This window comes from Schistocerca americana, chromosome 8 (assembly GCF_021461395.2).
Source record: "Schistocerca americana isolate TAMUIC-IGC-003095 chromosome 8, iqSchAmer2.1, whole genome shotgun sequence".
Taxonomy (NCBI): Eukaryota; Metazoa; Arthropoda; class Insecta; order Orthoptera; family Acrididae; genus Schistocerca; species Schistocerca americana.
Window position 1 is genome coordinate 471,636,280 of NC_060126.1, and position 288,358 is coordinate 471,924,637.

Here is a 288,358-nt window from a genome sequence, read left to right on the forward strand (position 1 = left end):
GTACAAGTCCATTTTTGTTCATTCTGACATACAGAGTCCTAAAGTTAAATGAGTGCTGAAAAATCTACAGTTGAGATACCAGAAATATTAAAGTATATATACTTGAATATTTCTGGTATCTCAACTGCAGATTTTTAAGCACTGAAAAAGTTAAATGAGCGTTTCAATTAAAATAACCTTAGAAGAATATAAAGATTGTTCAGCAATAGAGAACAGTACAGAACATTTAATATGATTCAAAGTGAAAAACATGAAATCTACATAACTGAGGTAAACAAGAAAGCATGGAGTCCTTATGATGATGAATGATGTATTTTGGAAAATAAAACAGATACATTAATATATGGATATTACACATCATTGTGACATTTTTCATACACAATATTTAAAATCCTAATAAAATTTTTCTATATAAATGGAAGCTCTACTGAAGGAGCTCAACAATGTTAGCAATACTCACTTATTTATAAAGATTACAAGTAAATGCTTTATATAGTATTAGTGATTGTGTACATTTACATACCAGATATGAAGAAAAACTGTGTTTGGAGGTCAATAGTGAATTTAAAGTTATTTCAATATTTAAAATTAATTAGTAATTGGGATCTTCAACTTTTTGAAGAACAGAATAGTAAATTGAAATATAAAGGAAATAAGAAACTTTAAAATAATGATAATTAATTTCATGATGTGGAATTTACTCTGTCACTTCCTTGAGTAATTCATATGAAATATGATCTAGAGTTCACTCTGTGATTTTTTAAATTTTTTTCCTATTAAAATGGAGAGTAGCCTTCAGCTAAAGGAATGCCATTAGTGTATGGATAAAAAAGATATTGATGAATACCATAGAGATAAGTATCGAAATATTTGTAAAGAATGTGTGTCTCATTACCAGAAAATTAAGATTTCATGTGAATGTGGTAGAAGTGTAAGCATACATTCATTCAAACAAACTCAGAAAGCATCAATTCATAAAAGTCTCATGAACACTAAGGAAGAAACAATTAGGAAAGTTTTGGATAAATAAGATTTGTATATAATAAATGGTTCATTTCCCTTATTTTCTTAAATTCGGGTTTTTTCCTTGAATTCACCTCTTCAGAAAAAAATCAAGTTTTTTTATTAGAAAACAGTGAGCCATAACTGAAAAAATGGATAAACTAGAGAATAAACGTAGGTACTGTGTAAGTTTTCTGATGAAAAAGTGAGTCAGAACCTACACTTACTGTCTGCTACAGATCAATAGCACAAGTGGTTCCTGAGATACCAGGCATCAGACCAAGCTGAAATACCCATATTATTATAGCGTGTAGCCTCCACAGGCAGTAATGCAGGTACTGACTCTGACATCCAGTCGATCGTACAGATGTCAATTAGAGATATGTTATTCCACACCTGCTAGACCTCTTCACGTATTCCCGTAAGAGTTGTTGGCAGACAAGTCGCCTGAGTCACTTCTCACCCCATCATCTGCCACATGTGGTCGTTTGAAGACACATCTGGAGACACCGCTGGCCAGAGATGTTGCTGTACATCTTGCAGAGCACGTTGAGTTTCACAAGCAGTGGGTGGGCGGTGTTATCCTCTCAGAACGACACATCACCTTCCTGTTGCAAGAATGGCATAAGAACAGGCCTAACAACATACTAGTACCGAGCACTGGTTAGCGACCCCTTGGAAACACCAAAGATGAAAGAGAATTCTAGCTTATCACACTCCAGACCATAAGCCAGGGATGGAGCCAGTGTGTCCTGGACAGATGCATTCTATGAGACAGCACTCACCAAGTCCACACCGTTTGTGCAGACGACCATCACTTGCATGCGGGCAGAATCTGTTTTCGTCACTGAAGACCATGACAAGCCATCCCATCTTTTAAGTAATCCTCTGACGGCAGCAGTCGAGCCATGCTCATCGATGCAGTGGCATGTGTATAAGATGGGGTAGAGGTGTATGTCCCCATATACGCTGCTAATAAGTGGTTCACAATATTACGGCGTCTGTGCTGTGTAGACGTCCAGAACCTCGTCTATGGGTGTGATAAGGCTCACGTGACGACTGTCACCAGCATCACTGTACAACTGACGCAACATGTCCAACTTAGGTGGCAATTCCCCGAAAGGACCAATGCCGCCTCTCAGAAGGCCACAATCTGACAGCTTTCAAACTCGCTCACTTGGCTGTAGTGACCACGAGTGCATGTTCGTGGCATGGTTGCCTGCTTCCTCTACGCGTTTGCACCACAGTAAGCCTTCTGGCTGCGAGCATTCCCTATTAAAGGTTAGACACAGACGGCGCACTGTAGCTATGCCACTACGCTACCTGTCTGTTTGCAAATATCACTGAAACCTTTATCACTACACCTACTATCCCCCATGTGACATATTCCTCTCATCGGGTCAAAATCGACATCATCTTGTATGATGGTCTATTTGCGTTATTCCTAAGCAACACACTGCATCTTATGTTTCGCTGTTTGGCTTAATCTTTTCACAGAGTGTAAAAAATGAAACAATTCCACAATGGAAAACTATGTAAGTCAGCAATCAAACTGTGGTGATGTTTACTTACAATAGACGTCTGGCACTGCAATTACCCACTGTGTCAAATGATCTTCAGAAGACATACACATTGTTACAACAAAAAAAGGATGTTTTAAGGATTACACAGTTTCTAAGAAGAAAAACGTTTGGTGATATTGCTCATGCAAATGTAAATAAAAGTAACAACAGATAGACGATCACATCTAAAAATAAAATAATAAAGAAACGATAAGAAGGAGACACTGGGAATGAGAATAAATTCTGGAAAAGGGACGTGTTCAACACACTAAAACAACATCCTTAACGTGACTATCAGCATAAACATAAACTCATTTTCTTCACGAAAAATAGCCTTCCATTCATGTAGGCCTTCCTACAACCATTGTACAGTGAGTAAGGTTATATTTCACGTCTCGTGGAACCACGTGACACAACTTATGGCTCCCATGATACAAATTAAAAATCATTATTTACAGCTTTAAACACAATATGAGGACCGAATTTTGCTATTTTTCCATATTAGCAAGAAGTTCTGAAGTCGCTGAAGGTAATAAGCCCCTTCGGAGCCGCACGCCATTAGCAGTTTCTGTACTTGTCAAAGCAAGAGATTACGTGTAATTAAGAAAAAGAAAATCAATAGAGATAGGTCTCAATGCTGTTGTAATCTGGCAACGATTGCAGCTTGTCTACAAAACGCGGATATTTTTTTATGGAAAGGTAACGTTCCCTTCTAGAGATTAGTTCTGTTAAACCATGCAGTAGTTAAAGGAATAGGAGAGGTGTCCCTGCCAATCCAGAGATCCTGTTGTTGGAAAGCGAAGTAGCAACGTCGTCTGTCAGGAACCTACTGCCAAATGGGACGTTACACTCTCTTATAATGAAAAAAAAAAAAAAAACGGAAGCCTCAGTGTTATAAGATTTTTATATGTCCATGGTTCGATACATCTTCAGGCACGCCAACAGCCGTCGTCAAAGCCGAAGAGCTCATAAAAACTACCTAACGGTTTACGCTCCTATTGTGTGTTTGGCGCTGTATTGTTCGCGTATAGATACCTGATTTACGGTCTAACACTGCCCGCTGCGTTATTGTCGCATTAAAGTTTCACCTCTGCAGCACATCGAGATACAAAGTCATTTACTACCAGGCGAAACTGTTTTTAAGAGTAAGCACCTAACTGGTGGTTCCATCACCACGCAAGACGATGAGTGCCTTGGTTATTCTGCACAGATTTGGCACCATCTGAAGTCAGAGCCTTTAAGTAGGGAATTCAATGAAGTTTAACGGCTAAACTTGTAAAAAAAAATCAATATGTTCGCAATTCAAAACAGATAACAACTTCTTGGAAACAAATTGAAGAACGATACCCCGATATTGCGACAATGTCTCTAAAAGTTGATGCAATTTCAACTAAATACAGGATGCGGCGCGAGAACGTTCTTACTTTTAAAAAAGTTTTAACCATAACCTGTGACAGATATCTATTTAATTCTCTACTCTTTACGTGGAGGTACATTTAAAGTTTTATTTCATTAGGCTTCGAAAATGATGTCTTGATGGGGGCCCGCGTTAGGCTCAGTGCATTTGGAGAGTCTAAATCGAAGGTTTCAGTCCACTTTCTCCAGCATGTATCTGTCTGTGTTGGTGACAGCAGCACGAATATTGTTCGGCAGCTCACACATGGCCTATGGACAATTGGCATACACTGAGAATTTAAGATAGCCCGATAATAGAAGGTCACAGGGGGCTAAATCTGGCGATTGTTCTGGCCACTGAAGATGAGACAGTTTGGTAAGTGTTCACGCTAGAGAATCACAGACATTTGTGCCGTGTCAGCCGGGGCGCCGTCTTGTTAGCATCAGGAATCCCCCACATCCATTTCGTCAAGTTCGAAAAGAAAAATTCCTGTTATCGGGAAATAACTCTCAGAAGTGACAGTAAATGCCCTATCGTTCTCTTCGAAAACCATGGGCCAGTAAAGTCAATTTTAAATAACGGCCACCAGTCACACGTTCTGTATGCAAGAGCTGCTCGCAAATCCTTGTGCGTCCCATCTTAGAGTATTGTTCCAATGGGACCCACAGCAGATAACACTAACGGGGAATACTGAACGTGCTCAAACAAGGACAGCACGAATGGTCATGGTTTCTTTCGATTCATGGGAGAGCGCATGCAAATGCGAAAAAACTTAATGGCAGCTTCTTCAAAATAGATACTAATTATCCAGCGTAAGCCTAGTTACAAAGATTGGAGAACCAGTACTCTGGAAAGAAATTACATTTTCGTGCGATTCCAATATCACATGGTTTGTTTATTCACGCTTGCAGATAAATGAAAATGTGCCTCGTCACTGAAGAACACAAGGCCAGCATGAGGCACGTTTTCAATCAAGGCTTCACATGCATTTTTTCGTGAAACAAAATCGTGTGCATTACGTGTGTGCACCATTGCCACTTTGTGTGGATGAAATTTCATGTTTTCATTAAGAATTCATCTCACTGTTAAAATGACACCCTTAAATGTGAGACAAATGAAGCATTTTAATTACCATTGACACTGAGTGAGAAAAAATATACAGCTTCTCTAGTTCTGACTGTAGTTGGACAGTGGTAATAATGAATTCTCAGTCATTACATTGGAGCAACTTAATAGTTTGGGCCTTTACCATTCACAAGTACGAAGACGAGTGAAACTAGAAAATTTCATTCACAGGCTGATTATCAAGTACGTAGGTGGAATATACATTGGTCGTCTGATAGTCTCCGAAAGACAATAATGCAGACTAATTTCGTGGATTACGCACCACTTCCTTTTTATCAACATTGTGCCACATATTGCCCAACATGTTCTGATACTCAATTTGTAAAAATTTACTTAATACCATATACAATTTCAACGAATTTACAGTACAACAATTTAAATTACATTTTAGTCAATATTATTAACAGTACAGAAGAGTAATCCCAACTAATTGGAACCAGACTCTTTTCAGGTTACCGATTAGTTCGGATTAGATGGAATTACGGTGACGAGTTTCTAGAACTGAAGTATACCAAGCAGATAAGTAGATACACCATGATAACAAATGGGAGCAAGTGTGGGAATAATGGCTCACTCTTACTCTCTACCCTTGCAGTTGTGCATTGTTGAGACCTTTGTAGTGTCAGTGCACTGCCAGTTGACTCGCAAAACGCAATGTTAGTTATCGATCGCTGGCCCGCGTAACAGTTGTATTGTATTCGTTCAGGTGTATTGGTGTACGTATTTTCGTCATGAGTAAACGGAAACGACAACGTTAACTCTCAAAGAAAACTGAATGCTTCGAAGGGGATAGACAATGGTAAGAATGTATGTAAACTTGCAACAGAACTGGGTGTTGGTAAAGCAACCATTTATGATTCGAAGAACCGAGTGAAGCTTGAACAGTCCTGTGCAACGTCATCTGGAGAAACACTCGCAATTCGGTAGACTTCGAAACAGTCCCAGTGCGATAAAATGGATGAACCTCTTTTCTTTTGGATGACGCACGAAAGAGAAAGTGGTACTCCTTTGAGTGGAGCACTGGTTCGGGTGAAGGCTGTTTACCTGAACAAGTTAATGAATGGTGATGAGTCTTTTAGTGCGAGTACGGGTTGGTTCGACAGATTCAAAAAACGTCATGGAATCCGTCAGCTAACAATTACTGGAGAGAAGCTTTATTCCGACCGTGACGCAGCGAAGGAATTCTTGGGTGAGTTTGAAAAAATGGTAAGATGGGGAAAATATTCTCCCCAACAAATTTATAACGCTGACTAGACTGGCCCATTGCCAACAAAAAGCATGGCATCAAAAGCAGAAGACCATGCTCCTGGTTTTAAAATGTGCAAAGATCGTGTGACTTTATTATCGTGCACCAACGCAGCTGGTAATCACAAGCTACCTTTAATATTGATTAGCAAATCTGCTCGGTCCAGAGCTTCTAAAAATTGCAACATGAAGTCCCTGCCCGTATATTATCGCAACCAGAAAAAAGGATGTATGGATGGTAAGCTGTTCAAAGAATGGTTTCACGATCAGTTTGTTCCCTCTGTTCGACAGTTCTCTAAGGAAAAACATTTGACTCCCCGTGCAATCCTTTTGCCTGATAACGCGCTATCTCATCCCAGTACTGAGGAATTACGTGATGGAGAAATTTTGGCGAGGTTTTTGCAGCCGAATGTTACACCACTTCTACATTCAATGGATCAGGGCGTACTGCAAAGATTAAAACTGACTTACAGAAAACAATTTTTAAGAATGCTGATCCATGATGAAAGCATTCCTTTAGTGGACAAAATGAAAAAATGTAAAGGATGTTGTTCATTGGGCCTCTGAGGCATGGCAGAATATTTCAGATAATACTCTGAGAAAATCGTGGTGAAAACTGTGGACATCTCTTGAATTTCAGGACAACCTAGTTGTGAATGAAGAGGAAAATCTACTATAAATGATACAGACAATCCCTGGATGTGAAGAAGCTAGTGAAGGAGACGTAGATGAGTGGATGGCAGTGGATGGGGCATCTGTGGAGAACCTTACTGACGCTGATTTAGTTGCTGCTGTGTCTCAAGACCAGGAAGAAGTGGACTGCTAGTGACAATGAGCCTGAAAGAAGGATCCTTTATTGTATGAAGGATCCTTTATTGTATGATTATATGATAGCGGAACAAACACTGGTAGCAGTTACTTCTGTAAAATATCTGGGAGTATGCGTGCGGAACGATTTGAAGTGGAATGATCATATAAAATTAATTGTTGGTAAGGCGGGTACCAGGTTGAGATTCATTGGGAGAGTGCTTAGAAAATGTAGTCCATCAACAAAGGAGGTGGCTTACAAAACACTCGTTCGACCTATACTTGAGTATTGCTCATCAGTGTGGGATCCGTACCAGATCGGTCTGACGGAGGAGATAGAGAAGATCCAAAGAAGAGCGGCGCGTTTCGTCACAGGGTTATTTGGTAACCGTGATAGCGTTCCGGAGATGTTTAATAAACTCAAGTGGCAGACTCTGCAAGAGAGGCGCTCTGCATCGCGATGTAGCTTGCTCGCCAGGTTTCGAGAGGGTGCGTTTCTGGATGAGGTATCGAATATATTGCTTCCCCCTACTTATACCTCCCGAGGAGATCACGAATGTAAAATTAGAGAGATTAGAGCGCGCACGGAGGCTTTCAGACAGTCGTTCTTCCCGCGAACCATACGCGACTGGAACAGGAAAGGGAGGTAATGACAGTGGCACGTAAAGTGCCCTCCGCCACACACCGTTGGGTGGCTTGCGGAGTATCAATGTAGATGTAGATGTAGATGAAAGCGACAAAGGAGAGCTGGAGCCCCACTGTGACGCAGCAGAAGCCCTTGACCTCGCGCTACGTTATTTGGAGCAACAGACCACTGCTACACCTGCTGATTTGGTGTTTATGAGACGATGGCGCAACTGTGGGTCATATAATAGACTGTCTTCACTGTTTAAAAAGTAGGGATAAAATGTCCGCTGTATTTTAGTAAGTTTGACAGCTTTTCTTTCATTGTTCTGCATTGTTTAAACCTAATATTTTCTTGCCAGTTTTTCTAATACATATTTACTGTACTGTGTAAATTAAAATAGTGTGTATGTACAGCAGGTTACCGCACAGTTTTCCATACTTAGACTAACATTTTTCATATTCGGATTAACTGTACGTTCGGATTACCTGCTGTTTTCCGGTTTCCTCTCAAGTAGAGCTATCATTTTAAATCATCATCATGAATAAATATCGTAGCTTTTCAGAAATAGGGGAGAGGTAAGTTTTCAAGAATATGTGGTGCAACATGACTGCACAGTCCATGTCACGAAATTTCAAAGGTTAATTATTAAGAAACTGCTTATTCACCTTAGTTGCTGATATAAATCGGGTATTATGTTAATGCGAAATTTAATCTGAGATAATAAACTCAATTGTACTAATTTTTTAAAGGTCAGTTTACTACTGAAACTGGGTATAGACACAACAGTATAAAGTCCAGAAAGGTAAAAATTCAATCTAAAATGACTTCTTCAGTGAATGTTGACATGAGGAAGGAATTTCAGATAGGGGTGGGAAGGTAGTCCCATTTCGTCGTGCGATCAGAAATTGCAGGAGCACCTGCATGTTTCCATGCAGATTGCCTGGGAGAATTCAAAATCGACAGCCTTAACATTCTCGACGTTTTCTAGTGAACTGGAAGGTCGTGGTTTCTTTCCTTTTATCTGCAGACGTGTCCACGCACACAACAACCGATTTTCGATCAGGAACACGACCTGCAGGTTCGATATTAAACTGTTCCCTCAATGCTTGCTGGGTTGCGATGACCGAACAGCCATTGGAAAAGTCACAACTGCGCACGAGTGCCACTGTCTCGTCCACCACAGGATCGCTACTAACCTTTTTTTTTTTTTAAAAAAAAAAAAAAAAAACTGGTAGCGTCCGCGCGTTTCGAACGAGGAAGTTCCTGTGCTGCACCATGTACTATCGTCAAGGCAGGTGACAAGACTCACGTTCATTGGTTGGATACAATGGAGACTGTTCACAAATCCCTTTGTGTCCCATCTCAAAGTATTGTTCCAATGGAGCCCACATCAAAGACCACTAATAACGAATACTGAACATACTCAAACAAGGACAGCACGAATGGTCAAGGTTTCTATTGACTCCTTGGAGAGCGCATGCAAATGCGAAAAACCTTAATGGCAGCTTCTTCGAGACTGACCCAAATTATCCTGCCTAAGATTTGTTACAAAGATTGGAGAACCAGTACTCTTGGAAGAATCTATATTTTTCAACCGACTGTGTAGCGTTCCCAAAGAGATCGCGAAGACAACGTTAGATTAATTACAGCTTGCACAGGGCATTTAAGTAGTCGATGTTCCACCGCTCTACATACGACTGGAACTGGAAGAAATTCTAAAATGTAGTACAGTACTAAGTACTCTCTGCCATGCATTTGACAGTAGTTTTCAGAGTATATTTGTAGACGTAGCAGTCATTGTGATGAAAGCGTAAAAATGAAAAAGAAGTTCTTACCGAAATTGTCAGCAATTTTGTGTTTATAAGTATTCCAGAGTTCTAATCAAGAACTGCTAACATGAGTAACTTAGAAGTAGATATCCTCGGTGTATCGAAGCGGCTTAAAACACTTAATAATGGCAAGAACTCAAGTCCAGATTGTGCATCACTCACGTTCTTTTCAGAGTATGCTAATATAACAGCTCCGTACTTAGTAGTCATATACAACCACTCGCTCGTAGAAAGATACGTACTCAAGGAGTGGAGGAAATCACACCAATACCCAAGAAAGGAAATAGGAGTAATCCGATCAGTTATAGATCCAAATCACTAACGTCAAATTTTAGTAGGATTTTGGAACATACACTGTGCTCGAACACTATGAATTACCTCGGAGAAAATTTGTTGATAAGTAGCTACATGGTTTCAGAGAATATCGTTCTTATTAAATACAACTAGCTCCTTATTCTCACGACGTTATGAGCGCTGTCGACTGGGGACATCAAATTGATTCCATATCTTTAGATTTCCAGAAAACGAATTGCAAAATGCTTTAGACAAGATATCTTGTGGCAATTGACTCTACATAACGAAAACTGTCAAGTCATCCAAATCAGAACTAAAAGGAATCCGGTAAATTACGATTACACGATCAAACACAAAAACCTAACGGCTGTAAACTTCACTAAATACTTACGGATTACAAATACGAATGAATTAAATTGGAACCATCGCGTAGATAACGTTGTGGGGAAATCAAGATACAATTTGTTGGCTGCACACTTAGAAAATGCAACAGGTCTACTAAAGAGACTTCTGCACGGTGTGGGATCCACATAAAGGGCTGACGGAGGACATCGAAAAAGTTGAAAGAATGGCTGCTCGCTTTGTGTTATGAAATAGGGAATCGAGTGCCAAGGATACGATACGATTGGGATGGCAGTCATTAAAACACTGGCGCTTTTCGCTGCGGCAGGACCTTCTCATGAAATTTCAATCATGAGCTTTCTCCTCAGAGTGTGAAAATATTTTGTTGACGCCCTCCTGCATAGGGAGAAATGATCACCATAATAACATCAGAGAAATGTTCGTTTTCTCCACGCGCTGTTCGACGGTGGAACGACTCAGAAATAAAAATCTGCCAGGTAGTTTCATATCAGTGCACACTCCACTGCAGGGTGAAACTTCATTCTGATAGAGAAGTAGCTTTAAGGTGGTTCAATGAACCCCTACACCATGCACTTAAAAGTGAATCGCAGAGAAGTCATGCGGATGTAGGTTTAGATGTAGATTGGTTGACTGAAGCGGGCGGATACAGTTACCGGACAGTAAAGGCATGGTACATTCTAATTTTTCTCTCCAGTAACTATAAAAGAAAGTTCCGTGGAACTTACAGTGCAAAAATATATGCGTTTTTGCAACGGGAAAGACTCACACTCGGATGAAAAACTGTTTGCAAGTGTCTTAACTAACAATTCAAATTTAACCTTGCAACAATATTGATTTTCTTTATCAGTTTTATAAGACAACAAGTAATAAATATTTTGCATTTATTTTCTTTGGGTTTTGTAGCTATAATACATAAGTAGACATTCATTAGAATTAACAAGTCACTGCACTGGAAACAATTTCATAATAAATTGGGTTCCTTAACCACTCTTTGTATCATACCTACATTCCTTAAAAATTCATAGCTTAAAAAGTTTTCAGTCTTCAGCAGAAATTCTAGGGTATGTTATAAAACATCATAAGTAGGGTACCCACATAGACATCAAAATTGGCTACCCCGATACCTGCATTTCAGTTCGTAGTAAGATATATAAGCGTTAGTAATATGATTGCTGATGGGTTGACTCTCTGAGCACTATGGGACTTAACATCTGTGGTCATCAGTCCCCTAGAACTTAGAACTACTTAAGCCTAAGGACATCACACACATCCATGCCCGAGGCAGGATTCGAACCTGCGACCGTAGCGGTCACAGGGTTCCCGACTGTAGCGCCTAGAACCGCACGGGCACACTGGCCGGCACTGATGGCTTGAGTACATCTACACCTACAGGGATACGCTGCAAGTCCCACTTAAAGTGCCTTGCAGAAGGTTTATCGAACCACCCTCTCAATAATTCCCTATTATTCCAATGTCGAACAGCTCGCGGAGAAAACGAACACCTATACTTTTCCGTGCGAGCTCTGATTTCCCTTATTTTATTGTGATGACCGCTTCTCCATATGCAGGAAGCGTTAACATAATATTTTCGCATTCGGAGGAGAAGTTGGTGACTGTAAGTTCATGAGACGATGCCGCCGCAAGGAAAAATGCTTTTGTTTTAATGATTTCCGTCCCAAATCCTGTATCATGCCTGTGACCCTCTCTCCTCTATTTCTCTATAGTATAAAACGGTTTCTCTCCTTTGAACTTTTTTATGTAATCTGTTATCCTTTCTGGGTAGCATCCCACACCACGCTGCACTACTCCAAAAGATGTAGTAGTAGATCTGTTACATTTTCTAAGTGTTCTGCCAACAAAATGCAGTTTTGGTTCGCCTTCTCCAAAATATTTTCTATATGTTTTTTTCCAATTCAGGTTGTTTGCGATTGCAATTCCTAGGTATGTAGTTGAATTTACGGCCTTCAAATTTGACTGATTTAACGTGTGACCGAAGTTAGATTCCTTTTAGCACTCATATGGATGACCTCACACTTTTCATTATTGAGGGTCAATTGCCATACACCATACAGGTATCTTTTCTAAATTGTTTTGCAATTTTTTTAATCTTTCGATGAGTTTATTAGACGATAAACGACAATATCTTCTGCAAACAACCTAAGATAGCTGCTCAGATTGTCTCCTAAATCATTTATATAGATAAGGAACAGCAGAGGGCCTATAACACTACCTTGGAGAATGCCATAAATCACTTCTGTTTCTCCTCTTTTACTTGATTACTTTCCGTCAACTACTACGAACAGCGACCTCTCTGAGAGGAAATCACGAATCCAGTCACATAACAGATGAAATTCCATAAGCAAGCAATTTCACTACAATCCGCTTGTGTGGTACAGTGTCAAAAGCCTTCTGGAAATCTAGATATACGGAATCAATTTGACGGCGCTTGTCAACAGCAATGAACACTTCGTGTGAGTAAAGCGCTAGTTGTGTTTCACAAGATCGATGTTTTATAAATCTGTGTTGACTGTGCGTTAATGGACCGCTCTCTTGAAAGTAATTCATATTGTTCGAAGACAATATATGTTCCAGAACCCTGCTGCATGTCGACGTTAATGATATGGGCCTGTAATTTAGTTGGTTACTTCTGCTACCTTCCTTGAATATTGGTATGCCCTGTGAAACTTTCCAGTCTTTGGGTATCGATCTTTCGTCGAACGAGCGGTTATTTATGATTGTTTGTGTGTGAAAGTTACTGTACGCAAATAAAATATTAAGGTACTGAGATACTGTATAAGTTTTGATTAATCAGCGCCTGAGCTCCAATTGAGCTGATTTCACAATAGGAATAAATTATAAAAACAGTCTCTCTGGCATTAGGTGCCCCCTCTCAGTCGGATGTAGTCTTTTGCAGTACTCCACAATTTTTTCTCATTCATCGATTCCGTTAAATTCAGTGCCCGATTTTAGACTTTACGCTCACTCAACATAGCTCTCGATGTTACGAGCTGTGATGTCGTTCATGCATGACAGCAAGCTCAGTGCTGCCAACACTGCTGCGATGCCTTGACACCTTGTCAGCCACACCAATCTCTGCCCGAGATACAAACGCAATCCGTGAGTTACGCGATCCTCTGATCCAAACACGACCCCATAGGTCACGCTGTGGAAACTCACCCTCGGCAGTCAAAACTCACATAACACAATACACATAAAGACAGAGACAAACGTATGTGAAGCCGCGGTGCTGAGAACATGACACGTGATTGCAGTTTTATAACTCTAATGCTGCGATCAGCGTCTTCGTCCAGAAAGAGCACCGACCACAAACTGCACACGTCAGGGAACGAAATCCCACTTCCATGTGAGTTCTCCAGTGTAAATAAATAGTCAAACAAACAAATTTACACATCAACTATCTCCATACAAAAATAAACATGACAACAGAAACCACTCAAATTACAACTTAAACTAACATAATATAATGAATCCATAAAATCAGTGTTACTTCTGTGCTCCATTGATCAATTCACAGGATTAATTACAATAAAATTACTCATACAATAAATAGATATACAATATTAACCCCCCCCCAAAAAAAAACGCAGCTTTCAGGAGTAAGTGGGGTAAAACCAGGTAAACTGGGTGTCTCTATTTATGCCTGTGGTGGAGGGATACAGAATTACTCTCCACTGATCAAGAAGAATGCGTGACCTTAATTGGTGTGTTAATGTTATCGTGTTTGCAGGGTCTGTGATGGTAAGTTTGTCCCACGGTGTTAACTGAATATTGTTCTTTTGTTTTTAAACTACGATGACTTTATATCCATTACAGTTACAAAAAAATTCTATTTTTTAGGAATATTAGATGATTAGTATGCGTTTATACACTATCAAACAACAGGGAATGGTGTCAACAACAGAGTGCATTTGTTTCATGTTTTTTAACCTCTGCCCATGGGGTACGATCGGATACATTGAGTGGGAGCAAGAGCAGGAATGTCAATTAAAAGAAAAGAAACAAATATATGAGAAAATGGTAACTAGGAAGAGACAGTTGTTTCCTGGTCACTCAAAAAAGCAGAAAAAGACATATCGAAGCAAATCAATGAAAAAGAGATGCGTGTGATGAACCTACATAAAAAAGGTGTGTCTTCAAAAAATTCTCAGCCCTCCAACAATTATTATATGGATAAAGACGATAAAAACAAATCAGACATCAGTTGCTGATATTGTGAGGACGTATTTTCACACTCGGAAGGAGAAGGTTGGATTCAATATGGAAAATGTCTTTTCTGGGGCCACGAAAGCTTCAGCAGAGCAGACGATGATTGTTACTTTACATGTGAATTTTGTGAATAATCTGGTGTTTCAATAAACATTTCTGCTGATTTTCAACTGAAAATCATTTTTTATATAATCGCCCTCTTATCCCACTAGTGGAGTAAGACTGGATGATTTGATTTTTTCTATAAAAGAACCTCTCATTAAAAATATTCTGAAACTATGACTTTTCAGGAATAATATATTGTACCAAATTAAACAGTGATTAATTTTACTAAATCTGACAATCTCTAGGTTAAGTATTTCAGTTCCTACGGGCATTGGAGGTTAACTACCTGATATAGCCCCATTTTCCCCTGCCTACATATAAACTGGCTACCAACTTTTCACCTGCAAGTGAACATTGAAACAAATGCACTTCTGATTTACACCAGCGTTCAAATCAGTGAAAATTTCGAAAATATCATCACCAGATTCTGAAAAGAGATTTTTTCAAACCCAATTACAAGTTTTGAACACATTGTACACATGTGACGTAGCCAGATATTACATAAACCCATTAAGAGACAGACACCATACACTGTATTCAGTCAACTCAAGTGTGCTATATTGAATAGGAACTGAACATTCGTGACTGGAGCGGCATACAAGAAAACCAAAATGTCTGCAAGGTGGCAGCATATCACATACAAGGAGTGGCAACGAATACCAAAACGCACAAATACAAAGGCAGTAATAATAAGAATAACGGTAAAAAAGTCATGTACGTGTAGCTGTATATCTTGTAGTAAAACTTGCTGTTAACGTAATAAAATGTCATAAAGCGCCTTGGTAGGGGTAGGGCCAATTAGAAACGTATATTTAGGATCATGGACTAGGTCATGGGAAGGCTACCATGGGTCTGGTTGTCTAGAAAACAAAATCCCTGAACCAAGCCAAAAACTGGAACATAAACGAGAGGCTAAAAGTACATATGATGTAAACAACAGCTCTCATTGTCTTCACTTCGTTGCTACACCCTCAAGTGCTCTTCAAAATTAAAACAAATAAATAAATTTGGCTCACATGCAACTAATCACCAAGAGAAATGGATACTATTTGTATCCAAGTGCTAATTTCGTCAAGCAATGAACCGTAACACAATGTGTTTAGAATAGAGCTGGACTACCCTTCTCATTTCAACTGTAAGCTGTATGTAATATGACGTGGAACCTTTTAAAAAATCCTGTCAATGTGATACAATTATGGTTTCGTGAATACATTACAGTATATAAAACGTCGAAATTCCTTTACATGGACAAAGTATTAAACAAACGTCCGAAGAAGGCAGAAACCACAATATATACAAATGGTGGGGCTATTCCACCCAGTCAAGAAGCTATTCTGCCCAGGGTATTTCAGAGTCAAAAACATAAGCATTTACTACAAGTAAACCTTTTACGTCCTTTTGCACCCCCACACGCTTCATGAAATCATGTAGCACATTGCTGGCACTTTATCAAAAGGAGCTGTCTGTAACACTTTTTAACAGTTATTTCATATCTTCCTCGAACCACAGAGCACATGGATTTTGACTTTTGTATGTATGGACCACCTGAAAAGAAACCAATAAAACGCGTTCTCTAGAATTTCGTAGTAAAACAGCAACTAAACTAATAATCTGAGTGGGCAGAAATAGCTCCAAGTGTATGGGGCGAAACAGCCCCATGTGCCAACATTTCGAAAAACGTGGCAAATCGGATCTTTGTGGAAAGAGGCAGCAATATTTCTTGATACACTCAAAGAAAATGGCTCTGAGCACTATGGGACTTAACATCTGAGGTCATCAGTCCCCTAGAACTTAGAACTACTTAAACCTAACTAACACAAGGACATCACACACATCCATGCCCGAGGCAGGATTCGAACCTGCGACCGAAGAGGTCGCGCGGTTCCGGACTGAAGCGCCTAGAACCGCTCGGCCACTCCGGCCTGCTGATACACTCACTGCATAACCTGTGTTCGTAAATAAGTAACAATAAGAGTTTAAAATTTCAGTCATTGTGCATGATACACACAACCGCACGCAGCGTCACAGAGATACTAGCGCACACTGAAAGCAAAACAACCTTGAGTCTTTGAGGAACTGGAGCACTGTTGCAACATTTCTTGCTTCAGGCGAGTTAGCCCCATGAGTAGATTAGCCCCAGTTGCTCCTGTTGTCTGCAATATATTAACATTGATCAAGAACTGGTGAAAACAATTTTTCTTTTAGGTGGTTAGAAAGTGACTTGAGCCCACAATATAGCGGTTAGTGAACTCGCTATATCAAATTAAATAAATCAAACAGCTGCAAAACACAGGCTATGCTCGCAGCCAAGCGTGTAATGAAGATAAATCGCTACCAACAGACACCTAACCAGAGAACAACCAACATATGAAGATATAACCTAAGAGTCGATTAGAAAGTCTCTCACAGGCAGACTGAGTCTAAGTCCAACCTTATTAGCGCCAAATTACTTTAATTCCACTTGCCTCAACCAGACTGTTCTGAACACTGCTCCCAATCAAAATGGCCACCACTTTTGCATAATCTCGGTTAATCCCTTCACGAAAATTCAACACCTACTGTGGAGTCCACAATTAAAGCAACCAACTGCTATTTCCCCATCCTATGTCTAACTCACGATATAATAAAACAAACTGTCAACAGAAGCATGGAAGGTGGCATTTCAATCAAGCGACTACCACGCCAGCAATAATGTCAGGACATCTAACAAGTGGGGTAGTGTTTGCAGGGTAGTCCCACATCCATAATCGCTGTGTACACACTCACAGACGGTGTTGTATGGCGCAGAGAAGACGACTACAGACTCTGTGCTGTGGAGGGTCATAGGCAGAATGGAAGCAGGAGAATCACAGACTGATGTGGCCCAATTGCTTAATGTGAATCGTCCTGTTGTTTCTCAGATGAAGTGACAGTTTGTAGAGACCGACACTGTATGCTGGCTGGAGACGTGAACATGGTCGACCACGTGTCACATCAGGAAAGGTGGGCTGTTATTTGGCTGTAAGGGAATGACACTAGCGCCTTAGTATCGCACTGAAGTATTGGGGCAAGGCGGTTTCTACCCCCCTTAGCATTGTTGCCAGATGTATCCAAGATAGCGGCGATGACATCATCCAAGATGGCGGTGTGTAGACAAGGCAACAGCACATGATGTCATCCAAATATGGCGGCAATGACATCATCCTAGATGGCGAATTTTGCCGGGAAGATAAGTCAGTTGGGCTACCTCCACTAACTTAAGCCCCCCCCCTCCCCACCCCCAGAAAAATAGTGAGAAGTTCAAATTCCAACAGGATAATGCATCACACCATGGTTATCTCTTCAAACCTAAGAAATGGCGAGATAGATAGGTCACTTGGGCTACCCACACTAACCTAAGTCAACCGACTGTCACATCCTCCTAGGTACTGGCGCCAAGTTTGAAATTTGGTGGTAAAGAAAGATCCCTTGGGCTATCTCTACTAACCTATGAAAATGGCGGGAAACAGAGGTCACCTCCACTGTCCTAAGTCACCCGACCCCCACCACCTATGGATTGGCGGGCAAAGAATTCAACCTGTGCTGCACATAAGTATTTATTACTTTGCATACACTATTTTATTTAAGCAATTAGAGGCACTACCACCATCCAGTAAGGTCGCCAAAGGGTGCAGACTCCAACTGACCTAGTACACAGTACCACCACCAGAAGGTACTGTTATCCCTCCTGTGGCATAATCCAAGATGGTGGGGGGAAATGGCAGGAAACAGTGTGGTCACAACAGGGTCCAGACTGGAACTGATCAAGTACACAGCACCACTGCCAGAGGGCGCACTCATCCATGACGTAATCCAAGATGGCTGCCATGATGACACAAGTACTGTTATCCAAGATGGTGACAAACAGTGAGTTCACCACCACAGAATGCTGTCATCAGTTCAGTGAAATAATCCGAGATGGAGGTCTGGGGTGGGGGAAAATGATGGGAAAAGGCCTCTGCCTGTGCTGATGTAAGTCTTTATTTTGCAGGCAGTGTCTCCACCATGTGATCTAGAGTCCAACGGACCTAGTACACAGTACTGCCACCAGAGTGTGCTGCCACACAACAAACATGCAGAAGCACCGTCCATCACCCCCTGTCCAGTAGACTGTACAGGAGGCTACCTGCAGCCCAAAGAAGTGACGCAACCGTCAGCTGTCAAACCACGCACAGGTGCCCATTTGGGTCCCGCAAGCATAAGGCGGCGACATCCCTTTCATACTTGGCACCTGAGAAATTCCTCTCAAAATACTTGTTTACTTAGGCACTGTTGCTGACGTGACCTGTCAGGACCGAAGATGTATTTGCAGAGTGCGCTGACACAGCTGTGAGCCACCGCTGGATGCAAGCCAGTGCGATTCATCCCTCTCACACTGCTGCTGCCTACAGTGACTGGGTGAAAGTTACTTATATTTTCGAGTATACAGTTAGAGTTATACTGACGTCACAGAACTCCAACACATGCTCTTGCCGGTCCCACATACGAGATACCTCCAGGTATCACACGTGTTTTACCATTGTTGATGTGATACCTGGGGATACTGACATCACCAAATCGCACAGGGTGCAACAAGAGAGTCGTGTCGAACAGTGCTTAGCGGCCTAGCATGATTGACGCAATGCCATGAAGTCCACGCACATAGCTACAAACGATCACAAGCGCATCTAACAAGGTTCACAATCGTATACTGATATCACATGACTATGGAAAAAATAAGAACCGAGTCGACCTCTCTGAAAATGTATAGTGTCCCAGAAATAGTTAACGCTTCCTTTCTTGATGTCTCAGCTTGTATGACCTTGTGGATGACATCGGAAGTTCACTGAGGCTTTTTGCAGATGATGCTGTGGTATATCGAGAGGTTGTAACAATGGAAAATTCTACTGAAATGCAGGAGGATCTGCAGCGAATTGACACATGGCGCAGGGAATGGCAATTGAATTTCAATGTAGACAAGTGTAATGTGCTGCAAATACATAGAAAGAAAAATCCCTTATCATTTAGCTACATATTGCAGGTCAGCAACTGGAAGCAGTTAATTCCATAAATTATCTGGGAGTACGCATTAGAAGTGATTTAAAATGGAATGATCATATAAAGTTGATCGTCGGTAAAGCAGATGCCAGACTGAGATTCATTGGAAGAATCCTAAGGAAATGCAATCCGAAAACAAAGGAAGTAGGTTATAGTACGCTTGTTCACCCACTGCTCGAATACTGCTCAGCAGTGTGGGATCCATACCAGATAGGGTTGATAGAAGATATAGAGAAGATCCAATGGAGAGCAGCATGCTTCGATACAGGATCATTTAGTAATAGCGAAAGCGTTATGGAAATGATAGATAAACTCCAGTGGAAGATTCTGCAGGAGAGACGCTCAGTAGCTCGGTATGGGCGTTTGTTGAAGTTTTGAGAACATACCTTCACCGAGGAGTCAAGCAGTATGTTGCTCCCTCCTACGTATATCTTACGAAGAAACCATGATAATAAAATCAGAGAGATTTGAGCCCACACAGAGGCATACCGACAATCCTTCTTTCCACGAACAATACGAGACTGGAATAGAAGGGAAAATTGATAGAGGTGCTCAAGGTACCCTCCGCCACACACCGTCAGGTGGCTTGCGGAGTTTGGATGTAGATGTAGATGTAGATATGCACGGAAATTCTTGCCCTAACAGAACCTGTTTACGAAAATAGTGCAAAATAACGTCGAGTGCAGTCTTCCTCGCGAGCCTAACGTAGCACCCCATCCATCACATCTTACCCTTCCCGCTTTCAACACACACAAACGTTCTCACCGCTATGTAGAGACTCCTATATCCCAGCACAAAGGATGTCAATGAATCGAGCATTATGATTGGCTCTAATCGAATTTACCCTCTGAATTACTGATGCTGTAGGTGTGGAAGCACCATCCACCGTTTTTTTTTTCTTTCTGCACACGAGACATTCAGGGGTTATTTTACACAGATAGGCATATTGCATCGACGCTTAAACCCTGCAAAGTGCCGCTACATATCATCAAACAGGGAAAGACTCTTACTCAATTACACTGCTCTCCCACTGAGGACAGGAGCTTGAATATTAGAGCTTGAAACCGAACTCCAACCCAGCAATATATCACTGCATAATGTGTCGATGTAGTAAACGTACAAAATCCCCCCCCCCCCCCTTACATCATTCATACAGATACCACGAAGACAGACAGCACCGTATATTCTCCTCTCAGCGCTAGATATCCCCCTGTGATGTCAGCGGTCATCCACCCCTGCCGGATGACCAGAGCACCCTCTGTCGATCGAAGTCACTCTCAGAACTGTTCTATAAATTCTGACTCATTCCCCTCAACACAAACGTGCTACTGTTTCCGGTCCAGACCTGCTTGCTTTTTTCTACACACATCTCCAGACTCTGGGATTACAAGAACACATGTATTATCACATGGTCTGCACACAGCAGTAGCCTACCGATCGCTTACGCAACATAATTCCGAGGATATAGACTGTAAATTATTTCTCTACAAACCTGAAACTTTAGCACTTACCCCGTCTGCAAAGACCTGTATGTGAGACTCGAAACAAATAGAGGAAAACGATATTTCCACAAGTGAATACCGATGTCGGTGATGTAACAGATTTCAAACCATCCCTATAATTTACAAAGTCAACTAAGGTGTTTCTCATGTCTAGAGAACAAGCAGACGTCTCTTTCACCTGCTAGATGCACACACCACAATCGATGTTCCCTTAACTAAATAAAGTCGCGAAATGTGCAGAAGCAGTTAACCGAACAATTTACATGGAAGGGAATAATGGTCTAGCACAAACATACCTCCATATTCAATCTTCTCAAATTTCCACGCGATCACGAAACCTGCCCAACACATACTAAGTATTAGTTTACTGTTCTGCCCTCTAGAGAACGGCAAAGTTAACTCAGATACATCCCCGCATTCCAACAGGCATTTGCATTCGAACGGCTGCTGCTGTTAATGGGAAACGTGAATCACTCCTGCACAGGTCACCGGCGCTGCAGGCCAAGCATGCATAGAGAGAATGATCCTATGAAATCGTTCACTTATATATTTTATCCCTGTAGTTACAGCTACATGTTACCTTTGTGGTCTCAGTTGAACGACACTCGTCAGTGAGCGAAGTATCGGAAATACACCCTGCTGATGGCTGTGGCTCTGGAAATAGAAATATCAGTCCCCATTCTTATTATTTGACACACTTATCCCATGCTATCACAGTACTCCGCGTCAATTCCATACCCTGCTTACAACTGGACATAGTCATTTCCTTTGATCATGTCGGAACACAAACACATACTTTATAAGCCTCATGCTCAAATGTGAACATATCACACACACCCTACTCTAAGTATAATACTTCCTCAATAACTGATCGCTGTTGATATGGAATAATACTGAGAGAAAGTCAACCATGGATGGACGTGTCTTATAAGTTTTTCTTGCAGGTGCTACCACCATGTCCTAGAAAGAGAGGTTTAACTGCCAGATGTTAAAAAAACCTGACCCCAACAGCTACTGTACGTTACTGTCACAACTGGTCTTGGTTCTGCAGGTGCATACAAGTATCAATGTTAAAGGCTGTACCCACTGTACAAATCGAGGTACGACATTACCTCTGAATGAGGTGGTTTTTTTTTGCCCAGACAAATAGCGTGACGGCGATCGCAGAAGTATGTAATATCAGACCAACAGCGCGCTTACACGTCGCTGACGGAGCAACCTCGTAATAAAATTACCCAATTTAGAAAGTTTTTCGGCTAAGGAACGTGGTATGAAACCGGTATCTGAAAATTCCTCACGCCACCGCAGCTACATATTTCTACAGTATTTGTAGCACAGTCTGTCTCGATCACATGTCAGAGGTTCGGTGATATATCCACTGAGCTATAGGCGATCGTTGATTGAGAAGGATCACAAACAGTAGTAGATGGTGTGCTGATTGAGGTTGTAATAAAATGTGCACTAGCTTTTCAGATCTCTGATATTATGCTATCTACTAGAAATGATGTCTATGATTTGGAATAGGTCTTTCCATTCAAGCACATAGCTGTATTGGATCCTATTGACAATTCCTTTAATGATTAAAACCACTACTCAATCATATTTCTAGCACTCCTATATCTCGAAACGAGCCACATTTCTCGAACCTCTCTGCTATAGTAAAATTCCAACTTGGTTTTAGTCAGTCCCTACACATCTTGCAACTGCTCCCATTTCTACAGGTTTGCGCATGTGATCATTCCAGTTTAAGTCAGAACTGAGCAGAAGTCGGAGAAAAACACCTCCACCACCTTCTGCAACCCACGTAGAAACAGAACGACCTGAGTTAGTGGAACAGGACCGTGTTTTGACCATTCGGTGGAGATGCGCGCAATGTGGTACATCTCCAAATTAGATACAGATACTACAGTCTGAAGCAGATACGCGTCCATTCACATCTGTCAGTCAACATTCTATCATCGTTATTCTGTACCACACAACAGAGAAAAATTACGAACTATAAAAGCTCCACTAACTTCATCCAATATAGAACTCAACTAGGCGCCGTTGCAGGCGCGATGACGCATAGCTCCGATGTTGATCCGGCGCAGAGAGAGAATTGTTGCGATGCTCCCCAGAATAGCATTCCTAATGGGACACCCCATCCATCATCGAATTTACCTGCCAAACTGCAGCTGCTGCCTATGCGTGATGATCCTATTAAACATACAGGTTTTGATCCATTGCAGAGGGCAGTTTAAGGTTTCATCAACCGTACTGTAGGATGATGACCGTATCCCACAGACTGTACTGTAAGTTGCAAGAGACGATCTCTGTGACCCTATGTCGTTGTTTGAAACATTGTTTTCAAACACGCCTTGTACACTGCCATACATTTTTGCTCTGGCACGACTTCGAGGTCTGCAGTAGGTCCTGAACTGACATTTAGACTCTCTGATCCACAGCCCCTCACACAAAACTAGACATCGCACGGTGTAAATAATTTTGTTACTGCAGCTACCATAACATGCAACACACGGTGAATTATTTTAAATAAAAGACAGTTACAATATAAGGAAACTAGAAGAGTTTGGCTGTGTTGTGGAGAGTTTCCAAACTGATGTCCGAAAGTGATTCACGACCCCTACATTTAAACTCATCTGTCACAGTGACGGAATAGATGATGGCTCTGCGTTCCCTTTCAACTGATTCCTCATGTTACACTCATGTACGAGATCACTGCTTTGGTGCTAGCAACCTCCAGAAGGTGTCACCCGTCCACAAAACTCATTCCCCAACGCACACAAGCGCTGTCAGTCAATCATTATGTGGTAGCCAGCAGCACACCAATGACGGATGGGATGGAAAAAACACCGCTGATGTACTGTAATAATAATCACAACAGTTGATAGTGCGAACAATTTTAGTAATTTTACAGTAATTTCAACATTGGCCAACGATGCGACATCATGTTTCCACAATTTCATTACCATAGCTAAGCCGCCCCTTCTCTACTTTGCGAGTTTCATTACGAATGTAGATAGATGACTGCACAGTACGTGCATTCAATGTTAATTCTTGAACACATAAATCATCAAAGTATACCAGACAGCACACTACATATTTCCAACACCTCGAGCACAGTGCTAAATTTACGATCTATCCCTCTGTGTATGAGAGTCACAGAGCATTCTCGCTGTCTTAGGATAAAATTAGAGAGTGAAAGACTGTCATCACACTGTCATTAACCAACCCACCCTGCAGCACCGTTACCGAATTAATCTGCAACCGATCAGAAGTAAATCACTACACTCCACATCTTGTGAATGAATGGAGCTTTCCGAGTCCTCACCCCTCCAAGTGCACAAGATTTGTCGAGATGCACCCATGTCGAAGATCTTAGCACTCCTTATCGATGTATAGTAACAGATTGCAAAGTGTCATGATGTAACAGCAGACAGTTAAGAAGAACAAGAAACGAATGATTTTTATGTGTGATGGTGCTCCAGACAGATGGAGTTTAACGCATTTCAACCAAGCTATCAGCTCTAAAGTATTGATCTAGAGGATCGGTACCTGGAAGGTATTGATAAGAGAGAACATGAACACACACACTCCTAAGGCTACAACTTCCGCACTTAAAACGGGCTATAATGCTAGATCGCTTGCGTTTCCAACCTATCAGTCGTATGGAATGTAGCACTGTTATCATTCCAATGTAGCAAATATAGTCCGCAGCTCGTGGTCGTGCGGTAGCGTTCTCGCTTCCCGCGCCCGGGTTCCCTGGTTCGATTCCCGGCGGGGTCAGGGATTTTCTCTGCCTCGTGATGACTGGGTGTTGTGTGCTGTCCTTAGGTTAGTTAGGTTTAAGTAGTTCTAAGCTCTAGCGGACTGGTGACCATAGATGTTAAGTCCCGTAGTGCTCAGAGCCATTTTGTAAGAAATATATTTCAAGTGGATGACATACATCCTTCTTCCAGGTTTCTCTATGATAAACTATGTTACCAAATCGTAAAACGAAAAAACTACTTCCCTAAAACATTGAGTGATACGAGTACAAAGAGCTTTCTGGAGGTGTATAGCGCCCACTGTTCACATCCGATCACGACTCGGAAATTATACTATGCCTGCATCAGCCCTATATAAAATGATCGTTAGTAATGGCGAATACCTCTTAGAAGGAAACAGATAAAGGCATAACAGCAGCGACCGACATGTGAAACTATGTTATCAAACCGTAAAACTAAAAAACCACTTCCTTAAAACATTGACTCTGAGTGATACAAGTACAATATAGCTTTCCGGAGTCTGGCCTGCAGAAAGAAAAGAAAAAGGAGGATGGTGTTTCCACGCCTGCAGCATCAGTAATTCTGCGGGTAAATTCGATAAGAGCCAGTCATCATTCGTGCTGGGATTTAGGAGCCTCTATACAGCGGTGAGAACGTTTGTGTGTGTTGAAAGCAGGAAGGGTAAGACGTGATGGACAGGGTGCAACGTAAGGTCCACGAGGAAGACTGCATTCGAAAGTTATTTTGCGCTATTTTGGTAAACAGGTTCTGTCAGGGCAAGAATTTCCGTGTATACAAGCTGAGACATCAAGAAAGTAAGAGTTAACTATTTCTGGCACACTATATAATTTCCGAGAGGTCGACTCGGTTCTTATTTTTTCCATAGTCATGTGACATCAGTATGAGATTGAGAACCTTGCTAGATGCGCGTGGCGTTGCGTCAGTCATGCTGGGCCGTTAAGCATGGTTAGACGTGTCTCTTATGTCACACTAGGAACAATGCTCCCTGTCCTTTTCGGTGACGTCAGTATCCCCAGGTATCACATCAGAATTGGTGAAACACACGTGCTACCCAGAGGTGTCTCGCATATGGGACCAGCATGGGCATGTGTTGGAGTTCTGTGACTTCAGTATAACTCTAACTGTATACTCGAAAATATAAACAACTTTCACCCAGTCACTGTAGGCAGCAGCAGTGTGAGAGCAATGCGTCGCTTGTGTCCGGCAGTGGCTCACAGCTGTGTTGGCACGCTTTGCAAATACATCTTCGCTCCTGACCGGTCACGTCAGCTACGGTGCCTAGGTGAACAAGTATTTCGAGAGGAATTTCTCAGGTACCAAGTATGTAAAGGATGTCGCCACCTTATGCTTGCAGGCCCCAAATGGGCACCTGTGCCTGGTTTGACAGATGACAGCTGTGTCACTTAATGGGGCTGCAGGTAGCCTCCTGTGCGGTCTACTGGACAGGAGGTGAGAGATGGTGCTTCTGCATGTTTGTTGCGTGTCTGTTGCATTATTTTGCAAGCAGGTCTGTAGGCTGTGCTATGAGCTATTCAGACAGTTTATGAGTTGATTTCGTGTCTGCACATCTGTGTACTGCATTATTTAAGAGGAGATTGCATGTCTGTACTGAAATTATTTTGGTAATTTAGGAGTTGTTTGCCTTTCTGCAGAGTGTTATTTGGGAGTAGTTTACAGGTCTGTGGGCTGTGTGGGGTGAAGCCAAGCACATCAGAGCATGTGTTCTGCATCAGTGTGATAAATATACTCCATTCCTAAATAGTTCCAAAATAAATAGAGTACACTCCTTTCTTACAGGCTGAGTCTTTTTCGCACCATTTTACCCCTCCAGACCACCATCTTGGATTATGTCACAGGTTGGATGACAGTCCACTCTGATGGCAGTACTGTGTACTAAGTCTGTTGGAATCTAGGTCTCGTGGTGGAGACACAGCCTGTAAAATGAAGACTTACATCCAGCACAGGCAGAGACCTTTTCCCACCATTTTCCCCCACCCCAGACCGCCATCTTGGATTACTTAATGGAACTGATGACAGCATTCTGTGGTGGTGAACACACTGTTTCCCGCCATCTTGGATAACAGTACTCACGTCATCAGCTGACATCATGGCAGTCATCTTGGATTACATCACAGATGAGAGCGTCCTCTGGCAGTGGTACTGTTTACTAGGTCAGTTGGAATCCACACCCCTTGGCGACTACACTGGATGGTGACAGTGCCTCTAATTGTTTAAATAAAATAGAGCATGAAAAATAATTAAGACTTAAGTCCAGCACAGGTTGAGTCCTATGCCCACCAGTCCATTGTAGGAGTCGGCAGTCGGGTGGCTTAGGTTAGTGGAGGTGACCTTTCTTTCCCACCATTTTCTTAAGTTAATAGTGGTAGCCCAAGTGACCTTTCTTTACTTCCAACATTCAAACTTGGTGGCAGTTCCTTTGAGGATGTGGCAGTCAAGTGACTTAAATTAATGGTGGTAGCCCAAGTGACCTACTTTCCCCCCATTTTCTTAGGTTAGTAGAGATAACCGTAGTGTGATGCATTATGCTGTTGGAATTTGAACTTTCCGCCATTTTTCTGGGGGAGGGGAGGGGAGTGGGGGTTAGGTTAGTGGACGTAGCCCGGTTGACCAACCTTCCTGACAAAATCCGCCATCTTCGATGATGTCATCGCCGCCATCTTGGATGACATCATTCACTGTTGCCACATCTACACGCCGCCATCTTGGTTGACGTCATCGCCGCCATCTTGGATATATCTGGCAACACTGGAAAGTGGGGTAGAAACCACCTTGCCCCAATACTCAGTGCAACTGGCATCTGACCTAGCAGCATCCCTTTGTCGAGTTGTGTTGAGGCAAACAGTGTACAGCAGGATTCACCAGAGTGGCCTTTATTGTTGGAGAACTGCTGTCTGCATTCCTCTAAGGTGTCTTTACTGAAGGGAACGTCTAGAGTGGAGCTGTGAACATGCCACCTGGTCAGTCGAACGGTGGACTTATGTTCTTTTCGCAGATGGGTCCTTATTTGGTCTGGAGAGTGATTCTCGATGGATTGTCATCTGGAGGGCACATCGAACACGTATTTGGGCCCCAAAGATTCTAGAAAGAGACCCGTATTGAGGAGGTGAAAGCCTGCGACAGTGAAAACAATGAGTTCGTTACAGATAAATTTTCTTCTACCAGTCAATTTTTTTCCATTCATTTTCCGCAAGACGTGTTTCGCAAAATGATTCCCATTGTCAAGTGAATTGTCCCTGTGTACTATGCCATTATTATGTTTTGATGTGTGAGGTTCTGTTCCGTTTTGTCGACTTGACTGCAATATATAAAAATCGTTCATTATTTGGTTCATTATCGATTTTTATATGCAGTTAGTGGCGAAATTTGGAAGAACTTGTATTTATCAGTTTTCTTATGACCCATTTGTGCAGAGTCTCACGAATGTTAAACTTCACACACAATTTTCTTTGCGTAGTATACCTCTAAAATAACTTACATAAACAAACGTTTTTAGGTATAGTCGACGGAGATAATGTTACAGGTCTGCCACAGGGTATGATGTGCTTTTGTACACAGAGTACTTATCTTAACAATCTGGGTCATTATTTGCCTATATATATTTTATAATAGTGCTTATTTCTATGTGTTACTATTTTTATTTGAGTTTATTGTCAAAGCATCAAATGAAATTCAGTGATTCACTTTCAAGTTTTTTGTTGATCATTTTATCTTTACATTTCCTGTAATGTGAATGGCATTTTTTTAGTTCCTGAATTTTCCGTCAGAATGCGAAGCACAGTTGTTTTAGGAATACCAGTGAGCTCCTTAATTAACATGGTAGATGCACAACCATCGCTTCCAAGAATGTCAGCCACATCTGAACAGTTTCTTTGACTCGATCTGTCGATGATGCTTCTGAACGTGGATCATCTTCAATGCTCTCTCTACCATCACTGTACCTTGCATGCCACTTAAAAACGAATTTACGATCTTCACCCAATTTCAAATAAAACTTAATGTTCGCACGTCGCGCCTGTGAAAACAGCTCCAAGCTCAAAACATTACTGTTAAGGTTTCTGTTATTATGAGCAATCTGCGATCCCAGTGCTGTTAAATTCACAACAGAAAGCTAGTCGAAATACCGCGCTTTAATCCGCTATTAGCTGAGGGACACTAAGAGACACTATTTGTGACGTCACGAGATTCCAGCTAACTGCGCCGCTAGCAGCCAGAGGATCTGGTGCATCTTCATCTACATCTACATCGATACAGTGAAAACCACTGCTAAGCGCATGGCAGAGGGTAGGTACCATTGTACCAGCTATTAGAGTTTCTTCCCATTCCATTCACATACGGAGCGTGGGAAGAATAATTGTTTGAATTCCTCTGTGCCTATTGTAATTATTCTAATCTTGTTCTCACGATCCCTATGTGAGCGATACATAGGGGGTTGTCGTATTTTTCTAGTGTCATCATTTAAAGCCAGTTCTTGAAACTTCATTAGTAGACTTCCTTGGAATACTTTGCTTCTACCTTCAAGAGTCTGCCAGTTCACTCTCTTCAGCATCACTGTAACTAACTTCCATCGGTCAAAAAACTTGTAACCATCTGTGCTGCCCTTTTCTGTATACCTGGTTAGCCACAACTGAGCCTACGTGATAATTCCATTCTGTATCCATACAAAGTACTACAGCCAGGTATGTATATGCATTGGCCAATATCACCTGTGACTTATTTCTATTACACCCATAAATTCACTAAGATGTGAAATAGCGTATTTCACATATTTGAACATTTAAAGCAAGTTGCTAATCTTTGCACCACTTCGAAATCTGATCAAGGCCGGACTTAATATTAATGCAGCTTCTTTCATTCTATTACATATTATAGATAAATGCATCATCTGTAAAAAGTCCGAATTTACTTTTAATACTGTCTGTAAGCTCATTATTATACGACATGAACAGAAAGGGTCCCAACATACTTTCCAGGGGCACACCCAAAGTTACTTCTACTTCTGATGATAACAAAAAGTCCTCAGTCCAGTCTCATGTTTCTCTTGATACCACATATTATCGAACTTTTAACAATAAATGTAGGTGTGATACTTAATCAAATGTTTTTCTGAAACAAAAAATACTCCATCTCTCTGACTACCTTGATCCAAAGCTTTCAGTAATTCATGTTAGAAAAGTGCAAGTTGGGTTTCTTGTGATACACTCATGCTCATAACTTAAGGATAATGTTGATACATGGTGAAACAACGCTCTGGTGGGCGGTTTGTGGGTTTAAATCACCTCGGGGTATGGCCATTCGGTGCATTTGACTTGCAGTCGTTGCACGGTGGAGCTGGCAGCAGTCCACATATGCAGAGGTGCGTTAGTGCATGTCAGAGTACGGTGCAGCGAGAAAGTGTGCAGATGTTTTCAGACATGGTAGTGGTGACTGTGTGTTGAAAATGGCTCAAAGACCACATATTGATGACGTTATGAGGGATAGAATACTAGGTCGACTAGAGGCTGGTCAACACAGCAGGTCGTAGCACAGGCCCTCCGTGTGCCACGGAGTGTGATTATGGCAACGATTCCATCAGACAGTAAACGTCTACAGGCGCAACAGTACAGCGTACAACACCACAAGAAGAACGATCTCTCACCATCAGTGCCCACAGACGGCCATGGAGTACTGCAGGTAGCCTTGCTTGGGACCCTACCATAGCCACTGGAACAGTTGTCTCCAGACACACAGTCTACAGACGACTGAACAGACATGGTTTATTCCCCTGGAGACCTGCAAGGTGCATTCCAGTGACGGTGGTCACGGGAGAGCCTGTAAAGCCTGGTGTCAAGAACACAGTACATTGCCACTGGAACAGTGGTCCCAGGTTATGTTCATAGACGAGTCCATTTATAGTCTGAACAGTGATTCTCGCCGGGTTTTCATCTGCCATGAACCAGGAACCAGATACCAACCACTTAATGTCCTTGAAAGGGACCTGTATGGAGGTTGTGGTTTGATGGTGTGGGGCGGGATTATGACTGGTGCACATACACCCCTGCATGTCTTTGAGAAAGGAACTGTAACAGGTCAGGTGCATTGGGAAGTCATTTTGCACCAGTATGTCCACCTTTTCAGGGATGTAGTGGGTCCCACCTTTCTCCTGATGGATGATAACGCACAGCTCCACCGAGCTACCATTCTGGATGAGTACCTTGAAACAGAAGATATCAGGCCTGCCTGTTCTCCAGACCTAAATCCCATTGAGCACGTCTGGGATGCTCGCGGTCAACGTATCACGGCGTGTCTTCAAACCCGTAGGACATTTCATAAGCTCTGACAGTCACTGGTGCAAGAATGAGAGGCTATACCCCAGCAGACGCTCGACCACCTGATCCAGAGTATGCCAACCCATTGTGCGGCCTGTGTACATGTGCATGGTGATCATACACCATATTGATGTCAAGATACATGCACAGGAAACAGTGGCTTTTGTAGCACATGTGCTTTGGGACGGTTCTCTCAACTTATCACCAATACCGTGGACTTACATATCTGTGTCGTGTGTGTTCCCTATGTGCCTATGCTATTAGCGCCAGAACTTGGCACCATATTCTGCAATTATCCTTAATTTATAAGCATGAGTGTAGATGTCTTCAGAATTCATGTTGATTGGCATGAAGGAGCTCATTCAGTTCAAGATACCTAATTATGTTTGAGTTCAAACCATGTTATGTGATTCTATAATAACAAATCAATGTCAAATACATTAGACACTAGTTTTGTGAATCACTTCTATAATCCCTCTTGTAGATTGGTGTTACTCGTACTTCTGTCCAACTACTGGGCATGGTTTTTTATTCGAGGGACCTATGATATATTATAGTTAGGAGAGAGACTGACTCAGTGCAGATTCAATATGAGTAGTAAATGGGTGTGTTCAGCACACTAAGGAATAATTTAATGATCAAACCCACCCACTAGGAAAAATAAAATATAAAAAATTAAATCAATAAAAACTTACTTAATGAATTCCAGATTGTGAAATTAGGTATCATTATTTTTAGTTTTCTTCATTCCTTTATATATTAGCTTAATAATAACATGGCCAAAATACTGAAAGTCCAAGGCAGTTATTATTTTATTAAATCTGTCTAGAAAAATTATTTACATTTATTATCAAGATCCATACAAATTTTCTCCTCATACCAGCTTTTAAATATTCACAGCCTGTAATGTAACACAAATCATTTACTTCTAGCTCACAAATCTTTTTAACAAATTAGTACTGCTTATATTATTAAGCTTCATCATTAGAGTATCCATTCACATAGAATAAAAAATAATAATATTAAAAATTTTCACTCAAAATTCTATGCTGAGAATCATATTTAAATCTTTCTTCCCATACATGACTATGTAGGCAATTGTATCATTCAGATATTTATCAATAAAAGTTGAAATTAATTTCATTGTTGATTTCTGTGAGGCCAACACATTCTTTTTCTTACACATATTTATGACACAGATAGGATAATTTTCAATAAAACTGAAGGAATTTACAATGACAGCATCGTTCAGCTGAGTAGCTCTTAAAATCTAGGAGAGCATCATGTGCTTTTAGTTAATTATTTGGTGGATCTAGCTTCCACAATTCTTGAGAAAAACTTCATTTCATCCATTCTTCATATTGATATTCTGTAATTTAACTTAATCGAATAAAGAAGAATCGATTAACTGATTATTTTTACAATTAGTCTGAAACACAACAAAAAATAAATTAATGTATATCAAATTCTGAAGAATTATAATAAGTACTGTTATCTAGTTCATAATACATTTTTCCTTTTAATCCAGCTACTTCAATTGAATGGAATCAGAATTTTTGGATTTTTTAGTCTTTCTTCTTTTAGGTCTAGCGAATATTCTGGTTCGTATTTTACAACTGCAAGAAGAATTTCCATAGGTTCTACTACAATTTTCCCTTCTTTTGGAAGTGTATCCTTTATTTCAATTTCAGCATCGTTTTTATAACCCAATCTAAGAATAGTGTCTCCAGCACTTGAACTTCAAGTAAAAATTACTGTTGAGTCTCCTACCCACATCACTTCTTTATAATATCTGAAAAATCCACCAAACAATCTAGTGGAAAAAGTACTTCATTTTTCTTAATTTTATCTAACCATTTTAAAGATATGACCTTATACATTAGCAGTAACTCATAGAGAAGAATTATCTGGAAATAAAAATTATCACAATGAAAAAGTGGGAGTAATACAAATGTTAAGAAATAAATTTAGTCATTTCATAGTCAACAATCCCAAAGGGATCCCATATTTAATCATAATGTTGAATAATCTTCGCCACACATTTTGAAGGAGTGAAAAACATGGTAAAGGTTTTGTCAATTAGGTTTTAAATACTTCTCCAATGCTAAAGATGCATCTTCTGGAATATGGGCGTCTTACTAAACTAGAATAAAGATTAGCACATGGTGTCCCACAAATAAATAAGTCAGATGAAGAATGTAAAAACGCAATATTGCTTAAAGAGATAATAAAGATTTAGAAAAAATACATGAAGCAGATAAAGAACTTTAATTGCTGCAAAAGGAAGAAATCATGCAAATGATGCTTCATTAGGAGAAAAATCAGCAGCAACTGCTGTTAGAGAAGTAATATATGGAAACAGAAAATTAGGTATGGGATTAGGCATTGTTGACAATGGGTGGGGAGTGTAAAAAGTATTAATCCTTATAAATTTTTGATCTGTATAAATGAATAACTTTACAATAGATTATAGTTTGCTACCAAGTGGCTAAACTAAACCGAAACTTTACAATTGCTTATAGTTTGTTACCAAGTGGCTAAACTGAACCGAAATCAATTAAGATTAAACTGAACAATGAACAAGTACATTGTATTAAATCATTGTTTACAGATGTACAAAAAAGAGAGATAAGAAAACTGTTGGAAATTTACTTCTTACATTAGGTGCTCCAGTTGTGAAAAATATTATGGAATATCTAACAAAAAAGAAACATGAAGGCAGATTTCTTCTCTTATTATTAGCTGCATTACCATGTCTAGCAATCCTGGTTCACTTGCTGGTGGATCTGCAGCAATTGCAAATGCAATTATAAACAAGAAAAACGCTGATAAAGAATTAGAAGAATAACAAAGACATAATCTAGCAATGGAAAAGAATGGCGCTGGCTCCACAAAAAAAATTTCAAAAAAAATAATCGATTTCTCTCTTAAGGCATTAAGTAATTTCGATACAGAAAAATTAGTAAAAGAAGTAAAAATTAACAGTTTTGTGCCGTTTTACGATTGACAAATTACCAAGTCATCCTAGAGAACACAAATTTGGAATAGTTAATTTCGATACATTAGATGATGTTGGTACTCATTGGATTTGTTATTTTAAAAATAATGATACAAAATTTGATTTTGATTAATTTGGTGGTGATATACCAATTCAACTAGTTAACTGTTTGGGAAAAACTGAACTATACTACAATACCGAGGGAATACAAAATTTTGATGAATCAGTTTGTGGCCATTTACACCTATTTGCTTTAAGGTTGTTAACAGACAGTTACAATGTTTAATGATATTTGGTCTTCAATAAATGAAGATTTTGGAAATAAGCTCAATAACGATTTAGAAAAAGTAAAAGATTTTCAATCATTAGGACAAAAACTAATAATGAATTAATTTCAAAAATGTTCAATCATTCGTAGACCCAAAAATAATTAATGTTTTCACCAATTTCAGAAAGAATTTAATGCCATTTTTAAGTGACTATAGGTTATATTAGTTTTAAGGGTAGAAGAATTGCAGATATAAGTGATCCAATAGATTTGAAAATGTAGTGAACAAAGAATATTTACAGAATGAGTTATCAAATCTTGACAAAACGCAAATAGCCAAGTGTTCTAACAGTACTCAATAATCATATAAATAAGGAAGTATAGAAAAATTTTGTTACAAAATCTGAATACAAGAATAGTGTCTCAGATTTAAAGCAAGGAAATGGTATTTATAAAGGTATTATCAAACATCATAATAAAGAAATAAATAACATGAAAACAAGTTTTCATCATGCATTAGATAAAATAGATTTACTATAAAGTTAATATAAGTTATTAGGTTTGAAAACTGGTATAGATCTAGAAGTACTGAAGTGTTTAGAATAAAATTAAAACTGTAATAAATTCTTATTGTATATAAATGGATAATTATAATCACATCTATTGTTAGCAGTGTAAAAAATTTACTGAAACACACAATCCTCAAAGAGTCACCACTAAAAATGGAAGACAGAGCGTTGAAGACCTTTGTTCGGTATGTTAATGAAAAAAAGAGGAAATTATTAAAAAATTTGTAGGCGATGTCATAAGTATTTATGAACAAATTACTAATGAATTACACAAAACTGATGAAAAAAAATTTAAAAGAAGAAATTTTGTTCCCCTCAGTACAGACTTTTGGCAAGTCAAAATGGATTCTGTAATATCAAAGGGAATTTCAAAAATGAAGTTGCACAGTTACTAGCACACTGGACTGACATTCCAGAGGATGACGGTTCAATTCCACATCTGGCCATCCTGATTTAAGTTTTCCATGATTCCCTAAATTGCTCCAGGCAAATGCCACAATTGTTCCTTGAAAAGGCATGGCTGACTTCCTTCCTTGTCCTTCCCTAATCCAATGAGACTGATGAGCTCACTGCCTCGTCTTCCCCCTAAACAACACAAATCAAAAATAAATAAAGGAAATAAATATTTATTAACTATTATAGATGTTTTTTCCAAAATTTGCTTTGGCTACTCCAGTTAAAGATAAAACAGGTAAAAATAAACTTGATTCTTTCGAAGAAATATTTAAAAATAAATCCCCAAAAATTTTACAAATAGATATTTGTGAAGAATTTTATGATAAATATTTTCAAGAACTGATGAAAAAATATAGTGTTAACCATTATTCAACTTACAGAATTAATAGCATCTACTATTGCAAAATCTAATGGAACATTGAAGGAAAAGATGGGGAGGAGATTAAGTCTTCAAGGAAATTATAAATGAATTGAACTATTTCCGAAATAAGAACTATAAAAATGAAACCAACAGAAGTTAATGAAAACAATTATAAACTCTCTACTATTGTGTCTAATGAAAAAGCGAAATTTAAAAAAGAAGATAAAGCTAGAATCAGTAAACTTAAACGACTTTTTGAAAAGGGTTATACTGCTATCTGGTCAACAGAAATTTTCGAAACTGAAGATGTTATTCATTCTAATCTATTCACATACAAGTTGGAAGATACTGAAGGACATTTTCATGAACAAGAATTACAGAAAACAAAACATCCAGAATTGTATCTTGTTGAAAAAGTTTCCAGAATGTAAAGACAAAAAGGTTTATGTTAAATGGTTGGGCTTCGATAATTCACATAGTAGTTGGGTAGATAAAAGTAATGGAATTTTTAAAATATTAATAAAAAAATTTCTATATAAGTAGCTACACTAAGAATGACAAAAATTGCACTTTCATTTTTTATAGCCTTATGTTATCCAAATGAAGAAGACAGTCTCTAAATTTGTAAACCAATTAACTGACGAAAATGTGAATTCTTTAAACACTGCAAATGGAGAAGGTGTTTGTATTCGTTATGAATACTTTAGAAAACAGATTATTAATACTTAAATTTAGTGGCCGATTTTTTCGACTGCTGACTTCCTTTATAATTACAAAAGTTGAATTCTTGTGAGACAGATCAATAGCTGAGTTTAAGACTGATGGAGAAGATTCATTATACCACTAACCTATTCTTCTTGTGAATAATTATCCAAAGTACTAAAATAATTTCCATGAAAAGTAGTTCTTAAAGTTTCATTCTTTCAGTAATATAAATATACTGAAGGTGGTAAATAATTATTTCTTAAAAATTCTTTATAATTTACATGCATATTACTGATAATATCTATTTGCATTCATGTATTTTTAAATTATGTTTGAACAACAATATATTCATAATTAATATTATATAAACTAAAGATAAAATTTGGTCTTAAATTTTTATCACTTAGTTGAGGAACAACATTAGGTAACAGTGCATTTATTTCACTGTTACATCTAAAGCCATGTTAGCTGCTTCTTCCAAGTTTTGTATTCATTTCTCAACCAGATTACTTATTTCTCGTAAATAATATATTTGATTTTATAGAAATCTACTATTTCTTTCCTAATCTTATATTCACCATGTTCCCAGATTGCTGGTAAAAATTCTTCAGCTGCACAAACTTGAAAGTTTTCTGCTATTTTGTATCGTAATTAAAGAATATAATCCAGGTTCATTCAAAAAAAATTCCGGATACAAGAGGTATGAATTGATCTCCTTTAAATTTTTATATGTAATATGAAGCTTTTCTCTAACATGATTGCTTCTCTTTTGTCTGTAAATTCTAAATATCTTTTCCTTTAAACCATGGATTATTATTTTCATCTGTAATTACGTACATTTGCTTTCCATTGTATGCAAGCTTGTTACTAACAAGATCTATGATTGACTTCATTTACACAGAATTAAAATATATTAGATAAATTAAAATTCCATAGAAGGCATAATCAAAATTTCCCATTATTATTTTTTCTCTTCTCACTTACTTCATCAACAATATCATTGGACTGGCTGGAGAATTTCTCAGCCAAATAAGATAAACTGTTGAAGTGAATATTGTACATTTCTTTACTTTTATCTACTCTGTGTAGACCAAAATAAATATTAAATATATGTTCTACTAATTTATAATCTGTTCATTTATATTTTCTGACATAAAATATTTTATCTTGTTTAGGTCTTGCACAATTATAACTGGATAATCTTCCTGAATGATGATTTTTGGACAATACACCACCAACTTTAAAATAATTTTTCATAGATTATTGTTTAGATGAGGCAATGTAAATAATTTGTTCTTTCTTCATCTCTGCTACATCAGAAACTATATTTCTTAGTTGCAGAAATTCCTAGCCTTTTGCTTGTATTTCTACCACATGTTGTTCAATAATTTTTTGATATTTATCATTTTCAACAATTTCCATATACTTTGGATAATCGAACAATATTTTTTCTAACTTCATGTTATATTTTCTCAATTCTTTAAATTGTTTTGTATTGAATGTCATTACGATTTGTTTTAAATGTTTCAGCAGTTAGTAAAATCCATTTCTTTTGAACAACAATATCAGGTATCAAGGTTTATATTTAATTTTGAATATATTCAAATTCTAGCAGTAGTGGATCATCATGTTATATTTCTCGAAATCAAATTTCGTTGTCTTTCAGAAACTGAACATAATTTTTCTTATTTTGTTTCATATTTATCCAGGGTAAATTTTTACCCTCAGGAATCTCAAACGGAAAATATAAAATATCATTAGTACTTAACACTTTTTCTCTTCAAATAAAGGAACTACCTTTTAAACATGCATCTAAATTATACTAAGAATTATTCTTCTGAATAAATTCAGATATATTCGTCATATGTATTTCTGAACTGGTGACTCCTTTATTAGATGTAGTTGAGACTGTTTCAACTGTCACTGGAGTTGACTCTACATGTACAGAATAATAATATATTAGATAAAAATATCTAGCCAGATTTCAGCAATTTCCTTAAGTGTGTGAAATTGTACATCACCGTTTCTTTTTTGTGAAATTTGTACTGTATTGCTAACTCATAAATGAAATAAAAAATACCCAGTATAAATACTAGTGACAGTATTAAGATTATATATATTTTATCTGTACAGCTATCTAGGCCACAGTTCATTTATTAATATAAATTTTGTATAGAAACGACCTCAATTGGTTGTCCATAAAAATTAAATCGTTTTTCTAAATCTTCTAATTTTTCTTGCATGATAAGCATTTTTTATCCTGTTAGAAAACAACCTGCAAATCATAAGTAGTTTCAAGACAACAAAGATAATCATCCTGTTCTTTTTCCCAATATTCAGTATGTTCTTTATATCACTTAATGTTATCTTCATATTTAATTAATATATACTCATCTTCAATTTTTCTGGATTTTCCCCAATGTTCTCTAATATTTTTTTCTTCAGTAATGTAGTGATGATTTTTTAATTTACATCTTCTTGGATTTTTTGTTACCAAATGTAACAACTTTGGAGTTTCCTATGAAGTTATTAAATAATAGTTTTAATTAAACTAATGCAAATTTGTCTCAGTAAATGGAGGTGTTCAAGAATGGTAAAATTTGTGAAGTGGAGAAATCAATTCATAACTTTCACTCACACAAATATACAAAGGTTAAACATTCACATATGTGTAAAGAATGTATTAGAAACCATTAAAAAAGTGTGATAATAAACAAGTTCTACGTGTATGTAGAAAATATATTTCATCAGACTGTTACAAGAGACATTTAAAAAGTATTTCCAAAGATGAACATTCTAAGCTGTTGTTATCTATGAAAAGTGATAAGTGATAATTCAAACAAAAAATATAAATACTGTCAAGAATTTAAAAATTTTGATTGTTTTTTCTCAAGTCCTAGGCTGAAAGCAAACTATATAGTAAGTGTAAGACTTGTATTTGGGATTACTCTAAACAAAAAATAAAATTAATAGCATTTCAAGTGATGATGATGAACAGCAAACAGACTGTAAAAAAGGTATAGGCTGTAAATAAATTAAAGATTTTAGTTATTGTTCAACTAGGTACCCACTCCAAGCAAATGTAAGGTTCGTCAACTAGAAGATAAGCTAAAAAGATAAATGGTGTTTAAATGTGGAAAAGAAATAATTACAAGTGATCTCAAAACATATAAAGTCAGCCAAACATATAAAAATAATTGAAGGAGAAATTTAATTATTTAAGGATTCACATTTTTTCGCTTCTCATGTTCTGCAAACCTAACTTTTTTATCTTTGTTAAATAAGGACTAAAAAATGAAGCTTTGCTAAGAAAATTTAGTCACTCAACGTAGTGATCATTGCAGAAGGAATAATTTAAAACTATAAACATCCAGTCACTCTTGTTCCTTGACAATGTTTAAAAAACTCTGTATTGCTGCTGGATTAACTTTCTTACATAGTTTGTAATTATATGTGACATTTGTTTGAGTACAAAAGTCTTTTAGTGTTAAAATTTGTGCATCAGGGTCTGAAAGGCCATCTGCTCTTTTACCAATAGAATGCCCATCTAGTAATGAAGAATAAAAATATTGTCTATGTCTGTGCTACTGTTCCCCTGCACCCTAGTTGGAAAAAATAAAGTCTGCCTCAAATCATATGAATTTAGGAGACCTACCAACATTTTTTCCTTGCTCCATCATACACAAAATTTATATTGAAGTCACCACATATAACTAATTTTTGGTACTTCCTACAAAGTGAATCAAGAACCCTCTCTAGCTTAAGCAGAAATCCTTTCAAGCCAGAGATAGGAGACCTATAAACAACAACAATCAGAAGTTTAGTTTCACCAAATTTGAACTGCCCCTCCACAAGATTCAAATATGTCACTACAGATTTCCGAATTTAGGTTATGACATGTTCGATAGACCTACTATGATTGGCGATGATGTGGCGCAGTCAAAGAGTGAAATTCTTTATGACCCACTGAAGTGTCGTAACGTCGATGCTGTCGATGACCTCATGAATGGCGGTTTTCAGCTCAGCCATGGTTTTGGGGCTATTGATGTATGCCTTATCTTTAATATAGCCCTGCAAAAAGGAGTCGCATGTGTTCAGATCCAGAGAATATGGCAACCAACTGAGACCAATACCAGAGGCCTCTGGGTACCCCAGAGCCAAAATGCAGTCCCCAAAGTTATCCTCCAGGACATCATTCTTCTGCTTCGATGAGGTTGAGCTCCATCTTGCATAAACCGTATCTTGTCGTTATCAGAGTCACCTTGGATAATGGGGATGAAACCACCTTCCCAAACCCTTCACATACCATTCGGTAGTCACTGTGCCATCAAGGAATATTGCACCGATTATTCCACAACTGGATATTGCAAACCACACAGTCACCTGTTGAGGGCGAAGAGACTTCTCGATAGCCAAATGCTGATTCTCAGTCCCCCAAATGCGCCAAGTTTGCTTATTGACGAACCCATCCAAATGAAAGTGGGCTTAGTCACTAAACCAGACCATGTCCACATCAAAGTCCGGTTCTTCAGTTCTGTGGACAATAGTGTTGGTGAAACACAGTCGCTGTTCCATGACCATGTGGCTTGATGGGGATTTGAATTTTGTATAGGAAGAGATGCAGGTCTTCAACAGCAATTTGTCGCAATGTATCCCGGTTGACGCCCACCCATTGTGCAGCTCGTTTGATCGATTTCCTGGGGCTGGTTTGAAACACAGCGCGTGTCTTCCCGATGTTTCGAGGCGATTTCATCCTCTGTGGACGACTGACGCTGACAGCAGTGCCATCACGAGCACCACCCGTTCTCTCAAACTTGCTTCTCGATTGTTAACACACTTGGACCGGTTGTCTTCAGGTTGAACTCGGTCGCAGACTTCCTTTGATCCGCAGTTTGGCTGTTATTGCTCGCATAACAGGCCTTCCAAAGCTGCATACGCTCGGGCACGCTGTACCGTGACATTTTCCCGTACAAATTGCTGATAACAAGGCGCACTTGCGCGCGCACACTGATTCCAATCTTGCCCCAAGGCCAACCGTTCAGTTTGGACGTCCTAACGCAAACCGTTCAGAAGTTATTTCGATCTTATTTCGTATAGTTCAGTAATTGTCACTCTATATATCATAGTGTAATGACTCATAATAGTCTCAGCTGGAAATAAAGCGTCATTTACACTACTGGCCATTAAAATTGCTACAGCACGCTGATGACGTGCTACAGACACGAAATTTAACCAACAGGAAGAAGATGCTGTGATATGCAAATGATTAGCTTTTCAGAGCATTCACACAAGGTTGGCGCCGGTGGCGACACCTACAACGTGCTGACATGAGGAAAGTTTCCAACCGATTTCTCATACACAAACAGCAGTTGACCGGGGTTGCCTAATGAACCGTTGTTGCGATGTCTCGTGCAAGGAGGAGAAATGCATACCATTACGTTTCCGACTTTGATAAAGGTCGCATTGTAGCCTATCGCGATTCCGGTTTACCGTATCGTGACATTGCTGCTCGCCTTGGTCGAGATCCAATGACTGTTAGCAGAATACAGAATCGGAGGGTTCAGAAGGGTAATACGGAACGCCGTGCTTGATCCCAACGGCCTCGTATCACTAGCAGTCGAGATGACAGGCATCTTATCCGTGTAGCTGTAACGGATCGTGCAGCCACGTCTCGATCCCTGCGTCAACAGATGGGGACGTTTGCAAGACAACAACCATCTGCACGAACAGTTCGACGACGTTTGCAGCAGCATGGACTATCAGCTCGGAGACCATGGCTGCGGTTATCCTCGACGCTGCATCACAGACCGGAGCGCCTGCGATGGTGTACTCAAAAACGAACCTGGGTGCACGAATGGTAAAACGTCATTTTTTTCGGATGAATCCAGGTTCTGTTTACAGCATCATGATGGTCACATCCGTGTCTGGCGACATCGCGGTGAACGCACATTGAAAGCGTGTATTCGTCATCGCCATACTCGCGTATCACCCGGCGTGATGGTATGGGGTGCCATTGGTTACACGTCTCGATCACCTCTTGTTCGCATTGACGGCACTTTGAACAGTGGACGTTACATTTCAGGTGTGTTACGACCCGTGGCTCTACCCTTCATCCGATCCCTGCGAAACCCTACATTTCAGCAGGATAATGCACGACCGCATGTTGCAGGTCCTGTACGGGACTTTCTGGATACAGAAAATATTTGACTGCTGCCCTGGCCAGCACATTCTCCTGATCTCTCACCAATTGAAAACGTCTGGTCAATGGTGGCCGAGTAACTGGCTCATCACAATACGCCAGTCACTACTCTTGATGAACTGTGGTATTGTATTGAAGCTGCATGTGCAGCTGTACCTGTAGACGCCATCCAAACTCTGTTTGACTCAATGCCCAGGGGTATCAAGGCCATTATTACGGCCAGAGGTGGTTGTTCTGGGTACTAATTTCTGAGGATCTATGCATCCAAATTGCGTGAAAATGTAATCACATGTCAGTTCTAGTAAAATATATTTGTCCAATGAATATCCGTTTATCATCTGCATTTCTTCTTGGTGTAGCAATTTTAATGGCCGGTTGTGTATTTCCACATAAAGTTGTCAAAATAAGTCTGCAATAGTTCTTTTGTTATTCATTTCAAGAAAGTAAAGTTGTCAACATGGTAAATGTATTTTCATACTAAAATTCTGCGAAAAACTTCGGTAACAATAGCTTGCTTGCAAGGCTGTGGTGTCAAAGCCTTATAGACTAATGGTGATGGTTCATGGGTCACATGGTGTCCACTGTCTTGAGTAACTGGGCTGGTATGAGTGAAGGGTCTGAAAACGTACGTAATGTAATCGGTTATCACTGTGTATACTGCTAACAATTACTGGTTTCGCTGTTGAAGTTAAGATGCCTCAGTTCGCTGTTGATTGTGTTTAGTTTATATTTCTAGCCCTCCAGTTAGTGTGCAACGGTTTGAAATATTTAAACGTGGAAAAGAATGTATCCAGAACTCGGAAGGAAGTAAAGAACACTCAAAACCACAAACGTGGATAGGAAATCGAAGCAAAATTTAAGTGTTGGCTACAACGTAGAAAAAAGGCCGATAATTTTCGATCCATTGTTCGTGAAAATATATCCGAATTTAGTGCGAGTTTTGTATATGTGTACTACATTTATTAACGTATAATAGTGGAGTATTAGCACGGGAAAGAGGCTGTCTAGTATAAGACAAAAACAAAAATTGTCAAAACAGACAACTGAACCCAAAGGCACATTCCAAAAATAACAAAAAACACAGATATCTACCAAGAAGCAGGAATATACCAACTACAGTGAAACACATGTGATGGAAGGTATATAGGACAAACCAGCAGAAGATTTGACACATGGTACAAAGAACATATCAGAGCATGGAAATATGGAACAAGCCACTCAACTTTTGCAGAACATTTGAAAGAAAATAACCACAAACCTACTACAAGAGAAAATGATATGAAAATAATTACAATAAATAATGAAAGACATCTCCTAACATTACAGGAAAATTATCATATATACAAAACAATGGCTGAAAAGAAACAACTGCTAAATGACCAAGTAAATATGACTAATAACTCACTGTTTACACTGATTGGTCATATAATAGACAGAAATCCCAACAAGAGATTACACATCTGATTCCTCTCATAAGTATATACAGAAAAATATAATAATTATTATTATTATTGTGATTATTGTTATTATTTTTAAGAATAAATAATGAACAAAAAATAGTAATAAAAATAAAATAAATAATTTTTATTTTATTAAACAATAAAGTAAAAAATTAAAAAAATAAGAAATCTGTCTCCCTCTCTAATACACACATACACATACACACACACACACACACACACACACACACACACACACACACACACACATTCACAAAACAGTTGAATGGAGAAAACTGAGAATCTTGGTAACACTTAAAAAAACAAATGAAACTCTGTATTAGAAAGATGGCAGTTACAGTGATGTGTAACGTAAACAGTGAACTGAAAGTGAACTGTAAGATGTCAAGCGGGCTGCCAGATGAGAAAAAGCAGTTTGCTTAGATGCAATGAATTAGAAGTTACCTGTAAGTACCTTTCCATTTCATAAAAAAACGTTAAGGAACTGTTTTTACATCTATAACCTCGATGTGAAACCATAACCTATGTATAAAAATGAACAAATCATGTAATATTTCAGGACACCCACTGAAGATGTCTTGTAGAAAAGGCAAAACGCGTCTGGGTGCATAAATAAAAATAAGAATTTCGATGTGCAGCATGCAAAAGAGGCTTTGTCTTTGAAACAACTGTAATTTACCTAGTATCTACTGGTATCTCCTGCTTTTTATAGCTTCTGTCTCCTGATTTAGAGACTGTTGCACCTGGGAACATTGGCCTTTCCCACGGGACAGACTGTGTAGGTTATGACATGAGAGATTAGTGCACTTATGAAGGCATAACAGATTGTCATTTTACCGTGCTCAATAGGTTAACGCAGGGGTCTCCAAACTTTTTAGCCTGCGAGCCACATTGACTCCTCTACGATGTCATAAGGGCCAAGATCTACCTAGTGGGATTAAAGCACCCTACTACTCTACGATCACCATAATGCAAGGCTAAAGGAAAGATGAAATCGCAAAAAATCTAAGGTTGTGGGAATAGCTAGCACTGAAACGAACAACGATTTTTATTTAATTACATAATTTTGATTAGTGGACGTACCTGACCGAAATTCTGGCGTGTTTTATTCTGGCGAATTTCACCGACAAAAAAGTATGTCACTGCACATTCTTCACGAAAGCGTCCTGCAAAGTTAACGAAATCTCATTGTTAGCAACACTATTACTGCAAGACGTAATACAGGTAGAGTATGTCAACGCATTGTTATCTCAAGCGGCGCAACAATAAGTTTAGTTATGTAGTCTTGTAGGGAGTAGCAGAGCCAATGTCGCGGTGTATTGGTCGCGATAGGCCTCGAAACTCAATTGTTGGCAGTATAGGCACCACCTCAAATATTTGGCGAGCCGGATACCGGGGGTGTCTGGCCAGCTAACGCGCCCTAGTTTGCCGGCTCTGGCGGGCCGGTTTCGGCCCGCGGGCCGTAGTTTGGAGACCCCTGGGTTAAGGGACTACAACTTGTGAATAATACTGGTGCGAAGTACTCCGTGCATTGGGGAGTTATACGTACAGACGTACTTGTAGAAAGAAGTGACTGTTGACTGCCAGCAAGAGGTTGTAGTGCTTTGATAATGTCACATAGGCTGCCTTATTGGCACGTGGAAGTTGATGGGCCTCTTACAATTAACGGCTCTTTTATCTCGCGCACCGACTGCGCCGCCACCATTAAAAGGGCGCCGGCCGTTCCCCGCGGGCGCACATCAACAAGAGAGGATCCGGCACGGCGATGGCGGCGTCGATGGCGACCCCAGGTTTCTTTCTTGTGGCGCTGCTGGTGCTGCCTGCCGTCCTCGTGGGCGCAGATGAGTCCGTCGTCGTTAAGGATGAGAGTAAAGTGGAAGTGGACATCGGCAAAGGCAAGGAAGGTCAGTGACTTCTACAGATTATTTTATTCGCTTATCTGAATCTACAGCTGTGTCTACACTCCGCGGGTCACCTGACGGTGTCTGGAGAAGAGTACTTCTGGTTCTACTCTCAGCTCCCACATTCCCTCTTCCAGTGGCGAAAGGTGCTTGGGAAGAAACGGTCGTCGATAACCCTCCGAATTGGCTCTAATTTCTCGTTTTGTTCTTTCGTGAAACGTTCTTGGGAGGAACTAACTTCTTGTCCGACTCTTCCCCGAACGCACTCTCTCAGAATTTCAACAGTAAACCTCTGAATGACTCTCAACGCCTGTCTTATAGCGTCTGTAATTGGAGTTTATTTAGCGGCTTTGTAATCCTCCCAAGCCATTTAGACGATCCTGTGAGAAAGGGCTCTCCGTTGGATCTTGTCTATCTCTTCTATTAGTCCAACCTGGTAAAGGTTGACAAACAGTACTCGAGACTTGCTCCAACCAGTGATTTGTAAGTCATTTCCTTCGAGGACGAATTACATTTCCTTAAGATTCTACCTCTCAATGTCAGTCTGGCATCTGCTTCTCCTACTATTTGTTTTATGTGCTCATTACAATATTAAGCTCGTTCCGCATGGTTACTTTCAGATATTTTACGGCAGTGATTGTTTACAGCAATCTGTCGCCAATAGCGCAGTTTTATGGTAATGGATTTCTTCTCTTATGTGTGCGCTAAGTGGGTCCAAGGCTTCCATTCAGTCTCTTATTGCACAGTCTGGTGTGCCAGCTGAACATAGAATGAGGTTTTCACTCAGCAGCGGAGTGTGCGCTAATGTGAAACTTCCTGGCAGATTAAAACAGTGTGCCGGGCCGAGACTCGAAATCGGGACCTTTGCCTTTCGCGGGCAAGTGCTCTACCAACTGAGCTACCCAAGCACGACTCACGCCCCGTCCTTACAGCTTTACTTCCGCCAGTATCTCATCTCCTACCTTCCAAACTTTACAGAAGCTCTCCTGCGAACCATGCAGGACTAGCACTCCTGAAAGAAAGGATATTGCGGAGACATGGCTTAGCCACAGCCTGGGGGATGTTTCCAGAATGACATTTTCACTCTGCAGCGGAGTGTGCGCTGATATGAAACTTCCTAGCAGATTAAAACTGTGTTTCATATCAGCGTACACTCCGCTGCAGAGTGAAAATCTCATTCTGGAAACGTCCCCCAGGCTGTCGCTAAGCCATGTCTCCGCAATATCCTTTCTTTCAGGGTGCTAGTCCAGCATGGTTCACAGGAGAGCTTCTGTAAAGTTTGGAAGGTAGGAGACGAGATACTGGCGGAAGTAAAGCTGTGAGGACGGGGCGTGAGTCGTGCTTGGGTAGCTCAGTTGGTAGAGCCCGCGGAAGGCAAAGGTCCCGATTTCGAGTCTCGGTCCGGCACACAGTTTTAATCTGCCAGGAAGTTTCAGCTGAACATGGCTAAATGAAAGCCGAAGTTTTAAATTTCATTTTCAAGAAATCGTTCACACGGGTGAATCGTGCAAACATACCGTTGTTTGACCCTCGATCAGACTCCCGCATGGACGACATAGTAATAATCATCACTGACGTAAAGAAAGAACTGAATGATTTGAAAGCGAATAAATCACCAGGTACAGATGGAATCCCAATCCGATTTTACAAAGAGCACTCTACTTCATTGGCTCCATACCTAGCCTGCATTTATCGTGAATCTCTTGCCCAGTACAGAGTTCCAAGTGACTAGAAAAAAGGCACAAGTGTGTCCGTTATATAAGAAGCGTAAAATAACGGACCCACAAAATTACAAACCAATATCCCTAACTTCGTTTTGCTACAGAATTCTTGAACATATTCTCAGTTCGAGTACATTAAACTTTCTAGAGACTGAGAAGCTTATGTCCATGAATCATATTGGTTTTATGAAGCATTGCTCGTGTGAAACTCAGCTTGTTCTTTTCTCGCATGATATACTGCTAACTGTGGATGAACGACAACAGTCAGAGTCGATATTTTTAGATCTCCGGAGAGCATTCGAGATGGTGTCCCACTGCAGGCTGTTAACGAAGGAACAAGCATATGAAACAAGTTCACAGATATATGAGTGGCTCGAAGACTTCTTAGATAATAGAACCCAGTATGTTGTTCTCGATGGCTAGTGTTCATCAGAGACTAGGTTATCGTCAGGAGTACTCCAGGGAAGTGTGATAGGACCGCAGTTGCTCTCTATATACATAAATGATTTGGCGGACAGGGTGGGCAGCAGTCTGCAGTTGTTCGCTGGTGATGCTGTGCTGTACGGTAAGGTGTCGAAGTTGAGGGACCGTAGGAGATACAAGGTGACTTAGAGAAAATTTCCAGTTGGTGTGATGAATGGCAGCTAGCTCTAAATATCGACAAATGTAGGTGAATGAGGATGAGTGGGAAGAAAAAAAACCTGTAATGTTCTTATACAGTAGTATTAGTGTCCTGCTTGACACATTAAATATCTGACGTAACGTTGCAAAGCGATGTGAAATGAAACGAGCATGTGGGAATTGTAGTAGGGAAGGTAAATGGTCGGCTTCGGTTTATTGAGAGAATTTTGGGAAAGAGTTGTTCACCTGTAAGGCTAAGGACAAACTGAGACGCGTATAGCACGTGTGACATGACATGACACACGTGTGACGCGCCGCGTTGCTCCTGCGTTTATTGGGATGCGTACACATTCTTTGCACGCGCCGGTTGGCGACGTTAGGTGCTGACACAATCGAAGCGCGCCCACCATATAATGTTTCTTAAACGATTTTACAGAAACTATTCGGTAAAAATACTTGATTTTTGTGTTACTTGTAGCGTTAGATGTCAACTTCGTGGTGAAGTGACCGTCATGTCACAAATGGTCATATTTATTGTGATACACCAAATTAAGTAAGACACTGTGCAAAATTGGAAAAGAGTGCAATGAACAATAGTACTCGCTATGATTTTATGTTTGATGCTTGTTACATCATATGTTGCTGCGTACGAAATTTAGGTAATACAGGGAGATTCAAAAAGAATACCACAACTTTAGGAATTTAAAACTCTGCAACGACAAAAGGCAGAGCTAAGCACTATCTGTCGGCGAATTAATGGAGCTATAAAGTTTCATTTAGTTGTACATTTGTTCGCTTGAGGCGCTGCTGACTAGGCGTCAGCGTCAGTTGATGCTAAGATGGCGACCGCTCAACAGAAAGCTTTTTGTGTTATTGAGTACGGCAGAAGTGAATCGACGACAGTTGTTCAGCGTGCATTTCGAACGAAGTATGGTGTTAAACCTCCTGATACGTGGTGTATTAAACGTTGGTATAAACAGTTTACAGAGAATGGGTGTTTGTGCAAAGGGAAAAGTTCTGGACGGCCGAGAACGAGTGATGAAAATGTAGCACGCATCCAGCAAGCATTTGTTCGCAGCCCAGGAAAATCGACTCGCAGAGCTAGCAGAGAGCTGCAAATTCCACAATCAACTGTACGGAGAGTCCTACGAAAAAGGTTAGTTATGAAACCTTATCGTCTGAAATTGGTTCAAGCGCTGTCTGCAGCTGATAAGATTAAAAGAATCGATTTCTGTGATTTAATCCTTGCTCAAATGGAAACAGATGAATCTTTCGTTTCAAAGATCGTGTTTAGTGATGAAGCAACTTTCCACACTAACAGGAAAGTCAAGCGTCACAATGTCTGTATATGGGGCACTGAGAATCCGCGGGAAACAACTCAGTATGAACGTGACTCGCCTAAGGTGAACGTTTTCTGTGCCATTTCAGCCAATAAAGTTTTTGGTCCCTTTTTCTTCGAAGGTGCTACTGTAACTGGACTACAGTATCTGGAGATGTTAGAGAATTGGCTGTTCCCTCAGCTCGAACAAGAAGCACAACAATTCATATTTCAGCAGGATGGAGCACCACCACATTGGCACTTATCTGTCCGTAACTACCTGAACGTCAACTACCCGAGGCGATGGATCGGCCGCCAGGCAGCCCGTGACAGAGCACTTCATCACTGGCCTCCAAGAAGCCCTGATCTTACCCCCTGCGATCTTTTCTTATGGGGGTATGTTAAGGATATGGTGTTCCAGCCACCTCTCCCAGCCACCATTGATGATTTGAAACGAGAAATAACAGCAGCTATCCAAACTGTTACGCCTGATATGCTACAGAGAGTGTGGAACGAGTTGGAGTATCGGGTTGATATTGCTCGAGTGTCTGGAGGGGGCCATATTGAACATCTCTGAACTTGTTTTTGAGTGAAAAAAAACCTTTTTAAATACTCTTTGTAATGATGTATAACAGAAGGTTATATTATGTTTCTTTCATTAAATACACATTTTTAAAGTTGTGGTATTCTTTTTGAATCACCCTGTATATTGAATTTTCTTCAGGCTTGGGAGGAGGTCTCTATCTACATCTACATCTAGGATACTCGGCAAATCACATTTAAGTGCCCGGCAGAAGGTTCATCGAACCACCTTCACAATTCTATTATTCCAATCTCGATAGCGCGCGGAAAGAATGAACACCTACATCTTCCCGTAGGAGCTCTGATTTCCCTTATTTTATCGTGGAGATCGTTCCTCCCTATATACGTCGGTGCAAACAAAATATTTTCGCATTCGGAGGAGAAAGTTGGCGATTGGAATTTTCTGAGAAGATTCCGCTCCAACGAAACACGCCTCTGCTTTAATGACATCCATTCCAAATCCTGTATCATTTCAGTGACACACGGTCCCCTGTTTCGCGATAATACAAAACGTGCTGCCTTTCTTTGAACTTTTTCGATGTACTCCGTCAGTCCTATCTGGTAAGGATCCCACACCGCGCAGCAGTATTCTAAAAGCGGACGGACAAACGTAGTGTAGGCAGACGTCTTAGTAGGTCTGTTACATTTTCTAAGTGTCCTACCAATAAAACGCAGCCTTTGGTTAGCCTTCCCCCATAACATTTTCTATGTGTTCCTTTCAATTTAAGTTGTTCGTAATGGTAATACCTAGGTATTTAGTTGAATTTACAGTTTTTAGATTAGACTGATTTATCGTGTAACCGAAGTTTAACTAGTTCCTTTTAGTATCATGTGGATGACCTCACACTTTTCGCTATTTAGGGTCAACTGCCACTTTTCACACCATTCAGATATCTTTCCTAGATCGTTTTGCAGTTTGTTTTGATCTTCTGATGACTTTATTAGTCGATAAATGACAGCGTCATCTGCAAACAACCGAAGACGCCTGCACAGATTGTCACCCAAATCGTTTCTGTAGATAAGGAACAGCAAAAGGCCTATAACACTAACTTGGGGAACGCCAGAAATCACTTCTGTTTTACTCGATGACTTTCCGTCAGTTACTACGAAACGTGACCTCTCTGACAGGAAATCACAAATCCAGTCACATAACTGTGACGATATTGCAAAAGCATGCAATTTCACTACCAGCCGATTGTGTGGTACAGTGTCAAAGTCCTTCCGGAAATCCAGAAATACGGAATCGATCTGAAATCCCTTGTCAATAGCACTCAACACTTCATGTGAATAAAGAGCTAGTTGTGTTTCACAGGAACGATGTTTTCTAAATCCATCTTGACTGTGTGTCAATAGACCGTTTTCTTCGAGGTAATTCATAATTTGGCATGGACGAATTTGCTTCGGATGGCCATATGGTGTATTATTCTGGGCACGATAACAACAGAAGTAATGGAGTAGCCTTCATAGTTAGTGATAAAGTGAGAAAAGCTGTAATGGGATGCAAATATAAAAATGATAGAATGATGTCCATCAGACTTCAAGGTCAGCTCCTCAACATCACAGTAATTCAAGTTTATGCACCAACAACCGATGCTGAAAAGGAAATTATTGACCAGTTCTATGGAGATTTACAAGGATTACTACTGTCAACACCAAAAAAAGATATCGTCTTCATAGTTGGAGATTGGAATGCAAAAGTGGGAAATGAAGCTGTAGTCAGCTACAACAAGACCTGGGGCTGACTGCGGATCAGATCATGAGCTCCTGATTGCAAAATTTCGGCTGAAACTTCAGAATGTAGCAAAAAGTATCCCAACTTGCAGATACGACCTTAACTCCATACCCTCCGACTATGCTGTAGAGGTACAAAACAGATTTAATGTATTACAGCTGGAGGACAAAAGCTCGCAAGAGATGTGGACAGAAGTAGCTAATACTGTCAAGGAGGCCGCAGAGAAACACATTCCCAAGAAAAGGAACAGTAAGAAGGCTAGATGGCTATCAGTTGAGGCACTACAAGTTGCAGAAGAACGAAGGAAAGCAAAACTCAAGGGAGATAGATCAGCTATGTTTGAATTAAATAAAGATTTTCAGAAATTAGCTAGAAGAGATAAAAATATATTCTTTAATGAACAGTGCAAAGAAGTTGAAGATAGTAACGGAATGGGGAAGACAAGAGATCTTTATAAGAAAATTAGAGAAATTAAAGGAAAATTCCAGGCAAAAATTGGAATGATAAAAGATAGAAACGGGAAAGATCTGAGTGAAGCAGAGGATGTTAAGGAAAGATGGGCAGAATATGTAGAAGACCTATACAAGAAAGAACTGCATCATGACAGGACTCCTACTGCTGGTGTTAATGTTAATTTAGAACTAGAGTCAGATATTTTTGAGAGGGAAATCCAGTGGGCCCTTGAAAATATGGCTGATAACAAAACTGGTGGACATGGTGAAATACCAGCAGAATTGTTTAAAGTCACTGGAAAGGATGCAGTGAAAGTGCTGCACTCAATATGTCAAAAAATATGGATCACGCAGCTGTGGCCAGAAGACTGGAAAAGATCAGTATTCATCCCCATTTCAAAGAATAAAAGTTCTAAAGATGCTCATATTACCGAACAATCGCACTTATTTCACATGCTAGCAAAGTTATGTTGAAAATCTTACAAAATAGTCTTCGCCAATATCTAGATCGAGAGCTGCCAGAAGAACAAGCTGGATTTAGGAAAGTATGAGGAACTAGAGATCAAATTGCTAACATTCGGTGGATTATGGAAAAAGCGAGAGAATTCCAGAAAGATGTGTACCTCTGCTTTATTGACTACGCCAAAGCCTTTGACTGCGTCGATCACTACATATTATGGAACGTACTGAAAAACATGGGTGCACCAGATCACCTCATTCATCTGATACGGAGTTTATACCTTGACCAAGAAGCCACGGTGAGAACTATGTATGGAACAACGAAATGGATAAAGATTCAAGGCTGCATACTGTCACCGTACTTATTCAGTCTGTATGCAGAACATGTTATGAGGAATGCGAGGCTAGATGAAGGAGAAACAGGAATTAAAATAGCTGGAACAAATGTAAACAACCTCAGGTACGCGGATGATACGATCCTGTTGGCAGAAAGTGAAGAAGAATTGAGAACACTCTTACTGAAGGTGAAAGACGAAAGTGAAAAGGCCGGTCTTATGCTGAATGTGAAGAAAACGAAAATTATGGCAACTACACCTACCAATTCGTGGGATATAGCAGGAGAAACCATGGAGGTAGTGACCACATTCAGTTATCTCGGTTCCCAGATCTCTGCTGACGGCGACTGCAGCCATGAAATCCGGAGACGCCTGTTGCTCGGTAGACAGGCGATGTCAAACCTTGACAAGGTTATAAGGTCCAGAGATATAACGCTAGCAACAAAGATCAGTATTGTGAGGGCTGTGGTCTTTCCAGTTGTGATGTATGGATGCGAGTCCTGGACCATTAGAAAGGCTGAACGGCGAAGAATTGACTCCTTCGATTTGTGGTGTTGGAGGAAACTTCTTAGAGTTCCATGGACTGCAAAGAGAACCAACAGATCAATATTGGAGCAAATTAAACCAGATTTCTCCCTGGAAGGTCTAATGTTAAAACAAAAGCTGACCTACTTTGGACACACAATGCGAAGGCATGCCTCGCTGGAAAAAACATTAATGCTGGGGAAGATTGAAGGAACTAGAAGAAGAGGACGTCAGAGGATGAGATGGATCGATGGCATCACAGAAGCAATGTGTTCCAACCCGGAAGGTCTACGGGAGAAAGTGCAAGACAGGAAAAAGTGGCGTGATTTGGTTCATGGGGTCACGAAGAGTCGGAACCGACTAAACGAATAGAGAGAGAATTCATAATGGTCGAACACAATATATGTTCCAAAATCCTGCTGCAAATCGACGTTACCTACATGGGCCTGTAATTTAGTGGCTTACTCCTACTACATTTCTTGAATATTGGTGTGACCCGTGCAACTTTCCAGTCTTTAGGTACGGATCTTTCGTCAAGCGAATGGGATTATATGGCTGTTAAGTACGGAGCTAAAGCATCAGCATACTCCGGAAGGAACCTAATTGGTATGCAGTCTGGACCAGAAGAGTTACTTTTATTAAGTGATTTAAATTGCTTAACTACACCGGTCCGGGAGGCCGAGCGGTTCTAGGCGCTACAGTCTGGAACCGCACGACCGCTACGGTAGCGGGTTCGTTTATTAAAAAACTAGAAACCCGCCTAGATTGCGAAAAAAGCACCTAGTGTTAACCTAGGTTTCGGCGTAGATAACTACACCTTCTTCAGAACAATAAAACCCACAAGTGCCTAAGAAGACCTTTGTCAATGATTAAAAGAACACCATATCTATACATTTATAAACGAAAAAAAGGAAAACACAAACAGTACATATGTACAAAGTCTAAACCGTTACTTAACTTAATGGTGTAACCTCCACCTCACACCGGCCTGTTTGCTGACGTGATGCGATGTTGAAGGTTCTTAAAGTAGCGGGTTCGAATCCTAAGTCGGGCATGGATGTGTGTGATGTCCTTAGTTAGGTTTAAGTAGTTCTAAGTTCTAGGGGACTGATGACCTCAGAAGTTAAGTCCCATAGTGCTCAGAGCCATTTGAACCCTTTTTTTGCTTCACTACTCCGAGGTTATTTACTTCTACGTTGCTCATGTTGGCAGCTGTTCTCGCTTCGAATTCTGTAATATTTACTTCGTCTTCTTTTGTGAAGGCATTTCGAAAGACTGTGTTTAGTAACTCTGCTTTGGCAACACTGTCTTCGATAGTATCTCCATTGCTATCGCGCAGAGAAGGCATTGATTGTTTCTTGCCGCTAACATACTTCACATACGACCAGAATCTCTTTGCATTTTCTGTCAAGTTTCGAGACAAAGTTTCGTTGTGGAAACTGTTATAAGCATCTCGCATTGATGTCTGCGCTAAATTTCGTGCTTCTGTAAAAGAACGCCAGTCTTGGGGATTTTGCGTCTGTTTGAATTTGGCATGCTTGTTTCGCTGTTTCTGCAACAGTGTTCTGACCCGTTTTGTGTACCAAGGAGGATCAGCTCCGTCGTTTGTTAATTTATTTGGTATAAATCTCTTTATCGCTGCCGACACTATGTCTTTGAATTTAAGCCACATCTGGTCTACGCTTATGTTATTAATTTGGAATGAGTGGAGATTGTCTCGCAGGATGGCGTCGAGTGAATTTTTATCTGCTTTTTTTGAATAGGTATATTTTTTGCTTATTTTTCGAGGATTACAATATTCAATCTCGTTACGACAACCTTGTGTTCACTAATACCTGAATCGGTTTTGATGCTCGTTATTAACTCAGGACTATTTGTTGCTAAGAGGTCAAGTGTGTTTTCACAACCGTTTACTATTCGCGTGGGCTCATGAACTAACTGCTCTGATCTTTAAAAAAGAATCGTACGTAGCGCGTACGCTCCAGATAGCACGTCCGCGAGTATGAAATATTCATAAGACTTCTCATACACCCTAAAACTCTCGAGACATCAAAACGAGCTTTTGGCGAGTGATAGCACCCAAGGAGGAGAGCATTTTGAGAAATTGTTAACATCTGTGGCGATATATCAGGAACTACAGCTTTTATTTCTTTTCACCCCGATGACCGTAACTTTTTAAGAGTCGTCGATAGCTAATGAAACGAAACTCCCTAGTATGAAAATACACATGAAATTTCTTCTCTTATGTTACTACAAACCGACTCATTGAGGTCTTCTGTAAGGTATTGATCTCTCTGGTCGCCATGTGCTCGTTTAATGAATGAGACACTCTGTTTCAGAATTGTGTCGCAATAGCTGCTGCACGGTGAGCTTGTGCAAATTACACTGTGTTGTGGCAAAAGAAGCACAATTGAACCCGTCAACAAGAGAAATGTGGCCGTTAGTCGTAAATGAGAAAAGATTAACAATTAACACAAAAATAAATCGCCAATTCTGTTGCAGTTTTGGTTGAATCCCTGTAATCCATCGTATTTTTAACACTGAACGACTGGAATGGAAACTTATCAAAGGGTTTTATTTCTGTTCTTCATCTGAGCAAGATCAAAACAATGATGAGTGTACCCTCCAGGCGGAGTGAGGCGCACATGCTACATGCTGGTTAATCACCTATGTCCTGCCAAACTGATAATGTGTGGTTCGCGAATAGAATAACAGTTGTTGAGAAAAGTAAACAACTGATGTATCGCACAGCACGATGGTCGGCGTACTGGCAGCAGCTGAGAATGATGCGCGCGACAGGAATACGGAAGTTACCCCAGGTCTGCCTTTTATGGCGAAGAGTTCAAATCGTTCGAAGAAAACATTGTCATGAATACGGCCTGCCTCGTCAGCAACACATTTCAGTGAATTAAATATATCACACCACCGGACTATTCTAGGACACTCATACTTTCGGATAATACCGAGTGCATTGTTCATATGTGTAGCCTTTTGTGTACTTAGTTTATCGATGGTGACACCGTGCATGCAACCACTGAAATGCTGTTTCTCCACACTATGCGCCAATTAAAACATTGTCATTCAGGGGAGTTTCTCGACTGTTTCTAGTTTACAGTGAAAGTGTGGTGTCTGCTTGCATGTAGTATAAAGTCTCTTATTACATTCATATCCAATTAATCACAATGAACTTCGTCTACTTCAGATCTTGGACGCTTTTTAACAGGAGCACAAACGGGACATATCCACGGAAATTTTCACTTTTCGAAGTTTTGTAACGGGTTATACAGAAATGTCATTAATGTCAGTACAGGTAGCATGCAGACATGCTTGTTTCACTATACAGGGTGATTCAAAAAGAATACCACAACTTTAAAAATGTGTATTTAATGAACGAAACATAATATAACCTGTTATACATCATTACAAAGAGTATTTAAAGAGGTTTTTTTCACTCAAAAACAAGTTCAGAGATGTTCAATATGGCCCCCTCCAGACACTCGAGCAATATCAACCTGATACTCCAACTCGTTCCACACTCTCTGTAGCATATCAGGCGTAACAGTTTGGATAGCTGCTGTTATTTCTCGTTTCAAATCATCAATAGTGGCTGGCAGAGGTGGCTGAAACACCATATCCTTAACATACCCCCCTAAGAAAAAATCGCAGGGGGTAAGATCAGGGCTTCTTGGAGGCCAGTGATGAAGTGCTCTGTCACGGGCTGCCTGGCGGCCGATCCATCGCCTCGGGTAGTTGACGTTCAGGCTTCATAACTAACCTTTTTCGTAGGACTCTCCATACAGTTGATTGTGGAATTTGCAGCTCTCTGCTAGCTCTGCGAGTCGATTTTCCTGGACTGCGAACAAATGCTTGCTGGATGCGTGCTACATTTTCATCACTCGTTCTCGGCCGTCCAGAACTTTTCCCTTTGCACAAACACCCATTCTCTGTAAACTGTTTATACCAACGTTTAATACACCACCTATCAGGAGGTTTAACACCATACTTCGTTCGAAATTCACGCTGAACAGCTGTCGTCGATTCACTTCTGCCGTACTCAATAACACAAAAAGCTTTCTGTTGAGCGGTCGCCATCTTAGCATCAACTGACGCTGACGCCTAGGCAACAGTGCCTCAAGCGAACAAATGTACAACTAAATGAAACTTTATAGCTCCCTTAATTCGCCGACAGATAGTGCTTAGCTCTGCCTTTTGTCGTTGCAGAGTTTTAAATTCCTAAAGTTGTGGTATTCTTTTTGAATCACCCTGTATAATACTTAAAATTTCCGGCCTTGCTTCTTGACCACATAATTTTATAATATTACTTCCTATTTCCCTACCCTTTGCGATGAATTGTCTATGCCTTCTTGCAATTTGAAGGCATTGTGGAAGCAGAAGGTATAATCCCAGTCGCTAATGGCTAAACATTCACTGAATTGTGCATTTTTCTTGCAAAAGAAAAACAATAACGAAATAAAACATCGACACTTTAGAGATATAAATAACTGAAAAATATAATCAACTTGCGAAAAAGGATCGAGAGTTTAAATGGCGGAAAACGAAACACTACTCAAAGACAGTAGAGTTCGCCGGCCGCTGTGGCCGAGCGGTTGTAGGCGCTTCAGTCCAGAGCCGTGCGACTGTTACGGTCGCAGGTTCGAATCCTGCCTCGGGCATGGATGTGTGTGGTGTCCTTAGGTTAGTTAGGTTTAAGTAGTTCTAAGTTATAGCGGACTGATGACCTCAGATGTTAAGTCCCATAGTGCTCAGAACAATTTGAACCATTTAGTAAAGTTCAGCAATAAGGCAATATTGTTCGGACGGCCGACACTACCACCGACCATACGCGGGATGGCTGAGGAAGCATACGGCCGGATCGCTTTCCCGCTCCCCGCCTCATCCCTCCCGTAGTGCTCACGAGGCGCGCGGCGCAAGAAACTGTGCCGCGACAACGCCGCACGACCCGGCGTAGGCGCGTGTCGCGTCACCATCGGATCGCTTCCCAATTGAAGCTCTTGAGTTACAAAAATGCGCACTGCGATGCGCCACACGCGCTATAAGCGTCTCTATTTGCACTTAGGGTAAAGGAGACTGCGTATAGGACCTATTGCTGAGTACTGCTCAGGTGTTTGGGATCCGTACCAGGTCGTACCAGGTCGGACTGAAGAAAGACACCGAAGCAGTTCAGAGTCAGGCTACTAGATTTGCTCCGGCAGGCGTGAACAACACGTCAGTGTTACGGAGATGCTTCGAGAACTCAAAGGGGAACCCTAGGGGCAAGGCGACGTTCTTTTCGAGTAACACTGTTTAGAAAATTTAGAGAACCGGCATTTGAAGCTGACGGCCCAACGGTTCCACAGCCGGCAGCATCCATTGTGCGTAAAGACCTCGAAGGTAACAGACAAGAAATCAGGGCTGATACGGAGGCATATAGACACTCTCATGCAGGCACTCTTTTCCTCGCTCTATTTGCGGGTGGAAAAGGGAAGGGAATGGCTAGTAGTGGTACAGGGTACACTCCGCCACGCAACATACGGTGGGTTGCATAGTATCTATGTACGCTACTGGCCATTAAAATTGCTACACCAAGAAGAAATGCAGATGATAAACGGCTATTCATTGGACAAATATATTACACTAGAACTGGCATGTGATTACATTTTCACGCAATTTTGGTGGATAGATCCTGAGAAGTTAGTACCCAGAACAACCACCCCTGGCCCTAATAACGGCGTCGATACGCCTGGGCGTTGAGTCAAACAGAGCTCGGATGGCGTGTACAGGTACAGCTGTGCATGCAGCTTCAACACGATATCACAATTCATCAAGAGTAGTGACTGGCGTATTGTGACGAGCCACTTGCTCGGCCACCATTGACCAGACGTTTTCAGTTGGTGAGAGCTCTGGAGACGTGCTGGCCAGGGCAGCAGTCGACCATTTTCTGTAACCAGAAAGGCCCGTACAGGACCTGCAACATGCGGTCGTGCATTATCCTGCTGAAATGTAGGGTTTCGCAGGGATCGAATGAAGGGTAGAGCCACGGACCGTAACACATCTGAAATGTAACATCCACTGTTGAAAGTACTGTCAATGCGAACAAGAGGTGACCGAGACGTGTAACCAATGGCACCCCATACCATCACGCCGGGTGATACACCAGTATGGCGATGACGAATAGACGCTTCCAATGTGCGTTCACCGCGATATCGCCAAACACGGATGCGACCATCATGATGCTGTAAACAGAACCTGGATTCATCCGAAAAAATGACGTTTTGCCATTCGTGCACCCAGGTTCGTCGTTGAGTACACCATCGCAGGCGCTCCTGTCTGTGATACAGCGTCAAGGGTAACCGCAGCCACGGTCTCCGAGCTGATAGTCCGTGCTGCTGCAAACGTCGTCGAACTGTTCGTGCAGATGGTTGTTGTCTTGAAAACGTCCCCATCTGTTCACTCAGGGATCGAGACGTGGATGCACGATCCGTTACAGCCATGCGGATAAGATGCCTGTCATCTCGACTGCTAGTGATACGAGGCCGTTGGGATCCAGCACGGCGTTCCATATCACCCTCCTGGACCCACCGCTTGCATCTTCTGTTAACAGTCATTGGATCTCGACCAACGTGAGTAGCAATGTTGCGATACAATAAACCGCAATCGCGGTAGGCTACCATCCGACCTTTATCGAAGTCGGAAACGTGATGGTACGCATTTCTCCTCCTTACATGAGGCATCACAACAATGTTTCACCAGGCAACGCCCGTCAACTGCTGTTTGTGTATGAGAAATCGGTTGGAAACTTTCCTAATGTGAGCACGTTGTAGGAGTCGCCACCGGCGCCAACCTTGTGTGAATACTCTGAAAAGCTGATCATTTGCATATATAGCAACCTCTTCCTGTTGGTTAAATTTCGCGTCTGTGGCACGTCATCTTCGTGATGTAGCAATTTTAATGTCCAGTAGTGTAGCTGTGGATGTAGATGTAGATATTTTACGTTTATTTACTCCAGGGTTCACTGCCAGCCCCTGCATGATTTAGCAATCCCCAGCAGTTCGGTACAGTGCTCTGGCAGTGCTACCTCCTTATTCACGACCGCAGTATCTGCAAACAGTCTAATGAAGATCCCACCGCTTTCCACTAGTTCTTTTACACTGAGATGTCAAAACTCATGGGGTACCTCTTAATATCGTGTCGGACCTCCTTTTGCCCGGCGTAGTTCAGCAACTCAACGTGGCATGGACTCGACAAGTCGTCCGAAGTTCCCTGCAGAAATATTAAGCCATACTGCCTCTGTAGCAGTCCATAATTGCGAAAATGTTGCCGGTTCAGGATTTGTTCACGAACTGACGTCTCGATTACGTTCCATATATCCAGAATGAGATTTTCATTCTACAGCGGAGTGTGCGCTGATATGAAACTTCCTGGCAGATTAAAACTGTGTGCCCGACCGAGACTCGAACTCGGGACCTTTGCCTTCTGCGGGCAAGTGCTCTACCAACTAAGCTACCGAAGCACGACTCACGCCCCGTCCTCACAGCTTTACTTTCGCCAGTATCTCGTCTCCTACCTTCCAAACTTTACAGAAGCTCTCCTGCGAACCTAGCAGAACTAGCACTCCTGAAAGAAAGCATATTGCGGAGACATGGCTTAGCCACAGCCTGGGGGATGTTTCCAGAATGACATTTTCACTCTGCAGCGGAGTGTGCGCTGATATGAAACTTCCTGGCAGATTAAAACTGTGTGCCGGACCGAGACTCGAAATCGTGATCTTTGCCTTCCGAGGGCAAGTGCTCTACCAACTGAGCTACCCAAGCACGACTCACGCCCCGTCCTCACAGCTTTACATCCGCCAGTATCTCGTCTGCTACCTTCCAAACTTTACAGAAGCTCTCCTGTGAACCATGCAGGACTAGCACCCCTGAAAGAAAGGATATTGCGGAGACAGGACTTAGCGACAGCCTGGGGGACGTTTCCAGAATGAGATTTTCACTCTGCAGCGGAGTGTACGCTGATATGAAACACAGTTTTAATCTGCTAGGAAGTTTCGTATCAGCGCACACTCCGCTGCAAGGGTGAAACTCTCATTCTGGAAACATCCCCCAGGCTGTGGCTAAGCCATGTCTCCGCAATATCCCTTCTTTCAGGAGTGCTAGTTCTGCTAGGTTCGCAGGAGAGCTTCTGTAAAGTTTGGAAGGTAGGAGACGAGATACTGGCAGAAGTAAAGCTGTGAGTACCGGGCGTGAGTCGTGCTTCGGTAGCTCGGTTAGAGCACTTGCCCGCGAAAGGCAAAGGTCCCGAGTTCGAGTCTCGGTCGGGCATACAGTTTTAATTTGCCAGGAAGTTTCACGTTCCATATATGTTCGATGGTATTCATGTCAGACGATCTGGGTGGCCAAATTATTGGCTCGAACTGACAAGAATGTTCTTGAAACCAATCGCAAACAATTATGTTCCGGCGACAGGAGGCATTGTCATCCACAAAAGTTCCATCATTGATTGGTAACATGAAATCCATGAATGGCTGAATATCGTCTCAGAGTAGCCGAACATAACGATCTGCCGGCAGTGGTCGGTTCAGTTGGACTAGAGGTCCCAGTTCATTCCATGTAAACACAGCCGACACCATTACGGAGCCACCAACAGCTTGCACAATCCCGTGTTGACAACTTGGATCCATGGCTTAGTGGGTGTCTGTGGCACACTCGAACCCTACCATCAGCTCTTATCGAATGACTCATCTGACCAGGCCACCATTTTCCAGTCGTCTAGGGTCCAACCGATACGGTCACGAGCCCAGGAGAGGCGCTGCGAGAACTCGCCGTACTGTCGTAATGGATATGTTCGTCGTACGTCTCACATTGATTTATGAGGTTATTTCAAACAGTGCTGCTTGTCTGTTACCACTGACAACTCTGTGCAAACGCCGCTGCTCGCGATTGTTAGGTAAAGCCGTCGGCACACGGACCGTGCTGTCGAAAGTCAACGTTGAGCGTGCTAAGTTCAACCTGCTGCTGAACGTTCAGAAACGATGCGACTTCTGCGTACGGTACGGGGGCTCCGACGTGGTACACGCGATCGCAACGCACTCCAGCGGCAGTTGCGGGAAGTTTCTAGTTCGTAAATCACACTGTTTACTAAGCGGGCGCGCGTAAAATTCCCATGTTAGCTCTGTTAAAACGCACATTTCCTCCATTGTCCAATCAATAAGGACACAGGGTCATAAAAGTTCCATTACAAACAGTGCGGTACAAATTTGGAATATTTCTCCGCATAAGATAAACATTATTTCATCACTCCCACATTTTAGTAAAACTTCAAGGTCAGTCTTACTTGATCGCTGTTCCTGCCCAGTTGCAGAATCTTTGCAACATATGAATTACGAAGGATAAAAGAAAAAGGAGCAAAATATCTTTGTACAAATAGCGCAAGCTATCCTATAGATTAAGCCAATCGAACAAAGTCACCCCTCAATAAGAGCTGAACTTATATTTACATAACATCAAATTTTATAGTATATACTTATATTAAAACAATAATAAAGTATCAGAACCTAATAAAAACGCCAATGTTAGGAAAAAAATTGACAGTGTCAAAATGCGAACCACCGCCGAAACTGATATTTAATAAACAAACAGTGACGCTGCTCACTACACTAAACCAACATCAGACCACTTTCGACAACTGATATTATATTACCCTTGTTAGAAACCTTAATCGTAGATATGTTACGAATTCAAATTTAATTATAACAAATTGCACCAAGAACAATGCGTTTTGGGTGGATCTTCAGTCTGTGGCTACCTTCAAATAGCCCACTCTGATAATACACAAGTTACAATAACTCTTTTGCCACGAATATGAAGTTTCTCATTATTTTATTGGAACGAATCATACAGTTAACAACGGGTTTTCCAGTGATTCTCAATTTGCTGGTGCTCAGAAACGGCATATATACGCGTAGGCTTGAAATTAATGCCAATATGGCGCCTCACGACTTTGTGCTGAAGGGGGGGTGGCGTGTTTGTGACGCGTGTGGCGTTGTGCCATCTCATTGGTCAACGCTCAGAAAATCTGACATGCCAGATATTGCTCTGCACGTTCGGAAAGACTCCGGAACGTGCTATTCCACGCTATGACGTCAGAAACTCGGCACGCTCAACGGCTTAAGGGCCGTCAGCCACTGGGTTATCCGTGGAGAGAGGTGATGCCTGAAATTTGGTATTCTTGGCACACTCTTGACACTGTGGATATCGGAATACCGAATTTCGTAACGATTTTCGAAATGGAACGTCCCATCCTCCTAGTTCCAACTACCAAACCGCATTCAAAATGTGTTAATTCTCGTTGTGCGGCCATAATATTGTCAGACACCTTTTCACATGAATCACCTCAGTACAAATGACAGCTCTGCCGATCCACTGCCGTTTCATACCTTGTGTACGCGATACTACAGCCATCTGTATTTGTGCATATCACTCTTTCGATACTGTTGTCAACAGTAACAGTCCTATCACTCTTCCCTAACCCACTCCTGAAATTACCTTTACATCTGTCGAATGTGTCCCGGTAAGAGCGACGTGCTGCTTTCTACCTTCAACGAAGTCTTGAATTCAGTCACAAATATAGTCTAATACTCGGTAATCTCGGTTTTTCTTTTGTGCGGGCTTACCAAATGGCGTCCTGAAGTCAAGGAACACGGCATCAAGTTGAGCGGCAATGCCTAGAGCGGTGTGGATCTCATGGACGAGCAAAATGAGGACTCTGCTTTCAGAAGCGATGTTGATTTTTAGTGAGGAAATTGTCGTTCATCAAAAATGTCGTAATACATAAGCATAAACATGCTCCATAATTCTACAACAGACTGACGTCAACGATATACCTTTATAGTTATGTTGATCTGTCCTACGACCCTCTCTCTAAATGAGAATGAATTGCGCTTTTTTTTTTTTTTTTTTTGCAGTTCATAGGTATCCTTCGGTGCTCCAGGTAACTACGAAAAACTGCTGCTAAAATAGGGGCAAGTTCTTTCGCATAATTTATGTAGAATCTTACAGGAATCTCATCTGTTCCAGGCGCCTTTCCATTACTAAGAAACTGTAGTTGTTTTTCTATTCCATCGTCACTTACTGCATACCTGTCATTAAGACGTTCGTGCGATAAATTAAAGGATGCTCTGTACTGTGATTTTTCGCACTAAAACAATTTCGGAGAACCGAATTCAGTATTGCAACCTTGTCTCTGTAATTTTCTGTTCTGTGTCAATATGGTCACTGAGTCACTGAATACCAAATTTCGGTCCACTCGCTGGTTTTACGTAAGTCGAAAATTTCTTACGACTATTATCAGTCCAGTTAGCAAAATTTATTTTCTAAGTTATTGAGAATGTCTCTCATTCTTCTCCTTGTGCTCATTTTCCTATCCTTCAGCTTTTGTTCGGCAGCTATATTCTGACTGTCCTTCAATCGGCGATGAAGCTCTCTTTGTTCAGGTAGCAAGTTTCTAATACTGCCGTTAACCCACGATGGGTCTTCGCTACCCCTTAAAACCCACGCAGAACATAACTCGTCTAAAGCGTATTGAATGATGCTTTTGAATTTTATCCATTTGTGCACCACATCTTCTTCAGTACTGAATGTTTGATGTTGACTGCTCAGATACTCTGCAATTTGTATCTTGTCACAGTCCCTAAGCAAGAACATTTTCCTGTATTTATTAACCGCTGCCGGCCGTTGTGGCCGAGCGGTTCTAGGTGCTTCAGTCCGGATCCGCGCGACTGCTACGGTCGCAGGTTCGAATCCAGCCTCGGGCATGGATGCGTGTGATGTCCTTAGGTTAGTTAGGTTTAAGTAGTTCTACGTTCTAGGGTACTGATGACCTCAGATGTTGAGTCCCATAGTGCTCAGAGCCATTTGAACCATCTTAACCGCTCTTATAGAACATTTTAGTCATTGGTGCTGTCACAGCCTTATGATCATCGATGCCCTCATCTAAGTTAACTGATTCGAAAAGTACAGTCTTATGTTGCGAAAAGTGTGAGGTCATCCACATGAGTGCTAAAAGGAATCCGTTAAACTTCGGTTGCCGCACGGGATTAGCCGACCGGTCTGAGGCGCTGCGGTCATGGACTGTGCGGCTGGTAGCGGCGGAGGTTCGAGTCCTTCCCTCGGGTATGGGTGCGTGTGTTTGTCCTTATGATAATTTAAGCTAAGTAGTGTGTAAGCTTAGGGACTGATGACCTTATCAGTTAAGTCCTATAAGATTTCACACACATTTGAAAATTTTTTTGTAAACTTCGGTTATGTGATATATCAGTCAAAGCTTAAGTCCGTAAATCCAACTAAATACCTAGGCATTACAGTTATGAACAACTTAAATTGTAACGACCACATAGAAAATGTTGTGGGGAAGGCTAACCAAAGGCTGCGTTTTATTTGCAGCACACTTAGGAAATGTAACAGATCTACTAAGAAGACTGCCTACACTACGCTTGTCCGTCCTCTTTTAGAATGCAGCTGCGCTGCATGGGATCCTTACCAGACAGGACTGACGGAGTACGTCGAAGAAATTCACGAAGGGCAGCATGCTTTATATTATCCCGAAGTAGGGGGTAGAGTGTCAGTGAAATGATATAAGATTTGGGATGGTTGTCATTAAAGCAAAGGGGTGTTTCGTTGCGGCGGAATCTTCTCAGGAAATTACAATCGCCAACTTTCTCCTCCGAATGCGAAAATATTTTGTTAACGCCGACCTACATAGGGAGAAACGATCACCACGATAAAATAAGGGAAATCAGAGCTCGTACCGAAAGATATATGTGATAGTTCTTTCCGCGCGCTATACGAGATTGGAACAATAGAGAATTGTGAAGGTGGTTCGATAAACCCTCTGCCAGACACTTAAATGTGATTTGCAGAGTATCCATGTAGATGCAGGTTCTAGGAAGTGTAAGACGTTGCCCTCATGAGTTGGTTCTATATCTGCTCGAAGTAGTAAAAATGTAGCACGAACTTATGTCTCTGGCACCAGTTTCATCGTATAGCTCTCCCATTCTGCCCTAACACAGTTACCTCATTAAAATGCTGTGCAGCTGCAATGGTGAGAGAGCTCTGGAACTGTGGTTTATTAAGTTTCTTAAGCAAGGAACTGAGGAGAAGTAAGATCAAAAGCTTATGAAAAAGAATATGCTCGGTACAGAAATAAACGTTTAATGTCTTCACTTATGCTGTTCCAAAACCCACAGAATTTCTCGCTACACCTGCTACCGATGACCATTAAAAATTACGTTCCTTCATCGAAAAAGTCTATAATTAGTGGAAAAACACGGTAGATAATAGAAGTTTTACGTAATATCCATGGCATAAAATACTCTCCTCTTTGTGTGCTGCCTTTTGCCAAAATCTCATTTCGATACCTCAAACGGTTTATGAAACATGTGGAACGTTGTGAATATTTCATTCTGGCTTTATCGAGGGTGCATGCGATCGCAAATGAGTGTGCAACGACAGATCGATCTTCTTGAGACTTGTTACAGACAGTGACCTCCACCTAATGAAAAATTCAATAACCTAGCTAAATTTCATACGCAGCAATGTATGTAATATGCGTCATACGCAAAATCATAACGATCCCTATTTTCCATTGCAAACTTTTTCGAATTTTGCGGTGTCTTACTTAAATGGAAATATCATACTATGACCATAATGAAATAATGCACACATCATCATGAAGCTGATATATAAACCTGTAAGTAATACAAAAATAATTACTGCCAAGCCATTTGAGAAAGATTGAGGGCGTGCGCTTCGATTCTGTCATTGTAGTGTCACCGACCGACTGAAAGTGGGCAAACAATGTCGGCCTCCCCTTCTGAACAAATAAATGAACTCGCCCAGCGCTTTGGACGAAAATTGGTCACTGCGCATCGACCACAGCAGCCTGTGTGGACTCTATGTAGGAACGAATGTTGTTTCCGGGACGGTGTTCCCGTCTCGTGACCGATCACAAAATCACATGAATTAACACGCACTAGAGACCATAAGCTGTTTCCGCCATTTTATATTGTTTCTGTTGCGAGACACGAGCTCGTGTTTTGTACAGCAGTTGCAAATGTTACGAGATCTACATATTTAAGTGCTGTATAAAATATTAAAGCTATTTGTAAGTTATTGATAATTCTTCAGTTACAGAGTTTTATGGTGAGTAAAATTCTGTATGTTTTTAAAACTGCTTACACAACCTGTGAACAGTTAAAGCAATAGCTCATCAGTCGTGCACCATATTGTACATAGAAAAGAAAGGCCTTCTAGCAGTGAACACATGATATTTGAAGTGAACTGAGTTTCTTTAATGTCTTAACCATTTTTCCTGTCTTGAAATTGGAAAATTGTGTTAATTATCGACAACACTTGTAACTGGTTTTTGAAAATGTTTCTTCTTAATTTTACTGATTACAAACGCCTACAAATTTATACTTTGCAATTTCTTATATCATTTTAGGTGATCCTAAAGTTTTTTATATGCTAAGTTCAGAAACGCCAAGGCTTTCTCTCTACCATGTCAGATCATTTCATAAAGCAATGATGAATACTCAGAAACTCCATGCTAATCAGATATATTGAAAAAAATGTTATTAGAAAAAAATGTTAAGATAAGGCACTCCTGATACTGAAATGACATTGTGTTCTCTAGAACGAATACGAAGGCATAAATCTTAATGTCTCTTCTTTTCCCCCCTCAGAAGTCCGTTTCGAAGTTTTTCTTTCGTACACTGCCTAGGGGACACCTGTCCAGCATCCAGTAATAGTCAGCAATCAGCAATAGTCAGCTATCATCCTTACTTCCTATCGGACCTGATACTCTCTTTCAATCTCTTTAATCTTTTGATGGAATCTTTATCGCTGCTTCATGTTCACATTACTGACATTTTCTGGGGAATAGCTGACATACGAGTCCAGAAAGTTCACCTTCAAGCTCCTTGGGTTATACGGCATGTTTCTTGCTATGTTCTCGTATGGGAGTCATTGTAGTTGCCAAGAAACTTGTTCATAACTTCTTTAAAGGATACCCAAGCTGATTTTTCAACTTCTTTAATTTTATCATCAAATGTTTCGTCTTTCATTAGTTTCCGAACGTCAGGGCGGACGAAAACTCCTTCTACCAGGTTGACCTCTTAGGCTCTTATAGGCTCGGAAACCTATTCGTCACATTGTTGATAGTGTCACCATCTTTTGGTAGCGATTTAACAAATTGTTTCATGAAGACAAGTGTCATACTGTTCAATACAGTACGTTTTTCCCTCGAACTTTATGCTTATGACTTTTATGGGTCCAATTCTCATCCTTTGCATGCAGGGATGGAGGTTTCTTAGAATCTACGAAATAAAACAATTTTTTGTAACAGGTAATACTACAAAACTTCACAAAAGAATACTTGCGTTAGTACGATGATTACACAGCTCAATTTTTGTACTCACAGAAATTCTCAATTTATGTCAAAACTTCATGTAATTGAACAATTTTAGCGTTTCACCTGATACCAGCACCCACAATCACACCAGAAAAACCTGTTAATTTTAAGGAAGAAGTTCATTATTAATCAGTATTATCGGTGTGTAGTAGGGCACGCAGTTACGTAACATAGAGACACTATTAAATACATTGTAGACAGGATTTTCTCGAGTGCAGAACTTATAAATTTGAAAAGAATATTTGTTCCTAGGTACACGACCATGTTGTGCTTTGGATCAGTTCTTCATATTTGGAAAAAGCCTTGCTTGTCTGAAGTGGTTTCGTAATTTCAGAAAGAGACTTCAGGATACTTGCAGATTTGATTTTTGATTTATTGATCCATTTTCATCTACAGCTGCACAATGTGCAAGAGATATTTGGATTTTTATGTTAATATTAACAATTTACATATAATATACCTTTATACGTAATAACACACATTAATGTATCAATTAATGATGAATACTTCAATAAATATTGTTACGCTATGTACAGAGAGATAATATACAAACGTTCTTCTGTAGAGGGTTATTACAAATGATTGAAGCGATTTCACAGCTCTACAATAACTTTATTATTTGAGATATTTTCACAATGCTTTGCACACACATACAAAAACTCAAAAAGTTTTTTTAGGCATTCACAAATGTTCGATATGTGCCCCTTTAGTGACGCGGCAGACATCAAGCCGATAATCAAGTTCCTCCCACACTCGGCGCAGCATTTCCCCATCAATGAGTTCGAAAGCATCGTTGATGCGAGCTCGCAGTTCTGGCACGTTTGTTGGTAGAGCAGGTTTAAACACTGAATCTTTCACATAACCCCACAGAAAGAAATCGCATGGGGTTAAGTCAGGAGAGCGTGGAGGCCATGACATGAATTGCTGATCATGATCTCCACCACGACCGATCCATCAGTTTTCCAATCTCCTGTTTAAGAAACGCCGAGCATCATGCTGGAAGTGCGGTGGAGCACCATCCTATTGAAAGATGAAGTCGGCGCTGTCTGTCTCCAGTTGTGGCATGAGCCAATTTTCCAGCATGTCCAGATACACGTGTCCTGTAACGTTTTTTTCGCAGAAGAAAAAGGGGCCGTAAGCTTTAAACCGTGAAATTGCACAAAACACGTTAACTTTTGGTGAATTGCGAATTTGCTGCACGAATGCGTGAGGATTCTCTACCGCCCAGCTTCGCACATTGTGTCTGTTCACTTCACCATTAAGAAAAAATGATGCTTCGTCACTGAAAACAATTTTCGCACTGAACGCATCCTCTTCCATGAGCTGTTGCAACCACACCAAAAATTCAAAGCGTTTGACTTTGTCATCGGGTGTCAGGGCTTGTAGCAATTGTAAACGGTAAGGTTCCTGCTTTAGCCTTTTCCGTAAGATTTTCCAAACCGTCGACTGTAGTACGTTTAGCTCCCTGCTTGCTTTATTCGTAGACTTCCGCGGGCTACGCGTGAAACTTGCCCACACGCGTTCAACCGTTTCTTCACTCACTGCAGGCCGACCCGTTGATTTCCCCTTACAGAGGCATCCAGAAGCTTTAAACTGCGCATACCATCGCCGAATGGAGTTAGCAGTTGGTGGATCTTTGTTGAACTTCATCCTGAAGTGTCATTGCACTGTTATGACTGGCTGATGTGAGTGGATTTCAAGCACGACATACGCTTTCTCGGCTCCTGTCGCCATTTTATCTCACTGCGCTCTCGAGCGCTCTGGCGGCAGAAACCTGAAGTGTGGCTTCAGCCGAACATAAATTCATGAGTTTTTCTACGTATCTGTAGCGTGTCTTGACCATACGTCAATGAATGGAGCTACAGTGAATTTATGAAATCGCTTCAATCATTTGTAATAGCCCTGTATAAGACTACATTGAGTTAACACAGAAAAATTTATTTTTGTAGGTATTCATAAAACCAGTGATCAACCAAGAATGACTCAATTTAGATTTCAAGTGACAAATGTTTTGTATGTGTTTAATGGTATCTGGTAAGACATTGTGTAGTTTGATACTAGGATGGATAAGACTGTGTTGAAGTAACTTTTGTGTTGGCACTTGGGACATGTGCATCCAATTTTTGTCTTGTATCATAGCTGTGTATTGTGTGATTTTGAGTGATGAGTGGCCTTTTTGTGTGTAAGTTTTGCTTTAAATACATTATATTTTCAAGTGTATATATATATATTCATGTGGTCTTGTAGATGAAGTCCAAGAAATTTGGTACAGGCTGTTTTGGTAATTATCTGTCCCTACAGCTCAAGATTGGGTGATATCAGATTTTTCGTTTGTGCTGTGTGTATATCTTTAGCTACAGTTTTTTCAGTGTTAATTGGTAAGTCATTGTTATCAGAGTAACATGTTAGCCTGTCAGTGGCTTCTCTTATGGTTTTAACAAGATTTTTTTCTGAGATTCTTGTAATTAGAACGCTCATATCATCAGCAAATTGAAATATTTTACTGCTGTTATTGCTTATGTTTAAGTCAAAAAATGGTTCAAATGGCACTGAGCACTATGGGACTTAACATCTATGGTCATCAGTCCCCTAGAACTTAGAACTACTTAAACGTAACTAACCTAAGGACATCACACAACACCCAGTCTTCACGAGGCAGAGAAAATCCCTGACCCCGCCGAGAATTGAACCCGGGAATCGAACCCGGGAACCCGTGCGTGGGAAGCGAGAACGCTACTGCATGACCACGAGCTGCGAACAACAGTCAGTAGCTTGGAATTATATGCTCTAATGACATTATCCCTTTCCTGATCTATTTCCACATATTGGTCCCTGTTCTTAAGATAAGAGCTGAGGCAGTTGTTAGCTGTTCACCTAATGCCAAAATGTTCTAGCTTGTGTAGAAATTTGTCATGATTTATGGTGTCAAATGCCTTTTGCAAACCTAAAAAGATGCCCGTGGTTAGTTTTTTGTTGTCTAATGCTATCAGCACCTCTAACAGAAAGGAGTGAACTGCTGATCAGTTGAACAGTTTGCTTGAAATCCAACTTGAGATTCTGATAAAATACCATTATCCTCTAAGAAGTCTGTTAGTCTCTTATTAAAGAGCCTTTCTAATATTTTTGAGAAAACAGACAGAAGTGCTGATGGTGTGTAGTTGGAAATATCATCTTTGTTTCCTTTTCTTGTATGAAGGCCTACTTTTGCTATTTTCAAACATGATGGAAAAGTTCCTGTAGCAAGAGATAGGTTATATAGGTGAGTTGAGGGCTCAGTAATCCAATTCCCACATTTCTTTATAATGAAATCGGGTATATCATCTATGCCTGCAGAGTGTTTCATTTTGAGACTTTGTATTGTAACCTGTACTTCTACATTTGCTGAGTACAGAAGCATTGTTTTGCTTGAGACTTTTCCCCCTGTGTCTGTATGCTGTTTTCTATTGGAGGTCTGTTGTAGTAATTTCTCTGTTACATTTATAAAATAGTTATTAAACATATTAGCAACTTCCTCTGGGTTATTAATGTTTTCCAAATCAGTCTTCAATACAATATTATTAACTCTGTTTTTGTCAGATTGGGTCTCTTTCTTTACAACTTGCCACATTGCTTTGGTTTTTCTTTAAGCGTTTTCTATGTTTTTATCACTGTCTCATTTCTTTGCCTCCTTTATTATTTTATTTAAGATAGATTTATATTTTTTGAAGTAACTATCAAACTCTCAAGTTGTGTTGTAACTTCTTGCAATATTATGTAAGTACCATTTTCCAGCACAAGATTTCCTTATACCACTAGTAATTTAGTTGTTTGGGTTGTTTTGGCTTTCATTGGAAAAGCAAGATCAAAATAATATTTAAAAATATTCATGAATGTATGAAACTTACCAGAAATATTTTGTGTACAATACACTAGCTCCCATGATTCTTGTTGTCAGAGATAATTCTGGAATCTTTATATTGCAGCATTACTGAAAGTTCTGCCCATGTGTGTAGTCTTCCTCATATAATTATAGGACGAATTATTGTTTACACGAAAGCTTATAGCTTGTGCGATATTGTCTGCCAGTCCAACTTCAATTACAACTGATGTATATTTTGTTTTGAAGCTAATTATTACTTGGTCTATAATAGTACTAGAACAATTCGTTTCACATTTAGAGGAGTGGATTGTAGTCTCCAAATTACTGGCTGTTAATATGTTCATCAACTCAGATTTTGAATTCCTTCACTTATTAAAGTCTACATTTAGGTCTCCACATATAAGAACTGTTTTTCGATTTGTTGCTACTTTATTTAGTTAAGTATCAAGCTGAGTGTTGAATTTTTTAAGTGGCTATCTGGAGATCTATATAAACATATTACAATTAACTTGAATGCTGGAATTTCTATACTTGATATTTCAAAATCTTTCTCAGTGTTTAAGGATTCAACATTGTCTAAGTTATTGAATTTGACATCTTTCTTTATGTATATGCAGTTTCCTCCATGTGTAAAGTGATTTCTACAAGTTTGTGCTGCTAACACATAATCCGTTATTTTCACTGTCTTTAACTCATTGCTGAATTTCCTCCTGTTTCTGGGGTGGTAGTAGTTGATTGTTGGTGTTCACTGATACATGTAAAATTAGATGTCCGTGGAGATACTTTTGAGACTGTATCTGCTGTTGTCCTTAGTGGGTCTCCTGTAGGTACTGCTTCTGGTTTCCAGTGCCCAGTTCTTCTTGTTGTATCTTGAATATCTTTGGATGTGGAACTTGGTTGATTTGCTATTTTTTGGTTAAATGCTTTTGCTGATATCACAGTCTGGTTTAGTCTATGGTAGTTTTGTTTTGCTGTGTCTCCTTTGAGTGATGAAAGTGTAGTACAGTTCTTTCTTGCGGCTCCTCATTTATCTTGCCTCACTATGGAGCTGGATATGTCTTGCTGTTAATTTTAATGTGTTTTCACTATCATATTTGCTGAAATGTCTTCACATTGTATGTATGTTAGAGTTGGTATTTGCAGATTGCCTTCAATTCGCAAATGAAGTCCATGCTGTGTATAATCACTTCTACTGAGTAATGTATTGACATCCATTACCATTACATGCTCATAATTTTTTGCAGCGCTCATTGAGAATTCGTTTGCAGCATAGATTCTGTTGTTCAGTTTTGGTACAGTGCATCTGTACAGAATTGTGCACAAGATTACTTTTGTTATAGTGAATGTTATCATTTGAAAATGGAGTAAGAAGTTATATTAAGTTTTTACTACAGGCAGAATTCTGAAAAGTGTTTCTAGGTAAAACACTCGCCCCTACTTGGCTGAGCAACCCATTCTTGTTCACTTCTTTTTCTCCTTTGGGGATGATCACCTCCAAAACAGTTGAAGGGAACCGGGGGCAAACCATCACCCTGTCTGGCACCTGCTATAATAGGGGAGAGCTGTACAATATTGACCGACACAAATTTTTTGCTTCACTGTGTAACTGTGGTGGTTGATTTTAATGCTAATACACTATTCTCTTATCTCAAGATATGTTCTATGGATAGCACAGTGTAATGATTTTTTATTTTTTAGTTATAGTACTTAATTATATCAAAAGTAAAGAAACTACAGTTACAAGGCTTGTAGAAAGTGTTTTGCAGTATCACTCATTGTCTTTTCTGTGATGATATCAGCCGTTAATGATATACTGCACTGATAATTATTGAATAACAACAGAACACATTCGCATGAGAACTTATTGTTACTATTTGAGCACATTTAAAGAATGTTTAGCTCATTTTTTACAGAGTTCACAAATAAAATACCAAATATAGTCCTGAACCACATACACAAGATATTCCCAGCCTCTACACTTGTTCCACAGCACTCAGTCTTCTTCAAATGACTCCAGACACATAATACACTTCTTAGACTCTTCTGTTGGCCCACTATTTCTAGTAAATTCGAGTTTTCTTTGCCACTTTGTAATAGGCTTTCGATGATCACCATTTGAGTGTTTATTTTATTTGGGAAACCAACTTAATTCAGCTTTCTTTAATTTATTTTGAGACTACATTTTTGCTACTTTTAATCTCTTCTCTTCAGTGATGATGTCTTTCTTTTACAACTGTTTAAAACACTTCAGTAGCATCTGTTGTGGTCATTTTGTTTGACACAGCATTACTCACAGCCATTTTCATGCACCCTTCATTCCACATTCCTCTTACTTTCCTTTCATTCTCTGCCACTGAAATCTCAAAAAAGTAGGAATAATGAAAAATAATTTACAATTGGAAATTACTTCTAGCCGAATCTGAGAGACAGTTGGGTGGCTGGTACTGCACAACAAACATGCAGTTGGATCTAGTCAAAATGTACATTCTTTTATCAATGAAACTTCCTTGTGCTAAGAGCTACAGCAATACCATCATGCACTAAGAGCAGACAAAGCACTGAAGAGAGGAAGAAGATATCCAACTCCAGTGCACATGGATACAGTAGGTTGCTTCTGCTTACTGTGTTCTTCTGCCATTTGGAGGCGGAAAGGGAAATCACAGTAGCGGCTGGTACTGTAAGCCCAGCCAATACTAAATGCCTCTCCCCTATAAAACTCCTTGGAGAGACACCCTGAAAATTTTACTTTCTAACGAGTCCCTGTTAACGCCTGCTTGATAATTTCCGTTGTTTTGGTGTTCACTCTGAAATATATTTATCGAATAGCAATTTCTTACAGCTTGACTGGTATGCTTTTTTAAATGTACCAGGTGGTTGTAACTAAAGTACAGCTACTCATGGAGTTCCAGCATGGGCTGTAATTATCGTATGGCAGCTAAACTTGCTACATATTCTGATGTGTTAATGCAGAACCGATTTACGTTGGAAGTAAGTAGTTCGAATTTTGGCTGTCAGGTGCAAATCCGGTGTTGTGAATGCAAGAAAGACATCTAGAAATGTTTTGATATGTAATAGATAAGTAAAAGGATGTGGGCAGAAAAAGTCCAACAAAGTGAGAAAGGCACAATGTTGATTGCATTATTAAATCCCACCTTCATAATTCATTATATATTAGCACTTGAGATGTTGACAAGATGCTGTAAAGCGCCAGATTTACACCTGGAGGCCAAAATTGGAACTAATTTATTTCCAGCATAAGTTTTTTCCACATTAAAGCATTAGCATATCAAACAAGTTTCACTGCCATATGATATTTACACCCCACACTCGACCTCCTTGACTAACTGAAGTTTATTTATAACCACTTGGAACAAAAACTATGACTAAATCTTTGCAGAGGTAGTTTTCTGGCGCTCTTCTCAGATTACAAATCTGCTCCACGCATGATATTATTTTCTTTTCTGAAGACTGATTAATATTCCTCAAGCTGAAAATCCAATTACTTCACCAGCATCATCTAAAGTGCTTTGGATAGTTGTGTGTCTATGTTGACAGTCAAGATGCCACAATAATTATTTAAATCTGTTCTAGCACTTTTCTCATCTAAATGATTAATCTGAGCAGTTTTACAATCATCAGGGATTACTCTGGATTTCAAGATCGTTTCCATTTCCTATTTTAAAGCTTCTTAACCATCATATCTATTGTGAACAAGTCTTCCCTTGCAGCTTTGTTATTTTTCAGTTCTGCAACCATTTTGCGTAGTTATTTTCTATATATTGGGACAATCAATGGTCCTTTCTTCTGGAATTTTTCTTAACCATTTCCCTTCAGGTTTTTCATAATTAACAAATTCTTGAAGTATCTGTCGATGATCACACATTTATCATCCTTATGTGCTGCCAGTTTCCCACTACCCTCAAATAGTTCGTACCCATTTAAGTAGTGCTTGGGAAACCTGTACAAGGTTCAACTATTCTTAAATTCTGTGTCAATGCTTAAAATTTGTATGTTGCCATTTTGTCTTCCATTTCGTCTACATACCTTTTCTCATAGGCTTCTGCTCTCTTGTCAACTTCTTCATCACAGGCTTTAGTCCAACTCCAGTGCCTACATGCTCACTGTAATGATGGATTTTGTTTGTTATAGTTACCAGATTTTTAGTGGTTATCCTCTCACGTTTACATTTTCCTTTCTCGTACAAGTCTTTGAAACTCTTTCTGTTCTCATGTGTGTTTTCATGATTTACCTTTAGTACGCTATTTGGGATCAGTGTATTCTTCTTTACCGTAATATGCCTGGTTTTAAGCTTGTCAAGGTGGGATGTGAGTGCACAAAAAGATCAGCTTGAGTGCAAAATTCTTTAGCATTTCTTGCTCAGATGACAAGCTGGTACTGCTAATATCATCTAGACACTCTCCAAGTTTCCTTATTTCTGGGAAGGCTCTTGAAGTAAGATGACATGATGTTAATATGAAAGATTCCGCTCACTTCAGTTTCTCCTGTTATGAGCTGCTTAGCAGCCACCTTTTTCCTGAAATTGTCATTGTCTTCCATCTTGCACATACCTGACAGTGTATAGAATTTCTGCATACTGTGGAGAAAATGGTTCATGGAGATTTACTATGACCATGAAAGGGAAACTGCATGAAGAAAATTAATATTGTGCATGAAGAAAATTAATATTGTGTAAACCCCAATAATCCGTTTCACTTCTGGAAACTTCAAAAGCACACCTCTATATGAGAAGTTTCTGAATCCTGTTAAAATCTAGGCAATGAAATCCTTTGATAGTGCAAAACAGTAAAACAATCTGAAGCTAATTTGATAAATAATGACACAGTGTACTGTAATTTGCTTTACCAGTAACAGTTAAACCCAGATAAATTTGCATCTAAACATGAATGAATGGGAATATGACATTAAGTGGCATGTAAACAAAGATCACATACTTTGACAACTGACAGATTCAAAGTATCCTCGAATACACTAACATGAACCAATGGCAAATAAGCTACTTCTTTATAATTGGTCGGTGTAAACAATGTCAATGGCAGATGCCTCAACTTACACGTTTTTCCACATTTCATAGTGCAACACATTAATTCTCCTGTCTAAATTTCTGTATACATACATCAAAGCACACCCTTCCAAAAGACACGTACCACACATGCAATGACTAGTACATGCATTGAGAAGCAAAATCAAATATGTGATGGCAATAACTACTGTTAGGGCTGGGGTCAACAATCGCTGAAGGTGAACAGTCTTTACAATACACTGCTTTTGTTTACAGAGAGAAACATTAATAGATAGTCTATTAGAAGGCATAAATCAATTAAATTGGTTACAATTGTGTTTCTCAAAGAGAGGAATGTTATTGATTCTTAAAGGTAAACCTATCTTTCTAGCATTTGTAGACTTGGAGAAAGCTTTTGACAATGATGACTGCAATACTCTCTTTCAAATTCTGAAAGTGGCAGGGGTAAAATACAGGAAGCGAAAGGCTATTTACAATTTGTACAGAAACCAGATGGCAGTTGTAAGAAGCGAGGGACATGAAAGTGAAGCAGTGGTTGGGAAGGGAGTGACACAGGGTTGTAGCCTCTCCCCGATGTTATTCAATCTGGATATTGAGCAAGCAATTAAGGAAACAAAAGAAAAATTCGGAGTAGGTATTAAAATCCATGGAAAAGAAAAAAAGATTTTAAGGTTCGCCGATGACATTGTAATTCTGTCAGAGACAGCAAAGGACTTCAAAGACCAGTTGAAAGGAATGGACAGTGTCTTGAAAGAAGGATATAAGATGAACATCAACAAAAGCAAAACGAAGATAATGGAATGTAGTCGAGTTAACTCGGGTGATGCTGAGGGAATTAGATTAGGGAATGAGACACTTAAAGTAGTAAAGGAGTTTTGCTATTTGGGGAGCAAAATAACTGATGATGGACGAAGTAGAGAGGATATAAAATGTAAACTGGCAATGGCAAGGAAAGCGTTTCTGAAGACGAGAAATTTGTTAACATCAAGCATAGATTTAAGTGTCAGGAAGTCATTTCTGAAATTATTTGTATGGAGTGTAGTCATGTATGGAAGTGAAACATGGACGATAAATAGTTTGGATAAGAAGAGAATAGAAGCTTTCGAAATGTGGTGCTACAGAAGAATGCTGAAGATTAGATGGGTAGACCACATAACTAATCCGGAGGTATTGCACAGAATTGGGGAGAAGAGGAGTTTGTGGCACAACTTGACCAAAAGAAGGGACCAGTTGGTAGGACATGTTCTGAGGCATCAAGGGATCACCAAATTGGTATTGGAGGGCAGTGTGGAGGGTAAAAATCATAGAGGGAGACCAAGAGATGAATACACTAAGCAGATTCAGAAGGATGTAGGCTTCAGTTAGTACAGGGAGATGAAGCAGCTTGCACACGATAGAGTAGCATGTAAAGCTGCATCATACCAGTCTCAGGACTGAAGACCACAACAACAACAACATCTGTTCTGGGTCGGCATGATATGGCGACGGTGGTAGAAGCAGTTTGAAGTTGCTGATATGAATACTATATGTTCATCCAGTCATGTCATTGTCATTAAAAGATCCTATTTCCTTACATCCTGTTTCGGCTGGCGGTCGTATTAAGTGGTGTAGCATCCATTAGTCATAGTCTGGAACAAAGTAACTGCTTATGCAGCACGTGAAGGTCATATTAGTTCAACTGCAACTTTCACTCATGATAGTCTATCACATTCTACATGACATGTTTAAATTAATACTCCATTTGCTATAACTTGCCAATTCTGAAATAATAGAGTTAATATTCATGCTGCATAATAACAGTGTTCCTGTGAAAACAGTCACTTACGTAGCAACACGATTCACAGTTTCCACAATTTCAGTTAGTGTTTAGCACATGTCATATATCATAGTCAAGACAGGGAGCAATATTAGGTCCACAGTTTATGTAATGCATCTCTATTCTAAACTGATGACAATACTGTCTGTTCACGAGTGCATTGTCACTGCCACAAGTATCATTCTGCCAAAACCAACAGTGTTTGCATAATACAACGTCTGTTTGGAATATCCATCTTAAAGTCAAATTTCATGCTGGTCTAACACAATAAAGTCTCATATTAATATCATGTTAAACGCTTACCATTACCACACACACTACTTGCTTCTGCACTAGCAAGCGTACAAGCCATCTGTCACTGACTGCCTCACTGTTCGACCTGACAACTATCGATACATCTCTCACTCCAGAGTCCTTATAAAACTTCTGCCTACTACATTCCATTTCACACAATATATTTAATAAAACTATTTGAAGAATTGCCAGAAACAAAATCCAAGTCTTCACATAAGGAACTCGTACAGAAAATAGCACAGTAAACATAGTCATACACACTTCATGCTCTACACTATATAACCAACTGAATAATATTCTACAACATCAGAAATATATCTATGGAGTACAAGGCAGTAAAAGAAAGGAGAAAAAATTATGTCTCATTATGAGCCATGTCATCACATGTGCCCCCCATTTTATCATGAGATTTTGGCAAGAACTTCTCAAGATAAAATGTCCTTGACACATGTGAGCCCCATCTGCCTAAAATTAGTTATGGTCTTTGATTAAGTCAGTTTAAATTTTAAAATTGTATTTCACATCATTTAGCCTCAATAGTAAATTATATCACAAAAAAGTATGGAATTTATCCAATAATAATGAAACTGTATATTACAAACTTCTTACCGAAGAATATCAAAAGTTCCAGAATTAAACACGTCATTGGGTTTATGATCCTAAAAAGAGTAACAAAAATTGTATGCATTGATACAAATAGTCAAGCAAAAGAATTAATTACCATAAATTTTCATTCTAAAACTGAAAATGTAACCAATTAGTTCTTTACCTGCAATACATATTGCCCAACTTGTTTCATCACAACTTTTAGTGTCTTTACTACAGCTTCACTCTAATGGCTCTGTATCAGCGAGTTGCATTTATAGCCTTTTTTGTACTTGAATTCTCAGACATTATATTCCTTTACAAATATTCATTGCACATGTTTATCTTATAATGTATCATATATCTTGGAAGTTATTGCTTCTCATCATATTCTGTAGCAACTCAAACTCAATTATCAGATTACTAATTTAAATACATTGTCATATTTCCAAAGTTCTCACCCCATCTTTCAGCTTACTTCTTCATTATTCCAAATCGCAATACTACAAAATCCTACACCACTGGCCATTAAACTTTCTACACCACGAAGATGACTTTCTACAGACACGAAATTTAACCAGCAGGAAGAAGATGCTGTGATATATAAATGATTAGCTTTTCAGAGCATTCACACAAAGTTGGCACCAGTGGCAACACCTACAATGTGCTGACATGAGGAAAGTTTTCAACTGATTTCTCATACACAAACAGCAGTTGACGGGTGTTCCCTGGTGAAACTTTGTTGTGATGCCTCATGTAAGGAGGAGAAATGTGTACCATCACATTTCCGACTTTGATAAAGGTTGGATTGTAGCCTATCGCGATTGCAGTTTATCGTATCGTGACATTGCTGCTCGCGTTGGTCGAGATCCTATGACTGTTGGCAGAATATGGAATCGGTGCTTTCAGGAGGGTTATACAGAACGCCATGCTGGTTCCCAACAGCTTTGTATCACTAGCAGTACAGATGACAGGTATCTTATCTGCATGTCAGTAATGGATCGTGCAGCCACGTCTTGATCCCAGAGTCAGCAAATGGGACGTTTGCAAGACAACAACCATCTGCACGAACAGTTCGATGATGTTTGCTGCAGCATGGACTATCAGCTTGGAGACCATCACTGTGATTACCCTTGATGCTGCATCACAGACAGGAACGCATGCGATGGTGTACTCAATGACGAACCTGGGTGCATGAATGGCAAAACGTTATTTTTTCGGATGAATCCAGGTTCTGTTTACAGCATCATAATGGTCACATCCATGTTGGCGACATCACGGTGAACGCACATTGGAAGCATGTATTCGTCATCGCCATACTGGCGGATCACCCGGTGTGATGGTATGGGGTGCCATTGGTTACACGTCTCGGTCACCTCTTGTTCGCATTGACAGTACTTTCAACAGTGGATGTTACATTTCAGATGTGTTATGACCCATGGCTCTACCCTTCATTTGATCCCTGCAAAACCCTACATTTCAGCAGGATAATGCACGACCACATGTTACAGATCCTGTACTGGCCTTTCTGGATACAGAAAATGTTCGACTGCTGCCCTTGCCAGCACATTCTCCAGATCTCTCACCAGTTGAAAACGTCCTGTCAGTGGTGGCCGAGCAACTGGCTCGACACAATACACCTGCACTACTGTTGATGAACTGTGGTATCGTGGTGAAGCTGCATGGGCAGCTGTACTTGTACACACCATCCAAGCTGTGTTTGACTCAATGCCTAGGCTATCAAGGCCGTTGTTATGGCCAGAGGTAGTTGTTCTAGGTACTGATTTCTCAGGATGTATGCACCCACATTGCATGAAAATGCAATCACATGTCAGTTCTAGTATAATATATTTGTCCAATGAATAGCCGTTTATCATCTGCATTTCTTCTTGGTGTAGCAATTTTAATGGCCAGTAGTGTTCATACAAGAACTCCTCTTTAACCATTTCTTTTGATTAAGACATCAGTTGTCATATGAGGTTATCTTTATTCATTCCTAAACCTGGGTAGATTGGCAGTTGGAAAGTTGTTTTGATAGATATACAGAATAGTAAAAGAGCAGGCATTAGTGCAGAAAACTAAAAAAGAAATAGCACTCCTACAGCTTGGGGCCCTGTGCATGCTATGTACATATTCAATGAAGTGTAGTGAATCCCATGATGTCATGAACTACAAAAAATATGTTGTACTAATCTTATGCCCCCAATTTCAAATTCTAAAATGATCTGCCACTTGACAGCTTTTCTCAATTTTCCCGTAGCACCCATTATTTTAAACCCCAACACTTGTATGTCCATTACCTCATTACCTCCCTTTATATAATTGTAGAATTCCTCAGCTACAACACTTATTTCACTCCCTGCATCCAATAGAGCATTTTGCTCCCTACCATAGGCTCTTATTTTCGCAAAAGGTTGTCCTGGTTTAATATCCCCCATATCTTCATCCTCACGTAACAAATCTCTTTCAATATTGTCATATTCTCACTTTCTATAACCTATCACTGAGCTGTCTTCTTCTTTTGACTCCATTCTGATTACACACAAACTCTCTTCCTCCTTGCCACAAGTTGTCACGCCCTTACCCTTACCAGTAATGAACACATTAACTTTCTCCTCCTCATTAGTATCTATACCATAATTCAAGGAATTGGTAGAAGTCTCTCCCTAAGTAATCTCAGAAACTGGCCCTTTCTCTCCCTCATGACTCTTATGCAAATTACCTTGCAGAAGAAATGTATCCTCCTGTACATCATTTTCTCCCTCCTCACTATCACTGCTCTCACTGCTTGTTTTTCCTCCCCACTTCCACTACTTTCCAATTGTATCACTTTATTCTCCTTCTCCTTGTCTACCTGCTCTCTTTCATATTCTTTAACACTATCAAACTTATGGGAAAACACCTCCGTACATAAACTCCCTGATTCTACATTATTCCCACACTTACCTTCAGGCCCTAACTCTTCACTCACCAAGCTCTGACTTCCACAACCCCTATCACCACGATTAGCATTACTATTGCTGCTCATTACAAAATATCTAGTGTCATTGTGGCAACTGGTAATCTAAATTCTCACCTTTCAACATTGGTAGGCCCGGACACTTGACCCGCCTCAGCATGGGCCTTCACTGTTGCAAGGTGCCATTTTTTTTTAAAGCTTCCTCTCCTATCATAACATCTATTATTACCCTTAAAATTTCCTCTACCTCTTTCTCCTCTACCTCTCACATTTACTTGATTCACTCTGTTGGTCTGGTCCCTGTTTGCTTGGTACCTCCAAGAATCTCTATTTTCATTACATCTATCTATCTGCCATCTATCTAAATCTCTCACTCTATTCAGAAAAAAACTTTCAGATTATTATTATGCCCTAGTAATCCACATCTCTTATTAGGAGGTAACTCCCCATCAATAAATCTATTGTATCGTGATCACTCCAAGTGCTATACAAATGTTTCAGCCTATTGATCCATCCCTCATACTCTCCATATTTTGGTTATCATACGGTGCTTTCTTAAAAGCCTCTATGACATCACCCTGTTTCTCCTCAGACCAGTACTCCTCTAGGAAAGCTAACACAAAATTCTCAAAAGTTTCATATTTTTCTGGCACATCTGACCCCCCAATCTAAACTCTCACCTTTCAAACAAGCACTGGCCCTCCTTAATTTATCTTTCTCAATCCACTCTATGGTAAACTGACTTCTTAAACTATTCACAAAAGCCACTGGATGGACATTGTCTTTATGATCAAACACTATATTATTAAAATTACTACTATCTCTCATATGTACTACCACAGATGGAGCTGTGCAATTCCTGTCTTCTATCTTTCTTTCCAAAGTCCCTACTCTCTTTTCAATCACTGAGGTGGATCCTGTGATTTCTTCCACTTCTGCTTGAGATTTCTTGCTGTGTTCCTGCAACATTCTATCAAAATACTCCTTCACATCTGTCTTACTCTTATCACACACTTTAGCTTGTGCTACTATATTTTCATCCAAGCATTCCACCTTTCCATTTACCTCCTCCCCAAATCTCTCTTGCTTTTCCACTAACTCGAATTCTGTCTCTTTAAATGTCTCTTGAACATCATCTTTAAATTTGTCAAAATCTTTGCCTACATTTGACTTTATCTCAGAAATCTTCTTTTCTATCCCATCATCTAGCTCAATTTTAAAACCCTTAAACCTTTATTCAAATTTCGTATATAAATTCCTCCTTTCTTCTCCCATATCCTTTTGAGATTTATTAACTGCTTCTGCCTCCTTACTAACAGCTCCCGTCTTTCTCCTCAATCCTTCTTTTACATCCTTCATTACTGCTAACAGTGCAGCACACATACTTTCTCTTTGAACTTTCTCCCCCACTTTTCTCTCAACACCTGGTTCTGTCTTAATTACTATATCTTTTTCCACCTTTTCCATAGCAGGTTCTTCCTCTTTATTTTCCCCTTGCTCATCACCCCACACCTTGAAACTGGCCACCCATTCGTCATCTTTGATAGTCATCTATTATTTGATTCAAACACAAACAAACCACTCCCACTAATTTTGAAACTCCGATCCAAAGACAGTAAATTCTGTAAGACAGCATCAAACTACCCTGTCCTGTCATTCCACTGTTGACGTATGTGAAGAAAACGGTTCCTGGTGATTTACTATGTCCGTGAATTTGTAATCAGAAAATGTTTACAGAAAAACTGCATGAAGAAAATTAATATTGTGTAAACCCCAACAATCCATTTCAGTTCTGGAAACTTCAAAAGCACACCTCTATATGAGAAGTTTCCAAATCCTGTTAAAATCTTAGTAATGAAATCCTTTGATAGTGGAAAACAGTAAAACAATCTGAAGCTAATTTGATAAATAATGACACAGTGAACTGTGATTTTGCTTACCAGTAACAGTTAAACCCAGATAAATTTGCATCTAAACATGAATGAATGGGAATATGTCATTGAGAGGCATGTAAACAAAGATCACGTACTTTGACAACTGTCAGATTCAAAGTTTCCTCCAATACGCTAACATGAACCAATGGCAAATAAGCTACTCCTTTGTAATTGGTTGGTGTAAACAATGTCAATGGCAGATGCCTCAACTTACATGTTAAGCCACATTTCATAGTGCAACATATTAATTCTCCTGTCTAAATTTCTGTATATACACATCAAAGCACACCCGTCCAAAAGACACATACCATGCATGCAATGACTAATACAAATACACTGACAATCAAAAACAAATATATGATGGCAATAACTACTGTTAGGAGTGGGGTCAACAATCACTGAAGGTGAACAGTCTTTACAATACACTGCTTTTATTTACAGAGAGAAACATTAAGAGGCTATTACAAGGCATAAAGAAATTACATTGGTTACAATTGTGTTTCACGAAGAGAGAAACAATTTTGATTCTTATCTGTTCTGGGTCTGGGTGATGTGGTGACAGTGGTAGAAGCAGTTGGAAGTTGCTGATATGAATACTATAAGTTCATCCAGTTGTGTCATTGGCATTAAAATATCATATTTTCTTAAACCTGTTTCGGCTGGCAGTGGTAATAAGTGGTGTAGCATCCATTTGTTGTAGGCTGGAACAAAGTAACTGCTTATGCGGCACCTGAAGGTCATATTAGTTCAACTGCAACTTTCACACATGATAGTTTGGCACAGTCCTCATGTCGAGTTAAAATTAAGACTCCATTTGCTATAATTGCCAATTGCAGAGTTAGACAGTCCATCTACTGTTAATGTTCATGGTGCATAGTAATGCTGTTCCCACTAAAACAGTCACTTACGTAGCAACACGGTTCACAGTTTCCACATTGGCAGTCAGTGTTTTAGCACATGTCATGAGCAATACTAAATTCACAGTTTGTGTAATGCAGTTCAGTTCTAATCTGATGACAATACTCTCTGTTTACAAGTGCATTGCCACTGCCACATGCATCATTCCGCAAAAACCAACAGTGTTTGCATTATTCAACGTCTGTTTAGAGTATCCATCTTAAAGTCAAATTTCAAACTGGTCTAACACAAAAAAGTCTGGTATTAATATTGCTTTAAACGCATACCATTACTACACTCAGTACTTCCTCCTGTACCACCATGTGTATGTGCCATCTGCTACTGACTGCCTCACTGTTCGACCTGACAGCTATTGATATCTCCCTCAATCCACAGTTCTTACAAAACTTTTGCCTACTGCATTCCGTTTCACACAATACATTTAATAAAACTATTTGAAAGATCACAAGAAACAAAATCTAAGTCTTTACATAAGGAACTCATATAGAAAATAGCGCAGTAAACATAGTCATACACACTTCATGTTCTATACTATATAACCAAAAGAAGAATATTCTACATCATCAGAAATGTATCTATGGAGAACAAGGCAGTAAAACAAAGGAGAAAAAATTATAGCTCATTATTAGCCATGGCATCACAACATATCAAGAAAAGTTTTGCTTCACTGTTGTATGCCGTGCAGGTTTGTTACTATTGTGATTTGTCCTGTACCAATAGGGAGGTCACCCGTTATGTTATTTGTAAACTTGGTTACAGTTGACAGGAGCAATACTTATAAGTAGAACACCACACTCAAATGGATTTCTGCATTTTAGGTCAAAGTAAAGCACTACTGGGTATCCATTAGAGATGTCTGTGAAACAATAGAGTTAACATCCATCATGCCATCAAGAACAGTTGCGATTTAAGACTGTGTCCGCATCATCACATCAACCAGGGAAGTTGTTTGACATGTGCATCTGAATCGTAGTGGTGTGGTAAATACATGGAATCAATGCCGTTGACGGCTAGTGTTGAGTACTTGCACTGCACAGGCTATCCACGTTCGACAGATGCACAGGTGATCTATATCTATGGCTTTTGCATCAAAGGAAGAATGAGATGAGTGCTCCAGAACTAAATTTGGTGTTCAAAGAGGCTAAAGGACATCATCATAAGATCAGACTCTCAGCAAATAGCTGCAAGATTCGAATCTCCACTCCCAACAATCACGGCAAGCACCACATCATACACAACTCCATAGACTTTATTACAGATGGGCAAGAAATCATACAGAATGGACAGCCCAGGATTGCCATTGGGTATTGTTTAGGGACAAAACTCAGATTTGTTTGTATGCTGATAATTGTGAAGAATGTGTTTGGAAACATCCCAGTAATATCGAATGCTTCCAACACTGTGTCCAAAATGTGCAACAAGATGGTGGGGGAGTGATGTTCATGAGTGGAATTACATGGCACCATTGTACTACTCTTGTGATCGTTCATGGTAATTCCACTGCTCTACTGTACAGGGACGATATAGTGCAACCATTAGAAGGGCCATATGGCTAACATTTTGGTGATGATTTCATCCCAATGCATGATAATTTGTGGGCTCTCATCATGCTATTCTTGTGTACACATTCTTCTGGCATGCTAGGATCACCAAATGATGTAGCCTGCCTGTTCCCTGGCATGAGCCAAATTGAACGTGAGTGTGATCAGATGAAACAAGCTTTTTTTTTGGACGTCGACAACCACCAAGTATTCTGTGTGACTTGTGCTGAATCCCCATTAAATGATGGGACAGTTTGGACCTGGGCTGGCTTGATGATGCCTTTGGTGGTACGCTATGATGGATTCAAGCCTTCACTGGAGCAAGGAGCAAGGAGACGTTCCACCATGTATTGACGATGCTAAGGAGTCCTGTGAAAAACCCCTCATTGGAACTAAACAATGCTGTTGTTACACAAATGTTTGTTTTTATGGTTGGGGATCTGAACACACAGGAAATGAATACGTATGCATGCCTCAGAGCCGATATTTGTTTCCTGTGCCATGAATTTCAAAATAAAGGAGTTACGTGTGTACATTTTTGTTTGGAGTTCTCTATAGATTGTTCTCTAATCTCAGAATGCTTTCACCTTCTCAAGATTTCTTCAGTTCTTTATGAGCATGCACACTGAATAATATATATCTCTTGTTTGCCTATTTCAGTGTTGTAGTGGAGAACTTTTCAGAGGTAGTCCCTTACATATTTATTAGCTTATTTGCGCAAAATGTTGTGCTAAGCTGCTAAAAATCTCTTGCAATCTTTAGTTCGGATTCTCCTTAGAAGATTCTGTATTTCTATGAATCGAAGGTACTCATGTCCATAAAACCATATGGTTGCACTATCGGTCGGAGGATGACATTCACATGTCATACAGCCGTTACGGTGCCTTCCATGACCACCAGTCGCGTACGTCGGCCCCACATAATGCCACCCCAAAACATCAGGGAACCTCCACCTTGCTGCACTCGCTGGACAATGTGTCTAAGGCATTCAGCCTGACTGGGTTGCCTCCAAACACATCTCCGATGATTGTCTGGTTGAAGGTATATGCGACATTCATCGGTGAAGATAACATGATGAAAATCCTGAGTAGTCCATTTGGCATGTAGTTGGGCCCATCTGTACTGCGCTGTATGGTGTTGTGGTTGCAAAGATGAGACTCACCATGGACGTCAGGAGTTAAGTTGTGCATCACGCAGCCCATTGTGCACAGTTTGAGTCATAACATGACATCCTGTGGCTGCACAAAAAGCATTATTCAACACACTGGCGTTGCTGTCAGGGTTCCTCCAAGACATAATCCATAGGTAGTGGTCAGCCACTTCACTAGTAGCCCTTGTGCAGCATGAGCAAGGCATGTCATCAACAGTTCCTGTCTCTCTGTATCTCGTCCATGTCCGAACAACACCTCTTTGGTTCACTCCGAGATGAATGGACCCTTCCCTTGTTGAGAGCCCTTCCTGGTACAAAGTAACAATGTGGACATGATCGAACTGTGGTATTGACCATCTAGGCGTGGTTGAACTACAGACAACACAAGCCGTGTACCTCCTTCCTGGTGGAATGACTGGAACTGATCGGCTGTCAGACCCCCTCCATCTAATAGGTGCTGCTCATCTTTGGGTAGGTTTAGTGACATCTCTGAACAGGGACTGTGTCTGTGACACAATATCCACAGTCAACATCTATCTTCAGGAGTTCTGGGAAGTGGGGTGATGCATTTTTTTTTTTTTTTTAATATTATCCATTCAATCACTCATTCCTCCTACTGATGGTTCCTTTGATTTACTCACTCACTCTGTATATTAATAATTAATCATAAAACACATCAATTCTTAGCTAATACAATCTCTGTTCACAAAATAGTATTTTCATACTCAGTTTAGACTAAATGTACTCATTCCTTCCTAGCAAAAAACATGACTACAATTTTATTTTAGTAATACTATAGTGAGAAGTGCACAGATATCAACACATATTTAACAAATATAATTAATATCAAAAAGAACTAACATGGCTGTCAATATATGCTAATGTTACTCATGTACATTACTTGACATGCATTCTCACGCCACAAGACTGACAATATATTCAGCAACACAAACTATCAGAAATGCTTACCCATAACAATGCACAAAAAAGTAAGTTTACACATAATTTATATCATGATCGTTGATTGTAAATGTACATAGACACAGCTCACACAGCATTGTACAACACAAAAAAATGGTTCAAATGGCTCTGAGCACTATGGGACTCAACATCTCAGGTCATAAGTCCCCTAGAACTTAGAACTACTTAAACCTAACTAACCTAAGGACATCACACACACCCATGCCCGAGGCAGGATTCGAACCTGCGACCGTAGCAGTCCCGGGGTTCCCGGACTGCAGCGCCAGAACCGCACGGCCACCGCGGCCGGCTGTACAACACAATCCAAGTGTGTTTAATACAAAAGCTTTAATAGAAAATATATACAGAAAAATTTCAATATAAATGTTCAGTTTCATGCTCAATAGATCCTTCAAGGACATATCCTCTGAAAAGAAACAAAAAAACAAAACACATTACACAATGTCACCATTTTCTTCATTTTTACCTAGTCTTGCACAACCTAATCTCAACAACAAACAATCGTGTCTTGTTTAAGTTCAGCACTCGAGAAATGAACACTGCTGTCCAGATGAGGAACTAGGATTACATTGATCTGGGAGGGAGGGAGGTAGGTGTAGGAGGGGTATGCGGAGGTTTTATCTGTCATCATCGACAGCTGGTAGTTGTGTGCATAACAGCATGTGATGTCCAGCAGTAGGTCCATTTGTTAAGCAGGCCTCCTACTCCCAAAAGAACTGGCTGTCAAGACAAGCTCGGCACTACATCTGTGTGATAAGGAGTATTGAAAAGTATCAACAAGGAGACAGAAAATGAGCCTCTGCTATCAGTGTCATATGGTAAAAGAGGAAAACACTTGTAAATCTTTAATGAAATTACTAATTAAAGAAAAAAATAAATTAATCATCATAATCATAATCAACAGTTACCTTTTCTTTAAATATTTGTTTTTTAGTTAATTTACCTTGCTTTCCTTCTGTACGTACGAACTTTGTTGTAGGACCTCTTATTTACGTGTGGTAATAAAAATTTATTTACACAGAATTAAGTACATTTGAAATTACGTGAATTCATAATAACTGATTAAGAATATTTAGTTGAGAATTAAATCCTTTATATATTTCTGCCTTGGCACACATTTTCTAAATGCAGTGGTCTTTTTTTAAATATTTACTGAATTCTTTCCCGGCATTAGCTATGGAACACAAGACTGTCTCTATTAGCAGAAAATGGTTAAATATTGCCAAGCCAACGTTTAATTATCACTGATAAAACACACTTCACTATACATTTAAGTTATTTGAAAGAACCAAAATTGTTAAATTCCAACGTTAACTATCCGCCTATGAATGCACAAATGTGAAACTAGTAATAAATTCCGTCAGTCTCTGGATCGCTGTAAAAGAAAAACATTTTCTTAATTCACTGCTAATTTTTATCTGCTCCCGATTTACGGGTTTGGTTAATTTTTCTTAGCGGAACAATTTTTTAAATGTGCCGCCGCTGCAAATCGTTCGGTCGCGGCACAGCCCAGCAACACCGCTAAAAATGCTGAAAATTCTTTAAAGAAATATTATAGATGACATGGGCAAGCTAATTTACATTAAAAATACACACTTTTGATAAATTATAATGTATTTAGACCACAACAATAATTCAACTTACATTAGTTTGTAATTTCTCCTCTAATGGCGGCTAAATCTAGATACAGACAAAAGAAGTCTACCCATTCATAAAATGCTACGTCACAGGTTCCTCTCTCGTTCAGCTCTACAGGGAAACGACAAAGAATACACACTACGTGGTGGTTTTTATACTACTGCTGACCATTAACATCTCTTTGTAATCTTACAACATTATTTTCCTCTGTGGCTGAATTTTACATTTTTGTTATCGCAGATATTGACTCATTTCGCAATTACATTATGAGTATAGAAATATTACCATTCTAAATACATCGAGAATATTACTACAGAAAGTATTACAATAATAACGAATGTCCTTTACACAAAATTAAATAATAATTTTTTGCTAAATAATTTCAGTATATACAAATAGCTTCATAGCGGCGTATATGGTACAATTAAATTTTAGTTTATCAATAGTGCGAGTTTGCCAGGGAACGTTACAAGTCCCAGAATTTGGACTTGAGATTACTTAGAGTCTCAAGTAATGACAACAATAAAATATTGTGACCATCACACTTGACATGTGAAGGCACTTGCTCCACTATTGAATCATTCTTTGCCCAAGTATCAACAGGGCCAGTAGACACCAAATCACTCAGATCAAGTACAACAATGGCAGTAGATTCTTCCACTGTTCATCTCATTATGAGTATAGAAATATTACCATTCTAAATACATCGAGAATATTACCACAGAAAATATTACAATAATAACGAATGTCCTTTACACAAAATTAAATAATAATTTTTTCCTAAATAATTACCGTATATACAAATTGCTTCATAGCGGCGTATATGGTACAATTAAATTTTAGTTTATCAATAGTGCGAGTTTGCCAGGGAACGGTACATTCCCCCTGGCAGCATTTGGCAGAGAGTTTCTATACTTTGACACAATGGTGCCAGTAACGTTCTTTACAATTCTGTATTTTTTTATGGAATGGCTCTTTTAATTAGTCCCAGGGTTATATATGTTCATGGCTCCCCCATTTGGGCAAAGGCAGACAGGAAACCTGGGCAAAACTGTGCCGGAGCCCAGCCATCCCAGTTGGTTCATGATTAATCTTGTCTCTTTAACAGTCATTCTTTTGAATTGATTTAGCAGTTTGTCATCAACGGTTACATAATATATGTTCAATGTTTATCAAAATGGAGTTCATTGACATGTTATGCAGTTTGTGTAAATATTTTGGAATATGTCAATAATGCTGTAGTTGGTGAGCGGTGCGGAGTGATTGTTGAGCGGCGCTCGGCGCAGCGCGTCGGCTCCGTGTAGGTCACCGCCCCCGGTGTTGACAGCTACGGCGCGGAGAGGCGTGTGGCTGTCAGGTCTGCTACGGGCTGCTGTGGCCGCTGCATGGCTGAAGTAGCCGGATGCGCGTTGTATATCAGCTCGCCCGTGTGACATCTTCTTGCAGTGCTCCAGCAAACATGCAACAAGTTCACAAACAGTGTACTATCCTTATGGGCATTTTTCCTGCTGTGGGAAAGAACGCACACAGTTATTGGCAGTTATTATTCAGTAGGCCTTCACTAGTCTGGTTTGCACAATGTTTTGTTGTCACAGTAACACATTTTATGGGCACACAATATTTTTTCACCATGTCATGACTTGTCATTAGTCACACGCAAGTTTTCACCTTAGGAAAAAATGTATCTCTATAGTCAATGCGCTTTCCTAGCGTCCCTTGACACACAAAGAGTTATAGTTTGACACTAACTAGGTCCACTGTCTGTTATCGGCTCACTGTTCGTGTCGTGCTAGTTCCTTGTCCACTTGCACACACGACGATGATACAGTTTCTTATTGCTTGTTCAAAACAACCTCGTGACGTATTGCTGCAGGTTTAACAGTCACTGTCTGTCTCTGCCACACAATACTGCACTTTTGTTTAAGTTTTTTCATTTACAATGTCCGTTGTGCAATTTTTGTAACAGCACATTCGTAACTTCTTTGTTCGCTCTTTACCAAGGTGTGTGATATTTGCGTACATGGTAACAAATATTAAAATTTCGTATTAGTTTGCCCAAAAATCATCTATATTTATGTTTGCGTAGATTTTATTTGTGCATTCCAGCCGGATTCAGGCATATTGTTCAATAACTCCTTTGAAATTATGTCTCACTTTACTTGCAAGGTCCTACGTAACTGCAGTGTAGTCTCTGTAGGCTAAAATTGACATTGACTGTATCAGGCTAGCTATTTTTTACTGATTGGATCTGCACATGCTTCAATTGAAGCTCCTTTGTGCGTAACCTTGTGCTACTTAAATTTGCAATAAGTTTGCCTCCCATGGTGCCCTCGGGTCACTACTGGGTGTATTATTCTCTTTGATAACACTGGTTTGAAAATAAAGTTCTCAGGGTCTCATATTATCGATATTATTCTGGGTTAGAATCTGTCAATCTGACCGCTACACATATATACATATATATCTATAATAGAAAAGATTGTACCAAGAAATATTTCAAGTTTGACACACATATAGAATATTATGCAGTACACAAACTAATCACTACTAAAATGTTCCTCCTGACTGAACTCTGCACAATTTAACACTATAAATAATTGCACTAATCAGGTTATCTGTGCAGACATTTAGAGCATGTTTAAGCTAACACTAATTAAAAAAAGACATAACACAAATATTCATAAACAAAAGAGAAAGTCAATCATATTCTTATAACTAAATACTTCTACACTAGTACATTATCTCTACAGATCACACATCATTAATGTTCATTCATTTTCAAAAAAATGGTGTCCCTTTTTTTACACATAACACGTAGGACTATTAGTCATTTACTGTAGGACTATTTTCACATCCTTACACGGATACAGTCCCCGTACTCTCCCTGAATGGGGATCTGCTAAGAGATAGCTACACTCATGTGGCACACTTACTATTAAAGGTCCATTGTACACCAATTGCCACTTGCTATTCTGTTTCAAGGATGCCGAGGACTTAGGATGATTGCGTAAGAGCACCAAGTCCCCAACATTAAGTTTTTGATTATTCGTCACATGTCGATTATATTTTTCTTTCCTTTTCTGAGCGCACCTGGTAAGGTTGCACCATGCTTTCCTTATCTTCTCTTCCTTAGGCTCAGGAATGACTGGGACCTTAGGCAAAGGTGCCAGCCACTCATTCAGAACTCTATTATTATTCATTATAATCTCGTTTGGTGGATACCCCGTAGAAGCATGCGGGGTTGCGTTGTGAATTTCCAAAAACTTAGGTATCAGATCTGGCCATCTTGTGTGCTTACATGCAATGTATAACCTGAAAAATTTATTTAACTCTCCAAATGTTCTCTCTACTAAACTTGCTTGTGGTTGAAAACGGGATATTAGTATGTGCTTTATATCTTGTTCATGTAAATAGTTCTTCCAGGTATGACCTGTAAAATAGGAAGCATTATCCGATATTATCGCTTCATGCTTACCCACCTGTGTAAAATATTCTTTCCCTAACCATTTAACTATTCCACGAGCGGTGGCTGATTTAAGGCAGTATATTTTTAAATATTTAAAGAAAAGGTCATATACCGCTAAAATGTACTTTAATCCACCCCTGGCTCAAGGGTAGGGTCCTGCTATGTCTATAGATACTAACTGAAGTGGCCTCTGAGGCACTATAGGATGCAGTTCAAACCTTGTGGACTTATTTTGAAACTTAGCTTTCTGGCGCAGAGGACAAGTCCTGATAATGGTGCGAGTCTGCTGGCTTATTCCCTTAAAGTAACAGTATCTGGATAAAATCCTTATTGTTTTGCCTATCCCAGTGTGACCCCATGCTAAATGCGTGTGCCATACTACAGCTGGGATAGCCTGTTACAGTATACACACGACTCCATGGTCATTTGACACACCTGTTTTATAATACAGAATATTATCTACTATTTTGAAATTCTGAACACTTTTAAGATTGGTTCCTTCTTTAATTTTGCTAATGACATCTCGCCAAATCGGATCAGTTTCCTGCAATATAGACATATTCTTACACATATGTAAAAAGTCCCTCCTATGTACCTTATCTTGTACTAAGAGTATTCGATATTCCTCCGATTGTTCCAAAATCTTTGACACTGAGGATTGCCCTAGTGGGAGCCTTGACAAGGCGTCAGCTACAACATTATCTTGTCCTTTTAGGTACATAATCTTAATTTTATATTCCTGCAATGGTAACCTCCATCTTAGCAAGCGGGTATGGTATAATTTGCAAGACATTAAATAGCTCAGAGCCTGGTGGTCACTGAATACTTTGATTTCTTTGCCATAGATGTAATAATTGAATTTCTTTACCGCCCAAACCACTGCAAGAGCCTCTAACTCGGTAGCGGAATATGCTCTCTCACAGCTGTTTAGTGTGCGGCTGGCAAATCCGATTACACTGATTGTTGTGGGTTCGTTGCTCCTGTCCCACTGAAACAAACAAGCGCCCAGACCGTATGAACACGAATCTGTCGCTATGCAAAAATCTTTTGTCATGTCTGGGTGTTGCAGTATGTTTGCATTCACCAAAGCGTTTTTGATAGTGTCAAATGCGCATTGACATTCTTCTGTCCACACCCAGTGCGCATTTTTATGCAACAGGCTCAATAACGACTCGTTATTCATTAATTGGTTTGGAACAAACCGTCTAAAAAAAGATGCAAGACCTATAAACGCTTTGAGTTGTCTCTTACTTCTCGGGCTAGGAAACCCACAAATTGCGTCAAGATTTTTGCTGTCAGGTTTGATGCCTTGTGGTGTTATTATGTGTCCTAAAAATTTAATCTGATTATGTCCAAATTTGGATTTCTCAAGGTTCGCTGTTACTCCCGCTTGCTTAAACCTTTCTAAGACTCTACCCAGTAGTTCTACGTGCTCCTCCCAGGTGGCAGTAGCAATCACCAGATCGTCTACATACACTGTTACCCTTTGCAGCAAATCCGGACCTAAAACCGCGTCGAGGGCTGTTATGAAAACTCCTGCACTTACATTTAGGCCCTAAATTGGTAGCTCCTTCCCCCAAATATAAATGCAGTATATTTCCTCGATTCGGGTGTGAGTGGGATTTGCCAGAATGAACTTTTCATATCAACAGATGTCAAATATTGCACTCCATGGAATTTTTGAATTTGCTCATCTAAGTTTTCTGGATGAGTCCTGACAGGTACAATAATTTCGTTTATGTCTCTCGCATCTAATACTAACCGTACCTGTCTGTCTGCTTTTGCTACCGCCACTGCTATTTCCTTCTTCGACCAAGGAATGGAGTATTAGGCTCGACAGTAGGTTTTGTGAGGCTTCACCTCGATATTGTATTGATACCCCTTAAAAATTCCTGGTCGTTCTGAAAATACATCTGCATAGTTAGATAATAACTGTACCAAATCCTGCTGTTGCACTGAGTTCAAATTTTCGGACTGTGATACTTTGTTCACAAGTGCGTCCACATTTGCTTTTAATTGATCACTTTGTACATCTGGATAATAGACATTTTGTCCTAGAGAATGATTGTCTAAATGTAGTATCCACTGATTCCTACATTTTATGTTAATAGCATTACAATTAGGCACAGGTACCTCTTCAGATCTGAGCATGGACAATTCTATCCTCCTACCCGCGTTCATCAAAATTAATTTTCTCCGAGGAGGTCGATTACTGCATCCCTTTCTCTCAAAAAATCTACCCCCAAAATGCAGGCTACCTTAAAAACCTTTACTACCAGGAATGAGCACGCTATGGCTTCTCCTCCTATATACATCTCTACCCGCACTTTGAGTTTAATTATTTGTTGCTGTGCGCTGATGGTCCAGTGACTTTGCAATTGTTCACAGGGAATGCCAGCATACACTTTTCTTTCCCCAGTACTCTGAATAAGTCCATACTCATGACACTGACAGTAGCACCTGTATCTACGATTGCTTGTACATCAATATTGTTAATTTTGATCTCTATTATCGCTTGTACTTTGTCTTTGTGCTCCTTTATGCACGTGCGTGGTTCAGTTATTAATTCATGTCCCATCTGTACCCTGTCATTATACCGGAGGATACAGATTCCCGATGTTTTGTTCTGTGTCAGGCTGCTCTCGCTCCAAACCTCAGCCGACGATGGAGAGCGTATCTCGGCTGAATCTAGTTTGTTGGATTATTACTGGTGGATGGGTGTGGCTGCTCTGTGTCGATGACCTCCACTATGTGTAAGTTGTGTTGCGTCGGCCGCCACGGTTGCGCAATTGGCGCATTTTGTGGTGGCGGTCAGTTATTTTCATATCTTTCACTGTTTTGCCGGTCCGGACTGGGCCTCTGGTTCTGTGGCCAAGTTTGGTTTGTATCGTTATAGGTATTAGTGTTCCACGGCCCCCTGGCATTTTTCCATCTACTATTGCTTGGTGGGCCAGTTTCATATCGGTCCTCTGACCTCCTTTTCCGGTCATTATTTACCGGCGGACTATTGCCGTTCTGGTCTCTACCTCTATTTCCGTTTTGTACATAATCTTGTCTCCTATTGTTACCTCCGCCGTTTCTGTTATTTGGTGGAGGCGTGTTATTTCGACCATTTCTGTAACCGTTTCCATTACTTCTAGCCTGTTCAGAGGCTGCCTTAACATCCTCCTGAATCAGGTCAATTGAGTCCAGAACAGACAAGAAATGTTCCATGTCGTTCTCCGGTACGTGTATAAGTTTTTCCTTTACGTGTATCGGCAAGTGTGATTTCAAAAGTCTGATCAAATCCCGGACTGAAATCTGCTCGTCCCAGTAATGGGTCTTATTAATGTATTTCTCAAAATATTTTTGCAAATTGCCTAATCGTGGAGAATACGGCTCTGGATTATATACCTCTTTCCGTAATCTCTCCTGAATACATGTTGACCAATGTTTGGCCAAGAATGCCTTTTCAAATTGCTCATATGTGTCGCAACTGTCAGCTGCTTCGGTTGCCCATAATGCAGCATCTCCTTGTATGTAAGACATAACGAACTGTATTTTCTGTGTATGACTCCAAACGCTAGGCAAAATGTTTCTAAATCCCTTGATAAACACTACAGGGTCAACAGATTTCTTCTCCGTTGTAAAGATCTGAAACTGTCGGTTTCTAATCAGGCTTTCTTCAATCACTATTTTGGAGTGACATTTGTTTGTTTCGCAAACATTGGTTGCCTGTTCTGTCTCGCAGTCGCAATTTTTCACTGCTGTACTTATATGCCTATCATTGTTGGACCTGGCTGGCGTGACACACGCCTGTGCGTCGCCGTGCAGCAAGCTGGTTTCCAGCTCCGCAAGACGACGGTTGACATTCCGGTGTCACAGCGGAATGTCAGTGTGAACCGCCTTTTTTAGGTCCTGCATTTCCGCATTGGAGCCCACGTCTTTGGTTTCAACCGCGGCGTGCACCGTTTCGTTTATTTTTTTTATAAATTCATCTTCAATTTTGTGCACTTGTTCGGACATTTTCTGATCAATTACTTGACTTCTGTCAATTTCTAATTGTTTCATCCTGTTAGCCAGTACACTAATTTCATCTACGATACTGGCGTTAGCCACTTGGATACTATCTACTCTTTCGCACAGTTCTTGCACCGCTTTAGGTATGGTTTCATAGTTTTGTCTCAAACTAACAATCTCACTTTGCATAGCTTCCAAAGATTGCATTAACTGCAAGTCTCTCTCATGCAGGCGTCGATCATGCTCTGCTTGTTTAGCATCACGTTCTCTATCGCGTTCTGCTTGCATACGTGCAAATTCAGCTACCAATCTCTGGTCACGCTCTGCTTGTTCATGCACAAACGTAGCTTGGAAATTGAGCATGCGCTCGAACATAACCCTTAATGACTGCACTTCTGACACCTCAACACTCTCTGGTCCGTGTCTAGTGCTTGTGGGTGGTACAGTATTTCTACTATCAACTGAATCACTGGCTGGCAGTGGCAACATTTCTTGGCCTTCTGCCCCCAGATTCTCACATTGTACTTCCTGAACTACACCACTAACATTACTTTGTACCCCAATTTCTAACTCGGTATCACTTCTTGCTAACTGTTGTTCATTATCCATGTTTATATCTTTCTGATTACGCAATCTAACCACAGTCAACAAAAGAAACAAAATCTGAACTAAATATCCTAACACTCAGGTTTCACTGACATAATCACACAAGAAATGGTCATTTGTTGAAACACACTTATTATATACTACAATGACTAACTACTCAAATGTTCTGTTATTTTTAAAAAAGAACACTAACAACAAGCACACCACTAATGATCTGAGAACACTGCACTGAGGCTACTTTACTACCCACAGGACTACTACACTATAGCTTTACCTTATGGTGATCAATCTTGGGTGCAGCTGCCCCCTGGTATTGTGGTAGGTAATTAATTTTTCGATATAATGAGCTCTCTTCTTCAGCTTGCCTCTGGGTATATAATGTTCTCATGCAAAAAATCATATACAGGTATTACCACACAATATTGGTTAGGCAATACGTACAATACATGAAAAAATATTAGTTGTTCTCCAACAAAGTTCGACTACAATAATTCCCTAGTTATCTCATGGGTATTTTGTGGCCACTGCATATTCATGCCCCACGTTGGGCGCCAATTTAATGAAATTACATTAAAAAGAAAAAGAAAATAAGAATAATCATCATAATCATAATCAACAGTTACCTTTTCTTCAAATATTTGTTTTTTAGTTAATTTACCTTTCTTTCCTTCTGTACGTACGAACTTTGTTGTAGGACCTCTTATTTACGTGTGGTAATAAAAATTCATTTACACAGAATTAAGTACATTTAAAATTACGTGAATTCATATTAACTGATTAAGAATATTTAGTTGGGAATTAAATCCTTTATATATTTCTGCATTGGCACACATTTTCTAAATGCAGTGGTTTTTTTCAAAGATTTACTGAATTCTTTCCCGGCATTAGCTATGGAACACAAGACTGTCTCTATTAGCAGAAAATGGTTAAATATTGACAAGCCGATGTTTAATTATCACTGATAAAATACTCTTCACTATACATTTAAGTTATTTGAAAGAACCAAAATTGTTAAATTCCAACGTTAACTATCCGCCTATGAATGCACAAATGTGAAACTAATAATAAATTCCGTCAGTCTCAGGATCGCTGTAAAAGAAAAACATTTTCTCAATTCACTGCTAATTTTTATCTGCTCCCGATTTACGGGTTTGGTTAATTTTTCCTATCGGGACAATTTTTTAAATGTGCCGCCGCTGCAAATCGTTCGGTCGCGGCACAGCCCAGCAACACTGCTAAAAATGCTGAAAATTCTTTAAAGAAATATTATAGATGACATGGGCAAGCTAATTTAAACTAATAATACACACTTTTGATAGATTATAATGTATTTAGACCACAACAATAATTCAACTTACATTAGTTTGTAATTTCTTCTCTAATGGCGGCTAAATCTAGATACAGACAAAAGAAGTCTACCCATTCATAAAGTGCTACATCACAGGTTCCTCTCACGTTTAGCTCTACAGGGAAACGACAAAGAATACACACTACGTGGTGGTTTTTATACTACTGCTGACCATTAACATCTCTTTGTAATCTTACAACATTATTTTCCTCTGTGGCTGAATTTTACATTTTTGTTATCGCAGATATTGACTCATTTCGCAATTACATTATGAGTATAGAAATATTACCATTCTAAATACATTGAGAATATTACTACAGAAAGTATTACAATAATAACGAATGTCCTTTACACAAAATTAAATAATAATTTTTTGCTAAATAATTTCAGTATATACAAATTGCTTCATAGCGGCGTATATGGTACAATTAAATTTTAGTTTATCAATAGTGCGAGTTTGCCAGGGAACGTTACAAGTCCCAGAATTTGGACTTGAGATTACTTAGAGTCTCAAGTAATGACAACAATAAAATATTGTGACCATCACACTTGACATGTGAAGGCACTTGCTCCACTATTGAATCATTCTTTGCCCAAGTATCAACAGGGCGAGTAGACACCAAATCACTCAGATCAAGTACAACAATGGCAGTAGATTCTTCCACTGTTCATCTCGTGAGTGTTCAGCATGTCTGACTGCCATGGAGTGGTCTTGGGTTCAATTCCTGGTCTGGTCAGAATTTTTTCTCAACTCGGGGCTTGACGTTGAGTTGTTCTCATCATTGTTTCATCACCATCAACACACAAGTCACCCACAGTGGTGTAAACTGAAAATATGTGGAACTTGGAGGCCAAATATCCCCAGTTGGGGAAATTCCTTTAACTTCACCCCATGAACTGGAATATGCTTAGTTTTTATTACTATCATCCACTCTTTTCTGAAGTTGGGGAAATTCCTTATACTTCACCCCATGAACTGGAATATGCTTAGTTTTTATTACTATCATCCAGTCTTTTCTGAAGTACAACAGCTGGAAAATAACTTGAGACTTTAGCTCTTGCAGGATGCTGCAGTATGCCACTTCTTGCTGCATTGGCCAACTTTGTGGCAATGGTGAGGCTGCTGCCGCACTGTGAGAAGTTGCATGATGCCATTTTCAGTTCATTTCTTGCATCAATGTCCAGACCTCCCACTGATATGCTTCACAACTAAAACGCTGATCTTATCTATGTCCAGTTAAGGTGCTGGGTGATTTCATTTTCCGATTCACTGCTGTCAAAAGCAATGGACCAAAATCACAAGCTGTGGGTTTCCAGGGTTTCTTCCTGAACCCACAATACATGTTGAGAAATCACAACAACTTTGCTACTGTCTTACTCTTTCCACAGCAATATTCCATACTGATACTTGGCATCACAGTGCTCCAATTTGGAATGTGGTTTACTTCCTCTCACTTATGAACTTGATGTGGTTGAGCAATTTGCAGTTAGATAGAATAAAACCTGTCATCCAGAAAACTGCACAGATAAATTATTATACCACTGTAAATACACCCTTTTATAGCAAGAGAAATAACAAGCCAATAACTTATTTCTGCAACACAGTTTTGAAGAACCTGCCTGGGATGAAAAACGTTGGTCCAGTAGCACTGCATGACTTAGTTACAACACAAGGTTATATTCTGATGCTGCGTACTTGAAGTTCAGCTGCACATTCTTGGTCTGCTAACCTGCCTACCCTTACCTGTGATGTAGCTGTTCTTACAGTGCACTCGAATATGTGAATCTGTCTGAACTTTACTGGAAAACAACCGTGCTCTGCAAATGGTCAGTACACCATTAAAAAAAGTGCAAAGTAATCTGGTGAAATCAAAGATATTATTGACCCTCTTTATCCTTCAATTATGTTGATGTGGACGTGTTAGAACATGATAAGCACTCTTCAGAATTCTCAGAGCTTGCAAAATTGGAAATTCTGCTGGACAAGACATTTCTGCTCTAATGAATTAGCTACTTGCACGTACCATTACAAACACTCTGCTGTTCCGCCGTGTGGGACTTGGACTTGAACTGCCAGGATAGTTTTGGAACTGCTGACAATAACTCACACAATTTTTCCAAGATACAAAGTATGTTAACCCCTTGGTTGCTACCTGACAGACACCAGTAACAATCTATAGCAACACTGACTTGATAGTCAACAACATAATAAGCATCATCCAACTTACTTACATTTGGTTGATTGATGACACAAGATGCACCATAAAAATCTTCATTTAATTAAGTTTGTAGGTGTTGTCACCACCAAAATGTACTTATTCAGACTTAATAAACATCAAACAAACTAATACAAGGCTGATGATGTAACTAATGTGGACTGCCATCTGACAGGTCCAATCTTGGCCAAGCCCTGACACATTCTCATCTATACAACGGTCTGTCTCTCCTACTTATAACTTTTGTGACTTCTGTGACATAAGATGAGCCACTTTACTAATAATTTTCCTATCAAAGTTGCATAATCCAACTTTTGACAGATCTGCCAATGGTGCAAGATTACATCAGTTTGCCTCTCACTGCACTTCTGATGAAATATGAGCTAATCAATACAAACAAAATTGACTTCCAGAAAAAAATGTGCCATAGATGCAGTCATAGATTTAATTGAGAATGTCATAATCAAAATTAGACTCAACAATTAAATGTGTATTAGTTTTTGTGTGTGTAACAAAGGCATCTGACTGTGTAAACCATAAAACTTCATATAGTTCAAAATGGTACACAGGAGATTAGGTCCTTTCGTACCTAACAAGCAAGATCCAATAAACAGAACTGACAGAAACATCAGGAGAGAAATTTAGATCTGAAATGAAAACTCTACACTTCTGCCACAAAGGGGTCCATTCTTGGTCCACTACTTCTCGTATCATACACAAATGACATCCCAACATTGTTAATTATGACAATATAGTTACTTACGCAGATGATATAATGTAGCTTTTCAAAGGATAAAGATACAGAAAAATCTAGATATATAAGTCAACTTGGAGGTAAATGGTACTATCTAAAAACTTACTGAAATAAATCTGCTTAACAATATTACTGAAACACTTTGTCAAAATTTCAAAACAAAAAATTCAACACAGTGAAGATATCAACATTAGTATAGTTAAGTGCATTACACAAAACTCAAAATATATGAAACTCCTTGGAATAATGACTGATAAAAGTATAAATTAGCATAAGCATATAGAATATGTAAGCAGAATACTGAACCCAAACCTTTATGTGCTGCACAACTCAGCTCCCTAAAACACACAAATATGAAAATGATATATTTTGCTCTGATTCATTCTGCATTAAGTATGGCATAATTTTGTGGGGATTCACTTCCAAAACAATCATTAACAAAATATCCAAATTAAAAAAAAACAGAGCAACAGGAATGATAGCTGACCTTAAATGGAGGGATTATATAGGCCAGCATTTGAAGCTCTTAGGATACTAATACTACCCAGCATGTCACCAGCTGGCGCTCTGTACAAACAAACTACAGCTATTCTTGGGTCGAATATTTCTATTCATGATACCTCTGCATCTTTATCTTTAACTATTTATTCAGGGAAATGAATATTTTTTTCTTACATAGGCACAACAATCACCTTATTTGTAATTATTTTGACAAAACTTACTGCCCAGTGCGTAATGTGTGAAAAAACAACCACCAGGAGTTTTCTTGTGTTGAACAGAAAAATTACGTTTTTTTTTTTTTTTAAATTAACTTTCTAACAGTACTTGAAGATCATCATCTTTACTTGATAGTAAATGCACATTCTGACAAAACACAACAAAATTTTAATTTAATTTTGTGCTCTGAAACTTACTTGTACTTGTTTTCGACTGTGTGTTAGCTTGGTGTTTCATCTGTGAGTTCTTGTCATGTGTCATCATCTAAAATCCTGGCTAGTTGCTGCAGTTCTGTATCTCCTGGACAATGACCTCACAGTCTTGCAGGTGACTCAAGTTATTCTGTCAGATGTAATGCCTTCTTCTGTTGCTGAAATAGATACGCTGGCATCCGCACATGATCTTGTTTCATCTATTTCTGTGTCCTCTTCCTCTGATGGAATTTCACTCCATTCCCCAGAATGCGTAGTTCCCTCTGCAACAGCAGGTTCAGTTCCCTTATCTGCTGATCTAGATGTTGTTGTTTATGCTATTCTTTCTGATTGTATGTTCTGCTGTTGTGGCCCTTTTCTACTTTGTACTTTCCCTATCCCTGATGCTGATGCTGATTTTTCTGTAATGACACACACAGAACAGCTTGTATTGCACAGGGATGTAGCTTTGTTTGATGTTTGATTTAAAATGTGGTAGTCAACGGAATTTCTTGTAGACTAGTAGCCATAGAAATTATCACTTCTTTGTAGAATTCTTGTAGGCCTTTTTGAGATATGAACAACAGCCTTTTTTGTTTCTCCTGCAGGACAGTTTATATGGTCAGACTGATGTGATTGTTTGAGAACACTTTAGTAAAAGATGAAGATGGCAGCTGAGTATTGTGATCACCAGCTTCTTATCTGCAAGCGGTATTGATATTTTTGGTGAGACTGCTATTTGGACCTCCATTATTACTGCTATTGATTTGGCTGCAAATGCAGTTTTATGTCATTGGTACCCAAAATAAATTGCATATATTCTATTGAAATTAGTATAAAATGGAAAGAAGGCATGGATGTACATTTTTTACTTAAAATAACAGAATTGACTGAAATATGAATTTGAAATATTATAGTTTTAATGGTTAATTTAAGTTACATTCTAACTAATGGTGTTATAACAAACCTGTAATTCATTTCATGTTAATTCAACTGTTCAATGGCACTGAACAAACTAACCATCAAAGGTTCTTCAGTTCACTCATACACTCCACTATAGATGTCACTGGAGGAGTTTTAGTATGCTATGTTAAGTTGTTGGACACACATGAAAACATGTACCTGACACACTAAAGTTAAACCACTGAAATATTTTTAGATGTTTCTTCTAGTCCTGGCATTATTTTATTCATATTTGCTATTTTAGAAAAGAAAATAGGTAAGATGATATTGTGAACTTGCCATTTTAATTACATTATACAGGGTATTCAGGCTAGAGGTATACAAAAACATTTGTTTACATTTCAGTACCTATAAAGGCTTGTAACTTTATTTGTCCAACATTGGACACAGGAGGCTAAATATTTTTATGCATGATGATACAGTTCAGTGTGGACACTGTTGGTAGTTCAAAACTTGTTTATAAGCATGCCGAGCGTTATGGCCTCAACTTTGGCGTAGATCCACTGTCTCAAATTAACCAAATCTTGAGCCTTTATCCTGTAAACAATGTCCATGATAAACCTCCAAGCAATAAAATCCATTGGAGTCAGACTGGAAGACCAAGGGGGCCAGGCAGTGGGACTCCCCCCTCCCCACCCTTTCCAATTCAATGCTAAGGAAATGTGCCATGGAGAAATGAGATAATATTGCCATGATAGAGTGGTGAGCCAGACCCTGCTGGAAAATGATGTCGAGAGCCATCTGTTGAGCCGTATAGTTCATCAACATCTTGGGAAAGGTGTGCTTAATCACTGGCACACATGAGCCATGGAATCTGCACTGTTCATGAAATGGAGAGGATCACATCTTGGAGAGTGTCTCTATTGACTGCAAATATATATATATAAAATGTTGAGTTCTTTCATTATGAGGATTTGTTTCTGTTTACTTCTAGTCTGGACACCATGTATATTTCCTTGACTTTTTCATGATAATATTACTGTTAATATAATTATAGCCTTATTACTTCTATATGACATGTGGTAAGATGCAAGTGAATACTTAAGGTGCAAGTATATACCCTAAAACCATGCATTTAGTATGAATGCAGCATACTTGGCATCACAGGCAGCATGTACTAATATCTGATATTCATGTTCTGCAGCATCTGGCCCAAAGTGTCCCATACCTGAGACGTCAGACACATTAGAGATTGGAGGTTCAAAACAAGCCAGTGGAAAATGTGTATTATATAAGTGCCAGATGAAGGGTTCAAATGCAGTTACCGTCTCCCATTCGTGAGTATCACAGACAAGTAGTTAAAATCTGTATTGGCACTCCTGTAAACATATCTTGAAAGTGTCATTTATTTATTTATTTCATTCACATTCTGTAGACCCATTAGCGATAAATTGCTTGGGTGTAGAACGTGTCATTTACATAGATTTGAGACATCTGTTTATAATAATAGGTTGTACAATGAATAATATATTACACAGAAAAAAATGTTTACAAGAATTGTTTTTTGTAAAAAAGTTACAAATTACATTGAACAGATTTACAATAGATCAAAATCAATTCACATATTCTGAAACATAAATTCGTCCAGTGAGTAAATGGTTTTACTTAGAAGATATTGTTTAAGTCGATCTTTAAAAGTAGGTGGATCAGTAACTGACATTTTTATTGTCTGAGGGAGAGCATTAAATATTTTTACGCAAGAGCAGTCTACTCCTTTTTGTACCATACTTAGATTCTTTTGTTCAAGATGTAGATCATTTTTTACCCAAGTATCATAGTTATGATACATGCTGTTCATTTCAAAAAGGGAATGGTTTTTACACAAGAAACACATGAGATAGAAAATGTACTGAGATACTGTTGTGAGTATTCTCAGCTCTTGGAAGAGTTTCCTGCAGGAATGTCTGTAATTGACACCAAAAGCTGCATCACATGATAAGGTCATAGCTTTACAGTAGCTGTTATATTTCACACAGCTGTAACAAACAGCAAGTCTAACATAATCTTAATAAATAAGGGAAAATTATCATTAGTTTTTCTGAGAGCCTTCTTACCAGCAAAGTCATTCTATTCAATTTCGAGTTTGTGAAATGTAACAGAATTATAGTGTCACAGATTCTAGAACACTGAGATCTACCAGTGTTGACAGCACTTTTCACTGACATGATTACTGTGATGAGTATTTATCACTTTGGCTTCACAGTGTGTGGTCACTGATTAACTGCACATCCTGCTGTCAGTCATACATCAATGGTAAAAGACACAAACATAAATCAGGAGGCAGGAGAAGCAGGCTTCACAGTACTAACACTTAAAATGAAAGCTTCAAAACAGCAAAAAGTATTCTGATATACAAAATATAGATAGCCTCCCTCATCAACAGGGATGTGTTTTTTTTTTTTTTTTTTTTTTTTTTTTTTTTTTTTTTTTTTTGCTCTAATTTGAGGTCAATTCTCATACTGTGTGTTTCCAACAGTGTGTGTGTTTCCAACAGTGTACTATTAATAGTCTATGAGGCTCCTTTTCATCACTCTGAATCTATACAATTTTTAACACAATACCTCAGTTGAATCATCTATCATTTATTTCAGTTTCTCTAACTCTTGCATCAACTCAGAAATTGAACTTCTCAATTATAATTCCATAACTTCATGCTAAGTAGAACAAATCAGTGTATACCTTTCTTAGATGGTTTCCCTCTAACACTACAATTGCTAGTTGCTTGTTTACTTCTGATGCACTTATAATACTTCTACTATGTGGTTCCATGGAGAGATACAAATAAAAACTTCATGACAGATTATAACTGCATGCTGAACCTGACCGTATTGTAACCAATGTGGCAGGTAATTACATATGAAATGATAGCTTTATAAAACTATTATCCACTAGAGGCAAGGTTTCAAATTTGAATCAAGCATTGGAATACAGTTTTAATCTGCCAGGAAGTTTCATAACGATGTATGTTTTGCTACAGTGTGAAGCATTTCATTCTAGGCAAGAGTTAATTTTCTGCAGAAAGTAATAACTTTCCTGTTATAAAGCATACAAAGGTGCAAAACACTACATTTATGGGAAGAAGTTATTATTATTAAAAAAATTATATGTACTTGAGATCTACCTATTGTTCACTGCAACTGACATTAACTGGGTTCTTCAGTAGTAATGTAGCATCCCAAGTCCACAGCCCCCATTGATATATTAGCTTGTGGTTGTGCATTGTTCAGAGTGCATATTAATGTTTAAAGTCATTTTCAGATTTTATAAATAATAAAAAGACACTTCAAGTACTCTTAGTTTCTTTGTCTTCTGTTTATAAATGACAAGACATCGATGCGCTAAACAACTTGTAAGTCAGTGTTTCCGTCTTCACAGTAAGCAAAAAAAAAAAAAAAAGAAAATCAAAATTCTAAATCAGTTATTTATCTGTGATTAGATATATAAGTTATTTGAGTAACACTTTGTAAGTGACAAAAAATTCATAGTATTTTGAACATGGCATTAAAGTTACAGTGTCAAAAATGGAAATTGTAGGGTTTAAGAAATCACAGTAATATAAGAATGACCTACTGCTGCTACTCTACTTCCACAGAAAATGGATCACTATATATTAAGAAAAATTTGTGAATCATAATTAAAATGAAAGTATGTAAAATTGTTAAATTACCTTGCTGCTCTCCAATGGGATGCAGTTTATCCATGTACTGGGTTGTCACGTCACATGCTCTTAGTACATGTAGTTGCAAAACTTAATGGCTTAAAATCATGACAGTTTATGATCTGACATTAATATAAAGGTTTAAGACATTGACACTGAACAAAATGACTGAAGTTAAAGAAATGCTGCACTTTAAAGATTTTCAATCAAATTATCAGAAAGAATGGCACTCAGGAACTGTATATGTAATTGAGTTATATGATCAGTAATAAACTCACACAAACAACATACAAAAGTTACAAGAGTAAGTGAGGATCCAGTAACCATCCAATTAGCTTAATGTACCTTAACTAATTTGGAATCCAATGGATGCCTGTGGCCACAGTGACAGTTGAATATTCAGATTTGAAGAATGATAGCAGTCAATCACAAAATTAGTAATTTATTGCAGACTATAATTTAGTCATCACTGATCTATCACTAGAAGGGTGATACAGGTACCAATATGTCGGAGCCTAACTTGTGACAAATGACACTAGCCTTTACGTGGTAGACACAATGATTATTTCTGCCATGTATAGACTAATGTTATTTGTCAAAAGTTTATGCTCTAACACGATGGTACCTGCATGACTTTTCTGGTAATGCACTGATGATGTTGCAGTATAAATCTATATCTGCAAAAATTATGGATTTTGTGAGAGACTCCTGTCCTCCTTTAAATCTGAAATACCTTTCCTGAAAATAATAAATATTTAAATTTCCTTCTTGTGCCAAGACTGATTTTTTTTCACTCCTTCATTCCAACATTTTCTTTGGCTTCAGGTAAGTTAATTTTTATCTGCTTGGATGGTGATTTTCTGCTACAACATGTGGGACAAAATATATACCAAAGAATATATACCAAAGGATATATACCAAAGAATTTTCTGATTTCAACTGTCTCCTAACAAGACTAAGTATCAACTAGAACCAGATTACCAGCTTTAAAAATTGTAGTTCTGGAGGATGGGAGACCATCATGCATTTTCTAACCAGTGGTTCTCTTCCTTGATGTGTCACTGGCATACATGGGGAAAAATTTTGTGGATGTACGCTGCAGACTATTAATTACATCCTCAAAACTGTGTAAAAAGTAGGTCTCAGGGTTTGTGTATTTTGATTCAGTAAGTTCTGCAGAAGCAAACAATTTTCTTCTTATAGCTTTCTTCAGGATTACTGATATTAAATGCACACATTACAAAAAGTTTTGCATCACCCTGGTTCCCAGAACTTCTGAAGATAGACATTGGCTGTGGATATTGTATCACAGACACAGTCTCTTTTACTGTTCAGAGATGTCACTAAACTCGCCCAAAGATGTAAACAACCATGCATGAGCCATGTCTATTAGACAGAGGGTGTCTGACAGCCAATCAGTTCCATTCATTCCACCAGGAAGGAGGTATACAGCTCATGTTGTCTGTAGTTTAACTATGCCTAGACAGTCAATACCGCAGTTAGATCATGTCCACATTGTTACTTTGTGCCAGGAAGGGCTCTCAACTAGGGAAGTGTCAAGGCAGCTTGGAGTGAACCCAAGTGATGTTCACACACAGAGGAGATACACAGAGATCGGAACTGTTGATGACATGCCTCACTCAGACCACCCAAGGGTTACAACTGCAGTGGATGACCGCTACCTATGGATTGTGGCTCGGAGGAACCCTGACGGCAAGGCCACCGTGTTGAAAAATGCTTTTCGTGCAGCCACAGTACATCATGTTATGACCCAAACTGTGTGCAATAGGCTGCATCAAGCACAATTTGATTTCCAATGTCCATAGCAAGATGACACCATGCAGTGCGGTACAGATAGACCCATCAACATGCCAAATGGACCACTCTGGATTGGCATCACATTCTCTTCACTGATGAGTGTTGTATATGCCTTCAACCAGACAATTGTTGGAGACGTGTTTGGAGGCAATTTGGTCAGGCTGAACACCTTAGACACACAGTCAGTGAATGCAGCAAGGTGGAGGTTCCTTGATGTTTTGGGGTGGCATTATGTGGCACCGAAGTACACCACTGGTGGTCATGGAAGGTGCCATAATGGCTGTACAATATGTAAATGCCATCCTCTGACCGATATTAAAACCATATTGGCAGCATATTGGAGAGCCATTCGTCGTCATGGATGACATTTCGCACCCCCATCGTGCACATCTTGTGAATGACTTGCTTCAGGATAACCACATAGTTCGATTAGAGTGGCCAGCATGTTCTCCACACATGAACCCTATTGAACAGGCCTGGGTAGATTGAAAATGGCTGTTTATGGACCACTCTGAGGGATCCACACAGAATCGCTGTTGAGGAGTGGGGCAATCTGGACCAACAGTGCTTGATGAACTTATGAATAGTAAGCCACGACAAAAACAAGCATGCATCAATGCAAGAGGATGTGCGACTGGGTATTAGAAGTACCAGAGTGTACAGCAATCTGGACCACTACTCTGAAGGTCTCACTGTATGGTGGTACAACATGCAATGTGTGGTTTTCATGAGCAATAAAAATGGCAGACATGATGCTTATGTTGATCTTTATTCCAGTTTTCTGTACAGGTTCCAGAAATCTCATAACCGAGGTGATGCAAAACTTTTTTTGATGTGTGTGTAAAACATTAATAAAAGTTCCTTGATGGAAGAGTATGTACAATGAGGGAAAAGCAACCACACCCTCATAGTGGACTGATGTGTAGCGCATAGATACTTATAGAAGTAAACAGTATTCATGCTAGCTGTCGAGCTCTTGGCTCTTCTTCTAGTAAAAGTACCTACATTCACAAACACAGGCAGGCACCTAAATACACATTCCCACCACAACAGCAAGACTGATTATTGATTAATGATAATAGAGAGAGAGAGAGAGAGAGAGAGAGAGAGGGAACATCGACATGGAGGGGGGAGGAGGAAGAGTTGTTGGAGAGGGCAGTACATCTGGCTGGGGAAGGAGTCGCGTGGACAGAAGAGAGAAGGGAAAAGGAAAGTGAAGCAGTGGGAAACAGGTTAAAGGGAGAGGGGGTGTAGGCCACGGATATTGCAAAAGCACAGGACATGATAAAGGGGCCATTCCCACCTGTATAATTCAGGGAAAATTGTGATGGAAGGCACTGTCCAAATGCCACACATAGTGAAGCAAATGATGTCATTTGTGTTGTGCTGTGCAGCATATTTTACAAAAGTGTTGTAAAGTTCACAGTTTGCCACATTCTGGCAGGGTCCATTCAAGCAAGTGGACAGTATGTTACTTGTGACTCATGAATATGTTGCCACATACCTGCAGAAATCCACCAAGGATTTGTCAAAACTACACCATGCAGAGTTACTGCTGTATTGTGTACCAGGGAGGTACAATCATGCTTTTAAGCAGGTGATCATCATATGGTTATAACAGTTTTCCTTTTAACACTTGATTACTTAATATACCATGTACCTTTGGATTAATTTAAACTATGTAAGGACAAGGATCTCTCTGTTCCCTTTCCAGTCGTAAACTATGGAGGTGCTCATTACCCAACCGTATGTTGCTATTTGCTCTTACTTCGCTTCCTACTTTCTCTGAGTATGGATTTGTTCACTATTTATTACAATTTGGAGGAACCCTGGGTAAATAAAGGTGTTCTTCTCAACACATGTATCTTCACACAAACATGACACTGCAAGTGGGAACAAGAATTCAAACATACCAGAATAATCTCTACAAACTGTGTTACTTTTGTCACGATACTGTCCTCTTACTTTAGGCACAGTACCTATACCTTACCTGATGGTAGACACTATGAATGCACTACATCCTTCCGTTTTTGTAGGTAAGCCCCTTTAAATAAATTCCTAATACACTACGGTACAGGTCAATCCCCTTCTTCATGCACCTGCCTGCACAGTATAGGCAGCCTTCCTTGGGTCTGCCTATCTGCCCTTATCGATCCAATCAACTCTGGGTGCGCCCTCCTTAACCTTCATGAGTAGGCTTCCTCATTCATTACCTGAATTTATGTACACTATGTTTCAAAACTATCTGGAAAAATTAATATCTTGCTATATCCATCACACTCACTTCACAATACTTCCTTTAATCCTTTTCGAGTCCTCCATTTCTCTTCCAGTCCTAACTTTCCAATAGACACCATACTTGGGAGTATTATTTAGTGTGTGTCTATGACTTCTGTCCATTTAAGTATATGCTGTAATGTAATGAATCAAAAGATATTCCTCCTTATACTCTGTAACCAATGTACAGCCACCACGATGTAATACTGTCGTCATAACCATAAATACTCTCAGCCCTTACTTATATCAATACCCTAGTACATGACCATGAATACTCCTCCGTACATACCTTTATGTAATGTGGAACCGTCAACTCACATGACCACATGCGCATACCCATCCCTATGTGCACAATTTTCCCCCTCCAACACATGATGGTTGTTACATTACCTTAAACTGTATTCCCCCTCTTTGCATATTTGCATTTCACTGTTTGGATGCGTATGTGCAGTTGTGTAGCCTGATTCTTCAGCCACCTTATGTAAAATAAGTTGAAGGTTATAGAAAACTACATAAATTGAGAAGGACTTCAGATATAGAAATGTATGCATATGGACAGAGGGAAAGATAGACTGGTACTGAAAAGAGAAGGAAGAAAGGAAAAAAATAGAAATGGTTGCAAAGATCAAAGAAGAGAAAGAAGACAGCCCCAAAGTCAGGAACCCTTCCCACCCTCCTTCTCCAGGATCCCCACATCACCAGTACTTGAGTGAGATGCCAGAGGAGGTATGATGTTAAATGTCTCCTGCAGAATGGACATTCTCACCTTCACCTTTGAAGTCCCTGAAGAAAGAGTATGTATCATATCATATTATATATCATATCATCACAAATAGAAACCATATATTATATCATATTATGTATCATACCATCACAAATAGAAATTATATATTATATCTTATTATTTGTCATTATAAATAGAAATTATATCATATTATGTGTCATATCATCATAAATGGAAACTATATATCATATCATATTATATATTATATCATCACACCCCATATCGTATCATCCACATCACTTTTACATTGAGACTAGAGCGGAGCATTCTGCGAATTCATATATTATGATATATTACCTAATGCTTCAGTCTTGACTCAATACAACAACCCAATTCATTGTGGTGAATATACAGTGGGGAATTACAGTACCCGTAAACCAAGTAAGACTGAGTATAATGACACGACCACTTACATCTACCTCCACAAGAAGGAGTATGACCTTGATATCAGTGATTTGCTGCCACACTTGACTGTTTGCCCCATTAAGACAAGTACTAAAGTCTATGACAGTATAATAGGATGAGAACAGAATACAGGGTATTATAAGACTAGAAGAGAACCTGGTGTGGGAAAACAAGCAAGGAAGTAACACCTAACCCAACTCGGGATCCGACGGTCGTCACTCTGCCCGTTAACACAGATTGTTAAAGTCCCTGGGGAAAATACTCCATCATATCTTTAACATTATATTTTCCTTTTTCTTCTCCAGTTGTAGGACCCACTAAAAATAAAGTTTTTGGGTGGATCACCAATTGTACTCAGTTAGGTCCCACATACTTTTGAAAAAATTTATGCATTTATTTCTTCAAGGCAGAACTCTGAAGATGTTTTACTAAGACCGGATCATCTACCTTATAAAGAGGTTCTATAGCCTTCTTGTTGTGCTTACTTACTTGTTTTTGTGCTCTCTTAACTAAGTTCTTAGCAACTATCGTTTGATTCAGTTCGTAATCAGTAGTATGTTGTTCAGGCCATGTAAAACATTTAATAAGTGATTCATCTATAGAGTGTTTACCTTTTACTTCTAATGGTGTTAGTCCAGTTGATAAATAAGGTAACTCATTTATTTTTTTTTTAATTATGAATTTGGCCAGCTATGGACCGCATACAACTTAAGACTTATGGTGTTTCTTTTTCTTCCGTTCTTCCCAGTACTTCTTCATTTTCTCGCCAACTGTTCGTCTCTGCTCATCTGTCCACACTCTCTTGGGTCGAGGTTTTGGCGCATCTTCTTCATAGTTTGCGTTTTCTATAAGTAGCCTAAAGTTATTCCTGTCACGTATTATTTCTTCTGTAGCACCTATTTTGTTGGCGTCTTTCTTTACTGCTTCTATCCATCCTACGGTGTTTTTCAGCTTACTAACGTAATTAAAAATTTTCTTTGTAATTCGTGTTTCTTCCATTCTTTTTAAATGTCCATAAAATTTTAGCCGTCTCTTCCTCATTGTGTCTGTGATCTTTTCTGTATTTTTGTATAGGTCTTCATTTCTCCTTTTAATCCACCTGTTTTCCTTGTTTTTCTCAGGACCTAGTATTTTTCTTAATATTTTTCTCTCTCTTTTTTCTAGTTCTCTTAATTCGCCTTTCTTATTCAATGTTAGGCACTCTGATCCATATGTTGCTTGTGTCCTAATAACTGAATTATAATGTTTAATCTTTGCTTGTATGGATATTGATTTCTTATTGTAGTAGTTTTGTGTTAATTTATATGCAAATTCCAACTTTTTTTTCTTTCTTTATTTGTTGTGTTATCCAGTCCATTGGCTTGGATCCACTCCCCCAGGTATTTGAATCTATCAACTCTTTTAATTTTTCCATACTTTGTTTTCATAAACTTTTCTGTATTATGTTTGTGTTCTATATACTTGGTTTTTTCGTAGGATATTTTTAGCCCAGTCTTTTCAGCAATCTCGTGTAACATATCAAGCATAACTGTTGCGTCTGTTCGGTTTTCAGTTATCAATGCCATATCATCCGCAAAGGCTAAACATTTTACTTCAAATTTGTTCTTTCCTTGGCCCATGCTTATACCGTTTGTGCCTCTGTTTTTTAATGTGTTTTCCCATGTTTTTACTACTTTTCTAAAACCAAGTTAAAGAGAATTGGGGACAGTCCGTCACCTTGTCGAACTCCTGTTTTGATTTTGAATGGTTCAGAAATTTCGCTTTGAAACTTAATTCTTGATGTTGTATCTGTGAGCGTTTGTTCAACAAGTCTTCTGGTGTTTTCATCTATCCCTGATTCATAAAGTATCTGGAATAGTGTTTGTCTGTCAACTGAGTCGTAGGCCTTCTTGAAGTCTACGAAAGTAACTACTGTATTTTTATTTTGTATAGCTCTCACTCTCAAAATTGTTTTTAAATTAAGTATCTGTTCTGCACATAATCTACCTTTTCTAAATCCTGCTTGATAATCTCCTATATTAGGTCCTGCTTGTTCCTCTATTCTATTTAAAAGTGCTTTAGAATGTATTTTGTATGTCACTGGTAACAAGGATATACCCCTGTAGTTGTTGGTGTCTGTTTTATCTCCTTTTTTATGGAGAGGGCGGATCAGTGCTTGTTTCCAGTCACTGGGTATGATTCCTTTTGTCCAAATGTCTTTAATTACTTTGTGAATTTTCTGACATGTGGATAAGCCCCCTAGTTTCCACATTTCTGCCACTATCCCATCCTCACCTGTTGCTTTGTTATTCTTCAATGCTTTGATAATCTTTTCTATTTCTTCTACTGTAGGTGGTTCCGACGGTGGATTTTCATGTTGTGGTTTTTGAAATTGTAACCTGTCATAAGGCTCCTCACAATTTAATAGATTTTCAAAGTATTCAGCTAAGATTTGGCAGTTCTCTTTATTGCTTAAAACCATTTTTCCATTTTTATCTTTAAAATGTCCGCCCCGGTAGCTGAGTGGTCAGCGTGACAGACTGTCAATCCTAAGGGCCCGGGTTCGATTCCTGGCTGGGTCGGAGATTTTCTCCGCTCAGGGACTGGGTGTTGTGTTGTCCTAATCATCATCATTTCATCCCCATCGACGCGCAGGTCGCCGAAGTGGCGTCAAATCGAAAGACCTGCACCAGGCGAACGGTCTACCCGACGGGAGGCCCTAGCCACACGACATTTCCATTTTTTTTTATATCTTTAAAATGTAAACTTGGTGACTGGAATCCAGTTAAAACTTCTCTGAAAGTCTTATAGAAGTCTCTAGTGTTGTTCCTTTTGAAATCAGAATCCATTTCTTCTAATCTGTCTTTGTCATATTTTCTTTTCACTGATCTGATGATTTTTGCTGTCTTTTTCCTTTCTTCCTTAAACTCTTCCCAGTATTCGTGTTTCTTATTGCTGTTCCATTTTTTCCATGCCTTTAGTCGATTGTCAATTGCTTCATCACACAGCTCATTCCACCATCTGTGTAACTCATTTATAATAAGCTTGAAATCTTTAATTTCTGTCACCCATGATGTATGGGTTTCATGGCAGTAAGTGTGGCATAATTTCCCAATTTCCTTCATAACTCTTTCACATGGGTTCGAAGAAGGATTATAGTTGGATATTAGTACTTGACAAATCCCTTTCTATGCTAAAAGCTCCCTAAACTCGTTGCTAGTAAAATGAGGTCCATTATCAGAAAGAAATCATTTTGGTTTGCCTACTTCGAGAAAGTATTGTTGTAGACAATGTATTACTGTTGGTGTGTTTGCCTTTTTAATTGAATAGAATTTAACATACTTCAATCAAAACTCTATGAGGACAAAAACGTAGGCTACTCCTCCTCTTCCTTTCGGGATTGGTCCAAATAAATCTGCAGTGGTTAGATCGTGTAACACTTTAGGAATAATTGGATACATCTCATATTTAACATGAGTGTTATCCTCTTTTACTTTCTGACAAATCTCACAAGTCTGAATGACTGATGCCACTTTATGTCCTAGTTTTTTAAAATAATAGAACTTATTCATATGTGCAATCCATTTCTTTACACCAAAATGTCCGTAACCCTTATGAATGTACCACACTAACTCATCTTCCACTAGACTTGGTGCACATAAATGCCAACACACAACTTTCCACCTTCCCTCTTGACTAGGCAGGAGCGATTTCCTAATGCACATAGTAAAGATATCCATAAAATAAGGATCGTGTTGGATGTTCTCTGTAATTTTCTGAGCTATCTCTTGCACCTTGTTGCATAAATATTCTAACGTTAGAAAATTAATCACAAAGATTACACCAGGTTCTTCTGAATGCCTACTGGTAGCCAAGGTACAATGTTCTCTGACCCCTCTACATAATGGATCTCAATGTCATACTCTTGAGGAAACAACATCCACCGCATTAATCTTCTATGTAACAACTGGCTATTCATTAGAAATGACAGAGCTTGGTGATCTGTATATACACATATTTCCGCCCCGCTTATCAGTGTTTGGAATTTTTGTATACTCCATACTATGGCTAATAATTCCTTTTCTTTTGCCGTATAATTTAATTCATGTTTGTTAAGACTTCAGCTAGCAAAAGCTGCTGATCTATGCTCTATGCTATTTAACCCCCATTCACCTTGGAATAGCTCTGCGGCTATACTATAGTGTGGTGCATTGATTGAAATCTTAAATGGTTCACCCATTAACAGATGGTGCAGTATCAGTGATTCTGACAGAGCTCACTTTGCATTTTCAAATGCTTCCTGTGCCTCTTGGTCCCAACACCATGGTACTCCCTTTCATAATAAATGCAAAAGTTGATGGTCGTTCAACTCTTGACTTCATACGTAGCGTCTATAATACCCTGCCATTCCAAGAAATCCCTTCAATTGTCTTATATTTATAGGTAGTAGACACTCCTTAATGGCCTTTATACATTCTGTATTGGGCTTAATTCCTTGTACACCTACGATATCTCCTAAAAGTTTTAGTTCTTGCCTTGCAAAGTGAGACTTAGACAATTTTACTGTAATACCTTTTTCTTTAAATTTTTACAGTGTTTTCTTCAAGGTTAGACAATGTTCTTTCCAGGTGGGTGATATTATCAATATATCATCTACATATAGAATTAAATCCTGTAATAATTCTCTACCTATCGCTTTGTCCAGCACTCGTATAAATACTGATACTGCGATATTCAGCCCAAATGGTAACACATTAAAGTAATATGATTTTCCATGAAAAAGGAATGCTGTATATTTCCTTGAATCTTGATGTAACCAGATCCATCAGTACCCAGCAGTCAGGTCCATCGAACTAAAGTACTGTGCTTTCTCAAATTTTGATAATAACTTGTCAATACTCACTGGTCTATCTCTTTCTGTTTCTATATCTTTATTCAGGGTGTGTGTGTCCAGTGCGAGCTGCACCATCTGTAGCCTTTTTCACAACAACCAAGGGATTATTTATAACACTTGTACTGCATTCTATTATTTTATTATCTACCATTTTATTTATTTCCTCTTTACCTGCTCCTTTTAAACTCACTGGTATCGGATACGGTTTACAGAAAAATGGTGTATCATCTTTGATCTTAAACATACTAACTGGATTATCTGAAAATACCATCTCATATTCTAATAGAATTTTGGCCAAATCTGCTTTCCGGTCATTGGTTAATATTTGGGATTCATTTACATTATTTTGAATGTCAGCTCATTGTAATGCATGACTTACGTTTTCCATCCCTGGTGACAATTGAGCTGTCACGGTTATTCGTAAACTCTGGCATTAGTTGTTTGTTTTTCAACATAACTGTCTGCTAGAAACTTAATACAATGTTTATCTTCCCTGAGCCCCAAATAAGGGCAACTCTCTTCAATATTCAACATAACCTTCATCTCCGACAGCCAATCTGAACCAAATAATACCTCTCTATTAATATTTTTATTACTAGTAGTGTCTGCCGGAACATAATCTCACCGATGTTACAATTTACCTGGGTTTCGAATTTAATAACCTTACTTTTAGTTCCAGTTATTCCATGTATATATACCTCTGTTACCGGTAATACAGGTAAGTTATTGTTAGTTCTTGATGTATGAAAAAAACCCACTGGAAATAAGTGATACTTCACTGCAGAATCAATAAGTATGTCCACTTCAGAATCTTCTCCTTTTCCAACTATAATAGGTCTAGGATTAATCCTAGCTATGCTAGGTTCTTCTAGTAGCAACCACTCTTTAGTTGGTACTTTATGCGTAAATGAAACATATTCATTATAAGTAAGCCTCTTAATGTATTTCTACGACCTGGGCCCCAGCCCTGGGTCCAGATCGCCCTATGATGTCTCCATTTGGAGCCCTATTGCTGCCAGGTATGAATTCTTGAGTATTTACTGGTCCCATATTAGAAGCTGGATGTCTCTTTTTTGATAATTTCCATTACCCTTATTCTGCTTATATCGGTTTGCTGTAGCCAAATTTGTCTTATGTCTTTTGAAATTACTAGAGCTATTATTATTACTACTCATCCTGTAATTTTGGTTCTCATTCTGATGCACATTCTCATTTCTATCTTTATTTATTGCATCAAGTGCATCTAAAAAGGATATTAGCTCTTCTAATGTCTCCCACCTGCTACATAATATGTCTTTCCTTGTGTACGTGGGTAATTGCCTTATCAATTGCCTGTCCGATACACATCCGTCCTGTACAAACATAATTGTGGGGCATTAGATATAGTTCACTTTACCACCCTTATCTCTAAAATAATGTGTGTTCGAGACAGTGAAAATATGAGTTTCTCTAGAATTTTCTCCGCAATTCTCGAAGCACCACAAATGAGAATATTATTAGTCAACCAGAGAATGGTTTTATGCTCTTGAGTGGGTGTGTAGGTCTCCCCTAGATGTCATTAAGATGTTGAAGACAAGGATGTCATGTGATGCCCATGTCGTGCAGTGGATTTATTTATATGGGGTGGACCATCTGAAGTTTTGGCTGAGATTATCTCAAAAACTATACATCGTGTAAAAATAGTGGGTAAGACAAGTTCGTAAGCTCAAAAAGGGACATCAAATGATACTACATGTAACCTCCAACCCCCACCCCATGGGTGGGGCGGGGGGCAACTTTTAAATCTTAAATTGAAAAACCCATTTTTATTGCAGGTTCGGATTCCCCATAAAAAAAGTAATCAAGTTTTGTCTGAAATATTTTTTAAACAATTGGCAGATGGTGCTGAAATCGAGAAAAAAGTAAAATTGGTGAAGAACTCTGATTTATTTAGAATTATCCAAGAAAGATGCATCAAATCGATAAAAAATTGTTCACCAATTCTTTCGTTATGCCAAATTAAGCTATTTTTGTACAAAATGTACTGTATCCTACTTTTAGCATTACCCAGGAACAATGACATGGACATAGTAGAATGTTGTTCCCATGGGGTGCTTCATTAGTGTGAGTCCCCTAGCCTCTCACAATTTGAGGTGCTTAATTAATGAAATTAGCCACGAAGAAATTGTTCAAAATTATGCCCATTTGCTTCACTGCATAAAGTCAATCATCTGCTAAAGTTGTCCACAGTTTTGAACAGCACATCTCATGGTATGGCTGCACATGCTCTTTGAATGTGTTGCTCCATATCATTTCTGGTTGTGGGCTGTCTTTCATAAACATTATTTTTTAAATAACCCCACAAGAAAAAATCAGGAGATGTTAGATCTAGTGAACGTGGAGGCTACTGAATTGGTCTGCCGTGTCCTATTTACTGACCAGGGTACAGTATACTTAAAATGTTCCACACATTTTTAGCACAATGGGGAGCTGCTCCATCCTGTTGGAACCACATTCATTGCCTGGTTTCTAAATCAACATCTTCCATTAGCTCCAACAAATCATCATGGAGAAGTTGTAAATAACATTCCCCAGTAACAATTCGGTCAAAAAATATGGTCCTATCAAGTAACCATTTAAAATTCCACACCAGAGCATTAACGACAATTTGTGTTGATTGTCAATTGGTCTGTGCCAGTGTGGATTGACAGGGGACCAATAATGACAATCATGACAATTTAATTGACCATTGGTCTTGCATGTGGCTTCATTGGTGAACATAACATATCTAAAGAAATCATTGTCATCTCTTCCAATGCCCATTGGCTGATATGCACACATATTTGCATATCTTTCGGCGTTAATGCCTGTGTCAGTGTGATATGATATGCATGACATTTATGTGCCTTCAAAATCCTCAAAACAGTTGATTTCGGTAATCCAGTTTGTCTCTGAATTGCATGAATACTCATTTTGGGATTTAGTCAAACACAGGCAAGAACGGTACAGGCATGAGCATCATTTTCATTGTATTCGCGATGACGAGGTGGACAGTGCATGTATCCGTCTTGAGCTCGTTGAATGCAATTTTGAATAATGTTTTCGCTTGGATGCCATCTCTCTGCAAAATGATCCGTGTACAACTGTGTATCCGCAGCATAGTTGTTATGGCATTCACCTAAAATTAACACCATATCAACACTCTCTGTAGGAGGATAGTGAGCCATGTTTTGCTATAGAATAATTTACTTTCATCAGTTGATGTAAAAGGTTCACAATCTGAAAGTGAAGTGACGTCTGATCGCATTGCTCTGACCTTTATACTGAGCCATAGTTTGCAGTTAGGCCACGGTAGCGCCACAGTCATGTGAGTAATACAATTGAGAAGAATTCTCTAACGAGATTTTAATACCATTCCGCCTCCCTCCATAATAAACTGTGGCAGGTAGGATACATTTTGTAAAAAAAAAAAGCTTAATTTGGTGTAGTGAAGGAATTGGTGCACATTCTGTATCGATTTGATGTGTCCTTCTCAGATCATTCTAAATAAATCGGAGTTCTTCCCCAAAGATTTAAAGTTCTCCCCCCCCCCCCCCCCCCCCCCACACACACACACACACACCACCCAAGGGGCCGGGGGCTGGGGGTCACATGCAGTATCATTTGATGTCCCCCTTTGAGCTTATGAACTCGTCTTACCCACTATTTCCGAGATAATCTCATCCGAAACTTCAGATGGACCACCCAGTATATCATCGCTCCAGTACAAACTAGTTATGGCTAAGCATATAGTTTAGTTGGCATAAAAGGAAATACATAGTGGGTTCAGTGTCGGTAGGATATTGAGAGAGGTGTATTTGATAATAGCAAGGCCACATATAGGGATGTTGGCATGTAGAAACTATAATGTATTGGTGCAAAGGAACAGAAACTGAAATGTCATGTGCTACATGACTGATAACAATACGATTGTAACCATAAAACTTTTAGGAGAGAACAGTTAAATCAAAACTTTTTATTTCACTGGAACACTTATTTCTCATGGCAAATGATTAATACACATGTCTGCTTTTCTCCTTCTTATTTACTTAGCATTGTGGCTACTTTTCTTGCTTCAAACAATCACACACACATTACTCACCATGCTAATTTTAACACAGCAATACATAATCCAAAGAGCTCCAAAGACACAGTAATCTTACTATAATAACTGTAAATTTCACCACTAAATCTTTCTCCAAATGTATCCAAAATTTTGGAAATTGTGATACCGATGCATCACTCACATCTGCCCATTTATCATGTAACATCTTAATACTATTTACATACATAAGTACATCAAACAGATCAACACAATACCTATATATTAGGAGTGCTTGTTCAAGGAATTGTAGCAGTTAATAAAAACAGGAAAAAGTTGGTATTAATATTACTTTGATAATAAATAATTTGTGCAAACATGTTACTCACAGTACTGAGAGTACTAAGGAATTATATCTTCTTCACAAACTAAAAATTAACACCATATCAACACTCTCTGTAGGAGGATAGTGAGCCATGTTTTGCTATAGAATAATTTACTTTCATCAGTTGATGTAAAAGGTTCACAATCTGAAAGTGAAGTGACGTCTGATCGCATTGCTCTGACCTTTATACTGAGCCATAGTTTGCAGTTAGGCCACAGTAGCGCCACAGTCATGTGAGTAATACAATTGAGAAGAATTCTCTAACGAGATTTTAATACCATTCCGCCTCCCTCCATCATAAACTGTGGCAGGTAGGATACATTTTGTAAAAAAAAAAAGCTTAATTTGGTGTAGTGAAGGAATTGGTGCACATTCTGTATCGATTTGATGTGTCCTTCTCAGATCATTCTAAATAAATCGGAGTTCTTCCCCAAAGATTTAAAGTTCTCCCCCCCCCCCCCCCACACACACACACACACACACCACCCAAGGGGCCGGGGGTCACATGCAGTATCATTTGATGTCCCCCTTTGAGCTTATGAACTCGTCTTACCCACTATTTCCGAGATAATCTCATCCGAAACTTCAGATGGACCACCCAGTATATCATCGCTCCAGTACAAACTAGTTATGGCTAAGCATATAGTTTAGTTGGCATAAAAGGAAATACATAGTGGGTTCAGTGTCGGTAGGATATTGAGAGAGGTGTATTTGATAATAGCAAGGCCACATATAGGGATGTTGGCATGTAGAAACTATAATGTATTGGTGCAAAGGAACAGAAACTGAAATGTCATGTGCTACATGACTGATAACAATACGATTGTAACCATAAAACTTTTAGGAGAGAACAGTTAAATCAAAACTTTTTATTTCACTGGAACACTTATTTCTCATGGCAAATGATTAATACACATGTCTGCTTTTCTCCTTCTTATTTACTTAGCATTGTGGCTACTTTTCTTGCTTCAAACAATCACACACACATTACTCACCATGCTAATTTTAACACAGCAATACATAATCCAAAGAGCTCCAAAGACACAGTAATCTTACTATAATAACTGTAAATTTCACCACTAAATCTTTCTCCAAATGTATCCAAAATTTTGGAAATTGTGATACCGATGCATCACTCACATCTGCCCATTTATCATGTAACATCTTAATACTATTTACATACATAAGTACATCAAACAGATCAACACAATACCTATATATTAGGAGTGCTTGTTCAAGGAATTGTAGCAGTTAATAAAAACAGGAAAAAGTTGGTATTAATATTACTTTGATAATAAATAATTTGTGCAAACATGTTACTCACAGTACTGAGAGTACTAAGGAATTATATCTTCTTCACAAACTAGTTATGGCTAAGCATATAGTTTTGTTGGCATAAAAGGAAATACATAGTGGGTTCAGTGTCGGTAGGATATTGAGAGAGGTGTATTTGATAATAGCAAGGCCACATATAGGGATGTTGGCATGTAGAAACTATAATGTATTGGTGCAAAGGAACAGAAACTGAAATGTCATGTGCTACATGACTGATAACAATACGATTGTAACCATAAAACTTTTAGGAGAGAACAGTTAAATCAAAACTTTTTATTTCACTGGAACACTTATTTCTCATGGCAAATGATTAATACACATGTCTGCTTTTCTCCTTCTTATTTACTTAGCATTGTGGCTACTTTTCTTGCTTCAAACAATCACACACACATTACTCACCATGCTAATTTTAACACAGCAATACATAATCCAAAGAGCTCCAAAGACACAGTAATCTTACTATAATAACTGTAAATTTCACCACTAAATCTTTCTCCAAATGTATCCAAAATTTTGGAAATTGTGATACCGATGCATCACTCACATCTGCCCATTTATCATGTAACATCTTAATACTATTTACATACATAAGTACATCAAACAGATCAACACAATACCTATATATTAGGAGTGCTTGTTCAAGGAATTGTAGCAGTTAATAAAAACAGGAAAAAGTTGGTATTAATATTACTTTGATAATAAATAATTTGTGCAAACATGTTACTCACAGTACTGAGAGTACTAAGGAATTATATCTTCTTCACAAATGATTGATACTGAGTGTAAATCTTAATTAGGTTCTTATTTTCATATACTCTGTATGAACACTATTACTTTAATAGTCTGCAGGAAACTAAAAAAAATCAAGAAAATAAAATTTGGAAAATACTTTCCATCTTATAGCAACAGACAGAATCTCTTCCTTATATGTGTGGTGATATTTCTCATTGTCCATTGGGATTGGGGCAAGGGTTGCAGGGTTGCTTATAGTTGCTTGTGTTACTGGTGCATGGTGTTTGTTAGTCAACTTTGGCACCTTATTCGATGTGAGCAGAATAATGTCAATGCTCCTGCATATGAAAACTGGCACTGGCAGCATGGCTGATGGTGAGTGTCTGTGCATACACATAGTCATATCACTGGTGCATATCATGACCAGCTGCATCCACTGCAAGAGAGAGGAGCAAACAGATTTGCTCCAAACCTGTGCAAAGTTGAGATCTGGTGCCAGTGAAGTTTGCTGCATTGGATGAATGGGGCATCCCTGCTCCATGTCTGAGTGGAGTGTTATTTGTTTTTGCTTCCATCACATCATTTTCCTCGCATGCTATCCTTTTTGATCTAGTTCTTGTACATTCCTAATAATTTTCCATTGCAAATATCACTTGGGAGGTTAATACACTCTCTCATACACATAATGGATTTTATCAAAGTGACTGTTGTGGCTGTAACTATCATGTAACAAGTCTCACAGTTTTTCATAATCTTCTTCTTTCCATTCTATTTCATGCTGTAAAATATGTTGCTTCTTTTCTTCCTTTTCAGGCATCTAATGTTTTCAAAACAGTCATGAGTATTCTGGCTTGTTCTTCTTCACCATATTTTTCTTGTTTCCCTCTTCTTTCATCACTGATCATTCCTTTTGCCTATGTTTTCTTTCCAGTATTTTGGTCCTCTTACTAATGTCAGCTTTATTTAACTGCTATTCTGACCAGTACTCTACCAGGAATACCATATAAATAAGTGCATAGTTTTTTAACTGTATTCCTAGGTGCAAGCGCCAGTTGACAGAGTTCCATTAGCTCTGTTAATACAAAACTGATTTTTTCTCTTCCATCCAATGAGCAGGCAAGACTCCTCTGAAGACTGCCAAATGTGTGACAGGATGTATCAAGCCTTTTGGATCAAATGTGTCTATTCCACATAACTGAGAGTTGTGACACCCTATGACTATAGTTTCACTGTGTACTCTGTGCATGTCTGTACTTATTTCCTTTTAAATGCATTCCTCTATGGTTTCTTTGATCTTTTTATTGTTATTTTCAATTTAATTTCTCACTGCTTCCATTTGGTTATAGAATCCATCACATTTCTCACAAGTTTCTACTGCAGTCTTATCAATTTTGATGCCATCATGCTTGTACTATGGATTCTGCCTTCACATTATCTTTCCTATATAAATCTATGCTTGCTTGGATTTTCTTCCAAATACCTGCAACTGTTTCAGATTGGTTTCATAACCCTGATTCCATTTTTGAAACTCTTTCCTGATTGTTTGTTCCTAATTCATCACAATTGTGTACATATTCTTCTGGCTTACAAAACACTAATTCAAAAATTTCTTTAATATCTTACTTCTCCTTAAGCCATTCTGCCTCCCAGTTCTCCCTTAGTCGCTGTGCCTCTCTTTTATACCCTGGACATGTTCAGTACTGCATAAAGGCAAGCTGTGGGCAATCTAATGTATTCGTCAGTAAGAACACAAGAGGACATTATCTTCATGGTCAACAGTGCCAGGCAGTCTTGAGAAACCAATGAAGAAACATTGTAATGTTGTGAAAACGATCCTGAAATATGTTAAAGGGGCACTGTGGACTGTGGGATTTATTTTCCTTCAAAACAGGAAAATTACCTTCAGGCCTGCAATGATGCTAGTGAAATGGAAACTAGGAAATATACAACTGGCATGTTGTTAAAGCTTAGTAAATCTAGTATTACAAGGGATTCGACAAAGCAAAGAGTGGTAGTGCTCTCTACAACTGAGGCTGAATACATTTCAGCCAGCCAGTGAGAAAAATTGTTTTGGTTAAGAGTTTGCTCAATGACTTGGCTGTATTCAGCAACATAAAAACAACTTTGGACATTGACAATTTGTGCTAAGTACAATGAACCAAGAATTTCATCAAAGAAGTAAGCACATTGATGTGTGTTAACTTTCAGTGTGCAATAAGTACAAGGAGAGTGAATTTGTACTGCAACGTGTTTCAACCAAGGACCAGTAGGCTAACTTGCAAACTAAGTGATCTTCAAGGGTGACGCTTCAGAAGCAAGGGTAGGTGCTGACCATCTGAAGCATTTAGGACATTTGTGAGGGAGCTCTAAACACTTTATAATAAATGTGAGTGCTGTTTAAATTGCAATGTTAAAAATATGTAAAAGAAGAATAAATTCATTTACATTGTATACATCAGAAATTTAATGATATTCTTGTTTGGTTCTCTAAAGAATCTTCGTTGTGTGCACTTTCTTTGTATCTAAATGTCTCTATGTTTTTCTGTTTGTACATATCTGTCTGACTTTCCAAGTAGTGTGTGTGTGTGTGTGTGTGTGTGTGTGTGTGTGTGTGTGTGTGTGTGTGTGTGTGTGTCTAAATAAAATTTAGGTTCATTGCATTCGATGTTTTATTTGTTAACCCAGTAATAATCAGTTCCAATAATATCTTCTGTTGGACATGTTCTAAAGGATTAACAAATTGTAGACGTGGCATGATTTAACACCTTAAGCAGCTTTCTAATTTATTCTTAATTGTGCAGCTTTTGTGCTGCTGCTTTTGGTCAGAGGCCATTATGCACCGCACCACTGGATTCTGTTATAGCAAGTCGTACATGTATTCCTTAAAAAAAAAACTGTCAAAATACAATATTTATAAATAATATTTCGTAACACTGAGGATGATGCATAATGGTCTTCAAATGAAACAAGTCACGCAACAAACAATGAATTAAACGATTAAACAGCAATGTGAGTCTTTTCATCATGTCACTTCCACAAGTAGATTAAATAATGAATCAGGGTGGAATGAAAGAAGATTAGGGTTTAACAACTTATCAACAATGAGGGCATTAGAGATGGAATAATGTTGAACATATCACTGCTGATTTTACTTTACAGTCCATTTACTTTTATTGCTACAAAAGTACAATGATCAGTTTTTAGTTAATAACTTAGATATATGCTGGAGCACAGGTCAGCAGCTGACATAGGTTCTCAGTGGCAAAAATTCAGAAAAGGCAAAGGCAAAGATTGACACAGAAATTTTACATATTGACTGCTCAACTATGACAGCCTAGCTTATTGTGCAATGCCTATATACAGGATGAACTAACAAACTACAGGGACAGATTTTGACTGGAAACGGAGGAAGAAGGGTTTGTTTATTTATTGTCATGCCAATGATCGCATTTGTGATATAGTATTTGTCAGGATACATTTCAACAACTATATAATATCTTTACAAAAAAAATTTCTATGCTGAATTCATATGAATCTATCTTATGTTTAATACAATATACAACTAATAAGTATTTATGATATCGTATATTCGTATACAGTTGAGCAGATCTAGTCATCTATACTGTAGTGACATTTGTTAAGCACGTGGTTCTTAATCTTCTTATGTGCTTGACAGACATATTCATTGATGTAATTTCATTTGTCACATTAATTTAAACATATATTCGTGTACAGTTTGTGAAGACATCGTTATTTGCGTCAGATATATATTTATCTTTTTTTTTCCTTTTTTCCGTCTGTTCATATATCTTTGATGTTGTAGCGCATTTTTCGTTTGTCCTGTAATATAGAGATAAAAGTTGTTTTCTAGATGAAATATGTAACAGGAAATTATTTCTTTTTTGTAAGTAGATAAATATATTTAGAGTTTATTTATTGTGGAAAGCTTTAATTTTTTTGTTTGTTTATCGTTTACTGTAATAAGTTTGGTAGAAAATAGTTATGTAAAGATATATGTAATTTACTTTGATGTTGTATAAACTGTGGGTGAGAGTACTGAGAGAGAGCAATATCGATGGCCGATCCAACAAAGCGGGTGTTATAACCTTTAATCACCAATAATTGCGTGGATATTCAAACACACTCACTTAGAAACAATAGCTGGTTACATGATAACAACTCAGTTTCTCTCATTCAACTGCCATGCCATGACATGTGGCCGGCGCCGTTCGTAGCTAGGTGGCGCTCCCGCGCTCAGCCGAGTTGCGGAGCGCCTCTATCGTCATTTGCGCATACTGTCGTGGCGGCACTGTTAAATGTCGTGGCACTGTCACAACACTTTTTCACCCTTGAAAAAAAAAAAACACTCACTTCCTTGGAGACATGGACAGTGTGGAGATATCCATGGCCTCTTGTGAGGACCCGAGAAGATCCCGCAGAGAGACACGAGAGCATCGTCGAAAATGTCCAGGACGGAAGCTCGTGCGTGGAATGTGCCTCCTGGACGAGATGATGGGTGAAAACTCCGGAGCAGCATCCATAGGTGTCATGGACCTGGGGGTGTGCTCCAGCGAGATGGGTCCCAGAGAAGGCGGCATCGCGACTGAGGCCGGTTCCGGCGTACTCGGAAGTGGTAGCGACGTCGGCTGCATCAACACATACGGTAGATCGGCAGCAGCGACAGGACGTGCTTCTTGGGCTGGTGGAGGCGAAGGAAGGGGCAGTGGCACTGGCGTGGCCACCACTCGTGGGTGCATCTGGTCATAATGGCGAACAACCATGCTGTCGTCCGTACGTATTTCACAAAGCCGGCGGCCGCGAAGAGCCTTGACCACCCCTGGAATCCATTTAGGGCGAGATCCATACCCTCGTGCCCACACGTCAGCAGCCACCGAGTATTTTCCCGCACTAGGGGACACAGCACAAGGCCTGACCGGGTGAAGCAGGTGCAGTAGAGTGCGCGGTTGGCAGCCATGCAAGAGTTCAGCAGGGCTGCAATCACCCAGAGGCGTGAAGCGATAAGAACTCAGAAATTGGAGCAGAGCATCATCTGTGGAAAAATCACTAAGGAATTTTTTCATCTGGCTTTTGAAAGTGCGGACAAGGCGCTCGACCTCCCCATTCAATTGCAGATGGAAGGGCGCTGCTGTAACATGATGAATCCCGTGTCCTGTACAAAAATCAAGGAAGGCCTGCGAAGAGAACTGAGGGCCATTGTCCGTGACGATCATGGATGGAAGACCTTCTAGCCCAAAGATTTTAGACAAAGCCAGCATCGTCGCCGCAGTGGTGGGCGATGGACATCGAACAACAAACGGAAACTTCAAGAAGGCGTCAATCAACAGTAGCCAATAAGTACCGAGGAAGGGGCTGGCAAAGTCAGTGTGCACCCGTTCCCATGGCTGCGCTGGATCAGGCCATGGAGAGGTCATTGTACGAGGTGCAGCCAGTTGTTGAGCACACTGACCACACGCAGCAACCATGTGGGCGATGTCTGAATCAATACCGGGCCAATAAACGTGCCTGCAGGCCAGGGACTTAGTCCGAGAAATCCCCCAATGGCCTTCATGCAACAGTTTGAGAACATCTTTGCGAAGAGAGGCTGGCACCACGACCCGTGGAGATGTGCCATCCGTGGCCAGAAGAACAACACCATCACGAACAGACAGACGAAGGCGCAAGGCATGGTAGTTGCGAAGGGGATCCGATGCCCGGCCCTTGGTCCTGTCCGGCCAGCCCCGTTGAACAAAACCGATCACCTGACGCAGAACCGGGTCCTGCGCAGTAGCCGACGCAACCTGCGAACCTGTAAGTGGAAAACCCTTGACCGCACAACGTTCTTCCTCATCAATGTGGAAACAGAGTAGTTCATCATGATCGAAAACTGGGTTGGGGCCCATCGGCAATCGTGACAATGCTTCAGCATTGGCGTGCTGGGCCATGGGGCGATAGTGAATCTCATAGTGAAAACGAGACAAGTATAAGGCCCAACGTTGCAGGCGGTGAGCTGCCTTATCCGGAAGTGACGCCAATGGGCTGAACAGAGAGACCAGCGGCTTGTGGTCGGTGATGAGGTGAAACTTAGAACCATACAAAAAAACGCTGAACTTTTTTAGAGCGTAAATGATAGCGAGCGCCTCCTTTTCGATTTGAGAGTAACGCCGTTGTGCATCGTTGAGGGTCTTGGAAGCATAGGCGATGGGTCGTTCCAACCCATCCTCATACCAATGGGCGAGAACAGCCCCTAGGCCATACTGTGATGCGTCAGTCGCCAGAACCAAGTGCTGACCCGGACGGAATGTGGCCTGACAAGGCACCGACTGCAAATGAGCCTTCAGGTGGACAAAAGCCTGCTCTCACTCGACGGACCAACAGAAAGGGACGTTTTTGCATAACAGCTGATGCAGAGGATGACCTACCGCTGCCGCGGATGGAATGAATTTGTGATAATAGCAATCTTGCCTAGAAACGCCTGAAGTTCTTTGACCGTAGACGGCTGGGGTAGAGCATTAATGGCCGCAACATGCTGACGTAGAGGACATATACCCTCATGGGACAAGTGGAAACCAAGATACACAATGGAGTGTTGGAAGAACTGTGACTTGTCCAGATTGTACTTCAACCCAGCCGAATGCAAAACTCCAAACAGTGAACGCAAATTGCGAAGGTGCTCCTCAGTGGAGGCCCCCGTGACAACAATGTCATCCAGATAGTTTATGCAGCCAGGAACGGAAGCCGTGAGCTGTTCCGAAAACCGCTGAAAAATGGCCGGCACGCTAGCGACGCCAAATGGTAACCGCTGGTACTGATACAAGCCACAAGGAGTGTTGGTGAAGAGAAATTCCTTGGAAGAAGCATCCAACGGCAACTGATGGTACACCTCTGATAAGTCAAGTTTGGAAAAGAACTGGCCCCCAGCGAGCTTGGTAAATAACTCCTCAGGACGGGGAAGAGGATAAGTGTCAATGAGGCTCTGAGCGTTGACAGTGGCTTTAAAATCACCACACAATCGCAGACTCCCGTTTGGTTTAGAAACCACCACAATTGGCGATGCCCATTCGCTGGAGGTAACAGGGAGGAGAATCCCTGAAGCTGTTAACCTGTCTATCTCAGCCTTGACAGGTGCACGCAATGCCACCAGAATAGGGCGTGCCCGGAAAAACTTAGGGCGAGCTGTAGGTTTAAGAGTAATGTAATGTGGGCTTCAAAATCCTTTGCATGACCCAGACCAGCAGAGAACACAGACGAAAATTCAGAACACAATCCATCCAGCTGTTGATACGGAATATCCTCAGATATGAGGTGCACATCATCATCAATGGAGAACCCGAACAACCGGAAAGCATCATAACCGAACAGGTTTTCAGTGCCCGCATGATCCACCACATAAAATGTGAGGGGCCTAACAACAGACTTGTAGGCAGTGGAAGCATCAAACTGGCCAATGATAGGAATTTTCTGTTTATTATAAGTTCTCAGATTTCACGTAACTGAAGACAAGGGAGGGGAGCCCAACTCCAAATACGTGCGAGAATTAATGAGAGTTACTGCAGAGCCAGTGTCCACTTGCATGCGAATGTCTTTATCCAGAACACGAACAATAACAAAATAACCTATTTGTTTGAGAAAGCACACAGTTAACATCCATGTCCGATGCCTCGTCCTCGTCGACAGGAACTTTAGGGGACTGACACACAGAAGCAATGTGGCCTTTTCTCCTGAATTACATGTGGCCCAATGTTTTGGACACGCGGCCCTGTCATGCTGTACGAAACAACGTGGACAAGAAGGAAGTGTGGAATGAACCTGCTTCTGTGGTTGCTGTTTTCGCTGTGAGCATTGCGGCCCAACGCGACATTGTTTACGCAAGTGAACCGTCGCCACATCTTCGTTCTCGTGTGAAACAGGCAAATTGTCCGTGTCGAAAGTTGACTGTACAGCGCCTACATCAAACCATGCGTATATTTGCGTGCCAGCTGCGTGAGACACTTCAAAGAAATGAGCGATGCTTAGAACTTCCGACAATGACGGGTTTGGCAGTTGTAGGGCACATTGCCAAACTTCTTTATCAGGAGCAAGCCGTAGAATAGCATCCCTAACCATTGAATCAGCGTAAGACTCATGATGAGTGTCCGTGACAAACTGACATTTCCTACTCAGACCGTGTAGTTCCGCCGCCCAAGCCCGGCAAGATTGATGGGGCTGTTTACGACACCGGTAGAACGCCACGCGGGTGGCAACGACGTGGGTGTTTTTGCGGTAATAGTTAGACAATAAGTCACACATTTCTTGGAAGGACAGGGAGGCAGGTTCCCGCAGAGGGGCTAACTGAGATAGCAGATGATAGGTCCGTGGGGAAATCCAAGATAGAAATAACGACTTAAACATAGGAGCGTCGACAACGCCGAAAGCCAAGAAGTGTTGCTCCAAACGCTTCTCTTAATCCTCCCAGTTTTCAGCGGCCTCGTCATAAGGAGGGAATGGAGGCGGAGAAGAGGAAGGCAGACTATGAGTAAGCGACGTCGACAATGCCTGAATAGCAGCCATCAGCTGTGTTTGTTGTGCCTGAATAGTAGCCGTCAGCTGTGTTTGTTGTTCAACGAGCGCTTGCATTAGCTGTTCCATGTCTGCCCCATCATGAACACACAAATCCACAACACAGTGAAAATATCCGACCTCGTCGCCAAAAAGTGTTATAACCTTTAATCACCAATAATTGCGTGGATATTCAAACGCACTCACTTAGAAACAATAGCTGGTTACATGATAACAACTCAGTATCTCTTATTCAACTGCCGTGCCGTGACATGCGGCCGGTGCCGTTCGTAGCTAGGTGGCCCTCTCGCGCTCAGCCAAATTGCGGAGCGCCTCTATCGCCGTTTGCGCGTACTGTCGTGGCAGCACTGTTAAATGTCGTGGCACTGTCACAACAGTGGGTGTGTGTTGGGTAGCTAGAGAGGTGGACACATGTTTTACTGTGGGAGTCATGACTTTTATAAACTGGTGAAGACTGAGTTTAGTGGCAAGCGATGTACATTTTTAAATTTCTGTTTTATACCAGTACGTGATATGATAATAGTGAGTGTAGAAACTGGCCGAAGTAAATACTGAGACTGTACCATGAGACAAAATAACTTCGACAATGCAACTGAGAATGGACGATATTGTAGCTCTGTGTCTGTGAATTGAACTGCGCTCGTATTTTGACTGTGTATTCGTACACTCAAGTACTGTGAACTCTCGTATTTATTCGCACTTCGATGAGCTACTGGATGCCTATGATCAGTAACAGTTATTCTGAACTTATGCGAACTGTCTATTGTGTGTGAGTACATTCCCGCCCAGGACGGTTTTTCGCGATCACCTCAGTCATAATACGAATTGACTTTCTACAGAATTCGCGGTCGGCAAGTTTTACAAACTGTGTGTGGCATAAGTAAACTTAAATTGTGTGTGCCAGAAACATTAAAACTGTGTACATACGGACATCTGTAACAACAATTACATCGACCAGCCTGTGGCCTGCAAAACGCCACTGTAATCAGATTTGCAGCTTAATGAATACCAACGCCCGCCTGATTATGAGGAAATATCATCAGCTGCAATCACACGACCGTGGGAGCAGATCTCAGCATTTCACCAGAACCAGCCAGCTGCCGTCGATATCGGAACCATCATCACAACACACAAGATTTAAAAGCAGTGCTCTCCTCTCAAAGTTATTAAAAACAATTTTAATTTGTAATTTCTTTTCCTTTTGGCTGACATTCACATAACATCTGTCTTCTTTAGAATAAAAGTGTTCTCCACAAAGTGGTGTGTTCTATGTAGACATTGTTCACTTTCTTTAGCAGTAGCCATTTCACTTTTAATTATTTCCTTTTTTTTTACATTTTAAATCTGCTGCTGCTGCATGTATATTTTTTATAACTTTTGGAGGGTATGAGTCTAAATTCGTGTGACATAACATTTACCAGAAGTATTGTAATGTTTTGCTACTTAGACAAGGGCACCCGCCATTAATTTCTTAAACATCAACCAATGACGGTGAAGCTCGCTTGCTATTGGTGGTAACATCCTATAGTGGGTAATTCAAAGGTGGGTAGCTGTCAAACCACATGGGTTGTGATTACTTTGTATGAGAGTCGTGTAAAATTGTGTGTTCATCACTCAACTTTGGTATTCTTTGTTTATTGATGTTAGAAGCAATTTTTTTTTCTTTTTTATCAATGTCATTAAATCTTATTTAATATGGTTATTCTCTGCTAAACTGGGATAAATGCACAGTCCGGTATTGTGTTGGGAAGGAAAATTTGGTGAATCGTCTATTTAGATACAACTTGATTTTGACTGCATTAGTTAACACGGTACTTTTCAGGTATTTTGGCGATACTTAGTGACAGGGTAGAATCGCAATCATCACATATGGCGACCGTGGAATGACAGGACAGGGTATTTTGACGCTGTCTTAAGGATTGCAATCTTCGGATCTCAGTTTCAAAATTTTGATAATTAGTGGGAGTGGTTTGTTTGTGTTAGGATCAGAAAATAGACAAGATGACTATTAAAGAGGATGAACGTGTATCCAGTTTTAAAGTGTGGGATGATGAGCAAAGGGAAAATAAAGAACATGAAATTGCTATGGAAAAGGATACAGCAATTAAGACAGAACCAGAGGTTGATAAAGATGTAGATGGAAGAGGAGGAGTAAAACGTATGTTTGCTGTACTGTTAGCGGAAATGAGAGGAACAAAAAGGTCCATAAAGGCTTAAGAGAAGATATAGAGGGTATAAATAAGAAAATGGAAGATGAACATAAGAAACTGGAAGCTGTTGACAAAAAGGTGGATGCTGTTATCAAATCACTAAAGGATATAGGAGAAGAACTAAAGAATTTAGATAGGAAATTTGAACAAAGGTTTTAGGATTTTAAAAGGGAACTGGATGATGGGGTAGAAAAGAGGATTTCAAATATAAAGTTGGATATAGGCAAAGATTTTAACAAATTTAAAGATGATGTTAAAGAGATACTTAAAGAAACTGAATTTGAGCTGATGGAAAAGCAAAAGAGTTTTAGGGAGGAGGTAAATGGAAGGGTGGATTGCTTGGATAAGAATATTGTAGCACAGGCTGAAGTGTGTGATAAAAGACAGACAGAAGTGAAGGAATATTGTGATAGGATTTTACGGGAACATAGTAAGAAAGCTCAAGTAGAAGTGGGAAGAATCAGGGAGACCACTTCTGTGATTGAGAAAAGAGTAGGAACTTTGGAAAGAAAAGTATAAGATAGGAATTGTACAGCTCCATCTGTGGTAGTACATATGAGAGATGGTAGTAATTTTAATAATATAGTATTTGATCCTAAAGGCAACGTCCATCCAGTGGCTTTTGTGAATAGTTTACGAAACCAGTTAACTGTAGAGTGGATTGAGGAGGGCAAGTGCATGTTTAAAGAGTGAGAGTTTAGATTGTGGAGCAGATGCACCAGATAGATATGACTCTTTTGAGGATTTGGTGTCAGCTTTTCTAGCAGAGTACTGATCTAAAGGAAAACAGAGTGATGTAATTGAGGGCTTTTAAGAAGGCACCATGGTATGATAACCGAAATATGGAGAGCATGAGCGAATATTGTGATTGATGGTTCAATAGGTTGAAGAATTTGGACAGTACTTGGAGTGATCGAGATACAATAGAAGTATTGATGTGGAAGTTACCTCCTAATAGGAGATGTGGATTAATAGGGCATAATAATAATCTGAAAGATTTTCTGAATAGGCTGAGAGATGTGGATAGATGGCAGACAAATTGTTCTTTTAACGAAAATAGTGATTCTTGGAGGTACCAAGAGAACAGGGAACAGACCAGTAGAGTGAATCAGGTAAATGTGAGAGGTAGGGGAGAAAGAGGTCGAGGGAATTTTAGGGGTAATGGTAGAGGTTATGATAGGAGAGGAAGTTTTAATACGGGAAACAGTACTCCGCAACAGTAAGGGCCCATGTGGGGCGGGTCAAGTATCAGGGCCTACCAATGTTGCCAGTTGCCACAATGATGTCAGATGTTTTGTGATGTGCAGCAATAGTAATACTAATCATGGTGATAGGGGGTGTGGAAGTCAGAACTTGGTAATTGAAGAGATAGGGTCCAAAATTAAGTGTGGGAATAATATAGAATCGGGAGGTTCATGTATGGAGGTATTTTCTCATATGTATGATGGTGTTACAGAATATGAAAAGGAGCATATAACAGGGAGAAGGAGAATGAAGTGATACAAATGGAAAGTATTGAAAGTGAGGAGGAAGAGATAAGTAGTGGTAGTAGTGACAGTGAAGGGGGAGAAGAAGAGGTACCAGAGGATATGTTTCTTTTGCAGAGTAATTTGCATAGGAGTAACGGGGAAGAGAATGGGCCAGTTTCTGAAGTTATTGAGGGGGAGATTTTTACCGATTCCTTGAACCATGGTGTAGATGCTGACGAGCAGGAAAAAATTAATGGTTTTATTATTGGCAAGGATAAGGATGTGGCAACTTGTAGTGAGGAGGAAGAGAGTTTATGTGCAATTAGAAGGGAGTCAAGAGAAGAGGAAAGCTCAGAGATAGGTTGTAGAAAATGGGAATATTGAAAGAGACTTGTTACATGAAATATGGTAGGGAACAAAAGGCTCTTTTGGATACAGGGAGTGAAATAAGTGCTGTATCAGAGTGTAAAGTCTCTTGCAGTGGTCTCTCCACGATATTTTCAGAAATTTTATAAATTATATAACTCAGTACATATCTCGAAATATCTCTTCTTATCTTACCGATTCCTAAACTTTAATATAAGATGATTATCAATGCAAAGTAGTTTCAAGCCCTATTATTCCTTGGAGCATCCATTTACTCCATGGAATAGCTTCTCTGCTATCTTTGTTTTCTCTTATGAAAAGAATGAAGGAGATCTTGCCGATTAGCCGTGAAAGAAGGAGGATATATATGTATGTATTGTTGAGCTAGTCACCATCTTGATGAGATTCTGTATGAGAAGGCATTCAATACATGAACTAAACTAAAGTAAGTGTGTTCGCATATTATTTAACTGATTATTATTGACAGTGTCTGCTTACTACGCTGTGTTGCACGGGATCAGTGGGGAACGTCTGATTTACACTGGACGAACCTGCCGTTTTGTATGCTCAAGATATCCAGTTTATTACTTCAAATAAATGGGCTAACACGGTATTACCAGCAGATCTCCAGTCTTCCCCATGTGATCACCAAAAGTTAATAATTATTACAAATGTTTTCAGGAGATCGACTGACAATTTTCGTCGCACTGAGACTTCGAAATTGCTTTACTGCCTTATGGAATTTAAGTTAAGCTCGATTTAATTAGGATAGAACAGTGTGAATGTGATAAGCCTGCTTTGTGAATAAAAATTCCCTTAATATACGCATGTTTTTACTATCCTGATCAGTGAAGCTAAATCAGGCCGGTGTGAGAGAGGTTTTTTAAATTTTAGATCCCACAAAAAAATATTAAAAGAGGAGTTCTATAACTGTATAAACTAAGGTATGCGGTAATGGACGTACCTGTGTTGGGGTTAAAAATAATGGGTGCTACAGGCAAGTTGAGCAAAGCGGTCAAGCGACAGATCATCTTAGAATTTGAACTTGGGGGAATAAGCTTGGTACATAATTTTGTTGTTGTTCCTGGGCTCAGTGTGGAAATTATCCTGGGCATAGACTGGTTGATAGAGTGTAAAGCAGGAATAAATTGTGGGGATGGTTTTGTCACTTTTTATAATGAAGGATTAGAAACAAGCGTGAAGTTAGATTGAATGATAGTGGGTAGCAATGATTTAGTTGGTCAGTTGAAAATGAAGGTGATGACAGTAGGAGTCAATATGGGAGATTTAGAGTTGAACTTGGATTATAGGGGTAGCAGAGAGGAGAGAGAGATAACAGAAGAATTGAAGAACCAGATGGACATGGTAGAAGGGTTAAGTAAACAACAGAAAGAAGAGTTAAGGGAAGTATTATGGATAAATAGGGAGGCATTTTCAGACAGACCTGGTAAAGTTAAGAACTTTGAGTGTAAATTAGATGTGAAACCGCATGAACCCTTTGCAAGAAAGCCATTTTCTATGCCATTTGCATTGAGGGAAGCTGTACATAAAGAGATTGAGAGAATGGTAGACTGTGGAGTTATAGAAAGAAGCAAGAGTGAATACAATAGTCCCTTAATAGTGGTGGGCAAGAAAGATGATAGTGTAAGAGTGGTTATTGATGCTAGAGCTTTGAATGACATAGTGAGTAGAGAGACCGATCGCCCCGAAAATATGGATGGGATATTACAGAAGTATTATAATATGAACTACATGACTAGCCTCGATCTCACGGCTGGGTACTGGCAAGTTCCACTTGCGGAGGAGTATAGGAAGTATATGGCCTTTTTGGTAAATGGGAAATGTTACCAATATACTGTAGTACCCATTGGTTTGAATATTAGTGTGTCCATATTCATTCGAGCATTAGACCAAGTCTTGTGACCAGAGTTGAGTTCTAGAATAACTGTGTACGTAGATGATTTGTTGATTGCCACCGAGTCATGGGAGGAACATTGTAGTTTATTGGTTGTGTTTCAGGCTTTGAGAAAAGGGGGCATGACCCTTAGACTTAAGAAGGGTGAGTTTGTGAGAAAGGAAATAAAGTTTTTAGGTAGAATCTTGTCCACTACAGGTATCAAAGTTGACCCTCAGAAGATCAAAATTGTTAAAGAATGTCCATCTCCAAAGAATTGAAAACAACTGATACCCTTTCTCGGTTTATATAACTCTTCTAGAAATTTTGTATCAGGTCAAGTATTTAACAATCCAAGTTTAAATGTTACTGAGTCCTGAAGCGCTATTTGTTTGGACCAGTGAGTGTCAGGAAGCTTTTACACAGCTTAAGGGAGCTTTAAAAGAGGATAGAATTTTGCATCATCCTGACCTTATTAGACCTTTTTGTTTGGGGACTGATTCTAGTGGATACGGTATTGGAGTAGAATTATTTCAGGATTTTGGAGAAGGTGGGAAGGAAGATCATACAACAATTGCATTTGCGAGCAGGTCATTAACTAAGTATGAAAAGAATTATAGAGTGACAGAAAAAGAAGCTTTAGCAAGAATCTGGGGATTTAGAAAATTTAGGGATTATCTGTGGGGAAATAAAACCATCATATATACTGATCATAGAGCTTTGATATTTTTCAAGAAATTTAGGTTGATGCGTAATAGGTTGACAAGATGGGTAGTGTTCATGCAACAGTTTGAATTTGAAATCATGTATGATAAGGATACTCAAAATAAAGTTTCGGATGCATTATCCAGATTATCTTTAAGGGAAAATGAGAAATAGGACAAGATATAGATGAAGAGTATGTGAAATTATTCTATATTAAGGGAATTCAAGGGGAAAAGAAAATAGAAAATATATGTAAATACATGAGGAGGTATCAAAACCATGATGAGATCTGGAAAATGATTAAGAGAGAGTTAGATATGCCAAATGGTAATGATAAACTGCCGAAATACCATAAAGTGCATGGTGGGATCTTCTTTAGGTGAACTAATGAAAGTTCAGGGGATTGGAAGGTGTGTTGGCCTAGTGACTGCATTAATGAAATAGTTGACTACATTCATTTGAGTTTTGGGCATATAGGTGCAAGGAAATGTATACAGAAATTAAGAGAATGTGTGGCCTTTGACAACATGGTAAAAAGAATAAATAACAGGATTAGGACATGTGATAAGTGTCAGAGAGCCAAGGTTACAAATCAGACATGCCAGCTTCCTATGCAGAATGTAAAACCTAATGATTTGATGGAGTTATTAGCTGTCAATTTCTATGGCCCTTTGCCAAAGACAAAAGGAGGTTTTGCCCACATTTTTGTGGTATTGGAAGTATTTTCTAGATTTATAAGGTTGTACCCTTTGTGTAAAGCCACTGGTAGGGTGATTCTGACTAAACTTGAAAAGGACTATTTTGTAAAATTTGGTAAGCCAAAAGCAATACTTTCTGACAACGGATCCCAGTTTACTAGTAAGCATTGGAAGGAAGGTCTTACTGACCAGAGTATAGCGGTAATATATACATCAACTTACCACCCAGCCAGGAACCCGGCGAAGCACTATATGAGGGAAACAGGAAGGTTATGCCGCACGTATTGTAGTAATAATCACAGTTCCTGTGGAGCTGTTGTGGAAAATATTGATGATGTAATGAACACAGTGCCTCACAGTGTAACTGGGTTTACCCCATATGAGATTATGAAGGGAGAAAGATCCTTGAGTTTTGTAGAGGAGAAGTTGTCGTTTCCACCAAGGGATGAGTTAAGTTGGGATAAGAAGAAGAAAAGACTGCGAGAATTAGTGGAAAAGAGGTTAGAGGAGAGGAGGAGACGGCATGATGAAAAATTAAAGAAGGTTGAAATTAAGGTGGGAGATTTGGTATTGATGAAGACTTATGAATAATCTAAGGAGATTAACAATGAGATGTCAAAGTTTTTTTATGTGTAAAAGGTCTGTTTGAGGTAGTGGGTATACCGCATCCGAATGCTTATTATCTGGTGTATCCAAAGACAAGAAAGAAGTTTGGTCTGAAGAATATAGTATATTTGAAACCATATAAACTCAGGGTGTAACTCCTCAGGGGATTCACTACACTAAATAAATATGTGCCGTAGCGTGCACAGGGGCCCGGGCTGTAGTAGTGCTATTTACCTTTTAGTTTTCTGCACTGCTGCCTACTCTTTTACTATTCTTTGTATCTTTAAAAGCAACTCTTCAATTATCAATCTATCTAGAAAAGGAGTCAGTAAAGAATAACCGGATATGAGTATTTTACCCAAAAGTGACAGTTTTCAGGATATTGATGAATTAGAGATAGAGGAGTGGTTTGGAAATCAAGGAGTAGAGGTAAATTGTTTGTGAACATCTTTGTATGGAATGGTAGTAGGGTGCTGTGGGAATAATTTTGGTTTGAAGCTGTATTATTTATTCAGGAATAACAAGGAATGTGAGGTATTTGTTGCTGTGTAATTAAATCAATAATTAATAGGAGAAGTCTGTGATGCATAATAAGAATGGAGTGGAGAATAATAAAGAAGCATGGTGGTTTTGCTGATGTGGGTGGTTGAAAAAGTAATATGTGAGTGCTGAAAGAATCAGGAAGTTTGATGAACAGTGATAAGGAAAATTATTAGGTAAATGGTGAAATGAGGAACAAATAATTGAGAATAATAAACAGGCAATCAGGAATTAGTGGAATACGATGAGAAGTAATAGGTGTAAGATTTAAGAGTAATGGAGAAGAAGTAAGATGAGAGGATAAGTGAGGAGAGTTATAGGTTGAAGTTGTTAGGGACCTTGCCATAATGTAGTCAAGAGGAGTGAGTAGAGTTCGGTGATATGGAGTAAAGTAAAACTATGTTTTGAGGTATCAGCAAACAAGGTGAAAAGTGATGGTTGATTTAGTGTTTTGTATCATGAGAAAATGATGGAAGGCTAGGAACTCAGAAGATACGCACAGCAAAGGTAAGCTTCAATAGGTTAACACCAGTGAACCAAAACGAAACACAGTTTTATGGAATTTGTCCATAGCTAAATATATTTGCCCACTAACCATGACTAGAGGGAATGCTTTGAGGAATAGTGAGTGATTTGCTTTTGGAAACAGAGAACAATAATTTTGAAACTAAGATAAGAGAGTGTAGGACATGAGATTTGAGTGATGAACCCCTTCCCTCTTTAGTTGGGAGTACAGAATTATATTAGTCGCTATAGGCAATCGAATTTGAGTTGTAGAATCAATTATTTGAGTACATTAAAATACACAACATTATGACAGACTCGATAATTTAGAGCCATAGATTTTGTGTGGAAACATGACTTGTTACAAAGACTCAAAAATGCATGATAAAAAGTGATGTATACAGTGAAGAATGAACTAACAAGATTAGTCTTCAGTTATATTGTATAAGTTTGTTGTAATTATTTGTTTATATGGGATTGTTTTTTATATTGTTACTGCTCGTACATTTCTTAGTGCTTAATTGAAATCATTATTCTGTAGGAATTTTGTTGAATATTGTTTTCATGATTGTCAGGTAGATTACATGTTATTAAATATTATAAGGAATTACTGATGTAATATTTGTAAATAGAAGCTTTGGATAATTCAGGTCAACATATACCAGAATATTATCTAGTTTTATGAGGTCAGTTGTGTCATATGGGTCATGGACATTTTATCTTGAGAGGTTTTTGAGAACATCTCATGATAAAATTGGGGGGGGGGGGGGGGGGCGGCACATGTGAAGACATCATTATTTGCGATAGATAGATATTTATCTTGTTTTTTTTTCTTTTTCCGTCTGTTCATATATCTTTGATGTTGTAGCACATATTTTGTTTGTCCCATAAAATAGAAATAAAAGTTGTTTTCTAGATGTAATATGTAACTGGGAATTATTTCTTTTTTGTAAGTAGATAAATATGGTTAGAGTTTATTGATTGTGGAAAGCTTTAACTTTTTTGTTTCTTTATCATTTACTGTAATAAGTTTGGTAGAAAATAGTTATGTAAAGATATATGTAATTTACTTTGATGTTGTATAAACTGTGGGTGAGAGTATTGAGAGAGAGCAATATCGATGGTTGATCCAACAAAGCGGGGATGTGTTGTTGGGTAGCTAGAGAGGTGGACACATGTTTTAAGGCCTGGCCAGACAGAATCCGGCCTGCCACTGAGACAGACAGTGCAGCGGGAGGCCGGGCCAGTCAGCGGCCAGGGGCACCACACAGGCAACGGCTGGCCGCAGCGACTCTTGATGCGTCAGCTGCTAACACTGTGGAAAGGGCCGAACCGATTATTAAGCTTGCATGCATAGTGCGATTGTCTTGGCGTTAGATGATTTGGAAGCTTCACGTGGGACACGTTATCTTTGTGCGAGGAAATGAGTAGCTCGCACTAGTGATACCAAATGGTACCAAGAAGAGATGTTGGGTGCATGACATTAATAGCAAGAGAGAAAGCTTAGGAGAATACCATCGTCTGTGTATTGATCTAGAGTCTGACGAAGATAGGTTCTTCAAATATTTTCATATGTCGCGAGAATGTTTCGAGGAACTGCATCGCCTGATAAAATGTAGCACCGAGAAGTGCATAACGAACTGAAGAAAGCCAATTGATACAAGGCACAGACTAGCCATTTGTTTGAGCTAAGTTTTACCATTTGTGGCCTCTTTGTGCTTCAAACAGAAGTCAAATAATTTATTCCATTTCAGTTTTGCTGTATCATATGAAAGGTTCGGCAGAAGAAAGTGCTATCCCACAACGTAGTTACGAGTGGAGTGATAAATTTTTGTTGCTGTGTTTACGAATACAGCAAACAATAGTAACATCTAGTTCCATATGTCCCACTAGAGAGAACTTTCTACTTAATAGATTTTTTTTTTTCATTGTATTCATAACAATGTCATTGAATTTAAACAAACATATCTTTGGTTGTTAACTTATCTATTTGTCCTATTGGCGTAATTTATTTTAATCTTTTCCAGATACTAACGGTGACAGTCACCAGACCATAGCTTTTTCTTTTCGGTTAGGACATCCAAGAGTCTCAGAAATTGCGGAAGAAGTGTGCCAGGCAATATGGACTGTTCTACAGCCCAAGTGTTTACCTACTCCTACAACAGAGATGTGGAAGAAATGTGAAGAAGGACTTTGGGGGTTTCCGAACTGCCTTGTAAGCATAGACGGAAAGCATATCAGGTTAAAATGCCCGAAGGATAGTGGATCCAAGTTCTTCTGTTACAAATAACTCTTTTCGCTAGTTCTCCTGGCGATCGTTGATCCATACTACGAGTTTACAGTAGTTGATATTGAAAGTTATGGACATCACAGTGACAACACTATTTCTGAGAATTCAGCTTTCTATCAAGAGTATATTGAGGGCAAAAGTATTCTACCTCCAAATCAGGATCGTGTGTATCATACAAAAAGTTGTATTCTCTCACCTCGTCTGTAAGTTTCTCTGTGTCCATGATGCATGCACTATGAGCTGCAAGACAAAATCCACCTCACACCAGTGCTTCCAGCGTGGCAGCAGAGCAGTTGAATACACCAACAGAGGCAAGCAGCCCCTCTGGCTTACGGCAAATCTGTAATCTGTGACAACCCGGCAACGGGTGCGGCAGGCCGTAAGCAGGTGCATCAAAGCCGCACTCTGTGTGACTGCCGCCATACAGTAATGAGCGATTCAACAGTGCGGCCTGCCAGCTGCGGTTCAAGGCCAGATGGCCAGGCCGCATTCTGTCTGGCCAGGCCTTTACTGTGGGAGGTGTGACTTTTATGAGCTGGTGAAGACTGAGTTTAGTGGCAAGCGATGAACGTTTTTAATGACTGTTTTATACCAGGACGTGATATGATAATAGTGAGTGTCGAAACTGGGCGAAGTAAATACTGAGACTGTGCCGTGAGATGAAGTAACTATGACAATGCAACTGAGAATGGATGGTATTGTAGCTCTGTGTCTGTGAATTGAACCGTGCTTGTACTTTGACTGTGTTTTTGTACACCCAAGTACTGTGAACTTTTGTATTTATTCATGTTTCGATGAGCTACCGGATGTCTCTAATCAGTAACAGTCGTTCTGAACTTACGCGAACTGTCTATTGTGTGTGAGTACATTCCCGCCCAGGACGGTTTTTCTCGATCGCAGCACTCATAATACGAATTGACTTACTACAGAATTCGCAATCGGCAAGTTTTATAAACTGTGTATGGCAGAAGTAAACTTAAACTGTGTGCACCAGAAACATTAAAACTGTGCACATATGGACATCTGTAACAACAATTACATTGACCAGCCTGTGGCCTGCAAAACGCCACTGTAATCAGAATTGCAGCTTAATGAATACCACTGCCCGCCCAATTATGAGGAAAAATCATTAGCTCCAATCACACGACCGTGGGAGCAGATCTCAGCATTTCACCAGAACCAGCCAGCTGCCGTCGATATCATGACCATCAAAAATGGTTCAAATGGCTCTGAGCACTATGGGACTTAACATCGGAGGTCATCTGTCCCCTAGAACTTAGAACTACTTAAACCTAACCTAAGGACATCACACATCCATGCCTGAGGCAGGATTCAAACCTGCGACCATAGCAGTCACGCGGTTCCGGACTGAAGGGCCTAGAACCGCTCGGCCACCACAGCCGGCTCGCGACCATTGTCACAACACATAAGATAAGATTTAAAAGCAGTGCTCACCTCTTAAAGACTCAAAGTTATTGCAAACAATTTTAATTTGTAATTTCTTTTCCTTTTGGCTGACATTCACATAACATTTGTCTTCTTTAGAATAAAAGTGTTCTCCACGAAGTAGTGTGTTCTATGTAGACATTGTTCACTTTCATTAGCAGTAGCCGTTTCCCTTTTAATTATTTCCTTTTTTTACATTTTTTATAACTTTTAGAGGGTATGTGGCAAAATTCGTGTGACATAACGTTTACCAGAAGTATTGTAATGTTTTTCTACTTGGACAAGGGCGCCCGCCATTAATTTCTTAAACATCGACCAATGACAGTGAAGCTGGATTGCTATTGGTGGTAACATTCTATAGTGGGTAATTCAAAGGTGGGTAGCTGTCAAATCACACGGGTTGTGATTACTTTGAATGAGAGTCATGTAAAATTGTGTGTTCATCACTCAACTTCGGTATTCTTTGTTTATTGATGTTAGAAGCAAATTGTTTTTTTTTTTATCAATGTCATTAAATCTTATTTAATATGGTTATTCTATGCTAAACTGGGTTAAATGCACGGTCAGATATTGTGTTGGGAAGTAAAATTTGGAGAAACGTCTATTTAGATACGAATTGATTTTGACTGCATTAGTTAACATGGTACTTTTTGGGTATTTTGGCGATACTTAGTGACAGCGTAGAATCGCAGTCATCACAAGTTGTGCAGAGATATTCACTTATGCTGTAGTAACATTTGTCAAGCATGTGATTCTTTATATTCTAATACAGTTGAGCATAGAAATTCACTCACACTGCAATAACATTTGTCAAGCATGTGATTCTTTATAGCAGTTTTAAATTTATCCTCATTTTTCAGCTCTTTGATATGTTTTAGTAGTGCATTACAAAGTTTGCTGCCTTGATTACTTACATGTTTCTGACTTCGGGTCCTTGTTACAGCTTGTAAGTGGAGATCTTTACATTGCCGTGTTTCGTAATTATGGTACTCTGTATTGGTTTTCATTTTGTCCTGATTTCTTTTGATCACCAACAGACATTTCAGAATGTATACTTATGGAACTGTTAAAATTTTCAATGCTTTAAAAAGGGGCCTACAATGTGTTTGAGGTGGGCTTTGGGTCATTATCCGAATAGTGCGTTTTTGTAATTTGAAAATTCATTTAGACGACAATTTGTTTTTCCCAGAATACCATCTCATAGGATGCAATGGACTCAAAATAGCCAAAATATACTAATCTGGTACAGTCATTACTCCGAACTCTTGAAATTATTCTAAGTACAAAACATGTTAAATTTAGTTTTAGTGCTAAGCTCACCACATGGTCCTTCCAGTTTATCTTCTCATCGATGTGCATACCCAGGAATATTGCACACTGTACTCTTTCAAGTTGTTTGCCCTCCTTGGTGGGATATAGGTCGTCATGTTCACTTATTTTTTCATATTGCACATAATTAGTTTTCTGTGCATTCAGTGTTAGCTTGTTTGCACTAAACCATTTTTGTATATTTTGTAGGACGTGGTCCACAGTACTGTGCAATGACTGCTTCATATCACTAACTATTAAACAAGTATCATCAGCAAATAATATGATTCTAGCTTTTCTCTCTGACACCTAAATATCATTAATGTAAATGAGGAACAGCAAGGGGCCTAATACACTTCCTGGGGGTACTCCTACTGTGACCTACCTTGGATCTTATCTTAGTTTAATGTTTTGGTTAATATTTTGTGCTGTAATTTCAGCCACCTGCATCCTTTTTTCCAGATATGACTCAAACCACTTTTTTATTGGTCTTCTGATACCTGTAGCTTCAAGCTTTTCCGAAAGAGTGCTGCGGTCAACAGTGTCAAAGGCTTTTGGCAGATATAGATTTATCCGAATTACACTTTTTCCCTCTTACAATGTACTGATTATTTCTTTTGTGTATTCCAGTACAGTTGTTTTGGTATTTCTCTCTGCTTGAAATGAATATGTGTCTGAGAATGCATCATTGGCATGGTAGAGAGCACTGACGAATGAAACTTCCTCTGACCATGTTTCATGTGTTCCTTGTATGTCGCAGGCTGTGTGATTGATGCAGCATACTGTAAGCAGCAGAACGGTCTGATATCCATGTTGAGAACAAGATGAGATGATGTTTGTGTATGGCCAAGCAGGTGGAAATGGTCGAGAGACAGCACAGCTATACCAAAACAAGTACCCTCCCAGATATCAACCACTTCACACAACATTTCAAGCCCTTTTTGAGCATTTGTGTGATCATGGGCCCTTTCAGACAAATGAATGTGCAGGGAGGTGGCAGACTGTGCGAACACAAGATTTGGAGAACCGGGTTCTACAAGATATTGAGATGAGCCCTAGTGCAAGGTCCAGGCACATAGCCTGCCTACCTGGTGTAAGCCAAAGTGCAATTATATGTATCCTGCATGACAACTGCTACTATCTCTATTACGTGTAGTGAGTGCAAGGAATATCAGCAGCAGATTTCCCTCCACAGGAAGGATTTTTTCTCTGGTTTTTGCATCAGCCCTTCTCAATTATGGGATTTCTGTCATCAGTCCTCTTTAACAATGAAGCAACATTTACCAGAACTGGCATCATTAATCTGCATAATCATCATCTGTGAGCTATAGACAGTTCTTGGGGAGTGGTTAAGGCATCTCATCAGCATCGGTTCAGCATCAATGTGTGGGCAGGAGTTCTTGGTGATCACGTACTTGAACTGGTTATTATTCCACAATGCCTCAACAAAGGAATGTGTCTGTACTTCCAATGGAATGCTTGAGAGTGCGCCTATTGGCACTATGACAGGTTTCTGCTTGATGGAACCCAATCCCCCTTCCACATTAAATTTCACTGATGCCTCAAAATCTTACCCACAAGCTGGAGAATATATGAGGACCCTGCAGTATGGCCCGCTACATTACTAGTCTTAAATCTCCTGTATTTTTGTTTCTTGGGCCATCTGAAAAGTGTTGCGTATGCTCAACCAGTTTCTGGTGTGCAAACCCTTTAACAGCATGTTCATGACACCTGTGACCCTTTTCGGAGAGAGATCAAAACACACAAAAGAAAGTGGCAATCCACGATGTGATGTGTGAACATGTGCATTGCTCCCATGGAGGCCACTTTGAATATTTGTTGTGATGTGGATACAGTGCCGCTCTGTACTGTGTTCTGGGACAATCTGATGTCATTGCATACATACCGTCCATTTCCAGACAAACGTTCATAGGATCTTTTTTCTTCCAAGACTCACCAGAAATTTCTGAAAAGTTAAATTTTCTAAATTGAATATTTCACAAGCAAATGTGCCTTTATAAAAAATTTATACATTTTTGGAAACAGAAAAGTCGTGGATACAAAACTATAACACTTCATTTAGGAAAGGATTACATTTTAGGATTTTAACATTCCAGAAGACAATAATTTCTGAATTCAGATAGCTTTTGAATTAAATAGTTTTCATAACAAGTCAAACTTTCATTGAAAATATAAAAATGAGGGCTTTCAAATAATGTGCATCACTCCTAAAACAAATTATTATTAGCAGAATCAAATTTTGAGATGTATCTGGTTTGCATGACTTTAATCATGAGTGTTCCTTTAATTAAAAAATTTGCTCAAAAATGATCATACTTTTGTCATAAATGTGCTGAAAAATAGTAAAATTTAGTAAAACATAACATGAATAAGAATTTATCAATTTTATGTAATATGGTATTTGACTTCTGTGTAGAAAAGGTGTCAGAAAAAGAAAAAGAATGTTTCCTTAACCACTGGGGTTATGGTAGGGAGGATTATTCCACCTTGTTACATTACAAGCTTTAAGACCTGAGTATAAAACTGTAGATAAATGTATATAATACTCCTAATTATCATATCTGCCATATTTTAAATTTTACATTGAGGATAAATATTAATACATTAGAGTAACCGGATGCAACCCATGTACTAATATGCACTGGGCACAAGGTAATTAAATAGGACCAGATAAAAATGAAACAGGTGCTGAAGCACTCAGGTAACTTCATGCAGAACATTATCTACCAATAAAATTAAAACCTGTTTCACATAAGTTTTGCTATTAACCAGAAATGGGATCCCTGACCATTAATACTCTGATAAATTATCAAAGGAGTGACTTCTCACATATGTTCCAAATCTTTTCTTGCTGCTCGCATCAATTTTTGTTTTTGTTTTAGGAAATGATTATGAAAAAATTTTGATATGACCATGTTGCCATGCATCATTCTGTCATTTTCATTGTTGTTGTTGTTGTGGTCTTCAGTCCTGAGACTGGTTTGATGCAGCTCTCCATGCTACTCTATCCTGTGCATGCTTCTTCATCTCCCAGTACCTACTGCAACCTACGTCCTTCTGAATCTGTTTAGTGTATTAATCTCTCGGTCTCCCTCTACGATTTTTACCCTCCACGCTGCCCTCCAATACTGAATTGGTGATCCCTTGATGCCTCAGAACATGTCCTACCAACCGATCCCTTCATCTAGTCAAGTTGTGCCACAAACTTCTCTTCTCCCCAATACTATTCAATACCTCCTCATTAGTTACGTGATCTACCCACCTGATCTTCAGCATTCTTCTGTAGCACCACATTTCGAAAGCTTCTATTCTCTTCTTGTCCAAACTAGTTATCGTCCATGTTTCACTTCCATACATGGCTACACTCCATACAAATACTTTCAGAAACGACTTCCTGACACTTAAATCTATACTCGATGTTAACAAATTTCTCTTCTTCAGAAACGCTTTCCTTGCCATTGCCAGTCTACATTTTATATCCTCTCTACTTCGACCATCATCAGTTATTTTACTCCCTAAATAGCAAAACTCCTTTACTACTTTAAGTGTCTCATTTCCTAATCTAATTCCCTCAGCATCACCCGATTTAATTTGGCTACATTCCATTATCCTCGTTTTGCTTTTGTTGATGTTCATCTTATATGCTCCTTTCAAGACACTCTCCATTCCGTTCAACTGCTCTTCCAAGTCCTTTGCTGTCTCTGACAGAATTACAATGTCATCGGCGAACCTCAAAGTTTTTACTTCTTCTCCATGAATTTTAATACCTACTCCGAATTTTTCTTTTGTTTCCTTTACTGCTTGCTCAATATACAGATTGAATAACATCGGGGAGAGGCTACAACCCTGTCTCACTCCTTTTTCAACCACTGCTTCCCTTTCATGCCCCTCGACTCTTATAACTGCCATCTGATTTCTGTACAAATTGTAAATAGCCTTTCGCTCCCTGTGTTTTATACCTGCCACCTTCAGAATTTGAAAGAGAGTATTCCAGTTAACATTGTCAAAAGCTTTCTCTAAGTCTACAAATGCTAGAAATATAGGTTTGCCTTTTCTTAATCTTTCTTCTAAGATAAGTCATAAGGTTAGTATTGCCTCACGTGTTCCAACATTTCTATGGAATCCAAACTGATCTTCCCCGAGGTCCACTTCTAGCAGTTTTCATTAATAGTTAAATAATTCTAGTTCTTTACACCACAGTTTCCTTTTTGATTAATTCTTCCACATATTGTTTTATTTACATCTTCATAATTACTAATTCTGAAATAAAGTCCAAGAATTTTATCTTTTTAATCTCTCTCACTATTGTAGAAGAGAAGTGTGTGTGGAAAAGTTACAAGTCAGTTCTTGTCTTGGTGATTTTTCTAAAGTTTCCTATTGTTTTACAAAGAGTTTCTGGACAGGTGAAATGGTACCTCATTTTACAGATGTCTTCATGGAAAAAGTTCATTAATTAATTTATTCTCTATACTGAAACACAATATTTCTTTTAGATCGTTTCAAAAAAGAATATACCTCAATTATTTATAAATAAAATGGTACAAGTGGAGATAATCCACTCCGTCAAAAAGAATTTTTAATGTTATATAAATTATTATTAGTAAGAACTCCTTTAAACCCACTTTTTAAGCAAAACTTTTAAAACTTTTTAAATACATTGCAAATTTGCTGTACATTTTGTTCCCCATGTAATAGAGGCATTTGTCTACACCTTTTGTGTTATGGCCTGCCAGCTGATAGTCGCAATCTCTCCTTGTGTTACAAATATGCATGCATTGTAGTATGAGTTGTGCGATTTTTAAAATCTCACAGTGTCTCTTTTAAGAGTCATAAGACCATTTTCTCTGGTGTTAGCAGGTATTTGCATTGTCATTTTTGTAATATGTAGGTGGAATTGGCTCAAACAAACTGTGCATTGTCAGAGGGCAGCACATAATGAAGGTTAGAGGACATGAAAAGGGAGGAGGTGACAGGACAGAGAGGCATAAGTTACTGGATGGAGGGTTTGGGGCAGTAGTTTAATGTAAGTTGAGGCCAGGACAATTTCAGGAGTTGAGAATGTGTTGTAAGGATATCTCCCATTCTGTGCATTTCAGAAAAGCTGGTGATGGGGGGAGGATCCAGATGGCATGTGCTTCACAGCCCAGATCATTTGGTTCCTCTCCTCCACAACTAGCTTTTCTGGAATGTGCAGACGGAAGTTATTCTTACAAGGCGTTCCCACTCCCCACCTTCCAATGCTGCGTCTGGCAGTCCCATCAGACCACATCTCATTCCTGTGGGCCTCACCAGACATTGTTCTTCCAACCCCTCAAGCATACCCTGCTATCCCTACCAATTCTCAAGCCCAGTCTAGATGGTTATTCATGTAACACTCATACTCCTGTCAAAGCTGCCAGTGGAGTGAAGAAGGCTTTGGCCAAAAGCTGTAATGTGTAACAGACTTTTTGTCATGCCTGTCTGCAACTCAGTGGGTCATCTTTATGGAGAGTAGCAATCTATCCTTTTTCTAATGTTTTTGATACCCAGCCTGGAGTTTCCATTGTTTGCTAAGGCAAAATATGCCTTACACATAATTCATAACTTGTTAAATTGTCCTCACTGCTCAAACCAAAGGGTCAGCACTGTGTACTGAAGAGAGATAGATGTCTGTCTAACATTATAGAGAAAAAAAAACAGTTACAGCATAATGTTTTCTCTCTGTACCACAATCAGACCCAGCATTCCATCACACTCCATCAGGCTGATGGTTTAATTGGGCATATATGAATCTAGTTTTATGGATTTTTAAGGAATTTTGAAATAATTCCTCAAGACATGTATGACATTAGTAAAGCTCAGTATAAGTTTATTATCATTAGGTCCCCAACTAACATCTTGTATCACTCGTGTAGATAAGTATCTTGGTATTGTGCATTAGTGTTACGTCTTTTATGTATAGAGGATAAATATTCTGTCTCTACACCAAATGAGAAATAGTCTCTGTAAGTCCATGTTTATTCAGATCATTGCGAGGTGTCAGCAGTTCAGTATAAAATGTTGAATCAAAATACCTTCAGCCATCTATATTTCCAGTCATTATTATATTTGGAAAACCAGTTTCAGCTCTAAATTACGACATCTTCGGGTCCCGTAACTGATGTGTAGAAAGAATCCCACTGCTGCTCCTGTCAAAATAGGGGCCATCACTCAGTGACTGGTATTCATAGATTTTTGAAACAGCAATATCTTCAATTATCACTTGCTGACATTTTATAAGGGAGAAATATGTGCAGCTGAAAGAGAGAGAGAGAAAGAGAGACAGACAGACAGGCAGGCAGACACGTACAGATCAGTTGTTAAATGTAGCTAAAGTATGTCAAACATTAAGATACATTGTCAGTTAGCTCATGAAGTATTAAGTGAGCTGAAAGCATTAAGTGATGCTGAATACGACAGTGAAGTATACACTCTTTATTCTGTAAGTAGGCTCATCTGCAAGTATCTGACAAAGGAATAAGCTGAGCAGCAAGTGATAAGCCTGTGATGTATACCAGCCAACAACAGAAGCTGACTTTGCAGTGAATTTACTGAATGAACAAAGAAAAGAAATTTACAGGAATAAGAATAGGGAATTAGACGAGAAATTTAACTGTTTCCTTAAATTGTTCTTACATCAATATGGGTCCAGTCTTTCTTTACATTGGTTGAGGGAGAGTTAGAGTGTATGTCAACAGTAAGGGTGCCTAACATATGGGAATCTTGCTCTCTATGAGGAGAGAAATTCAATTCAGGTGATTAGTTATGATTTAGACATAAACACACATTAAAACTATTTCTTTCACATGTAATCAAACTGGCAAAAATTCGCCCTTTGCACATTAAATCCAAAATTCCTAGAGCCAAGCAAAGAAAATTTGGAGCACAAGGCATGAAACAAATAATCTTGGTAAGTGAATATAAGCAAGAGGTCCCTGACTATAGAGTTATCTCCTATCTTTCCATGCTCAGAAAATTTTTTGAGAAGGTTGCTTGTGACATTTGTTCATTCATTCACTGATTCAAAAATTATTTTTCACAAATTCAGTCATGAAGCAGAGTATCCAGAGATGTGGAACAAGTGAAGGTACACAATAACAGACAGAAGCAACCACTGTTGGCTGTAAAATATAAGGAAGACTGGGGGAATACCAACACCTTAAGAGATCTCTTTTTATGTTTTGGAATCTGTCACTTCCATAGAAAAATTCATGGCACACTGCATGGCCCAGGAATGTTAGGTACATAGCTGTGCCAGAGAAATGAAAAAAAAAATGTTGAAATTCCTTCATATCTATGGAAACATTTTCCTAGGTCTCTCATCTGTCAGTATTGCCCTGAGTACCTGCGTAATGTCAACACCATTACAGGGTAATACCAACAGTATGAAATTCAGACAGAATAAAATTCCTCCTCTTCTAACAAGAAAGTAACACCTTTACTGCCTTAACACACTACAATATGAATACAGCATGATTTTTGAAAATAATGTCCAAGTTGGAAACAACAGATCAGCTTCAGATTTATTGAAACCTAGGAGTACCACAAACCCAGTCCTTTCCAGCCATTTTCTTAATTTTATTGAAATTGTACTCACTGCCTCATTTTTGGCTAGATCATTTGCAATTTTCCTCATCTCAGCTACAGAAATGCCATAGAATATGACTAATGCAGTCCCTTGGTTTAGTATTTCATGTTCTTGTTCAAGGAGTAAAAACAGATGTCATTCCCAAGGAAGGTATAGCGTCTGAACTTGGATTTAACAAATCATAAAATGTAGTTCTTGGTATGTACAGCTTTTTTAATACACTGTATGTTTGATTTCCCTGATTTCACTAAACTTAATGCCTTCTTTGGGGTGTTTGCAATCCACTTAGCCCTTTCTGATTTTCTTTTTATTTTTGCCTCACCATATGCAATTATATATAAGATCTTACTTAATTGTGTGGGGAACAGTGACATATTAATCTTACTGGCTATTGACTGTGCTCTCATGCAGATTATTTTGGAACAAGGAAATTACTGGCTGTCTCTTATAGAGACACGGTCACATACTTCAGTTATTTATGTAACAAAGAGAGTACAGTTTCATACTGGGACATGTTATCTGTCTCCCTGGTCTTACCCCACCGTAGAACATTACATTGGTGACCAGTGACAACCAAGTGATGATGTATTTTAATGCCAATTTGGATACTATGCATCACCAATGCATTTACTGTGCAACTTTTGGGTGCCTAAATTCGCAAAACAAGACAATGATTTCAGTTTTGGAGAGTTCAGTGCTTTGCAATCAACTCTTCAGCAACCCACATTTGTCAAACGCTAAAGTGACACTCATCAGAGCAATGGTCCAACAGGGGATAATAATGTCAAACAGTAGCATAATATAAATGATTTTTTGCTGCCACTTCCATTTCATGCAAAAATCTGGCTCATACTGAGCCATAACAACCCAACCATCCAAATTTGTGATCATTCACTCTGGCTGCCATGTCTTTTGTGTCGTGTACAAAACCATTCAACCTGATGCTGGTGCAGCCAGCTGCATAGTCTTTGGACATTCTTACCACATCCCCCATTGTGCTTCAACAGATATGGAGAATTAATCTATCACAACCCTGCAGATGCCTCTCTGGCAATCAGCATGACTACCCAACGACATCACCCCCACCCACTCTAGTGCAATCCTAAATGGTCACCATTTCACCTGGAGCACAACACTTTATGGTTTGCAATAGTTGAAAGCATCTTCTCCATACATGATGTCTTCAGTGACAGTGCTAAATTTGTTATGCCTCTCTATCATTTAGGAGAGTACACTGGTGTGATAAGAGACATTATCCTTGCATACCCCATGGATAACAAGTACATTGCAGCAAAATGGACCTTCTTTAGTGCTTCTCATGGATGCCAGCAAGTGATTCATATTTAATATATGGGAAAGAGAACTTCATCACAGATCTGGCACAGTAGGTCACACACACTAGTTGATTATCAAATGATGCCAGACAACATGCTAGGGATAGCAGTTATTGCTGAAACAACAGGTTTTTGGTTATATCAGTTTATTCAGTTTTGACCTGACAGTTAAAAATACTCAAAATAACCAGTTCCTGAAATAACCAATTTTCAGCTTTTTATTCATATATTTCCTGTAATACATTTAAAAACTGAACAAATATAGAAAAATTTTGTTTCCCTCAGTTTCAAGACATACATATCAAAATATTAAATTAAATAGGCAAATAAAAGAAATCTTAGTCCATGTACCATTTGTTACTTTTCTCAAAAAGTGATAACTGATTGGATATTAAAAAAAATCACCTGTATTCTCCTAATGATTCTAATTTTTTGAAACACTGCTCAAAAATCAGGTTGTTGTCAAGGATCATATCAGTCTTCACACAGAATTTTTCATGTTAATTTGTCCATTTTCAGTGGCTATGGGTAGATAAAGACATATTACGCAGAAACAGGTAGCAGATTGGTTGTTTTCTATTTTTATTAAATACTATGAACAAATTGTTAAGTTTTAAGTTTTTTTCTTACATGATGTCACAAGTTTGTTGTGGCTCTTCCCATTTTTAATTATTTAAAGCAAATGGAGTGTTTTATCTAACTGGTACCACATTTCATAGAATACTGCCAGACTAGGTATGGGGCCATTCTGTAATAGAACTCTTACTTGACAACGTCAGAGAGGAAATACCATGTAGACAAGATGAGGCAAGTCTTGAACACTACACGTATGTGCAAACCATCTAATAGGCCTTTTGATATGGTAAAAGGTGCGTTATTACCTGAGCAATGCTGTACCAATTCTTATGCTATGTGTTTGTTGCTCATTGACATCTGCATTGTGATTAAAATAGCAGTGATTGCTTTTCTAATTTTCTATAATAATACAATGGAAATTTTATGATTAAAAACTACTCATTTAATTAAAAAGTTTTACTTAAAAACCAAAAACTTTTGCACTGCTGCTGTGGCTAATTGATATCTTGCTTTTTTTAGCCTGTAATTAGCAAAAATAAAAAGCATGTGTTATAAGTGGGACCAAACAAATATGAAAAAATACTGGTTATTCAAAATCAAAACATCAGGATTGGCTTTAACCTATTGGTTTTTCCCATTTCTATCACAGGCTTTGGGTATTATGTGTGATCTTCTGTTCTCCTAATACTGTGTTGGACCTCCATTTGCCTGGCATAGTGCAGCAACTCAACATGAGATTGACTCAAAAAGTTGCTGGAAGCCCCTGGAGAAATATTGGTCCTTGCTGCCTCTACAGCTGACTGTAATTGTGAAAGTGGTGCTGGCGCAATATTTTGATATTGTTTTTGAAAACACCACTTGATGTCACATAAATATTCAATGGGATTCATGTCAGGTGAGCTTGGTGACCAAATCATTTGCTCAAATTGTCTAGAATCTTCTTAAAGCCAATCACGAACAATTGTGGCCGAGTGACATGGTGCAGTGTCATCCATAAAACATCCATTGTTGTCTGGGCACACGATGTCCACAAATGGCTGATACGGTCTTCAAGTAGCCAAACATAACCATTTCCAGTCAATGATCAGATCAGTTGGGCCATAGGGCCTAGTCCACTCTGTTGCACCAATGATACACCAGTTCCTTTGTGCCAGCCAGCTGCACCCTCTGCCACTCATCTGGGCAGCTGAACAGCACACGCTGATCCTACAATTGATTTCAAGGTATACATTCACGTCTAGAACTTCTTTCACAGTGACTTGAGCATCAAATTAGTTGACAATTTTGTAGTCATAGATGGACAGCACCCGGAATGGCTTGCCAAGGATGGCTTCTTTGGCTGTCACTTCAAATTTTTCCTATAAGCTGCCAAATGATGTGGACTTGACCACTATTGTATCATGAGTGTCACCACACAGCTACCTCATCACTGTTCCCAGAACATCACATCTGCTCAACACCACTTCTGAGGATTCCGATGCTACAGATTGACCACATGGCCTCCACTCCCACAACAACCTGCTACAGCTGGACTCGGCAACCATTAGTACATCTTGAAGACTATCATCTCTACCCAAAGATGGGAACCATTTTGACGCATACAGACAATCCAGTCAACACAAACACTGCAGTGACTTGTACCTCACTGTGCTTTTCCTGCTGCACAGGTGTGAACAGTTTCAGTATTGGCAGATCATGATGATCACCTCCCCACAGTGCTATGCTCTACTGGGAAGGAAAGGGGGGTGAGTATGCCACAATATATTATATATTACCCTCGCTGACTATCAAATGTTGTCTCACACAGGTGATTTTTGAATTATTGGTGTGCTTTAGTATGTTCTGCTTTCTATGGCTGTCACTTGCAGGAACATGGTCTTTTATTGCAGTTATATCTGTAATAAAGAGAGTGCTGTCTCATATCAGAACATGTAATCTGTCAGCCTGATCTTATCCCAGGATAGGACACTACAAGTGTAAACAACTTTTTCTCTGAAATCTATTTCTGTCTCAATATTACCCCACCCAGACATCATGGCAGAGACCAGAGTTTAAAGGCTAAAAAATGAACTAAAAAACATGCTAGCTATCTATATTATAGTTGTTATAGTCAAAAAGTAGTGAAATATTTACCCCAATTTACCAATTTACCAATTTACCAAAAATAACATCAACATTCGATGAAAATTAATTTTTAGCACGACAGTAAGACTGCTGTTTACAAGAATCTGGTGCCTTTTCAGTCAGTTTCTGACATCATTTGTTATGCTACAGCTCTGTCTCTCACTGACTACAGTACTACTCAGCTGAAAAAAATGACAGTGTCAGTATTGTCTGGTATGTTGGTATTCCCTTCCATCTCCTGTACTGACAACAAATTATGGCTAACACTAACCTACTCAAAGTTATACTTATGGTAATTATTTGCAGAATGCTTTATGTACCTTCGTTAGAAGAAAAACAGCTACTATGAAAAAAGCCACCACTCCTCCACCTATAATTCTCAGCTGATGTTGTTACCTAATACTTCAAAAATTATTATGGCCTTGTTCTTAGAATCATGAATTTCTTGTGGCATGATACACAATGTTTGCCTTTTAGATGACACACTGGAGAATTTTGCAATGCAGATTGTAGTAACAAGCGCTGAACCGATTTTCTGGCAATAACCTTTTAAAAACTGCTCAGTTTGGCTTCTATAAATAATTTTCTCAAAAGAAGGCAATATGTGGCCACCCCTGAAACTAATGTGTAGTCAAAATAAACATGATTACGATATTGGCCTTTATTGTTGCCTTACCATACCCTTTGGTTGTATAGATAATAAAATTATAGTAGTGAAGTTAGTACATTATGGCATTAAAGGCTTCCCACCCCTCCCCCCCCCCCCCCCCCACCCCCCTTCATGATTGGAGCTTTATCTTAATAACAAAAAACAGTCACATTAACAAATTCCATGACGGATATGAAACAAAATTCTGAGTTGTAAAACGTTAAATATCAAGTCCCACAGGCCGCAGCTCGTGGTCGTGTGGTAGCGTTCTCGCTTCCCGCGCCCAGGTTCCCGGGTTCGATTCCTGGCGGGGTCAGGGATTTTCTCTGCCTCGTGATGCCTGGGTGTTGTGTGATGTCCTTAGGTTAGTTAGGTTTAAGTAGTTCTAAGTTCTAGGGGACTGATGACCATAGCTGTTAAGTCCCATAGTGCTCAGAGCCATTTGAACCATTTTTTTGAGCCATCGAGTCCCACATGGTTCAATACCTGGTCCATTCAAATTCTGAAGTACATAAATGATTTATGGAGGATACAGGAGAATCTTCAAAAAAAGTCTGTTATATTTGTGGGCAACAGAAGTATGAGGTGTAGCTATAAAATAATGAGACTGATGCTGTTTCAAACTAAGTATGCATGTGGCAAAGATGAATGACAAATAGCTGAGAAGCATGAAGCCTTCTCAGTCAAATGCAGCATCTCTGGTGTCTGGAGTGGCTGTGGCCTTTGTTTGTGTAAGAGTTGTTTTTTTATTAATTGTAATAATAGATCAGTGGATCGTGATGCAACTTGGAAAAACTGCTGCTGAAACCCATCTTTTACAAAAACAGTTGTATGATGAAGACTGCTTATCAATGTACACAGGTTTCTGAGTAGTTTGAGTGTTTTCAAGATGGCCTAGAAGGTGCTGAAGAGGACTCATGCCTGGGGCACTATTCAACATCAAAAATGGATGAAAACATATAAAATATAGACATCTGATTTGATCTGAGCATTGTTTGAGTATTCAATCAAGTGCTGAAACTGTAGGAGTTCAAAAAGAACACATAAGGCAAATTTTATGTAACCAGTTTAACTTGAGAAAAGTGTGTGAAGAATTGGTGCTGAAAATCCTCACCACTGAACAAAAAGAAGCTTGAAAAAATGTTTGTACTTACACTTTTAATTCCATTTACATTGATACTAATTTCATAATTTCTTGGAAAAGGTGGCAATAAGTAATGAATCTGGTTTTTCACTTATGATCCAGAAACTAATCAGCTATCCATGCATTGGAAGGCCCAACTTAACTGAGAGAAAAAGAAGCTCAAATGAGCAAGTACTGGGTCCTGATGGTGAAAACTATTAATCAACATTATTACTTTGAGGTTCTTGCTCAACACCATGAGAAAATAAGACACACATGACTCAAATTGTGGAAGAACCAGTTAACACTAGAACTGCTGATATTTGGACCTAGAACCATGGGTGGGTCACTAATGGCCTGTGATCTTTTCCTTTATTTCCCCAATGTCAATGGGTTATTGTTACTGCCAATGAATCTATTGTTAGAAGCACTAGGAAATTTAGAATGAAATTAACAAAAATAAACAAGGTTTACACAAATTATAATTTTGTATTTTAAAACTTACATGTATTTGCTGAGTGTTTTTACTGGCTACTGTTATATAATGAGCACAAATAATAGTCTTTTGATGTGCATTTGTTGCACACAGTTTTCTTGCAGATGTGACACTGTACAAATGATTTGTTTCCTTCACAGTTAGACTTTACAAGGCAACATGTTCACTTGTTTTGTCTGTCAGGAATTTCTTCAGGTCTGACAGGGACGCTAGTCTTTCTAGTCGCTGCATACTTCTCAGCAAGCCCCTCCCCCAGCTGCAGGATGAAATCCCTGCGTTTAAATTTTTTATCATTTAGAGAATTGAACAATACCCACGCATTTATCCCAGCCAAATCCAGCAAGTTGTAAAATCATCACATAAGGATGCATAGTGCTCAGAATCAGGGCATTCTTGTTGCTCTTACCCTGATAAACTGTCAGTGTGGTATCATCTTTTTTCAACAATACTGTGCTGTATAACTGTTCTCGTGCCTTCTTGATACAGACTGGTAGTTCCCTGCGAGATCGATTTATTGTGCCCAGAAGACTCGTGGAATTACCTTTCAGTGTCTCAGAGAGCGCTAAGAAGGTGAAAAAATTGTCACATGTGACATTTATTCCTTTGTTGAGGTAAGGTTGCATCAATTTTTTTACAACAAAGTCACCAAGATGTTCATCACTCCACCTAGTTTCATCCTTTCCTAGATAAAGGATAGCATTCACAATATATTTTGAGTTTTATCTACTGCCATCCAATACTTTTACCCGTATTTGTCCAGTTTTGAGGCCATAAACTGCATGAATCTGCAACAGCACTTTGAAGGAAGCTGTTCCTCGATTGTTATATATGGACCTGGTATGTAGCTAGACTGTGCATTCGCAATGAACTTATTCCAGATTTCTGATACCAAAGTAAACTTGTCTTCTCTTAGTCGTTCTGATCTTGTGGATCTAATGTCAAATCTAAGATAATGCATTATCTCTCTGAATCTGTCACGAGCCATTGTTGATTCCACAAAATCATTTCCCCACTTCACTGACCACAATGTGTCTAGTTCTAAGCTCTTAGCTCCAATAGCACCACTGACGTACAATATAGCTATAAAAGCTTCCAGTTATTCAATTTTTATAGTCCACTCATCTGAGCTCAGTACATGACGTGCTTCAGTTTCTGTACATTTTACAATATGTTTCCATATCTTCCAGCTGAACAGTCACCTATTACTCCAACTTTTCAGGTTGTTCCATTGGGTGCTACAATATCGCTACCTGAAGGAAACTGCAGTAGTCCAAAACCCTGGGCATTTTGTTGTCCACACCGACCTTGAGGACGTCCACTTCCTCTAGTTGACTTAGTCTTTGTGGCAGCTGTTCCTGTAATAGTAGTTATACGTATTAGAACATGATTTAGTATTGAATATATTGTGTAATATTAGAACAAAAAAACACCTTCATAAATGTAATATATAACTTGTAAAAATTCAACACGAAACAAAGTATAAACATAAGTGTTGCAATTGAAATTAGTGTCTACGCAACATATACATAAACAAAAATTATTATTAAAAAAAACACATAAACAAGCATACCTTTCTCATCAGTATTCAGTAGAACCTTCTCAGGAGTAACATCGTCTTCTGATGAAGAATCCGGAACTATTGGCGATGGAAATTCTTCCTCAGATAAAGACTCCAGCGGTTCGCCCTCAGATTCATTATCTAAAATCTCATTTAGAGCATTTATAATGTCCTCTTCTGTGCATAGAAATTTGGCCATAATATATTCCTAAGTTACAAGCACTACCTACACTGACAGAATGCACTACCAAACCCATTTTCATGGTACAAAACTCTGGGTGCGCAATATCTGCATACAAGGTCAGACTTGTTTGAACCTCTCTCCCTCTCGTCCCCTGCTGAAAACTGGAACATCAGCCGGAAGTGAAGTAAAAATGAGTTTTGTGATTGTTGACCAAACACACACTAACAATAGGCATGAAGCTACATGAAAAATGCGATTGTTATGGTGACTGCGCCAGGCAGGTCAGAACTGACCCTTCTGCAGTTCTAGGTGAATCTTTATATTTCTCTTTTATGTTTTCACCATAAAATGTGAAATGGAGTATAATCTCTAATTACCTTATTTCATAAAAAGTCACAGAAATGTAACACTCTAGGCAATAATACAAAAGAGTGGTAAACAAAAGAATTATCAAGTGGGTCATGAGTGGCCCAGCCGCGGTTCTGGTGTTAAGGGTGCTTTATTAAGACAATGAAGTGCCTAATACCATATTGTCTGTTAAGAGGTTTCTAGTGAAATACAGCATCCCAATGTTACATCATCAGGGTGTATACGACCCAGGAGATTCAGGAAAAACCCAGGAATTTTTTTGTCCGGGAGAAAACCTGGAAAAACCCGGAAATTTTTTTAGAATTCCGGGAATTTTTCATTGTTTTAGTTACCAGTTAAATTTTTATGATTTTTGTCTGGTAAGAACCAACACTCTAACGAAAGGCGTTACTGTATCCCACTTTTGCAGAATAATACTGCAGCAAGAAAACATGAACGAGAGAAAAAAAAAACGAAAGTAAGACTTAAGTCGCAAAGGAAATGCGCCATATACAACAACAAAACACTGTGCACATACAAGCGTCTGCCAACCAAAGTGTGTCAAAGGCTTTAGAAAGAGTATGCAGTGTTTCTTAACAACAAATTGCCTCCGATGAGCATGGCGTGACAGCTGTTTACATTAGATTAATTTTGAGCAGTTGCGGGCGGGCTCTTGCGCATGAGTAGTTGAGTTGCGTGTGAGTAGTACCTTCTCCCGCTTCTGGCTACAGATGTGTGGCTTGGCGCCACTATCTAAATTGGTCAGGTTTGGAAATCGTAGATCTGGGGCTGATGCACAGAGCAGTCTGAGTAGTGGGGAGGTGCGTAGTCTCCACGTGATCTGTGTTTATATTTAGTGATTTTGCTGTTTCCTCTTCGATTATTGCTCCCACATTAAATGAAAACAAAAAGGATTTCTGTGGTCAGGAGCTATCAAATGAATTAAAATACGTTCGCATAATTACGGAAGGCTAAAATATGTTGTTAGTTTCAGGTTTTATTTCCACCTTTTTGACTGTCAAGCATTAATCGCCTTGTGGAACAATTAAGTTATTTTTGTCTGCTAAAGAGATTTGGCTTTTATTAATCTTTTGCGCTGAGGCAGTCAATTTATTTGAAACAAAGTGTTTAATTTCACACTGTTGGCTAGTTTTAACTGTTCGCTGCATTTCAAGTGCACGTTTTCCATCTTCTAGCTCGTATGGCTTTATGCCATAATAATGAACCAAACATGAGATAATAGATTACTGGTCCTCAAGAAAATTTACATCTGAATCTGGACATACGATTGTGCACTTCAAGCCGAACTATGCATTTTAGTATGATTCACGAAATTCTGATGCTCTTGAAGTATCCTTTGATGTCTTGTTTCTTTTATGACATAATGCAAGATCTTTAAATGTTTTACACGTACGAACATGCAGGCTTCCTGCGTCATCGTAGCTGCGCAGGCACAGTGATGCCTGTTATCTGTCGCTCTCTGGCAACTGCTGAAACGAACCAATTTCTAACAGGTCACGGGAAAATATTGCGAATGATGGTTTGAAAAGTGTTACTTTCAAAGTAAATTTCCTTTTACGCAAGATGAACTATGTGCGAGATGTACGATGAATTTCTTAAATCACAGAGTGTTTGACTCTCATTCAAAAATCAACTATTTGAGAATGACCATCTAGAAGAATTTCGAGCCCAGAAGATCAGACATTTACGTCGTTATTAAAAATTTTACTGGCACATTTGTGTGATGTATCTTAAAGTGTAACACTCGCAAAAAGATCAGCATTATATGTGGAAGCTTAGCTTCTCTTGCAGCTTATTAATCTTTGAGATGAATATTATTTGTCAAAGCTTTGTTTTTCTTGTAGTCAAACTATGTCTATTAATTTCCACCATTAACTTTTCTTTTTTGTGTTCGTGCTATTTAAGAGTGATTTTGCTATTGGTTGACTACATCACGTGTCCTATGCTGTCATCAGCTGGCGAGATCACGTGACATGAGCTATGACTGGCTTACAAAAGCACGTCTTGTTTCATTGCTTCAGAAAGTAACATGCACTGTTTGGTGGAATTCGAATTTATACCTCCGTAACATGGAAAAATCAGCGTAAATGTTGCTGCACATCAAAAATCTTTTCAAAACGTGTTTTTTTCCCCCTGGGTTTTGTTTTCTAAAGTGGCGGCAAATTCTACGTCTGTGTAGAAAACCATAAACATTCTAAGGACTGATAAGTTTTACATTGCCGAGGAAAAGTATACTGTCACTTAACATGGAAAAAGTGTATTTTCAACCGGGAGAAAGTGTATTTTCAACCGGGAAATCCGGGAAAAATCCGGGAATTTTTTTTCCTTGTCCATGTATACACCCTGATCATCCACCTCACTCACCTGACCTAGCACCAAGTGACTTATCTATTACCCACGGTCAAATCTGCATTAAAAGGAACAAGATTTCAGGCCATTTAAGAAGTGGAAGAAAAAGCAGCACACGTCATCAAGGAGCTCACAGAGAAAGACTTGCAGCACTGTTTCCATCAATGGAAAATTTGTTTGGAGCATTGTAGAGATAGAGGAGGGGAGTGCATTGAGGGTGATAATAACTGCTTTTGTATGTTTTTGAAACAAACTGGTTTATAGCAGTAGTACCATTATTTTATAGCACACCTCATGTACTGAAAAGGGGGCCCAAACATGTCAATACCAAAACAGCCAAGAAAGCAGAGGAACAGGCTTACAACTGGTTCACAGAAAACAGCTTAATTCTTGACATTATGGAATTGAAGTTATGCAATTCCAAAGATGTAACGGTACTGAAAACACAAATTATTAGGTATACCATAAATGAAGCTGTTTGTGAAATTTCCAGATATTTCACAAAGAAAAGCCTCAATTAACTGGAGAGGAACTGAACTGGCACCATCATGACAGGAGCAAAAAGGGTTGAAGGGTAATTAAGAGAGGCGAAGGAAAAGGTGTGGTGAGCTTTAGGAATATGGATAGAGCTCAGAAAAGTCACCCACAATGCTGAGTTATGGGAGACTTTCCAGATGGGATGAGAAGGAAAGAGTGATTTTTGGGAACTGCACCAGATGAGATTTGAAAACCTGAGAGGTTAAAGGTGGAAGATAGAGTATACGCAAGAAGAGGATAACTGGTAAAACATTGTGTACAAGTTAATAAGAGAGAAAAGCTATGTGAATTGTATGTGGTAGAGATGGGAGGTTGACAGCTAAAAATAGGCAGGTCAGATAATGAAAGATGTACAGAACTCAGACCAGTTTGAGTCACAGGGATGGGATGTTGATGGCAGTGCTGTATGTAGAGGTCAGACAGCTGGCATAGATCTTCACTTACAAACTCCCATGGGTCGAGTACCACAGTGGTAGATCCCTTGTCCGCTGGGAAGGTGATGATGATCTGCTGTTCCTCCTTAAAACCTCAGGCCACTCATGAGGACTAACATCACAATTCATAGAACTTCTTACCCCTCTCAAACTATGCAACCCCAGCTTTTACCTTCTCAAGATCCACCAACCCAATCATCCAGGCCACCCTGTAGCTGCTTGCTTCAAAGTACCCACTGAACATGTATCTGCCCTGGTTAATCAACAGCTGCAACCCGTAGTACAAAGACTTCCATCCTGTATCAAAGACACCATTCCCTAGATCGTCTGAAACCTGTGCTTGTCCCACTCTCACCACACACCTTGCTTGTCACCGTTGATGCCACATCCCTCTATACTAACATCCTCCATGCAAATGGCTGTCTCGGCTGAACATTTCCTCAGCCTCTGCCCAAGTGATTCCAAACCTATGACATCCTCCCTGGTCACGCTAATCAACTTTGTACTTACCAACAACTGCTACACTTGAGTGGCAGATTTACAGACAGATCATGGGTACAGCCATGGGAAGCGGGATGGATCCTTCCTATACCAACCTTATCATGGGTCACTTACAGGGGGTGTTCCTGAGATCCATAAGCCTTCAGTGCCTGGTTTGGTTTAGATACACTGATGATATCTTTCCCAAATGGACTCCTGGTGAAGCTGACCTCTTAAAATTCTTGGACTCTCTGAATATATTCTCTCAACTGAATTTCACATGATCCTATTCTGAATCCCATGCCACTTTGCTTGACATTGGTTTCATTTCCACATTAAACCTACTAACAAACAACATTACTTACATTTGACAGTTGCCATCCTTTCCATGTCAAACATTCCCTCCCATACAGTCTTGGAATTCATGACAAAGGTATTTGTTCAGATGCAGACTCTTCACAGTGATAAACCATCATTCCCACCTCAGCCTTCACTGGAAGTAATTACCTCACCAGCCTCATTCAAAAGCAGATTTCCTGGTCTATCACATCCAGTCTTGGTGCTGCTGATTCCTCCAAAAAACAACTTAGGTGTACACCTCAGATCACTCAGTACTATTCTGGCCTTGAGTGTACTAATCAGCTACTCCAATAAGGTTATGACTTCCTAAAATCATGCCCTGAAATGAGGTACATTTTATCCAAGATTTTGCCCACCACACCTAATATAGCTTTTTGTAACCTTCCAATTTCTGCAATATCCTTGTCAGACCCTGTGCTCCATCTGCTTCCATCTCCCTATGGCTCCTACCCCTGTGACCATCCCAGCTGCAAGACTTGCCCTTTGCATCCTCCTACCACCATCTATACCAGGTCTGTAACCAGTGAAACATATACTATCAAAGGGAGAGCCACCTGTGAAACGACACACATAATGTACCATCTGTTATGTAAACACTGTTTGGCCTTTGACATCAGCACTACTACCACCAAGTAATAAATTAGGATGAATGGGCATAGGCAGAGGGAGTATACTGGCAACATACAATATCCTGTAGTACAGCGTGCTCTACAATATGACAGTTGTGACCTATCTCAGTACCTGTTTCCCCACACGTGCCATCTGGATTCTTTCCCCAGACACCAGTTTCTCAGAACTCTGCAGGTGGGAACTGGCATTCCCACACGTTCTTGGTTCTCGCCGCCCGCATGGCCTTATTGTACTTGTATGTTAATTTCTTTGGTCTCAGCATTTCCTCACAGCAATTATACCTTTCTTCACTCTAGAGTTTGCTACATCTTTCATTCTCAGACCTGTCTGTTTTTCACTGCCACCTCCCACCTCTATCACGTACAGTGCACGTAGCTTTCCACTCTTGCACAATGTTTTAGCAGTTATCTCCATCTCACATCTTTCGTACCCTATCTTGCACCTTTAAGCTCTCAAGCTTTCAAATCTTAACTGGGGCAGTACCCAAAAACCAGTCTTTCCTTCTCAACCCATCCAGTAAGTCTCCCCTGACCTGAGTTTCCGGGCAACTTTTCTGATCTCTATCCCTTTTCCTAAATCTCACCAGTCCTTTTCCTTCACCACTATTCCTTCCGCTTCAACCGTTCTGCCAGAAGAATAAACCACTGGCTCCAAAAGCTATAAATTTTTTTTTTTTTTTTTTTCTTTTGTGTCCCCAGCTTTATGTATTCACATGAAATCTGGTCAGTGTGCCTACCTTTGCCTTACACTTAATGTGGCACCACATAACTGCGGGTATGGTGGCGCCATCTATTGGTAGACAGATTGACATGTGTGCACCGTTGCTGTTGCACAGTGCCAGTGTGGTTTCACGCCGAAGAGAAGGTGGTCACACCAGTTATCATCAACTACCAAACATGCAGGTGAGTAAGCAGGAACAATGAAGAGTGATTTGATTTTTGGTGGTGGAGGGAGTTGGAGGCCGTGAAATGTATCGACAGATGAAGACTGTGTATGGCGAGTACAGTCTGAGTTGTTCAAGCGTTGTGGAATGGCAAAAATGATTCCTTGAGGGGTGCAAGTCACTGGAAGATGACGCTCATTGTGGATGGGCTCATTGTGTCATCACACTGGAAATTGGTGCGGAAGTGAATGCTTCAGTCTTGGACAACTGCAGAACCACCGTGGATGAGATCCATCATTTACTGGGTATTAGCATGGGCACCACCCATACCATAATGCATTAGCACTTGAACTTTCAAGAAATCAGTGTGCAGTGGATTCCCCACCAACTGACTGCCGAACAGTGCAATGCTCGAATGGTGCTGTCCTTAAGTCATCTGAAACATTAACATGAGGAGGAATATGGCTTTCTGTCATGTGTTGTCACAGTTGTCAAAACATGGTGTCACCATTTTGAACTGGAAAGCAAGCGTCAGAGCAAGCAGTGGAAACATGCAACTTCACCACCTCCAAAGAAATCAAAGGCCGTACACACCACTTCTGGTAAGGTCATGATGTCCTTCCTCTTTGACCACAAGGGCCCACTGCGTGTCAAGTTCCTGGAACGGGGAATTACCATCAATGCCCAGCGTTTTCAAGCCATTTTGCAGAACCTTAGATGCCATCAAGTCAAAACACTGAGGCATGTTGTCCAATGGTGTTATTCTCCTGCATGATAATACCCGCCGACACATGCATGGCCAATGCGGTGAAGATGACATTGCAGCAGTTTCGATGGGGAATGCTGGAACATCCACTGTACACTCCAGACATTTCATCATGTGACTTTCATGTGTTTGGACCTCTAAAAGAAGCTATTTGCAGACATCAATACGCAACAGACGACGAAGTGTATGACTGGGTCCAGGCCTGGATCTGACAGCAACCTACTAGTTTCTTCAAGGATGGAATTGACCAGCTAGTGTCACAATGGGATAAATGTGCCAACAGTTTTGGTGGCTATTTTTGAGTATGTGTAGTGTGTATGACTACATTTCTGAGTTAATAGAATCATTACCATTACTTTACACTACTGACCATGTTTCGTTTGAATGCCCTTTATTTTTTTATTTTTTTTTTTTTTTTTGTGTGTGTGTGTGTGTGTGTGTGTGTGTGTGTGTGTGTGTGTGTGTGTGTATTAAATTGTACTATCATCTCCCAATGCTAACAAAAATATCACAGAGCTAAAAGATTTTAGAATAAATCTAAGATCACTAGTAATAAAGCACTGCCTTTACAGCATATAAGCATTCTTATAATTTGATGTGGCACAACAAGCAACAATATGTGTGAACAACACAAGGTATATGTCTAAGTCAATTTATCGTAAATAGAGAAATTAGTATAAATTTCATGGTTGTAAATCTTGGTGCCTATAACCTACATGAATAATGTGATAACAATACTGTCAGCAGAGTTCAAATATTTCTTAGTTATCTTTTGTTATCAAATATCGATTAGCTTTTTATTTCCTGAGCTCATTAGCACATATTTTCTCTCAGTTTAATATCCATTATGTGAAGCAATGTACAGTAACATCTGAAATGTAACTATCACAGCCCTTCTCATCATCTACTATTATATCATCCACTCTGACTTATCCAACATCACACTGTAGCCTACTTTTTGTGCAACATAATACGTAAAGGAGAAATAAAAATTGAATACAATCCAAATGAATCACAATTTAAGGTGCAGTGATATTTAAGTTGACCAAAAAACACAGTTATGCCTGGTTTGAACTTCAAAATTCTTGCTAAATTTGACTGTAGACAAGATTACTAACATACTTTGCATATTTCCACTCAAAAATGTCACACAGCATAATCATCTAAGGCAGTTCCGTTAAGGCCAAATTTTTTTTATAGAGGCATTAGTAAGAATATTTTTCATAAACAGCTTGGAGATATGTCTTCAGGGACCCTAGGATTCCTGCAATTTTGTGCTAATGCATTTACTCTCAAATACTGGCCTTAATTTGAGGAAGAATTTTTTGAGGATGTACGTCTGGAGTACACCATTGTACGGTAGTGAAACATGGACTGTGGGAAAACCGGAACAGAAGAGAATCAAAGCATTTTTTGTTTGGTCATCAGTCTACTGACTGGTTTGATGCAGCCCGCCACGAATTCCTTTCCTGTGCTAACCTCTTCATCTCAGAGTAGCACTTGCAACCTATGTCCTCAATTATTTGCTTGACATATTCCAATCTCTGTCTTCCTCTACAGTTTTTGCCCTCTACAGCTCCCTCTGGTACCATGGAAGTCATTCCCTCATGTCTTAGCACATGTCCTATCATCCTGTCCCTTCTCCTTATCAGTGTTTTCCACATATTCCTTTCCTCTCCGATTCTGCATAGAACCTCCTCATTCCTGACCTTATCAGTCCACCTAATTTTCTACATTTGTCTATAGCACCACATCTCAAATGCTTTGATTCTCTTCTGTTCCAGTTTTCCCACAGTCCATGTTTCACTACCGTACAATGCTGTACTCCAGACGTACATCCTCAGAAAATTCTTCCTCAAATTAAGGCCGGTATTTGACATTATTAGACTTCTCTTGGCCAGAAATGCCTTTTTTGCCATAGCGAGTCTGATTTTGATGTCCTCCTTGCTCCGTCCGTCATTGGTTATTTTACTGCCTAGGTAGCAGAATTCCTTAACTTCATTGACTTTGTGACCATCAATCCTGATGTTAAGTTTCTCGCTGTTCTCATTTCTACTACTTCTCATTACCTTCGTCTTTCTCCGATTTACTCTCAAACCATACTGTATACTCATTAGACTGTTCATTCCGTTCAGCAGATCATTTAATTCTTCTTCAGTTTCACTCAGGATAGCAATGTCATCAGCGAGTCATCCTTTCACCTTGTATTTTAATTCCACTCCTAAACCTTTCTTTTATTTCCATCATTGCTTTCTCGATGTACAGATTGAAGAGTAGGGGCAAAAGGCTACAGCCTTGTCTTACACCCTTCTTAATACGAGCACTTCGTTCTTGATCGTCCACTCTTATTATTTATTCCCTCTTGGTTGTTGTACATATTGTATATGACCTGTCTCTCCCTATAACTTACCCCTACTTTTTTCAGAATCTCGAACAGCTTGCACCATTTTATATTGTCGAATGCTTTTTCCAGGTCGACAAATCCTATGAAAGTGTCTTGATTTTTCTTTAGCCTTGCTTCCATTATTAGCCATAACGTCAGGACTGCCTCTCTCATCCCTTTACTTTCCCTAAAGCCAAACTGATCGTCACCTAGCGCATTCTCAATTTTCTTTTCCATTCTTCTGTATATTATTCTTGTAAGCAGCTTTGATGCATGAGCTGTTAAGCTGATTGTGCGATAATTCTTGCACTTGTCAGCTCTTGCCGTCTTCGGAATTGTGTGGATGATGCTTTTCTGAAAGTCAGATGGTATATCGCCAGACTCATATATTCTACACACCAACGTGAATAGTCGTTTTGTTGCCACTTCCCCCAATGATTTTAGATATTCTGTTGGAATGTTATCTATCCCTTCTGCCTTATTTGACCGTAAGTCCTCCAAAGCTCTTTTAAATTCCGATTCTAATACTGGATCCCCTATCTCTTCTAAACCGACTCCTGTTTCTTCTTCTATCACATCAGACAAATCTTCACCCTCATAGAGGCTTTCAATGTATTCTTTCCACCTATCTGCTCTCTCCTCTGCATTTAACAGTGGAATTTCCATTGCACTCTTAATGTTACCACTGTTGCTTTTAATGTCACCAAAGGTTGTTTTGACTTTCCTGTATGCTGAGTCTGTCCTTCCGACAATCATATCTTTTTCGATGTCTTCACATTTTTCCTGCAGCCATTTCATCTTAGCTTCCCTGCACTTCCTATTTATTTCATTCCTCAGCGACTTGTATTTCTGTATTCCTGATTTTCCTGGAACATGTTTGTACTTCCTCCTTTCATCAATCAACTGAAGTATTTCTTCTGTTACCCATGGTTTCTTCGCAGCTACCTTCTTTGCACCCATGTTTTCCTTCCCAACTTCTGTGATGGCCCTTTTTAGAGGTGTCCATTCCCTTTCAACTGTACTGCCTATTGCGCTATTCCTTATTCCTGTATCTATAGCATTAGAGAACTTCAAACGTATCTCGTCATTCCTTAGTACTTCCGTATCCCACTTCTTTGCGTATTGATTCTTCCTGACTAATGTCTTGAACTTCAGCCTACTCTTCATCACTACTATATTGTGATCTGAGTCTATATCTGCTCCTGGGTATGCCTTACAATCCAGTATCTGATTTCGGAATCTCTGTCTGACCATGATGTAATCTAATTGAAATCTTCCCGTATCTCCCGGCCTTTTGCAAGTATACCTTCTCCTCTTGTGATTCTTGAACAGGGTATTCGCCATTACTAGCTGAAACCTGTTACAGAACTCAATTAGTCTTTCTCCTCTTTCATTCCTTGTCCAAGCCCATATTCTCCTGTAACCTTTTCTTCTACTCCTTCCCCTACAACTGCATTCCAGTCGCCCATGACTATTAGATTTTCGTCCCCCTTTACATACTGCATTACCCTTTCAATATCCTCATACACTTTCTCTATCTGTTCATCTTCAGCTTGCGATGTCGGCATGTATACCTGAACTATCGTTGTCGGTGTTGGTCTGCTGTCAATTCTCAAATAGTACTAGCAAATAACGAGAATAAAACTGGATAGTATATTAATTTATCCATCACTGGGCTAGAAGAAAACAAACTACATATCCTTGCATAGGAGTTTTATGTTCTTGTATGATAGTCCTTAGCAAGTTTTTGGCAGACAGCAGGTGGGAAATCTCCAAACATTTATAAATAAAGTCAAAGAATACGTCATTAGGCAGTTCTTCTATAATTTATCAGGGATGGGATCACAAAATCAATCAAGTGTAACTTACAAATGATATTGTTCACAGCTGTTATTCTCTCAGCAACTGTAGTATAACTGTCAACTGATGACTGAATTTTATTCTGAAAAATATGTAACTTACAAATAATTGCATTTTTTCATTTTATGGAAGTAGAAATTTTGGGAAGTCAGAAACAAAACAGTATGGGAGAAGAACTAAGGTTAAAACTTCTATTACACTGAATCATCAATTTGCAAAGTCCAGGATGGAATGTAACAAGGAGGTTAGACAGAGGGTGGGGGAGAATGGGGGAGGCGGGGGGGGGGGGGGGTGGAGGGGGAAAAGAGAGAAGTAAAAAGATTGGATGTGTTGGTAGAAAAGAGGGCTATGTAGTGCTGGAATGGGAACAGGGAAAAGGCTAGATGGGTGAGGAAAATTACGTACAGGGATTGAGGTCAGGAGGGCTACAGGAATGTAGGATATATTGCGGGGAAATTTCTCCATGCATAATTCAGAAAAGCTGGTGTTGGTGGGAAGGATTGATATGGCACAGGCTGTGAAGCAGTCATTGAAATGAAGAATCTCATGTTGGGTGGCATGCTCAGCAACAGGGTGGTCCAGTAGTTTCTTGGCCACACATGTAGATCACATGACTGGTTTCACAGGTAGCTCTGACTTTGATGGGATAGATGATGTTTGTGGCCAGATTGGAGTTGGTGGTGGTGGGCCAGGCTTTGCTCCTAAATCATATTACAGGGATATGACCTTTGAGATAAGGGATTGGGATCAGGGGTTGTGTAGGGGTGGTCAGTTATACTATGCAGATTCAGTGGATGACAGGATACCACTGTGGGAGGGGTGGGAAGGTTGGTGGGCAGGGCATTTATTTCAGAGAATGATGAGAGCTAGTCAGAACCATGATGGAGAATGTAATTCAGTTGCTCCAGTCCTAGGGTTCTGAATTACAAGAGAAATGCTCCTCTGTGACCAGACAGTGAGACTTTGGGAGGTGGTGGGTGACTGGAAAGGTAAGCCACAGGAGATTTGTTTTTGTACAAGGTTGGGAGGATAATTATGGTCTGCAAAGGCCTCAGTGAGACCCTTGGTATATTTTTAGAGAGACCGCTTGTCACTGCAGATGTGACAGCTATGTGTGGCTAGGCTGTATGGAAAGGACTTCTTGGTATGGAATGGGTGGCAGCTGCCAAAATGGAGGTAATGCTGGTTGTTAGTAGGTTTGATACAGACAGAAGTAATGATGTAGCCATCTTTGAGGTGGAGGTCAACGTCTAGAAAGCAGCTTGTTGGGTTGAGTAGGACCAGGTGAAGCAAATGGGGGAGAAGGTGAGGTTCTGGAGAAATGTGGACAGGGTGTCCTCACCCTCAATCCAGATCACAAAGATGTCGTCAATGAGTCTGAACCAGGTGAGGGGTTTAGGATTCTGGGCATTTAGGAAGGATTCCTCTAGATGGCCCATGAGTAGGTTGGCATAGAACGGTGTCATGCAGGTGCCCGTAGCTGTACCCCAGCTTTGTGTTTAGGTAATGCCTTCAAAGGAGAAGTAATTGTGGATGAGTATATAGTTGATCATGATGTCTAGGAAGGAGGTTGTTGGCTTGGAATCTGTCAGGAATTGGGAAAGGTAGTTTCTAAAAGTGATAAAGCCATGGGCATTAGGGATGTTGGTGTAAAGGGAGGTGGCATCAATAGTGGCGAGCAGGGCACTGTGTGGTAAAGGAACAGGAACTGTGGAGAGATGGTGAAGGAAATGGTTGGTATCTTTTATATAGGAGAGTAGGTTCCAGATAATAGGCTGAAGATGTTGGTGTATGAGAGCAGAGATTCTCTCAGTGGGGGCACAGTAACTGGCCACAGTGCAGTGTCCTGAGTGGTTGGGTTTATGGATTTATGAAGCATATAGAAAAAGGAGTGCAGAGAGTGGTAGGGGTGAGGAGAGAGATGGACTCCAGGAAGAGATTCTGGGATGGGCCTAAGGATTTGAGGAGAAACTGGAGATTCTGCTGGATTTCTGGAATGGGATCACTTTGGCAAGGTTTCTAGGCGGATGTATCTGGTGGCTGGTGAGTTCTCCTGCCAGGTAATACTTGTGGCTCTAAACAACAGTAGTGGAGCCTTTGTCAGCAGGTAGGATTATAAAGTTGGGATCAGTTTTTAGGTGGTGGACTGTGGTTCTTTCTGCAGATGTAAGGTTAGTTTGCATGTTGAGGGATTTGGGGAATGATGATGAGGCAAAGTTTGAAGTTAATAAATTCTGGAAAGTTAAGTTGGGGGCAGTGGAGGTGGATCACGGTTGGATCAAGAGGTGAACTGAGTCATACAGGCTTCAACATTGGTCTTTTGTTGAGTCTAATTGGTAGGGTTGGTGTCGAAAAAATGTTTCCACGGTAGGGACCAGGAGACAGAGAGAAGGTTGTTAACAAGTCCTGCATGATTGAATCTGGAAGTGGGGCAAAAGGTGGCATCTTCAGACAGGACTGATATTTCTGTGGGGCTAAGGTTTTTGGGGAAAGTTCATGACTGTGTTTCTGGTCTATGTAGATTCTGGCTTCTGTGTGTTGGTGTGAGGGAGTTTTGGAGGGTTGGGTAAATGAAGTAGGTCTTCGAGACAGGGTTTGTCAGCTAAAAGGGGGTGTGGAGGAGGTTTGGAGCTGGTGGAGAGGTGGTGGACAGTGATACTCCAAGGGGGGGGTAGGAAGTGATCAGGGTGGAGAGCTTTTTGAGATGGTATTGTGCATGTTGTCCTAGTTCCTGGAAGAAAAGAGTTTCAGTGTGTGTTATGGGTTCCAGAAATTTGGGATTGCTTAGCAGTAGAATTTTATGGATGGAAAGAAGGTACTGCAAGAAGGTTTGGACTTGATTGATATGGTTTTGAGGGACTATGTTGGTGAGGACTAAGGATTGGTGGAATCTGAACAGATGGAGGTCACTGTGGAAGAAAGGGTGGCAGCTAGAGATGGGTAATCTGATGGTATAATATTGAGACATTTATTTTTTATGTACCTATCACAGAAGGCCCTGTTTTTAACTAATCAACAATTTTGGATCCCTCATATAAGTATCAGGGCGTTGACTGTTTACACTTTGATTTTATTTAGATCATTAGTGTTTTGGAGTGTTTATATAAGTATATATCAAAGATGATTTGTTTTAGTTTTATGGTGCAGCCGTGCCAAAGGCACAATAAAAAAATTCTTGACGTTTTGAGGTGTCCTATGTACTACCAGATAGCAGAGTTATCCACGCAAAATATTTTGACAACGTGACTTGTCTTCATCAGGTGCTACCTAAGATTGCTAGTTGAGTGGACTGGATCCATTATTTATACCTACAACCTTCTCCCTCCATGCACAGTGCTAGGTGCTCTGGCCGTGGTCTGTTTCTGTTAAAATCATCCTGAAATGTTCAGTTTTCTGTCCACTGTGCCTGGCAATGAGCTGGTGTTTTGTTTTTGGTATTGTGCACCTGGTGCTTTACCTGTGATTCATTCTTGATGTCGACATTCTCAGTTTTGCTTTTTGTTGATTTCTTCCATTGCAACCATTGCATTTCAACAGCTTCAGGGCAGGATTCCAGGCTTTGCTGAGTTTGTACTTAGGGTCACAATTCGTGAAGTTTTTCTGCCACCTTTACCTCTATTGACTCTCTTATAGTACTGTCCTGGTATCTGGAGGTCTGCACCAGAGCCATCTGTTTTTTGTAGCTCATGTTATGATTAAGTCACATACAGTGCTTGGCAATGGCTGATTTAAATGCATGTCTCAGTTTTTTAAGCCTATGATGTTCTTGACATTTAACATCCACTGTCCTTGTTTGTTGGTCTATCTGTGAAATGCCACATTGGCAAAGTATATTATGATTCCCAATTTTTTAAAATTAAGATCCTCTTTCTCATTTCTGAGTACTCCTCCTATTCTGGGAGGTGAGCAAAACAAAAATTTGATGAAATGCTTCTTGAGAATCCTGTTGACCTTGGCAGAAATAGATCCTGCATAGAGCAGATAAGCCACAATCTATTTTTCATTTATTTTGTCTTGTCTATCATGCAGCAGAATGGCATTCTGAATCTGTTTGACTTTGTGTCTATTTTTGCAGAGGATTGAGTGTAGATGCTCTATTTGTGATGTTGAACTATCATGGTTTGGCAAGATGCATGCTCTCTGAACCAATGTCTTTAGAGCTCCATTCTTCTCTGCTGGGTGGTGAAAGCTGCTAGCATGCAGTGCCTGTTCATTTATGATACACTCTATGGCCAAATGACGCACCTTGGCAGACCAAAAAAAATTTGACATAAAAAATAGAGCATCTATGCATAGTCTCCTGCCAAAATAGACAAAAACTCATATTCAGAAGGCCTCAGAACCAGCCTCTCTACCACATACATGATAGAGAAGAAGAGCAAGATGAAGAAGCAGAGATGTGGCTTACATGCCCTATGTGGGTTCTATTTCTGCCAAGATCAACCAGATTCTCAAGAAGCACCCAATCAAGTGAATGTTCTGTCCACCTACCAAAATAAGAGGACTACTGAGAAATGTAAAAGATGACCTGGATTTATGAGAACAAGGAATTTGTAATATAACTCACCAATGTGGCATATTGTACATTGATCAAACAACTAGGCCGATGGACAGTGGATGCCAGGAACATCACAGGCACACACAGCTGAGACAGGCAACTAAATCAGCCATTTCTGAGCACTGTCTGGAACTTAATCATATCATGATTTATAAAAAAAACAAGGGGTATGGCACAGCCACCCAGATACTGGGACAGGGTTATAAGATAGTCAGCAGAGATAAAGATGGCAGAAAACCTCTTGAATCACGACACTGCGTACAAACTCAGTAAAGCCGGGAATCCTGCTCTAGAGATGCAAAAAATGCAATGGTTGTAGTGGTAGAGCTCAACAAAAAGAACTGAGAATGTACAGGTGGGAAATGACCCTAGTCAGAGCACTGTACCAAGAACAGAATGGCCAAATTGCTGTCAGGTGCACCAGACTGAAAATGGAATGCCAGCTCATTGCCAGGTGCACCAGACAAAAATATGGAACTTCTTGGGGCAATTATAGTGGGAACAGGCCACAGACAGAGCGCCTAAAACTGTACATATGGACCTGTTCCACTCAATTAGCAGTCTCAGGTAGCTTCTGATAAAAACAACAAGTCACGTTGTCAAAATATTGTGCATGGATGACACTGATATCCAACAGTACACCAGGCACCTCAAGATTGCCAGGAGAGCCTGAAGAATTAAAAAGAATTATTCTTAGTTCTGTATCCAAATCCGCTTAAAGCATGTGTGCATTGTTAAAGATGTAGGCAGTTTTATAAATGCTAGTTAAAGCATGTTAATGCTCTTACTTTGTGGTAGTACATCAGTTCAAATAACTAAGATTTGCCGTTTAAAAGAAAGATAAATTTTATGTGAGAGTAAAACTCACATGTTCATAAGAATGTATGTAGTATATAGTATTTCCAGTAGGATTGTATTATTTCTGAATCCATGGACATAAATAAAGAAACAACAAGAGGATGTGAAGTGGTGAAAAAAACATGCAATGTGCAGAACTTAATTTATAAAAAGTCATATTTTTCATGATGCAGACACTGATCTTGAATGATAATAAGCCATGTAGCCTGTCATCATTCCTTGTAGCATAATGGACTTATTATTGTTAAAGTAATTGTCCTCTTTGTTGCAGATGTGTGGTAGTTAAACCTGGAGAGGGATGCACTGTCAAAGAGCAAGACGTGAGCTTACCATTCCCAAAATGCTGCCCAGTAACAAGATGTACTAAAGGAGGAAAATGATGTGACCTGTGTCTGTTCATATTATTCATTTACAATAATGGTCAAAATATAACTAGAGCTGTTATATCATTTCTTGGCAGACACTATTGTAACTTGCAGTAAACCACATAATAAAACAGATATTTATCATTTCTAGATAACTTTTGCCTCATATTTAAAATCTCTGCATATCACTGTGGAATTTAAGTAAAATGTTAGTTAATATAGATTATAATTAAGATTATTATAATTATGGTCTTAACTGTTCTCAGACTATTTCCAAGAGAGCCTAAACATTATGACCACCTGCCTGACAGCTTGTTGGCCAACATTGTGAATGCAATACAGCAATAATTCTGCATGTCATGGATTCGGCAAGCCTTTGGTAGATTTCTGGAGGTGCGTGGCACCAAATGTCTCTCTGCAGGTCACACAATTCCCATAAAGTATGAGCTAGTGGTTTGTAGACACAGAGTTGGCTCCTGATAGCATCCCAAATGTGTCCCATTAGTTGGCTGTGACACCAACATAATTTCATTACTACATTCATCAAATTTCTGTAGCACGATTCTGGTCTGATGACAGGGACAGTTATCCTGCTGGAAGAACCCAAACCACAGGGGATTACTTGTTGACCTAGTGACACTGACAGCTATTCTGCTGGAAGAAGCCATCGCCTTTGGGATAACATTAAGGAATGCAGGTGGTCCACAATAATGTTCACATAGACCAACACTGTCATGGTGTCTGTGATTGCTATCCCAAATCCCATGGAAGCCCAAGTGAATGTCCTCATAGCACAATACCATCCCAACTGTCTTGCATCCATGTTGCATTTCAAGCAGCCTTTTGCCTGGATGAGGGTGTTCCTGAACATGACCACTGATCTGGAATAACAAGAAACATGATTCATCTATACCAAGTAACATGTCTCCAACGATTCTTAATCTTATCTCAATTAGCCCATGCCCACTGCAGTCATAATTACACATGTTGTTGGATCAATATGTGAACATGCAAGGGTCATCCCATGTTCACAGTTTGTGCTAAACAGTGTGCTCCAAAGCACTTGTGCCTACACTAGCATTGTAGTATGTTATCAGGTCTGCCACAGATTCCAGCCTCTCCTGCTCTTCAGTAGTAGGCAAACCTCTGATATCTACTTTCAGTGTTGAGATGTGGGTGTCCAACCCTTGTTGTCCACTTGTAGTTTCACCCTTCAACTACTTCCCATAGATGCTCACAGTGGTAGCAGATGAACAACTCGATCAGCTTTGATTTTATAATAAACTACTTTTCAAATAAAAACTGAAAAATAACTTTTATGTATGTGTCATAATAACAACTATTATTGTAAATATCACTGGTAACAACAAATAATTAGCTGTTGATTAGACAGCACTACATTGAAACAGATTTAGTTTTATTTATTTTTTTTCCCCCCAAATAGTGTGTCAAAATCTTTTCTTCCACCAAGATGGCTTTCCTTAAATATTTTCCTTTTTATTCAAGGAAAATAATCAGTTTTTGAAAATGTAATTGGATATATAAAAAATTCTATTCACCAAGTGGTGACAGGAAAAGATACATATGAAAGTTATTAAAATTTGCACATTTTCAGAGCCAGTGGCTCCTTCTTGTGGCAGAAGGGTTAAAGGAGGAAGAGGGGTGAAGGAAAAGGACTGGTGATATTTAGGAAAAGAGGTAGAATTCATAAAAGTCACCCAGAACCATGAGTCAAGGGAGACTTACTGGACAGAATGAGAAGAAAAAAGTCTTACACTTAGTATAGTTTTTAAAATGATTCAGTCCAGAAGTAAGAAGTAACTATTGTTTGTACATGTTAGTACTTTTATTTTCTTTACCTTCCTACCTTCCTTGTACTTACAAGAGCTTGACTGAAAAACATAAGAAGGCATGTTCAGAAAGTGAGTGTACTGCGAGCATAATGGGCTGTGGTTTTCTCGTTTTTTGGGGGTTGGCATTATTGAGTGATGGACGAGGATTCTCTGACAAGCATCACAGGAACATGTTGTATTAAAGATGTTGGTAAGAAATCATGCAAAGTGTGAGCCATGTGCTATGACCACTTAATACTCACAGAAGGAATAACACCTATTGAATTTGTATTTTACAAATCAAAACAGTTTATAGTGAAGGTTTTGTGAAAAGAATGAGTGTGTTCAAGTGGTGTATTGAGTTTATTGGAGGCAGAACAAAACTTCATGATGAACACAGGAGTGGAAGATCATCCATTTTGACTGATGAGTTGATGTAATAAATTGAAGAAACTGTTTGTGAAGACTGCCGGTTGACAGTGGATGAAATTCCTCCAATGTTCCCACAACTCTCCAGAACTTTCTTATATGAGACATTCACAGAAATGCTGGGATACCGGTAACTGTGCCCAAGATGAGTCCCAAAACACCTGACAGAGTAGCACAAGAAAAATTGGGTCAGTAGTGCTTACAAGTTTCTTGAGTGACATTAATTGGAAGGTAAGGATTTTCTGAGCTCTATTGTGACTGGAGATGAAACTTGGGTGGCTCATTAAATGTCTGAAAAAAGACAGTCATCACAGTGGAATCACACCAATTCCTCATCTACCAAAGGATTCAGAACCACAATTTCAGGAAAAAAAATCATGGCCTCCATGTTCTAGGACCAAAAAGGTATTGTTTTGGTTGAATTTCTGTCTCAGGAAGAGACCATCAATGCACAACAATATTGTGTGACCCTAAAAGACTCAACAGGAGGATTCAGAACTAAAGGAACGGAACACTGATGAGAGGAGTGTGATTGTTGCATGACAACACCCATCCTCAAACAGCGTTAGCTATCTGTTCACCTCCTTGAAGGTATGCAAGCAAAGCTTGTACCACAGCTCGCCACATTCATTGAATGGGGAGCCTATTATGTGGAAAAATAGTGAACAAGTGCATCAACAATATTCCATAATTTTTTATCAAATACACTTTTTCTGAAAAAATATATAAAAATCTAGGACACTTACTTTTTGAGCATGCCTCATAGTTGACTTTTTTGTCTTCCTAACACTGTTGTAAACACCTGATACGGCCCTTTCACGTGGGTTGCCATAAATTCAGATGCTGTGAGGTGTGCATAATTTACATTAGAGCTGCAGGGCTTCATCTTTGGCTCACTGTAGCTGTCCTTGTCAAGTAAGCCCAGCCCTTATTTTTTTTTTCTTTTTTAACTTATGTGCCTTGGATCATGATGAATCAGTTGCTTTTAATCCTCATTTCTACACTGCTTCCATTGTTTCATGTTCCACTATATCCAGATCCACATGCTTATTAATGTAGACAACAATGGAAATCACTGTTAGCATTGTTAAAGATGTAAATTTTGGATAGCAAGAAATCATTACCTATAATTGACTGTTGAAGGAGGATGATATATATTTAGCTCTGCCTCTAAATGGTGGCATATTGTTATAGCAAAATTTCATCTAATTAGAAGCAGTAGGCAATGCATCTGGTAGAAGGAATAATATTTCAGAAAAAGAAAGCCATACTAGTGAAGACACATTCATCTTATGTCAGAATCAGAAGACTGTGCTTCAGAGAATGAGGTCAGTAGCAAAAACCTGTAAACTATAGAAGTAGTTCAGTCAAAAGATAAGAACATTGGTTGGAGTTTGATACCCTTTTCACGTCAGGGAAGGGCATCCAGTGGAAATATGATGAAAGAAACACATGGTCCAACCAGGTATGGTACATCCTAAGTAAATGATATCAAATAAGCTTTTCAAGTAATTATGAGCATAACACTCTTGATTATTGTGTTGCAAATGACTAATATTGGGGGCCGATGAGTGTACAGTAATAAATGGGGTGATTTAAATGAAGTTACAATAGAAGTACAGATCAGCTGCATTCTTGCTTGCTGATGTTTATAAATCATATGTGGAATCAACAAGTAGCTTATGGAGTTCAGAGTCAGGCGCAGCAATCTCTCCTCCAAAAGTGTCCCAAAGATGTTTTTTCTCATCACTTGAGTGTTTTGTTTTGATGACAAGTCTGATCAACTGGTGTGAAGAGCAAACGACAAACTAGCACCTGTAATGGGCTTATGGCAACAATGGGTAGAAATACATGCAAAATTATATAATCCTTGAGAAAATGTAACTGTTGATAAGCAACTGGTGGGTTTTAGAGGTCACAGTCCATTCATACAGATATTATAAGTAAACCTGATGATTGGATAAAGATATAGACTCTGTGGGATAGTGCTACTTTGTATGCTCTGAAAACACAAATCTACATAGGAAAACCACCTCACATAGCATGTGAGAAGACCTAGTTTGTTGCTGCCATAGGTCTGACATACACTGAGGTGACAGAAGTCATGGAATACCTCCTAATATCATGTCAGACCTCCTACTGCTCAGTGTAGTGCAGCAACTCGATGTGGCATTGGAAGTCCTTTGCAGAAATATTGAGCCATGCTGCCTCTATAGCTGTCCATAATTGTGGAAGTGTTGCTGGTGCAAAATTTTATGCACAAACTGACCCCTTGATTATGTCCCATATACGAGGCATGTTTTTTAAGTAAGTACCATTTTGAAATTAAAAAAAGACGTGCTAAGATATTTCAATAATTTTATTTTTACATGAAAGCCTTTACCTTAATCTACTTTTCTACATAATTTCCGTCAATATTGAGGCACTTGTCATAACGTTGTACCAGTTTTTGAGTACCCTCCTCATAGACGTCTGCCACCTGACTTTTTAACCACTGCATCAGCGCTGTTTTGACTTCGTCATCATGTTGATGACGCTGACTGCCCAGGTGTTTCTTCATGTGCAGGAACAGATGGTAGTCACTGGGTGCAAGATCGGGGCTGTATGGAGGATGATCTAGAGTTTCTCATCGAAAAGATGTGATGAGATCTTTGGTCCAATTCGCCACATGCGGACGGGCATTGTCTTGCAGGAAAACGATGCCCTTGCTCAACTTCCATGGACTGTTGCTTCGATTCTGGTGTGACATAGGCCACCCATGTTTCATCACCTGTAACAATTTGGCTTAAGAAATCATCACCATCAGTGTGGTACTGTGCAAGGAAAGGCAATGCACTGTCTAAAGGTTTGGCTTTGTGCACATCTGTCAACATTTTCGATACCCAACATGCGCACAATTTTTGGTAATTCAAGTGCTCGGTCACAATGCCATACAAAACACTATGAGAAACATTAGGAAAGTCATCCCGCAAGGAGGAAATCGTAAAGCGTCTGTTTTCTCTCACCTTATTGTCCACTTCCTGCACCAAACTTTCATTAACGACTGAAGAACACCCACTCCGTTGTTCATCATGCACCTTTGTGCAGCCATCTTTAAATGCTCTCACCCACTTTCTTACCATTCCATCACTCATAATGTTTTCTCCATAAACTGCACAGGTGTCACGATGAATATAGATCACTTTTAAGCTTTTAGGACTAAGAAATCTTATAATAGCCCGTACTTCACAGTCAGCGAGACTCACGATTATCGGGGGCATCTTAAACACTCAGTACACATCATAAACAGGGAAGAATCGGAATGTAATGGCGTCAATGCGTAGGTTAAGGTACAGGCTTTCATGTAAAAATAAAGTTATTGAGATACCTTAGCATGTCTCTTTTTAATTTCAAAATGGTACTTACTTAAAAAACATGCCTCATATGTTTTATGGGATTCATGTAGGGCAATCTGAGTGGCCAAATGATTTGCTTGAATTGTCCAGAATTTTCTTCAAATCAGTCATGAGCAATTGTATTCCAGTGACATGGCACATTATCATCCATGAAAATTCCATCATTTTTAAGGTCTCCAAGTAGCCAAACATAACCATTTCCAGTCAGTGATCAATTCAGTTGGACCAGAGGACCCAGTCCATTCCACATAAACACAGTCCACACCATTATGGAGCCACCACCTGCTTGCTGCACAGTTCCTTGTTAACAACTTGTGTCCATGGCTTCGTGGGGTCTGTGCCATGCTCGAACCTTATGATGAGCTCTTATCAGCTGAAATTGGAACTCACTTGACCAGACTACGGTTTTCCAGTTGTCTGTGTTCCCACCAATATGGTCACTAGCCCAGGAGAGGCATTGAAAGCAGTATTGTGCAGTTGGCAAAGGCACTTACTTCAGTTGTCTGCTGCCATAGCTCATTAACACCAAATTTCATCACTGTGACATAATGTATATGTTTGTCGTATGTACCACATTGATTTATGTGGTTATTTCACACAGTGCTGCTTGCGTGTTAGCATTGACAACTCTGTGCAATGCCACTGTGCTCAGTCAGTAAGTGAAGGCCATTGGCCGCTGTATGTCTGTGGTGAGAGGTAATGCCTGAAATTTGGTATTCTCAGCACACTCTTGACACTGTGGACTTCAGAATATTGATTTCCCTTGAAATTTTCAAAGTAGAATACCCCATGCATCTAGCTCAAACTACCATTCTGCATTTAAAGTCTGGTAACTCCCATTGTGCAGCTATAATCATGTCAGAAAACCTTTTCATCTGAGTACAGATGACACCTCAACCAACTGCATCGCCCTTTAATACCTTGTGTATATAATATTACCACCATCTGTATATGTGAATATCATTATCTTTGCCACCTAAGTGATTAAGCTGAAAGGCCAGAATGTTACTTTTTTTTTTTTTACGTCCTATATACTGAATCAATCACTGCTCCAAAGAAAGGTTATGGTGTTGGGTACAGTTATATATAAAAAAATTAAAAAAAGAGACTGGACTGCCTAAGTTATCGTGTAAATATGTCCACAGTGGAATAGAAATATTCTTCACACAAAAAGAATATTCCATGAAGAACTAGGAAGACTTCAAGTTACTCCATACACTGAAGCCAGGAAACAATTGCCATAAAATGTAACAGCCATTGCTACTGTGAGAATGATACAAACACAGGACCAGGCTATACCAGGCTCTGTACCAAGATGTAGCAGCTCTAAGCCAAGCAGCAAACATGCCAGATGTACATTTTGTTGTTATACTTGTGTCAGTAACAACCTTATTAAGTGTTCAAATTGCGAGAAAGATGTTTGTAAAGGTTGTGTTGCATATTATTGCCCCAACTGTAAAAAGTACTGTGTTATCAGTGTTCTGTACCCAAAACTAGTGTGTTTACTTTTATTTCCATGAACAATTTACATCAAACAAATGCATTACTTGCTAGATGTGCACTGAAGAGCCTGTAGGATTTGGGTAATGACCATTATGTTCATGATGTTTAATGACTGGAAACAGTACCGATTCACATACACACTATTTATTTACCCACATTATATGGACAGATACAACTTAAACTCTCAGTGTCTCAGAACACACTGCCCAAGGCCCAGAGATACTGTTTTTGCAGCGATATTTTTGGTAATGGAAGTCCATATAGCTTCTGTTCCAACCCCTCCCCCTCCCCCCCCCCTCCCCCCAAAGGCATGGAGTGCTGAAGTTGTGTCGCGGTGTGGTGCAGGTCATCTCTGGAGATGCTGTCTAGCTGATACTTGTCTAGATGTTTTGGGCGGCCCAGTGGTCTGCCTGTCTGTGACGTCAGTACTGGCTGAGTAGGTGGTACTGGAGGTGCCATCATTAGGTCATCTGGTTGTATGTAATCCTGTGGTGGGGATGTAGACTGATCCTGCATCCGGTTTTCCATGTTCTGCTCTGGTGCTGACACATGTAGCGTGCCATCCCTCAATAGCGTAGATAACAGTGCACCTGTATCAACTGACTGTGGTACCAGTGTGAATTGGTACAATGATCGCGACACTCTGCTGTTGCTGACCTGTCGGCTTTCATATGTGGTGGATACCATGATCATCCTGTCATGTAGAGACACTGTGATATCTTCTGGAAGTTAGTGCTTGATATAAACTGTGATAGAAAAGCCAGTTGTGTCATGGCATGAGGTCCAAGGGGAGGTATTGCTCCCCAGTGTATCCATCAATATCCTTGCTGGATCAGTCTATTGATGGACACATTAGTGGGTTTGCCAGGTTGCATGATTTCGAATGTATGGGTCCCCATCTTAGTATTTTATATGGTCCACTGTACACTGGGTGCAGTGCTGGCTTCATGGTGTCTGTGTGTAGGATTACGTGAGTGCAAGTCTGTAGGTTTTTGTTCACAAATACAGTGGGTGTTGTGCGGTGCAATGGCAGTGGGACTCTGGTGTTGTGTATCCAGTCTCTGATCCATCATATGAGGTCTGGGAGGTCCTCATTGCCTTCGTCCATTGTATGTGTGACAAATTCCGCCAGGAGGTTAATCGCTTAGCCGTAGAGAATATCTGCTTACGAGGCATTGAAGTCCTCTTTGTGGGCCATTCTGACACCCAGTAGCACCCAGGATAGGGCCTCTGACCGTTTGTTATCATGGCATACCAGTGCTGTTTTCAGTGTGTGGTGCCACTGTTCCACTAGGCCGTTTGACTGTGGATGGTAGGCTGTGGTAGGCAATTGGTGGCAGTAGCAGAGGCAGCACAGTTCCGTAAACAGGGTCAATTTGAATTGTCTGCCCTGATTGGCTGTTAGCAACTCAGGGCAGCCAAATTTGCTATCCATAAGTTAATGAATGATCTCACCACTGTCTCCACTGATGTATCCCTGAGTGGAGTGGGCTCCACCCGCTGACTCATTCAGTCGCTGACCGATAGGATATAACAAAATCCGTTAGATTCAGGTAGTGGCTCCACTAAATCTATACGTGCGTGCCAAATATAGCCCTTCAGCACAGGGAAGCTCCCTAAGGGTGGCTGGTTATGTTGTCCTGTCTTCACCCTCTGGCAAGGAATGCATGCTCATGTCCAAGTGGCACATTCCCTTTTCATATTCAGCCACACATAATGCTCTGAAATCACTTTCATCGTGAGGCGCACTCCAGGGTGAGCTAAGTTGTAGAGCAAGTCGAATATTGTTCAGCGACAGTTGGCAGGGATGAAAGGCCATTGCCTCGCCATTGACAACATAATAGTTTCTTAGTTCCAGGCACCGGGCATTGTAGCAGTTGTAATCCAGCGCTGTCACCTGACAAGAATCGTTCCAGGTCCGTATCTCTTGCCTGTGCATCCACAAGGTTATCCAAATTCAATTGAGTGGTCATGGTTGCTAGGCAGGACAGGTAGTCCACAACCATATTGTCCATTCCGTGCATGTGTCGAACATGTGTTGTGGTCCAAGTACCTAAACCTGCATGGTGTCGCATTGGTAGGCGGAACCTTTACTGTGTCAGCTAATGGTGCATGGTCTGTATAAATAGTAAGTGGTCTCCCTTCAATATGCTCGCGGAAGTAGTGCACCGCTTCCTACATGGCCAGTAGTTCATCGTCAAAAGTTGACCACTCCCTTTGAGAGCCTGTCAGTTTCCTTGAGAAAAAACAAAGAGATTTCGTCATCCCTGGCACTTTCTGCTGTAATACAGTGCCCATCACGCAGGTCCTTGCGTCTAATTTAATGATAAGGTGAGCATTTGGTGAAGGTAGTGTGTGTGTGATAGTGTGGGCTGGTTGAGCTTTAATGTTGTCGAATGCAGTTTGCATATTGGCTTTCTATGTTAGATTCCTCTTCCCAAAGTATTTTTCCCCCATAGAGCTTCTGTGATGGGAAGTAGAGTTTCAGCTTCATGGGGTAGGTGTCATCAGTAGAAACTAACAATGCCAAGAAATTTACATAGATCTTGGTAATTTGTGGGAGGGGACCAGTTATTAATCTCCTGAATTTTGTTCTGTGTGGGCCGTATGCCTGTCGCGTTGAATAGGTGGCCGACGAATGTGACGCAAGGCTGTCACAGTTGGCATTTGTCAGTATTAATTTCCACCCCGTGTTGTAACAGCTTGTCGTATATTCCATGCAGGTGTTGTTCGTGTTCCTCAGTGGATTTGGAGAATATAATTAAATTCTCTAAATAGCAGTAACAGTGTGGCACATTTAGAAACAACCCAACAATGAATCTTTGTCATGTCTGTGTGGCGTTTTTCAACCCAGATGGCATGAATAAGAATTCATATAACCCAAATGAAGTGAACGTCCTCCAGGACCATAGGTATTTGGGAGTATGCTCTTTTACAGTCCAGTATGCTGATGATGGTTGCCCATGCCAACCTGTGTGTGAAATCTTGGATATTCGGGACCAGGTAATTATCTACAATCATTCAGGCATTGAGGTACTGGTAGTTGCTGCACAGGTGCCATGGACCGTCTTTCTTTGACCGCATTGTGATAGGTGTTGAAGGTCTGACTATACCACCCTGGAGAAATTCTTCAATAGCTGCCTTGTGGGGGAAGGGGGGGGGGGGATAGGCGGTGGAGGCGGCAGTGTACAGGCGGTCATGGAATCATATTAATTCTGTGGGTGGTGCCATCTGTAACTATGCTAACTGTTTTGTTTGGTAGGGGTGGTCCAGGGGGCAGAATCCTGTTGTCTAATCTGTCTGCAGGGGTGGTAGCCTCGTTGGTGGCTAACCTGCTCACAAGAGCAGAAACACTGTTGCTATTTGACCTGCTCGCAAGAGCATAAACACTGTCACTGTTAAACCTGCTTGTGACAGCTGCTTCGCCAAGTATAGGCTTTTGTATGTGCCAAGTCACCAGTAGTTGCTGCCAGATTCATTGCAGTTGGCTGTCCAGTTCGTGATGGCAGCTGCATAGCTGCTCATTCTCTGTACATGTTTTGTTGTTCTCTTTGCAGATATTCTCATAGGCCATCTTTTCGTGGAGTCTGTTGCACATTGCAATGCAAGACCATTGCACTCTCCATGTCTTAACGGTGGAAGGAGTGGGTCTGTGGTGGACGTCAGACTATCACTGCAGATGCCCCCTGTAGGGTGTAGTCCATCACCTTGTAATAAATGAGTCCTGCTGAGAATTGAGATGAAGCAGTAATGATGGAGGAAGTCCACTCCGAGCACTGGTTCCGCCATTTCGGCCACAAAGAAGACTGTCCGTGGTCGTGGCATGTGGTCATCTGACCAGAGAGTCTCGGAGGTTGTCCCCATTACCGGTATTATTGAATCATTTGCTACTCGGAGTTGTATGGTTGAGGGCCTGTAATCTCCAGTGGTGAGATGTGGGGGTAGTGTGCTGATGTCCACACCCGTATCGACCAGCAGTTACAGGTGTAGCTGGCAGTCATAAACAAACAGTTGCATACCATCTGCCCATGTGTCTGGCATGTTATGTGCTTTGGTATCTCCAGTAGAAAGGCAGTTTGTTGTAGGGAGGTGGGCTGGTGTGCCTAGTCCAGTCCACTGGTGTAATTTGGGTAGTCACAAGGGTGTTGGCAGCAGCATGCATTGGCGCCGGATAATGTGTGAAACCGGCAGTGACCACTTGCCATTTTGTTGTGCCTGGGATGTGTTGTGGCAGTCCAGGCCTTGGCCATCTCCCTTGTTTCTTTATTTCCTGCAGGAGCTGGGTCCATGGTCTGTAATTGTTATGGCACTGCAGCGGTTGTAGCCTGCAAGGTGGCTGGGGTCCAATTGCGGGGAGAGGAGGAGGTTGCCCAGGGTCTACACGCAGTGTTTTTATTTGTGTCTGTCGCTGCTGCCATCCTTGTCTGTTGTGCACCGCATTTGTCGCTAGTGTGGCAGTCGTAGATAGATGTCCTAGCACTGGTCAGTGTCTGGTGGCATGTGAGTGCCAGCATTCTATTGACCAGTTGTAGGTGCATTTCCAATGGTGTGTCCACATGTACTAGAAGTGCTGTCTGTATTTGCTCTGGGAGCTTGAGTAACCTCTGTGACGACATGGCCTGGTCTGGTAGAAGGTACAGTTTGTGCCATAATGCCACAGGTGTGTCATTGTGAGGCAATGCCTGGTTTATGGTGAGGTGCAGTTGTTGCTCCAGCATGTATGATAAACGCTGCAATATCAGTGAGTTCATCACATCATACTTGTGCACAGTTGGAGTATTTAGCAGTAGAACGCTGATGAGTACTGCTTGTTTACCAAGATGGTTGAGAAGTATTAACAGCTTGCTAGGGTCATCCTTGATTCCCGTTGTCTTCAGTCCTCATCATACATTCGCATAAAGCAAACCACACTTCTTGTGAGCCTGTGTGAATGGACAGTAGGTGGAATTTGATAGATGGTGAGTGGTTTCTGTAGTGGTCGTTTTGTGTTGGTTCCACTGAGTTGTCGCCATGCAATAGTTGCATGGCGTTGCTCGCACCAACTGTAGTGGCCTGATGATGTATGACTAATGTTTGTTGTACCTGTCGGCATGGTGTGGTGTGATATTCCGACTGTGGTCTGGTGTGCAGAGTGAAGTGGGAAAATATAGTTCTTTTGGATACCACAGTTTTCTGGTGGTGTTTGCCCACGTGTCCACTGTTCGATTAGTCGCATTGCAGCCGTCATGGTTTCTGTGGTGGCATCAGTGTAATGAAATGTAGGTCGTGGCATGGGTAGTGTAGCAAGTAAGTCCATGTAAATGGTGCTGCACCCCTCGAACGTAATGCACCTCAGATGAGGTGGGGTGAAGACGCCGTCAGTCGGAGGCCATTGCAGACTGCGAGGTCCACGTGGTGTGCCCATAGGATCACTGGCATGTCATATAATCATCATCAGCTGGATAAATTCGTGGTAGATTGTTGGCCCATGTGGTATGGGGTTCACTGTAGGCACGGCGGTGATGTCTGGCTTATACTTGACGTCCTTTGTTGTCAGTGCGAGTGGCGTAGCAGACAGGTTGTAATTCTGATATCGTTCTTGTGGTTATAGTGCTGTTGATTTGTCTATTGTGGCATCCAGGTATCTGTTGATGTGTAGTCATGTTAAAATGGTTGTGTTGTGAATCGATACCAGCACACAGAAGGCATCAGCATATCCTGGTGCGAGTTAGGGTGTGGGGAATGGTGCAGCCAGCTTTTCCATGACCTCACACCTGAGATGTAAGGTGGTATGCAGCACGGCTACCATGAAGTCACCCTCATGATGTGTGAGAGTGAAAGTGGTTTCCAGAAAAATGTCATTCTATTCAAAATCACTGTTAACCAGCACCCTCAGACCACCAAATACACTTATCTGCATGCCTGTTTCTTGTCACTGATTGTTCAGTGTTTGTAACGTCACTGTGGCTGGTGTCCGTAATTAGCCTGTTGATGCCTGATGTCTCAATAATGGTAGAATCACTCAGTTGATAGGGAGACTTGCAAATAGCATTAGTACTAGCTGAATGTATATTCGTCATTGTCCCTTCATTATGTAGCCTGGCAAGGTTAGTGTCCATAAAAGCACTCGTAGCACTATTTTGAGTGTTTATTAAAGGCTCTGTGGTTGATGGAAGTTTAATATCGTAGTCATTATGTGTGTGCTGATGTGACAATGGTTGCATTGTTGTGTAGGTATTAAACACAGAAATATTGCAATTTCCGTCTTACAGCAATGAAAAGTCTTTAGATAAACATTCACAACACTTGCTATCATTGACTTTAGGTGGCTGACTGTCAGTGTGTGTAGGACCCATGTCAGCAAGGTGTTGGATTCTCACTTTGGGTGGAGATGGAGCAACATGTCACATGAAAATGTCGTGGTGCAGCTGTCAAAAAAGTCGGGGTCACCATTGTAGGATTTGGGTAATGAACACAAAGTTCATAAGTGTACTGACTGTCAATGTTACCAGTTCACATACACAATTTTTATTTATACACATTACACATACAGATACAACTTACACACTTGACATCTCGAAACACACTACCCGAGACCCAGAGATACTGTTTTTGCAGCGATATTGTTGGGGCAGAAGTCCATAGAGCTTGTGTCCCCACAAACCAAAGAAACTGGTACACCTGCCTAATATTGTGTAGGACCCCCAAGAGCAAGTAGAAGTGTCACAACATGACATGGCATGGACTCGACTAATGTCTGAAGTAGTGCTGGAGGGAATTGACACCATGAATCCTGAAGAGCTATCCTGTTATCAGATACCTGAGACGTGAAGAGTTAACTCCCACCTCCCACACTAGTCCCCACAAGATTGTCTCTCCCAGCAAGTGATGCCACTGACACTGTGTGTTTTTCAGATGTGTGTGTTACTAACAACAAAGATCAGGTATTATACTTTGTTTAACATGGCAGAAACAACTCTAATTGAAACTTTTTTTGAACATGACACAAAAATTCAGATGTGTAATGTGAGAGTACATATGTAATGATCTCCATCATTGCTCCATCCAGTATTACTGAGGGGCAATGCCAGTCACCCCTCAAAATTGTCCCACTCAGCAAGGCACATGGAAAAGCTATTTATTGTTTGAAAACATGTATGTTCTATGATGTTTCACCACAAGCATGTAACAACATTTAGAATATTTGTATTGCTCCCATTTTAGGACCAAGCTGAAAAACATTTTCAGTGCAAGCTGACAGATTTTCAGTGCAAATTGAGACATTTTAGGCATAAGATGATGCACAGTTTATACAGTTTTGTGGCAAATTGATATGTTTTTAGGAGCAAGGTGAATACCTGAAAAACTGTAAACAGTGTGTGTGTGTGTGTGTGTGTGTGTGTGTGTATGCGCGTCCACGCATACGTGGGTATGCACATGAGTGCGAATGTGTTTGTGTGCAGGTGGGTGCAATTCAGAGGCAAATTTCTTACATAAATGTCTTTGACCTTGGTGCCTATTCAAAGTGGAGATTATAGAAAGAATGTAACTTGGCACCATTTTTGTGCATCATTTTAATATTATGCTGATTAATTACAGAGATATGTTTGTGCACGTAAATATGTTTGCTTTCACGGAAAAAATAGATGTCTTTTACGTTGGCATCCATTCAAGTGAAGGTTAAGTAATTTGTTTACTGCAGATTTTCAAGTTTGGCACCAATTTTATGTAGTTGCCACATTTTAATACTACACTGTGACTGGCCAGAGAGGAGATGTAGCAGATGGATGGGGCTTGTCATGTGGTGATGATGATGTCATAGATTTTTCATTACAAACATAAACAAATTATACCAGAGTGTCCAATGTAAAGGAAGTGTGTCAGGCTCACCATTTACATACTACTTTACTGTCATTTTAATCCACATGCTAAATTTTGGCTACCAACATAAGCTGGAAGTTACTGAAAAACAGTTGCGAAATGGCACATTTTGTTAATGGTTTCCGTACTTGAAACAGTCTGGTATATGGCTCTGAAGTCTTGCACTGCCCGAAGGGGCATTTGTTGTCATCATATGCATTGGCTTGAGAGGAACACGATTAATCACTGACTGGAGGTGATAATAATGTAATTTAATATCCATAGACATATACAAGTCATATTTTAACTGTAAAGTTCCTCTCTTATTCGTATGAAGAATGTACAAATAAATACAATGCTTCCAGCATAACAACAACATTTTTATTTCTTGTAATTATTGTAAAAATGTGAAGTATTGATGCAATACTCCAAACTTATAATTTTTGTCCACAGTGAACATACAACTAAAGATGAAATTTGACAGCCCTAGGCAGGGCCAGTTCAATAACATTGTAATTATTGTAAAAATGTGAAGTACTGATGAAATATTCCAAATATAATTTTTGTCCACAGTGAACATACAATCACGACTGAAATTTGACAGCCCTAGGCAGGGCCAGTTCAGTAACATTTTTCCATGCAAGCAACATATCATTTGGTGGCCCCACTGCCTCTTTTTCTTGATGTTTTAGTAATTTTGCTCATGCCATAAATTTTATAATCCCCATGTGTAGCTGAATGGTACACTTGCGTTAGATTACTGGTGAGAGCACCAATTCAAACTGAAATGGCAACAGATAAAAATATATGTACCAAACAAACAAGCACAAACTGACATATTTGAAAGTATACAAGAGCAGAAACATTCCAGTAAACATGGGTCTGCAAACGAATTACTTGGGAAGTAATTATTGCAAATGTGTGTTTATGGGCCAGTATGAACTGTTGTCCTAGTTAGTACAAATGTATTATAAGTGCAAACTTTTTGAGTAAGGCTCAATTTAATTGGACTCATATTTCACCCAAGGCCTACCTTACCTTGTGCAATATTGGGAAACATGGTACACGCATGATGGGGCACAAGTACATTTTGCTGCTCAAGTAAGATAACATATAACACACCAGTTTGGTCTCAGATGGAGATGTTGTGCACAGCCTAACTTTTGGACTCCAAGATCAGCTGATCTCTACGTCCTAGACTTTTTGGTTTGGGATCATCTCAGAAGTGAAGCTTACAGCACTCTCACTGATACAGTTTAAGAACTGGAGCAGCATATTGCACAAACTTTTCAAGATTTACTGTATAATACAGAATTTTTTGAAATAGTTTGTAGCTCCCTGCATAGCTGTGTGCAGTAGTGATTCCAAATATGAGAATACCACATGGAACAGTTCCTTCAACAGGTACAATGTGAAGTGTCAGTTGAACTGTTTAGCACACCTGTTTAGCGGTTTGCCTACTTTTACTTTATTCATTTATTGTCCTCGGTGTTGATGTACTGCATTGCCACACTGGCTGAAAAATGGGGTTTCTAATTTGGACACTGGCCATGGTAAATAATGTAGCCGACAGGTGCACAATTGCGTTTCACAGATGTTTACTTCCACTTTTCACAACCCCCCATATACACATTTAATATGGCCAGTGCACTACTGTTTAACTTTCCATAAGCCATTTTAATAGCTTCCAGGCAAACATCCACATACTGCTACAATAGTTTACTGTTAGACATCCACAGGCAGTAAAAGCCTAACCACACAATTCACAGTCTTTCAAATAATTTGAACAGTCACTGTCATTGCTTTAACACATGGCCCATTGGAGTAACACTTATTTCACTGTTAAGTTGATGCATTGTTGTCACTCTAACCACCACAGGTTCCTTGTCTGAAACTCGGCTGTGGACTGACTGTCTCGTGACAAAAAATTGGTACCTTATATATCATCACAATAATACATGCTGAAACTACACATTGTTCAAAGTTAAATTTACAGAAATTACAATTAAAACTAAACTTATTCGATTAACTGAATACATAAAGAAACTGGTTCTATTTAACAGTTTCTCCTACTACAATGGTTAAGGCAAATTATTCATTTAAATGATGAAATAAACAAATATCATCATGCAGACAATAATTTAGACAAGACTGTTAATCACTTTGGAATTAATTACGAGCCAGCTTTGCTAACATGTTTTTGAATAGAGCCAAACAGATCCTTTAAGAATACTATTATTTATTTGTTTATTTATTTGTCCATATAAATCTTTTTTTCAGTACATTTATTGTACACAGGATATTGGACAGAAAACCTTTTTAGCTATTGGTTTTTCAAGTGTCAAACATACATTATTTAAATTTTTATGACAAATTGAATCTATACAGTTAATAATTACAAATTTTTGAAATACTGTATATTTACAACTTATTTCCTACAATTAAAGATACAAATTACATTTTTTCTTGCATAAGATACTGTGAGATGGAATAGTAGCAGTTTTACAGAAGGTTGGCTGTCATAGACTTTTTAAAGCTTTGTAATTCAGGAAGAGATTTTATGTGTCTTGATAATCTGTTGTAAAGTGTTGTTCCTGCATGGTATACACCTTTTTGGCATAATGTGGTGTTACAGTGATTAACATGTATGTCGCTGTCTGACCTGGTACTGTAATAATGGACACTTTTGTTTTGAGGAAAAAGGTTTTCTATTCTCAGTATGCTTTTTTTGACATGCATGACTACTTCCAGTATATAAATGCAGGGAAGGGGTAGGATCTTTAGATCTTTAAAGAAAGGTTTGCATGGTTTTCTGCTGCTCACTTGTTTCATTATTCTTATAATTGCCTTTTGTTTTCTGAAAACTGTTATGGCCTGGTGTACATTTCCCCAGAAAATGATACCGTACTTCAGTATTGAATGTACATGAGCAAAGTATACAGCCCTAACTGTTTCTGCACTAGTATTGTTACAGAGAATTATTACCACATAGCTCATTTTTGCTAGTTTTGAATTGAGGGATGTGATATGAGTGCGCCATTTAAGATTTTCCTGGACATGAACCCCAAGAAATTTAGTTTCATTGACAGCACTAATGTTGTGGTTATCTATACATATTACAGGTTGTGCCAGATATTTATTTCAATCAGTGTTGCAATTCATGAGTACCGTTTTTTGGGGATTAACTATTAGCCTGTTTCTGGTAAACCATTCAGACACCCCATTTATAATATCTTTTGCAGATGCAGTACGATTTTCTTCTTCATTCCCTTCAATCAATAGACTGGTGTCCTCTGCAACCATTACTGGTTCAGAATCCCTAATGTGTGATGGAAATCATTAATGTAGACCAAAAAATGAAAGGGACTTAAAATGGAGCCCTGTGGAACACCATGACTTAGTCCACATGGTTCTGAAAGGTGTACCTGGAGTTCATTTCCTTCCATGTACTTAATTTCAGTCACCTGAGAGCGATATTCCAAATATGATTTAATCCACTGATTTGGCACACCTCTTACACCATACCATTCAAGCTTCCTCAGGAGTATAGAATGATCAACCTCATCAAAAGCTTTTGTTAGGTCCTAGAATAAACCTGAGATATTTCTGTGGTTGTCCACTGCATTTAAGACATGGTTTATCAGACTGAAAGTGGCTGTTTCAATTGATCACTGTGGTCCGAAGGCATGTTGACATCCAGAAATAATATTATTCTTGTCGAAGAATGTAATTAGTTTTGAAAGGAACACTTTTTCAATAATTTTCGAAGACCCTGACAATAGAGACACAGGCCCATAGTTACTAATACATTGATGATCACCTTTTTTATATAGGGGTATAACTTTTGCCATTTTCAGTTGCTGAGGGAAGACACCACATGATAAGGATGAACTGCATATCTCCAATAAAGGCGAAAGTATTTGTCTTGCTGTTATTCTTATAATATAATCTGGAAGATCATCAATACCAGTTGAATACTTACTCTTCAGTTAATTAATGGTATTTAGGAGCTCTGTTGGGCTTATTGGACTGAGGAACATTGATATATTATTTATTTCAATAGATGAAAGTTCTTTCCATGTTGTATTAGGTGGATTTCCAAATTTTTCCTTCACTAATTTTCCAGCAACAGTTGCATAACAAGAATTGAAAGTGTTTGCTACTGCCCTAGGGTCAGTGACATTCTTGCCATCATGTGATATCACAATATTCCTGAGAGTAGTCTTCTTCCCCATAAGATCCTGCTCAGCTTTCCTCATGGACTTTGTTTTATTGGATGACTTCATAATATATTTGTCATGCTCTTTAATTTTTGCCTCTTTTATGACACGTTTGAAAACTAGTTGTTCCTCCAAATGTTTATAATTAGTACAGCATTTATATTTGTTTATATGTCAACAATAGAATTTAAGTTATGAAACAATTACTGATTTTTGCCCTATAATGAAAGATACTAACTAGGAATAGTCAAAATAAATTTTAAAACCAATTTCATACCTAAAATTAAGCACAAAATTAGAACTGGTGTTATATTCTTTAAGATTGAAGGCCAACCTTTCTCTTATATGAAAATGCAGATTATACTCATTTACATTAATGGTAATTAGTTAAATGTGAAAAAAAGGAATTTAAGGAGACAGATGACAAAACAAGAGGGGAAGTAAAAGTATCCCAGCCTGCTTTGTCACAACCCCTGTGGTGCTACAAGTCTGAACACTGGTTATCTACAGGTAAGAGAAGCTCCACATAAGATCATGCAAATTTAATAGAGACAATGTTGCACAATTGATAACAATGTGTTGAATGAAAATTAGTAGGGGTGCACCCAATAAAGCATGAAAGTACAGCTGCCACACCTCATACAGATATGGTAATGAAGGGTTTCACCAGACTACAAAAGGAAACTACCAGCCACTATCCTATCTCAATTTAGTTTATTACCATAAGGAATTAAGCATATAAACATTTAATAAGTGAAAAAAGGCTGTAATTATGTAGCATAGCCTTGCACAGGTGGAAGGACACATAAAAGCATGATATGAAACTAAGTTACAGATATGGCTGATGAATGTGAAAATAGTTGGTAATTTGAGGAAAGATCCCCAGAATAGTAAGTACAAACACCAACGGATTCATCAAAGTGTATGGTGGATGCATCTAGCTGGCTGTGAATGTTAACACTGCACAGTTAAACTCTGAGGTAAGTTAAGCAGCTTTGTGTCCCCCTCGGCTTGTTAACTGTGTCCCCCTCGGCTTGTTAATTGCATTGTCAGCTCATGCTCACCACTCTCAAATGGAGGGAGTGCGGGAGATGGCTGTGGTAATGGCTGTAAATTCTGAGTCCAGTTCGAATTCTGTCCTTTGCTCTAACTCATAGATATCCCTCTGTCCACACCTCTGCAACAACCTAGAACAAGCATATTCTTCAACATACCAATAGCAAGAGTTTTCTCATTGGTCTCTCTGAAGCAACTGTTTTTCAGACTTTACACTCCAAATCATCAATGGTTCTGTCAGTATAGGAATCTCATGGGCCAATTGCAGCAGACTTTGCAAGTTCTGGCCAATAAAAATTTTATAAACAATGGTGTTTGGTGGGAAGGAAGGCAGAAAATCTGTTCCAATACATGTTAGGAGTGCAATACCACCTACCCAAAAGCCTTACATGTACACACATGAGGAAATAACTGTTGTGAGCCAATCAAAATCCCACTTACTCAGATTTCAATGAACACTTCTTCATGGTGAGCATACAGGCAATGGTCAATCCCAGGTCTCAAGTTCTTAGTGCTGCACCAGGCTTTCAGACCTTTATCTCAAGAATTCCTTCTAGCATTCTTACAGAACACAGCTCATCCTCCTATCAGCACGCTATGCACAGACAGAGCACTGTGACATTTCTGTTGAATAAATGCTCAGGGGCTGCTTTCAGCACTGAACAAGTTTATGATATTCTGGTACTTCCAAGTTAACTTCCCTGTCATAAGGCAGCTAAAGGAAGCTCCCAAGGCTGTAGAGGATAACAGGTCCCCTCACCATCATAAAAGGAAAGGAGAAGCAAAAGTAACTTACTTTGCAGTCATTGGCAGTAGCAAAAATTGTCTGCAGGTTTCATGCAGTGTTAAAGAAGTGAGTAACTGACGATTGGGCTGTGCATATTACATTACAAAATAGGTTTTATAATAGTTTGGTTGTAAACTGTCGTATAACATCTCCACGTCACAATCTGTAAAATGGATGCTAATGAAGCTGTGCTGAGATTTACCTGTAGCACATTTTTATTTTGCATGATCATTGACTTATGACTGTCATGCCATGGGTGAAAGAGGTTACCCTGGTGTGAAGATGACAACATGAAAATATACAAATACACTTATTCACAAACCTCATAACAGTCACTCCATATATGCTGGTGCAAGGGTAAATTTATTTGGAATACTTCTAATAAAAAGGAGAAACACCAGGTAGTTCAATACTACACGTACATACTAATTTGTTACAATGTTCATGAATGAAGGTAATTCCTAGGAAATCTCACACATATAGGGATGGCTTGTGTTCAAAATCCACACACAATCAAAATCAATTTAACAGTTAGTTACTATATCCACACTGACATTTGCTCTGTTAGAAACCTATCCTACTCCATGGTTTATCACACTGAACAATAAGATTCATGAAAATACATTGACATATATGGAAGTACACATATATGACACCCAAAACATAATAAAAGCAAATTGTACCACATTTGTGTTGCTGTATGATTATGCGGAAGCAGAAATTTATAAATTCTCAAAACATCCAATCATAGCTCCATACAAAATGGGTATACTGATAGGAGATATCATGAGTATTAAAACATTAGACAAATTCTCACACACACACACTTGTTTCACTGTACAAACAGTGTCACGATTATGACATTAAGCAGTGACAACCTCATACGAAATAGTAACACAGTTACAACATATCTTTGCAATAAAATATAAGATTACAGACATGGACAAACTGCAACACCACTGATGGTGTGCATCAAAAGTACTGTAAGTATAATCTTTGATCAACAAAATATCATTAGGTTATGAAAGGAAACAAGTTACACCACCACTGATGGTGCACATCAAAATCATTGTGTTAATGAATTATTGCTGCTCTGGCCTACAGGCCACTCCTTTATCTGGCACCTGGAAGATTACAAACAGAATAACAAAAGAAGCATAAATACTATAAGCATCCACAGAAATTTTTACAAGAGGGGAAAAAATTCAAATTTTCAATTTTTTTATATATCTGATTTGGTGAGTTTGAACATGTCATGTCTCAAGAACTAAATTTGGCAAATAGCACACAAAATACATTGCATTTCAAAATATTGACATTTACCTACTTAGTAACTTTAAGGTAGGTTAGTTTCATACAAAATGGCAAGCACATATCCATAGAGTAATCAAACTACATATTTTGATCTTACTAATATGAGTATGGATGCCAAAATTTGATCCAATGATCCAAAATTACATCCTCATATGATAAAATCCAATGTATACAGTGAGTTGTGAAATAAAACTAGAAATTATTCACAAAAATGAATTATTCTTACTCCAATAATGTTTGGTTGAAACAGAAAACTAAAACTCTGAAATCAGAAAAAAAGGTGTGACAGAAAATCTTGCCAGATAGCAATAAAAATGTGTCAATGAAAATGCTACATGTATACCCCTCAAAGTGGAGAAACAGTGAATAAACTTTACAAAGGGCTTATTCACCTCTGATGTCATCTTTAATACTTTGCTTATAATAACTTGTATAAGCTGCATTCTTTATGTTGATTTTTTGCATTGGTTGGGTACAGTGTAGTCCAGGAACAATACACAATTAGATGAATCCGAGAAACCTCCTAAAAACTTTCCCAAATTGGTCAGTGTGATTAAATTTTAGCAACCTATCACTGCATTAAGGCAATCTTCATCGATCCAGTTCGTCACAGTTTTGTGCAGTCATATCAACTGGAAAGTAGAATTTGTAACTCTTTGAGTGTATGTAGTGCTGTGTTGCACACATATATATTGAAAAGATCTCAGTCCTGGAGAGCACATATTTTTTACCTTGAAATTTCACACTCTTTCCATCTCTCCTGGCATAGGAAATGGTATTCGATTGATTTCTTTAGGATTAAGTACAGATCTTCAAACCTACAATATAGTGTCACTGGTTCCTCTGAGTACACAATGATAGCTGTCATTATAAAACTGAATGCAGAATCTTCGACCTATTATGAAATTTCCTTTTTTGCACCTACTGTTGTACTTCCATTGTGCATCAATGGGAGGAGTCATCCTTATGGGACCCAGAGACAGATGACTAGCACGTATACAATAGTGGAAATCAATATAAAGACAGGATTACATGAAGGTAACAGTACAATGTCTGAGCCATATGTGTATTGAATGTAGTATAAAAGTAGTAGATATGTATAAGACATAGACAATATGATGGATTTACATAGTTTCTTTCATTATACAAGTAACAAAATAAGGCATTTGCATTTCCTGAGTGGAACTTGGTATAGAGGCAATCACTGCCCTGTAGTATTAATGCACTGTTTGTACTTTGTTCAACCTTTTTTCTTCCTAATTACCTAAAAAATACTCTTCAGAATTGATTTTGTTAGTCATTTTAGTTCTTAGTTCTTGCAGTGAACCTGTCTCTCACTCTTCATTCTTTTCCATTCACATACAGCCTCAAACTTCCTTCCATTGTGAGAAACCTGCCTTGCAAGTGTTCCCCAAAGGTTTTCCATGGGGTTAAAATCCAGGTGACACAAAGGCCAGTGCAAGAAATCAATATCTTTACCTTCAAATCAGTTTTTGGTTGTAGCAGAAACATACAAAGATGCATTATGTTATTGGAATCTTAGACTTTGTCCCCGAGGTCCTCATTCTAATCAATTCTGTCTCTAGCATCTCAGTGTACATGTTAGAGTTCATCCTAGCATTCAGCCAAACAATGCATTACTTATCTTTACTGCAAAAGGCTACCACTATGATAATACTTCCATCATCAAAATTTCTGCTCATTCTTACATGGTGCTTTGTTCTCAGATCATACCAATAATACTGAAATCCATCCTGCCCATCAAAATTAAACTCCTTCTCGTCACTGAAGATCAATTAATCCTCGTTTGAAGTCCATGGCATATATTTTTTCAGCAAACACCAACCTATTCTGTTTAAGTGTGGGTGTTAGAGCAGATTTCTGTATCCATTTCTTGAATGCCACATGTTTGCATGTGCAATAATTTGCTGTACACAGCTGGCAGTTACAGTCAACTGTAAATCAGCAATATGTTGAGAAGAATAACTGTTGTGGCCCTCGCATTTTTCAAAAGTAACACTTTGTATGCCTCAGATAACTACAATGCTGGCAGCAAGCACCGATATACTCCCTTATTATTATGACAGGTTTTCCACTTTCTCATGAATACTTTCCTCTCTTTACACTTCTGGAATACTGAAAACAACCGGTCATTTTGCTTCTCAAATGACTATTCTGTAATATATATAAGATTCACAAGTACAATATATGGTTGACAACACAAGAAAATACAAAACACTCTGTTATGATACCAATTACAACAGTAAAACATCTACATAGCCAAGTTACTGTACCAGAATTTGTGACATTATGTTACATCTATTTTTTCAAGTTAGAATGCTCTTCAACAAAACATTACATTCATGGGCAGTAATTTTTTTGCTGGAAAATATTTCATATTACAATAATTGACTTCCTCCACATGACAGTCACAACCCCTGCAAACAGTATACACAAAATATATAAGCAAATCCTCCACCTTTGGTTGATCAGACTCATGTACCTTTATAGATGTGCCATGTTAGTTATCTATCTTCTCAACATCATTGCTCAGTGTCTTACACTACTGGCTTAGTGAAATACACTTTTAAAAAATCCTCATATGCTTAGTACTGCATTGGATGTGGCAGAACATAAAATGCTTAGTGCTCCTTTGCTACCGGCAATTACTGCTCATTGTTTCCCATTAGGGTAAACTTATTCAATGTCTTGTCTGATGCTTTCATCACTGGCAGTTTCCAGTACTGAACCAATGGTTTAAATCTTAGCTCACTGACAATCTATCCTATCTTACTTCCAGAACCTAAAATCCTCATGGCTCCTTAAAACCCAGAACAACATTAATACAGGGTAAGTAGTACTCTCAATTTGCAATTAAGACTCCTAAGGTTGAGTTCCAACTAACAGCAAAGATCCTTAGCTGTTAGCAAATCTTGCCTCATATTAATTTCATCATCATTTTCACATGGATACCTTCATAGATCTGGATCATGTTTTTCTATAGTTTCTGCACCTTCACTTCTCTGATCATTGTGTCTTCCATTATTCTGTCTCTCATCTGCCAAATACAACGGTGTCCATGAACCATGAGGATTATTTCTATGCCATTCATTTCCTTTTTGGTGGGGTGAATGCCTTACTTGCCAGTTCGCAATGGATAGTCCCTATTGTGGTGGCCTGTAATAGGTTTGCACAAAGTGCACAGGTTCTCTGACATCAACTTCACAATCATAACCAACTCATTTGGCTAGTGTAAAAATGTGCTGACATCATTCATACCATGACTAGCCACAGTAAGATTTTTTCAGTCCTGTAAGGTAAATTTTTTGGCAGATCTGTATTAGCTGACGGTAAGTCAGAGAACTGGTAAATTTTGACCACTCCTTTTGAATGCTTAGTTGGGCTACGAAACTACAATTCTGCATAAGACTCCACCATCAAAATGCCTAGTTTCTCGCACTCCTGGTGCAGAAATGCCTGTTTAAATTCCTTGTAAGTCTTTAAATTTGCCAAGATCACTTATATCATGACAGCTGCCTCTTCCCAAAGACACAGCCAAATGAAATTGATTTTATATCTCGCAGACTATGACCTTGGAAGACTGCTCTGGAACTGCTACATTCAAAATTTTGGATGCAGACTCTTTGATCTGTCTGTGAACAGATGTACTGCTGTATAGAAACAAAATGTTTTCTAGTTTCATCCTCTTCAAACTTTTGATATGCTCAAATGACAATGGCTAAACTTTTATGTTTACGGATGCTATTGGACTCCAGTCCAGAATAAAATAGCTTGCCAATATTGAACATCTTAGCTGCACCTTTGTCAAAATCATCATTTATGTCTTTCTTGATATATAGAAACTGACAACAAATAAGGGACATGGCCAGGAACAAGAATAACATTCGTGATTGAATATATACCTAATGACTTGACAATATTTCTTTTGTCTACACTTACTGTTTCAGCATTATCAGCACACTTCACAATTTTTTGTTTGCAAATTTTTGGTACAAAATCTTGAAGCCATCCAGTTTTTGAAGTCATGTGTGACAGACAACACATCCTCTCATTCTGGTTGAAACCTGATAAACAAAGTGCACAAAACAATATCTTATGTGGTCACTTGTTAGCATTTTTTGACAAGACTTGAAATGAACACACTTCGAACAATTAAAACAATTTATTTTCTTTTTTGTCTATTGGAAAAACTCAGCTGTGATTTCTTAGAACACTTTGTCTATAAAGCACTATTTTCTATTTATCAACATTCCTCTGATGTTCCAATGTGCATTTTCATCAGTTGTACTGGACTCAATACCCATCTGGTAAGGCAAACAAACTTTTAGTATACCTCTCAGCACCAAGCAAGGTGGCACAGTGGTTATCACGCTAGCCACGCATTTGGGAGGATGATATTCAAACCCACGTCTGGCTGTCCTGATTCAGGTTTTCTATGAGTTCCCTAAATCACTTCAAGCAAATGCTAGGATGAATCTTTTGAAAGGGCATGGCCAACTTCCTTCCCCATCCTTTCCTAATCTGATGGGACTGATGACCTCACTGTTTGGTCTCCTCCCCCAAAATCAACCAACCAACCTCTCAACATAATGAGTGAAATTAGTCCATTAGCCCGTTTGCCCGTGCTCTGAAGTTTGTTGGCTATATTCAGAATATGAGTTACCATACCTAATTCTGAACATTTCCCTCAAATACAGATAATGTGGTTATCTCAGAGATTCATGCATCTATTTTGACTATACTGGAGTAGTGGTTTTTATTTAACTTAAATCTGAAGATGTTTTGGAAAACCATATTCACAGGCACTAAATCAGATAACTGAATTCTTTTAGAAAGAGGGAAGATGGAAAGAGAGACAGAGCGAGTTCAAACACTAATGAATTTGACAAAATACTAAGCCATAATAGGTATCACAAATGATGTGGTAATAAACTGAAGAGCCAAAGAAAGCGATACACATGACTAATATCGTGTAGGGCAAGTATGGAGAAATGCCACAACACAACATGGCATGGACTCAGCTAATGTCTGAAGTAATGCTGGAGGGATCTGACACACTGAATGCTTCAGTGCTGTCCATAAATCCATAAGAGTACAAGGGGGTGGAGATCTCTTCTGAACAGCATGTTGCAAGACATCCCAGATATGCTCAATAATGTTCATGTCTGGGGAATTTGGTGGCTAGCAGAAGTGTTTAAATTCAGAAGTGTGTTTCTGGAGCCACTCTGTAGCAATTCTGGACATGTGGGGTGTTGCATTGTCTTGCTGGAACTGCCCAAGTCTGCTAGAAAACACAATGGACATGAATGGATGCAGGTGATCCAACAGGATGCTTACATGCATGTCACCTATCAGAGTCATATCTAGATGTATCAAGGGTTCCATATCACCACACCATTACAGAACCTCCACCAGCTTGAACAGTCCCCTGCTGACCTGTGGGTCCATGGCGTCATGAGGTTGTCTCCATATCCGTACATGTCCATTTTCTCGATAAAATTTGAAACAAGACTCGTCCAACCAGGCAACATGATTTTAGTCAACAACAGTCCAATGTCGGTGTTTATGGGCCCAGGCGTGGCATAAAGTTTTGTGTTGAAAATTTTTGTGTTGTGCAGTCATCAAGGGTACACAAGTGGGCCTTTAGCTTTGAAAGCCCATATCAACGATGATTTGTTGAATGGTTTACATGCTGACACTTGTTGATGGCTCAGCACTGAAATCTGCAGCAATTTGTGGAAGGGTTGCACTTCTATCACGTTGAATGATTCTCTTCAGTCATTGTTGCTCCCATTCTTGCAGGATCTTTTTCTGTCTGCAGTGATGGCAGAGGTTTGATGTTTTACTGGATGTCTGATATTCATGGCACACTCATGGAAAGGTTGTACAGGAAAATACCCACTTCATCATTACCTCAGGAACGCTGTGTCCCATCCCAACACCACATTCAAACTCACTTACATCTTGATAACCTGCCACTGTAGCAGCAGTAACTGATCTAAAAACTGCACCAGACACTTGTGTTGTACAGGCGTTGCTGAACAGAGCGCCATGTTCTGCCTATTTACATATCTCTCAATTTGAATACAGATGACTATATCAGTTTCTTTGGCACTTCAATTTATAACCTAATATGTAAGCCATTGTGCACTACAGGGGTGAGTAGTAATATGTATCAATACAACTTGCTCAGCAGTGAACAAATGCTGACATCAATACAATTGGCCAATAAAGCCATGACGAAAAGGTGGGGAGGCGGAGGAATATGGCTGCAGGTAGGGAGTCAGCAGAACATGAGACGTTAATCATACTGGACATGGGTGACACTGCTGTGGGTAGCAAGGAAGATGCGGGAGGAGGGGGGGAGGATTGAGGGAAAGGGGGTATTCTAAAGAAGTACCCAAAGGAGGTGTATCCAAAATTCATAAGGTTATTGGACTCAGATCCATACTATGGGACAACTATAAATAAAACTTTTGTAGAGGCCATTTTATAAAACTTACTGAAATACTAATAAAACATGTGCACCCCTGTCTATAAAATGCATTGCAAAACAGCTTAAGCATGTGCTTGTACACCACAATTTGCATGAAGGATAAGAAAATGATAAAATTCTATAAGAAAATAAATGTACAATATGACCCATCCTCTCAAGTGTAAGACAACAATTGTTCAGTTATTAACAATATCTGAAAGTTTGTTGGTTGCATCAGCAGGTTATTCTTCAAACTAAAGTTTGCATCATGTAGGAAGACGGCCCAATTTTCAGCCGTTCTGCACATCCCCCTCCTTTAGCCATTAGCAGCCAAAATTATTCATTCTCTTTCCAAATGGCTAGTAGAGAGATACAGCAAGAGAGCAAGAATCTCACTCCTACATGCTGAACTGTTGCCCTACTTCACTACAACTGAATTATTCATTCAACTCTCTCTCCCTCTCTCTCTCTCTCTCTCTCTCTCTCTCTCTCTCTCTCTCTCTCTCTCTCTCTCTCTCTCTCTCCCTCTTTTTTTTTTTTTTTTTTTTTTTTTTTTTTTTTTTTTTTTTTGCAGTAGTATAGCTGTGAATGTGTATCTTAAATGCTTAAATGGGATTTAAAAAAAAGAAGGTCAGACAATGGAAATAAATTTGAAGTGCTTCACAAGCAGGCGAGGGGGATTATTTACTGCATTTATAACTTTTTCAAATGTGAATTTAGAAGCGGGTCTCCTATTGTCGACATTTGAGGGCACAAGAATGGACTCCAGAACCAGCTGGTGTTTCCAAGAAAACTGCAAAGAGAATTGTAAACGAAAGTGTCAGAGCTGTAGGAACAATAGAAAAAGTTGGTTTCATGTCGCCTGGACAGCATCGAAATCGCAAGGAACCTGTAATACAAATGGATGGTTTTTAACAATGATGTTTTAAAGTACTCCATGTGAATGATGAATGCCTGACATCACAAAAATGTGTAACAGTTATGCAGAAGAAAACTCGCTTTGATGGTAAACGCTTCATCAATGCAAAGAATTTTAAAAGACATTTATTCCAGATATGTTAAGAAGAGAGTTTTTAGTTCAAAGAAGTGACATAGGTGCAGCATGATCTACGTCCCACGTAAGGATTCATGATACAAGAGAAGGAGGTTGTTCAACAATGAATTAAATTGATGAAACATGTGTGAGTTAGAATTATTCAAGGAACATGTGCTTCGAAATGAGTGATGATAATGGTGGTTTTAATGTTCTTGTAGGAATTGGTTCTCAGATAATTATTCTGAATGCTGACCTTTCTTCTGGTTTTGTTTCTGATAATAAACTTGAATTTACTTGTAAGAAACACTATTCAGTAACGAACACTGTCAGTTTCGTGACATGATTTGCAATTGTTACCATACCTTGCTTCGAAGTCAGTCATTGCCGTTTGTAATTCAAGTGTTGCAGAGAAAACAGCAAATACAAACACCAGAAATGTGGATATTTTTCCCAGACTTAAAAATATTAAGCACAGTATAAACCAGACTTGTGTCAGTCTCCTCCAGCTCATTAATTTATACAAGTCACATGACAGAACTTACAAACTTGACTTCCTTGCATGTTAATGGAGTCATACAGTTTTACATTTACCCAGTGTCACTGTCACCCATGGAATTCATTTGGGCAAAGGGCTAAATCACTTGTGAATGAGGTAATAGACAACATACCACCTGTAGCATGGCCAAGGTCTGTGTGGCATGCTGAAAAGCTTCAGAAAGAAGAATTTGACTGGGAAGTGATGATGGATATCAGTTTCTTTTTCTACCTGGTTTTGGCAAATTATCATGAGGCCACCTTTAATGCTTTACGAATTCAACCAGGCTGTCATTAACAGTGTCAGTGCTGCCTTCTCCAATTTCTTCAGAATGCAAAATTCCAACAACTTGGTCTTCATTGAAAGGATAAATACCAGTCTTCTTGAAACCTGAACAAATGTTTCTTTGTATGGTTGGTGATAACATGTCAAGGGTTTCTTTCAAAGGTCGAGGAAAGTACTTCTTATCAATTCCTGAACACTTTTTGTTAGTTCTGCTTTTCCAGTTCTGCAAAAGCTTTCGCCAAGCCTGTTTCAATGGCCTAAACATTGCGACATCTAGAGATTGTGTAAGATGAGTTGAGTTTGGTGGTAGGAGAACACACTCAATGTCATGTTTTTCGCACAAATCAATGACAGCTGGAGACAGATTAGAGCTCATTTTGTCACCAATAATGACTTTTCTTCCCTCAAAACAACGAAAATAAGGTATCACTATAGACTTAAACCAATCTAAGAAACACCTGCCATCTATCCAGCCTGATTGACTCCTGCTAAACCTTGCCCCCGCAGGACTACCTTCACTCCACAGATTGTATAGGTGTTTAGCTTTATATATCACATAAGGTGGCAATAGTGTGTCATCGCCTGTAGCAGCAAACATCATGCTTACATTGGATTTTGTTTGATTCGTAACCCTGTCAGGATATTTGCAGCCTCCTTTGTACAGAAGTTTTTTCCTTCCAGGGACATCCGCCAAGTTTGTCTCATCATAATTTAATATTTGCTCCTCGGGAACACCATTAAGAGTTATTTTCAACTCTTCAAAATAACAAACAATATCCTGTGAGGTAACCTTAGCCTTGCTTTGGGATATATTTTGAAATGTTCTTGGAGAAATAACTTTGTGTCTCTCGATGAAAGATTGTGCCCAATCTGGACCTGGAAGATTTTTTTAAAATTGCTTTATTATTCTTCCTTCTCTGTCCAAATAGTACTTCACAAAACATCACACATCAAATATGCTTGGCGGATACCCCATCTTCCACAAGTAACAACACTTTCCACGATCTTCACTTCAGTTGGCACACCAAGAGCTGTTTGTCCTCCCTTCTTATTTCTGTTTTCAATTTCCTGCTTAGACATTTTGCTAAACCTTTAAAATGCAGATTACGCAATTTTAAAATTTTCTGAAGCTTTTCGGAGTGACATCCCTTTTCTAATGGCTTCTATAGCCCTTTCCAGGTCCTCTTGTGTAACATGTTTGTGATGATGACCTCTAGGATCACACTGATATTTCCTAGCCATGCTGTTCCTATTCACCACTGAAAGTTAAAAGAAGTTGCAGCATAAGAGAAAATATATTACAGTTTCTACAAAAATATGATTGTATCATAAATCTCTGAGCATGTCTCTTGGGTATAGTGATAATATTTACCTGGAAACTTTTGAAAAGATTCCTCAAATGTGTGTAGCATGTATAGCTGAAGTTGGTAGCCCTGCACCTGCTATACGGACGTCTGAGTCACAGCTCTCATACAAGATAGGTAATTTAAGTAGTAATAAACTGTTTTTATTTATTTATTTATTTATTGTTCCATGGGACCAAATTAAGGAGAAGTCTCCATGGTCATGGAACGAGTCAATACATGAAATTATAACACGATATTAGAAACAGATAAAATGAAATATAAAAAAACATATTCAGGTGACAAGTCGTAAGTTTAAATGAAGAAAATCAACAATGTAACACTGGAATTTGCTTAATTTTTTAGCTCTTCCAGGAGCTCCTCGGCAGAATAGAAGGAGTGTGCCATGAGGAAACTCTTCAGTTTAGACTTAAAAGAGTTTGGGCTACTGCTAAGATTTTTGAGTTCTTGTGGTAGCTTATTGAAAATGAATGCAGCAGAATACTGCACTCCTTTCTGCACAAGAGACAAGGAAGTGCATTCTACATGCAGATTTGATTTCTGCCTAGTATTAACTGAGTGAAAGCTGCTAACTCTTGGGAATAGGCTAATATTGCTAACAACAAACGACATTAAAGAAAATATATACTGTGAGGGCGATGTCAGAATTCCCAGATTTTTGAATAGGGGTCGACAAGACGTTCTCGAACTTACACCACATATAGCCCGAACAGCCTGTTTTTGAGCCAAAAATACCCTTTTTGAATCAGAAGAATTACCCCAAAAAATAATACCATACGACATAAGCGTATGAAAGTATGCGAAGTAGACTACTTTTCGTGTTGAAGTGTCACTTATTTCAGATACTGTTCTAATGGTAAATAAAGCAGCATTTAGCTTCTGAACAAGATCCACAACAGCTTAATATCAATCTGAACGCCTAGGAACTTGAAATGTTCCATCTCGCTTATAATATGCCTATTCTGTCTGATCAAAATATCGGTTCTTGTCGAATTGTGAGTTAGAAACTGTAAAAACTGCGTCTTACTGTGATTTAGCATCAACTTATTTTCCACAAGCCACGAACTTATTTCATGAACTACATTATTTGTTACTGTTTCAATATTACACACAAGATCCTTCGCTATCAAGCTGGTGTCATCACCAAACAGAAATATTTTTGAATCACCTGTAATACTAGAAGGCATAGCATTTATATAAATAAGAAACAGCAGTGGCCCCAGCACCGACCCTTGGGGAACGCCCCACTTAACAGTGCCCCATTGGGACTGAACATCACTACCACTCTCAATATTGCGGAGAATTACCCTCTGCTTTCTGTTCTTAAAGTAAGAGGCGAACCAATTGTAAGCTACTCCCCTTACTCCATAATGGTCCAACTTCTGCAGTAATATTTTGTGGTCAACACAGTCAAAAGCCTTCGTTAAATCAAAGAAAACACCTAGTGTTCGCAACCTTTTATTTAATCCGTCCAAAACCTCACAGAGAAAAGAGAATATAGCATTTTCAGTTGTTAAACCATTTCTAAAACCAAACTGAACATTTGACAGCAAATTATGTGAATTTAAATGCTCCAGTAACCTTGTATATACAACCTTCTCGATAACTTTAGCAAACACCGATGGCATAGAAATAGGTCTAAAATTGTCAACATTATCAATGTCTCGGTTTTTATAAAGTGGCTTCACTACCGAGTACTTTAATCGGTCAGGAAACCGACCACTCCTAAAGGAAAAGTTACAGAGAACTGGGCTAACATACATAGAACAATACTTCAGTATTCTGCTAGATACCCCGTCATATCCATGAGAGTTCTTGGTCTTTAGTGATTTAATTATTAACTCAATCTCCCTCTTGTCAGTATCATGGAGGAGCATTTCAGGTAACAGTCTCGGAACAGTTTTTTCTAAGAGCGCTATATGATTCCCTGTTGAGACTAGGTTTCTATTTAGTTCACCTGCTATATTCAGAAAGTGATTATTAAATACTGTACATATATGCGACTTATCAGTAACACGGACCTTCCCACTATGCACTGATTCTATATCCTCGACCTGTCTCTGCAGACCAGCAACTTCCTTTACGACTGACCATATGGTTTTAATTTTATCCTGAGACTTAGCTATTCTATCTGCATACCACATACTTTTTGCCTTCCTAATAACATTTTTACTGTTTGTAATGGGCTGCTGCATTTAGATTTTGACTGTTTCTAACGTTTTCATATAATTGCCACTTTGTTCTACTAGATATTTTTATCCCTCTAGTCAGCCACCCAGGCTGCCTGTTTGTGCTAGTACCCTGTTTTAAACGTTCTAACATAAAGCAACTTTCAAAGACCATGAGAAAAGTCTTGGGAAAAGCATTATATTTATCGTCTACTGTATCAGCGCTATAAACATTTTGCCACTCTTGTTCCTTTATAAGGTTTACAAAGGTCTCTACAGCAACTGGATCAGCTTTCCTGAACAGCTGATGACTATATTTAACACGTGTTGCAGCACAAAAATCTTTTAAAGTTAAAATTTGTGCATCATGATCTGAAAGGCCATTCACCTTTTTGCTAACAGAATGCCCTTCTAGTAATGAGGAATGAACAAAAGTGTTGTCTATGGTTGTTCTACTGTTCCCTTGCACTCTCGTTGGAAAGAATACGGTTTGCATAAGATTATATGAATTAAAGAGGTCTACCAGCATCCTCTTCCTTGCACAATCACTTATACAATTAATATTGAAGTCACCACATATAACTAACTTTTTGTATTTCCTATAAAGTGAACCAAGGACCTCCTCTAGCTTTAACAAAAATATTGTGAAATCGGAGTCTGGAGATCTATAAATAACAACAGTTAGAAGTTTAGCTCCGTTAAATTTAACCACACCTGCACAACATTCAAACACCTTTTCAGTGCAGCACTTTGAAACATCAATTGATTCAAATGGGATGCCGTTTTTCACATACATGGCTACTCCCCCACACCGCAAAGAGCTCCTCGAAAAGCTGCCAGCCAACCTGTATCCTACTAAAGGAAGCCTCTGAATTATCTCCTTATTTAAGAAGTGTTCAGATATACCAATAGTTTCAGAGTCAACATCTATAAGCAGTTCACTAACTTTATCTCTAATACCTTGTATATTTTGATGAAATATACTAATTCCCTCATTACTCGGATGCCTAAGCTTTGTCAAAAGTGATTCCCTTGTTAGAGGGACTTCCCTTAAGCAGGAATACCTTCAATCTAAAAAAAAGGTGCAGCTCTAATACCCACTACTGCAGGAATTTTCCCATGAGTGATCCCACCAACCCCACCTATGCTGTCACCTATAATCTTTGCCAACCTCCCCTTCCCATACCTGTTGAGGTGCAGGCCATGTCTAGTGAAACCCGTCCTGCTGATAGACTCCACCGACACCACTGAAATGTGACCCATGCTTTCTGTCATCAGCGCACCCCCAAGTCTCATGTTATTACGCCTGACGGCTGTATTAAGATGAGGCAGATCGTGACGCTGAAACAGTTCCACTAAATGCACATTCGTGTTGCCAGTCTGAGTGGCTATCTTTTCCAGGTCACCATCTATGTTATACTCCCCATCCCTACCAATACTATTACCAGCCCCACCCACAATCACTACCTGATCCTCTTTAGTAAAATGCTTACATAACCCCCCTATGTTAACAGTCACCTGAGCCAACCCTGCATTAGGCTTCACAATGCTGGTGACCTGGTACTCACTCCCCAGCACTTCCTGCAACTGCTGGCCTACACCTCTGCCATGAGAACTACCTAACAGCAGAACCTTCTTCTTGCTCTTCGACTTTGCAACTGTTCTACACACAGTAACTACTGAGGTCTGCTGCATACTTCCTACATCTACAGCTACTAGAGATTCCTCTCCACTAGACTCTGACAGTTGGTGATATCTATTGTAAACACCAATAATAAAACTCTCTGAAAATCTTCTTCTCCTAGCAGATCTCTTGCCAACAGCCAGCTCCCATTCCCCAACCCCCTTCTCCCTCCTCATCCTATCTAGCTCCTCCTGTGCATTTTTCAACTGCACCTGAAGGGCACAGATCTTACACTCCTGCTCCTCTATCAACTTACTCTTGCTACATAACCTGCAGTTCCAGGAGAGGATCTCACCAGAATGCCCACTGACTTCCTCACTGCATTCCCCCCAGTGAAAATACTTCAAACAAGAAGTGTTTTTAACACTTTAAACTAATTTATTACGTTAATTATAGTGCTCTTCAAGCGTACCATTAAAGGTTTTTGTCTTACTCACGTATTTTCACAGTAATCACGTAAAGTTCGTTTTGTTTACATATCGCGGCCAGGCCGAACGTTTGAGCTTTCAGATTAAACTTTGTACCACAATTTTAAGTGCGTTTACTGATAGTTTAGTGTGCTAAATACATTTGCTGCCCTTTATATTTGTAGAGTATCGTCATCTCTTAAGTAATTTCCAGTAATAAACTTCTGAATCACTGTTTACATGTCGCGAATAGGCCTAATTTTTCGTACACGTATTTTCATTATTTTCTGGTAACTTAATTGTCTTTCTGTCACTAAAATCGATTTGTACCATGAGCGTAAAGTGCCTGACGTGCTGTAGAATCTTTAGCTCTGGGCTCAGGTGTGATGGATGTAGTAACTTTTTTCATTGGGGCGATTGTAGTGGCGTGGGAATTGGGAAAATGAGCGAGACTCATCAGTGGTTCTGTAGGCTATGCAGTAGAGATAGAAAGATTGTGGAACAGGAGGGGAAAATTGTTGCCCTTCAGGCTGAGTTAGATGAGGCTAGGCGAGAACTGGGCAGGTTAAGGGGGGAAAAGGGTAAACTGGGGTGGGAAGTGGCAACAGGCATAAGGAACAGGCCAAGAAATTCTTCTGACAGCTTTGTTATTAATGTACAAAATGTGAAAGCCTACATGGGATGATTCGATGCCTCTATGGGGAGGAAATGTCAACTAGGGTACGACAACTGGAGAACCTACGTAAGAAGAAAGGTCAACAACTTTGCTCACTCACTTTTCTGGTACATTGTCGTGATACCGGTATAGTTCCCAAGTTTTTAAAAGTGAGAAGAATGTTTCATTCGGCACAAGCTAACCGTATTTATTCTCGTATGGAACTGGCATTACTACGTGAGCGGATACATCAGACACGACGAGGACTGGCGGTATGTGATAGTCAACTGCTAAATCTTCATTTACTTATTAGCAATAGTATGCAGTTTTGCCATTGGAACAAAGTGGACAGTTTAACATTTAGATCTATGGAAATTAGTGCAGAAGTGTCTTCCAATAGGCAGAAGGAGAAGTTTGATCGTCTACAAGAGGGTCAACAGGAAACACCGATTCCAAACAATTCCCAAACGGTTATTAATTTATCGGAAAAAAAATGGTTCAAATGGCTCTGAGCACTATGGGACTTAACATCTGTGGTCATCAGTCCCCTAGAACTTAGAACTACTTAAACCTAACTAACCTAAGGACATCACACACATCCATGCCCGAGGCAGGATTCGAACCTGTGACCGTAGCAGTCGCGCGGTTCCGGACTGAGCGCCTAGAACCGCATGACCACCGCGGCCGGCTTTATCGGAAAAAGAATTGTCTAAGGAAGAACTTTCTGTTCTGTCTAAAGGAGGGAATTTTGCAATCACTCCATCCAAGGTTCCTATGGAGGACATTATTGCTAATATAGAGGCAGGAATTCGTCAGTTACCATCATATTCTGCTGATGAAATTAGGATGGAAACGTCCAGGATACTACGTAAAGCTAAGCCACCCAGCAGCAATCTGTCTCAAGGAGAAAGGAAGGCTTTGCGGGAGATCAACGCAGACAAGAATGTTATTATAGTTGCCGCTGACAAGGGAAATGTTACTGTTTTAATGAATACTGAGGATTATCACAAGAAGATCAGTGATCTCCTGGAACCCAGCGCATATAAGAAGTTGAAAAAGGACCCCACAACGAATGTGCTGAATGCCACCAATCATCTGATAAAACAGTCTTCCATTTCTACAGAAGTTAAGAAGTATCTTTGTAAAACGGAGGCTTATCCTCTGAGATTGTATGGATTACCAAAGATACATAAGCCTGATGTTCCTTTGAGACCAATAGTCAGTGCAATTGGAGCTCCTACCCAAGAACTAGCCAGACACCTTGCCTCTTTGTTACAACCTTACATATGCAAAACTGAGAGTCATATTAAAAACTCTCTACACTTCATTGAGAAATTGAGGGAAATTACTGTCGGTCCTAATGACATCCTTGTCAGCTTTAATATAGTGTCTTTGTTCACTATGGTTCCAGTTGATGAAGCTCTCTCTCATATAGCCGATATGTTCCCTACTGATATAGTGGCCTTGTTCCAACAAAGTCTATCCTTGACCTATTTTCAGTACAATGGTGAATTTTATGAACAGATTGATGGGGTAGCCATGGGAAGCCCCCTCTAAGCCCCGCAATTGCGAATTTATTCATGGAATATTTTGAACATCAAGCACTGCAGTCAGCCAAAAAAAGCCCCTTGAAGTGGTATTGGTATGTTGATGATACCTTTGTAGTATGGAATCATGAGGAAGAAGACTTGAATGATTTCCTGGTGCACTTAAATAGCATCAACCCAAAGATCAAATTTACTATGGAAAAAGAGAAGAACAGACAACTTAACTTTTTGGATGTATCAGTAATCAAACGGGCGGATGGGACCTTAGGCCATAAGGTCTACAGGAAAGGTACACATACTGATCGCTACCTCCATAAGAACTCAAACCACCACCCTAGGCAAAAGAGGGGGGTCATAAAAACGCTAGTGGATGGGGCCAATAATATTTGTGAACCAGGCTACTTACAAGAAGAACTAAATCATTTACGAATGGCTTTTGCAAAAAATGGTTATACGAAAAATGAGATTAACCGAGCACTTCACCCAAGTAGAAAAATGCCTAAAAATAGGAGACAGCAACAACCATCAGCTGGAAAAGTATTTCTTCCATTCATCCATAACATCACTGATCGCATTGGAAAAGTACTAGCCAAGTTTCAGGTGGAGACTATTTTCAGACCTACTAAGAATATTAGTGAATGCCTAAGATCAACAAAATATGCTCGTCACCCCCTAGCCACCCCAGGGGTATATAAAATTCCGTGTAGTTGTGGCAGGGTTTACATAGGAACTACAAAAAGAAGCATCAATACACGGTTGACGGAGCTTAAAAGAAACTGTCGCTTGGGACATATCGACAAATCGGCAGTAGCGGAACATGTTTTTAAGGATGGAGATCATGAAATAAAATTTGGTGAGACAAGCGTGGTAGTGAGGACGTCGCACCATTATACACATATGTATAGAGAGGCAATTGAAATCCACAAACATCAATACAATTTTAATCGTAAAGAAGAAGGATTAGAATTGAACAATATATGGCGGTCGACGTTGCATCAGTCACGTGACAATCGATTGCCTGCAATCGAGAGAACAGACGATAGCCAGAGATAGCCACACATTGACGCCATGTGACGTGTGGTGGTGCCCTCTACGATCTCCATATAGCGGCAGCCCCAGCTCCTAGCAGCCTGTCGTCGACTCACCTCGGAAGGTGTTCTCCGTAGTTGAGAACGAAATGTCAGGGAGAAGAATTTCTGCAGATTGACCACGGCAACTTAGCCCGGAAGTGTTTACTGATAAATAGGTTTGACCTGTTGCCTCAGTCAGAAACTGATGAGCCTCTCACAGAAGTAGATGTAGACAGGGCTCAACAAGCTTTCAGCAGCAAATTGAATAAGAATGTAGGAAAGTCTGCAAAGAGAAAGAAAGACATGTTGCTAGGTAGTTCACATGCTAGGGGTGTGGGCCAACTTCTGCAGGATGAATTAGGGTCAGAATACCAGGTCACAAGTTTTTTCAAACCTAGTGCTGGACTGGGGCAGGTTACAGAGGATTTAGGTTCACTATGTAGAGGCTTTACTAAGGAAGATACCGTGGTTATTGTGGGTGGGCCGGGCAACAGTATTGACAGAGATCCGGGGTACAGCATAGAGTGTGACTTGGCAAAGATTGCATCAACATCAAGTCATACCAGTGTTGGGTTTGTGTCAGTTCTGGAGCGCCACGACCGACCTCATTTGAGCTCTTCTGTCAGGAGAGTTAATTTGGAGTTGGAATGGCTACTTGGATCTGGTGCAGGGTCACACATTGGTGTGGTTCCTGTTGATTCACTCTGTAGGTGGGACTATACTAGACATGGCCTACACCTCAACAAGAAAGGGAAGGGTAAACTGGCTGGGCTGACAGCAGGAAATTTAAAGGGGGGAGGAACTACATCTCATGGTGGAAACTCTTTTTTAGTGTAAGATCAGTGTCCAGTGGGAAACTCAGTCAGGCAAGTACTAAAGATGTTAAAAAAGTTCAAGATACTCACAAAAGTAAAGTGAAAAATAATGTTAGTATATTTCATCAAAATATTGGGGGATTGAAGAATAAAATTGATGAGCTTCTGCTTTGTTTAGAACATATAGAAACTGAGATTGTAATAGATGTACTATGCCTGTCTGAGGATCACATTGTCACTGATATGCAAAAGGTTAGCATCAATGGGTACAAATTAGCTGCACATGTAAGTAGAGATAATATGATGAGAGGAGGAGTTGCCATATATGTCAAAAGCTTCCACAGTGTAAAAAATTTAGAAACTAAAAAATTTTGTGTAGAGCAACATATGGAAGCATGTGCCACTGAACTAAAACTAAATGATGGCACTTTCATAATTGTAACAGTGTATAGGTCCCCCTCAGGGAATTTCCAGCTATTTCTAGAAAACTTGGATGCTTTGTTGTGTTATCTGTCAGACAGGGGGAAGCAAATTATCATTTGTGGGGGTTTCAATGTTGATTCCCTGACAGAGTGTAATAGGAAGAATGACCTTGTAATATTACTCAGTTCTTTCAATTTGAGCTCCGTCATTGATTTTCCTACTGGGATAACAGAGAACAGCAGGACATTGATAATAACTTTTTTATAGACCAAGATAAGTTTAAGGACATAAATGTTTATCCTGTTGAGAAAGGTCCTTCAGATCATGGTGCACAGCTAGTTACAGTACATGACATAGCTCCATGCAGTATATCAAATCAGAATTTCAAGGCAGTGCGTTCAATTAACAATATAAATATTGCAAACTTTAGGGAAAGCCTACAGCAGCTAGACTGGGATGAAGTGTATAAGGAACCCGATGCAAACTTGAAATATAACTTATTTCACGATACATTTTTAAGGGTATTTGAAAATTGTTTTCCCAAGAAAATAGTTAAACATAATTCCAAGAAAACATATAAAAAACCTTGGCTAACTAAAGGAATAAGAATATCTTGCAACCGTAAAAGAGAACTGTATCCAACAGCAAGAGGGAGTACTGACCCCGAAATTGTTCAATATTATAAAAACTATTGTGCAGTACTAAGAAAAGTTATTAAAAAGTCCAGAAGCATGTGTATCATGTCTGAGATCAGTAGCTCTGATAATAAAATTAAAGCAATTTGGAATATTATTGAAAGGGAAACAGGGCAACCAAGAGTGCAGGAAGACTTTAGTGCCATAAAACTGAATGACAAGTGTAATAACAAACAATCAAAAATTGAAAATATTTTCAATAATCATTCTTTAAATGTTGTGGAGAAAATAGGATCTAGATCTTCACTGGAAGAGGCAAGGCTACTAATAGAAGAGGCCATACCTGTGCAGTTTGAAACAACTGTATTTCCACCAACCTCTCCCTCTGAAATCAGTAAAATAATAAACTCACTGAAAAGTAAAAGCTCTTATGGAATTGATGGCATTTCCAGCAAGGTACTTAAAGCTTGTTCCCCACAGATAAGTAAGATTCTCAGCCACGTATGTAATAACTCTTTGGAGCAAGGTGTTTTCCCCGACAGACTGAAATACGCCATTGTAAAACCATTGCATAAAAATGGGGATACGTTGGATGTCAACAACTACCGCCCAATCTCTCTTCTGACAGCTCTATCAACAAATTTTTAGAAAGTAATGTATTCAAGTGTAGCCTCCCATATTTGTAAAAATAAAGTACTAACAAAATGTCAGTTTGGTTTTCAGAAAGGCTTTTCAACAGAAAATGCTATATACGCTTTCACTGATCAAATATTAATTGCTCTGAATAACCGGACATCACCCATTGGTATTTTTTGTGATCTCTCAAAGGCCTTTGATTGTGTAAATCATGGAATTCTTTTAGATAAGCTACATCATTATGGTTTGAGGGGGGCAGTGCACAAATGGTTCAATTCATACTTAACTGGAAGAATGCAGAAAGTTGAAATAAGTGGTTCATGTAATGTTAAAACAACAGCTGATTCCTCAAACTGGAGGGCTATCAAGTACGGGGTCCCACAGGGTTCGGTCTTAGGTCCTTTACTGTTCTTGATATACATTAATGACTTACCATTATACATTGATGAAGATGCAAAGTTAGTTCTTTTTGCTGATGATACAAGTATAGTAATAACATCCAAAAACCAAGAACTAAGTGATGTAATTGTGAATGATGTTTTTCACAAAATTATTAAGAGGTTCTCAGCAAACGGACTCTCTTTAAATTTTGATAAAACACAGTATCTACAGTTCTGTACAGTAAATGGCACAACTCCAGTAATAAATATAGACTTTGAACAGAAGTCTGTAGCTAAGGTAGAATTTTCAAAATTTTTAGGTGTGTCCATTGATGAGAGGTTAAACTGGAAGCAACACACTGATGGTCTGCTGAAATGTCTGAGTTCAGCTATGTGTGCTATCAGGGTTATTGCAAATTTTGGTGATAATAATCTCAGTAAATTAGCTTACTATGCCTACTTTCATTCACTGCTTTCGTATGGCATCATATTCTGGGGTAATTCATCATTGGGTAGAAAAGTATTCATTGCTCAAAAACGTGTAATCAGAATAATTGCTGGAGCCCAGCCACGGTCATCCTGCAGACATCTATTTAAGGATCTAGGGATCCTCACAGTAACCTCACAGTATATATATTCACTTATGAAATTTGTTGTTAATAATCCAACCCAGTTCAAAAGTAATAGCAGTGTGCATAGCTATAACACCAGGAGAAAGGATGATCTTCACTATGCAGGGTTAAATCTGTCTTTGGCACAGAAAGGGGTAAATTATGCTGTCACAAAAGTCTTTGGTCACCTACCAAACAGCATCAAAAGCCTGACAGATAGCCAACCAACATTTAAAAATAAATTAAAAGAATTTCTAGATGACAACTCCTTCTACTCATTGGCTGAATTTTTATATATAAATTAAGGGAAAAAAACCAACTTAAACATTAGTGTCATGCAATATTTTGTGTAATGTAATATCTTGTACAGACATCTTTTATTAACCTGGCACATTCCACATCATTACAAAGTGTCGTATTCATGATCTATGGAACAAGTATTAATCTAATCTAATCTTTACCGCCAAAACAAAAACAACACAAACAAATGACGAGTTTGAACAAGACTGCCAACTTCCAACTTCTGAAATAAGTCAAAGATGATAGTAACCAAGTATGTCAGAGAAACAAACTCATAAGGTGTTTCGGACATCAGATCTCACTACAGACAAATGAATTTTTGTTGCATTAGTAACACATAAAACTTTTTCCTGGACTGCTGTCCCTATTCACACTTGAGTCCCTATTCACCCCAGTTTATGGTAGTCTTTTACTTTAGTCTTTTCTACTACTAATTCTCTTTTACACGAGTGATTACACTTAACTATAGTAAAACACACACACACATAGTTTTAAAAATTCTTTTGAGTAGAAGCAGTTGACAATCAAATATAATGATTTCGGTTTGCGCTTGAAGTTAATTTTGTTGTGTATTAAACTTTTACTTATAATACAGTTCAAATCGCAATAATTGATAGTTATTGCTAGCAGTTTCAATGTTCTTGTCATTAGACAATTGTCATTTTGAGAAAAAGTGCACTTCACGTGTTCACAAAGCTGTGTTCGCTGTTCTCACCTCCCAACGTGACAAAGAGTAAATCTGTGGAGCAGTGGATGCAACGTCTTCAAGACATGAATTAACATTTCTCTCATGATGATTAATCAAAATTGGTTCTAATATTTGCTGTTCCCCTCATAGAGTTGGATGTATAATACAATGTACCCTAGGCAAACGAGCCTGACTATTGTCTGCAGCAACATAGTTCCATAACATGGATTATGGATTTTTCTGCCCACTCTCTGCTGCCGCACATGCGCAGTTCTCATCCTCTCACACTTCCTTTCCACTGCACATCTACATGCAGAAGTGCCGTCCTACAGTAAGATCTGACACAAGCTGTATGATGGAGTGATTGTAAACCCTTTCTATGGATGTTGTACTGTATTTATAAAATCAGTAATAATTTAAAAAATTGTGACCTTTTTTTTGGGGGGGGGGGGGGTTAGGATGGTGGATTGGACTGATAGAGGTGATAGGTGGAAAAGGAGGTAGGTAGTTTAGTTTGAGGATGCAGATAATGAGGAGTGGGCAAATAATCAAATGTTTATAAAATATTTGAAACACATTTACATATTACAATCACTTTAAGTAACCATTATAAATGATGGGATAATCAAGTGTTCAGAAAAATATGGAGTATATAGTTGCATTTTGAAGACACATTTAAATAATCATTAGCAGTATATGCACTTACATCTACATCTGTAAATATTAAATGTATTAGATAATAAACCACATACAAAATACAAAACATATTAGGTGATAAACCATTAATGTAAGTAGATGCTTATATTTATGTTCATGTAAAAATGAAAATAAAATAAAGTTTGTGTAAAACAGTCGCTGTGTAGTTATTCTAAAAATCAGTGTATAGAAAGCTCAGTGGGTAAGAGAGCTTGATATTCTTTATAGGGGTAACTTACCAAATATGTTATATAATGTAATCATTATACTGTTTATGGCTGTTACATAATGTCTATAAAGCAGTGCTGAAGTATGTATAACAATTCAGAAATCATTATTTTTATTTTTTACATGAGAATGAATACAAGCATTATAAATGTGAATATACATATTATTGTACCCAATGTTAAACTGCTATCCCTTAGTCTCAGTTACATTAGTAAAATTGCCCCCACCCCCTCCTCCATCACAAAACTCCTCTACATCTGCTTGCATCAGTGGCTTATCACCTAATGTGTTTTATATCTTACTAAGGTTTATTACTTAATGTGTTTAATAGTTGCAGATGTAGACATAGGCGCATATACTTCTAATTGTTATTCAAATATGTCTTCGCTGTGAGGCGTGACCGCGCTGTTTGAGGCGTCATGTCACGGACTGCACGGGCCCTCCCGCCGGAGGTTCAAATCTTCCCTCAGGCATGAGCATATGAGTTGTTCTTAGCATAAGTTAGTTTAAGTAGTGTGTAAGTCTAGGGACTGATGACCTAAGCAGTAAGAAGTTTGGTCCCTTAGGAATACACAAGCATTTGAGCATCAAATGTGTCTTCAGAATGTGACTATGTTTTCCACACTTTGATGAACACTTGATTATGTTTATAATGGTTACTTAAAGTGTTTGGATTATGTAAATATGTTTCAAATATTTTATGAACATCCATCCCTCTCCTCCCCCACCCCCTCCCCCCCTCCTCCATTATCTATTATCTACAGTCTCAAACTGAACTATCTACCTTCTTTTCCATGTACCACCTCTATCAGTCAAATCCACCATCCCCCCCCCCCCTTCCCACACACACACACACACACATACAAAATTACAAATCTTTATATTATTACTGATTTTATGGATACAATATAACATCCATAGATAGTGTTTAGTATTACTGTAATTTAAAGAATATTCTACTGATTTTATCAGTGAGCTTTCAGATATTGTTAATTACCAGACAACTATTGTCTTACACTTGAGAAAATACTTCACATTGTACATTGATTTTCTTATGGATTTTTACCATTTTTGTAAACTGCATGTAAATTGTGGTGTACAAGCACATGCTTAAGCATTTTATAGACAGGGGTGCACATGTTTTATTAGTACTTCAATACGTTTATAACATGGACTCTACAGAATTTTTATTTGTATTTGTCAAATGGTATGGATCTGAGTCCAATAACCTTATAAATTTTGGTCTGCCCTGCAATGGGACATTCTCCTCTAACATTACCTTTTTTAATAGAAACAACCAATACCACATATACTCTCGAATCTGGTGTAGGCGAACATTCTCAGCTGTTTAACTGAATGAACTTCATATATGATTTTGTATACAATATGTTATGTTTCAGGCTAAAATATGTAAAAAGAAATTAATGTGTTACAATCAATATGTAGTAACAGTTAAAATTACCCTTCTTTTAGTAGTATTTGAAATTAGAAATTCTGGCATACTTAAAATTAATATTATTAATTGCAAAATCTGACTAATTATTAAATTTGTTTCTGGACTAATTTATAAAATAATGATATACTTTAGTAAAGATTCTTTTTTTGTCAAGAAAGTTTGGAAATTCCTTTGCTTTGTAAACTCCTTGGAATATCATGAATACCACAGAATGAAGGTAGTGGTGGGCATGCCTCTGGTGGAAGTACACATTTTTTTCAGTTTGTCTGCAACAATGTAATTATTGGTTTTTTTGAAAGTGGAAAATTGTAAAGTCAGTATGATTTAGAAGAATGGGATATAATAAAAAGATAATCATAAGAACGGGCAAATCTTCATCAGTTTGTCCAACAAGAACCCACAATGTTACAAAACTATAGGCTGAAGAATGTACCCTAGACGCAAGACTTGAAGCTAACAACAATGAGATAATGAAGATAAGTAAAAAGTTTTTCTTTTGTGTATCTTACATCTCTCAAAGCTTTATGAAAATAGTGAACAGACTAAGAGGAATGTAATGGTGATGTGTGGGAGGGTAAGATTACAGCTGCCGCCACCTTTGGGCTCTTCTTCAGAATAACCCTTTCTCCTCAGTTCCCCCACCCCACTTCCTTGCCACCCACACCACTGCCACCCAAATCTAGTTTGATTAATGTCTCATGTTCTGCTGGCTCCACAGTTGCATCCATATTCCTTCCCCCTCCTCACTTTTTTGTTGTGGCTTTACTGGTTGATTGTACTTATGTGAGCATTTGTGTACTGCTGTTGCAAGTTGTAAGGATATACTTTTCTTTTCCTTTATTGAATTTCGATTCCCCCCCGAAGGGGGCGGGCTGGCAGCAGCTTGGTTCGCTGCTCTTCAGCCTACAGAATTTTTAAAACATTGGAAGATAAGAGACAATAAAAGCAGGCGAGAAAATGGTAGCTTAAATTGTAAAACAGAGGAAAATTTTGGGAAGTTAAAACGTAAAACAAAGGGGTTGGCAATGCCAATAAATCACACAGGAAGCAGACAGGTAAAATAGTAGACAGACAATTAAAAAAAAACAAAAAAAAACACACACAGTGACACTCTGGTTTCTGTTCGCAAGAGATATAAAAATCACACCCAGTGACAGCATGATTTCCGTTCGCAACACTTCAGAAAGGATACACAACACTTAACACTCACTGGAAACAGTGCACGAATAAGTCGGCATGAAGATGACACACCACAGCCAAGGGCAGTTGGGGGCGGGGGAGATGGACAGATGAGGAATAACGAAGGGGGGGGAGAACCGATGGTGGGAGAGGACTCATAAGGGGCTGGGGGGGGGGGGGGAGGAGCAGGGCAGATGCGAGAGGGAATGGGGAAAGGCAGAGGAGGGAAATGCAAAAGGACTCAGGGAAGAGGAGGGAGGCAGAGAGAGGGTAGGTGGGGAAAAACCAGGATGGAAGGGGGGCGAGGGCCCAGGAAAAGAACAGAGGAAGGGAGGGGGAGGTGAGGATCAGAGTCGATAGGAGGGATAAATGGAGGGAGAGAGGGCATCATCCGAGAGCGGGAGTCGACGGAAGCCACCTTGGAAAAGGAGATGAAGGGTGTAGAGTTGGAGGGTAGGGGGGACACAATGGTGAAGGCGCAGCAGAGGGCAGGGGTTGGAGAGGAGAGGAGCAACCAGAGGATGAGGGGGTTCAAGGCGGTGGGAGGTGTAGAGGATGCGGATATGTTTGAGGTATAGGAACAGATGGGGGAAAGGAATCAGATCATAGAGGATCTGCGTGGGGGATGGGAGGCGTATACAGAAGGCGAGGCGGAGTGAATGGCACTCAAGGATCTGGTGGGACTTAAAGATCTATGATACATACTACTACTCAACTATGTAGTACTCCATGGTTAACATAATTAACAGTATTAAAAGGTAGAAATTCTATGTTTGTTCCAAATATGCTATGGTAAGACCTTCCCAGTATTTACATGTGAACTTTAATAGTGTATCTCGATGTCATACACTGTAAATATTATTGTTTACTAGTGTACACAAAGATAATGTATCTACCATGCAAAATTAACAGTTCAGCTACCTTATTCCCTAAAACACCACAGATTGCATGGTGCAGACTGTGATGTCACTCAGGTGATCTCTGGAAGATCGCTTCACCAAGGTATATGTCAGTTGTCCAGACACGATAGGGTGGACGTACCTGTTTATTGGTTAGCAGTTCCACATAACAGTTTTGGTATAGGTTCCAGAAATGAGTGTTTCCAATATATTTAGGCATTTTAGAGATGTTCTCAGTTCTAAAAACGACAGATCTGGTCTATATGACCAGATATATCTTTTCGACAAGGGCTTGTATTTCATACCAGTCTGATATCTTTTGACTTGTAAGTAAGGTAAATAATCATAGTATTTATATTCTATTTTCATGGTTGTCCCGGTTTTTGCTTTGTGATTTATACCTCTATTTTTTATTTCAGTTTTAGTACTCATAGATGGCTACAGCAAAGATGAATTAGGGTGCCAGATTACCAATGTGGCAAAAAAACTGAATTTTTTTGGTAGCTTATCCATTGATAACACTACCTCAGTTTATTATCCATCTGAATGCTTCAGAACTACACACATGGAGCAACATCCAGCGTGTGCCCAGTGATTTCTTCTGGTACTGCTAAGTCATTTTTATTTTTGGGATGCAACGGGTATTACTCATAGACTTCATAAAAAAGGAAAAGTGATCATGTGACAGTACTGCATTGAATTATTGGACATCTCTGACAAGAAACTGAATGAAAGAAGCCCCATTTGGCAAAGAATAAAGTGCTGTTTGACTATGAAAATGTGTCATCACCTTCATATGGAGTTGTTGCAAAATGTGTGAATTCTTGCTACACCTCTTGTACTAGACCAGCCTGGCCCATTGTAATTTTATTGTTCCCAAAAATTAATAAATGGCTTGTTGGAAAAAAAATTTGCTCAAATTAGGTCATTGTCGAGACGGCGACGTGTATGTGGCTAATTCCCATTTTTGGAGATGTTAACAGCTCTTGGGGAATAGAAAAAAGTGTACATTGCTGAAAACAACAATACTTTTGTTTTTATATGTATCTTCATTGGTAACTTAAATACTCGAACCGCCCTCATTTTCAGTAACAGCCAATCACTGTCAGCCTTTTGTGGAATGTAGATATGTGTAATCAGTGAGGTTTTGATCAGTGTTTCTGAGTGTGATGTGTGCCACCAATGAAACCAGTATGCTGGATTTCACAAAGTGCTACACAGTTATTGTGATAGTTATCTAAGAAAGTTACCTTAATGAAAAGGCAGACAATTTTATAGCCCACAAACTAATCAATTTACAGACTGTAAAAGTGAAAAAAGATTTAAAACATCTAATTTTTAAATAAAATCTTTGGATAACACCAGACCCCATAATACTACCTGAAGGCAATGAAAATGCATGTGAGGAAAATATACAAAGGTCATTAGCCGCAGCAACTAACAAAGAAGGGCAGTCACCAAGTCAGGGAGCACAGGAGCCACCAGCAACAGCAACCACAGGCCTGGCCTGGGAGATCAACAGCAGAAGCAGCTTCCAATCAAGACAGATGCCTGAGGACTAGGAGACCTGCTACACTAAGTGAGGATTTTTTATGGTACCGAGTAAGCAGAAAGAGAACATGGAAAAAGATGTAAGTAAAACTGTCCACTTAAATACCAGTGTGACAATAGTGAGAGGAATATAAACACCGGACAAAGATACGATCCAGGTTTAATGACACAAACTGAAAAAAATCACTGCATAGTACCAGAAGCAAAGGGAGCAAGTGAAGTGCTTAGTATATTACAGGAAGGGGAACTATTACATTTAAAGCCAACTGTTAGTGAACCAACTCAGTGCATTTTAAAGGTAGATAATCAGAGTGACCAGTTAAAAATACCACTAAGGTTCCTGCACCTAAACATACAGTATTTTCCTCTTTCTGTTTTTGCCAGTAGTTTCACTTTGTATTCACCTTCTCCTTTTTACCGTAATCTGCTATACTATTTTATCCCGCCTATATATATACTCAATAATACGTAACCCACTTCCAAACCATAACCAAAAAAATATTTTTTTTTTTGCCGCTTTCAGCACTACCGCCGCTATAATATCCACCGTTTCTAGTTCACAAACAGCTCCTTTCACCTTTTAAACAACCATTTCGGCCAGTTCTAATAACTTTCGCTTTATTTCCATTTCCGTTTTTCCCACATCACTGATCATTTTTAGCCGCTTCCCAGGGGTTTTAACGCCATTGTTTCTTCGTCAGACAATTGTTAGCCTCATTTTCATAATCTGCCACCACAATACCACTCCTTTTAATATACTACACGCAGTTTTTTCGAAATTTTCCCGAATTTCTCCGTCCTTTAACGTGTTTTGGCGGCAACACAACCACCTAACCTTTATGCACATCGTTGTCTACCAACCCAAGTCCAACATAGCCCAGCTGTAACCAACACCTTTTCGCCTTTTCTCATTCCAGATCTCCAGTTTCTTTCCGATTCACCTTTATCTCTCCCCATATATTTTTATTTTCATTTCACCTCATGTTACACTTTCCACCTTCTAATACCATGTCACCCTCACAACACCCCCACAATGACCCCATTAAGTTTTATTTACATTCCCTCCGCAAACATGCCTTCGCCCTAGCCAGATTACGCTCGCATATTTTATTTTCTCAGGCTTGTCTGACATTTGGCATTACCCCCAAAGGCCTCACACTCAAAGTTCCCATCTCTGGCTGCAACCCTTCCTTCCATCAGTCCCTATACCAGTTCCAAACTGAACAATCCATTGCCCTCAACCACCTAATCCTTCACCTACACATCAACTCAGCCAATGAACACACCCGTCAACTCCTATCCTTAATAAAAGTCCTTAATCTTTCCTCTCCCACATCCACACCGGCTGTTCAGAGCATCCTCCTACAGGCCAACCGTAAATTAGAACAGCATTCCACCCTCCACCTCAAAAAACTATCCAATCTCCTGGCTTCCCACCTCCGGAAAGGCAACTCACTCACCCTCCACAACCTTTCCAGCAAACCTCAACCTCCTCTCATTGCACACAAACCCAGTCTCTCCCATCTACTCAATCTCCCACTTCCAGCTCCATTCCCTCCAAAACCTCAAAATTCCGATCAACACAATCTGGAACCACAACATCCTAATTCAGTAGTTAACCTTTCCTCCAAACCTCTCTCCCAATCCGAAACCTCTGTCCTATCCAAAGGCCTCACCTTCAGCCCCACTCCCAGATTCAACCAAACAGCCCTCGTCAAAGATTTACTGTCCTACACTCGTACTCTCTGCTGGAAGTATCACTTTGCCACGAAGAAAAATGATCCTAATCCTACTCCTAATGATCCGACTCCTCAAGACACCATCCAAATTGAACCCTGCCTGGAACAGTTCCATCCTCCGTCACAGCGGGACCCACCTCCTCTTCCTCAAAATCACCCTCTCCAAACCTTCCAGGAATTTCTGATTTCCAGCCTTACATCTCAATTCTTCTTAAAAAACCTTAATCCTACACCCAACATCACCACTGCTGAAGCCCAGGCTATCCGTGATCTGAAGGCTGACCGATCCATCGTCATTCTTCTGGCGGACAAGGGTTCCACGACCGTGGTACTTGATCGTCGGGAGTATGTGGCTGAGGGACTGCGTCAGCTTTCAGACAACACCACATACAAAGTTTGCCAAGGTAACCCCATTCCCGATGTCCAGGCGGAGCTTCAAGGAATCCTCAGAACCTTAGGCCCCCTGCATAACCTTTCACCTGACTCCATCAACCTCCTGACCCCACCGACACCCCGCACCCCTACCTTCTACCTTCTTCCTAAAATCCACAAACCCAATCATCCCGGCCGCCCCATTGTAGCTGGTTACCAAGCCCCCACAGAACGTATCTCTGCCTACGTAGATCAACACCTTCAACCCATTACATGCAGTCTCCCATCCTTCATCAAGGACACCAACCACTTCATTGAACGCCTGGAATCCTTACCCAATCTGTTACCCCCGGAAACCATCCTTGTAACCATTGATGCCACGTCCTTATACACAAATATTCCGCACGTCCAGGGCCTCGCTGCGATGGAGCATTTCCTTTCATGCCGATCACCTGCCACCCTACCTAAAACCTCTTTCCTCATCACCTTAGCCAGCTTCATCCTGACCCACAACTTCTTCACTTTTGAGGGCCAGACATACCAACAATTAAAGGGAACAGCCATGGGCACCAGGATGGCCCCCTCGTACGCCAACCTATTCATGGGTCGCTTAGAGGAAGCCTTCTTGGTTACCCAAGTCTGCCAACCCAAAGTTTGGTACAGATTTATTGATGACATCTTCATGATCTGGACTCACAGTGAAGAAGAACTCCAGAATTTCCTCTCCAACCTCAACTCCTTTGGTTCCATCGGTTTCACCTGGTCCTACTCCAAATCCCATGCCACTTTCCTTGACGTTGACCTCCACCTGTCCAATGGCCAACTTCACACGTCCGTCCACATCAAACTCACCAACAAGCAACAGTACCTCCATTATGACAGCTGCCACCCATTCCACATCAAACGGTCCCTTCCCTATAGCCTAGGTCTTCGTGGCAAACGAATCTGCTCCAGTCCGGAATCCCTGAATCATTACACCAACAACCTGAAAACAGCTTTCGCATCCCGCAACTACCCTCCCGACCTGGTACAGAAGCAAATAACCAGAGCCACTTCCTCGTCCCCTCAAACCCAGAATCCCCCACAGAAGAACCACAAAAGTGCCCCACTTGTGACAGGATACTTTCCGGGACTGGACCAGACTCTGAATGTGGCTCTCCAGCAGGGATACGACTTCCTCAAATCCTGCCCTGAAATGAGATCCATCCTTCATGAAATCCTCCCCACTCCGCCAAGAGTGTCTTTCCGCCGTCCACCTAACCTTCGTAACCTGTTAGTTCACCCTATGAAATCCTCAAACCACCTTCCCTACCCTCTGGCTCCTATCCTTGTAACCGCCCCCGATGCAAAACCTGTCCCATGCACCCTCCCACCACCACCTACTCCAGTCCTGTAACCCGAAAGGTGTACACAATCAGAGGCAGAGCCACGTGTGGAAGCACCCACGTGATTTACCAACATACCAGCCTACACTGTGATGCATTCTATGTGGGAATGACCAGCAACAAACTGTCCATTCGCATGAATGGACACAGGCAGACAGTGTTTGTTGGTAATGAGGATCACCCTGTGGCTAAACATGCCTTGGTGCACAGCCAGCACATCTTGGCACAGTGTTACACCGTCCGGGTTATCTGGATACTTTCCACCAACACCAACCTATCCGAACTCCGGAGATGGGAACTTGCCCTTCAGTATATCCTCTCTTCTCGTCATCCGCCAGGCCTCAATCTCCGCTAATTTCAAGTTGCCGCCACTCATACCTCACCTGTCTTTCAACAACTTCTTTGCCTCTACACTTCTGCCTCGACTGACATCTCTGCCCAAACTCTTTGTCTTTAAATATGTCTGCTTGTGTCTGTATGTGTGGATGGATATGTGCGAGTGTATACCTGTCCTTTTTTCCCCCTAAGGTAAGTCTTTCCGCTCCCGGGATTGGAATGACTCCTTACACCCTCCCCCTTAAAACCCACTTCCTTTCGTCTTCCCCTCTCCTTCCCTCTTTCCTGATGAGGCAACAGTTTGTTGCGAAAGCTTGAATTTTGTGTGTATGTTTGTGTTTGTTTGTGTGTCTATCGACCTGCCAGCGCTTTTGTTCGGTAAGTCACCTCATCTTTGTTTTAATATATAATTTTTCCCACGTGGAATGTTTCCTTCCATTATATTGATATCATTAATTTGAATCCAACAATTACGTTTGTTATTGTCACTGTTGCATTTCGAAATCTTTTCTGTCGTCTTATTTTCCTGTTTCTGTTTTTGCCAGTAGTTTCACTTTGTATTCACCTTCTCCTTTTTACCGTAATCTGCTATACTATTTTATCCCGCCTATATATATACTCAATAATACGTAACCCACTTCCAAACCATAACCAAAAAAATATTTTTTTTTTGCCGCTTTCAGCACTACCGCCGCTATAATATCCACCGTTTCTAGTTCACAAACAGCTCCTTTCACCTTTTAAACAACCATTTCGGCCAGTTCTAATAACTTTCGCTTTATTTCCATTTCCGTTTTTCCCACATCACTGATCATTTTTAGCCGCTTCCCAGGGGTTTTAACGCCATTGTTTCTTCGTCAGACAATTGTTAGCCTCATTTTCATAATCTGCCACCACAATACCACTCCTTTTAATATACTACACGCAGTTTTTTCGAAATTTTCCCGAATTTCTCCGTCCTTTAACGTGTTTTGGCGGCAACACAACCACCTAACCTTTATGCACATCGTTGTCTACCAACCCAAGTCCAACATAGCCCAGCTGTAACCAACACCTTTTCGCCTTTTCTCATTCCAGATCTCCAGTTTCTTTCCGATTCACCTTTATCTCTCCCCATATATTTTTATTTTCATTTCACCTCATGTTACACTTTCCACCTTCTAATACCATGTCACCCTCACAACACCCCCACAATGACCCCATTAAGTTTTATTTACATTCCCTCCGCAAACATGCCTTCGCCCTAGCCAGATTACGCTCGCATATTTTATTTTCTCAGGCTTGTCTGACATTTGGCGTTACCCCCAAAGGCCTCACACTCAAAGTTCCCATCTCTGGCTGCAACCCTTCCTTCCATCAGTCCCTATACCAGTTCCAAACTGAACAATCCATTGCCCTCACCCACCTAATCCTTCACCTACACATCAACTCAGCCAATGAACACACCCGTCAACTCCTATCCTTAATAAAAGTCCTTAATCTTTCCTCTCCCACATCCACACCGGCTGTTCAGAGCATCCTCCTACAGGCCAGCCGTAAATTAGAACAGAATTCCACCCTCCACCTCAAAAAACTATCCAATCTCCTGGTTTCCCACCTCCGGAAAGGCAACTCACTCACCCTTCACAACCTTTCCAGCAAACCTCAACCTCCTCTCATTGCACACAAACCCAGTCTCTCCCATCTACTCAATCTCCCACTTCCAGCTCCACTCCCTCCAAAACCTCAAAATTCCGATCAACACAATCTGGAACCACAACACGCTAATTCAGTAGTTAACCTTTCCTCCAAACCTCTCTCCCAATCCGAAACCTCTGTCCTATCCAAAGGCCTCACCTTCAGCCCCACTCCCAGATTCAACCAAACAGCCCTCGTCAAAGATTTACTGTCCTACACTCGTACTCTCTGCTGGAAGTATCACTTTGCCACGAAGAAAAATGATCCTAATCCTACTCCTAATGATCCGACTCCTCAAGACACCATCCAAATTGAACCCTGCCTGGAACAGTTCCATCCTCCGTCACAGCGGGACCCACCTCCTCTTCCTCAAAATCACCCTCTCCAAACCTTCCAGGAATTTCTGATTTCCAGCCTTACATCTCAATTCTTCTTAAAAAACCTTAATCCTACACCCAACATCACCACTGCTGAAGCCCAGGCTATCCGTGATCTGAAGGCTGACCGATCCATCGTCATTCTTCTGGCGGACAAGGGTTCCACGACCGTGGTACTTGATCGTCGGGAGTATGTGGCTGAGGGACTGCGTCAGCTTTCAGACAACACCACATACAAAGTTTGCCAAGGTAACCCCATTCCCGATGTCCAGGCGGAGCTTCAAGGAATCCTCAGAACCTTAGGCCCCCTGCATAACCTTTCACCTGACTCCATCAACCTCCTGACCCCACCGACACCCCGCACCGCTACCTTCTACCTTCTTCCTAAAATCCACAAACCCAATCATCCCGGCCGCCCCATTGTAGCTGGTTACCAAGCCCCCACAGAACGTATCTCTGCCTACGTAGATCAACACCTTCAACCCATTACATGCAGTCTCCCATCCTTCATCAAGGACACCAACCACTTCCTTGAACGCCTGGAATCCTTACCCAGTCTGTTACCCCCGGAAACCATCCTTGTAACCATTGATGCCAAGTCCTTATACACAAATATTCCGCACGTCCAGGGCCTCGCTGCGATGGAGCATTTCCTTTCACGCCGATCACCTGCCACCCTACCTAAAACCTCTTTCCTCATCACCTTAGCCAGCTTCATCCTGACCCACAACTTCTTCACTTTTGAGGGCCAGACATACCAACAATTAAAGGGAACAGCCATGGGCACCAGGATGGCCCCCTCGTACGCCAACCTATTCATGGGTCGCTTAGAGGAAGCCTTCTTGGTTACCCAAGTCTGCCAACCCAAAGTTTGGTACAGATTTATTGATGACATCTTCATGATCTGGACTCACAGTGAAGAAGAACTCCAGAATTTCCTCTCCAACCTCAACTCCTTTGGTTCCATCAGTTTCACCTGGTCCTACTCCAAATCCCATGCCACTTTCCTTGACGTTGACCTCCACCTGTCCAATGGCCAACTTTACACGTCCGTCCACATCAAACCCACCAACAAGCAACAGTACCTCCATTATGACAGCTGCCACCCATTCCACATCAAACGGTCCCTTTCCTATGTGGGAATGACCAGCAACAAACTGTCCATTCGCATGAATGGACACAGGCAGACAGTGTTTGTTGGTAATGAGGATCACCCTGTGGCTAAACATGCCTTGGTGCACGGCCAGCACATCTTGGCACAGTGTTACACCGTCCGGGTTATCTGGAAACACCCCACTAACACCAACCTATCCGAACTCCGGAGATGGGAACTTGCTCTTCAATATATCCTCTCTTCCTGTTATCCACCAGGCCTCAATCTCCGCTAATTTCAAGTTGCCGCCACTCATACCTCACCTGTCATTCAAGAACATCTTTGCCTCTGCACTTCTGCGTCGACTAACATCTCTGCCCAAACTCTTTGTCTTTAAATATGTCTGCTTGTGTCTGTATATGTGTGGATGGATATGTGTGTGTGTGTGCGAGTGTATACCCGTCCTTTTTTCCCCCCTAAGGTAAGTCTTTCTGCTCCCGGGATTGGAATGACTCCTTACACTCTCCCTTAAAACCCACATCCTTTCGTCTTTCCCTCTCCCTCCCTCTTTCCTGATGAGGCAACAGATTGTTGCGAAAGCTTGAATTTTGTGTGTTTGTTTGTGTGTCTGTCGACCTGCCAGCACTTTCATTTGGTAAGTCACATCATCTTTGTTTATATATATATATATATATATATATATATATAGTTGTGTAAAATCTAAAATCTGAATATTTGTAATTGGTACGATGTAACACCCAATATTGTCCCTTACTAGGTACAATGGTACATTTGTATCATGTATATGTAATCACATATGTATATATGACTGTACTAAACTTGTAAAAGAATGCTATGACGTTTGCAAAAGACACCAGTTGGTGTCTCCATGCAAAAAAAAAAAAAGAAAAAAATACAATACATAAATAAAAAATAAATAAATAAATTGCAGTCATAGGTCGTTATCAGAACAGAATTTCATATCCATTTATATGGTGTTTTCTACAAAATGTCAGCATTTTTACAGTTCCAGAACATTCCAGAACAATTTGCAAGATCATATAAGGGAATGTGTGTTGCTTCTATTATTTATGCATCTAACATTCTCCCATTAAACAATTTCTTACCAATATGCTATGGACAGCATAAAATGCCACTACAGTTCATACTCACTGAGGTCTTCCCTCATCCATTTTGCTGCTTTAGGAACAACAGAAATGTTTTCTGCCAGATATCATATTAGTAGCACACACTTGGATATGAACAATCATTTTCCAGTGAACAAATTATTATTTTCAGCTTTAATATCTCTAGAAATTACATTAAGCTTACCTTTATCTTGCCTAGACATATGCTTACCCATTTTTCTGAGCAGATTACCCAAATCTTTCTGTGATTTTTAACTTCCAGGGCACTGAGACAATCTGTGGGCAGATACATGCATTCCAAGTGTCGACCATGGCAATGCATAGTCGCTGATTTTTTTTATTTTCCCCTATGCTGACCCCCGTGACTTGTCTCTCTTCTCATGTACATTTCTTGTGTCATGCTTTGTAAAGTTTCATGTTGTATTGTGTTCTCATGTTGAAAAACTCTGCTCAAATCATTATGTGGTTTACTATTAGTAATGCAGTCTACATCACTACCATATGCAAAATCCACAAACTAATTTTGATTTATTTGAGCTTTTGGTGCCTTACTTTTAGATCAGAACTTTAAAAAAAGAGGCCTACAACTGTTGCACCATCACTGCAATGAATCTCTCCTCTACCGTCAACAATAACAGAATGTATACATGTGTTTTGTTTAGTCAGCAAACAACTATAATTCAAATTGTAAGATTTTTTATTTTCTGCTGAGGTTTTGTTGTATTTCAATTTAGCGAGTGTGATTATGACTGGTGGCTGCAGTAAAGTTCAGGTTAAACTGCTATTCAAAATCCTCTGGTTAGGTAATTTGAAGCATGGTGCACAGATTATGTACAGTAAATTCTCTAGCAACTTCTGCTTAATAGTCTTTATTAATTTGTCCAATACCATACCTGGCAACATGTTGATATGAGTTGTGTTCTTTCAGCTGTGGCTTCTTTAATAACAGGGACATGCCAAAGTTGATTCAGAATGCCATTTCTACCACTTGATGAAACCCATTACAGACACATCTAACGAAGCCACACATATGATCTGTCATGTTGTTGTTGCAGTTTACAGTCTGAAGATTGATTTGCTGCAGCTCTTGACCATAATGTAACATATTCAAGTCTTTTCATCTGTGCATAACTACTGCAAACTACAACTATTTGAACCAGGTTACGGTATTCAAGCTTTCACCTCCTTCTACAATCATTACCTCCTCCTCACTCTTCCTTCCACTACAAGAGCACATCCTGTTAAATTTTCTCTTATTTTAATCAAATTGTACCGTAATGCTATTTTTTCCCTCAAGTGATACAGTAACTCTGATCTACGTTATTATGTCCTATACATTCTTCTGCACCACAACATTTCAAAACATCCTGTTCTTTTCTAGTCTATATTGCTTATTGTTCACATTTCACTACCATGTAAGGCTACACTGCAAACACACCCTTTCAGTTGTGACTTCCTGAAAGTTAAGTTTATATTTGATCCTATAACATACCTCCTTTTTGAGAAAACTTTTCTTACTATTGTCAGCAAACATCGTATATTCTCTTTAATTCAATCATCATCAGTTACTTTGCTTATTAAATAGCAAAACTTATCTACTAATTTTGGTGTCTCATTTCCGAATCAATATTCTTCAGCATCACCTGACTTAATTTGAATGCACTTCATTATCCTTGTTTCGATTGTAGTAGGGTTCATCTCATAATCTCTTTTCAAGACACTATCCATTCCTGTCAACTGATCTTCTAACTCCCTTGTCATCTTTGACAGAATTATGATGTTATCAAAAATGTCTTCTTCACCATCAGATATTTATGATTTTCAAGTTTCCCCTTAGTTTTTGTATAAAAAACTTATGAATGCGTGTAGGTATAGTCATATTTAATGGGTAAGAGGTTATGAATAACGTTTCACAAAATTGTATGTAGCAAACTAAAATGTTACAGCATTGGCAAAATCCCATTTTTTCTTGAATGAAGTCTTATCATCACAACAGAAAACAGGATGACACACAGAATGTGTCACAAGCATGAAACTAACCTCAGAATGGAGAAACAGAATACATTGGTACTAAGTTTGCTCTTTTTCTGAACTTACATAAATGATCTTCCAATGCTTTTAAAGGACAATTAAAAATTGTAAGGTATGTTGATGACACAAGCAGTCTACCTTATTACGTATATTACATTCCATTGGTTGTATTCAATGGATGCCACAGAGCATGTGTGTGTCCAGGGGTTGGTTCTGGATGGAACGAAATCACAGTTTGCTACAGCCTCCTCCCCTTCCTCTGCCTCTTCCTGCTTATTTTTCAGTAAGTGGTCTGATATTACTTCTATTCCTATATTGTAACTAAAGCTGTCATAAAACTGAAAGTTGGATTACACACCTCAGTGCTTTCTTAGGCATGGTATGTAGGAGATGGTATGCTCTTACTTACCTCCAACCTTCAAACTGACTCACCCTGGCTCTTAGAGAGGATCAGACATTTGAAATAGACTTCAAACCACACTGCATCTCAGTATTTTCCATATTAACTAATGCTACCAGAGGTTAAATAAGCAACAAATTGAAATTCTAGGATTAACTGGAGATCAGACAGAACAGTGAATTCAAGTTCTAGAACTTGCCAATTGTGCCACCTAACCACAACTGCAGAAAGGACACATATTTGTGTCTCCTGAAACTACAAATGAAAAGTCATTTACTCTCATGTTCAAACAAAACAGAGCACATTGAATGACTAGAGATAGGACGTTAATATTCAGTACATGTGCGTTAGTATGTTCTGCAGAATGAATAGTATTCCAGTCACTTCACACCAGCAAGTTTCCTGTTGCCTAGAAGGCATTCCTGTCCCCAGTGGTGTCATTCCATATACCATTGCAGTTTAGTATGTCACTGCACATTTGTCAAAGGTAGGCAGAGAAGTGTATGACACACACGTAATCCATGCCACAATAAATGGCGATGGACTGTCACACTTGATAGTATATGTTCAGTTACACTGTTCGAGTGTTGCACCACAGCTGAGGATGACGCAGGTCTGCCCTGCAATGCCATTCGGATAAGGTGTCAATCTTCGGGAGGTGGTTAGGTCAACCCATCTCACCATGTTCTATGGCCTTGAGCGAACCATTCTACACACAGTCGTTGCGCTGGCAAAACACTTCATCCCACACAAGCAGGAATTTCCCAGACAGATGCATCACATTTTCTCATGCCAATAATGCGCCCTCCTTCTAACTCACTGATTTGACAGCACGGTCCACACATACATCTGCAAGGCATCCTGCAGATCTGCTAAAGTCACATTGATTCATTACCTTTAGTTTATAGTGACAACGATAGCTGCAGGCACATTTTACCACTAAGTGGTTCGACGCGCAAATCGCTGAAGTGGCGTCAAATCGAAAGACTTGCACCAGGCGAGCGGTCTACCCGACGGGAGGCCCTCGTCACACGACATTTCATTTCATACCACTAAGTGGTGTTGCACTGCAATATCAATGTTGACCTTTTAACCTATGGGTCAATGTGGTTCTAATGCTAATCATTTCTGCAGGACATACTACTGTGCATGTCCAGTGAATATGAACATCCTATCTCTAGTTGTTCACAGTGTTCCGTGTTTATGTTTATCAGAAACAACAGAGGAACCAGAATCGAACCTTGTGGTACACCATACCTGATTGCTTAAATGTCTAAGTGCGGTGCTATATGATCACATTTAAGTGATACTCTGCTTTCTCTCATTCAGGTAAGATAATAACCATGAATCTGTTCTGTTTACAGTTCCAAAACACCTTTATTTTTGCAAGAGTTTATCTGGCTTCATGCAATCCAAATCCTTAGCAAGTCACAAAATATCCCCAAACATAGTAACTTACGATTTAGTAATTCTAATACATTTGTGAATATAAATATAGCCTGTACTGTTGACAGACCTTTTAGAAATCCACATTGTTAAGTTTAAAGTACTTGAATCTTGTCCTTGTCCATATCACAACAATATACAATGACTAACGTTCCCTCACAGCTAGGTAAGGTGTTAAGTGACGACTATCACTGTGGAAGATTACAGAACAACATGACGTGTTTGAGGTCCAATGCCAATTCCCGATGCGACGTACTGAGGTACAGAGATCGAGCCAGTTCGGTCGGCGGCGGCGGCTTATATACACGCTGTCCAGGGGGCGTTTTCGTCGTGTAGCCTGGGGGCATGTCTTTGTTTTCTCGTCATTGGCGCGCCTAGTTCAACGTCTGCTATACAATGTTTCCTAGTGCCGACCTGTAAGATGGCGAAGGCGTAGGCCAGCTCAGTAAGTGCAATAATTTCTCAGAGGACATAATAAAATTAAAAATCGTCGGGTTAGTGATGGAGGAATTAGGGCAGATAACAAAAAGAGCAGTCAGGAAACTACACGAAGCTGTGGTAGTGTTTTGGGAAAACAACTGACAGTCGATCAGTTGAATGCAGAAGAAAAAAACGCGTTAGCAGAAATTTGCAACGAGTAAGGAGACATACTTCATTTAATACGTGACACATTTGTCATGTGCATCCACAGTAACGCATTGAATGCTAACACATCGGAACGTGACAGGAACATGGTAAACACCAGACCATACAAAAGATCTAAAACACAGATAGGGGTTTTTAAGGAGCAGATAGAACAGATGCTGAAAAATGACATCATTGTCGAAAGCAAGAACACGAATTCACCGTCATTTTTGGTCTCAAAAAAGAGATACGTCAGTGGCAAACAGAAGTGGAGGATGGTAGCTGACTACAGACCGTTAAATGATAGCACATCAAGCCATACATTTCTGTCACCAAATATCTCCGTCAGGGGCGATTCTAGAAGTCGGTCAAGGAGCGGGGGGGGGGGGGGGGGGGGGGAGGGCTAATGGGGGGAGGGGGTTTGCAGGAATGGAATATCACTTAAAAAAGGAGAGTTTGGGTCCTCTACCGACAAACTGGTAAAATTTAGTGTTGCTTAAAGTAGTTTTTGGTAACTGTTTTGGAGTTCAGGGCAAAAAATGTGTTTTAATAAATAATAAGACGCCTATTTTAAGTTAAATGATATTTGTTGGTTTAGATAGTAAGCTATTTCCACTCTTATTCTTTTGTTAAAATGTGTTTGAAATACTTTGTAAGCTACATTGTTACATAATTATTAAAAAAACTGATTTAATCTGTTGGGCGTAATATATTCGCTGATTTCTGAAGTCATTTTATCCAGTGTAATATGATACTCCATGGGAGGGGGGCTATAGCCCCCCCCAACCCCCCCACCCTTGCCACTACCACTGATCTCCGTTATCTTTGATCAACTAGGACAGCCAAAATACTTCTCAATGCTTGATCTTGACCTTAAATGTTGTCAGTTGAAGACAGAGATAAGAAGGCGTTCAGCTCAAATTATCAGCACACTCAAAATACATATGGTGCTGACAGAAGCCCCAGGTTGTACTCAACGATTAATGAACACAGTTTCGGCAGGTCTGCAAGGAATTAAATGTTTTGTGTATCTAGAAGATATGATGTCTTACGGGAGAAGCTCTGTTTAATTTTTGATATGTTTGGGAACACAACTTTAAACTGCAAACAGGGAAGTGTGAGTTCTTAAGAAGAGACGTGATCTTTTTGGGTCATTGTATTAAGGACAAAGGGATTTCACTGGACATAGCAAAGACAGAGAAGGCAAAGCTCTTTCCACAGCCAAGAACAATGAAAGAATTAAAAGAGTTCTTAGGATTAACTGAGTACTTTGGAAGATCTGTTGTAAAGTTTAGCAAAATCGCGAAGTCACTCCATGAATTGCTAATGAAAGGAGTACAATATTAATGGGGTGAAAGACAACGTAATGCTTTCGAGGAACTGAATGATGCCACGGTACCTCAACGGCTACTGCTTCAGTAGTTGCTCTCCCAAACGAGCAAACCAGTTGCGTCTTTATCTGTGTTTATTCGTACTTTAGGTACTGGCGCTAAGCACGGTTATTTTTAAAAAGAATAGCTCGATGTAGTCGTAAGGTCTGATCCACGCGCGTCTGCTGTCATGTCCCATATCTAATTCGCTGCGGATGAAAATCTGTAGCTGCGACCCTACACTCAAATAATCTATGCATTGGCTAGAATTGCAAAGTAATAAAATACTGGGTGTGTTTAAAAAATTCCGTAACTTTGTCCACAAAATTTTTCTACGCTTACCTTTTACTTATGGTCTCCTTCGAAATACTCTCCACCACAATTGATACACCGCTCCCAACACCGTTTCCACTTCCGGAAGCGGTCTTGGTGCGCCTCTTGCAGGATCGCGCCGTATGCGAATTTTCTTTTATGTGGTCATCATCGCAAATCTTCGTTCCTTCAAGCAACTTTGGAAATTTAAAAAAAAAGTACGCAGGGGATGTCAGGGGAGTATGGAGGATGAGGCAGCAAAGTGATTAGTGGTTTTTTTTTTTTTTTTTTGCAACGGTCACGCACCACAGAGATAAATGTACGGGTACGATATCGTGATGCAAGAGCCTTGAATTGTCTCGCCACATTTCAGGTTGCTCCCTTCTCACATTTTCTCGCAGTGGTCGCAACACGTCCCGAGAGTGCCATCGATTAACAGTTTGTCCCTGGCACGAGTTCTACATCTACATCTACATTTATACTCCGCAAGCCACCCAAAGGTGTGTGGCGGAGGGCATTTTACGTGCCACTGTCATTACCTCCCTTTCCTGTTCCAGTCGCGTATGGTTCGCGGGAAGAACGACTGTCTGAAAGCCTCCGTGCGCGCTCTAATCTCTCTAATTTTACATTCGTGATCTCCTCGGGAGGTATAAGTAGGGGGAAGCAATATATTCGATACCTCATCCAGAAACGCACCCTCTCGAAACCTGGCGAGCAATCTACACCGCGATGCAGAGCGCCTCTCTTGCAGAGTCTGCCACTTGAGTTTATTAAACATCTCCGTAACGCTATCACGGTTACCAAATAACCCTGTGACGAAACGCGCCGCTCTTCTTTGGATCTTCTCTATCTCCTCCGTCAAACCGATCTGGTACGGATCCCACACTGATGAGCAATACTCAAGTATAGGTCGAACGAGAGTTTTGTAAGCCACCTCCTTTGTTGATGGACTACATTTTCTAAGCACTCTCCCAATGAATCTGAACCTGGTACCCGCCTTACCAACAATTAATTTTATATGATCATTCCACTTCAAATCGTTCTGCACGCACACTCCCAGATATTTTACAGAAGTAACTGCTACCAGTGTTTGTTCCGCTATCATATAATCATACAATAAAGGATCCTTCTTTCTATGTATTCGCAATACATTACATTTGTCTATGTTAAGGGACAGTTGCCACTCCCTGCACCAAGTGCCTATCCGCTGCAGATCTTCCTGCATTTCGCTACAATTTTCTAATGCTGCAACTTCTCTGTATACTACAGCATCATCCGCGAAAAGCCGCATGGAACTTCCGACACTATCTACTAGGTCATTTATATATATTGTGAAAAGCAATGGTCCCATAACACTCCCCTGTGGCACGCCAGAGGTTACTTTAACGTCTGTAGACGTCTCTCCATTGATAACAACATGCTGTGTTCTGTTTGCTAAAAACTCTTCAATCCAGCCACACAGCTGGTCTGATATTCCGTAGGCTCTTACTTTGTTTATCAGGCGACAGTGCGGAACCGTATCGAACGCCTTCCGGAAGTCAAGAAAAATAGCATCTACCTGGGAGCCTGTATCTAATATTTTCTGGGTCTCATGAACAAATAAAGCGAGTTGGGTCTCACACGATCGCTGTTTCCGGAATCCATGTTGATTCCTACATAGTAGATTCTGGGTTTCCGGAAACGACATGATACTCGAGCAAAAAACATGTTCTAAAATTCTACAACAGATCGACGTCAGAGATATAGGTCTATAGTTTTGCGCAACTGCTCGACGACCCTTCTTGAAGACTGGGACTACCTGTGCTCTTTTCCAATAATTTGGAACCCTCCGTTCCTCTAGAGACTTGCGGTACACGGCTGTTAGAAGGGGGGCAAGTTCTTTCGCCTACTCTGTGTAGAATCGAATTGGTATCCCGTCAGGTCCAGTGGACTTTCCTCTATTGAGTGATTCCAGTTGCTTTTCTATTCCTTGGACACTTATTTCGATGTCAGCCATTTTTTCATTTGTGCGAGGATTTAGAGAAGGAATTGCAGTGCGGTCTTCCTCTGTGAAACAGCTTTCGAAAACTAATCCTTCAAAGTCAATCAAACTAAGCCTTCAAAGTCAAAGAAAGCTATCAGCATGGCTTTGACTTTTGACATGACTGACGAGCTTTTTTGTTCTTGGAGAACCTATCCTGATCAACTGTGAAGCCTGAACCTTGTACTCAACATCACAATCATAGACCCACGTCTCATCACCAGTTATGATCCTCTTAAGGAACATCTCGTTCTCATTTGCGCGACCCAAAACTGCTTCAGATTGACTCTTGAGCCGTGGGACGAACTTGGCGGCAACACGCATTCCAAGATGCTGTGTCAGGATTTCGTGACATGAAGCAACTGAAATGTTAAAATTCTTCTGAAATCTCTCGGACAGTCTTCATTTGGCACACACTGTTTCGTTAACGTTGCTGACATGAGCGTCGTCGGTAGATATCGAAGGACATCCTGAACGCGAATGATCTTTAACTTCCGTCTGGCCATTTTTAATCCGTGTGAATCATTTGTAACACCGAGTACGGTTTAAGTACTCATCATCATAGGCTTCTCGCATCAGTTGGTGTATCTCTGTAAAGGTTCTTCTGAGTTTCATGGAAAATTTAATGCAAACGCGTTGCTCCTCTAACTCTGCCATCTCGAAATTCGCTAACTGTGCGACACGATGTTATACTCAACACAGCACTGAACAGTAACTAACAGACACAACAAGGAAATTTCCGGCAGTTACACGTTAAACACAGACGTGTGCAAGGAAGCCAACCGGTTCAAATGGTTCAAATGGCTCTGAGCACTATGGGACTCAACTGCTGAGGTTATTAGTCCCCTAGAACTTAGAACTAGTTAAACCTAACTAACCTAAGGACATCACAAACATCCATGCCCGAGGCAGGATTCGAACCTGCGACCGTAGCGGTCTTGCGGTTCCAGACTGCAGCGCTTTTAACCGCACGGCCACTTCGGCCGGCAAAGCCAACCGCATTTCGCTCCAACACACCACTGGTTCGAAATTACAAATGAGCCGGAATGTTTTGAACGGTGCTATTCTAACGTCTGTAATTGATGCAGACGATGTAGAATTATACTGAATTATTTTTGTTCAAGAAAGGACGTCTCAAATAAATGGGAAGTGGGCCTATGATATTTCAGATAAAATAGAGATATCAAATATCCTTATCAAATGCAGTAAAGTTATATTGAGGGGGTTACGAGAAAGGTAACAAAAGCCCCAAACTAAATTGTCATCAAAGATACATGAAAACGAATTTCATCCGTAATCTCAATACATTAAATATTCACAATTCAGAGTTCGACCTGGTGATTTACAAATTATCACATGCGATACAAAGAATAGTAACCCATGCTCTATCTATTCTCAATTCCTTGATACAAGCGGAATGAGTTAAGAGTCCTACTCCGGAGCATATTTAAACCTCTCGAAGTATGAACCCCTTCTTAAGTTTAAAGTATGGCAACAGCCATTCGCTGCCCAGGATCAGTCACCTCCCCATTCGACTTCCACTTTTTACTAAAGTAAGTCTGCCTCCTTCCAGAACCCACGTAAAACTATCTGAATCTCTCCCTCTCTTCACTCCATAAGTCCTAGTCTCCATTTGAATCCTGTAGTGTTCCGCTATCGTCTGCCTTTCCATTGGCTGAACGTCATTCCCACGAAAAATACATCATTCCTTCGTGTTACATGACATCTTGAACACTTCCTGGGCTAAAATAATATATTACGACAATATTAAAATAAAGAAATGTTATAAATATGTGATCACACTCAGATCATTCACAATAAAATGAATATAAAAATAAAATAAAGGGGTTGTACGTAAATAAATAATATAGTGTTCTTGTGCAGATGCGCTCACGTTAATGACGACGAACTGTTAAATATTATTAAAACAATTATTCATGCATTGTTGACAGAAGCGTCTTTTGGTTCTTTATTCAATTGTGGTGTCCGCTAACATATGTGACTGATCACTTTTAAATCAGATCAGGTTTTTTAATAGCACTTGCTATCAGCATTTCAATAATGCTTATTTAACCGTCAGTTTACTGTGTTGTCTATAGGCAAAATAGTAAACTGCCCATTAAATAAGCATGACAAGAAATGAAATACTGATGCTGTGTTCATTTGCCAAGTAAATGTAAAGAATACTATGTTCTGACAAAAGTTTACCTAATAAAAAGATACAGAAGACGAAATAAGTCAAGAAATAAAATAGATACACATACGTGGTTTTCTGTAATAATGGCTATAGTGCAATGCAGCCATCTGAGATATCGTTTGTTGAAATCGCATAAAGCGATTAAAAGTTGTTAATTCACAGGTTCGTTGTGAAGATGTTTACACATTGTGAAATATTAACTTCTGTAGTTTTAAAGGTAAATATTCTGCCATTGGATGTGCCTCATTTTCCTGGGATCACAAATTTATTCAGATCTGCTTTAATATTTGATTGTAAATTATTATTAACTCTCAAAAAGCTATAAGAAGCCATCTTGCAACTTGTCTGACACTCTACCATTTCTTGGAGTATTGTCTGTCCTCATAAACATCAAAATTCCCCTTATCAAGATTTTCCCATTTCTAGCCATGTGTTTCTTCTTACGCATCTGGACATGCCTGGACTGGTCACCTAGGCTGACCTGCAACGGCGTTCCCTGAACCCTTGGACCCACCAGCATTCAGCTGCACATCAAATTCACCTTACCTCGTAAAAATTCTAGGCGGGCGATTAGTTCCTCTATATACTTTCAATATTATAAGGAGAAATTGGTCAGTCCATCACTGCTTCTGCACCCAGACTTTACAAACCCATCGACAGTGATAACACTGCTCCGGTCACAGGTTCGAATCCTGCCTCGGGCATGGATGTGTGTGATGTCCTTAGGTTAGTTAGGTTTAAGTAGTTCTAAGTTCTAGGGGACTGATGACCACAGATGTTAAGTCCCATAGTGCTCAGAGCCATTTGAACCATTTTTTTTCATAGTGATAACAGATGCTAGCAATGCAGCTCTAGGCACAGTTGTGTCACAAGGTAAGGAAGCTTGCTAAGCCTCACCCATCACAGACACATCAAGGTCATTAAACAAGGTGGTGTTCAATTGTAGTACTACAGGGAAAGAATTTTTGGCTATAGTGTATGCAGTATTGTAGTTCCAACCATACATACATGGACAGCAGTTATAGTGGTAACAGCCCATAAACCATTAACATGGACATTCATCACACCTAAAGTGGAAGCTTAAACTCAAGGAGCATGATTCTGAAATAATTTACTAGTTTAGTTCTAAAGTACGGAATTCCATCAGTGCTTGTAACTGACCACAGGTCAAATTCCTTAAGTCATCTATTTAACAGAGTTTATAAATTGTCATGAATTAGCAGGATTCACACAATGGCATAACATCCAGAACTCAAGGTCCACCGATAAAGCACTCACAACACTTCAAGATGTGGGATCAAAGCGTATGGGACAAGGGAATTCCACAGGCACATTTTGTGTTTAAGACACCTCCATACAGTAGTACATGTCATACACCTTCTGAAGTAATGCACAGTAGGAAATTAAGCATTACAGGAATACTGCAATGAGAATCAGCAAAGGAAAGTTAGGACATTTTCTTTCTTGGGGCCTTTATCCCACTGCAACACACGGGGTCGGCCATGTTATTACGGATTTGGCAGTTTTAGTTGCAGAGGGTGGCTGGATGCCCTTCCTGCCGCCACCACGAACCCCCCCCCCCCCCCCCCCCCCCCCGGGACAGAAGGAGTGTACCCTAGCTGTCTGTGTCTAGTGTAAGCCACGAAATAGCGCAAACGTTTTCAAATGTCTGCGAGTCAAGTAACTGAGGCAGAATGTGGCGACCAGTCCGGTATTCACCTAGTGGGATGTGGAAAACCGCCTAAAAACCACATGCAGGTTGGGCGGCACACCAGCTCTCGTCGTTAATCCGCCAGGCGGATTCGATGCGTGGCAGGCACGCCTACCCAAGTCCAGGAAGCAGTGCATTAGCGCTCTTGGCTACCCTGGTGGGTTTAAGGTAAGTTAATACTATGACTTATATGTGACAAACTGAAGGCTATAAAGCAATAAGCACATGATGTAGCTAGAAAACAAGTAACTCGACAAAAAATGACTAACAAAGAATGGTATGATAAGTGAAAAAGTGTTATGTGATGGAAGAGGTAGGCATGGCAGATGTTGTAGTGGTAGTAGTAATAATAGCAAATGCCAATGCAGAACAGTTGACAACGAATTTTGAAGTTTCAAACGTAGACTCTGATAGTTTAGAGGAAGTACAAACATGCAGTAGAACATGGAGAATTGTAACATACAAAAGTTTCCAGAAGGCTGAAAGATACGTCAAATTAGCAGTACAGAGATGTAGGAACACTCTGAAAGAGCTTAATGTAGGGTTAATAGAATACTGGCAAGAACAACGAGTGATGTATCAAATAGAAAGGTTGACAGAATCACAGAAGCTGCTCTATCAATTGACGAGTCACGGACAATATGTTAAGGGGACAGATGTAGGATTTAGGAGAGTTGTAACATTTATAACAGTATGTGAACTTGTGAATTGCCAGATGTATTTGGGTACAACCTATAGAATCAGAATATGAACAAATGATGAAAGCTATAGTCAGTGCACAGAAGGACATATTGCAGTCTCACATACGAAACTCTATACAAATTATGAAGTTCTTCAGTCCAATAAGAGACAAATTAAAAGACGTCCAGTTCTCTGTTCCTCCAGGCGAATCATCAGGCTGTGTATTGTCAAAGTTAATCGAAATAGATATATTTATAGCGGGAAGTATACTAGAACACATAATAACTGTTCCCTTAGAAGATAATAACATGTATAACTTATACCCTATATTTATCTGACTAAAAGAGGTCTCTCAGTCAAAAGGGAAATATCTTTTCCCGCCAACCAGAAAAGGAGTTTTCATTTATAAATGACACAGAATGGCAATATGCGAAATTATCGTTGGAATAATTACATTGAAAGGAGATAAAAACAAAAGGATTTGCAGACAACCTCATACATTATTATCAACATTTGATCAAAAAGAGTGTGAAGCACAGTACCTTCAGCCAGTAAAAGCTAGGCTACACCAAGCGACTATGTAAACAAAATTGTGTATTTAAATCTAAGTATATGGTCGTATTTGAATAAAAATTAGGGGCTATACGTAGTTCCTAATGAAGAAGGTCTAACTGTATAATGTGGGAATTGAGGTCCATATGATGCAGTACTAAGAGGAGTTGGAAAAGTGAGATTCTACAATAAATGTAACGGATGTGGAACAAGAACTTTCATACAAATGCTCTGAATGACATGTACAGCTACAAATAAGAAGTTATACATTTTTAATTATAAACAAATGAAATTCTTTCAGCAAAGTGAGTACAAACGTTCCTTTTCTGAAAAATCTTACACAAAGGCTTTAATATATTTTTGTGTGGCGTTTGATATGCAGTTATTACAAATATCTGTGGAACAGAATATTGATATCTTCTTTTTCTAGATTTCTGTGAAAATAAAAATACCAAATCTTAGCGCTTTTCTCTTGTATAAATGCCTTACTATTGCAGTAAATGAAAATTCCATCCACAGAACGTTTCATTATAATATTGAAAATTGCATGCCAGATGCAAGTATAATGTCAGTGGTTGTAAGAAAAAGGTACATAAAAGTGCTAAAATGTAAGTTATGGGAAACCTGAATCAAATATTTGACAGTGTTTGCATTAGATCTTACTTTATACGGATGTACTGGTGCAAACCACATGCATCCTCTTCTTTATCCTGAAGCAGTCTTTTCTTTGCTTGTCCTCTTAGGTTAACCTGATTTACAAAGTGAGTAGCAATAATCTCAGTTGCATCAATTCTCCTGTTATTGATTTCCTTCAATATCGACAGTGTGAAAGCTCCTGGATCATATCCTAGCCTCCTTAGAGTCCATAATCTCCCAACATTAGGACAGTTAAATACTAAACACGCATCATATACTGCAACTTCATCAGCAGTTCTCAAAACAACGTTGTCTTGGGCCATCGTTTTCCTATTAGAGAGTTGTAATTTTCATTAGGATTTTGAGTTTTTCCGTGCACACACTTTTGTAGAAGTTCTGTATCTGCAAAATACCGAAATATTCTCCACACTGTGACTGCATAAAACTGGAAGAAAACACCGTAGAAATAAATAATATGAGGAAATACAGAACAAGAAAGGGGGTAGTCCAATGTAAGCTTTTGTTAATTATTGTTTTTATCACAATTAGGAGTGAAATTGGATTGTAATATTCAAGAATTGAAATTTCAATACCAAGTATTAAATGAAGATCTAATAAAAAAATTTTCACAGTTTTGGTAGCTTTGGTGTATGTCCCCCCCAACCCACCTAAACGTAAGCACTCTTAGCTGCCCCGCCCTTAATCTTAAACAGTACAGAAATCACCTTTTCTTCGTCTGTAAAAAATAATTAAAAAAATAGTTCAAATGGCTCTGAGTACTATGGACTTAACAGCTGAGGTCATTAGTCCCCTAGAACTTAGAACTACTTAAACCTATCTAAACTAAGATCATCACACACATCCATGCCCGAGGCAGGATTCGAACCTGCGACCGTAGCGGTCTCGCGGTTCCAGTCTGAAGCGCCTAGAACCGCTCGGCCACCCCGGCCGGTTCCTCTGTAAAGAATGTGGGGATAATTCTGGACCATTATCTAGACTAGACTGAACACACAACCGCAGTCTGTAAGAAAGTGTCAACATTACTTCGTTCATTACAGAAATATCAAAATGTATTTCCTTTCGAGCTTAAAAACAAACCCGTGGAGACTAATACTCCCTATCCTTGACTATGGTGATCCGATTCTACAAGGACTTTTGTATGAGAGCTCACGCTGGCTGGAACTGACAATGAATGCTTGTTTGTGATAGAGTTGTGATGTATGCTGTTTCAACCATACCACTCATGCCTCTGAATAATTATTATGAGTACGTGCTGATAAGCGTAGGGATTTTCATACCCTGTGTTTGCTGCATCGTCTTCACAATCATTGGACTCCTTCCTATTTATCTTCAATCCTTATGCTACTATCTAAACAACACAACAGAACTACTTGCCGCAATAAAGTAAAACCCTCTCTGTAGCGCTTCACAACACTGCCATGGTCTTTAAATTATTTTCTGTAACAGGAACCTGACGTTGGAACAATCTTCCTCAAAATATTAGAGAATTTATGATCCTTTCCCTGTTAAAAAGACAGCTAATGGCCCACCTTCTATCACAATAGCGATCTGTTCTTGCAGCTCGCTCTCATCAATCCTCCCACCCCCGCCACTTTTCCCTCTCCTCGTCTATAGCGTTCGCTACTGAACTTCTCTTTTTTCCCAACTGCCATTGTCACGTTCATTTGCTCTTCTCTTTCATTATCCCTTCCACTTCCTCCAATACCACACAAGGCTTCAAAAGTGCTAAACTAATACGTAAAATTCGTAAAAATCATTCTTAATGCCTACATTATGTTATTATTATTACTATTATTATTTTTAGTGTTATTATTATTATTATTATTATTATTATTATTGTAAGTTATTACTTTTTGACAGTAATGCAAATTATTATTATTGAGTTTGTTAACTAATTGATATCATTCTTAATTCCTACATCATTTTATCCTCATTATTAGTGATACTGTTATCACTATTACCAATTATTATTTTTATTAATAATTCAAATCATTGTTATTGTGATTGCTATGTAATAGCTTTTTGTTGTGTGTTGTTTCCGCTCAGATATGAGAGAGGGCCTTAAGGTCCTAATCTGGTAAGCCTAAATAAGCAATAAACAAATAAGCAATAAAAAAAGAAATTGTTTGTCAAAGCAAACATTGTAACAATACAGAAAGAAATAGTTTAACTGTAAATAAGGAGTTTTACACTGACGCTTCTCTAAGGAGTAAGACCAATTTACTGGGAAGGGGAGATGGAGTATCAGTAAAGAAAAAACTAAGTCTAGAGAGAAAATAGTAACTGATAGAGAGTAAAGTACATCACCGAAGCACTGTGGCACAGGGCGATGACGTGCCAGGCGCAGAATTGCAGCATAGCCAGGAAGTCGACTAACAGTCGAATGCCAGGCGCTAGTCCACCAAACGATTACACTACAAACAAGGGCATTAGTAAGTATACTGTTTACGGACATAGCTCCAAGTGAATTCGACATGTGGATCATGTTGTTGTTGTTGTGGTCTTCAGTCCTGAGACTGGTTTGATGCAGCTCTCCATGCTACTCTATCCTGTGCAAGCTTTTTCATCTCCCAGTACCTACTGCAAACTACATCCTTCTGAATCTGCTTAGTGTATTCATCTCTTGGTCTCCCTCTACGATTTTTACCCTCCACGCTGCCCTCCAATACTAAATTGGTGATCCCTTGATGCCTCAGAACATGTCCTACCAACCGATCCCTTCTTCTGGTCAAGTTGTGCCACAAACTTCTCTTCTCCCCAATCCTATACAATACTTCCTCATTAGTTATGTGATCTACCCATCAAATCTTCAGCATTCTCCTGTAGCACCACATTTCGAAAACTTCTATTCTCTTTTTGTCCAAACTATTTATCGTCCATGTTTCACTTCCATACATGGCTACACTCCATACGAATACTTTCAGAAATGACTTCCTGACACTTAAATCAATACTGGATGTTAACAAATTTCTCTTCTTCAGAAACACTTTCCTTGCCATTGCCAGCCTACATTTTATATCCTCTCTACTTCGACCATCATCTGTTATTTTGCTCCCCAAATAGCAAAACTCCTTTGCTACTTTAAGTGCCTCATTTCCTAATCTAATTCCCTCAGCATCACCCAACTTAATTAGACTACATTCCATTATCCTTGTTTTGCTTTTGTTGATGTTCATCTTATATCCTCCTTTCAAGACACTGTCCATTCCATTCAACTGCTCTTCCAAGTCCTTTGCTGTCTCTGACAGAATTACAATGTCATCGGCGAACCTCAAAGTTTTTATTTCTTCTCCATGGATTTTAATACCTACTCCGAATTTTTCTTTTGTTTCCTTTACTGCTTGCTCAATATACAGATTGAATAACATCGGGGAGAGGCTACAACCCTGTCTCACTCCTTTCCCAACCACTGCTTCCCTTTCATGCCCCTCGACTCTTATAACTGCCATCTGGTTTCTGTACAAATTGTAAATAGCCTTTCGCTCCCTGTTTTTTACCCCTGCCACCTTTAGAATTTGAAAGAGAGTATTCCAGTCAACATTGTGAAAAGCTTTCTCTAAGTCTACAAAGGTGAGTATTGCCTCACGTGTTCCAGTATTTCTACGGAATCCAAACTGATCTTCCCCGAGGTTGGCTTCTACTAGTTCTTCCATTCGTCTGTAAAGAATTCGTGTTAGTATTTGGCAGCTGTGACTTATTAAACTGACAGTTCGGTAATTTTCACATCTGTCAACACCTGCTTTCTTTGGGATTGGAATTATTATATTCTTCTTGAAGTCTGAGGGTATTTCGCCTGTTTCATACATCTTGCTCACCAGATGGTAGAGTTTTGTCAGGACTGGCTCTCCCAAGGCCGTCAGTAGTTCCAATGGAATATTGTCTACTCCGGGGGCCTTGTTTCGACTCAGGTCTTTCAGTGCTCTGTCAAACTCTTCACGCAGTATCGTATCTCCCATTTCATCTTCATCTACATCCTCTTCCATTTCCATAATATTGTCCTCAAGTACATCGCCTTTGTATAGACCCTCTATATACTCCTTCCACCTTTCTGCTTTCCCTTCTTTGCTTAGAACTGGGTTTCCATCTGAGCTCTTGATATTCATACAAGTCGTTCTCTTATTCTCTTATCTCCAAAGGTCTCTTTAATTTTCCTGTAGGCAGTATCTATCTTACCCCTAGTGAGATAGGCCTCTACATCCTTACATTTGCCTCTAGCCATCCCTGCTTAGCCATTTTGGACTTCCTGTCGATCTCATTTTTGAGACGTTTGTATTCCTTTTTGCCTGCTTCATTTACTGCATTTTTATATTTTCTCCTTTCATCAATTAAATTCAATATTTCTTCTGGTACCCAAGGATTTCTACTAGCCCTCGTCTTTTTACCTACTTGATCCTCTGCTGCCTTCACTACTTCATCCCTCAGAGCTGCCCATTCTTCTTCTACTGTATTTATTTCCCCCATTCCTGTCAATTGCTCCCTTATGCTCTCCCTGAATCTCTGTACAACCTCTGGTTCTTTCAGTTTATCCAGGTCCCATCTCCTTAAATTCCCACCTTTTTGCAGTTTCTTCAGTTTTAATCTACAGTTCATAACCAATAGATTGTGGTCAGAGTCCACATCTGCCCCTGGAAATGTCTTACAATTTAAAATCTGGTTCCTAAATCTCTGTCTTACCATTATATAATCTATCTGATACCTTTTAGTATCTCCAGGGTTCTTCCATGTATACAACCTTCTTTCATGATTCTTAAACCAAGTGTTAGTTATGATTATGTTGTGCTCTGTGCAAAATTGTACCAGGCGGCTTCCTCTTTCATTTCTTAGCCCCAATCCATATTCACCTACTATGTTTCCTTCTCTCCCTTTTCCTACACTCCAATTCCAGTCACCCATGTGGATCATATGACTAGAAAAAGAGCGTTGGAAGAGAGAGAGATGGAGAGTCTTTGGAAGGGCACCAATGCGCTATCAGGAGCCAATGACAGGTCTAGGGTGCAGTGTGTGGCCATATAAGGGGAGACGCCTCTCTCCCTCTAGCCAGCTTCTGAAGAACATACTGAAGAGCTACTGAAAGAATGGTGCATCTTCAGAGCCATGCCGGGGATGGTTGGGGTAACAAGGGAAAATTCAGAATCGAGGGAAAAACTATGAATAAAACTCAGGGAGCAGGACGTTCCAGAGCAGAGCAGCGTAGCAGAGTAATGAGCAGAGAGTAGATGAGTAGGACACTCTGAATGAGATGTATACAGACAGCGGGAGCCAGGTAAGTCTAAAATACGAGTATGAGCAGCTGTGTGGCCAGGTAGAAGTAGCTGCAATAGTATCAACATAGCTGAAGGAATCATAGGCGGGAATCTGAGGAACTCTGCATGTTGTGTCGTGGGTGCAGGTCACAGTGTCATTTCGTAGCAGACAGGATGGTGAAAGTCAGGCGTCTTCTCTGTACTAATATTTGGAATTTTCCTGAGTACGACTTCTTCAGTATGAATAGAACAGGAGCTCACTCCGTTTCTGAATAAATTACAAGTTCCATACCACCTCTACTTGACATTATTTCAGATCATCTTCAGATCATTACCTATTGCAATAAGGGCTTTAATGCTATAGCTAGGTCAATACCCCCTAACATATAGGCTAAACGGTTACCAATCCCCTTCTCTCAGTCACAAGAAATATCCATGTCTGGGATGTGACAGAAAATCAGAATTTTGGCTCCAGGTGTAAGGTTAACAAAAGGTGTTCACAAAGACATTTGGAAGATAATCTGACTTAGATTGGAATGGTGGCAAATTGCAGGATGTTGTGGTGATTCACAACTTATGGTGTGAATAGAAACTCTAGGACAGCAGAGTTCAGATTGAGGTCTTAGCAGGTGCGGGGTAACGCAAGGCAACAGTAATATAGCGCCGAATCACTAGGCACAAGGGTGGCCTGGCTAACCAAGGGTCCATGGGGTTGATGCTGAGGGTCTGGGCACAGCAGCAGATGCAGAATCAGGTATTAGAGATAGGTTCAGTGCAGCCAAGCATGGCAGCAGCTGATGCATTGTAGACCGCAGGCAAAAGGGGCATGGTTGACAAACTAAGAGTTCAGTATGGAAGACAGCAGCGGCAACCCGTGAAGCGACAGTTGTGATGAAGTGCACCAACACGTCGTGAGCACCGTACAAAACCGAGCAATATATATCCAGAGTAACCTGTAATAGCTGTAACTGTAATTGTAAGCTCTTAGCTGAATGGTGTTTAAAATGGCTTCCCCTAGCGAAGTAAGGAAACAGTAAAATAAAGGCTTAGGAAGCATTACGTATTATAGGGAAATCTTTTGACGGTAACAAGAGAGATCTAACAGAATTTATTGAAAACGTAGATTCGGCGAAACGCGAGTTTGTTTACATTCATTGAAACAAAAATTATGGGCAAAGCAAGATCGAGACAGCAAGTACATGAGAGAGTGTACATGACAACAGTTAAAGCATGTTTTGGAAGAAAGCTATGCGAGTAAGAGGGCAGTAGACTATTATGCTTGTAAGGTGTGTCAGGCAAAACAGGGTCTTGGACAAATAGGATCAACGAAACGCAGAGAGACTTTCGGGAAGCCACAGCCAGCCGGCCGGTGTGGCCGAGCGGTTCTAGGCGCTTCAGTCTGGAACCGAGCGACCACTACGGTCGCAGGTTCGAATCCTGCCTCGGGCGTGGATGTGTGTGATGTTCTTAGGTTAGTTAGGTTTAAGTAGTTCTAGGGGACTGATGACCTCAGATGTGGAGTCCCATAGTGCTCAGAGCCATTTGAACCATTTTTTGAAGCCACAGCCAGAGTCACAAGCAGAGAGAACCAGAAGTGTGTCATAGGGCTGGACACCTCTTAAGGACGAGCATATTTTATTCAAGGGCTGAGTAATGATACAATTTATGATAGTTATAAGTCATTGTGATGAAACTGATCAAATTGCAGCCATGTAGGAGCACTACATGAAGACTGCGCTACTTTCAGTGACAGAACAGGGAATACCCTGACTAACCCGGTGGAGTGTGCGAATGCAACTGTAAGATCGCATGGCGAGGATAAGAAGTTAAGACGTTTTACATGTAGCTTGCTAGGGCACATAGCAAGCAAATGTCGGAGGAACAAGGAGGACAGAAGTGCGTGTGCAATGACGGAAAAACAGTTCAATAATTTTTGCTATAATTGTGACAAACCAGGTCACACAGGCGCAGAATGCGTGGCTTGGGGAAGAAAAGTGACAGAAACTGATCCCAACAAAATGAAAAGAAATCGCAGGGAGGTAAATGGTTCATATTCAGTGTGTGAATGGAATTGTAATTTTCCAGGTAACTGTGGTGTGCCATGTACTATAGTACGGAATGTAACCTGTTTCAGACACAAACAAGCAAGACAGTACAATAAGGCTTGTTAGGTAGGACTTTGGCATGCCTGGAGAAAGGGCAGAATGCCAGTGCCAAGTAAGTTAGAGAAAGTAGTTCAGAGACATTAAAAAGTGACAAAGTCATGTAGTTGGGTAATGTCGTTTTAAGAAAGCCCGCGGTGTGAGTCGTAGATTGTGCCACAAAAAATAATGTTGAGTATCGCACTAGATCGAGTTAAGCAAGAGATTGAAGCTGTTAATAGACACAAGGCCACAGTTGTGCTTGTTAAAGGGGAAGAGTATTCCTGTAAATTGTACGGTCAGAATAGACGAAGCAGAAAGGCTTTTGCTGAAGAGCGTTACCACCAAAGCAATAGCTATATTAGGTGCGGGGGAAGTAAACCTACATGTGGAAGATGTCGGAGATGTCGGACACAAGTTTCGTGTTTATGGATCAGACCTAGACATCTCGTACGATGGCTGATGGATAGAGATTTCACAACCCAGTGTAAGGTTAAATTACACTATGCAGGAAAAGCCGACGTAAGATACCCTTATAAGTGGAGGAGGAACCGAAAGCATATGAGTTTAAGGCCGATCAGGAGTCCAATGGCGAAACTGGATCAAACAAACAGAAGATATTGTAATTAAAAGCGGATGGTATAATACCGTGAGAGAGTGAAAGGGAAGTGGTTATCACAAAACAGGACATGGTACAAGAGATATATGTACCATAGTCACTAGTGGGAGAGGGAAATGGCAGATACACAGCAACTGCCATAAATTTTTCAAAGGACAAAATAAAATTAAAAACGGCAGGTTAGTGACAGAGAACAACAAAAGTGCCTAAAGTGATGGGCGTTTGGGAATCAGTAAATACGACAGGAACTCAGGTTTGTGTTCTACGAACACAACTGCGAGTGAATCACTTGAATGTGGAAGAAAGAATGCATTAGTAGAAGCTTGCACCGAGTATGGGGATGTATTCCATCTACCAGGTGACAAATGGTCATGTACATCCTCAGTGACACATAGAATACCATAGTTGCACAACATGTCGGGAAGGTGGTGAATGTTAGACCATAGACAAAACCCTACACACTGAAAAAGATTTTAAAGGAGCAGATAGAGTAGACACTGAAAAAATGATGTCATTGTCGAAAGCAAAATTTTATGGAATGGACCGTTATTGTTGGTCCCAAAAAAGAGAGACGTCAGTAGCAAACGGAAGTGGAGGACCATTGTTGACTGCAGACTGCGGCGTCGCAACTAGTGCGCGATCGCCCATTTGTCTATTAAAAGCTTTACTTTAGAATGTATGTGGGCTGCAATGTAAGCCGGTAGAGTATTATACGGTCAGTAACAGACGAGTTGTGTCCTGCAGACTGACGTCACAACCATCTGTTGCAGCTGCGCGTGTGAAAGCAGTGGAGTAGTGCTGGCAGGCCACTTACGTTATACGAAACTAAAAATATTAATAACTAATAAAGGAATAACCTGAGGAACGTCATATTTGATGTACATCCTTCTGTTGTGAAAACAAACAATATGTCAAAGTCTGAGATCAAAAATAGTTGTATTTTGGAAGTTAGTAAAATTCCAAAAAAACGTAATTTTCCGACAGCCAAGAATTTAAATAAATACAGGGTGATTCAAAAAGAATACCACAACTTTAAAAATGTGTATTTAATGAAAGAAACATAATATAACCTTCTGTTATACATCATTACAAAGAGTATTTAAAAAGGTTTTTTTTCACTCAAAAACAAGTTCAGAGATGTTCAATATGGCCCCCTCCAGACACTCGAGCAATATCAACCCGATACTCCAACTCGTTCCACACTCTCTGTAGCATATCAGGCGTAACAGTTTGGATAGCTGCTGTTATTTCTCGTTTCAAATCATCAATGGTGGCTGGGAGAGGTGGCCGAAACACCATATCCTTAACATACTCCCATAAGAAAAAATCGCAGGGGGTAAGATCAGGGCTTCTTGGAGGCCAGTGATGAAGTGCTCTGTCACGGGCTGCCTGGCGGCCGATCCATCGCCTCAGGTAGTTGACGTTCAGGTAGTTACGGACAGATAAGTGCCAATGTGGTGGCGCTCCACCCTGCTGAAATATGAATTGTTGTGCTTCTTGTTCGAGCTGAGGGAACAGCCAATTCTCTAACATCTCCAGATACTGTAGTCCAGTTACAGTAGCACCTTCGAAGAAAAAGGGACCAAAAACTTTATTGGCTGAAATGGCACAGAAAACGTTCACCTTAGGCGAGTCACGTTCATTCTGAGTTGTTTCCCGCGGATTCTCAGTGCCCCATATACAGACATTGTGATGGTTGACTTTCCCGTTAGTGTGGAAAGTTGCTTCATCACTAAACACAATCTTTGAAACGAAAGATTCATCTGTTTCCATTTGAGCAAGGATAAAATCACAGAAATCGATTCTTTTAATCTTATCAGCTGCAGACAGTGCTTGAACTAATTTCAGACGATAAGGTTTCATAACTAACCTTTTTCGTAGGACTCTCCATAGAGTTGATTGTGGAATTTGCAGCTCTCTGATAGCTCTGCGAGTCGATTTTCCTGGGCTGCGAATAAATGCTTGCTGGATGCATGCTACATTTTCATCACTCGTTCTCGGCCGTCCAGAACTTTTCCCTTTGCACAAACACCCATTCTCTGTAAACTGTTTATACCAACATTTAATACACCACCTATCAGGAGGTTTAACACCATATTTCGTTCGAAATGGTATCTGGTAGTGACCAGAAACTGTTTATGAAAACTTTAGAGTGGTGTGATAATTCGTTCTGACGAAATCGCGAGTGAACTTTGAATTATATAGCGTGGCGGTACTGAGTATATTCTTACTATTTTATGGCGAGCATAAGCTTTAACTAAAGACATCCACTGAATATCGTGTTCAGAAGTAATTGGCCGATCATTGACTGTGTTCCGGAATTTGGGAAGGTAAAAGTTCTGGCTGTTTTAGGTATGGTGATAACTGTGAGCAGAAACTTTAGTAATTTTCGTAAATGTGGGCTGATGATATTGCTTATCGGCAATAAAGATCTATTGAAGGTTTAAATTTGAACTTCATGTTTAAAGTACGAGTGACATCCCCTTTCCTAATCATTTCTTTAAAGTACATAGACAATTTTCAGCCCGCATCTCGTGGTCGTGCGGTAGCGTTCTCGCTTCCCACCCCCGGGTTCCCGGGTTCGATTCCCGGCGGGGTCAGGGATTTTCTCTGCCTCGTGATGGCTGGGTGTTGTGTGCTGTCCTTAGGTTAGTTAGGTTTAAGTAGTTCTAGGGGACTTGTGACCACAGCAGTTGAGTCCCATAGTGCTCAGAGCCATTTGAACAATTTTCAGCAAATTTTACTTATAGCGGCTCTGGCGTATAGCTATGAGGTTACGGTTTCCTCAACACTGCTTTTCTGTGATCTCGTAAGTAGCTGCTGTCAGGAGTTTTACGTGCGAAGATCTACCGCTGTAAAGAGGTAGGTGAACAAAAATTATAAAAGAAATTGCATTGCAGCAGCAACGTATAATTCGTCGCAATTGGTGCATCGCACGCACGCACGTAAAAAATCCGTCGCAAAACCGTTAAATGACATCACGATAGGTGATACATTTCCGTTACCAAATATCTCAGGTATCTTGGATCAGCTACAGCAGGAAAAGTACTTCTTAACGCTTGACCTTGTAAGTGGATACCATCAAATATTGACGGACAGGAGGTCAAAGATAAGACAGCGTCCAATTCTAACTAACAACATTACATACAAACGAGTGCACATCGGACTGAAAGGAGCCCAAGGTTGCTTTCAACGATTAATGAGCACAGTGTTGGCAGGTTTGCAAGGCATTAAATGTTTTGTGTACCCGGACAACATAGTGTGTTTTGGAAGAAACTTGCAGGAACATAATGAGAAGCTCCATTAAATTTCTGATAGGTTGTGGGAACACAGTTTGAAACTGCTACCAGATAAAAGTGAGTTGTTAAGAATAGTGAGCTTTTCGGGTCACTGTATTACGATCAAAGGAACTTTACTGGACATGCAAAGGTGGTAAAGCTATAGGTCTTCCCACAGCCAACAGCAACGAAAGAATTAAAAGGCTTCTTAGGATTAATTGAATACTACCGGAGGCTCACTGCGAAGCGAAATTGTAGAACCATTCCATGAAATGCTAACAAAATGAGTAGAATATGAATCGAACAAATGACAAAATAATGTTTTCGAGAAAGTGAGGGATAAATTGGCCAATTCACCATTACTTCAGTACACAGATTTTACAAAGCCATTTATAGCGACGACAGACGCGACCATTGCAGTTCTAGGCGCAGTTCTGTTGCGTGGTAGGAAAGCCGGAGAAGACTTGTCCATCATATACACATCTAGATCATTAAAGAAGGCAGAATTAACATCTAGTACTTCAGAGAAAGAATTGTTGGCTGCGCATAAAGCAGTTCTCACCATAGACGACTGCTTACAGTGGTAACAGATCATAAACCGTTTACATGGTTATTTAGTGTAAACGATCTTAGAGACTCCGAACGTGGAGAGAAGCTGAAAGAATATGATTATGAAGTAATCTCCAAGCCAGGTAGCATAAATAGCAATGCAGATGCTCTTAGTAGGATACGGACCAGTAAGCATATCCACACTCCCAGGGATCAGAGGGAAGAGAACGAAAAGAGAAATCAGGTGAATTTGCGCCAGACACAAGTGAACACAAAAATAGAGAGCGATGATGAAACAGCAATCAATACAGAAAGAGAAATTAAAGAAAACACAGTTAGACCTGAGGAAAAGAAAATACTAATAAAGAAAATGCATGATAATCCATTGGAAGAACACCAGGACACGCATAGAACGGTATAAACAGTGGAAAGGAACGTAACACGCTATGGAAGAATATGTATGGAAATACCGTGATACCAAATAATAAGTTTACACAGGCAAAGACAAAAATGCCACTGGAAACGTCCAATTGAGACGACAGATCATTTAGATATATCAAGCACAGACGAAATATGCATGCTTACATTCCAAGACGATCTTACAAGGGAACCTCCCCATCGCACCCCCCTCAGATTTAGTTATATGTTGGCACAGTGGATAGGCCTTGAAAAACTGAACACAGATCAATCGAGAAAACTGGAAGAAGTTGTGTGGAACTATGAAAAAATAAGCAAAATATACAAACTGAGTAGTCCATGTCGAAGATAGGCAACATCAAGGTGCTGTGAACTCAGGAGTGCCGTGGTCCCGTGGTTAGCGTGAGCAGCTGTGGAGCGAGAGGTCCTGCGTTCAAGTCTTCCCTCGAGTGAAAAGTTTAATCTTTTATTTTCAGTGTATGCGACGAACTCTTATGTTTTCATCACTTTTTTGGGAGTGATTATCACATCCACAAGAAAACCTAAATCGGGCAAGGTAGAAGAATCTTTTTACCCATTCGCCAAGTGTACAAGTTAGGTGGGTCGACAACATATTCCTATTATGTGACGTACATGCCGTCACCAGTGTCGTATAGAATATATCAAACGTGTTTTCCTGTGGAGGAATCGGTTGACCTATGACCTTGCGATCAAATGTTTTCGGTTCCCATTGGAGAGGCACGTCCTTTAATCTACTAATCGCACGGTCGCAAAACACTAAACTTATTACAGTGAACAGGGACGTCAATGAACAAACGGACAGATCATAACTTTGCGAAAATAAAGAAATTAAACTTTTCACTCGAGGGAAGGCTTGAACCAAGGACCTCTCGTTCCGCAGGTGCTCACGCTAACCACGTGACCACGCCGCTCCTGAGTTTACAGTCCCTTGATGTTGCCTATCTTGCACATGGACTACTCAGTTTGTATATTTTGCTTATTTTTTCATAGTTCCGCACAACTTCTTCCAGTTTTCTCGATTGATCTGTGTTCAGTTTTTCAAGGCCTATCCACTGTGCCAACTTTTTACTAAATCTGAGGGAGGTGCGATGGGGAGGTTCCCTTCTTAGTATGTTCACATTAGCTGCGCGAATAGAACGGCAAGATGCCGACAAAGTAGCAGAAACATTTGTGGAAAATGTAGTTTTAAGGAATGGAATTCTGACAGTATTTTTAACTAATCACGGGTCAAATTTCTTAAGTGATCTGTTTAACAGCGTTTGTAAATCGTTAGGTGTTAGCAGGATACACACAACGTGATATCATTCAGAATCAGGAAAAAGTCACCATACACTTGTAGAGTACTTGCGACACTTTGTGACAGGGGATCAAGTGGCTACCGTATGGATTTTTTGTATTCAACACAATACCCAAAGAGGTACAGGTTATACACCTTTGAATCAATGTGTGGTAGGAAAGTAAACATTCAAGGAATATTGCAGCGAAAATCGGCAAATGTAGGTTATGACTGCGATACATATGTGAACAGGCTGAAGGCTATAACGCAAGAAGCACATGATGTAGTTAGAAAATCGATAATACAACACAAAAATACTAGCAAGGAACAGTACGACAAGCGACAGAATCCAAAAGAGTTGAAAATAGGTGATAAAATGTTATTACATGACGAAACAGTGAGGTGCGGTAGATCTACGAGCAATACTCAGTGGCGAGGCTATATGAAGTAGTAAGGACAGACACACCGAATTTAATAATAAAAGTGGAAAGAAACATAGTTACAAGCAAACATTAAAACAGTAGTTTTAATTTCAGGTTCAGGCAGGAAGGTGACTGCCACAAGTAATAGCAGCAGGTACCAGTGCAGAACAATTGACAAAGCATTTCGAAGTTTCAGAAACAGACCATGATAATTTAGGGGAAGTAGAAACATACAGTGCCATACAGAGAATCGTAAATCCGTAAGTTTAGATGCTATAATAAAGCGTTTTCAGAAGGCTGGAAGATATGACAAATTAGCAGTACAGAGATGTAGGGAAACTCTGAGAGCGCTTAGTGTAAGCTTCATAGAATGTCGTCTGCGAGACCAACAAATGACACGTCGTACAGAAACTTACCAGAACCACAGAAGCTGCTCTATCAATTAACGAGGCACGAAACAAGAAAGAAGAGAAGCCTCCTTGACCTCGTCAGTTGGGTAGGAAAGATAATACCTGGAACACTAGATAAAGGTGATGCTGCCTGCATATTACAAGGAACACGTGGAGAAACTGGAGAAAAATTCAAAAGACCTTATGAGGCTAACTAAGGAACAAGTGGCGATGGTAAGTGGCACATTATCAGGGGCAAATAGAACAGTAAGCGTGCTACAGGAAAACGAAAACACTTTAAAGTTGGGAATGGAGAGGCCAGAAAGATTTATTAAATCATATGTGAAGGAGACAGTCGTAGGCAGACCTAAGATTCAGAAGAATTCCAGCATCTGTAACATGTGAGCAAGTACTACAATTGGTACATGTGTCTGCGGATACAGAATCAGAATTGGAAAAAATGACAAATGCTATAGTCAATGGACAGAACGGCGTATTGCTGTCACATAATAAACCCTACACGAATTGTGAAGTTCCTCAGTATAATAAACGATGAATTAAAATATGTAACGTTCCTTGTTCCTCCAGGTGAATCATCAGATACCACTTGTTAAGGTTAATCGATATAGATCCATTTATAGCGGCAAGCATAGTAGGACACCTTTCCTTAGTAGATAATAATATGTTTAACTTATACCGAATGTTTCCCTTCTCGAAAGAGATCCCTCAGTCAAAAGGGAAGTATCTTTTCATTCAACCAGAAAAGGAGTTTTTACTTACAGAGGACACAAAAAGACAGTCTGCGAAATTGCCATCGGAACAGTTAGATTGTAAGGAGACTGAGAGAAATAGAAGGATTTGCAGACGAACTTTTGCGTTATTATCAACGTTTGTGCAAGAAGAGTTCATGCTTCAGGCATTAAATGTTATAACACGCAACTGTGGAAACAAACGGTACATTTAAATCAAAGTTTATGTACACATCTGAATTATAGCAGGTGGTTATAACTAACTTCTAAAGGAGAATGTGTTAACCGCATTGTGTGTGAATCGAGCTCCGAAGATGTAGTATTAAGAGGAGTTCGAAAGATGGGCTTCTACAATAAATGCAAAGGTTGCGGAACGATAGCTTTCATACTGATGGGCCGAATGACATATATAACTACAAACAAGGATATAATAGAAATAGAGTTAGACATAAATTGTTGTGTAGCAGATAAGAAAGAAATATAAATCTGTCTACCATTAGATCATGTGGTTACACGATTAGATGATTTAAAAACTACAGGAAAGCGGTCAAACTACATCGACAGAATGATCACTGACCAGCAGAAAAGTATGATGCACTCAAATTATCTAACATGCTATTCAATCATGACATATGTGTGCATAATATTGATTGCACTTGTTATATTAACTTGTTATTATAGATACTGTAAATGGTTTAGAGTTGTATGGTAATATTTTGACGACAATGATTGTTGTGGAAAAATATGTGCACGAAACACGATTGTAAATGAAGGCCCGGAAAACATTAGAGTACGAAGACCGCTTACCAGTAGTACCGAAGAAGTAATGACCTCTGACAGGGATCCTAAAGGGCAAGATGATGCAATGTCTCTTAGAAGTAGACAGCAGACTAATATATTCTTGTATAATGAAATTGTAACGCCGGAAATGCATATCCTCGTATTTCCATCTGCTGCACTATAAATTTTTTTTCCTTATTTTGTTACCTAAAGCTATGACATTTCTGTGTCTTTATATATTGTAATTGTTTTACTGCTTGTGCATGCATTTATGTTGGTTTGTTTTGTGAATATTATTTGTATTTATACGCTGGGTCTGGCCTAGGGAAAACTATGCTATCGAACGAATACATCGATAGGCCGTGTGGAGAACAAAAGTGTTTAGGACCTTTGGTAGTGTTAACTCTGCCGCGTGGAGCGCGGGCAGAGCAGAGGGAGTCTGGCTGGGGTAGTGCAGTGGAGCAGGTGTGTTGTGTGACGCTCCCGCGAGTTTTTTTTTTTTTTTTTTTTTTTGTGGTTTTAGGGCGCACAACTTCAACGGTCATTAGCGCACAGACTACGTTAGGAATGCACCGCGAGTCACAAGTTTAAAACAGCAACGAAACGGAAAACACGATAAAAGACAGACTGACAGGCATAGGATTAAAAAAAAAACAGCATAATCAAATGTCCTTAGAGAGGGTTGTCAAGTTGATAAAATGAAGAATGTGAGCAGCTGCTCGTGGGTCATCCGCTAAAATGGCATCTAGAGTACATGGCAGGCGAAGATCAAGACGCAACGTGTTAAAATCCGGACAGGACGTTAAAATGTGGCGGACCGTCAGCAATTGCCCACATGGGCAGAACGGCGCCGGCGCAGCCGTCAGCAGATGGCGATGGCTGAACCGGCAGTGTCCAATTCGTAACCGGGGCAAAACTACCTCCTCCCGCCGAGAAGGGCGTGAGGAGGACGTCCAAGCCACGGGAAGAGGTTTCATGGCCCGAAGCTTGTTGTCTGTAAGTGCAGCCCAATCGGCTTGCCACAGCGATAAAATGCGCCGACAAATGACCCTGCTACAATCTGACGAAGGGACACAACAAGAAGCTGTCCGAGGCTGGAGGACAGCAGCCTTGGCCGCAGCATCTGCAGTTTCGTTCCCAGGGATACCGACATGGCCAGGAATCCACATAAAGCTAACCGGAGAACCGACGTCCACCAGCTGCTGAAGAGAGCGCTGGATCCGGTGCACGAAAGGGTGAACCGGGTACGGATCCCTGAGGCTCTGGATGGCGCTCAGGGAATCGGAGCAGATGACATATGCAGAATGTCGGTGGCGGCAGATGTAATGAACAGCCTGGTAGAGGGCAAAGAGCTCAGCTGTGAAGACCGAACAATGGCCATGGAGCCGGTATTTGAAACTTTGTGCCCCGACAATAAAAGAACTCCCAACCCCGTCATTGGTCTTATAGCCATCTGTATAAATGAAGGTCATATTAATGAACTTCGAACGAAGTTCGACAAAACGGGAGTGGTAGACTGAACCGGGGGTAACCTCCTTTGGGAGTGAGCAGAGGTCAAGGTGGACGCAAACCTGAGCCTGGAGCCAAGGTGGCATGTGGCTCTCGCCCACTCGAAAGGTTGCAGGGAGTGAAAAATTAAGGTGTTGAAGGAGGCGACGAAAGCGAACTCCAGGGGCTAGTAGGGCAGAGACATACAACCCGTATTGACGGTCGAGAGAGTCATCAAAAAAGGAACGATAAGACGGGTGGTCGGGCATTGCCAGTAGCCGACAGGCATACCGACAAAGCAGTATATCGCGCCGGTAGCTCAGTGGCAATTCACCAGCTTCAGCATGAAAACTCTCGACGGGACTAGTATAAAATGCTCCGATCGCAAGTCGTAAACCCCGATGTTGTATGGAGTTGAGGCAGCGTAAGATGGATGGCCGTGCAGAGGAGTATACAAAGCTCCCATACTCCAGCTTGGAGCGGACGATCGACCGATATAGGCGAAGTAGGACGGTTTGATCCGCTCCCCACGACATACCACTGAGAACACGGAGGACATTTAGAGAACGGGTACAACGGGCAGCCAAATATGACACATGTGGAGACCAGCTAAGTTTCCTGTCAAATGTAAGACCTAAAAATTTTGTTGTCTCCACGCATGGGAGAGCAACGGGACCAAGTCGTAAGGATGGTGGGAGAAACTCTTTGTGGCGCCAGAAGTTAATACAGACCGTCTTCTCGGCAGAAAAACGGAAGCCATTGGCGACACTCCAGGAGTAAAGACGGTCAAGAGAACGCTGAAGACAGCGCTCCAAGAAACACGTACGCTGCGCGCTGCAATAGATGGTAAAATCGTCCACGAAAAGGGAGCCTGATACATCAGCTGGGAGGCAATCCATTATTGGATTGATCGCTATGGCGAAGAGAGCGACGCTCAAAACTGAGCCCTGTGGCACCCCATTCTCCTGGCGAAAGGTGTCTGACAGGACAGAACCCATACGTACCCTGAACTGTCGATCCATTAAAAAGGAACGAATAAAAAGAGGAAGGCGACCGCGAAGGCCCCATGTATGCATGGTGCGGAGAATGCCCGCCCTCCAACAGGTGTCGTAAGCCTTCTCCAAATCAAAGAACACAGCCGCGGTCGGGCGCTTCTGCAAGAAGTTATTCATAATGAAGGTCGACAAGGTAACCAGATGGTCAACAGCAGAGCGGCGCCTACGAAATCCACATTGTACATTGGTAAGTAGGCGTCGAGACTCGAGCAGCCAAACCAAACGGGAGTTAACCATTCGCTCCATCACTTTACAGACACAGCTGGTAAGCGAGATGGGTCGATAACTGGAAGGCAAGTGCTTTTCCTTCCCTGGCTTAGGAATCGGGACAACAATAGACTCGCGCCAGCATGCGGGAACATGTGCCTCAATCCAGATGCGATTGTAAGTACGAAGAAGAAAACCTTTACCCGCATGAGAAAGGTTCTTCAGCATCCGAATATGAATAGAATCAGGCCCTGGAGCAGAGGACCGTGATCGGCCAAGTGCGTTTTCGAGTTCCCGCATGGTGAATGGGGCATTATAGCTTTCACGATTCGAGGAGCGGAAGTTAGGTGGCCTAGCCTCCTCTGCCTGTTTGCGGGGGAGGAAGGCAGGGTGGTAATGAGCGGAGCTCGAAACCTCTGCGAAAAAGCGGCCGAAGGCATTGGAGACAGCCTCAGGGGCCACAAGGACGTCATTCGCGACCGTCAAGCCAGAAACTGGTGAGTGGACCTTAGTGCCAGATAGCCGGCGCAGGCTACCCCAGACAACAGAAGAAGGAGTAAAACTGGTGAAGGTGCTTGTGAAAGCAGCCCAGCTGGCTTTCTTGCTTTCTTTAATAATACGACGACACTGTGCACGTAATCGTTTATAATTGATACAATTCGCCACTGTAGGGTGGCGTTTAAAGGTGCGTAAAGCACGTCGACGAGCACGTAAAGCGTCTCTACATGCTGCGGTCCACCAGGGGACCGGTACGTGACGTGGAGAAGAAGTAGGGTGAGGGATGGAATATTCAGCAGCAGTGAGAATGACTTCCGTGAGGTGTGCGACCTGACGATCGCAGCTTGTGAAGATGTGATCCTGAAAGGTCGCCCTGGAAGAGAAGAGCCCCCAGTCTGCTTTGGAGATGGTCCAACTAGATGAGCATGGAGAGGGGGTATGCTGCAGGAGATGGATAACACACGGAAAGTAGTCGCTCGAATATGTATCAGAAATTGCATACCACTCAAGCCGGCGTGCAAGTTGGGGAGTACATATAGAGAGGTCTAAATGGGAATAGGTGTGAGATGTGTCCGAAACAAAAGTAGGGGCGCCAGTATTGAGGCAGACAAGATTGAGCTGGTTGAAAAGGTCTGCTAACAGGGAGCCCCTCGGGCAGGATGCTGGAGAGCCTCAAAGGGGATGGTGGGCATTGAAGTCTCCAGTTAACAAAAATGGTGCAGGTAGCTGAGCAATAAGTTGCATCATGTCTGCCCTGGTAACGGCAGACGACGATGGACTGTAAACGGTACAAATGGAAAATGTAAAAGTGGGGAGAGTAATGCGGATGGCAACTGCCTGCAGGCCGGTGTGCAACGTGATGGGATCGTAGTAAATATCATCCCGGACCAGCAACATAACCCCTCCATGAGCCGGGATACCTACCACAGGGGGTAGGTCAAAACGCACAGAGGTGTAGTGTGCCAAGGCAATTTGATCGCATGGGCGTAGCTTCGTTTCCTGGAGGGCGACGACGAGCGGACGGTGCAAGCGGAGCAGCAACTTCAAGTCCTCTCGGTTGGAGCGAATGCTGCGAATATTCCAGTGAATAAGTGCCATCGTGAGAAGAAAAGGAAGATGAAAGAAGGGGTCATCTCAAAGGCCGCTGAGGGCCTGGCTTCGAGCGAGCACTGCTGCCGCTATCAGTAGGCGGACAGTCATCGTCCATTGGTTCTGTAGGTTCATCGGCCATCTTGGTAAGATGGCCAGGAGGGGGAGCTTCCTCCGCCGGTGAACGGCCAGATGTTCGGCTACCAGCGGTGCGGCCAGGCGAAACGGATGACGGCCTGGGGCGGCAAACGCTGGGTGGCGCAGGAGAAGAAATGCGCCGTGGCGGAGAAGGAGAACTGTGCTTCCTATGAGCCTTCTTGGAAGGTCGTTTGGTGGAAGTACCGGTCGATGGCTGGGAGGTCAAGGTACGTAGGAAGTCTGCACGGGACGGTTCCTTCTTGAAGGCCCGTGCATCTGACTTCTGGGTCTTCATCTTAGCAGAAGCTGATGAAGGGGCTGGTGTCTGTGGGGTGATGGGAGGAAGAGGAGACGTCGACCGCGCGATCTTAGCACTGGCCGAACGGACGACCATGCTGCTGAAGGTCAGATCGCATGTCTGGGTTGCCACCTCCCTGGTAGTCCGAGGAGAGGCGAGGACAGTACTGTATTTCCCCGCTGGGAGCAGCATGGGCTTCCTACTAGCCAATAGCTTGCGAGCAGCCGAGGTGGACACTTTCTCTTTGACCCGAATTTCTTGGATACAGCGTTCTTCCTTATAGACGGGACAGTCGCGGGAGGATGCGGCATGGTCACCCTGACAGTTCACACAACGAGGAGACGGAGGTGGACAGTCACCCTCATGGGCATCTCTGCCACAAGTGACACATTTAGCCGCATTGGAACAAGGCTGTCGAGTGTGATTGAAACGCTGACACTGGTAGCAGCACGTAGGTGTCGGGACATAGGGGCGAACAGAAATAACCTTGTAGCCCGCCTTGATGCGTGATGGCAGCTTAACACTATCAAAGGTCAAGAAAAGTGTCTGGGTCGGTACAAGGTCATTGTTGACCTTTTTCATGACCCTATGGACAGCCGTCACACCCTGCTCACCGAGGAAAGATTGAAGCTCCTCGTCAGTCAATCCGTCGAGGGATCTAGTATAGACCACACCACGAGACGAATTCAAAGTTCGGTGAGCCTCCACCCAGACAGGGAACGTGTACAGGAGTGTGGCCCGAAGCAGTTTTTGTGCCTGAAAGGTGCTCTCAGTTTCTAGTAACAAGGTACCATTACGCAACCTGGTACAAGATTTGACAGATCCGGCTATGGCATCTATGCCCTTCTGGATAACGAAAGGGTTGACAGAGGAAAAATCCTTTCCATCCTCAGATCGAGAAACGACGAGGAACTGTGGGGTAGGCGGTAGTACTTTCGTCAGTGGGGGCTGGTCATGTTTCCGTTTGTGGGCAGAAGTCGAGAGAGAAGAAGAGAAATCCATTGCGGAGGAATCCCCCATGATTGCCAGCGTCTCCGATGGCGCGCTCCTTCCTTAAGGGGACCCTCTCAGAGGACACTCCCGCCTTAGGTGAATGTTTACACCTCAGGTCACACCTCCTGAGAAACAGACGGAGGGACCAATCGGCATGGTCAGAAGGTATCAGCTCAGGCAATCACGCCTCCCTGGGCCTGGCCTTTACCAGGGGGTACGTGCGTGCCTTACTTGTCTACCCAGGGCGGGGAATTACGCGTTACCCCGTCACCGGCTACGCGTGCGAACGCGTGGGTCGGCCTTCAGGCACGCACAGGGAGGAAGGAAGAAGAAGAAGAAAAAGAAGAGTGAGAGGGAGAGAGAGGACAGACTGTCTCAAACGCCGAGGCGGAGACCAGAGAAGGCAAGGAGAAGAAGGCAAGGAGAAGAAGGCAAGGAGAAGACGGCAAGGAGAAGACGGCAAGGAGAAGACGGCAAGGCGAAGAAGGCAAGGAGAAGAAGGCAAAGGAAAGAGTAAGGAAGACAGTGAGATGGAGAAGAACAAAGAAAGAAACCAACCAAAGAAGGAAGAAACGAGAAGTGAAAAACCAAAAAGACCACAAATATAGGTCGTGGGACCGTCCGTCTCCGGACGCAGGCGCTAACAACCCCCCTGAGGGGGATGGACTCCTTTTAGTCGCCTCTTACGACAGGCAGGAAGACCTCGGGCCTATTCTAACCCCCGGACCCGCAGGGGGGGCTCCCGCGAGTTGCCGCGCTTTCGGGGTTGGGCAGCATGCAATTGCGCTCGACTTGCTATGATAGTTTCTGACACGGTGTCGCGGACGGGAAGCATCAGCTGGCGCACATCAAGAGTCTGTTTCGCCTGGTGACCGTGTCGAGAAAAATGCGCGCCCAATTGCATTACCAAGCAGGGTCCCTTCCTTTTCCGGAATGAACCCGAGTGTCGTTGAAATTCAAACGCCAGCATCATTCGATTTCACTGCTTTAATTTCAAAGTTCAGTTAAGGTATTCGTAGCTGGCTACAATATTCAGATTACACAAGCACAAATTAAGAGTGCGAGTTTTGTTGCCGTATTTTAGCTTACCTGTGACTGCAGCTCAGCTTGGTAAGTACTAAACTTTACTATTGTTAATTGTTCAGAATCATTTAATTCATGTTCAAAGTTAAATCTCTTATTTCTAAATTGCGTAGATTCAAGTATCTTTTGAAATGATTGTTGAGGTAGCCCAAGACTAACTGTATTTTACTGAATTTCGAAATGCTTCAGAAACAAAGTTCACTATTAATCTGTCACTAAATTAACTTTCAATTTTCCGGTTTTATTAATTCTTTTGCTAAATTAAGTCAGAGTGTAGCGAAATTTATTACTTCTGACAAACTTTCAGTTTTCACACTGCACGTGTCAACCTTCAGTTGCCATGCTTCTAGTGCTAATTATATGAGTAATAACCTTTCTTTTTCAGTTACTATAGTAATTGTCCTTAGGACTGGCGACCGTAATTTCCCCCAAATGTCAAATATCTAATTACCGCTAGATAACTGTTGATGTAACGGCCGCACAATTACTTTCTTTATTAACTTTACCCCTTTTCAAAATTAATTTCCACCAGTTTCATTTGCATTTTTCCTTTCATTTAGATGTAACCCTTTCCTCCCTCTTTACCGACAAATTGACTTCGGTGACGATTGCTTTTCCCAAATTTCGATTAGGTACACGCGGTTTAATTTTTCACTGTCATTAAAGTCGATAAGTGAGGGGGAGGTTACACGTGGTGACCTGGTGACAGGACAATCTTCGGATTTGAGGTTGTTCTGGACACGAATTTTGCATCTCGTAACAAAGTACTGGTTACGAAATGGTCGATACGTCAGCGAGAATATTAGTGTGAGGAATCCTAATTAGATTTGAGATTTGGCATTTATATTGAAAATTATTAAAATGAGTGAAGGCAACAATTGCCAAAATTTGGTAGACTTGGATACGGAACAATCGGTTGAACAATTAAAGAGGAAGCCGCTACGGAAGTAAAACCGGTAGTTTCCGGGAATTTAACTGATTTATTGAATGTTTTGATTAACGAAATCACGAGTCAGTCTGAAAAAATTGAACGGAAGCTAGACAATCAGAACAAAGCTAATAATGTTGTTAACAACAATGTTGGAGTTGTTAACACAAAAGTTGATAAAATCAAAGAAGATATTGTTGTGATTAATAGCGAAATCGGTAATCTTAAACAGGAAATGATAGGCGTTCAGGCGGAAATTGCGAGCATAAATACTCGTTTTTATTCCGAAATTAGCAGAATCGAGAAAAGTGTAGGAGAAGCAGTTGCTCCGATCATGGAGAATAAGGTGACGGAACAAATTCAATTATTGAAAAAAGAGGATCAAAAGAAGGTGGAAACTTTAAAGGCTTTAGTATCCGAAGTAGATACCAAAGTGACGAAGCAGGCTAATACCTGCGAAGAGAAAAAGAGGGAAGTGGAAACGCTTGCGACAACCACTTGCCAAGTAATGACGAGAGTGTCGGAATTAGAAAAGAAACTTGACGAAAAACAGAGCTAAGTGTCAATCTGTGCACATAGTTCGGAATTGTTGACGAAAGAGGAGCGGTTCGACCCCTTGAAATAAGGCGGTATACACCCGACGGATTTCATTAAAAATTGTGAAAGAGTTTTACCCAGATCATGGACTAATGAGAGAAAAATTAATGCAGTTATTGATGTGTTGGCTGGTGATGCCAAGCGTTGGGGCTTAAACCTCAACATTACCAACCTGACTTTTGACGAGTTTAAAAACTTGTTTCTGGCTGAATACTGGACAGAGCAAAAACAGCAAAGTGTCTGGCGCGAATTTGTCGTATCGAGGCCTTTCGATGCGAATTCGCGCGGCTCGATGAATGAGTTTTGTGAGGGCTGGATCCGCAAGTTGGAATATTTGCGTGATCGCCTCGCGGAATCCGAAATAGTCTGGGAACTCTACAAGAAGCTTCCAGATGATACAAAACGCTACATAGGAAGCAATTACAGGACAATCAATGATTTCTTGGAAAGAGTTGAGGACGAGGACTATTGGCGCAATAATCGCGATAGTGGTAGAGGCCGTGGTAACAACAACGGGTACCACAGCAACCACAACAACGATAACCATGGGAATAATGCTTACCGCAACCATGGCAGCAATAACAATAATGATTCGGACCGTAATAACAATCGGTACAATGCAAATAATAACAGGAATGACGGAAACCAGTATCATACTAACGTGATACGGGCTTCACAGAATAGTAATAACGCCAGAGGGTGCGATAAGCCGCCTCAGCAGCATCCGGGGAGCAGATCTGCTGGGACGAGACAGGGAAACCATTAGCCGCGCCGGTGAGGGGCCCACCGGACGTGGAGAAATTTTGGAGGCCCAATAACAGGAGAAAACCCAGGTGTCGTCGTTATGAAAATTCCGTATGGAATATTCAACGGCGGGAGAGTGTGCCAGTGTTAGGAGAAAGGAGTGCGCCCACAAGTAGTAGATCAGCTGTAGACACGGCGGTAGAAAATACATTCACTGTCAGTGAGAACAATTTAAGTAGTGTTCCGGAAAACGATTATAAAGTGGCAGCTGTAACACCCACAGCGGAAATGGAGATTGGGTTTAAGAAGGATTCGCAGTTGTTGAGAGAAGATCAGATGTCGAATAACACGTCCGTCATCGAGCGAGGGGATGCAGAGAGGGATGAGGTCTGGTTAAGGCAGTTCGATCGCTTATACGACGAACCAAGAGATTATAGGGGCCTGTACGGGAGAAGTGTTTATGGGGAGCGCGGGCAGGATTTGCCGCGTCTCGTCCCGCAGGAAGGTGGTGTTTGTGAAGTGATAGAAAGTTCTGGCCCTAACCGGCAGACTTTGCCAGAAATAGTTGATGTCAATGGGGAGCACGAGCAAGATTCGTCGTGTTTCGTCCCGCAGGAGTTGGATGTTGATGTAGTAACGGAAAGTTCCGGCCCTAACCGGCAGACTTTACCGAAAGTTATAGTGGTAGAAGTAGCCGACCCATCCGACGCAAACCTCCAGTTTAAACATTGCGAGACTAATAAGGAGAGAGATTGCGAAAATTTTAGTGATAGCCGGACACGATTGGTAGAAAAGCTCGTAGGTTACAGTGTGTATGAGGTTAGAGCTGACGTTATACGGTCAGACGGTAGCAGTGTGGGTTGCGCAGATCCAGAGGAAGTAATTGCAGATACTACTGGGCACATTCCTCCAGGTAGATTGGCAAATGAGATCAATCTGACCAAAGAGGAATCAACGAAGGCGACAATTAGTGAATTGATAGCAAAGCAACTCTCACTAGTTGACGAGTTACAGGAAAAGGTTTCGGTATTGGAGGCGAAGCTACAGACTAAGCCGCAGGACAAACGTGTTGAAATTAAAACTGTATGTGAACAGAGGCTGAAAAGGCCGCCAGATTAGCCGGATTTAGGATCAAAGCCGAATGGTTTTTTCTGGAATGACCTGGATATAGACGAGGATTTACTGTGGGAAAATAAAGAAACAGTCGAGGACGAGTGTAGACAGATAGTAGTGTTTGTTAATATGCACGACCTACAACTAAACGTGTTGATTCACACCGGTGCAGAATTGAGTGCTGTATCTGGGAAAATATTTGAGTTACTGAAAGACAGACCTGGCATCGTAGTTATGCCAGTAACAGGAGTGAAAATTACCGGTGCTACTGGGAAGGCCAGTAAACCGGTCACGAAACACATTTTTGTCAACTTCGAGATATGTGGGGCACGATTTGAACAAGAGTTTGTCGTTGTGCCAGACTTAACTACGGAAGTAATTATCGGGTTAGATTGGCTACTAAAGTACCGTGCGGTGATTAATTGCGAAAGCAAAACTTTGACATGTGCGTCACAAGATAAAACAATAGTACTTAGTTTTGACGAGGCAGGAGACGGTGTGCATAGGCAATACCAGCCTATACACATTGTTAAGTGGCCGGATGCCATTGGCTTAGGTATGAATTTGAACTACTGTAACGTGAGGAATCTCGGCATTGACAATAGTGTAGAAAGTGAGTTGGAGAGTATGGTAGACGGTGTGTCAAAAGTAACACACGAACAAAGACAAGGCCTGTATGAAGTAATAATGAGGAATAAGAGTGTGTTTCCAGACAAACCGAGTATTGGTGTGAAAAAAGATCGTTTGCCAGAAATAATGAAGCTAAAAACCGATGGTCGCATACGTCGTCATGACGCTAAAGCGCGTTTTGCTAAGTTTGCAATCGGAGAGTTAGTACTTGTAAAAGCTCATGAGGAATCGAGCGAGTTAGACAATGAAATCTCTAAATTTAAGTTTGTTTATAATGGACCATATAAAGTCATTGATATACCTCACACAAATGCTTATTGCTTAGAGTATCCAAGCTCTGGAAAACTATTAGGTATACGGAACATTGTAGACTTGAAATTGTACCAACCTAGGATTGGTTAATACTACAGAATGGGTAATTTGTACAGTATGTAAATATAGAGTGTAAGATTTAAGGTTTGCTAGATTGCCATGCTTTTGCCTGACCAAGAGGACATTAAAGAAGTTGTAATTAACAAGTAATTAAATTTTACTAAATGATTTAAGAGAGAGTGATTATTAATCAATCGAAAAATCCAAGTTGCTAGTTTGAGTTTTCAGCTGAGTCACAGTAGATTAAAGAATGTAAATATGATTTTGCAACTAGCTGTATGATTTCATGAATTGTGTGTTTTACTAGTCATTGCCGATGTACTTAGACGCTGTTTTAAGTTTCAGGCTAGTACATGCGTGTGATGATGGACAGTGTTGAGTTATCCACTGTGATAGTGTTAATGGACTCCTTGAGGTTACTCGGGAGTGAGTTTTTCCGAAAGAATTCAGTGAAACGGACGTTCTGGAAATGCCGTTACACAGGCGAGTGAGATCAAGTGTGCCGCACAGGCGGGTGCAACAATACTGGCGACGCGGAGCCGCTGTCGGCTCATGTGCCGCTGTCGGCATTCTTTGCACTTGCGAGTACGGAAGGCGGAATTGTTTTTCTTCCCGGACAGCTGATGTGTAAGAATTCTGCTGTCAATATTTATGTTTTTTCGATCTGCTGTATATTATTTTCTTGTTTAGCTTTAAGTGGACTCTCATGACGAGAATATTAATTATGAAAAGGTTATATAAAATGTGTATCCTATGTAATTAATTATTAATTTGCGTATTTTGATATACCCATTTTTTATGACCGTGTACTCTGATTAATTTTGTAAATAGTACTCCATATCTTGATACTGTTAGGAATTTTGACGATTTTAGAATAGCTAAACCATTTTCTATGTTTTCTATGAATTTAAATATGTTGTCTTCCTGTTTTCTTTTGTGTAAGATGTCAGAGTGGAATAAGATTAGGAGTGTCTCCACTCAATTATTATGGTCTAAAAATTGGTTTATGGTTAATCAGCCTAATGCTAAAATTTCTTGATGTTTTGAGTATATGCATTTCCGCTGGTTTTTTTTTTTTTTTTTTTTTTTTTTTTGGGACATTTTCTGAGTCTGTTTAGGTTACACGAACATCCTCAGACAATGTGGGGCACGTGTAACGCCGGAAATGCAATCCTCGTATTTCCATCTGCTGCACTATAAATTTTTTTCCTTATTTTGTTACCTGAAGATATGACATTTCTGTGTCTTTACATATTGTAATTGTTTTACTGTTTGTATATATATATATATATATATATATATATATATATATATATATATATATATATATATATATACTCCTGGAAATGGAAAAAAGAACACATTGACACCGGTGTGTCAGACTCACCATACTTGCTCCGGATACTGCGAGAGGGCTGTACAAGCAATGATCACACGCACGGCACAGCGGACACACCAGGAACCGCGGTGTTGGCCGTCGAATGGCGCTAGCTGCGCAGCATTTGTGCACCGCCGCCGTCAGTGTCAGCCAGTTTGCCGTGGCATACGGAGCTCCATCGCAGTCTTTAACACTGGTAGCATGCCGCGACAGCGTGGACGTGAACCGTATGTGCAGTTGACGGACTTTGAGCGAGGGCGTATAGTGGGCATGCGGGAGGCTGGGTGGACGTACCGCCGAATTGCTCAACACGTGGGGCGTGAGGTCTCCACAGTACATCGATGTTGTCACCAGTGGTCGGCGGAAGGTGCACGTGCCCGTCGACCTGGGACCGGACCGCAGCGACGCACGGATGCACGCCAAGACCGTAGGATCCTACGCAGTGCCGTAGGGGACCGCACCGCCACTTCCCAGCAAATTAGGGACACTGTTGCTCCTGGGGTATCGGCGAGGACCATTCGCAACCGTCTCCATGAAGCTGGGCTACGGTCCGGCACACCGTTAGGCCGTCTTCCGCTCACGCCCCAACATCGTGCAGCCCGCCTCCAGTGGTGTCGCGACAGGCGTGAATGGAGGGACGAATGGAGACGTGTCGTCTTCAGCGATGAGAGTCGCTTCTGCCTTGGTGCCAATGATGGTCGTACGCGTGTTTGGCGCCGTGCAGGTGAGCGCCACAATTAGGACTGCATACGACCGAGGCACACAGGGCCAACACCCGGCATCATGGTGTGGGGAGCGATCTCTTACACTGGCCGTACACCACTGGTGATCGTCGAGGGGACACTGAATAGTGCACGGTACATCCAAACCGTCATCGAACCCATCGTTCTACCATTCCTAGACCGGCAAGGGAACTTGCTGTTCCAACAGGACAATGCACGTCTGCATGTATCCCGTGCCACCCAACGTGCTCTAGAAGGTGTAAGTCAACTACCCCGGCCAGCAAGATCTCCGGATCTGTCCCCCATTGAGCATGTTTGGGACTGGATGAAGCGTCGTCTCACGCGGTCTGCACGTCCAGCACGAACGCTGGTCCAACTGAGGCGCCAGGTGGAAATGGCATGGCAAGCCGTTCCACAGGACTACATCCAGCATCTCTACGATCGTCTCCATGGGAGAATAGCAGCCTTCATTGCTGCGAAAGGTGCATATACACTGTACTAGTGCCGACATTGTGCATGCTCTGTTGCCTGTGTCTATGTGCCTGTGGTTATGTCAGTGTGATCATGTGATGTATCGGACCCCAGGAATGTGTCAATAAAGTTTCCCCTTCCTGGGACAATGAATTCACGGTGTTATTTCAATTTCCAGGAGTGTATATATGCATTTATGTTGGTTTGTTTTGTGAATATTATTTGTATTTATACGCTGGGTCTGGCCTAGGGAAAACTATACTATCGAACGAATACATCGATAGGTCGTGTGGAGAACAAAAGTGTTTAGGATCTTTGGTAGTGTTAACTCTGCCGCGTGGAGCGCAGGCAGAGCAGAGGGAGTCTGGCTGGGGTAGTGCAGTGGAGCAGGTGTGTTGTGTGACGCTCCCGCGAGTTGCCGCGCTTTCGGGGTTGGGCAGCACGTAATTGCGCTCGACTTGCTATGATAGTTTCTGACACGGTGTCACGGACGGGAAGCATCAGCTGGCGCACATCAAGAGCCCATTTCGCCTGGTGACCGTGTCGAGAAGAAGGCGCGCCCAATTGCATTACCAAGCAGGGTCCCTTCCTTATCCGGAATGAACCCGAGTATCGTTGAAATTCAAACGCCAGCATCATTCGATTTCACTGCTTTAATTTCAAAGTTCAGTTAAGGTATTCGTAGCTGGCTACAATATTTAGATTACACAAGCACAAATTAAGAGTGCGAGTTTTGTTACCATATTTTAGCTTACCTGTGACTGCAGCTCAGTTTGGTACGTACTAAATTTTACTATTGTTAATTGTTCAGAATCATTTAATTCAAGTTCAAAGTTAAATCTCTTATTTCTAAATTGCGTAGATTCAAGTAGCTTTTGAAATGATTGTTGAGGTAGTCAAAGACTAACCGTATTTTACTGAATTTCGATGTGCTTCAGAAAGAAAGCTCACTATTAACTTCAGTCACTAAATTAACTTTAGATTTTCCGGTTTTATTAATTCTTTTGCTAAATTAAGTCAGAGTGTAGCGAAATTTATTACTTCTGACAAACTTTCAGTTTTCACACTACACGTGTCAACCTTCAGTTGCCACGCTTCTAGTGCTAATTATATGTGTAATAACCTTTCTTTTTCAGTTACTATAGTAATTGTCCTTAGGACTGGCGACCGTAATTTCCCCCAAATGTCAAATATCTAATTACCGCTAGTTAATTGTTAACGTAACGGCCGCACATTTACTTTCTTTATTAACTTTACCCCTTTTCAAAATTAATTTCCACCAGTTTCATTTGCATTTTTCCTTTCATTTAGATGTAACCCTTTCCTCCCTCTTTACCGACAAATTAACTTTGGTGACGATTGCTTTTCCCAAATTTCGATTAGGTACACGCAGTTTAATTTTTCACTGTCATTAAGGTCGATAAGTGAGGGGGAGGTTACAAAATGTAATTGCGTCATCTAATCGTGTAATTACTTCACCTTTGAGGAAGCTTCATAAATGTGTAGAAAGGGCATGTGATAGTGTCACTTCGGCGAAAATTTTATGTGGAATGTGATTGTTTCAGTCTAGTCGTATAATTGTTTCACGGCTGGGAGATTTTTATATGTGTCTAAAAAGGAATTGTTTGTCACAGCAAACACTGTAGCCCTGTGGAAAGAAATAGCTTAATTGTAAATAAAGAGTTTTACATTGACGCAACTCGAATGAGTAACGCCAATTTCCTGGAAAGAGGGTGCAGCATCCATAAAGAAAAAGTCAAGTCTTGAGAGGAAAAAGTAACAGACTGAAAGTAAAGTGCTTCGTCAAAGACTGCGGCACAGCGACGAAGGCGAGCAACAGCAGCATACCAGGCGCCAGTCCATCAAGAGATTACGCTATAAACAAGGGCATTTCAGTACGCAGTTAACGGACCTAGCTCCATGTGGACTCGAAATGTGACCAGGGCGACATGACAAAGAGCGTTGGAAAAGAGAGACAGAGTGAGGATCTTTGGAAGGGACACCTATACGTCGTAAGGAGCCAATGACAGGCCTAGGATGAAGTGTTTAACCATATAAGGAGAGACGCCTCTCTCCCTCCACCTGGCCAACATACTGAAGACAATACATAATTAGAGCCAATTATAGCGTCCCCAGTGCCATATTACGAAAAGACAATATTTATAAAGAAGACATTCATAATTTGTAAGAGATTTTTTTTTCATGTAGCCGTAAAATAATAATTTCTCTGTGTAGGTTTAGATTGCAAAGAAATAATTTATGACAGAATGATCTAAAGAGACGCCCAGTTACACTCTTTTGTTAATTTTTTAGTCGACTTCACTTCTTCTTCGCTTGTCTTGAATGTGTCTAGAGGGACATCTTGCGTGTGCTGGCGAATGTAAGCATATTTGTATGAGTTAAGCATATAATATACTGATTTAAATTTATTGTGCACTTTTAATTTGTAAGAGGTGATCCCGATTTCACGTCCGCCTTCCTTGAATTAACCTGCATTCAAGTAATTTACAGCTCAACAATCGCAGCGGCCGATGCAGCCAACGACGCCATTACGTGGCGATATTAACTTATGAAAATTTAACGGAAGCTGAAAACTCGCCCGCTATTAGCATAATATTAATTTTTCTCCACAGCCGCACGAAGTTGCAGAAATACTTAGCTTTAAGATTCTTATTTTCAGTAGCATAGCCGAGACCCAGAGCCAGGACTCTGACTACAATACAATGGTTAACGGAGGTAAGAAAATACTCTCGCGCGTGTGTGGGCCGCAATTTTAATTAATAACTAAAGATTTCTTGCTTTAAAGTGAACTGACTAGCCGAGTTTATTACATTGTTCAACTTAAATATCATTTTTATTAAGGCCCACCACGTAAGTCGGCAACAATCAAATAATAATAATAACAATAATAATATATACATTAAATTACGACGGCCGACGGACGCGAGATTGGCGCCGCAACTTTGGGGCCCGATTAATATGATTCTATTGTAATGAATGTAATTATGTATGTGTCTAATTGTTGTAAAATATTAATGCTTGTATGAATTCTTTTACATGTACAACAACAAAACCACACCCTGAGGAGATCTGGAGAGGAAAAAGTGTAGAAAAGAAAAAGGATTGCGAGAAAGAAAAATAAGTAAGGTAAGGCCTATTGTGCAAGCATCCTGTGTAGCTCTGTGCGGAATATCGAACACATGTGCACATGAGATACCTTCGGTGTTTCGTGTATTTATGTGTTTATTTTTGGAGGGATAATTATTCGTTTTGTGTATTTATGTGTTTATTTTTGGAGGGGATAATTAATCGTGTGTGTATCAGTGTTAAAGATTCGTCAGTGGCTTAAAGTGAATTTAGTATGGGTAAGATAGGGCAACCTAAAGCATCCGTACCAGAAGAACAAAATTCTGTTAATATGGAAAGTGAGGATCATTTGCAATACGTAAACGAATCCCAAGCCACCGCCTCGGATAACATAATTTCCGGAGCGGGGGGCGAGGATCTGTGGACGGTGAATGACGCTCCACAGCAGAATGGGAATAGAGTAACAACTCCACTGCCTGGGCAGGGGGGCCAATCGAGTGCTAGATTAAGTGGGGCACCAGTATGCTCACCGATTGCAGACCCATTTGCAGAATTTCTGCGCAGGTTAGAAGAAAGAGATAGGGAAAGAGATCAGAAACTGGCTCAGATGCTCCATGAGCAAGAGCAACAAAGAGAACTGAAAGAAAGGGAAAAGGAAAGAATGTCAGAACAGAGGGAAAAACAAAGAGACGAAAAACTGGCTCAGATGTTCCATGAGCAGGAGAAAAAATTAACGCAAAAGCTCATTGAGCAAGAGCAGCGCAGTGAAGCAAAACTCGACAGTATCCAAAGCGAACTTGCCGAGATGCGGGACGCGTGCAAAGAAATACCCGATCTTGTGCAAAGCTTAGCCGGAGAGATGCAAAAATTACAGATATCGCAGGCTAGGCTTGAAGACAATGTCCAGACTTTAACCAACCGCGTGGATAATGTGGAGATAGATGCACGGAAAAGTATTGACGCATACTTGGAAGTGCAAGCTCAAAAAGTAGAAAAAGAATTAAATGAATGGCTAGAAGTAAAGGATCGCGAGATATCTGCAAAGATTGAAAGCGATGTAAAAACAGCTGTAGAACAAGCGACTGCGGCCGCGAGTGTAAATATTGACGCTAGCGCTGCCGCACTACGTGCCGAATTAACACAGATCAAATCCCGTGTGACAGCGGAGTTGCCAAATTGGCAACAGGAGGTCGCGCGGAGACTGTCTGCGTTGGAAAGCAATGTAAACAGTGGCGGACAGATCATGAATCCGACTTCGCGCACTGATTACTATAATAACGCTGACGGTAGCCAGGGTGCGAGTGCGCAACCGCAACCTAATGCGAATTATGAGCACGAGCAACATGCGATACCGTGCAGCGCACATCACGAAGTGATGAATGTCCCAGAATGTAGCAATCAGACATGCAAAAAAGAGGACAATGTAATAAAACACAGGACATTCCAACCCTTCAATAGCGAAAAACGAAATGTCCACCCTGTTGTATTTATTAAGAGCTTCAGGAATGTGTTTCCCAGGACATGGACGGAAAGACAAAGAATACAGTTCGTGGTCTCCTT

The 288,358-nt window shown here is 40.1% G+C and overlaps 1 protein-coding gene across 1 annotated transcript; it reads left to right on the forward strand.

Moving 5' to 3' along the window:
- Nucleotides 1-46,003: 46,003 nt before the first annotated feature.
- Nucleotides 46,004-181,931, forward strand: LOC124545993 (venom peptide HsVx1-like). Its single transcript, XM_047124961.1, has 3 exons — nt 46,004-46,174; nt 107,499-107,631; nt 181,683-181,931. The coding sequence occupies exons 1-3, from the start codon at nt 46,036-46,038 to the stop codon at nt 181,789-181,791; spliced, it is 381 nt and encodes a 126-aa protein (XP_046980917.1). The 5' UTR covers nt 46,004-46,035; the 3' UTR covers nt 181,792-181,931.
- The last annotated feature ends 106,427 nt before the right edge of the window (nt 181,932-288,358 follow it).

Coding starts and splice junctions, on each gene's coding strand:
- LOC124545993 (XM_047124961.1), top strand. CDS start 46,036: ATGGCGGCGTCGATGGCGACCCCAGGTTTCTTTCTTGTGGCGCTGCTG. Junction 46,175..107,498: donor CATCGGCAAAGGCAAGGAAG/GTCAGTGACTTC, acceptor CATGTTCTGCAG/CATCTGGCCCAAAGTGTCCC. Junction 107,632..181,682: donor GCAGTTACCGTCTCCCATTC/GTGAGTATCACA, acceptor TCTTTGTTGCAG/ATGTGTGGTAGTTAAACCTG.